The sequence below is a fragment of the Dermacentor silvarum genome, chromosome 5 (assembly GCF_013339745.2).
Source record: "Dermacentor silvarum isolate Dsil-2018 chromosome 5, BIME_Dsil_1.4, whole genome shotgun sequence".
Lineage (NCBI taxonomy): Eukaryota > Metazoa > Arthropoda > Arachnida > Ixodida > Ixodidae > Dermacentor > Dermacentor silvarum.
In genome coordinates, this window is record NC_051158.1 from 134,016,125 (window position 1) to 134,259,917 (window position 243,793).

The following is a 243,793-nucleotide window of genomic DNA, read 5'->3' on the forward strand; positions in this document are numbered from 1 at the left end:
GAAACCAGCCTGTATCAAATAAAAAGGATCAATCTGAATAAGATGCAAAAGATTATGAACTCTAGACTGCAAGGCGCACCACAAGGCTTGAACTCACTTTTACCTTTAAATAAGCGGTCGTTTTCCCATTCTTTTCTGTACGTCGGAGTACTTTGCCCACTTGCCCATCGGGAAGCTGGGAATCGGGATCCCTCGACCCGTGAAGCGCGTGCTGCTGTGCCTTCGACGATCCGCGCACTCGGAGCAATCCATGCAGCGATGAAGTTAACGTACTAGAAATAATTTGGCCGGGTCATGTGTAGCGCAGCCTCGCCTTCGAGGCTGCAGCCGCAGTGACATAATTTCCTATTGCACGCGCCTTTCAGCTCTCTACCCCAAGAGCCCTGTGGGGGCAGTGCTTGTATGCAACTGTCGAGTGTGTATGCAAATGTCGACTTGTCGTGGTGAGACTTTTATGATGCTCTGTTTTTGTCATGAGTTATTGTTGTTATATTTTACGCAGTTTATAGCGACCCGTTTTAGGCCTCTCTGCAGCCACATTAGATTCTTCAGCTCAACTTAATCATTTCATACATAATACATTAAAAATTCATTACCATATGTCATGGCGCTCTTTGGCCATAGCTGGCCCTTGCGCTATTAAACGCCACAGATCAATCAATCAATCCATGCGGCCTCGAAGGAAATATGGTGCGGTCTGTGCAATTCATCCAGACGGTCTTCCGCATTTCTGCCTTTCCACCCGGAAGCTTGCTGTAAGCGTGCGGATGGAAAAGCGCGATTTATATAATTAATTTTAGCTTGGGAAGCTTGACATCGGCGAGCGCCTGCAAAGAAAAGGTAAAGAGAGGGCTCGCGGAATCTGGCCGATGGTCCTTGCTTGACGAGCGAAACACAATAGGATAGAAGTGCTGATTGCTGGGGCAGTTGGCTAATACTGATATTTAGGAAAACCAACGAAAAAAAAATGCAAGCACGAAGGAAAGAAGATGTAACACAAACCTGCTGCTGACCACCAATTATCCTATGTCCTTCGGGTTTGCGTCTTTTTTGTTGGTTTTCTGAAGTAACAATAGGGTAATTGGTTGTCATTAGCGGATGCCTATCGCGGTGATGGTACCGATATGAGACAGGCGCGCGGCTTATGACACTGGGCGACTATACCCGACAATCGCAGGGGCGATCAGAGCCAGCTACTTGTGACGCGTGGCTGAGCCCATTCGTGCACAAAGCTGACCTCAAGAAGAGTGACAGTCGGTGCTTCGCCAGGTCCATCTTTCGTGCGGTCGCTTTTGACAGCGAAAGCTGAGAGATCAGTGTCCACCTCTGGCTAGTGACGTGCGCGGGCCAGGCGTATCATCGGTACAGAATGCGTGAACGCCGAAGCCATTGTTCACCGCGAGCACCGTGCCTACAGTTGGAACCCCTTTCTAAGACCGTGGCTAATTGACCGCCGTGGCAACCGCAGCCTGAGCAAATGTTTACTCGAATTGTCGACAAGTGTACGCGACCCTAAATTTGCGAAAATGTTCCAAAAGCCAGGCGAATTCATGATTAAAAAAGTTTTACTCCGACTTAACATGACAAATTAACAACAAAAGGGTATAGATGTTTTGCCACCTCTGCAAGTGGCATCTTCAGTATGCACTGCCACAAATGAGGGGAGGTCCAAATCTACTAGCAGGGGGCCACGGTTGGTTTTGCACGGCGGTGCGTCACGACGGATGAATCAGGATTCCAGAGGGTTTCATTTCCCCCCCCCCCTTTTGCTCTTGGGCCAGTGTCGTCGTATTGTCAAGGTCGAGCCTAAATTTGCCGCACTGACAGCTTACGTTGACCTATGGCCAGGAATTACTACGCTATTGATTTCCCCGAAGATAGTGCGCAAGTACGAACTCGGCACGGGGCGACAAATCGTATGTCAATGACCCTGCCGCTTTTGTTCGCAGGTGTTTTCTGCTTATTTGCATTTTACTGCGCCCTTTGTGCGAAGCTGTGTCGCTTTGCGTGGTGCACTCTCCCTTCTTGCGTTTTCTTTGTATGTTGTTTTTAGGCGACGAGCAAACACCATATCGGTGGTAAATGAAAGTGAGCGTAGACGAGGCTCGATGCTTGAATAGCCGGCGGACGACTCACACGACGATCCTCGAACAGGTTCGGTGATTGGTGTGCCGGTGGACCATCCCCCAAACCACTCGGTGGCGACTGCTCTTAAATGTTTGGGGTGGGGCACCGAGGGATAGAGAACGTGGCCGAATTCCACGACCAATCATTCTGGATTCAACTTGGGGTGCTATCCACTGTCGGCTCTGCCGATATTGGTCGTCCTAATTAGCCAATGACAAAAAATCCCACCTACTCAAAAAAAAGCGCTTAACCTTGCACACGGTTGCGCAACGCTTGAAACAGCGAAGCTGGGCGATCGTAGCCCAGTATTTTCCGGAAGTGCGCGCAAACTTTTCATCTTATTACTTATAATGATGATAATTTCTTTTCGCGCGTCTCGGACTCACGGCCGTCACTGCGCGTTGCATAGCCCAGCTTGCAATGCCGACACCGCGTTGCGACGAGGAAAGAGAAAACCAGAAGGCAGGAAGGTTAACCAGACAATCCCCAAGCGCGTTCCAGCAGACCCGCTCCATGAATGCGTCTCTCTCTCTATCTCTCTCGCTGTCATAGCGCGCAAAACCTATTCACCTCACAGAGCACGAGCGTGCGAACGCGCCAGCTGTGGACGACGACGCTCGAACGCAATCATGTGGTTCGCATGAATGCATGTTCTTCAAGCGTGGTAAAACTTCTAATAATTCCATGCAATAAAGAAATAAAGAAAAATGGCTGTATAGCCTAGTGCTTACGACGCTCGCCTTGGGACCGCGGGTACGCTGGTTCGAATTCCGTCTCGGTAAGAAAGTATTCTTTTATTTCTTGATGCGAACCACAAATTACCGCTGGCTTAAACAGCGTCGCTGTGAAAAAGTGGCCCATTTTGGCTATTTATAGTCCAAACTTGCAACTCTGATTTTCCCGATGAATTCTTGGAATGCCTTTGTGTTCGTACTACCACCTTCGGTGGGGGGAAGGGGGGCTGAAGGTTGAATAAAGTTTTTTAACCATATTTGTTGAAAACAGATTTGCAGGGCAGCTGATTTATACATATTTACGAATAGTCTTTGCTCAAAATGTAGCCATGTGAAAAGTCATTTAGCCTTATTTAAGATAGGGATGGGGATATTGACTTCATCAAACATCGACGACAGAAAGCGCGCCACATACAAACGCGCTCAAACAACGCTATAAAAGCACGAGTTGTTTCAGTGACGCTTAGCGCACGTGCTGCCTACAACACGTGCTTTCCGACCACATGTGGAGACGCCAGGATCTTGCTTCTGGGGCTACAGGTCGGTATTGTATTCGCGCATTACTGAACTGAATTGCTATAACAGCTATGTAATGCGCGTTTAAAACTTGTGGTTTAACAATTCATTGATTGGCTGAGCAGATAGAGTATACTAACCCCCGTATTCCGATCAAGCACGGGCTTGAAGTTAAGATGCATTTCTCAATACGGGGGTAAGTCACAGAGACCGCATATGCAAGGAAAAGCAGCTACGATAACATTTTAGGAGAGGTTTTTGCGGAAATATAAGCCTCAATTCCTCTGAATTTCAGCATTTTGTAAAAACGGTAACGAAAACTGTGTTGAAGTCCCTCATAAACGTACAACGCGTACCTGCGAGCACTTTACTTTTTTTTTTTTTTGAGCAGTTTGTTCCGCGACGGGCTATAACATCGAGCCCTGTATGTAAATACGTACGGCGATGCGCAAGGCCTTCCTTTCGGGCTTGCTGCAACAGTGGTGTAAGCAAATTTACGATGCCAGCATGAGGCGAGCTTTCGCGCGCATGGATACAAAAGCAGCCGACACGCCGTAAGCCCTCGCCTTTGGCTCTCAACGCGCATGTGCAACCGCGCCGTCTGCCACGGCACCACGCCATGTTCAATCTCCCTCCACAGTACTGTGCGCCTAGCGCAGTGACAAGAGGTGGTCTTTGCTCGCACAAGAAATAACTGCGCCAAAGCTTTCCCATAAGATATATTGCGTGACGTTAGTTAGTACCATCCAGTTAATACGAGGGTATAGTTGAAAACGACGTAGAGGAACGCGCGTGCTTTGGAAAGTTTGGCTTTAGTATTTCTTAAAGCATGACCTAAAAGATTGCTGAAAGAAAAAAAAAAACTCGCAGGCTGTCGATAACACAGGCCAAATATGCTTTTCAACGCTCATCACGTAGGCACGTTTAGATTAAATCGAAAGTTTCGTCATGGCAGTCGTGAACGTGATCTGCCAGCAGCAAATAACCGCATCGGCCATGGCGGGATCCCCCACCTCGGCCGAAATATTAGCAGTGGCGATCGCACTCGCTCATGCGGAGCGTTCGCAAAGGGACTCGGTCGTTGTTACGGACTCGCACGAGACGTGTCGCATGTTTCTAAAGGGGCACGTGACTGCGGCTAGCCTCGCGATAATCCCCAAATCCTTCAACCACCGTCATCGCCTACTCTGGTGCCCGGGCCACGCGGGGGTACAGGGGAACGAAAAGGCTAACGCGTTAGCTCGAGGGTGGTGCGGTGGCATACCTACCCTAATTCACGTAACTTGGGAGTGCGCTAAGCACCCTCATAGACCAAATACCAGTGACACAATGGAGCAGTGGGAGGCACAGCTCGCCTGCTCCGGCCTGGCAAGACAAAAATCTTTAATTAGCCAGGTCAGGCAGGCGGCAGAGGCCAGTGGGGCCCTGGACTGAGAGGCTCCGACCACCCCCCCCCCTTAATATTATTTCCATTACAATAAAGTTTCTATTAAAAGTTTCTATTTCATCATGAGTGATAAGTGAGATACACTTTCTGACTGCCATGAACACACCTCGTCCTCTTCAATTTTGCCAGTCGTTCTGGTAAAGTGCGGATTAGGGGGAAATATTCCGTGGTCTCATATATCTTCACCATGTTTCTGTAAAGAATGTATATCCTGACCGATATCGAAACTGTGAAGTTCGCGTTTAGAGAGCATGATCCATACGTTTTTGAAAGTAGCAATGATAATGCATGGTGATCACGAAAGCTTGCTGAACGAAAGGTTTGAACAGATTTCCGGAACGTGCCGTTCCTCTACCTCATAAAGAAGGCGGAACAAATTAAAAGGCGTGGGTTGTAGATGCCATAGAATAAAGGGAGCGAACCTCTATGCGAGAGCCTAAGATATCTGCTGTGTGCAGCGGAATAATAAAGAGATTTATTTCGTCCGTAAACTTGTCACCATTTGTGGATTACCGGGCTACCGGTTGTGTAAATGTGGGCGGTGGGGTTGGAGGCACAGAGCTATTATTGCAGTGACCAGGTGTATTTAGCCGCTTCGCTACTGCAGTATAAGTTCGGCAGCGGCGTAATTGTGAGTACGTTTGGCTTTTTAAATGCTTTTTTTAACGAGAACACTGATGTAACACGAAAATGTATCTAAGGTATTGTGGTTACACGAAGCGTGACAAGCTGCTAACTTTGTTGCTTCCGTGCCACCTCTGCGGTCCCCCAGTAAATCCGAAATGGTAAGAAGTTTATCTACACGCTAGAATTGTAATATTTTGGCTCGCATGCTTACGGCAGCATTGTCTGCAGATATCAGGCATTTTCTTACAATGTTCAAAGTGATTCAACGGCACTTACGAAATTCAAAAAGGGATGATCAGGGCTAAGGACTAGTCGGGTTTGTTCCGCTTTCCATGGGAACGACTGCTTGTGTGGTAACGGTGTTGTACGTCGCTTATTTTGTGATGCAGGATTTGAACGGGACAAGTGAAGGACATCCTCTGCGCACAAATTCATGTCGAAAGCTTCGCCAGTTTCACATGCATCCGGCACCAGTCGTGGACGTGATGGCGCCAAAGAAGAGTATTCCTGTGCCACAGACATCCCTTGCGCGAAATACGGTGATACGAGATGCCAGCTTCTGGATCGGCGTTATTACATCAACGAGATCATTTTAGACGCCGGTATGGAGTTGCGCGAAGATGTCTTGAGCAAACACAGCGGGGATGTCTGCATTGGAGTTGTTCGGGCAAGCACCTGCGGGCAGGTCTTCTTCAGCAAGTTCGAGGATTCGCGCAAAAGGAATGCACTGGACCTCGTTGAGTATCTTCTCTTCCAGCACCACTGCATTACAGCGCTAGAACTGAACGGCAGCTCGAGTTGTCGCCCTTCGCTGCTTGAAGCCTTGGAAGATCAGCGTTCTGTGAAAAGTCTTACAGTCTATGGTGTATTGAGGATACGGGAAGCAGCTTTTTTTATCCGGGTGATGAACTCTCTCTCGCAGCTCGACAAGCTGGTCTTCAAGGTCAACGATTCCCGAAGCGAGTGGAATTTCCCTACACCCAGGTTCGCGTACTCACTCGACCTGCGTATCCATCATCTGACAGCGCTTGACGTGGCAGACCTGCAAATGACCCGGCAAGAGGCTATGGAAATGGTGCAAACGCTGATGCTCAACCACAGCATCAGCGATCTCGCCGTCGGGCTGTTCGTGTTCAGCACTGGCGCCCAGAACTCAGGCACGTACTTCGCCCAGTACCTGACCAGGGAGAACTCGAAGCTCAGGAGACTCACGCTGAAGACAAACGCAATCTGCGACAACGGGTATCTCCTGATGACGCTCATCGACGCTCTCTGCGAGATGACTACGTTGGAGGAACTGAACGCCGATATCATCATGAACGTATCAGGCTTGTATGTTTTATTTCAGAATGTACACAATAGCTACGCCGCTTCAGTGGTAAATTGCAATATATGCAGCGTTTATATTTTATTGCGATTGACATTGTTAAGATACTGTTTTCCTTCTTTCTTGCCAACTTGCGTCACGGGGTAGACCGTGGTCAAATGAGGAGACCATCGGGCTGCTATGTCGAGGAACGGGGTTTGAAATCAGTCATCAGACCAACTTGGGTCTCTGCTATGTAACAGTGGCAATGTTCTGCTCTTCAATGTAAAGCCCCTGAAAAAACAACTAAAGTAGCGCCATTCGTGTCAATGTCCAGGAACCTCCGGTCACGTTCGTTCTGTAGATTGTAAACCAATGTTAGTTGAGGTGCGAGGCCCGTCGAGTTTGGCGCTTCGCCGGAAAGATGGGCTCGTGCAATTATCCCGCTAGGGCACAGCACGACGGTGCTGTTCGCAGCGGTGTATTGGGAGAGGTTCGAGAGAAGGAAAAATGCGAAAAGGTAACGTTGAGTACGGCAATGGAATGTATGTAGAAACAAAGAGCGTGATTTGTGTCGTGCCTGAACGTGTAAAAATATGCGCTATTCAATCAGTAAATAAACAGAAGTGCTCGCATTGTGTTTAGATGCATGAGAAGTTTATGCCGATAGTGCGGTTGCGACTTGTTCACTATTTTAGGGTACACCGTGTCATGGAAGTGCTTGATAGAATATTTAAGTCAAGTAAACGCTTGTACTGGGAAAAACCATCCCCGCAAGCAAGCAGGGCCGGTGCAGACGCGCTCAGCGTTGACAATAGTGAAGGCAGCGCCACTGCACTGGAAATGGACATCCGGGCAAGCTCAACGGCGCTGAGAAATCGCACGGCTTGAAACGTAACGCAGCATGTTTTTAGAAGGTCGAGAAAGCGCCACCTTGAATGTCCGCTTGTTTTTTGTTTTTGTTTTTTTCGTGTTTACTTGGTCGGGGAAAGGCGTCTTCCTTAGTTTTGTGGACCGCGTCTGAATCAGTTTGCACAGTGACTCTGCGCGATTCGGGATGCCGACCTGGTGTGCTAGAGGTACTAGAGGTCCATGGGTGCCGGAGACGCAGTTACCGCGCTACCGAGCGCGCGTCAGTAAAGCGCGGACGCGCCCGGTCGTACTCGCCGCTCTCGCGTTCGTAGTTTCCGTGTGGACACCCTAAAGGCGCTGCTGCAGCGGCCAGGAGAGGAGCCAGAGGCGAATGGGCGCAGTTGGCGCTACTTTAGTTTTTTTTCAGGGGCTTTACTTCAATGAACATCTTCACGCCACCTTGGTCACTGGGTATGCGCCACCAGTTATGGGCCGCATTTCGATTAATCTCTTTCAAGCCGACTTGGGCGACTGAGTATGTGCCAGTGGACATGTGTCTAGTTATGAGTATGTGCCAGTGGGAATGGGTTTCTTACCACTCTTGCTCGTTGATTGGCTCCCCTGCTTGGCCAACACGGTGGTCTGCAGTATTTGTAAATAACGCTTCCCGCTGCTCTCAACCAATTTAATCGATTTTATGTCGCAGTATTGTGCATGTATGAGTACACGGAAATAAATTAATTGATCGACATTTGCATTAATCGTACACTTTTACAAGTCTTCACGACTGCTTCTTTTTATACGACACTAACAGTGGGCATGCGTCAGAGAACAGCCTTTCTTTTTTTAGGAAGCGAGAGGAAACTTCCAGAAGCTGCCGACAGGTGGCAGGTTCGCGCATGCAGCATTGCGGAGTAAATATTAAATGGTCAGCAGTCGAGATACGCAACAGATGTTTAGAGTATTGGTAGAACAAAACGCCGCGACGGCATTGATTGAGCGAGAGTTGTTAAAGGAATAGGTAGCTAGCTGTCCAATATTTAGATATAGATCTTAAGAAGAAAGAAAAGATGGAGAGATATCACATGCATACCCGTGTTTTCATAAGTCGCGGCTGCGCCGGCACTTCGAGTGGCGATGCTTGCTCGGTAAAGATGCATCCCGTGCCCTCCCTAGAAACACGGTAATTTTATTTTGTAAAGCATCGTGTTCTTCATTCGTTGCACCACTGCCCGACTTTGCTACTGTACACAGCAAAGCGCCGCCGGCGTCAACTTACAAGTGCGTCGTTCTGACCTCGCTTATACATGCACTGAAACCATGTGATCACTTATAGTGTGTCTCTTCTCTGCATCTTTCCAGCACACGCAGACTCGCCCTCTTCGCCAAACTGTTCGCCCAGAGCAACACCTTGCGTCGGCTCAGATTGCCTTCCACATTCTGTAAACGCTGCTCGTTTCTCTGGTTCGACCCAACCGAGCGTCCAGGCCCCGATGCCGCACAGTGCATGGAACCTTGGCTGAAAGCTTTGCGGATGCCGAAGTCAATGCCTAGCGAGCTGCGCATCGACTTGCGCGGCTTTGGCGAAGCAGAGTGTCGCGCATTTTTCGACGCAGTCGCCGACAACGACGCGCTGAAGTCGATAATCGTGGATTCTCTGCCGGCGGTCGACGGCGTGGATCGCATCTGCAGAACGATTCGGGATCGTGGCCTCGGCGATCGAGTCACCATCAGGGACCTTTACATAGACCAAGCAAACCTAAAGGTACTTCCCCAGTGCGCGGAGATTGGTAGCGTAATCATCAGCGCGCGTCATTTACTGCGACAAGAATATGCCGACATAGGAGCAGTCAGCTCGGCACTGGAAGTCGTCAGTCGCTGCGGTCATGTGACGTCACTTAGGGTGAAGTGCAACAGCTTTGATAACGACACACTCTCCGCCTTGGTAGCCTGTATACGAGGCTCAACCGCGCTCACGGACGTCGACGTGAGACTAGGTTCTCATTGGACCAAAGTTGTGGAAGAGCAGCGGGAAGAGATGGAGACGGAATTGGTGTCGGCACTAGCCTCAAACCCAAAGCTCGCCAGAGTGAGCGTCCGGGGAGCGCTACTGTCCAGCCACAACTTGAATCTGCTGGCCGAAGGTGCTCGCAAGAGCCGCAACATCACTGAATTCAAGCTCACTCCGGCCTGCATTTCAGACGCGACAAATGCGGAGACCTGTTCCTGGCATGCGGCTGAACTGTTGTGCACAGCGCCCAGGTACTTGAACATCGCGCTGACGAATATCCAGGTATGCCTCTGTGGTCCTTCTTTCCCTGTGCAAAATTGCAACGTCAACATAGCGCACCAATGGCATTTTCTTCCTGGGTGATTTACCTTCATAATCCTAAAGGCCACTTGGGGTGCTCTTGTAGCGCATGCCGATCAAGTCCACGAGAAGGCACATGAAAGACAAATACAGGGGTCTTTCATGTGCCTTCTTGTGGACCTCATCTGTATGCGCCCCAATAGCATTGCAAGATGCCATGCCAACAAGCCTGTATTGCAACGCTAGTTGACTTACCTCCGTATTCAGAAATGCAACTTAACTTCAAGTCCATGCTTGACTTGATTTAAAATGACGCCTGGCGTGAACGTGTCCAAGACGCCCATTGAGTTTCCTTTGGCGCGTTCATGATAGGCGTCATTGAGGTCGTCAAGCACGCGCCTGAAGTTAAGATACATTTCTACATACAGGGGTTGAGGGCCTAGTCCAATGACATTCAATTCAAGCTAAATCGATATTTAATTAGAAGTATTAAATTAAACTTTCCATTCTGTAACCCTAATTGTCCACCGGTTATCCATCCTAGGCCATGTAATGCGAAGGATGGATAACCGGTGGACCATTAGGGCTACAGAATGGATACCAAGAGAAGGCAAGCGCAGTCGAGGTCGGCAGAAAACCAGATGGGATGATGAAGTTAGGAAATTTGCAGGCGCAAGTTGAAATAGGCTAGCGCAAGACATGGGTAATTGGAGATCGCAGGGAGAGGCCTTCGTCCTGCAGTGGACTTAAAATATAGGCTGATGATGATGATGATTAAATTAAACAAACCGGCAGGCATAAAAAATAAATTGAGGACGCTTAAGCTTCGCATTTCAGAGTGGAACATGATAGCTTGAATGATCCCCGACTGCTTCTGACGCTTCCCGGCAACTGCAGCTTATATAACCGTAATGTTTACCGGAAAACGCTGTAGCGAATGCAATGCACGAGGGCGAACTTCCTAGTAGAAACGCGGCCTCTGGCGTGGGCCGATCGCGGAGGTAGTGTGCAGCCGCGCCAAAAATACATCATTTTCTTGTTTGTGTGACTGTTTCGCACTTTTAGTATTTCAATCTGACAAGATTTAACATAAAAGGAATTCGCTGTTGGTGTTTTGTTTCACATTTGATTGTGGGCTGTCATTCTGAAAATTCCGAGGAATAACTTTTTCAGTAATGTAAGACAAGGTATGAGCAACTTTAGTGATATAATGCTGTGGCAATATAACCCGAATATAAAGGCTTGGCATATACATATAGTTAAATATATACGGCAATGTTCGCTTAATGAACGCCAACACCGACAACGGATTTTCTGCGACACGAGGCTCTTAATGCTCTCGCGTTAACAACGGAGGACACGCTTGGCGGCATTTTTAGTTTGAGTGACGATGTTTCTATGGATTTCCTCATTTCAGGGATGAAAATATGGTTGCTATCATTGCGAGAGATAATTTTTCCATCGGCACGATTACACAAACACTCACCTCGGATGATTGTCAGTAACTTGAACATGAACACTTCAGCTTATCGTTTAGTTCGTTAAGTAGGCCTCGGTCACTAGGACACTTCATCCATTTTAAAAACAGCGCACTAATTTACAAACACTTCTTCCCTGATTAAACGATAAGCACTTCGTATGAGTTGCGAATGCGGAAGCTTTAACGTCCAATTGAACGCCTCTGAGCGGTCCTTCGAGTGATGAACTCCTCGCGGGCAAGTGAGCGCATTGAGCCTAGGGTGCCTCGATGCCCAGCGCCGCCATCCAGGGTGGAGACAACCCCGCTGGCGCCGCCATATTGAGTCACACGAGCTGAGACTCAGCTACGCTTGCGTTCATAAATAGTGTTACTTGCGGCGCACTTCCAAGTGCTTTGCCTTGATGAGGATTTTTTTATCGGTATCGCATCTGCACATCTTTATAACCAATAGCCGTTAACTCGTCGAAGGTCCAAGACGTAAATGTATGGCGCCGGGAACATGCCCCAAGTTGCCTAATTCAATTTACATTTAACATGCCGTGTGTATGTTTGAAATACGCACTATTTTTTGCGCTTCGATGCTTGGTATATAAGGTTTGCGACCCCCTGTGTGTGGAAGTCTTTCTTTTTCGCTGTTGTATTTTGGTTTACACGTCACGCCTCCTTTACCGTAGCCAGCCACTCGCACACGGCGGTTAGTTTCCCTTGCGTTACGCGTGCTCTTCGCGTTCGTTGCAATTATTTGACGATATCTACGCGCAACTTTGCTTTTTTTGCCCACAAAACTGTGTGCTGACAGGATTAAGCTGGTGTAAAAATAACTGCGATGTGAAAATAAGGTTTAGTTAGTGCTGTAGAGAAACATGTAACGTAACTTGTCTGTGTCAACTTTGCGTAGTACACACAAGAAACCAAACGATGCACAAAATACATTTACTTATAATGTCTAGTACAATCAATCATGAAAGAGATATGTACATGAAAAATTATATGTACTGTGTGGCGCCTGAAGGTTATGTTGAAAGACGAGATAAAAAAACATCGCAAGGTAGGCTCGACACACAATTCGGGATAGTGAGAGTTTTTTTTTAATTTATTCATCACATGGGGGGGGGGGGCGTTCAAGTGAGTACATCAACCTTATTACACACAATATAAATCGAAAACAAGAATGCAAACAATAAAACGCAACCGCGGGTAATATTAATCAAGATATCCAGCCAGAATACATCAGCTACCATCGAATACGTCGCATCAGCCAAACACATCGATGGCGAGTACAGAACATTTTATAAATAACCATTAGAACACTGATAACTACATTGAAAAAATAAACAACACTGCATACATATCGCGTACAAAAACCGCAAATGAAACTAAGACAGTCAAATACAGATTAGCAATGTTTTTCACTTCGAAAATATAGTCCATGATGATGTAAGGCTGTTGACTTTAACTGACGGCGCCCATCCTATCGATTTCCCTCGTACTGGTCCTCTTCAAGGTGTTTCTATGTACAAGTAAAACAACAAAAGTGATTATTGATATGAAAAGTTGCCTTGTAAATACAGAGAACCCATTACAGTGACTAAAAATAAATTTTCGCATAAGTAATGCTGTATTACCTCGCTTCACACGTTTCGAAGAAATGCACAGGCTACAACAGACACCATGCCAGAGAGCGCCGAAACATTTTGGTCCCATGATGCCCCTTAACTCTACTACACCGGGGCATACCGTGCACAGGCATTTAAAGACCGTCACAGTACCCACTACGATCGGGAATCAGCACGAATGACCATCGGCTTACAAGAACCACGCTACAAATATATTCGTCTAAAAAATCAGCTATATAACATAACAACCTGAGATCCGCAAGATATATGCTGAGAAATCAGAAAAAATCACAATGCTTCGCTTGCCACGTGCACAACAGCCGCTCTCCCCAGAAGAAGCACTGCGTTCTTTAGTCCCAAATAACAAGTAGCGAAAAAAGAAACTGAGAAAAAAAAGAAGAAACAAGAGACACACACGATGTGTGCTTCCCGTGATAAAGTAAAATAAATGGTTTACATGACGATTTGTAGCTAATGTAAGACTATTTCGCGGCGAAGCATCTTCGTCAGTCCTTAAAATAAGAGTACTACTCGCATAGACTGCACGGATCAAAACGGCAAAAGCCTATGCGACGCGCGCTCGCAAACCATAGGCTACTCAGACAGCATCGGTGCAGTGCTTAGTTCGTGAGCGAACGTAGGTACGTGAGCGAGGATCAGAGAATACTTTCTTATTTAAATGAAAAACACGGTGCGATAGTCTAAACTTTCTTGACACTTACCTCGCAAATGTAGGAGCTATCCGTTGCCTTCCAGTGATACCGCTTTACTTGGGCTTCCCATCTCTTCCTTCGCTCTGGGTCCCGGGGGAAGCGTAAACAACGAAGCCCTTTACGCGTCGATCCAATGCACTTGGGAACACAACAGCCCGTCATGTCGACTCGATGCACTTGACAAGCTTGTCATTCATGCGGCTGAACACTGTCCAGCAAGTAGAAGCGTCAGCGAAGCATCCGCGCGCACTGTGTCTCGAACTAAGCACCGGCACCAAGCAATCGCAACCGCTCGCTGTGATTCAATATGGCGTCGCAGCGAGAAAGCGGCGGCGCGGGGGCGGTCAAAGGATGGCACCACCCTGAACGGCGGCGCTGGCATCGAGGCACCCTAAGCCGATCGCTGCGCCGCCTGACCATTGCCGGGAGCCTATAACATTCTAGTTGCGTTTTCAGCGCCTAACAAATTAAGCAGTCTATGTAGGAATACCACACCAGGAGGTACAAAGAAGACCACCTGTGAAAAGAAGAACCGGAAAAAGCCTGTAGAATGTGTAAGCGGTGTCGTCTACCAGATACCTACATCCTGCGGTGCCTGCTAAATCGGCGAGACAGGGCGATGCCTTAATGATAGGCTACGTGAGCATAGTCGCAATGTGAACAAAGAGCAAGCCGATGGCTTTCTTGCACAGCACTGCAAGAATTGCCCCTGCCAGCCCATCTTTGAAGATACGGCGATTCTAGGAAAAAGCCTAAACGAGATGACCAGGCTCATTATTGAGGGCTATCACATCGCCACCTTCGGTGGGTCTTGTATCAGCAAACCGTCCATTTCATTATCGGGAAAAGAGGTGGAATTTATACGTATGGCATGATTATTATTATTATTATTATTATTATTATTATTATTATTATTATTATTATTATTATTATTATTATTTCACTTATACCCCTGTCAAGCGGGCAAGTTGATTGACACTTCAGGCTACGCGGTTCTAAGCGGGAAAACAGAGTGCACTCGCAGTAAAAAGAAATGCCAAGAGGCTACGAGCGCGTTTTGTGAAGATGTAGATTAAAAAGAAAGTACTTCTAAAGAGTGTCTTACGTTGTATTATTAATTAAAACAAACCTAATCTATGTTTTTTCAACAAAAAACGAAAATATTTTTTTAATATAAGAAAAATGGCTAGGCCAAGAAAAATGCCTAGCCAATCCAGAACGACAAAGCGGCGTACGACGAGGCGGCATTTGATCCTGCTCGAACCGAATATTGTCACGTAGTAGTGGTGGTAAAGAAAACAGTCGTAAGACTGTGTATGACGAAACTGGTTGTTTATTGGGCGAACCTGTGCCCACAAAAGCAAGCTACACTCAATGAACAACGATAGCGGCGAACACAGTCGGCGATCGTCGAAAAACTGATCTGCGGTGAAACGCGCCGGCTTTTATAGATGAGTCATCGAATGTTCCAGATTAATCCCTGGTACCCGCAGTGTCTTCCAGAAAGTTCTAGACAATTCGCGTCGGTCATACAATCAGATAACATAAGCGTCGGTGAAAACAGGCAACGGAAAGAAGCATCGATAACGTTCGAGAAGCCTCCCATGCAGGCGCGTCTTGCGCCGAGCGATAACGTTTAACATTTGTTAGCCGGTGGAAAGCGGTCACCAGTGAAAGATAAAATATGTATACGTGTCAATACCCTCCCCTTAATAAGCATCGTCCCGATGCTACAAACACGAAAGCGAAAACAAAACCACGCGTACAGAAAGGAAAAAAAACACAATAACAAAGCAACAAAGCACCAAAGTTCGTCAGCGGGCGTAGAAAGGCTTAAGACGCACCACGTGGATGACTTCAGGTCGTGCGCGGCGCCGCTGTGATTGCGAAATACCGTCTGGCACGACCTCGTAGTCCAGTGCGCCAATACGTCGGATGATCTTATATGGTCCGAAATAGCGACGTAACAGTTTCTCGCTAAGTCCTCGTCGGCGTATCGGAGTCCAGACCCAAACACGGTCACCGGGCTGGTATTCGACGTAGCGTCGTCGAAGGTTGTAGTGTCGGCTGTCGGTCCTCTGCTGGTTCTTGATGCGCTGGCGGGCAAACTGTCGACCTTCTTCGGCACGCTGCAAATAGGTGGCAACGTCGATGTTTTCTTCGTCGGTGACGTCCGGTAGCATGGCATCAAGCGTCGTTGCTGGGTTCCTTCCGTAGACCAGGTTGAATGGCGCCATGTGCGTCGTTTCTTGCACGGCCGTGATGTATGCGAAGGTCACGTACGAAAGGATGGCATCCAACGTCTCGTGTTCGACGTCGACGTACATTGCCAGCATGTCGGCGATGGTCTTATTTAAGCGCTCGGTAAGGCCATTCGTCTGCGGGTGGCAGGCGGTGGTCCGGCGATGGTTTGTGTGGCTGTATCGCAGGATGGCTTGAGTTAGTTCTGCCGTAAAGGCCGTACCTCTGTCGGTGATGAGCACTTGTTGGGCACCGTGACGCAGGAGGATGTTCTCAACGAAGAATCGGGCTACCTCGGAAGCACTGCCTTTGGGAAAGGCTTTTGTTTCGGCGTAGCGGGTGAGGTAGTCCGTAGCTACGACGATCCATTTATTCCCGGACGTAGACGTCGGAAAAGGCCCCAGTAAGTCCATCCCGATCTGCTGGAACGGTCGGTTTAGTTAGTGCTGTAGAGAAACATGTAACGTAACTTGTCTGTGTCAATTTTGCGTAGTACACACAACAAACCAAACGATGCACAAAAGACATTTACTTAGTAATGTCTAGTACAGTCAATCATGAAAGAGATATGTACATGAAAAATTATATGTACTGTGTGGCGCCTGAAGGTTGTGTTGAAAGACGAGATAAACAAAATTGTCAAGGTAGGCTCGACACACACAATGCGGGATAGGGAGAGTTTTTTTTTTTAATTTATTCATTACATGGGGGGGGGGGGGGATTTCAAGTTTCTTACATCAACCTTATTACACACAATATAAATCGAAAACAAGAATACAAACAAGAAAACGCAACCGCGGGTAATATTACTCAAGATATCCAGCCAGAATACATCGGCTACCATCGAATACGTCGCATCAGCCAAACACATCGATGGCGAGTACAGAACATTTTATAAATAACCATTAGAATACTGATAACTACATTGAAAATATAAACAACACTGCATACATATCGCGTAAAAGAACCGTAAATGAAACTAAGAGAGTCAAATACAGATTATCAATATTTTTCATGTCGAAAATATAGTCCATGATGATGTAAGGCTGTTGACTTTAACAGACGGCGCCCATCCTGTCGATTTCCCTCGTACTGGTCCTCTTCAAAGGGTTTCTAAGTACAAGTAAAACAACAAAAGTGATTATTGATATGAAAAGTTGCCTTGTAAATACAGAGAACCCATTACAGTGCTTAAAAATAAATTTTCGCAGAAGTAATGCTGTATTACCTCGCTTCACACGTTTCGAAGAAATGCACAGGCTACAACAGACACCATGCCAGAAAGCGCCGAAACATTTTGGTCCCATGATGCCCCTTAACTCTACTACACCGGGGCATACCGTGCACAGGCATTTAAAGACCGTCACAGTACCCACTACGATCGGGAATGAGCACGAATGACCATTGGCTTACGAGCACCACGCTACAAATATATTCGTCTAAAAAATCAGCTATATAACGTAACCTGAGATCCGCAAGATATCTGCTGAGAATAGAGAAAATCACAATGCTTCGCTTGCCACGTACAGAACAGTCGCTCTCCCCAGAAGAACCGCTGCGTTCTTTAGTCCCAAATAACCAGTAGCGAAAAAAGAAACTGAGGGGAAAAAAACAAAAATAATAGAAACAAGAGAGACACGATGTGTGCTTCCCGTGAAAAAGTAAAATAGGTGGTTTACATTACGATTTGTAGCTAATGTAAGACTATTTCGCGGCGAAGCATTTTCGTCCGTTCTTAAAATAAGGGTACTACTCGCATAGACTGCGCTGATCAAAACGGCAAAAGCCTATGCGACGCGCGCTCGCAAACCATAGGCTACTCAGCATCGGTGCAGTGCTTAGTTCGTGAGCGAACGTAGGTACGTGAGCGAGGATCAGAGAATACACTCTTATTTATGAAAAACACGATGCGATAGTCTAAACTTTCTTGACACTTACCTCGCAAATGTAGGAGCTATCCGTTGCCTTCCAGTGATACCGCTTTACTTGGGCTTCCCATCTCTTCCTTCGCTCTGGGTCCCTGGGGAAGCGTAAACAACGAAGCCCTTTACGCGTCGATCCGGTGCACTTGGGAACACAACAGCCCGTCATGTCGACTCGATGCACTTGACAAGCTTGTCATTCATGCGGCTGAACACTGTCCAGCAAGTAGAAGCGTCAGCGAAGCATCCGCGTGCACTGTGTCTCGAACTAAGCACCGGCACCAATCACTCGCAACGGCTCGCTGTGACTCAAGATGGCGTCGCAGCGAGAAAGCAGCGGCGCGGGTGCGGTCAAAGGATGGCACCACCCTGAACGGCAGCGCTGGCATCGAGGCACCCTAATTGAGCCGCTTGGCCCACGCCTCCTAGATAGCACAAGGCTGGTGTATTTCGATCTTTGACGCCATGCTACTGTCGTGTGTTTTTGTCACTGATCTCGGGGGCGTGCTTGAGTTGAAAGAGATGAGGTTGGGAAACGCATGGCAACACAGCAAGCCGATTTTAATCCCACACAAACCCAAAACTCTCAAACTAAAAACTCACTTAAACTAGCACACACTGAACAACTAATGCTAAGAAATGTACAACCTAGTCCTTAATAAACACTGAACCTGTTCTTAAACTCGCCTATAATAAGTCTGGGCGTTTCCTCTATGAAAGTCAGGCAACTCTGGCCTCCGGTTATCTCACCGCTTACGTGGAATGTCCTCACGTTTCTTGACGGACTCATGGGACTCTCTTCGTCCAAGTCGCGTCGCGTCTCTTTCAGAGTCGTTACTCCCGACTATCTTGACGATGTCGCCGCCTTGGTGGACGGGTTTCTTGACGCTGACTCATGGGGCTCTCTTGGTCCAAGTCGCGTCGCGTCTCTTTCGGAGTCGTTGCTCCCGGCAATCTTGACGATGTCGTCACCTTGGTGGACGCCTGTAACCCAGTCGCTGTTGCTGACGTGGCAGAGAGGCCTGACGGACTAGGCCTAACGACGTTCTCGGCCGTTGCTTCCGTCTAGTTCCGTTCTCAAGTGCCGACGTGGCGTTCCGGGGATCATCGAACGCGCTGGTCTGCCGAAGAAGGGGGATCCTCTCTGGAGTGCCCGGCCCGCCGTGTGCTGCTGCAGCTGGTCCAAGTACCCTCGCTCGAACGTCCCCGAGGTCGGCGGCTGCACCTCGGACTGTCCGCGTCACGAACTCGGCCGAACCTCCAAGTCTCCCGTCGCCAGAGCGTAGCTGGCGATGCGACCTTCTCAGCCCAGAGTCACGTCGATAATGCTCGAACAGTGCCGTTTCTCCCTCGATCACAGCTCGGTTCGCGCGCCTCGCGCGCTCGTGCCGTTCGGAACGCTCGGTGTACATCGTCATCTTTTCTCGCGGTGAACATCGTCGTCTTTATCAGGTGGCCGCTTACATGTGACAGCTACCTTGCCCGACTGCCATAGAATCTAATGGGGACGCTTCCGAGTAAGCCGCGGTGATTTCGACGTCACATATTTCTTCACGCCGGGCTTGGCAATATAAAGTTCGGTTCGTGTAGCATGACGTCATAAAGCGGAGTGCACAGGCCTATTCTCCTGGTTTGGCTCGTTTTGATTTGGCTGTACCGAGGCGAGAGCTTGTGCGGACAAGGAACGCGCGGATTACAAGGGCGTCTGAGAGCGAGGGTGACGTGGCGTGCAGGCGATGCCCTCTCACCTCAAGCGTTGTCTGGCGCGCTATCACACAGCAGGCGTGCCGTTCCACCCGCTCAGCCCCGTCGTGGTGCGATGGCGCATCCAATGTAAATTTAACGCGATAGCGTTCACGGCGCCATGGCGCAGAAAATCCGGCGTTGGCAACCGGCGTGTGATCGCGGGTGGCGGAGAAATTATCCAACCACATCGACAGGGCAGGCCCTCGACGTGGTGCAAGATTTTAGTGAACAAAAATTGAATTTTTCACAGAGAAATACGTCAGAAAAAGGGTAAAGTACGACTTTACCATTCGGCATCGGATTTGTCGTCGGATTGTTTACCAATCGGCGTCGGATTGTAAAACCTAATTCTGCTGCGAGGAAACTCAAACACAAATCCCTTTTCCAGCAATTCTAGCAGATCTGCGCACGTCGGAGCAATGGAAAACAATAAAATAATAAAAAAAGGTGCTAGGGCCTTCACATTTTTATATAAGACCACTTATATTGCCCCTGGTAAAAAGCCTTTCCAGCAATGCATTTCAGTGTAAAAGTGAAGCCGACTTTAAGGGTATCGGTGTAAGCTTGGTCTTTGTAAGCTGGCTTTCCCACGTTCAGTGTTGCAGTGTTTTGCCTGTCGAGACGACAGACGCCGACTTTTTCGCTCAGTGGGTAATTTGATACTTTCGCATCAAAAACGGATATATGCGTTTACAAGGAAATGCAAAAAGGTATAGAAGAGAAAGCAAAGGGGGCGTACAAATAACGCGAGCAGAGCGGGGCGTTTTGAGTGCGCGAAGAACACAAAGGGCCTAGAATGGAGTGTGAGCTTTGGCGTACGCTATACGACTTGGGAACTCTATTTGTGAAATTCCATAATGAAAAGCGTCGATGATTCCATGAATACCTAACCAGTGTATGAAGAAGCACAGCAGTGGTCGTAGGGAACAAAGAGCAAGCGGACACAAACGCTTGCCTCCGTTTCTTTTTTTCTCTCCTGCGTCCGCTGCTGTGCAGTTTTTTGACAATAGATTACCAATTATCCTGGTCACGCACCAAAGCCTAAAGGACAGGGAAGTGGTGAGCATTACAGCAAATATCCTAACTTTATGGCAGCAAATAATTGCGACCAATTGGCAGGTGGTAATGGCCGCACCGCACGCCGCCGTGCCTTCCGCGCTTCGTCCACATGGGGAGCGGCCATTGTTGTAGCCTCACGCAGGCAGCTGAGCCGCTCTTCCCGGTGTCTTGCAGTCATCGTCTTTTACAGTACGTTTATCAACAGCCTTTATTAAAGCGGAGCTGTATATGGCTAGTGTACCGTAGAATTTTCGTGCCCGCACACAAAAAAATGTAGCCTTCAATAGGTCATACCCAATAAGCACTCATACCCCGTAAGCAAGGAAAAAATGCCATGGCTTATTGCATTTTGTAACTTCTGCCCCGTGAGGCAGAGGCTACAAGCACTCAGCAAAGTGAAGCTAACAGTGCTTACATTCTTTGGAATCATGCATACAACGTACAGAACAACATGTCGAAAACTTTCATTCTCAATGGCTCATACCCCGTAAGCAAGCGGAAAACGCAATGGCTCATGCCTCCGTAAGGCAGAGGCTACAAGCACTCACCAAAGTGCAGCGAACGATGCATACATTCTTTAGAATCACGCGTACAACATGCGTTGTCGGTGATTTCAATGTGGATGTGTCGGGACCGAAAAGGGAGTGGTTTACGCGTTTCGTGTTGGAGGCATTTCGCTTGCGATGCCACACCGATCCGGCCCAACCGACCACCCAACGGTGTACGTGCATCGATTTGACATCGAAAAATGTTTCTGCCGCTGCGAGTGTGGCGGTCAGCGTAAATCATAGCGACCACAAAGCCATTGTGACCGTCGTTACTAAGTGACAATGAGTGATGCAATAAAGTCTTTACCACAAGTTTTCTTACCACAATGTTTACAGCTCCGCTGGTCATCCACCTTCTCTCGGCGGGGTGGCCTTGAATTTTCTTGAAGTGACCACGGCCAATGTGCGTACACGCAGGAAATCACAGCGAGGAACACCTCCCTCCTTCCCTCCGCGGTCAAGTACGTGTTGGGAGAGCAGGACGACGTCAAGTGCATTCGAACCATGGAGCTCATGCACGACCATCCGCGTCTCCTAGAACTGGTGCGGGAAGGCGCCGCTTCCACGAAGAGCGAAGCGAAAAAAATGATCACCAGCGCCCTCTTGAGTGTCCGGCGCACCAACATTCACCAGTTCATGAGACTGGCTGGAGTGGTGAAGGAGAAGGTCGACTGCTTGGCTAATCCCGGTGCCACTACGCAGCTCGCCGACATCAGTGAGGATTGCTGGCTTCATATCCGCAGCTTCTTGAAGATAGCTGACGTCGTTCAAGCCTGAGCGCACGCGGGTGAGTCACACAGCTACTACGGCTTTTATCTTTTAACAGCGCCATGCAGAAACTACTCGTTTAGCATATTTCGTAGCAACGTCAAGCTGAATTTTTTTAGGGAAACAGCAAGCGCAACTTCAACGTTTTTGACCAGCTCGGTACTCGACAGTATAGCTCAACAACTGACATTAAGTCGCTCACTCTATTTATTCACCAACGGATCAATCGACAGTGTTATCCTCGAATATTTATGTCACATTTTATGAATCCTGCGTTTACGAGGTATTTATGCATTCGAGTTTTCCATGCAAATATTTTATATCTAATCGATAACTTCATATTAAGTAATTAAAGATGGTGGGTCGTAAATGGTCAACAATGCCCGGAAATACATTGCGGTACGTAAAGGGTAAATGACCTACTGTCTTCTGTTCTGCCGTTTTCTCGACATAGGTTATTGACGCTGTCAGCGTGGTACCACATAATTAGAGAAATATGTAAATCTGTGCGCGGTTGTTAAACTGATAAACTGTCCAAGTGACCAATGCCTACTTAAAGAACTACACGATAAGCTAATGTGTTCATGTTAAAGGGGCTGACAATCATCCGAAGTGAGTATTTGCGTAATCGTACCGATGGAAAATTTATGTCTTGCGATTATAGCAACAACCATATTTTCATCCCTGAAATGAGGAATTATATTTAAAAATCGGCTCTCAAACGAAAAATGCCGCAAAGCGAGTCTATGCGCTGATGCATAGTCACTGAGCGTAAATTTACAAAATAATAAAGCACTGTAGATGTACAGATGTAAACAAAACTATAACTAGGTGTGATCTTCCAATTTCAAATTTTGTAGATAGCTGATTCTGTCTTTGCATTTGAGTATGTTTTCTTTGTAACCGCATAGGTCCACCTCCACCACCATAAGATTACCTTTGTGGGTAATTATCCGACTGAGTTACACAAGCTTTTATTATTATTATTATTATTATTATTATTATTATTATTATTATTATTATTATTATTATTATTCCTAGTATGAATTCCGATGGGAAAAAATGTAATTTCATCCTTACACAGCTCATTCACTAATTCTTATGGCGCTGTGTCGTCCCGTAATTGTTTTTTCCGCGATTTACTCATAACGAGCACACTACGAAAAGTGCCGCGTGGTTGGGCGCGCCCGCGCGCTGTGACACCAGTTGTCCCAAAAGTGATTCAAACGAACTAAACTCCTCTGGTTGCCCGGCTAGGCAACCGTCTTGAACTGGCTACCTCGATCACGGCACCGGCTTCTCTTTATCGCGAGTTGCATGTTCCACGTGACGATCGCCTGTCACCATGGTAACGCGGTTGCCGATTTCGCCACTGTCGTTGCCCCTTAAAATCACGTTTGTTACCACTGCAGTGTCGAGGGATGCGTGACTTCCGAAGACAATGTCTTCTTTAGTGAGTTCACATGGGGTTTGGCTGACGTGAGATCTATCAGGCCTCTTGATACAAAAAAAGCTGCCCTTTCGCGCTTCCAGAGGCTCGTAGCGACTTGCAAAACGAATCAAAATGTAGGTCTCCACAAGGTAAGAAGCGAGAATTAATCGCAAAGTAGGTAAAATAAAGGCGCGGGCATAATTTTAGCTAGTATAGCCCAAAATTAACCGCATTGCACCATATACTGCATTCTCCGAACAGCCCACATTGCCTTTGGGTCAAAAAGAAAAGAAGAAAGCGTGTGAGTCAAAGCCGACGCCAAAGAAGCCAACGTCGACGTACATGCGGGGACATAAAAGCGAATGAAAAAACTCGAAGTGATTAAAAGAAATAGATTGTCCGGAAATAATGTAAGTTCTGCCGATACAAATATGAAAAAATGCAAATATTGCAAAATTATCATGCAATTCTGCAATATTGCATCATATTTAGTGCCCAAATTTCAGTAAGTAATTATAAACAGACCATGTACGTCGACATTGTTATGTTTCTCATTGACTTTGGTTAACACGCCTTTTTTTCTATATTTGGTGCGTTAAGATACAGCACGGAAAAAAATATACAGCGTCATAAGGAGGAACTAATGTGTTGTAAAATAGAATAACACTTTTTCCATGGGAAGCGACGTCCTCAATGCAAAAATTGCAGAATTATTTAAATTACATTTTCAAATAGCCGTATAATTATCCCACAAAAATTACCTTAGAGACCGAAGCGCACCTACTACTGGACAGCGTATGTAGGTCTCATAGTCGTAACAGTTATTTACCAGCATGGCTAAAATTTGCTGGGGCACCTTGCAAATGATTTTCGCTCCGGAATATTTGTTTTATTGCAACATGAATTATGTACACATTTCGGGCGGATTTTCAGTATCACCGTGAGGTCCTGTATAAAGTCCACGTGCGATAAGATCGCAGCCACGCGCCCTATGCTGTAGACGGGAGGGAAAGCATGCTAAGGTGAGCCGAAGAAGGATGGTTGCTTGGTGCGGTGACGACTTCTCGCCTGCACAAAGGCTGGGGGAGGGATGCGTGCGCGCTAGGAGAGGGACAGAAGCATGCGACGGTGAGCCGAGAAGCATGGTGGCTTAATCGTGCGGCAGCGTCTTCCCTTGGGCGCGTGTCGTATCTGGGAGGTAATCTGCGTTTGGTTCGAAGGCTAGCTAGCGTGCGCGCTGTGTTCTCGCGCGCCTGGTTCGCGTTGAAGCGAAAGCCAGCCACAACGGTAAATTTCTTCGCCACTGACGCTGCTCTTCGTCAGGCCAGTGTTCGAACAGCGAGTGTTCGCGGTCATTGAGTGAGCTGTGTTTAAGTTTGCTTGTGCGCGCATGACACCGTGCTCATTAATTTGGTTTGTAAGCGAAAGTTTACAGCAGTTTATGCAGCTAATAAAGCGACTAACCTTACTGCGTATAGGTGTGTAATATTTGCTATCGCAATGAATGCTTCGCCTTTCAGCGGAACTGCGACTTTGTTAACTATTCATTTATTTCCACCCTGCAGTCATCAGCCGTGGAGCGGAAAGGAAGCTGCACGGGATAACCTCTCTGGCCCTGTCGTGTGGCGCAAACCAGGGCACGCGTGGAGTGCCCGGTCCTGATTGTGAGCCTGTTGCATCGTCACATCGTTGCACCGTAACATCTTGAAGTTGTAACGTCACTTCCGGCCCCCCTCTGCACCCACCAATGTCGAAATATCCCTGCGCCTCTTTTTGACGTGGCACTTGAGAGAACAGCTGTTCATACTCGGCGCTGCCTGAGCAAATGACTTTGTCATGTGGTGCATAACCATTGGGACAAGCTGGCGGCCTCAATGTTTCAAGCAGTTATAAACTATAGGCGCCCTCTAAGTTAGATTCCTTACCTTATTTAGTGTAACATGACAACTTGTCATCCCATTATCTGTCTTCAAAGTGACAAGCAACAAAATGCGCACATTCCACATATCCGTATCTATGTTGGCCCTTTCTGACTACATCACTGAGATCATGCGTCTCTATGGCAACGAATGTGCGCACAGTTGAAGACTTCGGCATGTAAACTGTCCACAGCACGAAGGAGAGTTCAAGATGATTTTCTTCTCCAGTTATGTGCACAGTCCACAATGTTCCAATAGAGTTTGCTGTTTGCAACCTGGATATCAGTTCTAGGCATTTTCATGTTGCACGTTCATTGCCTCTCTTCAGCATCATACACTTTTCTTGTGAAAGCAATATTGTGCTTAGCGGCAGCTAGTCAAACGCACTATGGTAATACTGCATCTTGTAGTACCATTTTTTTTCAACGTCATCTCTCTTTCTGAGACCATTATCTTTTTTGTATTACATCATGTGTTCAACCTTCGATCGGTCTGCGTTCACACTTGTGCGTTGTCTTTATTGCAGTCGTCATGCCTGACAAAAGTTCTTCATTGCTGTCTATGCAGTCGCGTTCAATATGAGCTGCAACACGTTGCCTGCGGTTGAAGAGGCCCCGAAACTACGGAGCCTACGTGCAAGTCAGAGCTTGCATTTAGGCTTCCTTAGCAAAAGTAGTGGATTTACCTCAGAGTGCACGGCAGCGCCGACATGCGAAAAACTGGAGAACAAAACACCATCTTACTGGTGGTCGTTAACCAATTTTTTGTATGTCAACGCCGCCATACAGTCTTGCGCCTTCAACCATGGGCACTGCGTTGCAACTCATACTGAACCTAGCTGGAGGACACTCCAGAATTAAAGCTTTGTTTATGCGCAGCCTTCCCCTCTTTATATAATAGAAGAAATCAAGTAAATTACTTGGTTCCGCAGCAGTATTAAAAGATATCCCAAGGAACGCGAAGAAACCTGTGCAGTCTTATTGAGAGAAGAGACTGCTGTGTTAACATCTAATCTGAATAAAAAGAATGTTTCGCTACCGAACATCAACCTGGTCTATGTTGTCTGCCTGTACTGCCACTTCGTAACAGCGAAGTCAAGTCTACATTTCCTCCCTGCAGCCGAGAAAGTGCTGACGGCGAAAGCAGCGTCTAGGGTTGAGCTACTCGGTCACCCAATGCGAAACCATTTCCCTGCGATACAACAGTCGGATATGTAACAGACACAAAGCTGGTGCCATGGGGGAACCACCGCTGTCCAGGTGGCGCTGGTGTAGTTTCGTTGTGCAACTAAAATGTGATGACAGCGTCCGGTAGAAGCCACGAAAATATCAAAACACATTACGCGATAATATCAAACGATGACGCCCATTTCAATGAGCGCAGTGCGTTTAGTCAAGCTCTGTTCATGGCCACGTGCGTTATGAGGAAAGCTGCCGGTGCTGCGTTCTAGCACGCCGGTGCCCAGCGATTTCGTTAGCTGGGCACATGTGCTACTGTGTAAGCAGTGAATTTTGTGACTCGAAATTGTAGCATCTGCTACTCAAAACTGTTTCCTCCGCTCGCTAGGCTATGTGTTATGGAGGTGATCTTGGCATGCGAAGTTTTAGCGCTGGTGGTCCATATGCGGGCGGTATAATTACTTTGGAAAGGAGGCGCTTACGAAAACGTCTTTCTTTTTCAACGTTTCAACCCGGGTCGGAACTTCAAGTTAAATTAAAATGTGAAACGCTGGAGTTTTACCTGCCAAAGCCCTGATCTTGTTATGAGACATGCCCTAGTGGAGACTCCGAATTCATTTTAACCACATGGAGATCCTAATTGTGCACTCGAATTGCAGATCAGAAATGTATTGTAGCGATAGCTGTATTCGTCGTTTCGACATTCGCGGGAGACCGTCGCAGGTATCCCAAAGTGTTTTGCGAGTTCCTTAAAAAATACGAAAAAAGCCGGCGGATCGCACGCCCTGTGGGAATCGATGTTATGTGAAGCAGTGTGCGGGGAGCCTACGAAGTTAACGAAACGACCATGAGAGCTCCAAGACGTAGGCGGCTCTTTCGGGACCTACATGACACGCATGTCATGACATTCACGTCATGAGTCCTCAGGACTCATGACGTGAATCCCTTTAACTACGGCTAAGAGACCTTAAGGCGAAAGCCTTAAGGTCTTAAGGTGAAGTCATAGTCATCATGCTGATGACTATGACTTCGACCATCAACCTTTAGCCTTTTCCATCTCTTACTACGACATCCGAACCCATTCCATTGGTCTCTGAGTGTTAATCTGTTCTCACTGAGCCATTGGCATTTTTGCTGAGTCATGGTCATGACTATGAGTTCGGCCATTAACCTGTAGCCTTTTCCGTCTCTCAGTACGACATCCGAACCAATTCAATTGCTTTTTGAATATTAATATTTTTTCAGTGAGTCATTTTGATTTTTGCTGAGTCATGCTCATGAGTGTGACTTCTACCACTTTAGTGTTTCCTTCACTTAGTAGCCACGTCCGAACCCATTTCATTGTCATTTTAGGCCGCTGTTTCATGACCTACACCCCGCAGGGGCGTCTGCGCAAGCAGGCGTTTGGTGAGTTGCGACACCACGTACCCGAGCACACGAGGGTTGCACCCTCCCACGTTTAACCGTGCGTGGCTAGGAAAAGGGGATCCTGGGGGTTGAGCCGATGCTGAGTGCTTGGACCTTCATTGCCCCGCGGCGGAGGCAACACACCCCTTTGGCCTCGGATTCACGTAGACGGCCCTCCCGGACTGACCCTTCCGGGAGAAATCGGTAGTTGCCTTTTCCTATCCTCCTCTCCAACCTTCGTCTTTCTCTCTTACTTTTAATCTTTCCTGTCTTCTCCTCTCTTCTATATTCCTTCCGATCTTCTTGGCAGCGAGAGTTAACGCTGTGTGAGTAGCCTGTCTAGGTTATTTCATATTCGGTTATAGTGGTGACGTACAGCTGGCGTCTGCAGGGCCTATGTTTACAGGCACTGCAGCGTCCCCTAGTAGGACTCCATGGTGGGTGGCTGGCGTTTCTGCCGAAACATGAATATTTGCATGGCTAATTCTTTTCCCGCGCTTTCTGATCGCCCCCAAAAGAGGGGCGCACCGAAGAAGTTTTTAAATTTTTTGGCCGACAAGTTGAGAACTTTCCACGCTACCACGTGGTACACAGTGAGAAAAGTGAAAATACCGTGAGAGTGATCTCACCCTTTATCGTTGCAAAGACTCTGACAGAGACTATAGGACCAGGATACAAGGCGACGAGGATGGCCAGCGGTGACCTCCTCCTGGAACTGTGACTTTCATGTGACTGTGACCCCGCACCGCACAATGAACACCACCCGCGGTGTTATTTCTGATGACGACCTGTTGGAGCTCACCGAAGATGAACTTTTGGAAGGATTCAAAGAACAAAATGTTTTGACTGAAGGTATGCGTCTTCTTGAAATAAAGGTATGCGTCTTCTTGAAATTAGAAATACATTTCTTCAGAATATGGGCCGACCAGCATGCGAATAATTTTATACCCTCAGGTGGCATCGAATATGGGACGATCAACCTACATTTGTCTACAAGCTATACGCGAATACACATGGCATACGTACTATCACGATGAAAAGAAATGCGAACAGCGGACCGCGTGGCCGACGCATAACAAGCCTGAAATTATAGGGCGCGCCGTCCAGTTATCACCATTGACAGGCGCGCACGTCCGGTTTGATCGTGCTGTGCGATGATGCACCCCCTATACTGCGATATTTTTGTTTGCGCTGTCCAATTTGCGATGTCATCATTACTGCGCCGTCAACTTTTCTCTTTTCGAAATAAAAGAGAAGCAGAACACAAACTAAAATATCACAGTATAATCATCGGTCGCGAATAACCAGACACTTGTGATCTCTGCAGCTACTTTATTATTGCCATCAAACAAAAATATAAAGCAGATAAGACGTTTCATGTAAAAAGAAGATGCAGGCGCTACATCTGTGAACTACATCCACACGTCATGTTACTTTAATTCTTTGAGCGCACTGCCGCACGACGGTGGCATAAGATAACACGCTCTATCTCCTGTTCCTAGTCCCTCAAAGTGCCACCGGGCCATGATTGCCCCGTTAGATGTCTCACAGGCGTGCAGAGGGTGCAGTTATGCCACGTACTATCACGATGGAAAGAAACGCGAACAACGGAGCGCGTGGCCGAAGCATAACTGAAGGTATAGTGCGCGCCGTCCTGTCATCACCATTGACAGGCGGGCACATCCGGTTTGATCGCGCTGTGCGATGGTGCGCCCCCTATCCTGCGAAATTTTCGTTTCTCCTCTGCTTCTCTTTTATTTGAAAGCAATGAAAGGTGACTGCACAGTAATGATGACAGCGCAAACTGTACTATCGCGATGAAAAGAAACGCGAACCGCGGAATGCGTGGCTAGGAATATTGGCTAGGAAAGCTTATCATCTATCAGTCATATCTGACACTCGGAACGCACACATGGTGCCGGAACAAGATTCTAGCGCTACGGTGGCGCCGACTGAAAACAGCGACAGCCAAAGCACATGGGAGTTGGACCCATATTCTCGCACTAGCGCTGACTGTGCCAAAAGCCACGCTTTCCGTGGTTCGCGTTTCTTTTTATCGCGATAGTACACTTTGCGCTGTCATCATTACTGTGCAGTCACCTTTCATTGCTTTCAAATAAAAGAGAAGCAGAGGAGAAACAAAAATTTCGCAGGATAGGGGGCGCACCATCGCACAGCGCGATCAAACGGGATGTGCCCACCTGTCAATGGTGATGACAGGACGACGCGCCTTCAGTTATGCTACAGTGTACAGTTATGATACAGCATATCCATAACGCTGTCAGAGTGTAGCTCACTCTGAGAGAAGCATTCTGTGAAAAGATCCTCTGAAAGTTTCACAAAGCCGTACAGCTGACTGGAGGGATAAAGGAGGCGTCCTCGGCCCAGAAGTTTGTTAGCCGGGCAAATTGAAAACTTTCGCCTGGTGGCGTCATAGTGAGCAGCTTTATGCATTCTTGGCATTTTGTGTTGGAATTGACAATACACTTCCGCGCAACATAGCCCACAATGTGGTAAGTGAGCCTCGAGTCGCTTCTGGCCACGTGCTGGTTATGGTCGTTTGAAAACCGCAGGCCCGTGCAATGGTGGGGTACCACGTTTGTGTGGCCTATGTGGCAGTAGCGCTAGCAGCAGTTTGACGGCACTCATTTCTGTCACCTGATGCTTCGAGAGAGTCAACTTCCAGTAAGGAGGCCAGTGTACATTCCTCGCAGTTTCCTTCACTAACTGACCTAACTAGACCATAAAAAGAAAAACAATTCACAGTGATCAGGAACTGCGTTCGAGTTGAGCACAAAACGTGGCTCGAAATGGAGCTCACATACTGCGCTCGTGTCATCCAGGGGAGGTTCTATGGAGGTTCTTTTCCCACTCTTTCCGTCTATTTTTATCCTTCGGGACGCCAAACAAGGAGAATTTCGGCCCATCCTTCACATAAACATAGCCTGTTTGGCACCCAGGCGCCTAATACTGGTTTTGTCGATGCCGCGGCAGGGCTCAGTTATTGCAAGGCATACTAATCTCTTGCAGGCTATGTGCGAAAGAAAAAAACACTGAAGGAAAAAAAAGAACATGCGACGACGTCCACAGAAAAAACAACGCAGCTCAGCAACTCCAACTAATATGATCGGGCACTGGGCGGGCACTGACTGGGCAGCTGCGCCGTCGCACCCACGACGTTCCATGATGATGATGATGATGATGATTTATTGGCATCCCCTTTGAAACGGGGTGGCGACAAATAGTCACCTAGCCTGCTTGATTTAATCAGGTATACTACACATGTTCTTTATCTCGCATTTTTGTATACCTTTTTCAAAAATTTAGCTTGTACCGCTGCCTATGATTTTAAGAGATCAGGTCGTATCCATCTTTTCCCTGCTTTTTTTCCACCAGTACTCTAATCGTCTCTTGCTGATCTCTACGGCTGATCTGTTTATGTTTCCTTCCACTTTAAACCCAAGCGCTTCTGGGAGTTGCACGTTACCTACGGTTCTCGCTGGGTGGATCCCGTCGCATTCCATTAGGATGTGCTGAGTGGTCTCTGGATCTTTACTGCAGCATACACATGTCTCATCTAGTTCCGAATATTTGTTCCGATATGTTTTCGTCCTTAGGCAACCGGCTCGAGCCTCAAATAGCAAGGCACTGCCCTTTGTGTTATCGTACAGATTTTCCCTTCTAATTTCTTTCTTCTCATTCTTGTAAATCTCCATTGTCCTTTTCGTTTCCATTCTTTGCATCCAATTCACGGTCTCTATTTCTCTCACTTTCTTTCTGATGACCCCTGGTTGTCTATTTACAGTTTCGATTATCCTGTACTTGGTTGCCAACTTCCTTGACCTCTTCCTCCATTCTGTGTCCACGCTTTTCATGTAGAGATACTTGTGCACTTTAGCCGCCCATTTATTTTCATCCATGTTCCTGAGCCTTTCTTCAAAACTAATTTTGCTTTGTGCTTCTCTGACTTCAAAAGAGGCCCAACCCATGTCTCCATGCACTGCCTCATTTGTCGTATTACCGTGTGCTCCCAAAGCCAACCGGCCTACTGATCTTTGGTTAACTTCTAAGCCCGCCAATATATCCGATTTTAAGCATATAATGGCATTTGCGAATGTTAGCGCTGGCACCATTACTCCTTTCCAGATTCCACGCACCACCTCATACTTATTGTGGCCCCACAGTGCTCTGTGTTTCATTAATGCTGCATTCCGCTTCCCATTGAAACCGACGCCAGCGCCGCTGCTCGGCCTATCGGAGAAGCTCATATTTGCGACATTCGTGGAGCCGCCGCATCGCATAGCCTCCGCCGGAGAATAAGCCCACTGCCCGCTTCTAGTACACTGTAGTTATGCTTCGGCCACGCGCTCCGCTGTTCGTGTTTCTTTCCATCGCGACAGTACACACTAGCGGAAAAGGGAAAAACGCGCGCGGCGCGCCGCCGGCGGCAAGACGCGCGCCGCGAAAGCAGCCGCGAAACAGGTTTTCGTTGCCGCGGCAGGGATCGCTCCTGGACCGATTTTTTGCGGTTTGTGCGTGCCGCGGAAGGAGACCAATGAGAGCGGCCCGCTTCCGTGACGTGCGCGCGGGAAACGGGTGCCATGCGGACCCGCCCGACCTAAAGTCCCTATATAAGAAACGTACCGCCATCTACTCTTTCCTCCGCCGCCTCCTCTCCTAAAGCGCTTGCTTTTTCTTTACTTTTTGCTTGCGAAAGCCAAGTCGACGGTGGCCCACCTAGAAAGTCCACGTTGAAGCTTTCAGGCCGGGCGCCCGCCGCCGCCGCCGCCGGCGACTGCGGCTGCGCAGAGGACTTTCAACATGGCTCTGAGGCGGAAAAAAAGAAAATATAAAGAAGTGAAAAGCGCGCGCTATCATCGTCCAATCGGAGATACAGGATAACACAGGAGAGAGCGAAGCGGCATTTGTCAAAGGATGGCGGTACTTTTCTTATATAGGGACTTTCGCCCGACCGCTTGTTTCTCGTTTCCATTAGACAGTTTTAGTTTAGCGTTAGCGTAATAGCGGGGTTACGGGAAATAGCGTTACCGTTCCGCAAACGAACTTTGCAGAAAGAGAGTTTTAGTATAGCGTGATAGCGTAGTTTACGTGCGGGACGCTATTCCATTACGCTTTGAATTTCGCATACATAGGGCACCTAAGATATGTTTGTGTGCGTCCGGAAAGTGCGAGAGGCAGCGCAATGGAAGCCAGGAGCGCGTTGTATTTTTACTTGCCATGTCCGCCGATCTGCAGCGAAACAGACAAGCAGTACAAGCTGTCTAACATAGCCTCCGAAACCCTCCAATTTCAGAGGCCATATGCCGTCGTCGCGCCTATCTCCCGACTTTAGCGACAGATGGCGCTCGGATCTCAGAAAAAAAATTTCTCTCGTTAGGCTTAGGCGCGTTCGAAACGAGAAGCGATCTCGAAAATTCCTCAAGATTAGCCATAACACTCTCTCGGCGAAGCGACATGAGACTAAGCAAAAGCCGTTTACGCAGTCATTTGCTACGAACGAAGTGAATTCTACAAAAACAACGCCAAATTCAGTTCGAAGCGGGCGGCCGGGACCGCCGCCATGTTTTACGTACACTACGTAAACACGCTAATACGGTAACGTTAACTCTGAGAAATAGCGTGCGCACGGTAAACGGTATGGGTCGGTTAGCGTTCTGCGCATGCGCACTTCGATCCCGCTATTCCGGTACGCCCAGCTATTCCGGTAACCACGCTAAACTAAAACTGTCTACTATCATCTGCACCACGGTGGAAATCTGCACGCGTGAGCTCCCGATAGTTCGAGAAGGGGAGAGGAGTCTAGTCTGTCACGTGATTGCCGCAGCGGCGCGCCGCCGGTTGGTGTGGCCTAAAAAAAGTAGCGCCGTCCACTTCCCTCCTCCTCCGTTCCACTATCGCGCTCGGCGCGACCAGCGCGATCGAGGCGCGATATCGACAGTGGCGCTGCCTGTGTCGGGCCTGCCGTGGCAGACGACAGCCAACGCGCTACCAGAGGAAATCCGAGGAAAACTTCGATCGCGCCCTGCGGAGAAGTTTTTGAGGGGCGATTTTGCTTCGTCAGTCAGTAACTGGTCTTAATACTGCCGTTTTGGAAGTAGCAACGCGACGATGCGAGACGGCGCAAATATCATAGTGTGCAGCAAGCGTTTGCGCACGCCGGATGAAAAACAAAAAAAAAGCCTTTTGCCCTCGCCTTGTCGGTTGCGGCAACTTAAGGTGCAGCAGCATGCCATCACAACGAAGTTCTTGTCCCTGACACATGTTTGATCCGTTTGTGCGTACAGCACTTTCGTCGCACAGGCCCGAGAATGGAAGTCGGAGCGCGCTGGAAAGAAAAAAATATACAAAGCGCAACGCGTGCTTCCACGTGACACGGATTGGCCAATGGGGGAGCGGAGGAGGCTGGGGCGACAGGAAGCGGCAAGGAGGAAACGCCGGGGTGAGCGCGGTGGCGGCAAGATCTAAGAATGGCGCTACTTTTTATATATAGGGGCTTTAGTGTGGCCGCCCTGCCGCTGCTGCGTTTAGCCGCCGGCGGCGCGCCGCGCGCGTATATACTAAAGCCCCTATATATTGACCCTTTTCGCGGCGATCCCGTGGGCGCTGCCATGTTTGATCACGTGGTGACGCGTTCATTGCTTGCTTCAACTGCCTCCGTTGCCTCCTTGTTTACAATGGAAGTGTATGAAGCCGGCGCGGCTTAGAAAATCTCTGTTTTTCGGAGATATCGTAGACGGTGACTAGGTGGACGACACGAAGCTTTGATCACAGCTTCAGAGAACATGCAAAAGCGCTTTCGGAGCTGATTAAACTACGTCCAAACGGCGCAAGCAGCGTATATGGTGCTTGTTCTAAAAACGGGGCTAAATGTGTATTGCAAGCTATCCAAGCTTTCCGATTATGAATTCAGTCAGGATTAGTGTGTTTTGCTCTTTGTTCTTTATTCTGCAAATATTCTGACGCAGTGACTTGTCAGTTTCTGACTCAGTGGAGTTCCTCGGTGCGGCCACTATCTGTTTATTTTCTGCCTAATCGCTCGCGGGTGTGCTCAGTTCCGATAAATTTGTTCTTGCTGCACACAAGGCTTTCAACGTAGCTGTTTTGTACATTGTAATACCTAGTAGCAAATATATATATTACAGCTAGTAACTTGCTTACTCTTGTGGACCCTCACGACACATTCAGCTTCCACCATTCGTGCGCCATAGGTGTAGTCCGTCATTTATTGTGCGTATACAGTGCGCATATATTCAAGTGTGCGCCCATTCACTTATTCTTGATACGTCGGCGATAGAGTGGGCGTAAGTTTTCCTGCCATTTGGGACAGATGTGTATAGATAACGTGCGCGAAACTTACTATGACAGGAAGCGGCGCTACTCCCTTTGTCATTGTTTAACGAGTGGTACTCACTCTTTCCGACGTTCTCGGGATGAAGCCCTTTCTTTGAAGGTTAGCGATACAAGGCTGGCGGGTGAGCAAATTTTTGTATCCTCGAGAAAAGCCGTACATCACGAAGTGCCGGTAACACGTTCGGGCAGTTGTAGCAGCGGTCCGCGAACTTGGTCACACTGATTCATTCTATTCCTTAACATGCAACTACTGCACACGTCTTCAATCCACATGATTCAATCTAGCATGATTGGAGCACAGTTTGTTAGCGAAAACTCAGTTGCATTTGCCGACAGCTGATCACACAGAAGCAAGGTAAAAGCGGTAATGGTTTCGTAATCATGCGCGGTCGCTGAGGAGAGGTATGGCGCGCCGCCGCGAGCGCCATCTCGTTTCTCTAAAACAAACTGCTCCGCGAAAAGGGTCAATAAAAAGTAGCGCCATTCTTAGATCTTGCCGCCACCGCGCTCATCCCGGCGTTTCCTCCTTGCCGCCTCCTGTCGCCCCAGCCTCCTCCGCTCCACCATTGGCCAATCTGTGTCACGTGGAAGCACGCGTTGCGCTTTTGTATATTTTTTTTTTCTTTCCAGCGCGCTCCGACTGCCATTCTCGGGCCTGTGCGACGAAAGTGCTGTGCGCACAAACGGATCAAACGTGTTAGGGACAAGAACTTCGTTGTGATGGCATGCTGCTGCGCCTTAAGTTGCCGCAACCGACAAGGCGAGGGCAAAAGGCTTTTTTGTTTACCATCCGGTGTGCGCAAACGCTTGCTGCACACTTGATATTTGCGTCGTCTCGCATCGTCGCGTTGCTACTTCCAAAACGGCATTATTAAGACCAGTTACTGGCTGACGAAGCAAAATCGCGCCTCAAAAATGTTGCAGTGGCTTAGCTCGGCTATACCAGGATATACGTAGCGTTATCAAACGTTCAGCTGATTATTCTTAGCTTATTCTTAAGATTATTCTTAAGATAAGATTATTCTTATGAGTCAAGCTTCTCCGTTCTTCTGCGCTGTTTTGATCAAGCAGCATTTGCGCTCTCCTTCTCCATGGCTATACCACACTGGCAAACGCCAGTCAGAAGCGCAGCGGCTCCAGCGCAGTGTCAGACGGCGACTGCACAGCGAGCGCGCGCCGGCGCCAGTGCGTCTACCACGGCTACGACGTCACTCCTCTGGAATGCGCAGACCGGCGGCGGCGGCGGAGGGCGCGAGAGGTGCCGGCTCCGGTGGCTCCGGTGCGCAAGCCGTGTGACATCACTGATCGTTGCGCATGCGCAGCACGGCTCTTGATGTGCCGCGCGAAACGGGCTTGGCTAGGCCAGTGTAGCTAACGCTACAAAACTTCTCCGCAGGGCGCGATCGAAGTTTTCCTCGGATTTCCTCTGGTAGCGCGTTAGCTCTCGTCTGCCACGGCAGGCCCGACGCAGGCGGCGCCACTGTCGATATCGCGCCTCGATCGCGCTGGTCGCGCCGAGCGCGATAGTGGAACGGAGGAGGAGGGAAGTGGATGGCGCTACTTTATATATATAGGGGTTTTAGTATAGGCAAGAGCTGGTGACACGCGCGTGGCACCAGCGAAGTACAAGTGGAGAGCGCTGCTGCCACGCAATGACGTCACCAAAAAGAAATCAGTTTAACAGAAGACATGAAATGCTAGTATTATCGTTTTGTTGTTAAATATACTTCGTCTAAATATATAGAGCATTTCATTTAATGCCGCGTTTTAAAATCGAAAATGACTGTGGGCGCCTACACATGCGTGCACGCAGCGGGGGAGGGGATCGCACGAGACGGTCTTTTCGTCGCTGTGGCTACTTGTGGCCGTGTGCTGTGTGCTGTGTAGTATCTGTGAGTGCGAATAACGTTTCCCTTACGAAGATAATAGTGAAGCTTCGAAGGAACTGCATTGCATCCACAAAACGGCACCACATGTCGCCTGCTATGGATTGGCGGTTTCGAAGAGTCGTGTGGTGACACTGCGCCGCCGACTGCATGGTGCCGACAGAGATAATTCGTGTGTTGTAGCATGTGTCATAGACTGTTGCTAGTTTTAGTTGTGACTGCGTCTTCCAATATAGCCGGATGCCTGTTTAGCCTTCGACACCACGTTACGGTGGCTAGATGGGTAACCACGTCGAGACACTGCTCACGAGCTCGAAAACGCAGAATTGATGCGCGCCGCCGTTGGACGATCGATGTAGGGTGCATAGATATTTCCAATTATCACTTTGCAAGATAGGAGCGCCTTTTGTCGATAAACAAATTGCATTCACGCATTTCTCATCCTTTTGCGCACACAGAAGCCTAGTCAGTCTGGCTATAGTCATGTCTAATGACGCGAAAGTCTGAACGTGAAACGTGAATCTAACAGAAAGGCATACCCCCGCCTGAAGGCAGTCAGCAGGTGTCTGTGACGAGTTTTAAGTGACTTACACGAGGCTGGGCATTGAACAGTTTGTGTAATGCCTCTGCTTCAGTCTGGTGAGTGCCCATCCCGCTTTCATGAACCAATTGAAATGTCCAATGTATTGGTTGCTGTAGTGAGACAGCAATTTCATAGCAGCAGTGAAAATTACCTGTGGAAGTAATAGTAATGCGATGGGGTTTTGTGGTGATTGTCATTATGTAGCATATGCATGGGAATGCAATCATTTCCACCCTGTGCATGTGTGTAGATAAATGGTTTATCTTCCGAGATTATGGGACAGCAGCTAGCTGGTGTTGTAATTATCTTCAGTGGATCTCTTACTGTACAGGCTATAACAAAACCTCTCTACCTTTATGTGCCTTCTTTTTGCAATTGCCTTCGCTCTGCAAGGAAAGCCAAGCTTCTAGAAGGCTTGTGCGACTTCAGCTGAACTTGAAGCAATCAGCAGGAGTCAAGCACATGTGTCGAGTTTTACTGGTGCATGCACCCTTAGGGGCTCATTTCTTATTGAAAACACTACCACAGCATTTTTTCTTTCTGTTTTTAATATTGTATGCCTTAATAACATGGTTAGAATATAGAAGTACTTCTGCAAATTTAGGAAATGTTGTTCGATGAAGGCACATCTAAGAAATGTGGGGTCCCTGACGTAATTCCTAATGCATTTTCGTACATTATTCCCAGTGGGCTCCTCAGCATTGCTATTATTTTTCAGTGTTCTTTCACAACAGGTTTTGTTCCTTCATCTTGAAAACAAACGAAAGTCCTCCCCCTTTTTAAATCTGGTAAAAACGTGCTTTTGTAACTATATATAGCTTGATCTTCTTTACACCTTAGTCTAGTAAAATGTTAGAATACATAGTTTATAAGCATATTGTTGAATTCGTTGAATCACATAATGCCTATCTAAGTTTTAACAGATACGTTCGATTCGCCTGCACCATCTGAACCAGTTCACGAGGTGCTGCACCCTGCCATTCGTTTCAGCGGTGAAGCAATGGCGACCGCACACGGGCATGAGCGCCATTAAAACCCCGCTTATGCACATCTGATGTATCTATGCAAGTGTGGCGTGTGTATTTATGCCCAAGAATCCGATCATATCTGCAGTTCAGGACCTCTCAAACTTACGCTCTCTGTGCACATTATTCGGACATAACATAACGCCTGCACCGCCTCTGCACCTTGGCATTTGTTTCTAGTGTCGCGCTGTGCCTGCACCACAATTTCTGAACTTTACGTGAACCGCTGTGAACTGGTTTACAGTGGTGCAGGCGAATCGAACAGACCTAACATGATTTTGCATGGATTTAGTACCATCTTGCCGTTTATGGAATTCACTCACGGCCTCACTTGTGCTTTTGACATTAGAATCCAGTTAGATGCCATTTTTGGTATTTTTGTTCCGTTATTTGTTCTAACTGCTGAACAAGCTGAGCATTATCCTTAAAACTCTATATTTCTTGACTGCATTTCTAACTTTCTCTTAAATTGTTTGCAGTTTGTTAGTTTCAACTCGTTTGTTAGTTTCAACTCGTTTGATTCTGCCATACTAGGCGCCATCAGCTGTTCTTTAGGCGTCTGTGCTTGCCAATTTACTATTTTTACTTTACATAAGTGACCTTCCCAGTAACACAGAAAGTAGCGTTTGATTGTATGCTGGCGATTGTTTTCTATATCCCGAAATTAATACTACTTATGACTGTCAATGCCAGAATTATTCATTTTCCCAATTTTGTGCCTGTGTGAGGCTTGGCAGGCAGTGAACGATTTCACCAAAATTGTGATATAGTCCTTCGTAAAACATACATCACCAATTATTTCTATCTATTCAAATAACAGGCTAACTTAAGACAATGTTTTTCAATACAAGTGCTTAGGCTTCATCTTGCCTTATCATTTATCCTTGTCAAAGCATGTTGATATTATTTGTGTTAAAGCTTTTCATGAACTACTATAGCTGCAGCGAATGCTAAAATCATCTACCAACAATGGTAAACTCATATAAATTGGGCTAATATGACCTTTTCGAGAATGTGGTGGAGTTGTATATGGAATGTGCACAAGCTACCAACATTAACAAACTGGAAGCCGTCCAGAAGAATGCCATTTGCCTTGTTTACAGACAGCTCGACCGTTACTTTCCCCATCCAGTCACATTTTCCTTGAATTATCAATGTCTGTTAAACTTGCACTATCGGGGTTTGAAAGCCGGTCTTGTTTGTTATGGGCTTCACTAGCTTTGAAAGGTTAAATGAAAGCTACGTTTAGACTAATACAAGAAAAGAAATAAATGTTGAGGCTATGTTTGTCAGCTTTTATTTGTTTGCTTTGCATGAAATATTTATAATTGCATTGCAAGGCCAACTAGTTTGAAAGTGAGCGCTCATTAAAGTTGCCATGGGAGGCTGCGAAGAAAGATTTTAAAAAATTATAGTGCCATTCGACTGAGAATTTGTGCTGTCAATCGAGAAATACAAAGAGAGTTTTATGTGTAAAACTGTCTTTCTCAACATAATTAAAAAATTGAATTCAGATTGCAAATTAATTGCATCATAATTATTGTATACAAGCAAGTCTTCATTGCAGACCTTCCTGCACATATTTACTGTTGTGACATAAGCTATCACAATTGGTCCGCTCGATTCACCTGCACCACTATGAACCAGTTCACAGCGGGGCACAAGAAGTTATAAAAATTGTGCAGCTCAATTAATTTCATCGGTACAGGCACAACGCGACACTCTAAACAAATGCCGAGGTGTAGACACAATGCAGGCATTATGTTTTGCCCGTCTGAAGGGTGCCATTTATGTCATTTTGAGAGGCCTAGACTGCAGGTATGGTCGGCTACTGAGGCGTAAGCACACCTCGCGTTGCTTAGGTACAGCAGACATGTGTAAGCATGGTTTCAGTGGTGCTTACGTCCGTGTGCTTCATTGTCTGCTGCTTTCCACCAGCACGCCTGCACCATGTTTTGCCACAGTCTGTAGGGAACGTGCAGAAAAATTGTGAACCAGCCCTGCACCTTTTGTGATTCTTTTGAAATTAATGGCATGGTTCATAGGGCACCATTACTGCACCTCGTGAACTGGTTCAGATGGTGCGAATCGAACAGACCTAGTGTCATGGCTACTTGGGACAATGCATGCACATTGGATACAAAGTTTGGGCTATTGCACAGCAGCAAACATGGATTGTGACCTGTGACACCATTATGTAACACATTTTAATTATACTTCAACAATATGTAATCACTATTAAAGTACAAAAAGAAATGTATAAGATACACATGGCTCTTCTAGTCATCTTAAATGGCCACTCAATTTGTTCTATGTTCAGCATTGTTTACCAGCGACCACAAGTGTAAATGCATCACCAGATTAAGTCAGCATTAAGACGTTGCTTAGTGAAAACGTCGATTTACACTTCTTGCCTGCAATGTGGTCAGTGTGTGTGCAGGCATATATCTTTGAAAAAACAGAGTCTGCACTGGAGTAAGCGTGTAGGCATGCATGGCACTCCATTGAAGCGTACCTTATAAAAAATAATGCAGACATGAGGATCAGTAGAATGTCAATCATGATTAATAGCCTTCACTTCATTTGCTTGATTTTTTTTCACATTGCTTGATGTGTGCGTATTGTTCTTGTATATATAATTGAATAAAAAATTCAGTTGCAAGTCAATGCTCATTTCGTGTTTTCACTGGCCTTCATACTTTGTGCACTGTTTCTAGTCTTTTAAAAATGCAACAACTCGCCCCGCTCTCAATTCTCCTAGCCTCAGTATGGAAGTTTAAAGTCACGCAATAGAGAAAAAGCACAATGTAGCGTATCATTGGATACAGGGCCATTGCGCTATCTACGGAAATGACTGTGCAGATAAGGCCGCCCGATCTGCTCATGATGGTCTCCACTCTGCTATTATACCTCTATCCAGAACTGACGCAGCTGCAAGGCTTCGTTCACACGCACGTGAACTTGCACTTGCACAGTGGAATTCGACGGAATTTACCAAAGCTCGCCTCCACAGCTTGGATCAGAATCTACTGCTCCATCTTCTATCACGAATATATGGAGCTGAGGAGACGCTTCTGTGCCACTTGTGGCTTGGCAGGGCCTTCACGAATGCTTACTCATTTCGGATCGGAATGGCCAACAGCCCTGCATGCGAATAACTGTAGCTGCGAGGAAGCTATCGCCCACCTTCCCTGTGAGTGTCCTTGCTTCAGTGCGGCCAGGAAAGAACTTTCAAGAGCGTTAGACCTGACAAACGCCCTTTGTCGGAGGAAAGGATCCTGAGACACTGGCCGAGACCGTCCTCAGCACAGAAGGCTTTGAAAGCATTGTTGTGCTTCTTACGGCCCTAGAGACAGACTTTAAGCAGTGCCATATTCTTTCATTTTTTGTGCTTTTCTTTCCCCCCCCCCTTTATTTGTAACATCTCTTTTCTATTTTATTCTCCTTACCCCCTTTCCCCAGCACAGGGTTGCCAGCCGGTCAGAACTGACTAACCTACCTGTCTTTCCACCTATTCTTCCTTCCTTCCTTTTTTAAAGTCATTTGTTAAAATGAGAATCCAATAAACATGAAAACTGTTTGTATTACAATAACAACACTTTTACTGTTTGAAGCATGCAGTTTACACCTGTTGGCACAGGAAGATTTGAAAGAGATGCACAGAGTGTTACAGTGTACATTGCAACGTAGAACGGTCCTGTCTCAGCCATGAATACTGCAATATCATCATAGGCATGTAGGGGTCTTGCACTGCAAGTCAGAGACACCTTCTCCAGGGCTTTCTTATTCTATTAACTGTCAGCCTCTTGCATTCATAACATGGTTATAAATTTCTTACCTGATTTCCCATCTAAGTTCCCGCATTTCATTCTGCTGTTTATACCGAATTTTTACGCTCCTTTCTTTGAATGAGAAGTGTTACATTCATTTTGTCTCAAGGTGTTTTCTAATGTGCCAAGATTAAAGATTCTGCCTTATCAAAGCTGATCCAATGGCAAAAATATTCTCAGCCATAAAGGGTGCTCATTGAGACATGAGGCACCATGTCCCACGAAACATCAATCAGTTTTATTTTTAAATAAAAGCTCATCAGTTCTTGCTTGCCAAGCTACATCTTTACACCACTAAGTACCTCATGGTCTTCCAGAAAAGAAGGTTCCACAACTATTTCAATACACACATTAAACATTTTTTTCTCAAGACCTATGTTTCTTTTTTTTTCAGTTGCAAAATGCAAAGTAGGTAACGTGCAGCTTTAGTGCATCTGCTGTTAACAGAGCTGAGCTGACATGAAGGTGAAAAGACATACCTACACATATCAACACAATGTAAAGATATGGCTTTTTAAAGACATGTTGCACTGGAAAGGTGAATTAAAGGTCGGCAGGATTTTCTGGTAATGTGGCACACACAATACAGCTAGGCTACAATGCAGATTACTTTGCATTTAGTAGTATGCTTTTTTGGTGTTTCGTGGCTAAAAGAAAGCTGCAGCATAAGTCTGCATGCCCTTGTGTCATTTGTATAATATCATCAAAACTGATTTAATTACAATTCAGTGTTCCACCAAAGGCAACATCAGCCAGCTAAGCCATTCTTGTGAGATAAGGCTTCTCGGCTTGGTCTGTGCATATGTTAGCTTTGGAAATGTCCTTTCACACAAACTTGTTACAGGAACTGTGGTCAAGAAGGCAACAGAAATTTTTGGAAACAGATTTTTCCACCCCAGTATTTTTTATGGTGCTGGCTTTCTTGATGCTAGTTTGAGACTTAAGAAGTTACATCTCAGCATGCAAGCTGTCAAATTACATGTATTTCAGAGGAGCTAGACAGAAACAGCCATTTCATTATTCCCCACATAAAGGTCCAAAAGGCTCTACATGAAAACTATGAGATAAAATTGTGTAAATCACATGCAGTGTGGGAATTGATGTTATGCAAGGTACTTTGCAGGCTATGCAGGCTATGCAGGCTATTCTGCAGGCTACTTTGCAGGTTACTTTGCAGGCTATGCAAAGGTGGAGCATTGCTGTCAGGTGTTTCGAAATCAACACTCGTGTGAAACTTGCTTTTGAATCGCTGTTCATACGGAGGCGACCAACAACTGGTGGGTGTGCTGCTGTTGGGACACCCGGATCTTTTCATGTGAGCCACCTGGTTTTAGCGCAGATAGTATGAGATTTGGATGACAATGCAACGACCACGATGGCATCACGAACACAACCACATGTATAGTGGCATAAGCTAGGTAATATAAAACTTGGGCCGCTGGTTTGGCATAAAAACATGACAAGAGAGTAACAATCCGCATTATTCAAATCTTTTAATACTAACTATAACAAAAAATTTATTGCTTTGTTGCACCTATAAAACGACGTAAAAAATCACGTACTAGCATAAGCATGCAAATATACACAATAAAAAGCACATCGCAGCATAAGCAAAATTGTATTACTTATGCGATCATATTTTCTTGCGGAAGCCACGAAAGCAGAAATGCCTGATAACACTTTGTTAAAGCTGAAGCAGATGTCTCGTTTAGTCCATTTCCTTCTTGGTGGAGTTTAATTTGCTGGTCATTGACGCTTGTACATATTCACATATAATTCCTGCCAGTCACGGCAAAAGCTGATGTCATTATGATTATGGCATGCAGTTTTTCAGCTCCAAGTCTTGCTGCTCTTTTTTTGGCATAGCTTCCTTCAGTTGCAGCAATAATATAAAGTTAATACATGCTGGGGCAATGTGTAGACGTTTCTTAACTCTTGCACGTCATATATATGTTTAGTTCTCCCCTTTCTGCCCAGAATGATGCAGTTGATTTGATTTCCAAGGTTGATTTTACATTGCTTGGAATTAAGCTTGGAAGGCAGCATACTTTGCTCTTTTTCTGTCCTTCCCTGATTAGGCAACATGTGAGAATACTGCTTCAGGTGGCGCAATGTTTGCTTTATTTTGTTCTCCAAAGTAATAGCAGTTGCTGGTGCTACGAACTTAGCAAGAACCTGGTCCAGATGCCAGCAGTCCTTTCTTCGCCCTTTCTTCACCTTGGTCACAGATATTTGACAAAGCAAATAATTGGCAGAGAATTTGCAGCTCATGCACTTCCGCTTGCGAATGTACCAGCTTCAATGCATGCAGTTTTACAATGCTTGCAGCAGTTTGCCCAGGTAACGTATTCCAGTGCCAACAAAACTTGTGTGTCCATATCAGCATCACTCCTTTCCCTGGCGTTTGGTCGGATGAAGTTCTGCGAGAGAATAATCTGCCTAATCATTGCTCGGATAGAAGACAGAGGGTGTCTATAAGTGTCTTTTCAGATTGATTTATTTTAGAGCCGTTAGAGCATGTATAGCTTTCTTGGTTGATATGGCCAAGCACCCAGGATCTTAGCCTCTGTAAAAGGTCAACTTCTGGTACACTCCAGAAGGGCTGACACTGGACGTCAGAGTGCGTGCACTGCCAGAGGAGCTGCTGGATGGTCTTTTCGCGCTTACAGTGGTCACATTTAATAAAGAAGGACTGTGAATTTGTGAAGGCTACACCGAGTCGTAGGTGGCACAGCAATGTATTGTAACACCAGGAGAGGTTTGACATCGTAATCGCAGCTGCAGTGATAGCCTGCAGCCTGCACAAATGATGGTTGAATACTCTGGAGTCTTCCAAAGAGCCAGCATGATGTCATTAGAAATTCATTGAAGTTCTCTGACTGTGTCCATTCTAGAAAGTGGGATTGTGTGGGATGATATGGCAGCTTCATCAGTAAGATGCTTGCCAAAAACGCTGCAATGACCAGGCATCCACTGGATAATAACATCACATCCATTTCCAATTATTGTGATCCTAGATTTCTGGTTTGTTTGAGATAAACTGTTCATAATTGCCATGGTGCAGTGTCACCTTGCAGGCTTTCAACAGCCGTTTTGGAATTACTGAACTCTGTCCATTTACATGGAGGGTTTCCGTTCAATATATGCAATAGTGGCATGAAGGGCGGGATATTCCGACCTTGTAGACGTGGTCATATGCAACATTTGGAATTAAGCTTTGATCGAGCCACAACAATGACAGTGACCGTTAAATCAGTGGACGCGACCAAACCATCCGTGTAAATGTGAACGAGAGGTTTGCATACACTTTGTATAAAAGGGGTAGAGTAAGCTCCATTAAAACTGTTGATGGCGGCTGGGCCTGATGACATCTGAGGCTTTTGCATACACCACAGAAGGGAGATGGTGATCTTGCAGCAGGTGCAAACATCTTTTTGAAGGGACGGCTGGGGAGTAACAATGGTTCTTGAAAATGTAGCCTGAGAGCTCTTCACTTGCAAGCAAATGAGATGGTGGACTAGCGAGATGGTAGAATGTCAAATATGTCCTCTAAGCACTTTAGTATACATAGCAACGTAGGTCGCGATTAGGTCTCTCTGAAGATTGCAATTGTGATGATTTATCTGTCAACAATTTTAATTGCGTTCCACACACAGTAGATTCAAGAAAAGGCTATCTCGACCTGGCTATATCGCCAATTTAACCAGTTCAGAGTTAAAGCTTTGCTTGCAGCTGCCTCCGTGCACATACATATATATGGTGTTTCCCCTCCCCCGGTACAGGGTAGCCAACCGGAGATAATGTCTGGTTAACCTCCGTGTCTTTCCTTTACCTTTTTTTCTCTTTTTTCTCTATGGTGTTTCAATTCTTGTGATTTCACTGAAAGCAAAACCACATTGATATTGCAGTAAAACACACTTTTCAAAATGCTAAATGTATCGTTAATGGCCATGTGCTCAAGAGGGTTTTATTTAGAATTTTTTGTCCAGCATGTCATATATGTATCCCCCTGTTGTATTGACCAGGACAAAGACCATTTATTTGCATTTGCAGATGCTTTATAATAGGGAGGCCTGTCCTTGGAAATTTAGTAGCCACACCACACATGACTTGTGTTGCAATTAAAAAAGACGAGTTCTCGGACCAAATACCTGAGCTGTGCGCACCCCACGAAGGAATGAGAAAATAACTTTTGTGGTAGTGCATTTCGCACGCGTGTATGTGTATGTTTGTGTGCTGTTTCTTCGTTTTTTCACTTCCTTGCCATCTCACACTGAGCAGCAAATTTGCGAAGCCTGTGGCTGGGACTTCTCCAGATGCAATTAAACTTCCTCTCTCGAGAGAGAGGGAGTGGAGCTAAATGTCAAATATGTCTGTGATGAGTGAAACCAACGACAAACTTGCTGGTTTCCAGTTGGGCCCAGGATCCGTTTAATAATGACACGGCAGACGGGAGCTTGCTACACGAAACACAGACTTTAAACAGACACGCTAACAGGATACAGACGATTTACATACACATGTACGTGGCCTATAGTTCGGAAGTTGTCCTTCCATATAAAACACGTGCCTAGCACTCATGCTTCAACACTCGCCCGTGTGCATCGTCGTTGCGGTGCCCGTGACGGTGGTTGTGACGGTGGAGCGTCGTTGTGGCTACGTCGCTGCTGTCGCGCCGCACCTTGTCGCGACGCGGAAGCAAGAGGAAAACAGCAGGCCGGTAGAACACCAGGCCACTGCTGTAGCTGGCCAGTAACGCCTGGCCTGTAACGCCTCGGCCGCTATAACGTCGGGCTCGGTCGGCGGACAGGTAGCTCAGGCGCCCCGGTGGCCAGCAGGAAGCACTGCACCAGGCCGCTGGTACACAGGAGAGCAGAGCCACGAGCGGGATCCACGACCAGGTCCGCACGGTAGCAGGACGCCCGGTTGCCAGTCCTCGGGCTCGCTCAGCAGGCTGGTAGCTCAGGCGTCCCGGTCCAAGCAGGAAGCACTGCACCAGGCCGCTATCACAGCAGGCCGCTGGCGCGCAGGAAAGCCCAGTCACGAGGTGGATCTCCGACCAGGTCCGCACGGTAGCTGGACACCCGGTCGCCGGTACCCGAGCCAGGAGCCGCCGTTTTGCGAGCTTGCGTTCGAGGCTGCCGCTCGCTCTCACGCTCTTCGTGCTCTCGTGTCGCTTCTTCGTTCGTGGCACGTGTCGTCATCTTCCATTACCATCATCACCAATCCTCTTCTTGTAGCCACAACACAATCATCAATCGAAGCAGGTCTTCTCGCCACCACACGCCACTATCCACATCATCACAAGGGCCCACCACTTAAGACAGTTGCCCGCAACTATTCTAAACAACAAAGGAGATGTGCATGAGTGCAGGCACGTGCAGATTGTTCAAGAAAAGTTCTTGGTTTTCAAACAATGCATGTTTACACACTGATCACAAAACACATGGAGACTTCGGAACACAAGCCAAAGTTCTCACAAGAAAATCGAAAGTTCTAACACAATTCAAAGTTCTAATTAAAAAAACTGCAGTACTGTGCGCGGCAATCACGCTGGCACAAAATAATAGTGTCCAAGAAACGCGAAAAACCATTCACATCTTTGTCAGAGTCCAGAAACAGCATGTCGGTGCAGGTACAGTGAGTTATGTTACCCGCTCCCAAATTAACCGAACCGCGGATGTCTCAATCCTACTTATCGGTCTTTCATGTGGTAACCGCGCACGCGAAGCAACGCCAGATGTGCTGCGTCATGTGAGGTCAGCCGCTCCTGTGTGCGTGGTATAACCTTGCACAAAAAGATTATCAGGTATCGCAGATCGTCGTGGGATCTTAGGATGGAAACGACCTGTCGAATTGCCTGAATTAACTTTTTGATGATTCAGTGGAAAGTTCGGGACATCTGTCTGCTCGTCTCCGTTCACATTTGAAGGTGATTTAATAAGCGCTTCATTATGTCTCACAGGCGATTTATTGTTATGCCTTTGGTTTACCTGACACGTTGAAGTGCTCACGCTTACATCACGCTTACATCATGTACCGTTGGCACCCGCAGGGGCGTCTGCATAAGCAGGCGTTTGGTGTGTTGCGACACCACGGACCCGAGCACATGAGGGTTGGACCCTCCCGCGCCTAACCGTGCGTGGCTTAGCCGTGTCCGGGGAAAAGGGGATCCTGGGGGTTGAGCCGATGCTGGGAGTTCGGACCTTTAAGGCCGCCCGGCGGAGGCAACACACCCCTTTGGCCTCTGCTTCACGTAGACGGCACCCCCGGACTGACCCGCCCGGGGGAAACCGGTAGTCGTCTTTTCCTATCTCTCTCTACCCTCATCTTCGTCTTTCCCTTCCACTTTTAATCTGTCCTGTCCTCTCATTTTTTCCATTCACTTCGACTTTTCCTGGCGGCAAGGGTTAACCTGGTGTGGCTGTCCTACCTTGGGTATACCATATTGGGTTATAGTAACGGCATACTGCTGGCGCTGTGCAGACTTGTTTATATGTTCTGCCACGTCCCCTTGTTGGGCCCCGCAGGGGCGTCTGCGCAAGCAGGCGTTTGGTGAGTTGCGACACCACGGACCCGAGCACATGAGGGTTGGACCCTCCCACGTGTCGCCGTGCGTGGCTTAGCCGTGTCCGAGGAAAGGGGAATCCTGGGGGTTGAGCCAAAGCCGGGTGTTTGGACCTTTACGGCCCCTCGGCAGAGGCAACACACCTCTTTGGCCTCTGCTTCACGTAGACGGCCCCCCTGGGCTGACCCACCCAGGGGAAACCGGCTGGTCGCCTTTTCCTATCCCCCTCTCTGCCCTTTTTTCTTTCCTATCTCCTTTATTTACTGTCCTGTCTCCTCTTCTCTTCAGTTACTTCCTCACTTTCATAGGCGGCTCGGGTTAACCTTGTGTAGGTGCCCTCTCTTGGGTTTGTATATAAGGTTATAGCGGCAATGTACGGCTGGCGCCTGCAGCCTTACACGTTAAGTGCTGCAGCGTCCCCTTGTTGGACTCCGTGGTGGGTGGCTGCCATTGCTGCCGAAGTACACTATACTCCTATGGGAACACCTGCTTTTCCACGGCTTCTTGATCGTCTGCCTCAGAAGAGGGGACGCACCGATGAGTTCTTGAATTTGTTCACCCGGCCTAAAGACATTTTCCCACGATATCAGGTAGTACATAGTGAAAGAACTGAAAGACTAGCGAGAACCATATCACCATTTGTAGTTGCGAAAACCTTGACCAACACTCTAGGCCCTGGCTACAAAGTCACCAAAATGCCAAGTGGGGACCTTCTGCTTGAGCTACGTGATAAGGAGCAACACAACCGACTTAGCAAGCTTGTTACCTTTGGTGATGTCCCAGTTACTGTTTCACCGCATCGATCCATGAACACAGTACGGGGGGTAGTATCCGAAGCAGACCTCATCGACCTATCTGAAACCGAATTGCTAGAAGGATGGAAGGAGCATAACGTCACAAATGTGCAGCGCATTGTTATGAGGCGGGACAACAAAGACATTCCCACGAAACACCTCATACTCACCTTCGAATTGAGCACTTTACCACAAAGCATTGAAACAGGCTACACAAAAATAGCAGTAAGACCATATATACCCAATCCTAGGCGATGCTACCAATGTCAAAGATTCGGCCATGGTTCACAGAACTGCCGTGGTCGACTCACCTGTGCTAAGTGTGGAGTACAAGGTCATGCCTCAGACAACTGCGAGGCCACACCTCACTGCGTTAATTGCAATGGTGAGCATCCAGCGTACTCCCGGTCTTGTCCAAGTTGGAAAAAAGAAAAGGAAATTATAACACTGAAAGTCCGTGAAAACATATCGTTCAGGGAAGCACGCAAAAGGTGCTCACCATTCCACACGACCACTTACGCTGATGCGGCGCGTCAAGGGGCAGCGTCGCAGCGGCTACTGCCACCAGCCCAGCCCGCGCACAGCGAGCTGTCGCTTGTGGCTCCTGCCCCCAGGGTGGAAGTAGCTAAGTCTACTCCACCTAACCAGCAAACAGGCCCGGTTACCCTAGGGTTGCCGGCACCACAACAGCCCTCGGTGGCAGCCTGCGCTACGCGAAGCGAACACGCAGGCCCACCAGCAGCTCCCACGGTGGGTGCAGTCAAGGCTGCCTCACCCTCTCCGGCCATTGCTGGCTGTGGTAACACCCGGCGCAGCTCAGGCCCAAAGGCAGCCCCATCGACGTCCGGGCTGGTGGGCACAAATGTCTCGTCCTTCGCGGCGAGACTCTCTCGCGAAACTTCTCGCTCGCAAGAGCGCGTGTCCGTCGCCTCTCAAGAGGCTATGGACACTACACCCATCCCGACGGCGCACCAAGCGCCTAAGGAGCGGTGAGGCTCCCTCGACCGCTTCAAAAAGGACAAATCCCGCGTTACAGGGCCTGGAAAGGGCTCTGTAATCTAATGCAACACTTCCTTTTTGTTTTTAGTACACACAGCACCCATTTACTTTCAGTATGGCCACACAAATCATACAATGGAACATCAGAGGCCTTCTTAGGAACCTCGATGATGTGCAAGAACTTCTCCACAAACACAATCCAAAAGTGCTGTGTGTACAGGAAACTCATTTAAAATCGGCACATACAAACTTTCTTCGACAGTATGTTACGTTTCGTAAAGATCGCGATGATGGTCTCGCATCATCAGGCGGTGTTGCCATCATGACTCACAAAAGCATAGCATGTCAACGTTTGCAGCTGCAAACACCCCTTGAAGCAGTGGCAGTTCGACTGGTTCTCCTTAACAAACTCATCACCATTTGCTCGCTATACATACCCCCACATTACCGCTTACACAAACACGAATTTCAGTCCTTGATAGACGAATTGCCAGAGCCCTATCTTGTTCTTGGCGATCTCAATGCACACAACAGTCTGTGGGGCGACGCTCGCATCGATGCGCGAGGCCGTCTAATTCAAGATTTTCTTTTCTCATCCGGTGCTTGTCTGCTTAACAAAAAGAACCGACATATTATTGTCTTGCAAACAAAACCTTTTCCTCTATAGACCTCAGCATAGCTTCTCCATCCATATTACCTGAACTTGAATGGGAAGTTATAAAAAACCCTTACGGGAGCGACCATTTCCCAATACTGCTGAGAGCGCCAAGACAATACGAATCTCCACCACATCCTCCCCGGTGGAAGGTCAATGCAGCGGACTGGGAAAAATTCCAAACACTTACCAGTAAGCTCTCGTGGGCTGACATTTCATCGCTCGGAATTGACGGTGCCATCGAGTATTTTACAAATTTCATAATAGATGCAGCTTCTAAGTGTATTCCCCAAACAAGTGGTCTTTTTAGCAAACGCCGTGTTCCGTGGTGGAATGAACAATGCCGGAACGCACGTAGGCAGCAGAACAGAGCATGGAGGCAGCTTCGCAATTATCCTACTGCTGAAAACCTTGTCAGTTTCAAGAAAATCAAGTCCCAAGGTAGGAGAACACGCAGACAAGCCAGGAGAGACAGCTGGCAAACATTTTTATCAAGTATCAACTCGTACACGGATGAGGCCAAGGTTTGGAACAGGGTGAATAGAGTAAGAGGACGACAAACACATCCGCCTCCCCTGGTAGACAGACAGGGAGACAGCCTGGAGGACCAAGCGAACCATCTGGGTGCACATTTTGAACATGTTTCCAGTTCATCGCACTATTCTCCAGCGTTTAAAAGATACAAATCAGCAATAGAAAAACAAAAACTGGACCGAAAGAGCACCGGAAACGAGCCATATAACCTACCTTTCTCCCTAGCAGAGCTGCATGCATCACTCACCTGTTGCAACCAATCTGCCCCAGGACCTGACCGTATACTATATGACATGTTGAAAAACCTACCCTCTGAAACTAAAAAACCCTTCTCTGTCTCTATAACTCTATATGGACCTCCGGCGAGATCCCCTCTGCCTGGAAAGAGGCCATAGTGATCCCTATCCTGAAGCAGGGCAAGGATCCATCGTCCGTATCCAGTTACCGGCCCATAGCTCTAACAAGCTGCCTCTGCAAAGCTTTCGAGAAAATGATAAACCGTCGTCTGATACATTTCCTAGAATCAAACAAGCTGCTTGACCCATACCAGTGCGGTTTTCGCGAGGGTCGATCCACCATTGACCATTTGATACGTATTGAGGCACATATACGTGAAGCTTTTGTTCACAAACAATTCTTTTTATCTGTATTCCGAGACATGGAAAAGGCCTACGACACCACATGGCGGTTTGGAATACTGAGAGATCTCTCCCAATTTGGTGTACGTGGTAATATGTTAAGTGTCATTGAAAGTTATCTGGTGAATCGCACATTCCGTGTTCGAGTTGGCAATGCATTATCACGACCTTTTGTGCAGGAAACTGGAGTGCCACAGGGTGGGGTGCTCAGTTGCACTCTCTTCATTATAAAAATGAATTCCTTGCGTCTAGGCATCCCACGTAATATGTTTTATTCAACGTACGTCGATGATATACAGATTGGATTTAAATCATGCAACCTTGCAATCTGTGAGCGGCAGGTTCAACTTGGTCTGAACAAGGTGGCTAAATGGGCAGACGAGAATGGATTCTGCTTAAATCCACAAAAGAGCACCTGCGTCCTTTTTTCTAGAAAGAGAGGACTGTACCCCGACCCCGACATTGACCTGCAAGGACAGCGTCTACCTGTAAAAACGGAACATAAATTCTTAGGCATTATTCTTGACACAAAGCTAACATTCATACCACACCTAAAACATCTAAAAAACAAGTGCATGAAAACAATGAATATTTTAAAAGTGTTGTCACGCACTACATGGGGTAGTGACAGAAAGTGTCTGTTAAATTTGTATAAAAGCCTAATACGAACACGCCTAGACTACGGGGCCATAATTTATCAGTCAGCCACCCCAACCGCGTTGAAGATGCTGGACCCCATCCACCATCTAGGTATTCGCTTGTCTACAGGTGCCTTTAGGACAAGCCCTGTAGAAAGCCTTTACGTGGAATCCAATGAGTGGTCCCTCCACTTGCAGAGGACCTACACAGCTTTCATTTATTTCCTTAGAGTGAATGCAAACAGTGAACATCCCTCATATTCCACCGTAAATGATTTGTCCAGCTCCCACCTCTTTCATAACCGACCTGCAGTAAGAGAGCCCTTCTCGTTGCGTGTGAGAAGTCTGGCTGAGGAAATGGATGTCCCACTCTTTGAACATCGTCTAATGACACCAACTATACAGGTCTCACCGTGGCAGTGGCAGATTGTCGACTGTGATTTGTCCCTTTACATGTTACGAAGCACGCCCCGGTTGCACACATTCGAATGCATTTCCTCGAACTGCAGCATAAATACTCCTGTCCGGAATTTTACACCGATGCATCAAAGTCTCATGCCGGCGTCTCTTATGCAGCGGTTGGCCCATCATTTTCAGATGTCGACACCCTGCACCCCCAAACGAGCATTTTCACAGCAGAGGCTTATGCAATACTGTCGGCTCTTAAACATATCAAAGAATCAAAAATACCAAAAGCAATCATCTACACAGACTCGCTGAGCGTAGTAAAAGCTTTAAAATCTCTGAAAAGGCACACAAATCCTGTAATAGTATCGCTTTATTCATTACTATGTAATATTTATGCGTCTGGGCAGCATGTTGTGGTGTGCTGGGTGCCAGGACACCGAGACATCGAGGGAAATGTACTGGCAGACCAGATTGCCACATCCATCGACGCAAAAGCTGGAAACACATCCAGCCCGTCCCTGTTCCCGATATGAAGCCATATCTACGCAAGAGACTTCGAGCCCACTGGCAACGTTTGTGGGACGCCCAGAGTCTAAACAAACTTCATTTAATTAAGCCTCGCTTAGGGAACTGGCCATCCACCACGAAATCTAGAAGAAATGATGTCCTATTCTGTAGGCTCAGAATAGGACACACTTACGGCACGCACAATTACTTGTTGTCTGGAGGCGAACCCCCGACCTGTACTAGATGTGGGGAGGTACTTACTGTACTTCACATCCTAGTACAGTGTCCACTACTAGAACCTGAAAGAAAGAAACACTTTGTCCAAGCCTATAGAGAGAATATACCCCTACACCCAGCGATGTTTTTACATAATGACCCGGTATTTCAGCACGAATCAGTTATAGCCTTTTTAAGCGACATCGACATTTTGCAAGTTCTTCGCCCGAGAGATTCGTAGCAGGGTCCTCTTTCAGAGAACGCTGCTGCGACAGCATTTTGAAATGCACTCTCCTCCAGGCTCTTGCTTCTAAGGGTCTCTGTGAGGCAGTAGTGCCTAGTATCGCTCACAGCTTTTTTATACCATATTATATTCATTGCGCCCCTATCACATCATTGTCATGATCTTATTAATTTTGTCTTTTACGCACCTTTAGTGCGCAGGATTTTAGGCCCTTTTACAGCCACCCTACACCTACCCACTGTCATTGATCATACCATTGCTCACTCACTACACCACGTCCTGGCGCTCTTTGGCCATAGCTGGCCCTTGCGCCACGAAACACCAAATATCATCATCATCATCCCCTTGTTGGGCTCCGTGGTGGGTGGCAGACGCCGTTGCCGAATAAATCACTTATTTCCATGGGATCCTCAAACCCCTTTTCTACCGATCGTGCCTCGAAAAGGGTACGCACCGACGCAACCTCGCTATTCTGGCCCAAAAACAAAGAAACTTTCCCCAAATTCCACGTCCTTCACTGTGAGCAGTCATCTACGAAAGCTAGAGCAATTTCCCCATTTCTTGTGGCCAAGTGCCTAAAAGAGACCATTGGAGCTGGTTATAAGGTAACAAAGATGTCAAGTGGAGATTTGCTCCTCGAACTCAAAGACAAGGAACAACACAACAAACTCGCACACCTCGTAGCTTTTGGTAACATACCTGTTTCTGTGAGCGCACATCGAACTATGAACACAGTGAAAGGCGTGGTATCAGATGAAGACTTAATGACATTGAATGAAGAAGAACTCCTGGATGGATGGAAGGACCAAGGCGTAATCCACGTGCAGCGCATCAAAATCAGGCGGAATGACATCGAAATCCCAACGAAGCACTTAATACTCACTTTCAACTCAACTACTTTACCTGAGACTCTCGAAACCGGCTATGTAAAACTTCATGTTCGACCTTATATCCCCAACCCACGACGATGCTTCAAATGTCAGAGATTTGGTCACGCATCCTGTTGCGACACCACGGACCCGAGCACATGGGGGTTGGCCCCTCCCGCGTGTAGCCGTGCGCGGCTTAGCCGTGTCCGGGGAAAAGAGGATCCTGGGGGTTGAGCCGATGCCGGGTGTTCGGACCTTTATGGCCCCTCGGCGGAGGCAACACGCCTCTTTGGCCTCCGCTTCACGTAGACGGCACCCCCGGACTGACCCACCCGGGGGAAATCGGTGGTCGCCTTTTCCTGTCCCCCTCTCCGATCTTTCTCTACTCTATTTTTCTGTCTTCACTGTCCTGTCATCTCTTCTCTTCTGTTACTTCCTCAATTTCCATAGGCGGCTTGGGTTAACCTTGTGTACGTGCCCTCCCTTGGGTTTATATATAAGGTTATAGCGGCAATGTACGGCTGGCGCCTGCAGCCTTACACGTTAAGTGCTGCAGCGTCCCCTTGTTGGACTCCGTGGTGGGTGGCTGCCATTGCTGCCGAAATACACCAGACTGCTATGGGAACACCCGCTTTTCCCCGACTTCTTGATCGTCTCCCTCAGAAGAGGGGACGCACCGATGAGATTCTCAACTTGTTCACCAGACCAAAAGACATTTTCCCCAGATTCCAAGTAGTACATTGTGAAAGAACCGAAAAACTAGCAAGAACCATATCCCCATTTGTAGTTGCAAAAAGCTTGACCAACACGCTAGGCCCTGGCTACAAAGTCACCAAAATGCCAAGCGGGGATCTTCTGCTTGAGCTACGGGATAAGGAGCAATACAACAGACTCGGCAAGCTTGTTACTTTTGGTGATGTCCCAGTTTCCGTTTCACCGCATCGATCCATGAACACAGTACGGGGGGTAGTATCTGAAGCAGACCTCATCGACCTATCTGAAACCGAATTGTTGGAAGGATGGAAGGAACAAAATGTCACGAATGTGCAGCGCATTGTTATGAGACGGGACAATAAAGAAATTCGCACGAAACACCTGATACTTACCTTTGAATTGAGCATTTTGCCACAAAGCATTGAAACAGGCTACACAAAGACATCCGTAAGACCATACATCCCAAATCCTAGGCGGTGCTACCAATGCCAAAGATTCGGCCATGGCTCGCAGAGCTGCCGTGGTCGACTCACCTGTGCTAAGTGTGGAATACAAGGTCATGCCTCAGACAATTGTGAGGCCACACCTCACTGCGTTAATTGCGATGGTGACCATCCAGCATACTCCCGGTCCTGTCCAAGCTGGAAAAAGGAAAAAGAAATTCTAACACTGAAAGTCCGCGAAAACATATCGTTCAGGGAAGCACGCAAAAGGTGCTCACCATTCCACACTACCACTTATGCTGATGCGGCGCGTCGAGGGGCAGCTTCGCAGCAGCTACTGCCACCTGCCCAGCCCGCGCGCAGCGAGCCGTCGCTTGTGGCTCCTGCCCCCAGGGTGGAAGTAGCGAAGTCTACTCCACCCAACCAGCGAACAGGCCCGGTTACCCTAGGGTTGCCGGCACCACAACAGTCCTCGGCGGCAGCCTGCGCTTCGCGTAGCGAACCCGCAGGCCCGCCAGCAGCTCCCACGGTGGGTGCAGCCAAGGCTGCCTCACCCTCACCGGCCCCTGCTGGTGCTGGCAACAGCCGGCGCAGCTCAGGCCCAAAGGCAGCCCTATCGACATCCGGGCTGGTGGGCGCAAATGTCTCGTCCTTCGCGGCGAGACTTTCTCGTGAAACTTCGCGCTCGCAAGAGCGCGTGTCCGGCGCTTCACAAGAGGCAATGGACACCACACCCACCCCGACGGCGCACCAAGCGCCTAAGGAGCGGCGAGGTTCCCTCGACCGCTTCAGAAAAGACAAATCCCGCGTTACAGGGCCTGGAAAGGGCTCTGTAATCTAAGGCAATACTTCCGTTTTTAGTACACACAGCACCAATTTAATTTCATTATGGATACACAAATTATACAATGGAACGTCAGAGGCCTTCTTACGAACCTCGATGATATCCAAGAACTTCTTTATAAACACAATCCAAAAGTGCTGTGTGTACAGGAAACGCACTTAAAATCAACACATACAAACTTTCTCCGACACTATGTTACGTGTCGTAAAGACCGTGACGATGCTATCGCATCATCAGGCGGTGTTGCCATTATAATTCACAAAAGCATAGCATGTCAACATTTGCAGCTACTAACGCCCCTCGAAGCAGTGGCAGTTCGACTTGTTCTTCTGAACAAACTCATCACCATTTGCTCGCTTTACATTCCCCCACATTACCACTTACACAAACATGAATTTCAGTCCCTTATAGACGAATTGCCAGAACCTTATCTTGTTCTTGGCGATTTCAATGCGCACAGTAGTCTGTGGGGCGACTCTCGTATCGATGCGCGAGGTCGTCTTGTTGAAGAATTTCTTTTCTCGTCTGGTGCGTGCCTCCTGAATAAGAAGGAACCTACATTTTACTGTATTGCAAACGGAACCTTTTCTTCTATTGACCTTAGCATTGCTTCCCCGTGTATATTTCCTGAACTTGAATGGGAAGTTACCAAAAATCCTTACGGGAGCGATCACTTCCCCATATTACTGAGAACAACCACAGAAAATAAGCCTCCACCACAAGCCCCTCGATGGAAGGTTGATACAGCAGATTGGGAGAAATTTCGAACTCTTACTAGCAATATCTCCTGGGCTGACATGTCTTCGTTAGGAATTGACGCTGCTGTAGAGTATTTCACTGCTTTCATAATTGATGCCGCTTCTAAATGCATATCCGAAATAAGTGGTGTGGCATGCAAACGCCGTGTCCCATGGTGGAACGACGAATGTAGGGACGCTCGTAGGAAACAGAACAAAGCGTGGGGGTTGCTACGTGATTCACCTACTGCGGAGAATCTTATCAACTTTAAGAAGGTTAAGTCACAAGGCAGGAGAACGCGCCGACAGGCCAGAAGAGAGAGTTGGCAGAGGTTTTTATCAGGTATACACTCGTATACAGATGAGGCCAAAGTATGGAACAGGGTTAACAAGGTGAGAGGACGACAAACATATTCACTCCCTTTGGTAAACACACAGGGCGACAGCTTGGAAGACCAAGCGAACCACCTGGGTGCACATTTTGAACATGTGTCGAGTTCATCGCACTATTCTCCGGAATTCACAAAATACAAAGCAGCAATAGAAAAACAAAAACTAGACCGAAAGAGCACCGGGAACGAGCCATATAATTTACCTTTCTCTTTAGCAGAGCTTCATTCATCACTCGCCTGTTGCAACCAATCTGCCCCAGGCTCTGACCGCATATTATACGAAATGTTGAAGAACCTACCCTCTGAAACGAAGAAAACCCTTGTCTGTCTGTATAACTCTATATGGACCTCCGGCGAGATCCCCTCTGCCTGGAAAGAGGCCATAGTCATCCCTATCCTGAAGCAGGGGAAGAATCCATCCTCTGTATCGAGTTATCGGCCCATAGCGCTAACAAGCTGTCTCTGCAAAGTCTTCGAAAAAATGATAAACCGTCGCCTATTACATTTCCTAGAATCAAACAGACTGCTTGATCCATACCAGTGTGGTTTTCGCGAGCGTCGATCCACCACTGACCACTTGATACGCATTGAGGCGCAGATACGCGAAGCTTTTGTTCACAAACAGTCCTTCTTGTCTGTATTTTTAGACATAGAAAAGGCCTACGACACCACATGGCGGTTTGGCATACTGAGAGACCTCTCCCACTTCGGTATACGTGGTAATATGTTAAATGTGATTGAGAGTTATCTGCTGAATCGCACATTCCGTGTTCGAGTTGGCAATGTTTTATCACGACCTTATGTGCAGGAAACTGGTGTACCCCAAGGAGGCGTGCTCAGTTGCACACTCTTTATCGTTAAAATGAACACGCTTCGTGCTTCTTTACCACCAGCTATCTTTTATTCCATCTACGTGGACGACGTACAGATAGGCTTCAAGTCCTGTAACCTCGCAGTGTGCGAGAGACAGGTACAGCAGGGGCTCAACAAAGTGTCTAAGTGGGCAGAGGAAAACGGGTTCAAAGTAAACCCCCACAAAAGTTCTTGTGTTCTTTTCACCAGGAAGAAAGGTCTTGTTGCAGATCCAACTATCGAAATGTATGGGCAACAAATACCTGTGAACAAAGAACACAAATTTTTAGGCATCATACTTGACTCTAAGCTTACTTTCATTAACCACATAAAACATCTAAAGGCGAAATGCCTAAAAACAATGAACTTACTGAAAATTTTGGCTCACACATCCTGGGGCACCGACAGGAAGTGTTTAATGAACCTTCACAAGAGCCTCATTCGGTCACGATTGGACTATGGTGCCGTAGTATATCACTCTGCCACCCCGAGCGCGCTAAAAATGCTAGACCCCGTCCACCATCTAGGTATCCGCCTGGCCACTGGCGCATTCAGAACAAGCCCCATCGAAAGTTTATACGTAGAATCCAATGAGTGGTCACTCCATTTCCAGAGAACATACATCAGCTTCACCTATTTTCTCAAAGTACACTCCGATCGTGAACATCCTTGTTCTGCAACCCTTAATGATTTGAAGTGTGCAACGCTTTTCTATAATCGACCCTCTATGAGGCGGCCTTTCTCATTGCGTGTAAGAGAACTTAGCGAAGAGATGGATATCCCACTTCTAGAACATCGCCTAATGCCTCCAGCTAAGCTTTCACCGCCCTGGGAGTGGCAGGTGATAGAATGTGATCTATCCTTTGTAGAGGTCACAAAGCACGCTCCCGAGCTCGAAATTGCAATGCATTTCCGCGAACTTCAATCGAAGTACTCGTGCTCGGAATTCTATACCGACGCATCCAAGTCCCATGCTGGCGTATCTTATGCAGCTTTTGGCCCCTCCTTTTCTAAATCTGATGTATTGAACCCCGTAACAAGTATCTTCACAGCAGAAGCATACGCAGTACTGTCTGCGGTGAAACATATCAAGAAATTAAAACTAGAAAAAGCAATAATATTCACAGACTCGTTAAGTCTTGTAAAAGCACTAACATCTTTACAAAAGCATAAAAATCCTGTTTTTATTGAGCTTTACTCACTCTTGTGCAACATTTACCAATCTCATAGACATGTAATAATATGCTGGGTGCCTGGCCATAGAGGCATCGAGGGCAATGTGCTCGCAGACCAGTTGGCCAAATCAACTACATCACAAGCTATTAATCCTGCTGCTGCTATTCCCTCCACAGATCTGAAGCCTTTTTTGCGAAGGAAACTTCGAGGCCACTGGCAGCGTCTGTGGGACGCTGAAACAACTAATAAGCTCCACATGATTAAGCCACAGTTAGGTTTCTGGCCCTGTACAACTAAAACACGACGTACTGATGTCCTATTCTGTCGTCTCAGAATAGGACACACATATGGTACTCACAATTTTCTATTGAATGGAAATGATCCTCCAACATGTGGTAGATGTGGCGACAGGCTCACCGTCCTCCACGTCCTCTTGGAGTGTCGGGAAGCCGAAAGAGAAAGAAAGAAACATTTTCCTCTCGCATATCGCTATTGTGTTCCCCTGCATCCCGCTATGTTTCTCGGTAAAGAACCACTTTTCAGCACCAACGCAGTCCTTGCTTTCTTGAAAGATGTTGTGCTACATGTGATTAGCCCAATAAGTTCGTAGTGCATCCTCTCTCTAGAGGATGTTGCTGTGATAGTTCTTTTTCTCTTTATAGCACATACCTCCAGGCCCTTGTGTTTCAAGGGCTCTCTGTTTAGGCACTTGTGCTTCTGGCCAAGTCTAGCATCTTTATTATTTTGTAAGTCGCATCATTCCTTCGCAATGCATTGTTCATGTCCATAGTACACATTATCAGTCATTGCCATAATCTTATTACGTATATATTTTACGCACTTTACAGCGACTGATTTTAGGCCCCTTTACAGCCATGTCACATCTAGTGTTCATATAGTTCACTATTCATGTACCACTATCAAACCACTACCATCGTCTTGGCGCTCTTTGGCCACATCTGGCCCTTGCGCCAATAAACCACAATAATCATCATTGGTCACGCATCCCAGAGCTGCAGAGGGCAGCTTATTTGCGCAAAGTGCGGCACAACCGCTCACTCTGCTGACGACTGCAATAATGATGAGCTACATTGTGCGAACTGCGACGGCAGTCACCCTGCATACTCCAGAGCTTGTCCAGCCTGGAAGAAAGAAAAGGAAATAATTACAGTAAAAGTTAAGGAGAATATAACATTCCGTGAAGCTCGACAACGGATCTCATCATTATTGTCACTGAAAACATCCTTCGCCGAAGTGGTGCAACGGGGGGCGGCACCACAACGGCTTCTGGCGGTAGCCCGGACCACGCCTAGCGTGCCGAGGGTAACGCCACCCGCCCCTAAGGTGGGAGCAGCCAACGCTGCCCTGCCATCTCTCAAAGTGTCCACACCAGTGGCATCTACAATCTCCGGCAGCAGCCAGGCCACTGCAGAAGCCACACGGGTCCTGTCGACCTCCGGTACGGTGGGGACGAAGACTTCGTCGCTCGAGACGAAGTCTACGCGACGCACACATCGCTCTTTGGAGCGGGTGTCCAGTGCCTCGCAAGAGGCTATGGACACCAGTCCAAGCCAAACGGCGCAGGTAGCGTCGAAGGAGCGGCGAGGTTCTCTTGACCGCTCCAGAAAAGACAAAACACCAATTACAGGGCCTGACAAAGGCCTTGTAAAGTAAAGTCACTCTCCTCCCTTTTCAGACACACAGCGCCTTTTATTTTCATCCAACATGAACACAATAATGCAGTGGAATGTTAGAGGACTAACATTCGGCTTGAACAAAAGGCGCTCGAAGATAAGCTAACAAAACTTACCGACAAAGTCAAGCTCGTTGAAGATAATGTGTCATTGGTCCTCCCACTAACGCATGAGGTAGAACGATTATCGAAAACTACCGAAAAACTTGCTGCCGCGTGCACGTCACTACAGTCATCACACGATGACTTGGAGAACCAGTCACGTAGAAACAACCTAATTTTCTACGGCATCCTTGACAATGTAAACGAATCATGGGAACAGTCTGAGAGAAACATTATCTCTTTTTGTTCTGAGAAGTTAAGTATATCTGTTGACGCTGCGACCATTGAAAGAGCGCATAGACTAGGCCGATATGCGCCCGACAAGAAGAGGCCCCTGATTGTGAAATTCTTGTCTTTTAAGGATAAGAACCGAATCCTTTCAAATGCCGCAAAACTAAAGGATACAGACTGGGCAATTAGCGAGGACTATTCGCCCAATGTTCGGGAACAAAGAAAAAGGCTCATACAGTTTGCTAAAGAGCGCGGAGGAAAACCGAAACTGCGCTTTAATAAACTACACCTGGATAAAAAAACTTTCATGTACAACACTGAATCAGGCTGTATAACATGTGTAGACGAATAGCCATCACCATGCCCTTCAGCTAACCCACGAACTGTTACTAAAAGTGGCCTTGTTTGCATTGTCATTAATTGTCGCAGTTTAAAAAACAAAACTGATCAGTTCCTCTCCCTCTTAGAAATGACAAATGCACATGTGGTAATTGGAACAGAGTCATGGCTGGACAGCAACATGACCGATAGTGAAATATTTCCTTCATCCTATACCACATACCGGAAGGATCGCAATGCGCGTGGTGGTGGTGTATTCATCCTTGTTCATAGCAGTTTGAAAAGCGTTTCGGTTAACATAGACGGTGATTCCTGTGAAGCAGTCTGGTGCAGGGTACTGCTGGGCGATGGTACTTCATTGGCAGTTGGTTCTTTTTATAGGCCTCCCGGTTCCACCAGTCCAGTATCATTTTTTCAACTTAGCAACGCATTATTAACTTTACACGCAACATACATTATCCTTGCCGGAGACTTTAATATGCCTAGCGTGGAATGGTCGTCTTACCAACCAGTAATTTGCAATTCATCCCTTCTGTATACTGCGTTCCGTGAAATGATCAATGCGCATTCATTATTCCAGTTTGTTGAAACACCTACGAGATTGGGCGCTACCAGCGCTAATGTGCTAGACTTATTTTTTTGCAATGACCCCAACTTAGTGTCCTCTGTAATAACACTGCCAGGCATAAGCGACCATGATGTGGTTCTAGCACAATTATCGTATAAAGTTATGAAGCGGCAGCACACGCAACCCCGCAAAGTCTATCTTTACGAAAAAGGGGATTATGCGTCGTTATCATCGGAACTTGATGCGTTTTTTCCCGAGTTTCTTTCACACGGACCGTCTATGAATGTTGATTCCTTCTGGAACTTGTTTAAAACTAAAATCTTATCTCTGACACACACGTTCATCCCGTCCCGCTTCATTTCAGCTAAGCGTCGTGATGATAAGCGTTGGATGAATAGGCAGCTGCGAGTGATGGTCAACCGACGGAAAAGCCTCTTTCGTAGATACTGTGATTCGCCGGCACTAAATCTGTACTCGGAGATGAAAAAACAAACCAAAAACCTATCCAAGGAAATACGGAAAGCAAAAATGGCATACTTAAGCACACTAGGGCAGAGATTAAAGACAAACCCGAAGGAAGTCTGGAAATATGTTAAAAGCAACAAAAACACCGGTGTCACTTTACCTGAGATACTAGATGGAGTTGATTATGGCAAGGATCCAAGCGGAAAAGCGAACTGTTTCAATCTCTATTTCCAATCGGTGTTTTCCAGTCAAAAAACAAGACACGCTCCCTTCCAAACTTCAAGCAACCTGACAAGAATGGATGATATAGAAATTTCTCAACGGGGAATTATGCTGCTATTACAGAAAGTTAAACTTACATCTGCTCCGGGGCCAGACAACATCTCAAATTACATTCTGAAAAATTGTGCTGCTTCTGTTGCCCCGTATCTAGTTGTGTTGTTTCAAAAATCTTTAGAGAGTGGTGAACTTCCTCATGACTGGAAAAGTGCCAATGTTGTTCCCATACATAAGAGTGGTGATAGAAGTAAAACATGCAACTATAGGCCTATATCTTTGACGAGCGTGTCGTGCAAAATACTAGAACATGTCATTTATACTCAGTTAATCAGCCATCTACAAAACAATAATTTTTTCTGTCCAACACAACATGGATTTAGGTCAGGTTTCTCATGTGAAACACAGCTTGTAGAATTTACCCATGATATTTCCGCTTCCTTAAACTCTGCCGGTCAGGTTGATTGTATTTTTCTAGATTTTCGGAAAGCCTTCGATTTAGTTGCTCACGACCTATTACTGCAGAAGCTTTCACTTTTGAATATTCCTACTACACTCCTAACCTGGATTGAAGCGTACCTCATGGAAAGAAAACAGTGCGTAGTTTGTGACGGTATTAGTTCAGTAAGTGTGGGTGTGACCTCTGGTGTTCCGCAAGGGTCGGTTCTAGGCCCTCTTCTTTTTTTGATATTTATAAACGATCTTAGTGACTACATTTCAAGTACCGTTCGACTTTACGCTGACGACTGCTGTGTCTACCGCACCATATCCTCTGAAGCAGATGCAGTTACACTACAGCATGACCTCAACTCCGTGTACTCTTGGTGCCAAAAATGGAATATGGCGCTGAATCTCTCGAAATGTAATCTGGTCCGGTTTACGAAAAAGAAACAATTCCTTCAAGCAGACTACTTCCTTGGTAGCACAGAAATATCTGCTGTCTCAACTTATAAGTACTTAGGAGTCATTTTTTCCACTGATTTATCTTGGAATACACATGTCAACTATATCGCAGCGAAAGCCAGCCGCACATTAAACTTCCTCCGACGTAACTTTAAGGATGCTCCCGTTAAGCTAAAGGAAACTTTATATATTTCAAGTGTTCGTCCTATACTCGAGTACGCTTGCGCCGCCTGGGACCCGCATACAAAGCTCAACGTTGAAGAACTTGAGCGCGTCCAAAAACGGGCTGCCAGATTCGTATCTGGCGACTATAATTTTCAAAAGAGGTCTTCTGGTTTGCGCGACAAGTTGGGATGGCCGTTACTTGAAAACCGGCGAAAATACCTCAGACTCTCTTTCTTTTATAATGTTCTAAACAATAACACTGGCATCCAAAAAGAGAAATACATAAAGGAGCCCAGCTACATTTCCGCCCGCACTGACCACCCACTAAAGGCACGCGAATACAGTTGCCGAATAAACGCATTCAAATACAGCTTTTTTCCACGAACCGTGCACGACTGGAACGGTCTACCTGCGCAAATTGCTACTGCCCCTCCCACATACTTTCTAACGGCTTTACAGAACCACGTGTTAATATGAGTGCAATATTGCTTGTTCTTGCATGTTTTATCCCTTTTGTTGATTATTCCCAACGATGTTAGCCGAGATCGCTATATTTAGATGTTCTTCTTTTGTCTTTGCGTGACATGCTTGTTCATCTTTGTATATTAGTTTTGTTCTTGCTTTTTACTGAATATTAGTACTGTATAGTAATATTTACTGTATATTAGTTTTTGTTTTTGCTTTTTATTGAAATAGTGCATAGGTATTTAGATGATTTATATGCTGCATCATTTGCCTAACTTATAGTATATGTCTTGTGATTTATTTCTGATGTTCCCCCCTACAATAATGCCCTAGAGGGCGCTGTAGGTATTGTATATAAATAAATAAATAGACTAATCCACAACCTAGACGACATCCAAGAACTTATCAATAAATTTAATCCAAAGGTGCTGTGTGTTCAAGAAACGCACATAAACTCCAGAAACACCAACTTCCTACGTCAGAATATTGTTTTCCGAAGAGATCGCGAGGATTCTGCCACATCATCTGGTGGTGTGGCCATCATACTCGACAGAAGTGTAGCCTGTCAGCCACTTCCACTCAAAACGGCACTTGAGGCGGTAGCCGTTCGCGCTGTACTTCTGGGTAAACTCGTCACCATTTGCTCGCTCTACATACCCCGACATTATCCTTTCACAAGCATGAATTTCAGTCATTTATAGATGAATTACCAGAACCTTACCTCGTTCTTGGCGATTTGAATGCACACAGCAGCTTGTGGGGCGACACGCGTATCGATGCGCGAGGACGCCTAATCGAACAATTTCTTTTCTCCTCTGGTGCGTGTCTCCTGAATAAAAAGGAACCCACCTACTACAATCTCGCAAACAAAACTTTTTCTTCCATTGATCTCAGTGTAGCTTCCCCGTCTATATTTCCTGAACTCAAATGGGAAGTGATAAAAAATCCTTACGGGAGTGACCACTTCCCCATACTGCTGAGATCACCACTACAAAACGAACCTCCACCACAAGCTCCCCGGTGGAACTTGGATACGGCAGATTGGGAGAAATTCAAGAGTCTTACAAGTGGTATCTCGTGGCCTGATATATATTTGCTGGGAATTGATGCTGCCATTGAGTATCTTGCATCTTTCATAATCAATGCTGCTTCTGAATGTATACCAGAAATGAGTGGTGCGACCTGCAAACGCCGTGTCCCATGGTGGAACGAGGAATGTCGGAACGCTCGTAGGAAACAAAACAAAGCGTGGGGGTTGCTACGCGATTCCCCAACTCCGGAGAATCTTGTCAATTTTAAGAAAATAAAATCGGAGGGCAGGAGAACGCGCCGACAGGCCAGGAGAGAGAGTTGGGAGAAGTTTTTATCAGGTATCAACTCATATACAGAAGAGGGCAGAGTCTGGAAAAAAGTTAACAAGATAAAAGGGCTACAAACTTTTTCAATCCCGTTGGTAAACACACAAGGCCACAGTCTGGAAGACCAAGCTAACTGTCTGGGAGCACATTTTGAACATGTGGCCAGCTCATCCCATTATTCACAAACATTTAAAAGGCACAAGGCTACAATAGAAAAACAGAAACTAGAAAGAAAAGGTACCGGAAACGAGGCATACAACCAGCCATTCTGCATTGCTGAGCTGTATGCATCACTTAGTTGCTGCAACAAGTCTGCGCCAGGCTCTGACCGCATAGCTTATCAAATGCTGAAGCACCTTCCTCATGAAACAAAGAAAACTCTCCTCTTCCTATACAATGCTATATGGACCTCCGGCAAGATCCCCTCTGCCTGGAAAGAGGCCATTGTCATTCCTATACTGAAGGAGGGCAAGGACCCATCGTCTGCTTCGAGTTACCGCCCTATAGCACTAACAAGCTGCCTGTGCAAACTATTCGAAAAAATGATTAACCGCCGACTGATACATTTTCTTGAATCAAACAAATTGCTTGACCCGTACCAATGCGGGTTTCGAGAAGGTCGATCCACCGCCGACCATTTGATACGGATTGAGACGCAAATTCGTGAAGCTTTCGTCCATAAACAGTTCTTTCTCTCTGTATTCCTTGATATAGAAAAAGCCTACGATACCACGTGGCGGTTTGGAATACTTAGAGACCTCTCGCACGTTGGTATACGTGGTAACATGTTAAATGTCATAGGAAGTTTTTTATCTAATCGCACTTTCCGTGTTCGTGTGGGAAATGCTGTATCAAGACCTTTTGTGCAGGAAACTGGAGTGCCACAGGGTGGGGTGCTCAGTTGCACTCTCTTTATCGTAAAAATGAGTTCCTTGCGTTTGTATATCCCAAGAAACATGTTTTATTCTGCATACGTCGATGATGTGCAGATAGGTTTCGCCTCGTGCAACCTCGCAGTCTGTGAGCGGCAGATTCAGCTTGGTCTGAACAAGGTGTCTAAGTGGGCAGACGACAATGGATTTAGCCTTAACCCACAAAAGACTACCTGCGTCCTGTTCTCCAGAAAGAGGGGTCTGCACCCCGATCCTGATATTGAGTTGCAGGGAGAACGCGTGCACGTAAAAACAGAACATAAATTTTTAGGTATGATTCTAGATACGAAGCTTACATTTGTGGCACACATACGGTATCTAAGAAACAAGTGTATGAAAACAATGAATATTCTAAAAGTGTTGTCACGCACCGCTTGGGGTAGTGACACACAGTGTCTTTTAAATTTGTACAAGAGCCTCATACTTACAAGATTAGATTACGGCGCCATAGTGTACCATTCCGCTACGCCAAGCGCCCTAAGGATGCTGGATCCTGTACACCATCTAGGCATCCGCCTAGCCACTGGTGCCTTCAGGACAAGTCCTCTGGCAAGCCTGTATGTAGAGGCGGACATGTGGTCGCTTGATATGCAACGTTCATCCTTAAGCCTCACCTATTTCCTGAAAGTAAATTCAAACCCGGAACATCCGTCCTTCTCAACCGTAAATAATATGACCAGTTCCACACTCTTTAATAACCGACCGACAGCAAGAGAGCCCTTTTCACTACGTGTAAGAAAAATTAGTGAAGAAATGGACATCCCACTACTTGAAAATACTCTGATGGCCCCAGCAAAGCCAATGCCACCGTGGCAGTGGCAACTCATAGAGTGTGATACTTCGTTTGTAGAGGTCACAAAAGATGCTCCAGAGGCACATATCCGGATGCATTTTCTGGAAATCCAGTTCAAGTACTCGTCCTGCACTCAGTTTTACACCGACGCTTCCAAGTCACATGCAGGGGTATCTTATGCAGTAGTCGGCCCATCGTTCTCCGAGTCCGATGTACTGCACCCGGAAACAAGCATTCTTACGGCTGAGGCCTATGCACTTTTATCGGCTGTGAAGAGTATAGGCGAATCAAAACTCAAAAGATCAATAATATTTACAGACTCCCTAAGCGTCGTAAAAGCCGTCATGACTCTACATAGACACAAAAACCCTGTACTTATTGAACTGTATTCTGCTCTGTGCAAGCCATACCTGTCTAACCAGCATATTATTATATGCTGGGTGCCTGGCCATAGAGGCATCGAGGGCAATGTTCTGGCTGATCAAATGGCCACATCAACTACATCGCGAGCCCTTAACCCTACCGCTTCTATCGCTGCCACAGATCTCAAGCCCTACTTGAGAAAGAAACTTCGAAGCCACTGGCAGCGCTTGTGGGATGCTGAAACGAACAATAAGCTCCACTTAGTTAAGCCACAAATTGGCCCGTGGCATCCTGTTACAAAAATACGAAGAACTAATGTCCTATTCTCTCGTCTGAGAATAGGACATACATATGGCACCCACAATTTTCTCTTAACTGGAAATGACCCGCCAACCTGTGGTAGATGTGGAGAGAGGCTTACCGTGCTACACGTGCTCGTGGAGTGCAGGGAAGCCGAAAGAGAGAGAAAACGACACTTCCCTTTAGCGTACCAGTACCGTCTCCCTCTCCACCCTGCTATGTTTCTTAGCGACGAACCTCTGTTTAGCACTAAAGCTGTTCTGGATTTTCTGAGCGATGCTGTACTGCATGTTATTTGCCCAATAGTTTCGTAGCGCGTCCTCTGTTCAGAGGAAGTCGCCGCGACAGTAGTTTTGCATAGCACGCGCCTCCAGGCCCTTACGTTTTCAAAGGGTCTGTCAAGGCAGTAGTGCTTTTTAAAAAAATTTATCTGTGATATATTTTCGCCTATCGTCATTATCTTGCAATCTGTTCTTTCGTGATCATAGTGCACCTCATTAGCCATTGCCATAATTTTATTACATATATATTTTACGCATTTTACAGCGATTGTTTTTAGGCCCTTTTACAGCCACGACACATCTACCTTTCGCAATTTATTGCTCCATTGTCAACTCATGAACACACTGGCCTGGCGCTCTTTGGCCATACCTGGCCCTTGCGCCATTAAACACCATACATCATCATCATGTACCGTTGGAGTTATTGCCTGGTTACTAGGCATTTGCTTTGACATAATGGGTGAGTCCACTCTCATAGGATGAAAAAGATTGGCTGGGTGTGTTTGCTGGGAATATGTTCTGCTGGTTATACCAGAGAACAAGGCTGTGTCTTGTTTAGTGTCATGGAGGATGGGGCTCACATGAACTTAATTTCGTTTGCGTAGCAGCCTCCGAGATTGAAGTGCTTGAATCCAACAAACAACCAAAATCAGAAGACTGCTTTGGTGCTGAGTCACAATTCCACTCTTGTGATTTATCTTTGTGGCTTAGGGCAGTTATTTCATTAGCTTTTTGAACATTGCAAGCTTCGTGACCATGGAAAGCATATAATGCTTGCTCACGCGTCAAGCAACCTTGAGCCACCTCATCGCCCGTTTTCAAACCTAAAGACTTGGTTGCGGGATGCGGGGAAGACAAGGCAATAACCCCATTACCAGCTTCACCATCGGATGGAGTCATGCTGCCGAAAGTCATAGCGCTAGTGAGTGCTTCACGAGCTGCGATCTGCAATTTGAGGATGCATAGCTCTTCTTCATGACGCACTCGCTCAGCTTGAAGCTCCACTGCATGGCGAGCTTTTTCCATTTCTCTTTCAGCAGCACGCCTCTCACACTCTAATGACCGCTGATGTTCCACCCAGTCTCTCAACTCTTATTTCTCTAGTCCCATGCTCTCGCCTAGCTCGATTAGTTCTTTTATATGCATTGCCTTTCTGTCCTTGTTTGCAAGCTTACAACCTGCCTCGTCCTCTCCAGTGGCTACGCGTTCGAACCTCTGGAGATTCGCGTGGAGGTCATCACTTCGTTCGTCGAACAGTGGCAGTAACTTCTGGGGGTTGAAGCAGGGTAGCTTTGGTGACGATACGGGCGCTGCTGGGGCAGATATCTCGCTCTGCGCTCCTTCTTGAAGCTTGAGCTTCAGCTGCAAGATTTGTCGCTGCCTTTCGTCGGCTAGCCGCTGACTTTCTGCTGCTGCTTTGGCTGCCTCTAGCTCAGCTGCTCGTTCGTCCCTCTGCCTAGCCTGTTCTTTTTCAATCCACTCGCGAAGTTCAGCACAAGACAAGCCTAAGTGTGCTGCAGTGGCGGCTAACTTGTCTAAATTCATACCGGACGTCTAGTGCTGCGTGTATACACCCGAATGCCGGTCTCCGCGTTTGGGATGTTACTGGCGGATCCTGGCAGGCTCGCCAGATTGTGATGAGGAAACAACGCAACGACAAACTTGCGGGTTTCCAGTTGGGCCCAGGATCCGTTTATTAATGACACGGCAGACTGGAGCTTGCTACACGAAACACAGACTTTAAACAGACACGCTAACAGGATACAGACGATTTACATACACATGTACGTGGCCTATAGTTCGGAAGTTGTCCTTCCATATAAAACACGTGCCTAGCACTCATGCTTCAACACTCGCCCGTGTGCATCGTCGTTGCGGTGCCCGTGACGGTGGTTGTGACGGTGGAGCGTCGTTGTGGCTACGTCGCTGCTGTCGCGCCGCACCTTGTCGCGACGCGGAAGCAAGAGGAAAACAGCAGGCCGGTAGAACACCAGGCCACTGCTGTAGCTGGCCAGTAACGCCTGGCCTGTAACGCCTCGGCCGCTATAACGTCGGGCTCGGCCGGCGGACAGGTAGCTCAGGTGCCCCGGTGGCCAGCAGGAAGCACTGCACCAGGCCGCTATCACAGCAGGCCGCTGGTACACAGGAGAGCCGAGCCACGAGCGGGATCCACGACCAGGTCCGCACGGTAGCAGGACGCCCGGTCGCCGGTACCCGAGCCTGGAGCCGCCGTTTTGCGAGCTTGCGTTCGAGGCTGCCGCTCGCTCTCACGCTCTGCGTGCTCTCGTGTCGCTTCTTCGTTCGTGGCACGTGTCGTCATCTTCCATTACCATCATCACCAATCCTCTTCTTGTAGCCACAGCACAATCATCATTCGAAGCAGGTCTTCTCGCCACCGCACGCCACTATCCACATCATCACAATGTCACAGCCACGGACAATCCACTGTAGTCATAGCTCATATACATCCACACGTGGGCAAGGGTCTTGGACGCGTTTCATAATGGTCGACAAATTTTCTTTAATTAGCTTCACCACAATACAGACCTGTTATGCGGTGAAACACATTAGCCGTGCAGTGAAGCATACCGATTGAGATTGAAAGGGCGCACTGTTCAACTGTCACGGGGCCTATAGTAAGAGTTCCTTCATTACACACGCGTGTACACGTTGTCTCCGGTCATAGTACGCGCACTGAGCCATCTAATAAGTGTACCGGCAGCCATTGAGAGGTGTTTCTTGCGTGGTTGTGGTGCTTCAAGCCTTACATTGTTTCGGCGCCTCATGAATACTCTTGTGTTCGCGCCCTCGATCTTTACACACCCAGGCCTTCTTTTTAACACACCCACGCGCGGACAACAATAAAACTAACTAATAAACCCAGCTATTTGCTGCAATGCATAATTGTTGTCTGCAAATTGGCTTTACTGTGTTCAAAATGCACGATAAACATGCATTTTGAATGTGGCTTCGGTTATATGTGAAAAAGGCAGGAACTGCTTTCTGGTTATGTTCTTGGTCGGAGCGAAGGCTGCATAAATATAGCCGATTTTGTAATAGCTTCACGATATCTCTGTGCCGCAGTTCTTTGATAGGGCAGTACCAAACATACAAAATGCACTATACAGGCACGTCTTTTCCGAACTCAACATCTACCATTTTGACGGGGTGTTTACACCCGCGAAATTCAGCTGTTCAGTTGTGTTTTGTGGCTGCTTATTTTACATGTCGACACAATTAAGGCATGTTCGCTAGTATAGGAAATAAAGCTAGGTGGCAGTCAGGAACTATTCTGCTTTCTTTTTCCGCGATCATGTCAGTGTTCTGATGGTCTAGCTATGTTTTAGGTATACTCAGAGTTGTCAGTTTATAGTTCTTTGCCTAGCTGTCATCGAAAGCTTCATAGTTCACCTTTGTGGAATATGAAATCGACGATTTATTTAATTGCAGCATGAAACAATGACTCAATACAAACGAGTGATTCATGCATATGGAACGAAAAATGTTAGGCCTAACGTTGAGACAGGAAGAGAGCGGTGCGGATCAGAGAACAAACGGGAATAGCCGATATTCTAGTTGTCATTTAAGCGGGGGGAAAGGAGCTGGGCCGGCCATGTAATGCGTAGGATGGATAACCAGTGGACCATTAGAGTTACAGAATGGATACCAAGAGAAGGGAAGCGCAGTCGAGGACGGCAGAAAACTAGGTGGGGTGATGAAGTTAGGAAATTTGCAGGCGCAAGTTGGAGTCAACTAGCGCAAGATAGGGTTAATTGGAGTTCACATGGAGAGGCCTTCATCTTGCAGTGGACATAAATATAGGCTGATGATGATGATTCATACATCTCCGCTTTTCCAACCCAGCGAGCCCACAAAGGCAGCCCTGTCAGAATAACTTATTCTTAGTTGAGAATGAACCAATGTAATTGGTGAAATGTTTTCTTTCACACTCATTTTAACGACTCTGAGATGACCCTTCTACTTATGCCTTAACCAGTGATATAGCTATTCGGTCAGCACAATTGGTCAGCACAATTGGTCAGGCCATTTATAACGTATTACCACTTAGCCAGAAATCAATTGTGGTTTTAAATTACACCTTACTGTACAAGATTTTGTGTAGAGCAAGTTATTACAAACCTAGAAAGACTTGTAAATGCATCCCTTTAACAATTATTCTGTAATTTTTTTAATCAGTACAATACTTTAACGAAATACAACACCGCACAATTAAGTGATCAACAGTGACTGAACAAGAGAAGCCTTTGCCTGGAGTCAATACTTGGGCAAAGGGATTTGCATTCATTAGGCCAACAACTGATTTCCACATAGCTCATCACTCCCAAGGGTCGAGGAGGATAAGCTGGTACGTAAGAGTAAAATGAAGGATATAGGTAGAGGAATAAGAAGTGCTTGAAGGCAAGGATTAGCTTGGGATAGTAAAAGGGGTGTGCTAAAGGTTCTCCCAAGTAGAGCCAAAAAAAAACAGAACTGGAAATGAACCATTGCATGCAAGTAGGCATCAACCTATTGTGGCAGCCCTTTAGGAAAACCTTCTAAGGTAAGGCTTGCCCTGTCACCTCTGTGGATAGCTGAAAGTATGTCATAATTGTTGCCTGTAATGTCCTGGCCATAAACAAATATAATCTGGACGTTCTACTGTTCCACTTGCCTTTTGTATTTACTATGATATAATGTTACCTGAAAACACATCTGCCTTGATGGACAGCTTTTACACTCACAAAGCCTTTGCTCACCTTAACATACTCAGGCTTTTTAAGCACTATGTCAATTTTATGAGCTTTTTGTCGATGAGTAACTGTTCTAAGATTTGTTATGTGGAAAATTCACTTATCTTTTGATCGTGTTTACTTGTGCAACATCTCCCGATATTACACAGCATCTAATATTTAAGACAATAGCAGTTAGAGTGGACTAAGGATGACTGTAGCAACTGACGAAACTAGCCACATGAAGATATTTCCCTTTTTCCATTCATACTTTCATTTCAAATTTAAGTGCTCAACAAGAGAGTTCAACATTTGAATTGGTGAAACATTAAAATATGGTCAAATACACTGGGTTACACTTATTATTGGATTGTGCCTGCATTGGAAAGGAAAGAATGAAACTGCTGCAGTATAGTAGATGGAACACCTGGCTCATAAACGAAGTCATGAACTCAAACTCTTCCTTTTTTTCTACAACAAAGGTTCTTTTGTAAGACCATTTCTGATGACTTAACTCTGCCATGCTAGCACTTATGAGTGATATATATGACGGCTAAATTAGTTTGTTGTACGTTTTGATATTTTAAGCTTGTGGTTTTTTAAATATATGCATTTGAACAGGCTTAAAGCCTTATGGTTGTGCAGCTTTGCTAATGTTCACTTTAAAAAGTTATGCCATTTCAAGGGTTCATGGCAACTCTATTTTTAATAATCAGTATGTTGTGGCAAGATAAGTGTATCAACGACCATCATCTTGCACTCATTTCTCTCCTTCCAAATTGAAAAAGAAAAAAAAGAAAGAACCATGCTCACTAATAAAAATGTGTTGCTTTTAGTGTATATTTATAACTAAACACGTCTTCTAAACATACTAATATGACTAAAGACATTACATCATGGAGCCCTTCTGGTTGCCTGAAATTTTCGAGAACTATATCAATATGAGTGCCCTTTCCTTTGTATATGTTCGAAGTAGTACTTAATGAACAGAATTGTGGAAATTAATAGGCCAGTGCTGATGCTAGTAAGCTAATAAATTTATCAAGAAGACATTGTTACCTGATTTGTGTGAAGCCAGTCTGCAACTCCTTTTCATAAATTTATATGTATAAAAAAGGGTAACATTATGAACCTGATGATAAAGGAGTCATTCTAGAGAGAACCTGGTTCATATTTGTTTGATGGTCTGAACAGGAGCCAGAAATTTCAACGATGTCACTTGCCAATTCTTAATGATGTGTGGGCATGTCCTGATGTGTGGGCATGTCCTACATACATTATTCTTAATCTGTAGGTACGTGGCTGTGTTAAGACTTGTTCATTATTGCCTTTCATTGAAAGCTATGACCTAAACTCTTAACAGTATTTTGTCTAAGCATGTGACTTTGCATTGAGTTGAATTATTAAATGAACTAGTCTACCAAAGGCTTTTTTATTATATTCTACTAAATTATTCATTGTTTCTTTGCAAAAGCTACCCAAGATTTTTCACTGCATGCCTTGCATTCTTAGACTTTTGTCCTTGCTGTCTAGTTTTGGAATTGCTGGCATACATTATTTCAGGGGTGCTTTCTAGCAAGATTGGTAGACTTGGTTTTCCCTCAATTGTACAAACAATACTTACCAGACGTGCAGCTTGTGTTCTCCTACTTAATTCTGAAATGAAATCCTTGTACACTTTGTGTGGGGTGTTTAACCCTTTCCGTGCCTTCAACGAGCTGAGTTCTTCCATGGCTTTTTGGTAAAAATGGCCAAAGACGAGCTCAGCTTATAAGCAGTACTTTGAATTTTCTTGCAATGCCATGGATAAGCCAAGATTTGTCTCAGTGCTTAATCAGGCTTTTGATTGATGGCAACGCATAATCCATGGGACAGCGGAAGCAGAAGCAAATTCTTTCCGAGGAGGTAAAACATGTTGGCAACTAGGGTTCTAAAAATACTTCGGTCACCCTTTTGGTCAGAATAAAAAAAACATTCTGGGGTTTTATGTGCCAAAACCAGGTTACAATTATGAGGCCCACCAAAGTAGGGTACTCCGGGTTAATTTTGACCATCTGGGTTTCTTCAGTGTGCACCAAATGCACAGTACACTGGTGTTTTTGCATTTCACCCCCATCGAAGGTCAGAATTTGGGGTAATAGCGTGGCATGGAAGGGGTTAAAAAGGTGCTAGGTAGCACATACTGCACGAGTGTGCTGAACTGGGCAAGTTAGTGCATGTTTAAAAGGGAATCGAACAGCGCTGAAGATGGGTGGAGAGAAGACAGACAGCACTGTGTTTACTGCTTTGACTTCACCCCTTCTCTAGAGGGGCAAAGCCTCAGAATGCCATAAATAATATAATATAATAGCTTTTCTAGAGCCAGTTTCGTCTTCCAGGAGGATACTATCTCCTGATGTCACGACACAGTATATGGTCACGTGGGAGCAGCACATTGTGATGTTACGACACTCACTCCAGCTCATTCGGTCATCCGCTATACTCTTAAATTGGCCTTCACGAGTAGCAGCACACGAGTCGACCTAGCTAGCTGGAGGCCCCGAGAGCATGTCAAAACATTGAAATGTCCGGCTCCCATGTGACCACACATTGTGTTATGACATCACGACACAGTGTCCTTCTAGAAAACAAAACCGAAAGTGACTCCAGAAAAGCTATTATAGTAAATTACTTACGGCACTCCGAGGCTTGTCATTTCTTATAGAGCTTTCACAAAAAATAGTTCAAAAAATCATGCCAGTACCTCGTTAATAGGAACTTTGCAGAAGATGTCCTACCTGAAATGTATTGGGTGCTTTGAATATGCATGTATAGTCTGAGAAAGTGTTGTAAATGATAAAGAAAAGTGGAAGAGGGATAGCCCCGGGACACAGTTTTGTTTGAAAAGTACTTTATTTGAAAAATCTGAGGGAGCTAAGTAACATTTTCTCGGTGCAAATATTAGCTTACATAGCTGTAAATGGCAGAGGAGTTGTTGAAGCTTGAAGCAGCATCGACTCTATCATGGGCACTCAAGCAGTAGGCCTTCCTTCTCTGGACAAAGACCTAGAGGGGTAAATATTGTCGCTGTCCAGCATGAACGAAAGGACATACTATACATTATGCACAACATATGGCACCTGTAAACAATAAATTTGCACACCATCATGACCCACCACGTACCCGAGCACACGAGGGTTGGACCCTCCCGCGTCCAACCGTGCGCGGCTTAGCCGTGTCCGGGGAAAAGGGGATCCTGGGGGTTGAGCTGATGCCGAGTGTTTGGACCTTTAAGGCCCCTCGGCGGAGGCAACACACCCCTTTGGCCTCGGCTTCACGTAGACGGCACCCCCGGGCTGACCCACCCGGGGGAAATCGGTAGTTGCCTTTTCCTGTCTCTCTCTCCCTCCAACCTTCGTCTTTCTCTCTCACTTTCCACCTCTCCTGTCTTCTCTTCGCTTCGTTTTACTTCCAATTTTCCAGGCAGCAAGGGTTAACCTGGTGTAATTTATCCAACCTTGGGTCCGTTATATTAGGTTATAGTGGCTACGTACAGCTGGCGTCTACGTCTCCTTCGGGTCTTGTAGCGTCCCCTTGTTGGGCTCGGTGGTGGGCGGCTGGCATAGCCACCGAAATTTTCGTTACTTTTATGGCTTTTTCATCATTCCCCCAACTCCCTGATCGCCCTCATAAACGAGGGCGCACCGAAGTATTCAAGTTTTTTGGCCGCCAAGTTGATAATTTTCCAAGATTTCATGTCATACATTCTGAGAAAGCAGAAAAGTCAGCAAGAATCGTCTCACCTTTCCTGGTTGCAAAATCACTGATGGAAGCTTTTGGCCCAGGTTACAAAGTTTCCAAGTTGGCAAGCGGTGACCTACTGCTTGAACTCCGCGATAAAATTCAATATGAAAAGCTACCTAATCTTGTGTCTTTCGGGGCCATTCCAGTGAGTGTCACCCCACACCGTTCTATGAACACCATTCGTGGTGTCATCTCCGATGACGATCTAATGGAGCTAACTGAGACTGAACTTTTGGAGGGATGGAGTGACCAGAATGTCATCAATGTGAAAAGAATTAAGATGAGGCGTGATGGTAAAGAGATTCAAACCAAGCATCTAATCCTAACATTCGGCTCAAGTGTGCTTCCCGAGATTATCGAGACAGGCTATGTAAAGATCCGAGTCAGGCCTTATATCCCAAATCCCCTCCGCTGCTTCAAATGCCAGAGGTTTGGCCACAGTTCTCAGAACTGCCGAGGCCGAGTAACCTGTGCCAAATGTGCCGATGAACACCCATCTGAAAGTTGTGAGAACGCGCCACACTGTGTGAATTGTGATGGCGAGCACCCCGCATACTCGCGATCGTGCCCATCCTGGAAAAAAGAAAAAGAAATCGTGACAATCAAAGTGAAGGAAAACATATCGTTCAAAGAGGCACGCAGGCGGGTAGTGTACCTACCAAAGAATACCTTTGCTGAAGTGGCGCGTCAGGGGGCAGCGCCACAACGGCCTCCGGCGGCTGTCCGGCCCGCACACAGTGAGCCGGCGGTGACGCCATCCGCCCCCTCGGCGGCTGCAGCTAGCGCTGCGCCGCCCTCCCAGAAGAAGGGGCTGTCGACCTCCGGGCTGGTGGCCTCAAGGGTCTCGTCTCTTGAGACGAGGCCTCCTCGTCCAACACAGCGCTTGCAAGAGCGCGTGTCCAGCGCCTTCCAAGAGGCGATGGACACAACAACCAGCCAGACGGCGCCATCAGCGCCTAGGGAGCAGGTAGGTAAGTGGTTCTTGAGGGAAAGGGAAAGGTTGGCGCTATCTTCTGCAGCCCTTGAGGGAGCACGGCTCAGCGCCAAAAATCTAGGGAGCAGCGCGATTCTCGCGATCGCTCCAGAAAAGAAAAATCCCGCATCACAGGGCCCGACAAAGGCCCTGTGAACTGATTTTGCATTCCCTGAACACACAGCACAAACTCCTCTTTCATTATGAACACGCAAATATTACAATGGAACGTTAGGGGTCTCCTTTGTAACCTTGATGATGTCAAAGAGCTCCTTCTTAAATACAGCCCGAGGGTGCTGTGTGTCCAGGAGACGCATCTCAAAGCAGAAAACACAAACTTTTTAAGGCAATATGCCATTTTTCGAAAGGACCGCAACGACGCTATCGCCTCGTCGGGCGGTGTCGCTATAATAGTCGATAAAGGTGTTGCCTGTCGGCAAATAAACCTCCGAACTACCCTTGAGGCAGTTGCTGTCCGAACAGTACTGTTCGGTAAGCTAGTCACAATTAGTTCGATTTACGTCCCTCCTTGTTATCAACTTTCCAAGACACAGTTTCAAAGCTTCATTGATGAACTTCCTCCGCCATACATAGTTGTTGGTGATGTGAATGCTCATAGCCCCTTATGGGGCGACTCTCGTTTAGATGCGCGAGGACGCCTTATAGAAAATTTTCTGTTTTCTTCAGGCGCATCTATACTTAACAAGAAAGAGCCAACTTATTACAGCGTTACACATAACACATACTCAGCCATCGATTTAAGTATAGTATCGAGTACTCTAATTCCGTATCTGGAGTGGTCTGTTCTGAGGAACCCCTATGGGAGCGACCATTTCCCAATTATGCTAAACTTAACGAAACAAGATACATGCTCACCACACATTCCCCGATGGAAGGTTGACACGGGTAACTGGGAACTTTTCCGAGAACTTACATATTTAACCACGGATGATATTGCCTCCTTTAATATAGAAGACGCTGTGGCCTATATAACAGCCTTTATAATTGACGCTGCCACGAAATGCATCCGTCAAACAAACGGACTTGCGAATGAACGTCGCATTCCGTGGTGGAATGAAGACTGTAAACAAGCACGGAAAAATCAAAACAAAGCTTGGGTACAACTTCGGGACTCACCAACTGCCGAAAACTTGATTAACTTCTAACAAATAAAGTCCCAGGGTAGAAGAACGCGTCGACGTGCTAAAAGGGAGAGTTGGGAGAAGTACATCTCCGGTATAAATTCTTACACTGATGAGACAAAAGTGTGGAATCGAGTAAATAAATTAAAAGGCCGGGAGGTACACCCGTTACCCTTAGTCAGTACCCAAGGTGAGAGCCTGGAAGACCAGGCAGATTATCTGGGCGAACACTTCGAACATGTATCCAGTGCGTCCCACTACACACAAGCATTTCTGAGGTTCAAAGAACGCGAAGAGCGACAGCCCCTTAAACGTAAAGGATCATCGAATGAGGCCTACAACTATCCATTTACTTTAACTGAACTTAAGGCATCCCTCGCTTGCTGCAATGACTCGGCGCCAGGCGGTGATCGTGTCATATATGAAATGATTAAGTACGTACATCCTGAAACTCTGAAAACACTCCTGTATCTTTTCAATGCCATGTGGGCGGATGGGTATATCCCGTCCTCGTGGAAGGAAGCTATAGTCATCCCCGTGCTTAAACAAGGCAAAGACCCATCCCTAGCCAGCAGCTACAGGCCAATAGCGCTAACAAGCTGCCTGTGCAAACTATTTGAAAAAATGATAAACAGGCGCTTAATCTGTTTCCTTGAATATAACAAACTACTAGACCCCTTTCAATGTGGTTTCAGGGAAGGTATGTCCACAACAGACCACCTTGTTCGCATTGAGTCTTATATTAGGGATGCTTTTATACATAAGCAGTTCTGCCTCTCAGTGTTTCTCGACCTAGAAAAAGCTTACGACACGACATGGCGCTACGGCATTCTCAGAGATCTTTCCGCGATGGTTGTCCGTGGCAACATGTTAAATACAATCGAAAGTTACCTATCTAATCGCACTTTCCGCGTAAGAGTGGGTAACGCTCTGTCTAAGTCATTCACCCAAGAGACCGGTGTGCCACAGGGAGGCGTGCTTAGTTGCACACTATTTATAGTAAAAATGAATTCCCTGCACACAGTCATTCCACGCACAATGTTTTATTCCATTTATGTCGACGATGTGCAAATAGCCTTCAAGTCATGCAATATTGCCATCTGCGAACGACAAGTGCAGCTTGGAATAAACAAATTGTCCAAATGGACAGATGAAAATGGTTTTAAAGTAAATGCCCAGAAGAGCACTTGCGTACTCTTTACTAACAAGAGAGGCGTAACGCCAGTCCCAAGTATTGCAATCAAAGGAGATGCGCTCTCTGTGAGCAGCGAGCACAAGTTTTTAGGTATCATTTTAGACTGTAAACTCACATTTATTCCTCATCTTAAGCATCTGAAGGCAAAATGCCTGAAGACAATGAACCTTTTAAAGCTTCTGTCGCGTACGTCTTGGGGCAGTGATCGAAAGTGTCTGCTTAACCTCTATAAAAGTCTTGTCCTCTCACGCCTTGATTACGGGTCAATAATTTATAGTTCTGCAACGCCAAGTGCGTTAAAGATACTAGACCCCGTGCACCACTTAGGCATCCGTCTTGCGACTGGTGCTTTCAGGACAAGTCCTATCCAGAGCCTCTACGTAGAATCGAATCAGTGGTCGCTTCATCTGCAGCGGTCATACAGCAGTTTTACATATTTTATGAATGTACAAGCGAACATTGAACATCCTTCTTATTCAACAATAAACGATGTGACCGCTGCCACACTCTTGCGTAACCGACCTGCAGCGAGAAAGCCGTTCTCTTTGCGTGTGAGGAACCTCAGTGAGGAAATGGGTGTTCCGCTGCTTGAACAATGTCCTATGGCTCCAGCGAAACTATTGCCGCCGTGGCAGTGGAAGCTCATAGATTGTGACACATCATTTATAGAAGTCACGAAGCATGCGCCAGAGGCACACATTAAAATGCATTTCCTAGAACTCCAATCTAAATACTCATGTACAGAGTTTTACACAGACGCTTCCAAGTCACATGCCGCGGTATCTTATGCAGCCATCGGTCCATCGTTTTCGGAATCCGGTGTACTGCACCCGGAGACAAGTATCTTTACGGCTGAGGCCTATGCAATATTATCGGCTGTAAAGTTTATAATGAAATCAAAACTTAAAAAGACTATCATATTTACAGACTCGCAAAGTGTTGTGAAAGCATTGCAATCACTCTGTAAACACAAAAACCCTGTACTTAATGAGCTCTATTCCATTCTATGTAAAGCGTATATATCTAACCAGCATGTGATTATATGCTGGTTGCCGGGCCATAGAGGCATTGAGGGTAATGTTCGAGCAGACCAAATGGCCACATCAGTTACATCTCAGGCATTACATCTCCCTACAGCTGCTGTTCCTGCAACAGATTTGAAGCCTTTCCTGCGAAAGAAACTGCGAAGCCACTGGCAACGCATGTGGGATGCAGAAAGAAATAACAAGCTTCACTTGATAAAACCACAGTTAGGTTTCTGGCCCCCCGTAACGAAAACACGACGAACTGATGTCCTGTTCTGTCGTCTAAGAATAGGACATACATATGGCACCCACAATTTTTTGCTTACTGGTGATGAACCGCCAACCTGCGGTAGATGTGGTGAGAGGCTGACCGTCCTCCATGTCCTCGTGGAGTGTCGGGAAGCCGAAACAGAGAGAAAGAAATATTTTCCTCAAGCGTACCGGTATCATGTGCCTCTTCATCCCATCATGTTTCTTGGTGAAGAACCACTTTTTAACGCCAAAGCAGTCGTCGATTTCTTGAACGATGTGGTCCTGCATGTTATTAGCCCATTAAGGTCGTAGCGCATCCTCTCTCCAGAGGATGCCGCTGCGATAGTAGTTTTTATAGCACATGCCTCCAGGCCCTTGTGGTTCAAGGGCTCTGTTTAGGCAGTAGTGCTTCTTGCCAATTGCATCTTAAATATTTTAAATACCGTGTCATTCTTTCTCAGTGCATTCTTCATTTCATAGTACACCTCATGAGTCATTGCCATGATTTTAGTACATGTATATTTTACGCACTTTACAGCGATTATTTTTAGGCCCCTTTACAGCCACGCTTCATATACTTCTCAAAATTCATCGCTCCACTGCACACTCACAAACACTGGCATGGCGCTCTTTGGTCATAACTGGCCCTTGCGCCATAAAACACCACACATCATCATCATCATCATCACCATCATGACATATAGGAATGCCTGCTGGTGCATAGACATACATGGCTGCCTTATATATATGATACTTATCACATAAGCGTATGGAACCACCTGAAAATACACTCTACAGCCATCTGGCCTTGCTGAGGTATGCACTATTGCAACAGCAATGCACATGTTGGCAAACTGTACTACAAAATCTAAGCAAATAAAAGAGGAGGCTATTGCTTTCTGTCAAAATAACCTGACTCGGTGCAACGCCAGTGGAATTTATATCTTGGTGTTTCAACCCAAAATACACCCCGTTTACACACTGCACTTCTGCCCACATTAACTATCACACTACTGCACTAAACAATTTCCCCCCCCCCCATTCTTGGGTCACCGCTACAGAAGTTTAACTAATTAACAACCTTTTTGCAAAGCCAAAACTGCACACGTTCAGCTTATCCAAGCCACACATCCCGATTTGCTCACGAGGAACAAATTTTGTTCCACTTATTTCAGGCTTTAAGGTCGAGATTGCACAGTTATGCAATTTTGGAGCTGTTTATAATGGTTTGAGTAATGTGCGGTTAGGAAGTTTTATTTTAACCTTGTGTTAAAAAGAAATCCTTCTTTTTTGGCAGAAAATATAATTTTCACTCTTTTCTTGCATTCAGGGGTGGGTGGTGGGTAAACTTTACTAATTTATGAGAGCCCGCAGGGGCGTCTGCGTCAGCAGGCGTTTGGTGTGTTGCGACACCACGGACCCGAGCACACGAGGGTTGGCCCCTCCCGCGTCTAACCGTGCGCGGCTTAGCCGTGTCCGGGGAAAAGGGGATCCTGGGGGTTGAGCCAATTCCGGGTGTTTGGACCTTTACGGCCCCCCGGCGGAGGCAACACACCCCTTTGGCCTCGGCTTCACGTAGACGGCACCCCCGGACTGGCCCACCCGGGGGAAATCGGTAGTTGCCTTTTCCTATCCTTCTCTTCAATCTTCGTCTTTCTCTCTCACTTTCAATCTTTCCTGTCTTCTCCTCTCTTCTATTTACTTCCGACTTTCCAGGCAGCGAGGGTTAACCGTGTGTGGTGCAACCAACCTTGGCTGTACATATTTGGTTATAGTAGTGGCGTACAGCTGGCGTTTTGTAGGACCTGTCTTTTCCAGGTCCTGCAGCGTCCCCTCGTTGGGCTCCATGGTGGGTGGCTGGCGTCGCTGCCGAAAAATTCTATACCTATGGCTGAACAATTCCCGCCACTCCCTGATCGCCGTCTGAAAAGAGGGCGCACCGAAGATGTGTTCCAGTTTTTTGGACGCCAAACACCGAATTTCCCCCGATTTCATGTAATTCACTCTGAAAAGTCAGACACATCAGTACGTACAATTTCACCTTTCCTTGTCTCAAAGTCTTTGACTGATATTTTTGGAACAGGCTACAAAGCATCCAGGATGGCAAGCGGGGATCTCCTCTTGGAACTCCGTGATCTCAAACAATACGAGAAACTGCCCAATCTAGTGTCATTTGGAGATGCCCAATTAACAGTAACCCCACACCGTACTATGAATACCACCCGTGGCGTTGTCTCAGATGATGACCTGTTGCAGCTGAGTGAGGCTGAACTCCTTGAGGGTTTCAGTGATCAGAATGTCATCAATGTTAAACGGATTAAAATGAGGCGAGATGGCAAAGAACTCCTGACCAAACACCTAATACTTACTTTCAACTCAAGTGTCCTGCCCGAGTCCATCGAGGCCGGGTACATCAAGCTTCGTGTTAGGCCATACGTGCCAAATCCCCTTCGATGTTTCAAATGCCAGCGGTTCGGCCATAGTTCGCAGAACTGCCGAGGCCGCCAAACCTGTGCGAAATGCAGTGCTCACGAACACTCCTCCGAGTCTTGTGAAGGTTCTCTACATTGTGTTAACTGTGATGGGGAGCACGTCGCATACTCGCGGTCGTGCCCATCTTGGAAAAAAGAAAAGGAAATAGTGACAATTAAGGTAAAAGAAAACATAACTTTCAAAGAGGCACGAAGGCGGGTTACCTACCTGTCTAAAACCAGCTTTGCCGATGTGACGCGTCAGGGGGCAGCGTCGCAGCGGCTTCCGGCTGCTGTCCAGCCCATGCGTAGTGAGCCGGCGGTGAAGCCATCTGCCCCCTCGGCGACTGCAGCTAGCGCTGCTCCGCCACCCCAGCAGAAGGGGCCATCCACCTCTGGGCTGGTGGCCTCCAAGGTCTTGTCTCTCGAGACGAGGCCTTCACTGCGAACAAACCGCTCTCAAGAGCGGGTGTCCACCGCTCCGCAAGAGCCGATGGACACATTTTCCAGCCAGACGGCGCAGCCAGCGCCAAAGGAGTGGCGAGAATCTCTCGACCGCTCCAAAAAAGAAAAAGCCCGCATCACAGGGCCCGACAAGGGCTCTGTAAGTTAAGTTAGTGTTTTTACACGAGACACACAGCACAAACTTCGTTTGCAACATGGCCACACAGATACTACAGTGGAACGTCAGAGGACTACTTCGTAACCTCGAGGACATCACAGAACTCATACATAAATTTAATCCGAAGGTGCTGTGTGTCCAAGAAACACACTTAAAACCTACGCAGTCCAACTTTCTCAAGCAATATGCCATTTTCCGTAAAGATCGTGACAACGCTTCTGCCTTGTCCGGAGGTGTAGCCATAGTTGTAAATAAGTCTGTTGCTTGCCAACAGTTTGCCCTTCACACGCCTCTCGAGGCTGTATCTGTGCGAGCAATTTTATTCAACAAGCTTATAACGATCTGCTCCATTTACATACCACCCAACCATCACCTCACTAAAACGGAATTTTACAGCCTCATCGACCAGCTCCCAGAACCATACATTATCACTGGTGATTTTAATGCTCATCATACCCTTTGGGGAGATTCGCGATGCGACGCGAGAGGTCGACTCATTGAAAACTTCCTTGTTAACTCCGGTGCGTGCCTCTTCAATAAGAAGGAACCAACATATTACAATATCCATCATAGTTCATATTCATCAATAGACCTGTCAATTGGCTCTGCCTCACTTTTCCCTGACTTAGAATGGCATGTAATTAAAAACCCATTCGGAAGTGATCATTTCCCAGTAACCCTAAACTTAGTAACTGAACATGACTCTCTTCCCCATGTCCCTCGCTGGAAACTGGCCTCAGCTGACTGGGAATGCTTTAGGGAATCCACGTACTTATCACGAGATTTTATAAATAGTTTTACTATAGATCATGCCGTATCATATTTTACTGCTTTTATCATTGACGCCGCTGAGAAGTTCATCCCTCAAACATGTGGCACTTCATTTAAAAGACGGGTCCCCTGGTGGAATAACGATTGTAGACAGGCACGAAGGAGACAAAATCAAGCTTGGGGCAAACTACGTGAATGTCCTACAGCTGAAAACCTCATAGAATTTAAACATGTTAAATCCCAGGGAAGAAGGACGCGAAGACAGGCTAAGAGGGCAAGCTGGGAAAGGTTTCTCTCAGGTATCAACTCGTATACTCAAAAGGCAAAAGTATGGGACAGGCTAATGAGGCTAAAGGGAAAAGAAATCCATCCGTTGCCGCTAGTGAACGACGAAGCGAACAGCTTGGAAGACCAAGCTGACGCTCTTGGCGAACACTTCGAGCGCGTGTCTAGTTCAAATAATTATTCCGAGGCATTCCTTAAGCACAAACAAATCGCAGAACGCAAGGCTATTGACCGCAAATGCAGACAGAACGAACCCTATAACATGCCTTTTAACATCGCCGAATTGAGAGCCTCCTTGGCTGCATGTCGGAGCTCTGCACCTGGACCCGACAGGATCATGTACGACATGATCAAACACATTCACAGTGATACCCAAATAACGTTACTCGCACTTTTCAATGCTATATGGGCTGCCGGGTACCTACCTACTGCATGGAAAGAATCCCTTGTCGTTCCGATTCTGAAACAAGGTAAAGACCCCAAATTAGTAACAAGTTACCGCCCAATAGCCCTCACAAGTTGTATCTGCAAACTCTTTGAAAAAATGATCAATCGTCGCCTTTTACACTTCCTTGAGTCAAACAAAATACTTGATCCATATCAGTGCGGCTTCAGAGAAGGACGGTCTACAACGGACCATCTCGTGCGCATCGAAGCAAACATTCGTGATGCCTTCATACATAAACAATACTTCCTATCCGTGTTTCTCGATATGGAAAAGGCGTACGATACGACCTGGCGTTACGGAATCCTACGCGATCTGTCGGCAATGGGCATCCGCGGTAATATGTTAATTATTATTGAAAGCTACCTACACAACCGCACATTCGGGGTTAAAATAGGCAATGCACTGTCGCGTCCATTTATACAGGAAACTGGTGTACCCCAAGGAGGTGTGCTCAGCTGCACACTGTTTATCGTGAAGATGAACACGCTTCGCGCCTCACTACCGCCAGCTATTTTTTATTCTGTCTACGTAGACGACATACAAATAGGTTTCAAATCCTGCAACCTCACAGTCTGTGAGAGACAAGTACAACAGGGCTTGAACAAAGTGTCCAAGTGGGCAGACGAAAACGGATTCAAGGTGAACCCCGACAAAAGCTCTTGTGTTCTTTTCACCAGGAAGAAAGGGCTTGTTGCAGATCCCACTATCGAAATGTATGGACAACGAATACCTGTCAACAAAGAGCACAAGTTCCTAGGCATCATACTTGATTGTAAACTTACTTTCATTCCACATATAAAATATCTCAAGGTGAAATGTCTAAAAACAATGAACTTACTAAAAGTTTTATCTCACACATCCTGGGGTAGTGACAGGAAGTGTTTAATGAATCTTTACAAGAGTCTCATTTCATCACGACTGGACTACGGTAGCGCGGTATATCACTCTGCCGCCCCTAGTGCGCTGAAGATGCTGGATCCCGTCCACCATCAAGGTATCCGCCTGGCCACTGGCGCTTTCAGAACAAGTCCCATTGAAAGTTTATACATCGAATCAAATGAGTGGTCACTCCATCTGCAGAGAACATACACCAGCCTCACATATTTCCTTAAAGTCCGCTCTAATCATCAGCATCCATGTTTTAATACCGTTAACGATATGACGTGTGCTACACTTTTTGGTAATCGTCCGTCTATAAGACAGCCTTTCTCACTGCGTGTCAGGGAGCTTAGCGAAGAAATGGATATCCCACTCCAAGAACATCGCTTAATGCCTTCAGCCAAGCTGTTACCACCTTGGGAGTAGCAGGTGGTAGCATGTGATATGTCCTTTGTAGAGGTTACAAAGCACGCTTCAGAGGTTGAAATCCGAATGCATTTCCTAGAATTACAGTCCAAGTACCCGTGCACAGAATTTTACACAGACGCTTCTAAATCACATGCCGGAGTATCCTATGCAGCCGTCGGCCCGTCCTTCTCGGAATCCGGCGTGCTTCACCAAGAAACAAGTATCTTTACGGCTGAGGTCTACGCAATATTGTCAGCTGTAAAGCATATAAAGAAATCAAAACTTCAAAAAACTATTATATTTACAGACTCTCAAAGCGTCGTAAAAGCCTTGAAGTCACCCTGTAAACAGAAAAACCCCATTCTCATTGAGCTCTATTCTGTTCTTTGTAGAGCATACGCAACTAACCAACATGTCATTATATGCTGGATGCCTGGGCATCGAGGCATCGAGGGCAATGTTCTTGCCGACCAAATGGCCACATCAGTCGCAACACCCGCTATTAACCCTACAGCTGCTGTTCCTGCAACAGATTTGAAACCTTTCTTGCGAAAGAAACTGCGAAGCCACTGGCAACGCTTGTGGGACGCCGAAACAAGTAATAAGCTTCATTTGATTAAGCCACAGTTAGGTGACTGGCCCTCCGTAACAAAAACACGACGAACTGATGTCCTATTCTGTCGTCTCAGAATAGGACACACCTACGGCACCCACAATTTTCTATTGAATGGTGATGATCCTCCAACCTGTGGTAGATGTGGCGACAGGCTCACCGTTCTCCACGTCCTCCTGGAGTGTCGGGAAGCCGAAAGAGAAAGAAAGAAACACTTTCCTCTAGCATATCGCTCTTGTGTTCCTCTGCATCCCGCCATGTTTCTTGGTAAAGAACCGCTCTTTAACACCAAAGCAGTCCTCGCATACTTGAAAGATGTTGTGCTACATGTTATTAGCCCAGTAAGTTCGTAGCACATCCTCTCTCAAGAGGATGTTGCTGTGATTGTTTTTTTTATAGCACATGCCTACAAGCTCTTGTATCTCAAGGGCTCTGTTTAGGTACTTGTGCTTCTGGCCAATTCCTGCATCTGTAATATGTTTGTAAGTCATATCATTCTTTTGCAATGTATATTCATGTCTATAGTACACATCATTAGTCATTGCCATAATCTTATTACGTATAGATTTTACGCTCTTTACAGCGACTGTTTTTAGGCCCCTTTACAGCCATGCCACATCGAATGTTCATGTAATTGACTATTCATATACCAGAAACAAGTCATTACCATCGTCTTGGCGCTCTTTGGCCACATCTGGCCCTTGCGCCAATAAACCACAATAATCATCATCACTAATTTATGAGAGAATCATGTGAGGGGGGGGAGGGGAGAAAAGGAAGCAGGACGACGATGGGCCTTCGGGCCACTTTAGATGGCCGAGCACATTTGTGCTTTGGCGACCCCTCTGGCCCAGCCCAGTGTCCGAAGCTGTAACTCCGGTTGCGAGCTGCGCAGAGCAGGCTCCCATCGCTCCTGGTGTTCTGACCCTTGCCACAGGAGCTTGGGCTTGTTCGGGCAATTTAGAAAGATGTGGTCAAAGTGCTAGGACACAAGTGGCAGTGAGGAGAGGTTTCACCGTGGGTAATAATGGACAGAATAAAAGGAGTCGTAACTGTGGCCGTTTGAAGTCTGCGCCACAAAGCCTGGTCACTTCTGGGAAGATTTATGCGGTGGGGGGTAGATTAGGCGGGAATTTCTGTAAAACAGGGTGAGGTCATGGTAGCTGAGGAGTCGATCTCTGGCACTGCGAGACTGCGTCGCTCTCAGCCTGGTTGACGAGTGCTCGGGCCTGGATGTGAGCGGCCATGTTGCCTGGGTGTTCGCTGTGTGCAGGGACCCCAAGGAGGGTGATAAGGCGATTAGGAGGGGGAGTTGATTCGAGTTGCATTCAGGGGGTTTGAGTTATTTCCCGCAACATTTCTGCATTCGAGTGCATGATACTGCCTTTCCAAGCTGCCAGGTGACTTCGCTTCATCCTTGTGCCCTTCTTGACGCATTCGGTATGATGTCTGTCCGTTTGATCGCACACTAAAATGCAAACTCTCCTTTATCATTCTGCTTCTGGTGGCTGATCCTGAATGCTGCACCTTATCTCAAACAATCCTTGTCTCGTTTTTCCGCGAACTTCATTTTTTCCACCTTCGTTTCGCTTTTTTATCTTCGTGACACATGTGTAACACCTCTTTAGCAGTGGTGTCCGATAGATGGATTATCAGTCCCAGTTAAAGGACAGCTGTGGGTGTCTTCAGGGCAGAGACAAGTACCCACTGATCGACACAGCACAGCAGACCAACTGACAGAGAACTAAATTCCACGTTGTAAAAGGGCTCTTGTAGCACAATTATTCAGATTTGTCTCTGGATTTCAGGGCTTTTGGAGCTAGGACTGTTGCCTCTGCCATGCATCTGTTTGCTGTGACAATATCACTACTCAAGTAAGAATTTCTTGCAGCGTTTTTTTAGACTGAGTTTCTTAGCTTCGTCATTATCAATGGGCATCCACTCATCATGTGAATAAACCCAGCTCAGTGACCTACTTATAAAAGTCCCTGTTGGCATAGCACATATATACAGTGGTTTCTTGTCTAATTTGGCCAATCAAACCTCAAGCTTCGCTTAAGCGCAGCAGATGTACAATTCAAGGTATTCACAAGCCTCTACGTCACTCCAGTTGACTAAACAAATAGTGTTATGAATCTGGTGGTCTAGTTCGTTCAACTCCTGTCGCATTAATTCCATATGTAAGCCAACTCATTTAAACTTACCAACAATTAGTGACATAGATGAAAGTTCTTTATCACTTTTCTTCGTGACTTCTTTCATGTCAGCATGCAAGAACATTCACATAACTCTCAGCTGCTCAATGTCCTGCATTTCAGTCTTTTCTGTCCCTAGGGCACCCACGAGTCCACAGCCAAGGATGCTACATAGTTCATTTGCAAAAATCAGTAATCGTCATGGTTCCTCTCATCTGTAATACTGCTGTGACAGCACTGGCTGCTCAAAGGACAAAGCTTCCGAAATTCAGATGGGAACAGCTCAGCGGAGCCTTCCAGCCTCGCAAACCTTGGAGTGGCCATCAGGCTGAAGGACTAGAATATCGGCAGGCACACAGACGGCGATTTCAAGGGCTAGGTCTACACGATCAGGCTTCGGACGAGACTCACTATCCCTGCCTTGCAAGCTATGGAGCAGTCATCATTGTGATGGCAAGAAAAGTCTGCATTATATGTGCTGTTCACTTTAAGGGCTAGGCCAACAGGATGGATGTCAATGAAGGAATTCATCGTCCAAGCCTTGCAAGCTTCGAAGTGGTCATTGCAGTTGTCCTTCACATCGATAGGCAGGCCATCACGGCTGGGCCGACAGGTTGTGTCATTCATCTCCGGGGGCATCCCAGCCTTGCGAGCTCGTCATGCTGAAGGGCAAGGTCAGACAGTAGCTGAAGCAAGTAGAATGTGCTCCCGCCTCCTCGAACCTGAGGATGACGCCTGCCGCTGTAGTAGGAGTCCTGGGTATTACGGCACCAAACTTAAACAACCAAGACAGATGCTATGGCTATCCCAATCTTCCTCCTTTAATGTAACTCTAATGAGAACCATGATGATAGGCGAGAGATGTTACCTTCTTCTTTTGCAACAGGCACAAGGGCATGCAAGGCCAGAAAACAGGAAAATTAAGGAACCTAGCTATTATGTACCTTTTACGTAAGGGACCTATCACTGTGGACCATTGACCTCAGAAGAGACTGATCACTGGGGACCACGAAGTCCCGGAAAAGATTAAGGGGACAGTTGGAACATGGAGGAAAGCCACGTAGGAAGGAGGTCGCCCAGCGACATGTGCTGAAGACATTTCATCAGTTTTTGGAACCAAGCTGCCGAGACTTCACTGGACCATGGCAACCAGTCAAGGCCTGGCCAACACATAGCTACAAGAGTACGCTTTGCAACTTCACCAGGCCACAGAGTTCTAACACAATGCCTGTAAGCACCTGTTTCTGTGGCCAGAACACAAGCTAGCTTAGGGTCTGAACTTACAGACAGCTGCCGGGCCAGGACACCTCCTCCGGGTGTTCCTGTTTAAGGTTCCAGATATGACCCCCGTTTCTTTGGCCAAGTGTGGACATTACATTTGTGATGTCTTGGACCCTTCGGTCAAGCCTGTAGCTGCTGGGTTGAGCACATCGCTGCTTTCCTCATCTCACCTTGCCAGTCATGCAACGGTGAACTACTTTCTTTGGCTGAACTATGTTTTTCTAATTTGCTTTGTCTTGTACTACCACTTTATTTGTTGTAGTCCGCTATTAATTTACGCCAAGTCAAGATGCCATCTTACTCTCAGCTGCTTAAGTCTATACTATGTACTTTCCCTTCTATGTGAGCATTAAATGTTTTGTTGGACGTATGCAAATGGCTTTATGTTGTTTTGGGTGCTCTGAGGTTTTGCTTAAGTAACCCATTCCAAGTATAAAGAACCTGCATCACAGCTACTGATTATGGGTAGCCATGTGAAAAGCAGATAAAAGCAGTGAACATGTGCTTGGTTAAAAAATCCCTCCACATGGTTACATGGTCTGTTGAGATTTTTAGGCCTGCCAACCTTCAAATTAAGAAAACACGACAGTGGAAGCTAAAAAATACTTAAATTTAGTGAAAATACTATACACTATTCGATTACTCAATATGCTCACTGTTTATTAAGTAAGACTTGCAGATTTTTTTCTGTAATGGTGCTGTGAACAGCCATGCAGCCCAATATTGTCGCAGCAGCAATGGGTCTCTGCCATAGACAGGCAGAAATGTTGAAGTTTATTAATGAAATATCCGTTTAACATTCGTCAAGGACTCAGTTGCCATATACATTGGTTCTATCAGCTGATGTCGCAGCAGTGCGGGAAGGTCCGCATAATCAATGGGTTAAAAAAATTGGGTTATAAAAAATCACTTAGCGACTCTTTAAAAAATTATGGGGTTTTACGTGCCAAAACCAGTTCTGATTATGAGGCACGCCGTAGTGGGGGACTCCGGAAATTTAGACCACCTGGGGTTCTTTAATGTGCACCTAAATCTAAGTACACAGGTGTTTTCGACTCTTGCGCTCTTGTCTTCTTTAAAATTTATTTTGTCCGAACAACACACGAATGAAAAATCATAAAATATTTCTGTCAATATGACAAACATAAATGAAAGGCAAAGTGACAAGACGATGAGGAGATAACAAAGCAAGAAAGCGATTGCGCTTGGTTCAAAACCTGACAGCAGCTTCAAAGCATAACCAGAAGGTTGGCCCAGGAAGCTAGACACTAGATGTATGTTGGAAAGAGTTTGAGGGCATTGTGGTCAGCTCCATGCTTGATGTATAATACTATCTGTAATGTGTGTGCCAACAATTGGCCTCCTGAAAGCCGTTTCCTGTGTAAGCATGGTTGTATATGTTGCAGCTCAAGAACTGAAGTTTAAGTTAACCGCTTCTGTGCCTGACTTGACAGATGAGCACCCTTAAGTATTCGTACAAGTAAATCAGGATGTGTCGATAGTGTACTGAGTAGGTGTATGTTAACAGGCTAGGATTTTCTTTGTTTTCAGTTATTATTAAATTCTTTATTTTACTTGTTCCACAATGTAGACCAATAAAAGGACAAGCACAAAAGGTGAAAACGTAAATGCATACATGACTGTTTTTCATTACAAAATTAATGTTTTCTGCTTTGATGTCATAATACTGTTACGCGCTGTGCCAAGCATCGAAGAATGCGCCGAAAGACGGTGAAGACGACGATCTGGGCAGTGCTCGTGTTGTTCTGCCATCTTGCCTGCAGCCGTCTCTCTCAGTATATATCTTGTAAATATAATTTCGCTATCCCTTTTTGCTACTCTCATCCCCGTGGCAATACATACCTGCCAAATTTTGCAATTTTATTACAAAATGTCAGATTTATAGCGGTTGCTTACGATTGTTGTATTGACACCAATAATTTTAGGATTTTTTCATTGCATCCTATTAAGGGCAAAATTGATCTCAATAGAATGCAAATATAGTCATTGGGCAATTTTTAGAGCTGGACTATCCAGACCTGCTCAGTTATTTGGACTTACTGGCAGCAGTGCAACGGCTGGGGAAATTTTGGCTGACGTTACATGAATATTTTGCGAATAAATACCACAAACGTTTGTTTTTCTGTGACACAGCTTATGTTTGCTGCGAACATAGAGCAGCATGCCTTTTCATAGTGCCTCTAGACTGAATTCAGGTAAGCGTCCAAAAAGCATTGCATAATTCGGTTTCCTAAAGTCAGCTTCACTGCAATACAGTTGTGTTAAACTGTGAAGCATATTAAGAGTGGAAAGGGGCCACTGTCACAGGACATATAATAGGCGTTCCTTAATTATAAACGCGCACACCCACCGTCACCTGCCAGTAAAAGCACCAGGACACCTATTAAGTGTAGTAGCAGGCCTTCTGAGCTACTTCGGACGTGGCTGTGGCGATTTGAGCATTTGTTTCGACCACCTTGCAAGGATGTAGCTAATATTCTAGAAATAATTAGCACATCAAAAAACATGAACAGCATGAACTTCAGCTTGACAAACAAAATATTACTTTCTTATAGCTAGGGCCGCACTTTTCACCCCCAGAACATGGAACTTAAATCGTCACAAAGACAGCTTTGAATGGCTGCCAGTACAGTTATTACATGTCTCGGTATTCTTAATGCGACAGGAGACACGCGTGTAAGGAACACACACGTCCTGTGACAAAGGCCCCTTTTCACTTTTCATATGCTTCACCGCGTAACACGACTGTAGCGTGGGAAAACTGACTTTAGTGAACAGAACTATGCAATACTTCTTGGAGCCTTGCCCAAAGCCAACCAATTGTTTTTAAATAAACAATGCAAGTCTTGTGCAAGAAACAATTTTCAGTATTTCTTACAAAATTTTAGTGTTTTCTGTCTTCAACAGTAGTATTTTATTGCATTTTAAGGTTGAAAATCTGTAATACACATGGTTGTATGGATTTGTGTGTAAATGTCCACTGGAGTATCTTAATTAAGTGCCAAGCAGAACAAAAAAGCAAGAAGACATACAACATTAAACACTGAAATTTGGCCTAGTCAGCACTAACTAGCACGAACTTTACTTCTTGTGTAAATATATTTTGACCACGAGTTGAAAAACACGGTGTACCTAATGTTGAAGATAAAACCTACAAGAAAAAATATTGACGAAGCTTTATAGAATGAGAAATGGACAGGATAAGCTAATCAGAAAGTATGTGCTTTGTCTTCTTTATTTGAACATACTGCTAGCCTCACATTTGAGGCTGTTGCAGGAAAGGGGCAGAATACATATTTAAGAGAACACAGTTCAAGTAGGCGCGGACATAGATAAGTTTAGGTGAACAAGGCAGTACATATGCACTGTATATTCCTTATACAAATGCTATAAAAGGAGGGCGGAAAAGTAGTAAACGCCATGTTGGAAGGTTTAGCACACAAAAGAAGAACAAAGAAAGAAAATGTCAATATATTGGATGTTCATTGAGCAAGAGACAAGAATCAACAGGAACTGGGGAAGTCATAAGCAGCAATATATATATATATATATATATATATATATATATATATATATCAGGGCAGAAAACAAGACACTGCGAAGTGACTCAGAATGCCATTGTACGACACAGAGCAACTACATGCAGATCGTTGCTACAAAGCATTGTTTGATAACTTGGCGATAAAAATTTCGAGTGATGTGCAGGTGACATCATCAGGCAACATGTTCCATTCAAGGATTGCATGTGGAAAAAATTACTACCTGAATATGTCGTTGTGAAATCTGTATTCTGTTAAGTGCTTGGTGTGTTTTGTTCGAGAACTACGTGTATCTGTCTGTAGTAAGAAGTCACTCGCATTGATTTCCATACTGCCATTAAGAAGAAGGAAAAGAAACTTAAGACGAAGTAGTCGGGCTCGATTTTGTATAGGGGGTAGTTCAGCTTGCCTTATTAGTTCTGTAGGGGAGTCAAGACGGCATACTTATTAAAAATAAATCTAATCGCTTTTCTTTGTACGCTCTCCAATTTTGCTATGTACTGTTTACTGAAGGGTTCGGGTTCTGCGCAAGAGTTTAAATGTGGTTTGTAATGAGAGCCAATCCTCAATGCTGATAATCATAACAATGCTATCATACTACAGGCACTCAATGTGGATCTAGCTCTACTTCTTCCTCTGAGTTTAGCGTTGATGTCTCATCAAGTAGACGCAGCGGGGGTTCTCTCATGCAGCTGTACAACCGACAGGGAAAACATGAGCATTTACAGGACAAAGGACTCCTGCCAGATAGACTTAGCGGAAGGTCTCTGCACTTGCGTGATCGGGGTATTTAATAGCTCATGCAATTCAGAGATGTTCAAGCATTAAACACGTTTAATACTTCTTTGTACATACGCCTCTGCTCATAATGCTTCCGTCACAAAACATTGCATTAGCCTGCAAGTCATTATTGCAGTCACGTAATTTACCATGAAGCCTTGTGAATGTGCATTTAAGCAGAAAGGTTAAACAATTATACAAGTTGGAAATCAAAATGAAGCAGCTACCATGCATTGTTATGGTTAACGTGAAGCGTTACCAGGCGGACCAACATGTTTGTGTACAATGAACAACAATGTGTGTAACGACAGCGACAAGACGGCAGTGACCACTATCGTGTGACACTGATGGCATGATTCGACGTGAGCTTACGACATGCTGATGGTTTGGTTCTACACAGGTACTGGACGAGCATACGCAAGAGAAGCCTGGATTGTGAAGTCCTCAGTGACTGTGTGTTACACAATCGTATGTACCTATGGCTTCATGGGTTTCTCAACTAAGAGCAGTTCTTTAGAAACCCATACGGGTTTCTCGGAAAGAAAGCTTCGTAGTAGAAAAAAAATTTCTCCTGCTCTGGGGATCGAACCTGGGACATTGTGCTAAAGTCAGGTTGATGACAATATTCCTTTTGTGAACGCTCCTTCACCTTGCGGGCTTCCACAGAAATGATTTGCCAATACCTGAGCTTAGGAGCAGGCAAATGGTAGACAGCCCCGACTTTGACAGCCTCGATGCAGTGGGATAGCGTACAAGGGTTTATTAAGACGAAAGCCTTATATGTCTCATGATGAGGTCTCCGTTTCAAGGCAGTTTCAAAACCATGTCATCGACACGAAATGGTCCTCTTAAGATAAGAGGCGATAATGTGCACAAAACCGCGATTAAGGGTAGAATTATTAAGCAATTGAACTGAAGTGATAATGGGTATACAGAGGGGTGAATTAAAGGGGTTTAGTCAGGTGATAGGAGTCAAAGGAAAGGTGATGATGAGATAAAGGGGGCTAAGATAATGAAGAGTAAATGAGAGTGAATTCAGAGTGAATGAAGGTGACTCAAATGGTGATAGCGTGAATCAAGGGTGATGAAAATTGGAAATGTGGAGTAATAGAGCAAACCAAGTGTGATGGAAGTAAAACCGAGATGACAGAATGAATGAAAGTGAACCAAGCAGTGATAGGGTGAATCAAAAGAATGAATCAAGCGTGAGTTAAGAGTGAATCAAGGGGTTATGAAGTAGGGGAGTGACTTGCAAAAAAATATATGTGAGATTTTAGGGTGCAAGCGAGAGTGACTCAGCAAGAAAAGTGCCGAGTCACGGTTCGAGTTTGGTGAATCATAGGAAAGGTGACTTGCAAAAAAATATTACTTGCATGAATGATGGTAAATTGTGGTTTCAGAGTGATGATATCTCAGCGAAAAAAGTGCCGAGTCACGGTCCGAGTTTGCTGAACAAAGGACGACTTGCAAAAATGACTGCAAAATATAGGTTCAGAGTGACGATGACTCGGCAAAAAAAAAGAAGTGCCGAGTCACAGTTCCAGTTTGGTGAAATAAGGACTTCAGTTAGCGGCGCAAGGGCTTTTGCCTTCAAGCCGTCTTAGTTGTAGCAGAAGGGACCCCTAGTAATTTTGGGCAACTTGACTGCTTCTAAGGCCACATGCTATTAAAATGAAATAAAATCTGGGTTTTACATGCCAAAACCACAATCGGATTATGGGGCACGCAGTAGAGCATTTTTACATTTCACCCCCATCGAAATGCGGCTGGGATTATCCTTGCAGTTAAAAGGATGTTTACCATTTGCCAACATGGCTGTAAGCAGTCCTCGTTAACACTCCCAGGGCTAATCTTGTACACATATGCAAATATACAAGAAAGTTGACAGGACGGTTGCTAAGGTAGCTTAATGGTAAAGCACATGCATGCACAATGTGGAAGATGTGGGTCCGACTCCAAGCTGTGGCACTTCAACTTTACTTATTATTTATACATTAAAATTAAACACAATTACTTTCTCCTATGCTCTCTGGCTTCATTGTCCATTTTCTTTTCATGCGGTTGTAACTAATAAAGAATTGAGCTCGATGGATCCCCTTATTGTTCTCGCTTCTTTTGACTAGCATGGAAAGGGGCACAGTACCCTACTGCTCACAATATCAGAAATGTTACACATTGTATTGGGGCACAAACACAAACATACAAAGGAAGGACACATACAAAGTGTCAACTACCAACTGATTTGTTGATTCAAAGGATGGAACATAGGGAGGAAATTTTGTGCACATGCAAGACACTGATATTGTGACAGTGCTAGTTTGTCTCGTAATGCTACAAATTGGCCTTAAACAAGTGCGCCTCTATGAAATATAAGGTAATTAAAGTATTACTAACACGTGTAGTATCTTTCTGATAAAATATGCCTCCGTGAGCTCACGCACTGCCCAAGATCATAACACACAAGAAGCACGGTTCACATTAGCAGGCCTTGCAAAGTTGCAATCAAATTAATCTGATTTGTTTGAGGGCTCCCCTAATATGGCCTTTCAAACACTAGTCCCTATGACACACATAGGACTTGCCACAGCTGAAAGGTATCATGTAGGTAACCTCTACAGCACAACACACAAAGTGCTTGGCATGGTTCTTCGTGCATCCTTGTCTCTCAGTACTTGTGGTACAAAGACACAATGAGGCTAATCTGTTGGGTGTGGGAGAAATGACTGGAGCGCCATATCTAGCAGCCAAGTTCTTCAATTTGTGGCTAATTCTGTGCACACATGGCACAAACTCAGGTCTAGTGATGTATGTTCCTTTTACGTCTGAATGGCGAGTCCTAGTAAAGCTGCTTTTCACCTTTCAAAGAACGGATTTGGTCACAGCATGCATGAAACATTGAGTGAAGCTGACTTTTAAATGCCTAATCATTTGATGAAATCACATCATTACCCCAACAAGGAAAATGGCCAATAAACCATTGTATGCTATTTTAGGGCATCAAGGCAGCTGAATTCAGTTGGGGCCCTCGAGCAGTTGCCTGCTCATGTTTTACATGACACCTGCAGTTAAAAGAATCTTCTACGTCTACTGCCATGGCTGTGAGTGGTACTGGCTAACTCCCACGGCTGATATTCTACACACAAATATTTAAAGTGGATGGGAGGGCGACGGCCACAGTAGCTGAATTGGTAAAGCACCCCATGCCTAAAGATGTGGATTCAGCTCCCACCTACAGGAAGTTGTGTTTTCGTCCACTTTCATTTCCCTTTTTCGTATTATTTATAAATTCCAAATAATCACAATTAATTTACCCTATGCTTTCTCCGAGTTAATTGTCCGTTTTAATCATCTGGTCAAAAGAATGATGGCTCAGCTTGATACAGGCTACTTCAGCTTGGAAGATAAGAACGGCTGAGGAGGCCAAAGGAAGTGACCTGCTGGACAATTGTGCATACTGTTCAGAATCAGTTTAAAAAAAATAGAAAGTTTTCAGCTAAATGCATAGCACAGACACTTCATTTGTTGTAAAGGTACCTAGGGTAAATACTCACTAGTGCACTAAACATGAACGTTATAGCTAAGTGTGCCCCAATTGCTGAAAATGATTGCAAGTATACATTCCTGACATGTCGCAGCAGAAGCGCAACTATGGGACAGATGGCAAATAGGCACCCTGTCGGACAGCACAGTTCACGGCTTTGAAAACTGTCAGGGCACAGCATGGTATTGGTGTGTTCAATAAAAGAATGAATCTTTTTGAAAGATGGGCGCTGACGCTTATGCTTCCCATTCTGCGTTGTGGTTCTTGTTAAGTCATCGGTCCTCAAATCAACGGCGAGTATGTTTTCGGTGCCCGCATGTTCGCATTCCTAATGACATTGCTGGTCATTTGTGTTGTAGTCATTCGCGACATCCACGCGACGCTATAACTGGCACGCATTTAAATGGCTAGTTTATAGCGCCACTCTTGAACACCATGTTATGCACCTGAAAGGCAAGTCTGTTGTCTTGTGAGAGAATAAAAAAGTTTAGTCTTTGTTTGGAACTCATTGCTCTTCACCCGCACTAGCAATCAACAGTGGTGACCCAACATGAAAACGCACAGCGACACAGACGCGCCTACCATGTCTGCAGTTGAATTGAAGCTGCCCCCTTTTGGCCACTGACCCCGAGCTCTGGTTTATTCAAGTCGAAGCGCAATTCGCCGCCAGGCGCATCACAGCCGACCTCATGTGCTACTATCACATCGTGAGTAGCTTGCCACCAGCTACAGCCAGCGAGGTCCGCGATTTGCTTCTTGCCCCACCTGCGGAGAACACCTACCAAACTTTGAAGGCGACACTCATTCGACGCCTCACACTATCCGAACCTGAACGTTTACGGCAGCTCCTGAACGACACGATCCTTGGCGACCGCACACCATCTCAACTACTGCGCCACATGCAGCGTCTTGTGGGAAGCGTTATAGAATCTTAACAGCACGTCGCTGTGCGAGATATTTCTTCAGAGTCTCCCCGGCAAAGTGCGCGTGGTGCTTGCTACGGTGGCTGAAAAGAATCTCGGCAAGATGGCCACCATCGCTGACACCATCATGGCAGCGGCAAACCCCTCCGCCTCCGTCGCTAACGTGCAAGTGGCGAGTGCTTTCACCCCCTCTTCCAACAAATTCCTCGAGCTTCGCGAAGAGATCGTGCGCCTCACCGAAACAGTGGCAGCTTTGCAGGCACGCACCTCGCGCCCTTTGGAGCAGCGCAGTGCACTGCCACAGCAGCTGCGACTCCGTTGGTGCTGGTACCAGAGGAAACAGCGATGCTGCACGCAAATGTGTTGCGCCCTGTGACTATCCGGGAAATGTCAGAGGCCAGCATCGAGAGCGACCAATGCGACAATATCGACGGAAAGTCGCCCCTCAGTGTTCTTCATCATCGAACGTAGTTGTGGTGTCTGTTTCCTTGTGGACACAGGCGCAGAGGTGAGCGTTATCCCTACGTCTCCAGCTGACATTTACCTGGACGATCTGCTTATCGCTAGCGCCACTCCATCTGAACACGAGGAACACCTGCGAACCATTTTTTGACGTCTCTCTGCACATGGCATCGTTGTAATTGCAGCAAAATGCCAGCTTGGTGTGCCCGAGATCACCTTCCTGGGCGATACCTTATCGAGTGCCGGAATTCGCCCCCACCCGAAAAAGGTAAAAGCTGTGCGAGAATTCCCGAAACCTAACACTAAGTGGCAGCTCCGCGAGTTTCTAGGACTGGTGAACTTCTATCGCCGTTTTGTAGCTCAGTGTGCAGCTATCTTGCACCCTCTACAGACTACTAGCAACTGCGGCGAGCACAGCGGGGACCCTCACTTGGACTGACGAAGCATGCAACGCTTTTCATCGAGTCAAGGAGGCTTTGGCAAATGCTGATTTGCTCGTGTATCCGCAACCAGGCATACCGCAGTGCATCATGGTCGATGCCTCAGACACAGCCATCAGCGCACTACTACAGCAGCTGAGCAACGGAATCTGGCGCCCGACATCTTTCTTCTCGAGAAAGCTGACCCCTGCAGAAGAGCACTACAGCACTTTCCGCTGAGAGCTGCTTGCCATCTATGCCACAATCCGGCATTTTCGTCACTATCTGGAAGGCGTGGATTTCTTTGTGCTTACAGACCACAAGCCTATGACGTACGCCCTGAGTCTCCCGACATCGGACAGAGGAACGCACACAGCCTGTGAGCTACGTCAGATGTCTTACATATTCGAGTTCACTACAGCCAAGGCACGTAAGCAGCGTCAACAATGTGGTCGCAGATGCCCTGTCACGAAGTCATGTCAACGCCCTTAGCCTTTCCAAGGGAACTGATTTGACTCGGCTGGTGGCAGCTCAGCAAGCAGATCAAGAACTCGGTCAGTTGCTGACAACAACAACCGCGCTGAAGTTGAAATGGCTACATGTGTCCAGCTCAAAAGACCGAGTGTGCTGTGACTTATCAAGGGACAACCCTTGTCCTTTTGTTCCTTCTGGCCTTCGTCGTACCGTCTTCCAGTCGCTGCACAAGCTGGCACATCCGGGTGTTCGGGCGACACAAAAGCTAGTGACGACAAGGTACGTCTGGCCATATATAAATCGAGACGTCCGGCAGTGGACACGAGAGTGCATCGCCTGCCAGCGCTCCAATGTCCAGTGCCACACCATGACGCCATTGGCGAGGTTCCCAGTGCCAGATGAACGATTTGAGCATGTACACTGGGACATTGTCGGAACGCTACCACTTTTATTACTCACTTGCATGGACAGATTTACACGCTGGGTTGAAGCTGTGCCTATCGCAGACATCACCGCCATGCTTTTTTTGCACCACTGGGTGGCTCACCCCCGCAGGGGCGTCTGCGTCAGCAGGCGTTTGGTGTGTTGCGACACCACGGACCCGAGCACATGAGGGTCGGACCCTCCCGCGTTTAACCGTGCGTGGCTTAGCCGTGTCCGGGGAAAAGGGGATCCTGGGGGTTGAGCCGAAGCCGGGTGTTTGGACCTTTAAGGCCCCTCGGCAGAGGCAACACACCCCTTTGGCCTCGGCTTCACGTAGACGGCACCCCCGGACTGACCCACCCGGGGGAAATCGGTAGTTGCCTTTTCCTGTCCTCCTCTACAATCTTCGTCTTTTTCTCTCACTTTCAATCTTTCCTGTCTCCTTCACACTTCTGAACTTCTGATTTTCCAGGCAGCTAGGGTTAACCTTGTGTGAGATAGCCAACCTTGGTTATATCATATTTGGTTATAGTGGTTGTGTACAGCTGGCGTTGGCAGGTCTTGTTCATAACAACCCTGTCGCGTCCCCTTGTTGGGCTCCACGGTGGGCGGCTGGCATCGCTGCCGAAATCATTTTAATCTGTATGGCATCCTCATACCCCAAACTCCCTGATCGCCCTCTCATAAAAAGAGGGCGCACCGATGAATCCTTCAACTTCTTCGCAAAGACCACTGAAATTTTCCCACGTTTCCACGTGATTCATTGTGAAAACACTGACAAAAAAGCGACAAACATCTCACCCTTCTTAGTGTCAAAATGTCTCACGGAGGTCATTGGAAGTGGCTACAAAGCCACCAAGATGGCAAGTGGTAACCTTCTGATTGAAGTAAAAAACAAAATGCAGTATGAGAAACTCACAAACCTGGTGGCATTTGGCGATAAAACCATATCTGTCAGCGCACACCGAACAATGAACACCGTCAAGGGTGTGGTTTCAGACAACGACCTCATGGATTTGACTGACGAAGAACTCCTGAATGGATGGAAAGAAGAAAACGTTATAAATGTACAACGCATAAAAATGAGGCGCGACAACAAAGAATTACCAACCAAACAAATAGTACTTACATTTGGCTCTAGCACACTCCCGGATTCAATAGAAACAGGCTACCTCAAACTGCGTGTAAGACCTTACATTCCAAATCCACGACGCTGCTACAAATGTCAGAGGTTTGGCCATGCCTCTCAAAGCTGCCGAGGACAACTAACTTGTGCGAAATGCGCTACAAAAGATCACTCTGCTGATGAATGTACTGCTGAGGTCCATTGCGCGAACTGCGATGGCAACCACCCTGCATATTCCAGATCTTGCGCAGCCTGGAAGAAAGAAAAAGAGATAATCACTATCAAAGTAAAAGAGAACATCAGTTTCCGTGAAGCACGACAGCGTCTTTCACCTTCATTTTCAATGAAAACTTCTTTTGCCGAAGTGGTGCAACAGGGGGCAGCATCACGACGGACCCCGGCGGTCGCCCAAGGCACGCGCAGCGTACTGAGGGGACTGCCACCCGCCCCCATGGTGGGAGCAGCTAAGGCTGCCCTGCCCTTCTCGAAATTGGCCACACCCGAGGCCTCCACTAGCACTGGCAGCAGCCATCACAGCTCAGAGGCTAAGGAGGACCCATCGGCCTCCGGGCTGGTGAGGCCACAGCCTTCGTCCCTCGAGGCGAAGGCTACACGACGTACACATCGCTCGTTAGAGCGAGTGTCCAGCGCTTCGCAAGAGGCTATGGACACTACTCCAAGCAAGGTGGTGCAGCCAGCACCTAAAGAGCGGCCAAATTCTTTGGACCGCTCTAGAAAAGACAAAACCAAAATTACAGGGCCGCAAACGGCTCTGTAGGCTAAAACACGTTTCGTTTCGTACACACAGCACCAATTTAACTTCATTATGGACACGAAAATTATGCAGTGGAACGTAAGAGGCCTTCTTAGGAACCTCGACGATATCCAAGAACTTCTTTACCAACACAATCCGAAAGTGCTGTGTGTACAGGAAACGCACTTAAAATCAAAACATACGAACTTTCTCCGACAGTATGTTACGTTTCGTAAAGATCGCAATGATGCCCTCGCATCATCAGGAGGCGTTGCCATTGTAATTCACAAAAACATAGCATGTCAACGTTTGCAGCTACAAACGCCCCTTGAAGCAGTGGCAGTTCGACTTGTTCTTCTAAACAAACTCATAACCATTTGCTCGCTTTACATACCCCCACATTACCACTTACACTAACATGAATTTCAGTCCTTTATAGACGAATTGCCAGAACCTTATCTTGTTCTTGGCGATCTCAATGCGCACAGTAGTCTGTGGGGCGACTCTCGTATCGACGCGCGAGGTCGTCTTGTTGAACAATTTCTTTTCTCCTCTAGTGCGTGTCTCCTGAAAAAGAAGGAACCTACGTTTTACTGTATCGCAAACAGAACCTTTTCTTCTATTGACCTTAGCATAGCTTCCCCGTCTCTATTTTCTGAACTTAAATGGGAAGTTATCAAAAATCCTTACGGGAGCGATCATTTCCCAATACTACTTACAACAACCAAAGTAAATGAGTCTTCACTACAAGCCCCTCGATGGAAGGTTGGTACAGCCAATTGGGAGAAATTTCGAACACTTACTGGTAGCATCTCCTGGGCTGACATCTCTTCGTTAGGAATTGATGCTGCTGTTGAGTATTTCACTACTTTCATAATTGATGCCGCCTCTAAATGCATATCCGAAATAAGTGGTGTGGCATGCAAACGCCGTGTCCCATGGTGGAACGACGAATGTAGAAACCCTCGTAAGAAACAGAACAAAGCATGGGGTTTGTTACGTGATTCTCCTACTGCGGAGAATCTTATGAATTTTAAGAAGGTAAAGTCCGAAGGCAGGAGAACGCGCCGACAGGCCAGAAGAGAGAGCTGGCAGAAGTTTTTATCAGGTGTCCACTCGTATACAGATGAATCCAAAGTCTGGAACAGGGTAAATAAGGTAAAAGGACGACAAACATATTCACTCCCTTTGGTAAGCACACAGGGCGACAGCTTGGAAGACCAAGCGAACCTCCTGGGCGCACATTTTCAACTAGTGTCCAGCTCATCGCACTATTCCGAAACATTTAAACGTTACAAAGCCAGAATAGAAGGACAGAAGCTGGAACGAAAATGCAAAAAACACGAGGCATATAATGAGCCATTAAGATTAGCTGAGCTACAGGCATCACTAAACTGCTGCAATAATTCTGCTCCAGGAGCTGACCGTGTAATATATGAAATGCTGAAGCACCTTCCCCATGAGACACAGAAAACCCTCCTTTCCCTCTACAACACTGTATGGTCTTCCGGTGAGATCCCGTCTGCCTGGAAAGAGGCCATAGTGATCCCTATCCTGAAACAGGGCAAGGATCCATCGTCTGTTTCGAGTTACCGGCCTATAGCACTAACTAGCTGTCTCTGCAAAGTCTTCGAAAAAATGATAAACCGTCGCCTACTACATTTCCTAGAATCAAACAAACTACTTGACCCATACCAGTGCGGTTTTCGCGAGGGTCGATCCACCACTGACCATTTGATACGTATTGAGGCGCAGATACGCGAAGCTTTTGTTCACAAACAGTTCTTTCTGTCTGTATTCCTAGACATGGAAAAGGCCTACGACACCACATGGCGGTTTGGAATACTGAGAGACCTCTCCCACTTTGGTATACGTGGTAATATGCTAAATGTGATTGAAAATTATCTGCTGAATCGCACATTCCGTGTTCGAGTTGGCAATGCATTATCGCGACCTTTTGTGCAGGAAACCGGAGTGCCGCAGGGTGGGGTGCTCAGTTGCACTCTCTTTATTATAAAAATGAATTCCTTGCGTCTATGCATCCCACGCAACATGTTTTATTCAACGTACGTCGATGATGTACAGATTGGATTTAAATCGTGCAACCTTGCCATCTGTGAGCGGCAGGTTCAGCTTGGTCTGAACAAGGTGGCTAAATGGGCAGACGAGAATGGGTTCTGCCTAAATCCACAAAAGAGCACCTGCGTCCTTTTTTCTCGAAAGAGAGGACTGTACCCCGACCCCGACATTCACCTGCAAGGACAGAGCCTCCCTGTAAAAACGGAACAAAAATTCTTAGGCATAATTCTTGACACAAAGCTGACATTCATACCACACCTAAAATATCTAAAAAACAAGTGCATGAAAACAATGAATATTTTAAAAGTGTTGTCACACACTACATGGGGTAGCGACAAAATGTCTGTTAAACTTGTATAAAAGCCTCATACGAACACGCCTAGACTACGGGGCCATAATTTATCAGTCAGCCACCCCAACCGCGTTGAAGATGCTGGACCCCATCCACCATCTAGGTATTCGCTTGTCTACAGGTGCCTTTAGGACAAGCCCTGTAGAAAGCCTTTACGTGGAATCCAATGAGTGGTCCCTCCACTTGCAGAGGACCTACACAGCTTTCATGTATTTCCTTAGAGTGAACGCAAACAGTGAACATCCCTCATATTCCACCGTAAATGATTTGTCCAGCTCCCACCTCTTTCATAACCGCCCTGCAGTAAGAGAGCCCTTCTCGTTGCGTGTGAGAAGTCTGGCTGAGGAAATGGATGTCCCACTTTTTGAACATCGTCTAATGACACCCACTATACAGGTCGCACCGTGGCAGTGGCAGATTGTAGAGTGTGATTTGTCCTTTTTACATGTTACGAAGCACGCCCCCGTTGCACACATTCGAATGCACTTCCTTGAACTGCAGCATAAATACTCCTGTCCGGAATTTTACACCGATGCATCAAAGTCTCATGCTGGCGTCTCTTATGCAGCGGTTGGCCCATCATTTTCAGATGCCGACGCCTTGCACCCACAAACGAGCATTTTTACAGCAGAGGCTTATGCAATACTGTCGGCTCTTAACATATCAAGGACTCGAAAATACCCAAAGCAATCATCTACACAGACTCGCTGAGCGTAGTAAAAGCTTTAAAACCTCTTAAAAGGCACAAAAATCCAGTAATAGTATCGCTTTATTCATTCATATGTAGTATTTATGCGTCTGGGCAGCATGTTGTGGTGTGCTGGGTGCCAGGACACCGAGACATCGAGGGAAATGTACTGGCAGACCAGCTTGCCACATCCATCGAGGCAAAAGCTGGCAACACATCTATGCCCGTCCCTGTTCCTGATATGAAGCCATATCTACGCAAGAGACTTCGAGTCCACTGGCAACGTTTGTGGGACGGCCACACTCATAACAAGCTCCATTTAATTAAGCCCCATTTAGGAAACTGGCCGTCGACCACGAAATCTAGAAGAAATGATGTCCTATTCTGTAGGCTCAGAATAGGACACACTTACAGCACGCATAATTACCTGTTGTCTGGAGGCGAACCCCCAACCTGTACTAGATGCGGGGAAGCACTTACTGTACTTCACATCCTAGTACAGTGTCCACTAATAGAACCTGAAAGAAAAAAGCATTTTGTTCAAGCCTATAAAGAGAATATACCCCTTCACTCAGCGATGTTTTTACATAATGATCCGATATTTCCGCACGATTCAGTTTTAGCCTTTTTAAACGACCTCGACATTTTGCAAGTTTTTCGCCCGAGAGATTCGTAGTGGCATCCTCTTTCAGAGGATGCCGCTGCGACAGCATATTTGAAATGCACTCTCCTCCAGGCCCTTGCTTCTAAGGGTCCCTGTGAGGCAGTAGTGCCTTGTATCTCTTACAACTTTTTTTATACTATATTATAATCATTGTGCCCCTATCACGCCATTGTCATGATCTTAGTATTTTTGTCTTTTACGCACCTTTAGTGCGCAGGATTTTAGGCCCCTTTACAGCCACCCTACACCTATCCACTGTCATTGATCATACCATTGCTCACTCAGTACACCACGTCTTGGCGCTCTTTGGCCATAGCTGGCCCTTGCGCCACAAAACAACATATATCATCATCAACTCATAGCATATGCCACTTCAGTCACTATCATTATTTTATTACCTATATGTTTTACGCCATTTACAGCGACAGTTTTTAGGCCCCTTTACAGCCATGTTACATCTACCATGAGAAACTCATTGCCCGCGTCATAAAAGCTCATCGATTACATTACCACTTGTCATGGCGCTCTTTGGCCATACCTGGCCCTTGCACCATAAAACACCACACATCATCATCATGGGTGGCTCACTTCGGCGTGCCGTCCACAGTTACGACTGATCGTGGCAGGCAGTTCGAGTCGGCTCTTTTCGCCAGCATAACACGGCTGATCGGCACCTCTCGCATCAGAACTACTGCCTACCATCCTCAGAGCAACGGTATGGTAGAGCGCTTCCACCACCAGTTGAAAGCGGCTCTCATGGCGACGGAAGGGCACAGTTGGACCGAACCACTACCGCTCGTCCTTCTTAGTATCCGCACAACGCTGAAAGCCAACATTGGCTTTCATTGGCGCCGAGCTTGTGTATGGAACAGCACTGCGATTGCCTGGCGAATTTTTTACATGCTGTGGAGATGAAAGCGCTGTAGCTACTGGCGACTACGCCAGCCGGCTGCGCGACATCATGGGCAAGCTTCGCGCCACACCACCGCGTCAGCCAGCGCCGCGACCCGTCCACATGCACCCAGAGCTGTGATCCTGCTCCCATGTGTTTGTGCAGCATGACGCAGTGCAGCGACCTCTTCAACCACCGTACGACGGCCCTTTCAAAGTCCTCCATCGTACAAACAAGCAATTTACTGTGGACATTCGTGGTCGACGTGAGATAATCTCTACTGACCGTGTGAAACCGGCTCATATGAAGAACTCTGAAGGTCCCGCGGCTGTCGCGACTCTTGTCAGAGCAACGAAAGAACCAACTGCAACTTCCTCCCGAACAACAGTGCAGCACAAACGCAGTGCGACGCGAGCCACTGTTCCCGTTGTACTGGACCTGTAACGTTCGGCAGCTCACTGGGGAGGAAGTGATGTAGTGAACTCCATCTGCCGCGCCGCTATAATTGGCGCGCATTTAAATGGCTAGTTTATAGCACCACTCTTGAACACCATGTTGTGCACCTGAAAGGCAAGTCTGTTGGTGCACGCGCCTCCCAGTGTCTCGTGAGAGAATAAAAAAGTTTAGTCTTTGTTTGGAACTCATCGCTCACGGTCTCATTGCTCTTCGCCCGCGCTAGCAACCAACAGTGTCATTCTTCTGCCTGTCCATATAGAGGCTTGGTTAAGATGTCCCCTTTGTCATGCTAGGGCAAAAAAATTGTGTAATAAATTGAGATTAACATGAAATACATGTCTTCTCTAGATAGTTGCTCCGTCCGATCTGATGCCTCGCTCGATTCCCCTGCCGATACTTCATAGGTTTCATTGCCTCTCTGCTCTCACACTGGTGGCCAGGGCAGGCTCCTGTTATTTCAGCATCCGGTGAAGGTATGCGCCTCGGCGGTGTCTGGATAATTAAACTCGTTCACTCTGATTTGGAACTCGAGACGAGTTAATTCCATTCGTATTTTTCAATTACGTTTGGATAGCGCGATTCCTGTCATGAACTTGCAATAGTGCTGCAATGCATAATACTAATGCGCCAGAAGTCCACCGTGAGGTGGCCCTATCACAAAAATCTGGATTTATGTCTACCCTAATGCGCCCGTAAATCTTAGTTCTCCATTTCGCTTTTTTCAAACTGTGGCCGCAATAGCAGATCCAGCTTCATCATCACTGTGTGCATTAGCTCGAGAAGCGGCTAATCACTTTGAGCATGCTAATGTTAGCGAAAATTGAAGGCTCGCTAAAGCGTCAAAGCAGTGCCACGAATGAGCGAGCTACTCGAACACCAAGCTGAGTCATGCTAGCAGACTATTGAATTGCTATGTCAAAGCATAACTTCATGTGCAGTGTGGCAACATCCTGAAATAAAAAGCACTTTTTGAGTGTTTCCATTGCTTCGAATGTGGCATTGTTCAGCAAAAAAAAAAAAAGAAAAAAAAGAGACCTCTTCTTTCATGCCGAGAACGTGTGCAGCGGCATACAACATTTGTCATACGTGAAAGCGAATAATTTTGCTATTGGCTTTTCGCTCCATTTCTGTTCCTATAAGCAAGAGCGCGCATGCTGGTTCAATGCTAGCACAATGCTGGCAGAACAGTTTGTCCATGCCAGTGTTGACTCAACTTGCTGCGCGAAGCACTGATAGTTCTTGCTCCGACGCGCTGCCCCGGCAGTGTCAGGAACGTATATGCTATTATGAAGGCAAATTATTTTTGTGGGCTACTCTTAATGAATTGACTCATGCTTATTTTTGTACAATCTCAAAACTAAGAAAAGTGAAGACATTTGTTCCCTCAGCCTAAGAAAATCCAAATTTCTGCAGGTAAAGTGACCAAAAAGGGATCACCTTGAACTATCTGTAGTAAGTGGGTGCTACAGTAACAGCTGTCAATTTATCACTGATGAACAAAATGAGGCAGATCAGATGGACAGCCTTTTAAAAGCAGGTTTACCCTATAGATCATGCATGCCATGGCCGGATCCATTCTTTGAAAGCTGAAGAGCAGCTTGACAAGGACTTGCCAATCAGATGTAACAGGAACAGACGCCACAAGACCTGAGGTTGCCATATTGCCACCAGCAGTAGTGGGTACAGTGCTAAAAGGCAGGCACGGACAAGAAGAAGTATGCCTGCTTCTCTGCCCGCTCGATAGCCAGCTCCCAGCACCGTGTTTTTCAGGAGCCGCTACCCTCAATAAACGTCACGTCGCCCGTTCTCTCACAAGGCACGTGACAATATGTACACAAATTTAGCCACAGATTTCAGGTCGTGCCTGCTAGGTATGATGTCCCAGTTGTTTTTTTATGCCCGTCAAATTAGCCCGAATGTGTTCTCGTACCACGAGACAAGGGTGTATGAAAAATCATGCCAACCATTTCGTGCACTGTGCTGTGGTCTATGAGATGCCTCTCAGCTGTGGCAAGTTCTATGTGGGCTAAACGGGCCAATGCTTAAATGACTATCTGAGGGAGCATTCATTCAAACAATTTATTTGAAATAAACTGGGTGGTGCCATGTATGTTGCAAGGCCTGCTCACGTGAGCCGTGCTTTCGCACATTATGATCCTGGGCACAAGCAGCACCAAACCAGCACATGAGCTCATGAAGGCATACGTTATCAGAAAGATCCTGCACATGTTAGTAACACTTCAATTACCTTATATTCCCCAGAGATGCACTTGTTTAAGGCCGATTTGTAGCATTACGAGACAAACTAGCCCTGTCACAACATTCATGTCTTGTGTGTGCACAAAATTTGCACCGTATTTTCCATCCTTTTAATCATTAAATCAGTTGGTAGTTCGCACTTTCGTGGGCATGTGTTCTTCCTGTGTAAATATATTTCTGCACACAAGAACATTGTTTAGCAGACTTCACCAACTTGCCCAAGAGGAAGTCCTATCGAGTCTCAAAATTTTTCTTCACGGGCTTTCCTTTTCCGAGAGAAATTCTGTCACTGCACGGCACTCTGAACAAAGTCACGAGTGGTTGACAACTTTACTGATAAATATGGGAGAAAAGAAAGGTTATAGAGGCAAAAATTGTCACATTGTCACTCAGATAGATGTCCTAATGCAATGCCTAAAACATTTTTGTTAGACAAGAGGATCAGGGTAAGGCTCAAGAATTATCAGCATTCTATTGTACAGATCAAGGGAATAACCAAACAAGCCCTGTGAAGTGCAGCAAAGTGCAGAAAGATTCATAAAATGGAAAATTGCCATTTGCTTGAGAGTGACATGGGCCTGCAAACCTACACCGGTCATATTTGCATGCATATTACATCTACAACATAGTGCAGTTTCCTGCAATATACCTACGTCGTGTTTGCATACAAGATGCGAGGTATATTTCTACAAGTATAGTACCTCGCATAGCACCAAAAGAAGTAATGCTAGATAGCAGCTTAGCAAGCTAGCTGGAATAAATCTAAGAAAATTTCTTGGTCTTCAAGGCAGCTAAACTTTACAGCAAAATTGGGCCCGAGTAGAACTATCAGCGGCTGGGCCACGTTCCCCAACATTCTTTATCGCTTACATTCGGGTTACTGAACATGTGCTTTTTGAACTGTGGCGAGACTTGCTCAAGCAAGTCGTGATTCGCTAGCAACCAAAATCCGAGATAAACAGGGAAACAGAACATGCAAGGCAAGCAACAGTAGAGGTAAACGCTACATCGAGTGCCATAAAGAAGTATGCAACAGCTCACTTACTCGCAAGTCTCATGAAGGAGGAAACGAAATTGTTTCCTGATCGATGCCAACCTAAGCGGCAACGGCAGCAACAAGCGTTTAAAACGAGTTTAAACCTTTACACCATCAAACAAAAAAAGTGCTGCCTAGCTGGGAGCACACATGCGCCTAATTCACAACAGCAAATTCAACAAGAGCAACAGTACTGAAAAAAGGAATGCACAAGACCACGCGATACCAACCATAAACGCACTGCAAGGCGTAAAGAAACGAGCTGCTCCAGGGCTGCGCCCTTGTGTCGCTCGTGATCGCAAGCTCGGACACGATTCAGCTCTTCCAACGCAACTAGATAGTGTAATGTGTGCTAGAATACTGTTCTAAGAAACCATAAAATTGAAGCAGCTCCAGCAGCATGCACTGCATCGCGCGCAATATTATAAACCGGAACACGCCATACTTGTTTAAACAACGTCACGATCACGTGGCCACAAGTCTGACGTCACTTCCGTGCGTGGCAGCAGCGCTCTCCACTTGGACTTCACTGGTGCCACGCGCATGTCAGCAGCTATGGCCTTTAGTATATACGCGCCGGAAGCGCGGCGCGTATCTGCTAGTTTGTAGTGACTGCGGCTAGAGTGTACTAGCTACTGCGGCTGTCCGTGCGCCTGGGGAGTACTACATACGCGGGTCGCGCGCTTTATTTTAGCGGTAATCTGCGCGCGGTATCTTGAAAGCGATCCGCAGACGGCTAATACCTTTGTACACGCTGTGTTTTTGCCAGCTCAGTTTCCGTTGAAGCGATAGACAGTACGAAGATCACTGCTTGCTGCTGCTGGTGCCGCACTTTCATACGCCAGCGTTTTGACGGTTAGTGTCAGAGGTCATCGAGTGTGCTGTGTTCATGTTTGCATGCTTGGGCGCGCTGACAACATGCTTGATAATTCAGTTAGTAAGCAAATGTTTGCAAGTTTATACGGCCGATAAAACTACTATCCTTACTTCATATAGCTGTCTACTAATTTTCTATTGCAATCGATGCTTCGCCGTTCGGGCGACACATGCGCTTCTTTCTTTTTTTCTTCTTTTTACGTTTAGTGCGAGTATAAGCGCTGCTGCGCATGGCGGCTATTCTGATTGCGAGTGAATTCGGCTTAGCTTCACTTCGGTTACTGAGTAAATTATTTTTATTTATGACCGCTGCAGGCATGTGGGGATGTTTCCATCCCTAATAAATGTTGTAAATTATTAGAACAGTTTTTGGTTGGTTTTTTTTTTCGTGAGTCGTTAGCATTGCCTACTGGAAACAGTAGCAATACTCAGACACACAACATTCATGTGCATTTCACACGCCGCTGATAAAAGACTCTGCTGAAGGGGCCACTGAAGACTGCAGGTTTTTCTTTTTCAGGGTCAAAAAAAGCACGCAAAGCAATTTGAAGAGAGGTGAACATTCTTCTTTTGGGGGTTTTACGTGCCAAAACCAGTTCTGATTATGAGACACGCCGTAGTGGAGGGCTCCAGATTAATTTTGATCACCTGGGGTTGTTTAACGTGCAGTAAAACGCAAGCACACGGGCGTTTTTGCATTTTGCCTCCATCGAAATACGGCCGCCGCGGCCGGGATTCGATCCCGCGATCTCGTGTTCAGCAGCGCAACGCCTTAGCTGACTGAGCCACCGCGGCGGGTGAGATGTGAACATCATCATCAGCCTATATTTTATGTCCACTGCAGGACGAAGGCCTCTCCCTGCGATCTCCAATTATCCCTGTATTCCAAGCGTATTCCAACTTGCAGGCGCAAGTAGGAATACGCTAACGCAAGGCAGGGGTAATTGGAGGTGAACATAGAGCAACGTATTCATTCTCCAGGCATAACCCATCCTTACAATTAGAAATAATTGTTACTTGGCTAAATCCTTCTGTTCTCTTTAAAAAATGTAAGAAACTTATTCCTGTGTATATACTTAAATATATTGTATGTGTGTGTATAGTGTTCACAGTCAAAATTAAAAAAAAAAAACAACGTTGAAGTGAGAAAAAATGCTTATGAGGTAGCCGCCGCTGGCGCTTCTAATGCGCTTGTCGTCCTATGGTCAGGATTAGCAGAAATAAAGCGAAAGTGTGGATGTAGAGCCGTGCACGTCCGCGCTGATGCAGTAAGCTTTCAGCCACAATAAAATTTTTAGTGAAACGTTGAGGAAACTCTAAAGAAACCGCAAATGATTTGGGCAACAGAACTCTGGTGATGACACTTTGGCGAGAAATGGGGGGGCAGGCTTCGGATTTCCGGGGGGGGGGGGCGGGCTCGAGACCCAGAGCCCCCCCGTAGTCGACGCCTATGGACCTGGTTCTGGGTGACATTTGCAGGGCTACGTTCGGATGTACGGATGGAACAGACGGCCGATGATAATCCCATGTTCGCGAACTCCTGGCGGACGACTGCTTGTATGAGTGACACGGTGGGCAGGTTGGCTGACTGAACGTCTGGAAGAACGGTCGTAGGAGCTAGAGCTTCAAGTTCGCGACGGACAATACGCGTTACATCTTCTGACGCTGTAGCCTGTACAGCCGTCGGTGGGACTTCGCATGATGATGTGGCGGCGGTGTTAGGTAGCTGAAGGAACTGGCGGGTGATGCGGCGACTCTTCGCTTGTTCAAACCGCTGGCATTCCTTAACTATGGCGTCGACTGTTGTACAGTCCTTACACACCAGTAGATTAAACGCGTCGTCGGCTATTCCTTTCAAAATATGCGATATCTTGTCATCTTCGGCCATTCTTGCGTCAACTTTTCGACAAAGGCCCAGTACATCCTGTATGTACGAAATGTACGATTCAGTGGTCGTCTGGATACGAGATCCCAACTGCTTTTTAGCGGCCTGCTGTCGGCCAGATAATCTGCCGAACAACTCACGCAGCTTCGCCTTGCAAGCGTCCCAACTTGTAAGATCTTCATGCGTCCGGTACCACACGTGTGCCTTTCCTTTCAGATAGAATATTGCGTTGGCTAACATAACCGTGGGGTCCCACCTGTTGCGGTTGCTGACGCATTCGTACATGTCGATCCAGTCTTCGACATCCAAGCCATCTGTGCCAGAAAAGGTTCCCGGGTCTTGTGGGTGCAAAAGAATCACAGGAGCCGGTGGCTGCTGCACCGTCGGCACTTCACTGGACATCGCGGAGCAACCAAGTCGGCGACCGCTTCGAAGTTCCGTGCTTGGTTGACGGAGCCGGCACGTTGACAGGTTTACCCAGCACTTCATCCAAAAGATGTTACGGGGATAACGTTTATTTAGGGAGTATTGCTACATAAAAGGTTTGGACAAGCAGCGGCGACGGATGCAAGGCTGTCGCGCACCTCAGGCTACTTCGTTGCCGTCGCCTTCGTCCGACCGACAGGAGCAGCCCCTTCACTGTCTCGTGGCAATATGTTGGTTACATACGAGTGCCGGCAACATCGGAACACTACATGGTACATGGCATCGGAGGTTGATGCAATCTATTTTATAATGACAGTGCAAAAGCTGGTTGCAGGAGGGGAAGTGATGGTGTCAGAAGCACAGGAAGAGCATTTCACATAGAGCTCATCACTCATAATAGTATGGATCAGAGCGAGGAAGTCTGTAGCCTCTTGGACATGAACACCACATGTGTACGTGTGAATCCCAAGGGTGTACAGTTCCTCAAAGGGCTGGCACATGGCGATGACATCTTGAACGATGGTAGCATTCTGTGTAGCAAGTGTTGAAGCCGACAGTGTTGATTTCTTTGCCATGACAAACGTGATTGCTTTGCAACATGCTGGAGTTTACACGCCTTCACAGGGCAAGAACACCTACAATGTAACACATGTACAATTCTCCGGCCTATAGGACACACTGGTCGAGCTTTGCTTTCATGATTTCAGGGCGAATAGCAAGAACACCGAAAGTACCACAAAGCTTCTGCGTGAAAGTGTTCCAGTCTGGGAGGTCAGGCTCATAGTTCAAGAATCAAGTTTTAGCAGTGTCGGAGAGGTAGAAAGGGATGTTGTGGAGTTCTTGAGATTTGTCCCACCTATTTAAGTCGTCGACGCAATCGTAGTTCTCAAGCCAGTCCCCAACATCATCCTCACATAGGCCAGGGAACACTTGGGGGTCACGCTGATGGCTGCTGATGGTCCAGACGGAAGGCCATGCTGAGACGGTGGCGTCAGTTGTACCAGGTTGGTCTTGACTGGACATGGCAGCAAATGGTGGGGTGATGTGACGACCCAAGCGGAGCTGCAAGGGAGAACGCTGAAAGGACTTGGGGAACGAGGAGCAACCTCCACCACTTCTGAAGAACCATTTCAATCTCACCGAGCTCGAACTATCAGGACAAAAAAGTCACGACGCACGCTGATGGTGATCTGTACAGATGATAAAGATTTATGCGCAATTATCATATATAAGGATGAAGGAGATGGAAGACACATTATGTGCTCACAGTACATATAACCTCCTAAACTTCCCCTGCCCCTCCCCCTCCCCCCCCCCCACCCAGCATGTCTCTAAGTTAATAGCCTCCTCTCGTTGCCGATTTCCGAAACGCACCTGTGGCCCATACAGTACTTACCTCATGGCTGCGGCAATGTACCACCATTTGTTAATGGTGCAGTATTTAAAAATATCATTTTGAAATGTGTGACCAACTAGCTCAATGCAGGACACTGCTTTATCCACCAGCCTTTCCTGGAGGGCCCAGCAGAAGACTAGCTTGGACTATGTGGCCAGCAAGCACAGGGAGACAACACAAAGCAGGCTGATGTATGGTGGAGATGCCTTTTTTTTTATTGAAACGAAAACATACACAACCTTTTCTCCTCATTTTATTGTGCATTTTTAAATTTTTTGTTCCTTACAGAATGTTTGGGTACTTCGGCAAAAATTACCCTTTTAGTATGATGTCTTCTGCTATGCATGAGGAGATTTTGAGCAATAACAATGTTTTGAACGTAGAAAATATGGATTGTCTCCAAATATATGGAGACATGCAGAGATCAATTCTTCACTTTTACCAGGCCCGGCGATTATGACAAGACACATCACAAGACTGAACACCTATCGATTAAAATTATCTGACACCACAAACTTCAACAAAGTTGTCAACAATATAATCTCTGTAATGACTTTGAAACGTTGAGAGCATGCAAAATAAATATGTATTTGAATACATAAAAAAGTGAACACAGTTCCAGTTCATACTTAGGGATACCGTAAAAGCTGGAATATAGGTCAATTTTTTTGCATAACAATTTTGAGAAAAAGTGCCCCATTGTCTTATATGCTGTATTTGGCTCAATTGCAATTGTCATCTGGCCACTATGGTAATAAAAAGGACATGTATTCTAGAGCTTTGTAACACAATGAATGCATCAACAATTTTGCTTTTGTCACTGCAAGCATGCAAACTTCACAAAATCTGTGTGTGCAGATGTGCTTTGCTCTTGTCTCGGAGTGCAGAATAGGCAGGTTTCGGCACTGTAGTACAGCGTTCAGAAAAAATGTGATACGAGTGGGGTTGCCAACTCTCTAGTGAACAAAATGGAGACTGAAAAGAGGGAGTTTCAAACTTTCAAGTGGACAAAGTGGAGATGGACATCAGTCTCTACATGCAACAATGAATTTTTTTTTGCCCCTTAGTCTTTCTAGATTTATGATGAGAAAGGTACTGTAGTTGCCTGGCTACCATGGCTACCAATACAGGTGGAAGTACTGCAAATGGTGAGGGCCTCAAACATGACAATGCAACTAAAGACAAAAAAAAATTGTGTGTGGCTTAGCTCGGCTATGCCAGGATATACGTAGCGTCAGCAAAGGTTCAGCTGAAGGTCTGAGTCGCACTGGCGCTTTCGCTGAGTGTCACAGTATATTCAGTCGATCGGCGAGCCTTGACGTCATCGACGGCGTTTTGTTGTTGCTGCAGGGGTGGTCGGGCACGTCGCTCAGCCTCCTGGCGACGCCGCTTTGCTAGACGTTCGTCCCTTTGCTCCAGTGTCTCCGCAGCACGTTTAGCCTTCTTCTGTTCATTCCTCCTACACTCAACCGCTAATTGCCAGGCAACTACTTCGGGATCCGATGAGTCAAGCTTCTCCGTTCTTCTGCGCTGTTGAGCAGCATTTGCGCTCTCCTTCTCCATGGCTATACCACACTGGCAAACGCCAGTCAGAAGCGCAGCGGCTCCAGCACAGTGTCAGACGGCGACTGCACAGCGAGCGCGCCGGCGCCAGCGCGTCTACCACGGCTACGACGTCACTCCTCTGGAATGCGCAGACCGGCGGCGGTGAGTCGCGGCGGCGGCGGCGGAGTGCGCGAGAGGTGCCGGCTGCGGTGACTCCGGTGTGCAAGCCGTGTGACATCACTGATCCTTGCGCATGTGCAGCACGGCTCTTGATGTGCCGCGCGAAACGGGCTTGGCTAGGCCAGTGTAGCTAACGCTACAAAAAAGAATGTGCCACCAAGCTGTCAGGCATTATAAAAATGAAACCTGGTTTATTGATCGTTATTTAGAAGCAAAAAAGAAAAGTTGGGACAATTTTTTTATTTGAACGGGTCAAGTCACTACAAAAGACATTTACTCAAAAGTCAGGATTATTCCGCTAAATTCAGGATAGTTGGCAACCCTCCACAGTGTGCGAACATGGTGCGAAAAAGCCAAAGCTGCTATACACAGGAGACCCTCATTTAAAGGGCCCCTCACCAGGCCCCATTGCAAATGTTGGGCATGCAATAGAAGTTCCAGGGTGCTGTCTAGGCAGCGTTTAAAACAGGAAGAATTTTTCAAGTTGGTTCTATAATAAAAGATAGCATAAATTGAAATGTCGCATTGCCATGCTGGCAAGAAGCAACTGTCACTACCAACATAGATGCTCTCTTCTTCTGCCTCGACTAGCGTCCTAATCCAGCACTTTTGTTTTTCTTCTCTTCCTTTCACTGTGAGGCGTACTCCCAGTAGCAGTATGACACATACTGCATTGGATCATTTACTAAAGTCACGTGCCATAATCAGTGAAACTAAAGACAATGTATTTCATATTGAGGCATTTGTGCAATTGACATTGACTCTCTGGATGGGAATGGGACTCCCTTGAGAGGAAGGGCATGCAGGCTTTTGATTGAAATTGTGGCTGTTTTCGCACCGTGCAGCTATTTGATACTTTGTTGGCATAATTTTTATGTAATGGACATGCAGGGCTTCTCTGTTTGCTGACTTTCTGGTTCAGGGACCCTTTCTTAAGAACTGGGCTCGTGAGACGTAAACAAGTGAATGGCCGACGATATCACGAGGTTGATTACAGGCCTGCTGCAGTAATCACCGCACCTGCACTTCTGGTGCCCAGTGAATATCTCCCATTGCATGATTAGAGTGTTGCCCATTCTTTCAAGAAGTGCTGCGTAACAAATGCCTTGGAGATCATCAATGATAAATAAAGCACTGTAGGGTGCCAAAGTGACTAGCGACCGTCCCGCAACAAGAATCCTGACAGCTCGGACAAGTGGCACGTACAGTTCTCATCTCTGATAACGAATAAGCACACTGACTAACCAAAGTATTTATTGTAGTTAACTGCATTGTAGAACTTTCTTTTTAAATTTCTTTTCATTTCAAAACAAGGGGTCGACCTACATTCCAACTAATACGGCGTTCACACTTAGGAAAATGGGTTCAGGAACACATTGTTGGTAAATTACTTTTCACTTGATCACCGCTGTTGCACAGCCAGGGACATAAGCTTGCAGACCAAATGTACCCATAAATGTATGAACGTGAGCCACAGGTGCACAAGCAAAAATGACTAGAACCAATAATTAGTTTGCAGACACCAAAGTGTATCATTCAATCGCAGTCAAGCGCATACATGAAAACAATGTCTTACTCTTTTTCTTATTCTGCCCGTAGTTTACAAACCATTGTCCCCAACTGCATGCACAGTTAACACTCTCTGGTTTACATTTTTTTAAAGAAGTGATAATATTACAAGCATCTGAATGACAACAGTCAGAGAAATTTTTTTTTAGTTATCACTGGGGTTAATCAATCGGAAATTTTACTCATGGACTGCCAAATACTCAATTTGCTGTGAGCGGCATTTAGTTGTTCAGACATCTTAATTCCCAATCATAATCGTGTGAAATATGGCCACAGATTATTTGAAGACCATCTCTGTGCCCTCAAGGCAGGTTATATGCATTAGGCAGCAGACTCTAAAGATAAGAGCACTGAGGCCTATCCGCAACAAATGTGATGCATGGACATTTGTGGAATTTCAGGCAGAGCTATACTGTCGAACCCGCACATAACAATGCCAGTTCTAACAATATAGGATACAATAATGAGCAGCCGCGGTACCATGAACGTTTGTGTGAGTTCTACAGTAAAATAAACCATTTACTACAATGTTCCCATGCTGTGTTGTTGCTTATGCCAATTTGATCTGGCTACTGAGTGCATTCGCCGAAAGAAAAAAGAGTGCGAAATAATGTAAAAGAAAAAATTCGGTAGAACCCATCTCGCGATGACTGTCGAGGCATTTAGCATTGAATCACTATAGCCATTTCACGTACTGCCACCGTCGAAACGAGTTATATACGAGGCATGTACTACAGCAGCACTCCTCTTTCGCGATTCCCTAAAAACACTCGGCACCTTGTAGTGCTGCTGCCATGAAGCTTGCACCTGCCCTCCGAAACACAAGGCGCGCCTGTACGTGCGAACGCTGAGAAACGCATCGTGCGTCAGCTGGACCCTGTTTCGCATTATTTCTGAATGCAGTGCACCATCTAGTAGCGCTGCCGTTAAGTCTGCGCGTGGCCTCCGAGACTAGATGCGTGGCACGCTGGTGCCTGCGAACGCTAATCGTTTCTTCGCTTGCCGCACATTCAGTGGCACATACTCAGTGACCCGAGTTGGTGTGTGGTTCATTGAGGAGTAGCACATAGCCAGTGCATTCATGGCGCAGCTCTCTAAGGCGTTGGCGTGAAAGACGTTCATTGAAAAGCGGCACATACTCGGTGAACTTGTGGTGCAGCCTGCTAACACGTCGGGTTGCCGTCTTTGAGGAAACCGACATGGAAACATTATATAGTAAACGGTTTATTTTTGCATAGAACACCCAAAACGTTCACGGTGCCGCGGCTGGTCATTGTTACATCCGAGCATTGTTAAAACCAGTAACGTTATCAGCAAGTTCGACTGCATGCGCTTTTAATTTAAAATGTTATGATGTACATGCATTTTTTTTGTGACCCAGTTATAACAATTATGGGCTATAAAATGAAATTTCCTTTGCGCCTGAATATTGTTATAAGTGAGTTTGACTGTATTTATATGCAGCACAATCAACAAATTATTATCATTGACACTCACTATTCTGATAATACTTTCCTGAATGATATAACAATACAATACAATAACACTTTTTAAAAAATAAATACTCGCTCGAAAGCATTATGATTCCGACAGCAATCATTGGACCAAACAGGGTCAGGCGTGTAGACAGGGAAATCCGGCATAATCACCTTTGGCAGGATAGCACACTGTTTGTTCTTGGCACCATAAAATTCTGCAAGACAAGGTGCCAGTTCCACATGCTATGTTAAACACGGTACAGCAGGTGTCTCAGCTAACATTAGCAAAGCTGTTAAAAAAAACTGGTACTATATGATAATGACATATAAGTATGGTCCAGTCAACTTCTGTTGATTCGAGCTCAACGGGACTTATGAAAATGATTGAGTTATTCGGCTAGTCAAATTAAACAAGATGCATAAAAAATTTGGAGGACGCTTAAGCTTCGCCTTTAAGAGTGCAACGCGATAGCATTCAAAGATCCCCAACTGCTTCTCACATTTTCCAGCAACTGCAGCTTTGTTTTTTTTCTTTGCCTTCGCCCGCCACTGCCACGGAGGCGAGCACCATATGGATGGCGGTGTTGCAAGGAACCGAGCGGGGTGCACCACTCTATAAATGGTAGAAATGCTGGAAAAGGGGTTTGTGTTTGAGTTTGTGCGTATGAGAAATATATTTAAATTACAATCCAACGCCATCCCGTCTGTACGTTGTGGTTAAGTCGTACTTTAGGATTTTTCTGACGCATTTGACTTTGAGAAATTGAATTATTTCAGCATCCACGCAGAGGGCCTGCGTGGTTCGGTAGGTGTGCTTGGGAATGATTTTTCGCTCACAAGATGGTCGGTGCTGACACGGGACGCCGACACCAAATTTTTTGCGACACGGGGCCCTTAACCCTATCGCGTTAAAAAACGTAAAAGCACGCCGTTAATTCATTTGGCAGTGTTAGTACAAATCAAGCACATGCCCACTTTCTATGCGTCCAAAGTAGAAAACTAATGTAGAGCTAACAATAAAGCGCCTAATGAAAGTATAAATCTAATGCGCGCCCACTTTTCTTAAAAAGAAATATGGGCAAAGGTACAATATGTGTTGTTGCACAGTGGCGGCCAGTTTCTTAAGTCAGCTTTGCCACATCGTTTCTTTTTCAGTCAGCTTCCCCGCACTACAGCTGTGTTATCCAGTAGTGCAGCATAACTTTACGAACGCGGTTTCTGGCTCAATTTCCTTAGAAAAAAAAAAGGCACGAGTCAGAATTGAATAAGTACCGTAATCGGACATTGTGGGCTACTGTTACTGCTTGAAAATATTCCTAGGGCAGGCCAGAAATAAACGTTTTCAACCGGAGGTGACGTGTGTTCCACGTATTCACCGTCCCCTAAGCTCTGCCGAGACAAATAAAGGGGTCGGCATTGGAATCACCATAGGGGTCAGGCAAGTGCATGCTGACTGATCAAGTTCAAATTATCTGGCGAAGGCCAATTTTAGGATCGAAAAAACAGGTACACAAACCATGTGATTCAATGTGTAACATTAGGTCTCATAGTGCTATGTTGCAAAAAATTACTAATTATTGCATGAAATGCCGTTGCAAGTCTGACCTCGTCTATCACTGAATGAAGCAAAATGACAAGTTTCTTCGACCAGCGGCCACCTACAGCACATCATTTACGCTCAGAAGCGACACATGGTGCATCATGTACTAGAAGCGTGGAGGTGCACGAGTACATATTTCACCTAACCTGTCGTCCACGAGTTGTAGATGTGACATTTTAAGTAGTTATTCTGTAGAAAATGTTGGGGGGGGGGGGGCAGATAAAAAAAAAAACTGTACTGCAAAACACACGGAACGAGATTCTATGAATGTACCACTTGCGTAGCTTCTGCAGTGTTGCCTGCTAAGTATGAAACTGAGTGTTGCGCACGAAAAGTATCCTGGTGGTGGAAGCGGCCTGATAACCGAACACACCATAGGTCTCGTAATTGTATAATGCCATTCTTAACAGCTTGCCTAATGTTAGCTGTGACACCCTGTAACTTCCCGGACACATTGGTTTCAGCATAACTGCTGAAACCACTGGTGTTATGCGCTTCTCTAGACACTTAGGCACTAGCTGCAATAGCCAGGCCCTGAGACAGTGCCAACTGTGAACAGCTATGCCCTCAAGTGGAGCCTGAAACACCCTGACCTCCGCGTGTGCAGACAGTGTGCAGAAGTGCTGTCACGACTTCCAGCTTCAGCGATGCGATGACATCATGTGAGATGTGCACAATCAGGTCCAATTATTTGAAAATGTGGCTTGGTTCCATCCACGCAACAGCGCCAGGTCCACTCGCCTCAGCTTTTGCTCCGCTCTACCACTGACAACTGCAAGAGGGAAATAATTCTCAAAAAAGCTGTGGAGAGAACATTAGCCAAACAAAAATGGTAGCAAGTCTTACGAATACACATAATTTCCTAATATCTAAACTCAAAGACCCCACCAGCAGCATAATTACATCTCTCTATAATACTTTTCTACTTTATGCTTAACTATTTACACTGGTTTACAAGCTTTATATGGCTAGCAGGGCAGATAACAGGTCTAGCTAACGCCTAATCAATGAAAGTAATCAACTCCTTGCACTACTGTTGAACCTGGTGCATACATGATGCAGCGTCAGTTTGCATGAACCAGTAAAGCACAATTCCTTAGACCCAAATAATCAGCACCCACTAAAACATTTGAAAGAAAAAAAAGGTGGGGAGCTTACAGTACACTCGAACGAGTGTACTGTAAGGAGACACTCTTGGTGTCTTTATATGCCAGTGTGTTCTGCCCTATTGTTTGACCTGATGATAGTCTATGTTACGTCTACTCATTATAGCTGATTCCCAAGACTCAAATCAGTCTCACATGCACCTGTGCAGCACCCTCTCAGCAAGTAAATAAAGGTAAATAATGAATAAAGTAAATTGAGCAGCCATTGATTATAGTGCATGCCACTAGGTACAACCCATACTTGTGAGGTGCCAAGGGTGATCAAAAAGTTTTACAACTTGGTTATAACCAAAAGTCAGACGCTGGTCTCCCTACATTCCAGCCCAACACTCAAAGAAACACAGCATGGCTCTCCTGTTAGGAGTTGATCCATCTCGATGCAGCTGGCCTGGCGCCATGGTATATGCTCTACGAACGTATTGATCACATCGCAAGCCACTAACATTGAGCGTGCCACAGAGTTTAACGTGCATAGCGACATTGCTAGTGTTTTCTTTAACATAAACTGTCCACACGTACCACTGGCACCGCAATTGATATGCTCCAACCTCGGTACCTGCAACGTTATTGCATACCCCACTCCAAAGAATGATTTTGAACATGCTGGTAGTTACGGCTCTGAGCGACGTGTGCACAATGATGCGGCTGCTAGTCCTGCTGTTACGTACGCTTGCTCGATGGCACAAACTGTCTATGTATCCCCGGCACTGCAATGAAAGTGTGCCATCTTCAGCTGTCCTTACTTGAGGAGCAGCCCAGTTCTACAAACACCTAAACTGTGTTGCATGCAAGAGAACGAAAAACCTGCACGGTGTCATGCACGCGCGCATGAGTTTTAATTCAGCTGCGTTCAATGCAAAGCAGAATATGTTAGTGAACGTCTCACTACACACGCACAAAAACACACATCACACCACACCTTCCTCAACGTTTATGCGCAGGATCTGACAGAGACGGTGAAAGGGCCTTAAACAGGCTAGTAACAAGAAGGCTGTCCACAGGCTCCCTCCGCCTAATAACGATGGTAGCTTAGTGCAAGTGGGGGACAGAGACAAACAAACAAGAAATAGATCATGATGAGCACTTCGTCCTTGCCTTTTTATGTTTCTGAGTGTGTGTGTTTGCGTTCGCCATGTTGAGGTAACTTACCACGTAAGAATGGACAACTAACTAGCCCAAGTCAGTCACTTACTTTATCTCCCATGATCTTAGCGCCATTTCTTCCGCTTAATGTCAACTAGAATATTGGCTATCCCCGTTTGTTCTCTGATCCACACCGCTCTCTTCCTGTCTCTTGACGTTAGGCATAACATTTTTTGTTCCATCGCTCTTTGTGCGGTCCTTAACTTGTTCTCGAGCTTCTTTGTTAACCTCCAAGTTTCGGCCGCATACGTTAGCACTGGTAGAATGCAATAACTGTACACTTTTCCTTTCAACAACAGTGGTAAGCTCCCAGTCAGGATTTGGTAATGCCTGTCGTATGGACTCCAACCCAATTTTATTCTTCTGTAAATTTCTTTCTCATGATCAGGGTCCCCTGTGAGTAACTGACCTAGATAAACCTACTCCTTTACTGACTCTAGAGGCTGGCTGGCGATCCTGAATTCTTGTTTCCTTGCCAGGCTATTGCACATTATTTTTGTCTTCTGCATATTAATCTTCAACCACACTCTTACACTTTCTATGGTAAGGTCCTCCATCATTTGCTGTAATTCGTCTCCACTGTTGCTGAATAGGACAATGTCATCTGCAAACCGAAGGTTGCTGAGATATTCGCCGTTGATCCTAACTCCTAAGCCTTCCCCGTCTAAGATCTTGAATACTTCTTCTAAGCATGCAGTGAATAGCATTGGAGAGATTTTATCTCCTTGCCTGACCCTTTTCCTGATAGGTAACTTCCTACATTTCTTGTGGAGAGCCAAGGTAGCTGTGGAATCCTTGTAGATATTTGCCAAGATATTCAGGTATGCCTCTTGTACTCCTTGATTACACAATGCTTCTATGACTGCTGATATCTCTACTGAATCAAATGCAGTTTCATAATCTATGAAAGCCATATAGGTTGATTGTACTCCGTAGATGATATGATCCATCGTAGAATATCCCTTCCCCAAGCCAGCCTGTTCTCTTGGTTGGTTGAAGTGTTGCCCTGATTCTATTGGAAATTATCTTGGTGAATATTTTATACAATACTGAAAGAAAGCTAATGGGTCTATAATTCTTCAATTCTTTAACGTCACCCTTCTTATGGATTAGTATAATGTTAGCATTCTTCCAGCTCTCTGGTACACTTGAAGTTGTGAGACATTGCGTATAAAGGGCCGCAAGCTTTTCAAGCATGATATTGTACCGAGCGGCGAGGTTGGGGCAAGCGGGACTGACGGCGCTGGGGCGATGGTGAGCGGCTGATCCGGTTTTCCCTAAGAGGACGTTCAGCACTTGAGGCCTCAGTACAGAACGACGGTGCATATGATGCACGGTCCGGGTGATTGTAAGGGTTTGGTCGATAGGACGTGGGCCAGCGACTGCGGCAATGGTGGGCGATGTGTCCAATCCTGGAGCATGAGAAGCAGATGGGCCGGTCATCAGGTGTGCGCCAATCGGCTGGATTTCGATAACGTGGCCTGAAGGTCATGTTCGGTCTTGCAGTAGCGACGACAGGGGAGACCGGGTGGGTAGCAGCATTACTGTTACAGCAGCACAGCTCCACCGCATGGTCACCTATGCAAGCCGCCTTCTGTCGCCATCGGGGCAAAATTACTCCATCACAGAATGCGAGTGCTTAGCTCTCATCTGGGCCATTGCAAAATTCCGACCGTACCTGTATGGCAGGCACTTCTCAGTCATTACAGACCACCATGCACTTTGTTGGCTTTCCTCGCTCAAGGACCCCACTGGTCACCTTGGCCGTTGGGCACTCCACTTGCAAGAGTACCTCATTTTCTGTGTTCTACAAATCCGGACGGCTTCACCAAGATGCCGACTGCTTGTCGCAATACCCGGTCGATGCCCCTGATACACTGGAAGATGAACCTGACACCTTCGTTCTGGCCATTACAGACTTCATCCACATAGCTGACGAACAGCGCTGCGACTCATCTTTGCGGCCTATTATAGACGGTCTCAACTCACCATACCCTGACCCTTCCCTACGGATATTTGTGCTCCACAACGACACCTTACACCGCTACAACGCCCGCCCTGACGGCGCTGAGCTCTTGCTTGTTGTTCCCGCGCATCTTCACTCTGCTGTTTAGCGCCAGCTTCACAATGCACCGACGGCCGGACACCTAGGCGTGTCACGCACGTATGATCGCATCTGTAGGCGCTTCTTTTGGCCTGGTCTCTACCGTTCTGTGTGACAGTACGTTGCGGCTTGTGACCTCTGCCAGAGACGCAAGACTGCTGCCCTACTGCCTGCTGGCAGCCTTCAGCCCCTCGATATCCCTGATGAACCATTTTTCCGGGTGGGACTCGATCTTCTAGGGCCTTTCCCCATGTCAACCACTGGCAATAGATGGATTGCAGTCGCTACTGACTACGCAACGCGGCAAGCTGTTACACGACCACTTCCCACCAGCTTTGCTACTGATGTAGCCGATTTCATTCTTCACGACGTCATCCTGCGCCACGGTGATCCTCGTCAGTTAATCACGAACCGCGGCCACTGCTTCCTGTCTAAAGTAGTCGACGATATTCTTCGTTCTTGCTCAACCAATAACAAGTTCACCACTGCATACCATCCACAGACAAACGGCCTTACTGAACGCCTCAACCGTACTCGCACTGATATGCTTGCTATGTACGTATCTGAGGACCACTGAGACTGGGACATTCACTTGCCTTTTCTAACCTTCGCCTACAACTCTTCTCATCACAACACAGCTGGCTACTCACCTTTTTATCTACTGTTTGGCTACGACCCACCATTGCCTATGGACACCATGTTTCATCCTCACGCAGGCACATCCTCTGCCTATGCTCGTGATGCTCTTGCCCGTGCTGACATCGCCCGCCAGGTTTCCCGCGATCGCTTGTCGGCTTCACAGGTCAATCAAAAATGCCTCTATGACCACCAACACTGGGAGGTGAACTTCCCTCCAGGATCGCTCGTCTTGCTGTGGTTCCCGTCACGTCGTGTTGGCCTATGCGAAAACTCTTCTCCCGTTATGCTGGCCCTTACCGTGTCGTACGCAAAGTCACTAATGTGACCTATGAAATCGCTCCGCTAAATCCTAAGTCAGCCTCTGCAACAATCGCAAGTGACATAGTCCATGTCTCGCGCCTTAAATCGTACCACTCTCGGCCGGGGCCCTAATTGCACCAGGACAGTGCTTCTGCCGGTGGCGGGCAATGTCATGAGCGGCAGTCCTGTGGTCGGTGCTTGGATGATGATGACGACGGCGGCGTGGCTCTCTGGTGTGCACGCGCTCTCCTGAACCATTGCTGTAGCGTTCTGCGCCTTACCTTGTAAATATATCCATTGTACATATAATCTCCCCATAACAATATCTTCTTCATCTTTGATTAAATTGACTGTTATTCCATCTTCTCCAGCAGCTTTTCCCCTGGTCATGTCTTGCAAGGCCCTTCTAACTTCATCGCTAGTTATAGGAGTATCTGTATCCTGTTCATCACTACTTCGAATGAAAGTAGCTTGGCTACTCTGGGTGCTGTACAGGTCAGTATAGATTATAGAACAGTAAAGGTCAGTATAGAAAAATAGAATTCTTCCGCTGCTTTTACTATGTCATCGAAATTGCTGATATTACCCTGCTTATCTTTCAGTGCATACATTTTGCTTTGTCCTATGCCAAGTTTTCTTCTCACTGATTTCATGCTGCGTCCATATTTTTCAGCTTCCTCAATCTTTCCTCGTGATAATTTCGAATATCCTTTACTTTTTTCTTGTTGATCAGTTTTGACAGTTCAGCGAATTCTATCTGATCTCTCGAGTTCGCCACTTTCATGTTTTTCCGTTTCTTTATGAGGTCCTTTGTTACTTGGGAGAGCTTACCTATTGGTTGCCTTGGTGCCTTACCTCCCACTTCAATTGCTGCTTCAGAGATCAACCTAGTTAAGGTTTTAATTAATTACCTCTACGTTGCCTTGATCTTCCTGTTCTGTTCTAAAGCTGCATATTTGTTTGCGAGCATCAGCCTGAATTGGTCTGCTTTTACCCTTACTGCGCCTAGGCTGGCCTGTTTTTTCCTTGCCTAATTTTATTCTTTCTGTCTTCAAATTGAGAGAAATCCTAGAGCTCGCTAACCCATGGTCACTGCACTTTACCCTACCTAAGCTGCATAATTCCTTCCATATATTCATTTTCACATTTCTCCAGAACAACCTCAGCGAAACAAGCTTCAATGAAATATGCAAGCTGTAGGAGTGTCTTCACTCACCACAAGTTCCTAGGCTTGCACAACGTCCGCTATCTTCAGGAAGCTGCGAATGTGAAGCCAGCAATCCACACTGAGGTGACAAAGCTGTGTTCCGGCACCGAGACTGTCGAGACACTGCACTTTTTCCCTCACCACTCCGGCCAGCCTCATGAACTCGTGTAGGCTGATGCGGCGGACACGCTGGAGTGCTCTCCTGATCATCATCTTGGCTTTGGTTTTAGAACCACCAGTGGCTTCTAGTACCAGTTCGAGGAAACGTGGGTGGGAGCGCATCACTTCGACGACTCGCGCCCCCGTGTCAGTTTCTCCCTCGCTTAGCACATACTTGACTGCGGCCTCGACGAGGGCGATGTTGTGTCTCATGATGTCCTGCAAATACAGATTGACCATTGGAAACCAAATTTGGAGAGAAAATACGCTGACAAGCATATGAAAGGCAAACTTAAGAACGTTTGTAAATTTATCTAGCTGATGAAAGGGAAAAAGGTATGCAAAGGGAGATAGAAATCACCAGTAGCTCAACCTGACAGTTCCAGGAAGAGTTAGTACTAACTCGCTATATCTTGCTCGCTGTCTGTTCTGGGAGGGTCAACTTCAGTCACTCGGTATGTGCCACAGGATATGTGATCTCCTGTTAATGCCAAAACATTATTTTTTTTTTTTCATTTCTCTTTTGCAAGGCATATTCGAGCCTGCGTCATATGTATATTTAGGGTCCTTTGTTTTCGAGTTTATTTGATGAAATTTGGGGGGTCCAAATTGGATGGTATTTTTAGATAGTAAAACCGAGAAGAAATGTTTCGTGTCAGGCAGAAAAACTGGGGACAAATCAGGGGTTCTTTTGTTTGGCAGGCCAATGTTGTGGATTTTTCTCGTAACTTTTACAGATAATTAACACAGGCAATAGTCTTCCTTTCAACACAGACATTCTATTTAAACAAGTGAAATCACTCACAGGAACATGTAATGGCCAATAGAGCTGCTCGCAAATCATGCGACAAACTCGCCTCCACAAATCCTCATTGTCAGGCATTATTAATGGATTTCAAACAAACCACATTAACAAAAACAACAGAGATGATCCTGACGATACGTTCTTCATTTCGCTCTCCCATCTTTTTTTTTTTACAAAAGAAAGTACAAAGGTAGAGCTTGCAGGCATGCTTTGCAGGTGTGGTGCTTTTCATTATAGCACAAGGCCTTATAATTGCTTACATACATTATCACGCGTATCGGAAGCATTTATGTGTCTATCTTAGACCTGTCGGGCTTTTAGTCCTTGTCTGTTGACATCCTGTTGTATTGTTTCTCAACAGAATTAACAGTATCCTGGACAGTTCTTGCAACAAAATTAATGGAATGCTAACTAGACAAATCAGCCCCCTTTCCTTGAAGGCAAGGTATTTTCGTAAACAATCCTCTCAGTGTCATAGCTACCATTCGCAATGTAAAGCAACTACAGCACTGCGTTAATTCGCTTCATAGTGCATTACTGCCCTTTACATGCACGTGACATGTGGTAAATGCAATGCATTCCGCCCCTGTTGCATTCTCGTAAATTCAGGTACTAAAAAAGCAACAAGCTTTGTTCACTTAGAGCCAGCAGGTGCTGAACATACAATATTTTCACAAGATCTCATAACAGAGGACAAAAAGAGTGTGAGTGACTATGGGGACAGGTGGTAGAGAAGAAAAACAAAGTTCGGCTGGCTGCCTTTGTACCGGTCCCGAAAAATGCCAACCGTTCTGATTTATCTCCCTGGCATATTTAAATAAATTTTTCGCGATTACCAATATTTTTATATATGCCTGATGTCGCTGAAGTGTTGGCAAAAACAATGCGTATGCCATGCTCGTATATTAATGATATTGATAATGATATATCCATGACCACTTGCTCGCAAAAGGTGGGCAGCGTTCGTTAGTTTTGCAACACCTTCACTTGTTCTTTCCAAAGGACAAACTGACTAGAAATCGGGTTTCACCTGATTTTCATAAATTCCGCTTGGGGTGCAAAAATCTGGAAATATTAGGTTTTACCCAAAAACGAAGAACCCCATGCATATTCAGGCAATCTTGTCTGAATATACATTGAGACACAGGCCACGCATGACCTTTATGACAGCACCACTATGTGGCGCAACAAGTCCAGAGGGAAGCGCAAGAGAGGAGCCCAACTACAGTGCAGGCGTCATACATGATGTGCTTCAGCGGTGTCGATATAGCGTGTCACTACCTTGCTTCAATGCTAATTGCATTAACGTTGACATTCATAGCGAGATAGATTCTGCTGGAATTTTTTTCCCCCCTTGCATATAGCCCACAGATAAGCTTCAGGGCACGGCATTAGCCAATCATAGCATGTCAGCCAACATAAACAGCTGGTGGTGCAAACGTGCTGTCCAGGCCCAGTATTCTTCCCAGCTGCAGCATCGGCGGAGGCACTGAGATGTAATCTTTGGAAATCGGTGACTTCGAAGTTTGAATCCTCATGGGGCAGTGCAAATTTCTTATTTATTTATAAAATTTGCTCGGAGCCATTGCGGATTCCTTTGATTGACAGTGGAGATCAAAACAACTAGGGGAGCATGCCCATAGCATATATTGCTGTAAATATGTAAAAAAAAGTGGCGGGGGGTGCGGTGATGGTATCCAACTCATTGTTGCAGGACCAGCTCAGTGCCTTCCTTGGGAGTTAAAGTACAGACGGAGGCAGAATGCAGCTCTATTAAAGAACATAAAGGGGGGGGGGGGGGGGGGTCATACACTGGTAATCTTGTTTTCTTGGTATGGTTGATGGAAAGGAGAAACTTCCAAGTCATCGAAGTGAATATTTTCGTGGCATCTTCGATAAAGATCCCATCTGCATACTGTCTGGCAACATACGCTAAGGCAATGGTAACTATTAGTGAGTGTTAGCTCATCTGTATACATATTACACTTCATGGAAAGCTGGGTTACTGGAGATATTTATGTGAAATTCAGATGTTCAGTGAAATCTTGTTTTCACAATGCCTTGACCACAATGTGCCACTGTTGCCTGATCACAATCTCGCATGACATGAAAATGTACCAACATATTTAACTGATGTCACAGTCAGTGGTTTACGTTTAAGTTAATATGGTGCTGATGGGCATGAGCTTCACAGTTAAGCATAAGTAGTTCAGGTAGCTAAAATAAAACATGAGAAGGAGATCTTGATGATGCAGCCACAGATGGCTGAGTGTTCCACAGTGAAGCTTTCCATCCAGTCAGCATTGGACAGAGGTAATCAGAGCTGGAGAATGTTAGAGCCCTCCCGGTTCCTGTTTTACTGACGCAACCCATAGCTGTTGCTGCAATAGGTGTATGGTTTTTTTGGACGAGTTGGTATTCCTTGTCATCCTTCCTTTGTATTAGGTCTTCTTTTGCACTGCTCGCCACAGAACTGGATGTAGTTGGTGAGATGGGAGTATAGAAATTACTGCTTGCCCATGACAGTGTGAGGCCTCCATTCTCATGAGCTTTCCGTCGCATTCATTAATTGAGACAGAAATCATACCAACACACCAAAAGCGCTCGTGCCGTCGCTCTGCAGTCCCGGATGTGACACTGCATGCAAGACCTGCGTGCCGAGTTTTGGAGGTGACATGATCTGCCACAGCTACGTGGGCAAGCATCCAAGGATGAGCTGAGAAGGCTGGTGCCTTGATGCACGCTGTCTCCCGACGCACCCAGTGTAGAATACCCTATGATTTTATTATTATTAATAATATTATTATTGTTACAAAAGATGTTTTTTTACAGAGTGAAACGACGTACGGGAGGAAGGCACAGGGAAGGGCCAGCCGGCGCGGAGTACAGCCGAGCTCATGCGCCCCACTCTACTTCTTTCTCTGGCTCAGACGCGCAGTGCTGCGACATTTTCCCCGGGGTGCAGAAGAAGCTCCCTGAGTGCGCTAAAGTGACCTGTCGTGGTACTGCTTAAGTCTGGCCACGTGAACAACTTGCGTCATGCGTGAATGCCGATTTCTTGCCGTCACTTTGGCAATAATATAGTTCACATCACTCAAGCGAGTGAGTATAACGAATGGTCCCGAGTACAACCCCTTTTGCGAACAGGTGTCCGCAACCATAGTCATCAGGGGTAAAGTTGACGGGGATATGCCGAGCATCGTAGCAAGTCTTGCGGTGGCCTTGTGAGGACAGCGTCCTAAGATGCGCCAGTCGACGAGCTTCTTCAGCACGACACAGAGTTTGGGCAATTGAAGGATCTTCTTGACACGATAAAGGTAGAATAGTGTCCAGAAAGCTCTGGGGAGTGCGTGTGTACAGCAGAAAGAATGGCTCATATCCAGTAACTTCATGGTTGGCAATATTGTACGCGTACATTACAAAAGATAAGACGGCGTCCAAATTTTTGTGGTCAGCGGTGACATACATTGACAGCATGTTGGTAAGGGTTCCATTCGTTCGCTCCGTGAGACATGAGCATCGTCAACAACTTTAAGGTGTGTGAGCTCTTCTTTAACCACTGGCCGTATCACAGATATGTCGTCATGGGCTGGGATTGACACACTTGCAATAGTGGTGACATTGTCTAAGCATCCGAACTTTGGTACAATCCTCATTTTCAGTGCTTCAAATGCACGGCAATGTTTCCTCAAATCAGCTGGAGTACTAAGGTCTTCTTTCGTTATAAGAAAATTATAAACATCTTCAGCGATTCCCTTAAGGAGATGCCCTACTTTGTCTTCGTCAGACATGGTGGTGCTGACGAATCCACATAGTTTCAAGACAGCCTCAATGTAGGTTGCACAAGTTTCGCCAAGTAACTGAGCTCGACGGGAAAGCGTCTGCTCAGCCTTCTTTTTCTTGGAGATCTGGTCCCCAAAGCACTTTGTAAATTTTTCTACAAAATCGTCCCAGCTTGTTAGCACGTTCTCGTGGCTTTCAAACCAGAGGAGCGAAATTCCGGCAAGAAAGAAAACCACGTTATCGAGCTGCTTCGCAGTGCTCCAGTGGCTGTAGCGACTCCCTCTTTTGTAGTGCTTCAGCCAGTCATTGACGTCTTCGGTCGCCTTCCCCGAAAAGGTGGGCGGCTCTCGCAGCGGTGTTCAGTAGCCAGCCTGCCCTGTTTCGACTGCTGTCTGGGTCGATGCCAGCGGGGTCGTCAATTCCTTCTCCGGAATTGGCCATGTCCGCTGCCTGTGGTGGTAACCCAGCCAAGCGTCTACTCCGTCGCAGAGTCGGTAGAGCTGGATCGTCCAGGGTGTACCCAGCACCTCTACCAAAGATGTTACGAAAAATGTTTATTTACAGAGTGAAACAATGTACGGGAGAAAGCCACAGGGAAGGGCCAGCCGGTGCGGAGTACAGCTGAGCTCATGCGCCCCACTCTACTTCTTCTCGGGCTCAGACGCGCAGTGCTGCGACATTATTGTTGTTGGTGGTGTCGTTACTATTTGGATATTATTATTATTATTTTAGTGACGAATACGAACGCCAGCAAAAGACGTGAAAGAAGACTGTTGCTGGTGCTCTTACGCACTCTGCTTGGCCGTTGATCGGATTGCTTTCATGTCCCTTGATCCCAGTGATAAATCATGCCTAGACCTAAATGAGTGCTTGCACTATTAAGGCGAAAGCCTTATATGTCTCATCGTTCAGTCAACCTTCAAAGTCCTTAAGTGAAAACACGCCGACGACACGGAAGGTACAAAAACTATCATCATCAATGGCCCATACCCCTGTAAGCAAGCAAGATGGATGATAGAGATGGATGATAAAGCAAATTAAGATGGATGATAAAGCACACTAAGAGAATTAAGGGGAATGACTAAGCTAATTAAGTGAATACCTGAGATGGTTAAAGCCAATAGAATTAGGATTGATGACTAGGCAATTTCAGAGGATGAATAAGTAAATTAGACTAATCAAATTAAGAGGATGAGTAAGCCAATTAAGTGGATGAGTAAGTGAATTAAGAGGATGACTAAGCAAACTAGGAGGGATGACTAAGCGAAGTACACAAAGCAAATTAAGGACGATGACTAGGTGAAGAGGATGAGTAAGCGAATTAAGAGATATGACTAGGCGAATTAAGGACACAGACGGACACGGCATGTGTCCGTCTTTAATGCATCAAAACTTGGGCTTTTTTTATCCCTAAGTCATCTTAGGGATAACATAAGAGACCCTGTGAATTTTTATTTGCTCAGTTTCAGAGGCACCACACAGTGAGAAATGGTAAAGAAAGTAGCCGCATGGAATGTTCACTTTGGAATAAGCATGTGACTCCCTACTGCCAGCGTTCATCAAGACGGTGTTTTTAATGCGGGTGCTCATGGTCATTGAGTGAACCTGCACACATGTGCTTTGACTGCGTCACACCAAGTGTTCTTAGAAAGGGAATATGTTTAGTGCAATATATACCGCTTCATAAAATTGGGAGACTAGTTTTCACTGTCCATCACTGTTTATCACTCTCCTATCACTGTCCATCTTCATCTTTAGGTCAGAACAGTGGTTTTTGCTACTGGGCTTCAATCTCGTTATATGACACCCCTCAACTTTTTGTTCATCCACCGTTGATAGAGCGCCATATCTCTCTATGAAGGGAGTCCTACACGTGCACGACCTCCAATAGCATTGCATTTTAATTTTGCATGAGACAGCAGGAAAACAGAAACAGTCATACCTGCATAGTCGCCAGAACGATGTTCGTGTACACGGGCACTGTATTCAACCGCTCAGCTGCATGCCAGGTACAGCTGCCACCATTGACGTCACCAGAGATGCAGGCTGGATTTAGATAGAAGTCAGTGAGGTATCGACTCTTGCGGGCACCATCCGCGAGTAGGTTCAAGTCGTTGCTGGACAGTAGCGCTCCCCGAAGGCTTAGTCTGGCAAGATTTGTGTTAGAGGCAAGCGACGACACGAGCTTTGCCTCGACGTCTCGACGCTCCTCTTCCGCAACTTCAGTCCAACGAGAACCCAGGTCTATGTCAACATCTGTGAGAGCAGACGGGCCTCGCAGGCACGCTGCCAAGGCAGAGAAGGCAGTGCGATCAAAGCGGTCACAGTTCACCCGAAGTGACGTAATGTGAAGGCAATGACTTATGACTTTCAATGCCCAGCGGACTGGCAGTAGGTTGCCTTCTTTGCAGACTAGGTGGCTTACTCCGATGGTTGCAGTGGTGATTTCCGGGCAATACAAAATGACTTTTATATTTTCTTGATCTATGTAAAGATCCTTGATGGTGACTCGATCGACGAGGTTGCAATACCAAATCGTTCCACAGATATAGTTTATTCTCTGCCCGTGGTCAATGGTATTAACTGTTACTGAACTAAGGATACTGTTGTCTGCGACTGCGTAGAAAAATGCGTGACACTCCACTTCACTGAAGCCCCGCAGGTCGATGCAGAGCTCGCTCAGCACAAACTCTGAGCTCTGCAGGGCTGCAAGCCAGGGTTGCATGCATTGTGCAGAATTGGGATCTATGTACGCAGTGTGGTAGCTAGCGCATGATCTGCAGTAGTTGTAGACCGTCGAAGGCAGTCTGAGGCGACGCAAGGTCTTGCTAGTTGTGGCCATTCTGGCGAAGAGGGCGACTGTACGTACTCTGCAAAAAAAAAATTTTTTTAATTGCTAAAGATACATTTGTGTCTATTCTCTGTGTTCTGTGTTTCCAATGTACAATTCCGGAAATTGACACCATCGGTAGTGTTTACTACTTCTGCCTTACAGCTGGCCAGGTTAAATAATTAGGAATGTACATGCATGGAAGGAAAAAAGCGTGCTGCTTTGCAACATTTAATTCCAGTAGTGTACTGCTATAGAGACTGCAGTATGCATGTAACGCCAGCGAGTCCTGTCAATTAAAGTTCTAGCATCGTGGTGACATGCCAATTTAAAGCTAGATTATGTGCGAACGGTGCAAGTAACAAGTTAGCGTCACGTGACAACCTCAGGGCCTGGTCACGAAAACACAAAGGAAACATTCATGAGAAACAGGTCCTGGAAATAGGCAAACGGTAATTTCTAGCTGCGTGCAGAGAGCATAGGAAGGGATACAGCGGAGAGCAGGCAGCGAGGGCGTCACTAAGCGCTTCCATGAACCCAACAACCCCTCGAAAGACCCAGCTTTCCCTAGTGCGGCATCAGACAAGGTTGGCTTCTCGCCAAGACAAGCTGTTTGATGTCATGCTCCTTCTTTGTCTTTTTCCTTCCTGCGCAGGAACACATAACACAGCTCCTAAAGCCCCTTGATGTTGGAAAGTAGCGGCACTCTTTGATCTATGCTGCAACACCCTCGCCGGCACTGTCAACCTCTTCTTTTTCTCCCCCCCTTTCACAGAGCCAGTGCATCCGCCACACTGAATGGCTGCGGCGCACGATACTACCCTGTCAGGTGACCCTGACGTGAGAAAAAGGGCGCAAAACTTGCTTTTGCGCGTTTTTATTTCCTCCCACGCACCATGTGCTTGCCAAGCAGTGGTCGCCCTGCCGCTCCGAACGTGCCGTTTCCTAGTTTTTTCATTTTTCTGTAAGAATCTGAGCTTCGTTCTCCATGGAAATGCCTTGCTGCTGCGCGTTTCAATGCAGCAGCAGGTAAGAGAAAGGGCTAGCATTATTTTCTATTTCCCGAGGAGAACAGAATGTCGTTCGCCGAAAGCAGTGGCTCCACAACATCGGGAGAAAAGATTTCGCACCTTCTAAGCACGTTGTTCTTTGCGAGGTGAATCTTACAGCTTTCCTTATATTTGTAGGTGAAGTTGCATGGATATTTTAAAGCTCTTTGCATAGCCGGGCTCTTCGTTCAGTTCAATAGAGAGCACCTATAACTGTACATATAGGCTTTTTTTTTACAAGCGAGTCCCTTAACTTTTTTTGTTGACTCTTCCTGCAGTGACAAAGCTTTTTTGTGTTCTCACGCGTGCGTTAGTTTTCAAATGTATGTAATTTATAAGTTAATGCCTGTAACTCCTATTTTGTAATTGTGTGCGTGTGTGCATGTGTCTGTGTGTGCGTGTGTGAGTATGTGTGTGTGCGTGTCTGTGTGTGTGCGCGCCAAGGAGAAATACTTCGTAGTTAATGTGGTACTTTTTTTCTAACCACCCATCGGTCCAGTCCGCAACCTTCGGCGCCGCCTAGATCATTCTGTAGTTCAGTGCCGTCAGATATGAAATACTGGTAGCAATTTTCATCATGCCAAAATGCGTGAATAAGTTAAATTATAGGGTTTTACGTGCCAAAACCATGATTTCATTACGAGGCACACCGTAGTGGGGGATTCCGGAAATTTGGACCACCTGGGGTTCTTTAACGTGCACCTAAATGTAAGTACATGAGTGTTTTTACATTTTTCCCCCATCAAAATGCGACCGCCGTGGCCGGGATTCGATCCTGCGACCTCGTGCTCAGCAGCCCAACACCATAACCACTGCACAACCACAGCGGGTCACAGCGCAAATAAGTATTATTTTGTTGAATTAAATTAAACAATTATCTTTTTTCCTGCATATAGGCATATGAACTTGAGTTGGTTAAGTGAAAGTATAAAAAATAAGTCAATTAACAACCGCTCAATGATATCTTGGCAGCCGCCGCGAAGTAAAAAGCCATATGCACGGAGGCGAAGTTACGTATCTGGCATGTATTATTCGCGCATGCTCATAAAATACAAGCCACGCGCTTCTGATAATCTCCCTCAATTCTGATAAACTTGACATCTTGAAGTCTGCAACTTAATTATCAAGTGCCATTGTCTTAGAAGTTTCCGTGTGAGCAATCAGCTTTTTTTTTTTTTTGTTATTTTGAGACTTAGGGTACTCCCAGAGGTGATGGAATGCAATTTCTCGTCATTTCATAATGATGGAATACAGGCTCATGTGTAAAGTTCTATGTTGGCTGTTTCGCAAACACAGCACGTATTTTGCACAGTGGCATTGGTACAAAGGCTTTTGGCCCTTTGTTACCTTCTCTGAGCCTTTTAAGAGCCAGGATTATGAACCAAATTCTCATTTATTCTCTACACTGCTTTTATATGCGCCCAATACACCTCCACGTTACGGACAACCCAAGTGACGACGTAGAAGCAAACAGCTCAGCCACCTGCTTGGTACTCAATTTTTCGGAGCGCTTCCACTTGTATTTGTCAAAGCGTCCTAAAAAAAAAAAGTCATGAATGTTTCACAAGGGTTAAATAACCATACAACGCTTCAAAAGGCCGAATAAACAAGCGCGCGTATTGATGCTAATGCGGCTGCAGCGAGCCAAAGGATGATTCAGCGTGCCGTGCGCACCGCGCTGGCCCGGGGAGGGGAGAAATCTGAGGTGAATTGAGGAGGAAAGTGCGCGCGGTGGAGAGTGTCGCTACTTTCAAGATCAAGGGGCTTTAACGGCTCCGGCCAGCCAGCGCCACCTGGTGGCGTTGGCATCCCATGGTCCACAGTCTTTTATTTGCTTCTGAAGATTTACATATGTGTCCTTTACAGAAATGTTGTCCTTTGACATTTTCGGACGCTTTGTGCCAAATAAGACTTACGTTCTAAAAGTTTGCAAAATTATTCTTTTGCTGCAAAATAGGGTGACAACAGCTGTTCTCATACTCCTCCCACTGGGAGCTTAGAAAGAAGCCAAATGCATCAAATATACATTATTACAACAAAGTAAACTTTGGCATAGAGAAACACAGATGGGCAGCTGTGAGAACGTGAGATAAATGCTCACTGAGCACTCCTGGACACTTTGGCTGGGTGCACTTTTTTGGCATAAGCAACTTTAATAGCGCTACAATTACTACAGGCCATACTCATAACCAGCTGTTTTGCATCGCCAAAGAGTTGGTTACAATAAGTGGACTGCATATCAAATTTGCAAATTATGAATGCAAAAAATAGTATCGCTTCTTGATTCTTAAAACCAGATACGATAGTTGTCAGTTAGGTGCTTCAGTGTGCGGAGACCCAAAGTACCATACACTAGTACGTTCCTGTAAAGGCCCCCAGCACATTTTTTTTTTTTTTCGGTCTCGACAAGGCGTGGCTCTTACATGTGGGGCAAGCCTTGTTGGTCCAATTTTTTCAGCCACACCTAATCTTTGTGATACTTTCTAGCAAAAGAGCGAATATTAGTGTTTTATTAACACATTCGTTTGGTCATGCATGCACGCTATGCATCTGGCACCCATCTAGTCCTCACCACTTCGATTGTCGCAGCTGCTCAGGTTCGGTTTGATATTTCACTCGTGTATACGATCTTCCTCCATGCCATCCATGGCTATAGCTACACCTGAGAGTTCGAAACATTTCACAACAATGTGAAAAATGTTTTATTGAGGTGCAAGCTTTTTTTTTTTCATCTCTTTCTAATTTTGGCCTGCCAAGTCAGGGGTGTGACTATTACATTAGTGCAGCCCTTACTCGAGTTTATACAGTAGATGCCAAAATAATGTTTGAAAATCATCCTAACACATACTGAAATCAGCGCAGTTGCAGCATAACATTCATAATATAACTATACATAACCAAAATATACATACAAGTTTTCGCAGCACAGAAGAATGTCCACATTTAGTTCCTCCAGTGACGTCATCTTGCACATGGCTTCAACCAGTGTCGCCAGACTAACATAGGTGTAGAATTCAGCCATAGACTTCAGGGTAAGTTTCCGCAGTGTGGAGTCTTTCTTCCCAAGGTACTGGGCGAATAGTTCACTGTGGTCATCGAACACACAGCATCCTACAGTGAGATCAGTAATGGTGTTGTTCTGTATCAGCGTGCCGGTGAATCGGCTTGCCTCTTCGAAGGACATTTGAAGGTCTGTCACGTTGAGCGTTGTCAGACGATGCACATATAAGTTGAGCGAATTCTCACGAATGTGTGTAGTACGCCAATTCCACTCTCTATCGCAGTGGTAAGCTTTGAAGGCCAGTTCATCGAGCTGGAAGAACGAGTTGATCACCTTGGTCAGGAAAGCTGCATCCTTTGTTCTATCTACTGTACAGACAGTGAGGCTTTTAAGAGAGCGACAATTTTTCAACACCACAAGCAGAGAACGGCTTTGCCTCGCGTTGCTGTTCAGTTCCAATGCTGTGATGCAATGGTGTTTGGAGAGTAGATATTTGACGAGCTTCAGTGCACGCCTCTTGCGCAAGTCCTTGCATGAGCTAAAGACGTGCCCGCAACTGCTTGCTCGGACGACTCCAATGCAGACATCACCACTGTGTTTCCCTAGGCTATCCTCACGCAGCTCGAGGCCAGCATCTAAAAGGATCTCGTTGAAATCATGACAACGCTCCAGCAGCTGACATCTGGTACTACTGTCCTTTGTGCAAGGAATGCACATACGAGAGGTGCGCCATCCCTTGTAACCTCTGCGATTGATGGATGCCAGCAGCGCCTTCGACATGATTCACCAGCGTGGCGAGTGGCAAAAGCAGTGCTGGTGCATAGAGGATGTCCTTCCCGTGTCTCGCTCGAAAACTGCATCACAAAATAAATGTCGTACAACAGTTAACACAAAAGCCATTCCGAGTGAATTGGAACAAATGCAACTTCCCCAAGCCCTGTTAATCCAGCCTTGTATTATATTAATGCAAAGAGATGCATTAGAATGGAAAAAAACTGTCATCCACCCAGTTGACATCTGCAAGGACTGTCTGACACTGCAGGCTATCCTGCTCGTGACGACTATCTCATACCACTGTTATTTCCTGCATGTTCATGGTATTATGATGGCCACCATATTTACATGTGCGTACCAAACTTTATGGATGGTATATTTTCTATGGATTTTACCGTATAACCTCGAGTAAGGGCCGCACCCACGTCTGGGCCACACCCCCAACTTGGCAACACAAAATGTGGGAAAAGAATCCAACCAAGGAACAATTGCATTCAGTGAGATGGTGCCACGCGTGTGCATCGGCGAATTTCCGCGAATAGCGTACTTCAGCGCATTGCTACTAGATGGCGAGAGCTTTGCTTTGTACTCCGACATCTGTGGCGCGACCACGTCCTCCTCCTCCTCCTCCGTGATCCCCAGTGGAAGTGCGCTAGTCACCGGCCCCATCTTTTCTTTGTGCAGTTAGTTTTGTAGCCAGCTCAGCCAGCTACAACGAAGAGGAAGCGTTTCATTGCGTATGACGCTTCATTTAAGCTCAAGGTTGTGCCGTACATCGAGGAGAACGGCAAGCAAGCAGCCAGCTGAAACTTCAGCGTCGATGACAACTGCGAACGCTGGTCGCTGAAGCAGAAAGAGGAGCTCACCGCAGCGAACAAATTGAGGAAGGCGCTCCATGAGAAAGCGTGCAAGTTCCCTGAATTCGTACTCAAAAAAATAAGACCAAATGGCCCGGTGCCGTGTAAGGTCTGCACCTAATTGAAATTGCGAAAAAAAGTGCAGCCCTTATGCAATTCTACATGGTATCGAAGTATATATAACACATGCACAAAGTACGCTGTTGTGCCCAGTTGTGCCATGATCACCCATTGCAGCAACCATCATGAAGATCTAAGCACCGTTTCCACACAGGCAACTTGAGGCCGCAGGCTATCCTGTTCCTAGCAGCAAAGTAATACCACTCTTACTTATCGAAGACACCCCCCCTGTTAGCTTTTTCTCTTTTTCACTGATCGTACAGTCTCGTGATCCCCTATGTAGCATGCCTACAACTATTGCTTCAGTTACAAATGCTGCACAAGGACGTGAAGGCATAGGAAACATTTCTGAATCAATAAAGGAACTGCTCATAGCTATCACTAAATTGCAAGAGGAACTATCAATATAGGGCAATTTAAAGCACTCAAGCAAGAGCTTGAAGGCCTCAGAAACAGTGTGTCAGTCAGGATCGATCCTTTTGACGAACTACAAGCAAAATCACTTTGCGCCACCCCTGCCCTTGAATTCAAAGAAATAAACAAAAGCGGTCTATTACTTTACCATAAAGACGACTTAAGCTTTCCTGAATAGCCATGAGATAAGAGCCATTCCTCGAATATAAGGCAAATATCAGTTTTCCATCGTTATTAGCGATGTGGTTAAGGCTCGCACAAAAGGTGAAATTGCTGGTAAAGACTACCGTGCACCGTTTTTTCATGGGTATCTGCAAGTTTTTGATTTCTAGTTTCAATGCGAAAAATACATATGGAGGAAACATAGCTGCGATTTATGAACACTTGGCCTAAAAGATTTTGCATGGGAATTTCCTGAAGCAGTTAGATGCTGCAATAAGCAACCCAACATCACAGCAACTAGACCTGGCATGATACGTTCAGTACATATCCAATTACGCAAACATGTGGTGGGTGAGGCGATAACACTTTGGCTCAGGCTAGCTGGTGCAATTTGCAAGTAAATAAGCTGCGCAGGACACAAGAAAAAGGGACACACAAGGGACACATAAAATAGGACAGGCACTAACCTCCAACTACATGTGCCACAGAAAATAGTTATAACAAAATATGGTATAAATTTGGAACGAAATGTCACTGCACATCAATGCGAGTTATTTTAGAAATGATCATGACCATATAACAAGAATATACGTTAGCAAACTATACAATGTTAGGCAATGTAAATAAACACAATAGTACATGTTCCAAAAAAGGTTGCTCTATTGTAATACCAATGTTAGCAGTCTACTTTGCTTCAATTTACATTTATTGTGAACAGAAGCATAGCCATATTTTTCTCAAGATCAAGTGATATTTACTTCCTGTTGAGGACACGCAGTACACCAACACATAAGAACTAGGGGTGGGCAAATATTCAGTTTTGAATACGAATCGAATATTACACACTAATTATTCGTATCAAAAAGGAATTATGCAGTATTTTCAAATACCTCAAACTAATAAGATATTTCGCAGTACAACCAATGTTAATGTCTGGTTACTGCTTTTCATCTGCTAAACAAAGTATCCAAAATTATTTATTAGAAGTGAAACAGCTGCAAAAGTATTCAATGCAAAGCAGAAACAAAATGAATAATGGAAGTTTTGTTTTCGATTTCACAGCACAAGTCTGCATATGATGTGTTTTGCTTGTAGCCTGTCAAATGACAGGCTACAAGCAAAACACATCATATGCATCATATGCATCAAACACATCATCAGTGTGTTTGGAAGTCTCGACAAGTTTCACTTTCATCTTTTATGCTAAGGCCAGAGGTGTTTTCCTTGCACCTGGTCCTTCCATATGTGTTAAAAGCACAAAAATCCTTCAGCAGCTTGTCTTCTTTTCCTTCTACCACAACTTATATTTTCTTGGCTACCATTCATTTAGTGTTTTTGTCCATTTTATAAGAAGGGCCATGCATTCTTGGAAAGTTTGTTTGAAACAAGGCTCTAATGCTTTTGACAGCATATTTGTGCAGTTTTTTTAAAGACAATTAGTAATCTTGTGTTCAAAACCGATTATTTTTACCATATAGCTTTTCTTTTTTTTTTTTTTCAGCTAGTCAGTACTGGCGTGGTGCTTAGTTATGCTTAAATAAATATTCATGCTGAATAGACGTATATGCTCTCCAGTTGACTATTAGATATTAGATATTATGTACTTATTATTGTTATTCGGCTAGTATAAAAAATTGTATTCGCCCACCCCTAATAAAATTTGCACTTGCTAATTATTAGCCTCGACAGAATGAGTGAATAATCAAAGAAGCAAGAAAATGCATGAAATATTTTGCACATGACAACAGCATGACACACTAAAAGCTCCGTGAAACTCCCCAACCAAGCCCAGCGAGCCGCTCAAGCCAGTGGGGCCCTGGACTAGGGGCTCCACCCACATTTTCCTTCTATTTTTTTGCCTCTCCCCATTAAAGTTTACTCTCTCTCTCCCCAACTTTTGACATGCCTCTGACGGTCTAACGTCTTAATTACCATGACATATCAGGGTACGTTGGTTTAATCAGCAAATTATGGCAACTCTTACGGACATTTTTATCTTTTTTTTTTTTTTTTTCAGAAGGGAACAGCTGGCCCGATAAAAATTTGTTTGCACAGCGGTTGAACCATTACATATGCTTTCGCATGCTTTTTAAAGCCAAGATCTTGGTAACTTTCTCGCCACATTGCAGGCACTGGCTGCTGTTAAAACCGCTTGCGCTGATTGAGCAAAATCGATCAAATCATTCAACGCGCCGTGCACTACTCACGCGGAAGTGATCGTCGAAAGTGATCGCCCGAGAGTACCGCCCTTGCTCGTGAACGTGAAGCCGTAGTTGGCGCAGTGATGAGACAGCAGTGAAATGGGATCCTGTCGTTTACAAGGTTCGAGAAAGTACATTTTAAAAAGTACTTTCGGTAGTTCAGTTCGGCGTGTAATGTGCGCGATAGGCTGGTTTTTGTCGGATATATGCGGCATTGGAGCGCCTCAATTTACGTTGAGCGAGAACTTCTTAACGCGTCTTAATAACGAAACTAAACACCGCAGAACGCAGCAGTGTTCGGTTTACTCACATTTAGATGAAGACGACAGCTACGCACAACGCTCGCTGCGGCTTGTACGCTTCAGGCGTTTCACTGCTTGCAGAAAAGCATAAAGCAGATTTGATCTGCCATTAACCGCGTAACGCGAGCGCGAAATACCATGAGAAACTGCGTTTCATAATTGAATGAGTGTAAATAACCGCCATGTTATTTTCTTTTTAAAGAAAAAAAAAAAAAAAAAGCTGCCAGCGTTGCCAACTAAAATTTTGAAAAACACCATGCACGGTGGCCCAAAAAACTTCGTGGCCTTTGATTTGACTGTGCGCACAAAATTTAGCTCTGTGCGTGCAATTTGCATGGACTCTTAATTGCGAAAAACAAAAGTAAGCAAATGGCAAATAACACCAAATTAGACTGCAAGAACGGCTCTGACACGACTTTCTCAGGAGGAGGATATTTTAGGTTCTGCCAGATCGCCAGCAAATCTTATTTTAAACCTTCGATTCCAGTCCTTCAAACAAGTCACCATAACCACAGCGATATCTTAAAATGCAAGTTTTTAATTGCATGGAAATAAACACTTGCAAGTGCTTCAGAGAGAGAGAGAAAGGTAAAGGAAAGACAGGGAGGTTAACCAGAGGTTATCTCCGGTTGGCTACCCTGTACCGGGGAGGGGTAAAGGGACGCGAAAGGAGAGGGAGAGAAAAATAAGTAAAAATAAAGAATAAGTAAGTGCTTCAAATTATCAACACATTCTGCAATCAAAATTTAGGTGTAGTGGGTTCCATGGTAATTCTTTAGGCAATTATGAGATATTGATGCGAACTTGCATCATAGACAAAGCTTGAAAACGTCTTTTGATGCCACGCTTCCATTTCATGTGCACGCTCAGTTCAGTATTGGTCAATGCATGCTTGAACTTTCTTTGCATTCATATTGTACAATCTGGGGAGCAAACACTATTCACCATCCAGAAATGGTGCCTGTTCTCTTGAACGCAGTGACAGGAAATTGCAATGCTTCAAGTTTCAGTGTCAGGTTCTGTTGTTTCCTCTTTACGACAAGCCAGCATAACACATGTCCAGCTCTGTTTACTACACTATTCAAAACATTGCAGGCACAGACAAGCGTGAAAGAGAGAGGCTTTGCATGTGATGCTTAACATTTAATAGTCACCTACACTTCGCATGATTTCCCTTGACCTTGCCCAGTTGCCCACATATGCCATTGATCGATATATCATTTAAATATACAGTAGACTCCACTTAAATGGAGCTCGAAAGGACAGGAAAATTGTTTAGTTTATCCGAAGTTTCAGTTAAGCAAAGCTAGGACACAAAAACCACTAACAATCGTTTTATTCTAAGAGCGTCCGAGGTTGTGTTGGTTGTGTTCACGCTTGACAGAATTCCCAATAATTCTCCGCAGTTCTTGCGCTTGAAATAGCACTGCAGACCTTCAACTGCATCTCTTGCCGCCTGGTCCAGAAGAGTAACGCACACTGGATCAGTAATTTTTAGGCCTTCGGCACGAACTTCACCAATATCTTCAACTGTCTCCTCAAAGCAGGTAATGGGGGCATCATCTAGGGCCTCTTATTCTTGGCGCTCTGAACTAAGCAGTAGTGGCAACCAGACTGGCAAGGGCCTACCAACCGTTGCTTTGTTCCTCCTCTGGAATCATTACTTGCCAGGTAAAGTCTTCAAAAAACACTGCTCCCTGATGGACTGGATTTTCTTCACCATTTGTAGCACCCTCATTTGGCAAGTTTGTTGAACTTTTCCTGTTCCATTTGCTGATGAGGTAGATTGCTGATGAGGTAGAGTTTTGGTTAAAGTTCTGTTTAACCCAAGTTTGTTTCGTTTATCTGGCATTCACTGTATTATTTAAATATAAATATTTAAAACCCTCTCGAGTGCTGCTGCTGTTTGCAACATATGAACACAAAGTTCACATGCTCCGCCAAATGATAGCACCAGCAAACAGCTTATATAAACTTTGTGTGTTGACCGACAAAGTAGTGCAAATGCACCTCTGTTCTGTGTAACAATAAAAAAAAATTCCTACGCAAAACCTGAACAAATATCGGATCATAGGTATTCCTAAAGCACACTGACCTCTCAATGGAAAAGCACATTGTATTCCAACAGATTCTTTCACTTGATTTTCTTTGATTTAGCCATTTGATATGTGCCACTGGGTGTGTGCCCATTCCTGGCCAGACTTGCAGAATGGGTATGTATTTAGATATGTACCGCAATATCTCAAGAGATGCCCCACTCTAGAAAGAAAACCAACCCGTTTTTAGCATGCTTTGCTATTTTTTCCACAACACCGAAAGATAGCGCACTTCTCCTAATCCCACTCCCCCTGGGCAGTGGGATTACAACTTCCGAGGAAGTTGTGGCCCGATCGTTCAAACGCTCTATTTACCGCGCTCCTGATGGGTTTGAAGACGGCGAGCTCTATGAGCGACTGGCATAGGCGGTTGCCTCTTCCACTTCCCTGCTGACCACGTCTCTGACCCTAGCGTGACGAGGCGTGACCTGGCGTGACGCGATGTCTGACCCTGGTGCGATAAGGTCATTGACATTTTGTTGTGCAATGAGGGTGACTCCTCTCTTCAAGTTTTTGAGGAAGACTGAACAAAAGCATATAAACAAGCCTTCACAACCTCTGGCTATGTTTTTTTTTTTTTCTAGAGCTCCTCTTGATTGTACACGAAAAGTTAGCCCGCTCCCTCTTTTCACTCAATTGGCGCTAGATTTTAGGTGGGCTATATCTCGAGGATATTATGGTATGTGCAGTGGCGCACCGATGGGGGGGGATTCGGGGGTTGTAACCCCCCCCCCCCCTGAGGCCAACTTAACCCCCCTCTTTTCTTTAACCCTTTTTCTTTCCTTGCGCATTTGAGTACTGCAACTAAGATGTAAGACGCGCAATCGTCTGCACACTAAAACAAAACGAATTTTTTGACAATTTCCCGTGAAAAAAATTTAAATTAGTGCGCTTTAGATGGTATTGGCAAACTGTCAACCCCCCCCTGGCAGAGATCCTGGGTACGCTACTGGGTATGTGTCATAGTGTCATGGCATTCTTCCTTTGACAAGCGACATCCATTGCCTTTCTCCTCGTGACATCACTGCGTACATGTCTCGCACTGCACGTACTCCATCGAATTTTTCATTTTCATTTTGGCATAGTGTGAGAGTGGTGTAGTGCATGAACATAGAAACTGCACGAGATGACTCTTGTGGTGGACAAACATTGCATGAGGTTGCATGCTGCATAGGATGAAAGTGAACACACTTGTACTTGTGTGGGATCTCATACACACCGCTTGAGCTTTGTTGCACATGTGCGTTGAATCAGCACATTATTCTCTCTGATTGTGAACAATGGAAGTACTTGGCCATGCTTTGACAGCTCCATAACCGACAGGGCACATTCCACTCGGTATGTCACGGACTCCACGCTCTCTTCGAAACTGCGCCTAAAGTTGAGCACAGCAGCATCGTGATGCATGCACTTGTCACACAGCAAAGCAAACCTGCCCCATCATTCAGTGAGGTAGGACAGGAACGGAGCGATGCTTCAGAGCAGCTTTCTGGTGTTCTTCCGACACAGTGCACCTTTCCGTGTTTGCGCTACAGTATTTAGTGAACAGGAATGTTTTCGCACTTGCCTAGAAAAGTGGTGGTTGAATGTCTCTACTGAGATAGCAGAAATGGCACATAAGATGCACTCTTCATTTGAGACATCTAAATGCAAAGGAGATTAAAAGGAACAGTACGTGGCGAGACAACAGAGGGGCGATAACAAGGTATAGACCATGCAAATCAGGTGCACTAAAAAATTGTGTAATCGTGCATTCAACTAACAGTCGGAGGACTAATCTGCTTGCATCTAGGGCTTTGCGGAGTATATCAATTGTATGCGTTAGGATGAAGCCGTCGTGGCAAGTTGGAAACTATGAACCTTCCTGGTGAGCACAGCTTTCTTGTGGGCTCACGTTAAAATGCACGGCAACCTGGTGGAGAAACTTCAAAATGGCATCGCCACGCACCTCAATTTAGCACCGTTTCAAGCTAATCAAGCTTCCTCTCAATGTTTCCAAGAGTGGCTTTGTTTGGTGTTGTTGAAGTGTCATTGACTATAAGACTATACAGCTCAAGTTATCATGGCAGTTATGTGGCAAAATGGAAATTGTGGTTTAGAAGGCTCACACTGTCCCAGCTCGGGTACTGATGTTACACGCAGATAAGCCAGAAGTCCAAAAACCTTGCAACACAGACGTGCTAAGCACGTAAGAAAGCACAAAGTCACAGGCACATAGCTACGTCCTCTTTTATTTATGTACATGATGCACAAGGTGGGCTACAGAGTTGTCGAACCGCTACACAAACTTGAACATTTCGACACGCTCGCGGCACACATACCAGTAACAGGACAGAAACGCGGTGTCACTGAAATACTCTCGATAAAACTACTGCGGTGAATGGAAGAATGGGGAAGGGGAAGAAAAATACACCGTATTATTCTATGACTGGCACTCTTCATCTCGAGGCTCCTCTAGGACGAGCCTGTCTATATGCTGTACGCATGTTACGGGACGAATAAATATAAGCACAACCATAACTCCTTCCCGTGGCAGAACGGCACCTCTCCCGAGCCACGCACACTATGTACAACACGAATGTGCACGTTGCATGACTCACGCGCGGGCTAATTGTGACTATGGGCAGGCGGTAGATACACGAAAGCCCAAACAGAAGCAACTAAAAACAAGAAGATTTACAAGACGACTTCCACACCTTTCCATTGTACATAAAGTTAAGCACGAAAGGCTCTTCGTATGGGCAAACGCTTACACCCCCCTCCCACCTTCTACGAGCAACCTTAGATGCTGAATCACAAGGGAGATAGTGCTTTACCTTCCCAGTTACACTAACGTTTGAATCATAAACGGGCCTGAAACAGAAGCGCGATGCCAAAATCACCACGGTACGAGGCACTGCAATGTCATGTGTAGATGTGGAAAACGCATTCTAAGCATATTCTCAAAGCACTATTCCTTTCATTTTAAACCTGCTTTTTTGCTTATGCAGTTTTTCAAACAGCGACAATTGTGTACGCTTGTTTTCAAAGAAATACGGCACCACACTTTCCTATACAGAAGAAGCATCACAACATGAATCGAGCAGCTTTGCTACCAGTTTAACTTTTCTTGCACTTTGCGTAAAAGTGCATCACTTAAGCCTCAGAAGCACAGCCCCTTTTTTTATGTAAGCCAAACTACCAACAAAAACGTTCATAGCAATGGTATACGACTTACGAAGCAATAACGCCCATACCTTCAGCACATGAAATCGTCTGCCAAGAAATGCGATACATTTTGAAAAACCTAGGAGCACTTGCAATCGTGTAGGGCAGTGGTTCCGAAATGTGGTGACAAATAAAAAGATATAAATTTTGAGTGGTTTGCTCTTGCAACAAAGCTTACATAAGTCACCGCCATCAAACACTGGTGCAATCAGTTCAAAGCCAGACCCACTGCAGACCAAATGAGAGTTGCACACACCGTGCTCAATAAGATAATTACGTATGCTGATGCAGCACAGGCATCCACCAGACCCGCGCAAATAAAAATACATATACAATTCTGAGGCCAGCTGGTCAGAAAACAGACGATCAAAACTGATTTAGACACAAACTGCAGGTGTTGGCAAAACACCGTGCGCATCTAGAAGCCACAATGAGTACAGAGTCGGAATTCCAAGTCAGCGATACTGAGCATGGACCACATTGGCCACATAAGAAATCTCAACAAATTGCACCCGTAAATAAAACACGGGTACATACGACTGTCCCAGTTCTCGTAAAAGTAAAATAAAAAAGAAATACACATGCACTCAACTTGTTTCAACAAAACATGGAGAATCACAGAAGCCATTCTTGGCAAAAAATCAGAACAGGCCTATCACAAAAACATACGAAGATGATAGAAAGTTTTACAGATTGAGAGCAAAGTACTAATACTGATTTCAAATACAAGCATCTTTTTTTTTCTTGCTTTGCATATCAATAAAAAAAAGCACAAGAAAAATAATACCACTATCTGCTACATAGCTGCTAAAAGGCCCAAATTGGTTGACTTTGGCCTACAGTGTGGCCAGATAGTCCAGCAATATCCTCCAAGCATATCAGAAAGCAAAATTATTAATTTTTAAGCGCTTTACGAGATTTAAGGGTGTTTTAAAGCATTCAAAAGGGCATTTTGATGCTCCATTGTTTTCAAGGACCACTAAAAACTCATAGTTACAGCACTGCTTCAGATACTGAATAAATCGCACTAGCTCGACTTGCACATGCTGCATAACAGCAAAAACAAGAAACTGCACATAGCGAAGCAAAGTCCTTCCGCCACTGCGAGATTCCACGAAACAAACTGCACTGTCTGAATAAATCGAAACAATCAAGGCTGTGCAAGGCATGAGACAGGTCAACGTATCTTCCATCTGCCATTCCAGATTTACTACACTACGGGTTCCCAAACTCCTTTCTGTTTATGTTGCAAATGCCACACCTGTCCTGTGGATGGATTATTCGTAGCCTTCCAGCACACAGGTACAGAGTAAGCCAAGAGACCCCAAGCCATGTAATAAGAGCAGATCTGATGCCACATAGCATGGCTTGTACTGCATTCTTTGTCATCCAAAAAAAGCCGCACGTCTGAATAGCAACGAGGACACTTTTTCCTGTTCCGCACAGCATTGGAGTGGCCAAATCTCATCGGAGACTCTGCCGTACAGCTCCAACGCAACACACTAGCATACATGTGGCCTAGGATCTTTTGAGCAATACTGTACCCTTGCACAGCTTCTTGTCCTTACTACACTGAGGCAACACCGGTACGGCCACACGCCCACACCCATCTCACCCTCCAGAACAACAGAAAAGAAAGAGCCGTTTACACGTAACTCGGGCAACCACTTGAATGGCCGAGTGCATGCACTTGTGCTCTTTACTACACCTTTACAAGGGACATGGAATTTCTGCAGGAGCCCGTCTGGTGCCCCGAAACCAAACTGCACGTCTTGTCGACTGTGTGCAGCAGAGTGATGGCTAGGGCTTGCGTCAGCCAATCGGTTACGACAGCTCGCTATGTGTTCCGAGAAGGAAGGAAAGCTTGCCGACTGTGCACCACCTCTCCTTCCGTTTGGTGAGAATTGTAAACGGGGCGAATGGAGGCGGACTATGTACAAGCCCCTTCTGGTTGGCTGACGTGACCTGTAGCTGCCAGTGCACCAAGTTGTTGAGAACCCACATGTTGGCGGCTGCATATGACCTCAAGGTCTTTTTTTAATGCTCCACTTCAACACCCTCTAGGCTGTTCGAAGCCCACAGCCCATTGAACATTTCCTCAAACATTATTAAAGGTTTTCAACATAGATGAAGCGTGTTGTGTCCCATGTTTTGCTAACGAGTTCGAACATGCAAGCGCTGCCCGAAACATGGACAGTGGGAGCGACACAAACATACGTTGGAAAATAAAAATTTCACAATAAACCACAACATACTCTTCTGACATATACATATACATGTGAAGAAAAATAGATTGCAAAATATTATACAAAACGAAAAAGAGAAAACAACATACACAACAGTATGTACAATTTCAATAGTGGCGCACTATGCGCAAAGTAATATACCTACATTTCTTGTCCCGCGCAAGTCTACAACGGTGCAAGTGCTGCGTAGACTGAGGAATCAAGCACTGGCCCAAGCTTTATCTCGGGCCCTGGCGGTGACTGTGGGCGTGCAAACCCTCAACCTGCCTCAAGTGAAGAGTGGCAGGACTCGCAATCAACGTGGTGATCACTGATAAATGAACAAACAGCAGGCATTATTACCTGGAAGGGTGGGCATGGCCACGTAATGAGCAAACATGATCTGAAACACCCAAGCACTATGAAGTTGTTGAGGTCGGAAAAGTATGGGAAAAAATAAATGAAAATGAATAATTTAAAAGCACAGAAAGTCGAGCAAGTTGTAGGAGGAATCTGTTTGCCTCTCCTGGCTTGGTAGGGCCTATCCCGCCAAGCCATCAGACGTACCTACTCCACCGACTCAAATCGTGAAAATGAATAAATGGGAATAAGGCTGATATATGAAAATGAACGGAGTGGATTGCACTATAATGTTCACACAGACAATGCGTATTTTATAAAGAGGACATATTGCAGCTATGGGAGTACAACAGGGGTGTTTTTTTATTTTTTCACGTTATTCGAGCAGAGACTCACACTAATTAAATCCGCATTGCTTCTATTAGCCCCGAGATGACACGGCTCAACATGCCTTTCCAGAAATTCCTTCTCGCATGTCAGGGCAGCTCAGTTTCACAACAGACCGCAAACCTCAGACTTCTGACACGTCCTCTAAATGAAGGGAATGTTGCCAACTCCTTCTGGAGCAAAGAATCAAGAGTGCTCCTCGTCCCCATCTTGTACTCCCAGCTATTGCTGCAGTGATGGACTGTTGCACATTTTGGCCAGTAGCCCCATGCGATAGCCGGGATAGGCCAATGCGAATAAGCGGCCTCTTCGCTCGCCTTCAAACTGCATTGCTCACCCCTGCCCTTGAAGCCACTCTTCACCTTCAAGTTTGTGCAAACAGCTTGTGTTGCACAATCATGAAAGACACAACAGACCCAACTTTGTTTGACAATGGCTGCACAAATGGAGGAAGGTAGAGGCTTGAAACCAACACATTTAAGGCTCGTGCGAGCAGAAGGACAATGCAGCATTGTACTAGAACACTTGACTGCTCTGCTACGAAATGATCAAATGCTTTTCGAAGCACAAGGGGTGACCACATCTCTGCCGGAAAGCAATGTACAGCTGGTCACAACAGCACAAGGGCCCCTGATCACATCGCTGGAATGCACCAGTTATCATGTCCTGGAGCTCCTATTTCACGACGAATAATGGCTGATGACCTTAACATTAGACTTGGGTACTGACCCACTACTCCAGTGATGCAAACAGTGGCCTTTACACTTTTGCAATGGGCTGCGAAGGTAGCACATAAGTCTGCAATGCAAGGGGTCCATGAAATGCGAATTCACTGATGGCCTGGGAAACACTGCATGAAATTGAGATGTCCAACAAGGAAAACATAATTACTGGTTGCTTTTCAATCTCATAATGCATTCATGGTAACAATGAAGTGCATTAATGTTTCAGCAAAGTGGCTCTAACAGTTTGACATTTGCAAGGCTGACTTCTAAGGAAAGGACGTAGTGATCTGCGCAACAAGGACTACACAGGATCGACCTTTAATGCAGGAGGTTGCGCAATCACCTTTTGCCCTTACCCTCACATCAGTGGTAAAGACTTACCAAACTGCTGGTTTGTTTCTCTTAAAGAAGACTGAAGCCCAGAAACCCCTTGCAAGAGTATAGTGCGCACTCAAATCTAGTGAAGGGCTAAAGTGGCCAAGAGTCCACAAGAGACAAGGAAGGACAGAATCGACGCCATAACTTCATGAAAGATATTACGAGGCAAATGTACAGTTAAAAAGTCCCACCAAACTGACCGCAAGTTGCCAAAAAGACAAACATCGAACAGTATTATGCAAGTGTCACTCATCGCTCGGCAACTCGCTGCATGGCAACTTACCATCACATACACGAAGCTCTCTTCTCTGCGTGTAGATGGTTAACCCATGGTTAATAAAGGTTTGTGCAAGTGACCCCCAGATTACGCTGTGCGAGTCATCCGGTATCTCTGCAGATACCTGAGTGCAAGTAATTACACTGTGCAGCCATTGGTTTGTGGCCTTTAAACTTGTACTGAGATGGCACCAATCAACACGCTCCAGCAAATCGCCTCACTTTTTCTGTGTAATGTGAAGCCCGCACTTGCTTCGTAGCTCTGTCAATCCCATCACGTCCAGCTAGAGCGGCACAGTCACGAGACACTCGGAGAACAAAGAAAAATTCAGAGCAATGGTAGTCAATGTCATAAACGGTGCCAAGTTCTCCAAAGAGACAGTGTCATACACCACGACGCAACATGAAAGGAAGGACACGTAAACGGGATTATACAATAAATGTCTGTACATGACTGGTAGACCTGAGGGCGCAGGCATTGTTCGGGGACACGTCGGTTGAAAAGCGGCCACCTGCTGCACCTTGGACGGGAGCAGCCGGCGTATCTCGTCACAGAACCATTTTCGAGAGCCCGTACACGTGTCGCAGAGACGTTGGAACGAGAGATGACTGCAGGCATGGAAGGAGGCGACAGAGCGACACATTTTCAGCCCCTCAATTCCGCATCATTTGAATCACAGATGGAAACATTCGTCAACCGCAAAGCTTCGTAACGGCATCTTTTAGCAGATCGTGCAGAGCAACACCAGCAGAGTGTTGAGTGCCCGTAAACAAACTGTACAAGACTTTCTGTCAACACCACACCTCCAGCTTGCCTTGCACTTGCACAGTCTGCAAATACAGGGAGCAGAAGATGACTTCGGTGCATCTATAGACATTGGATTGTTGACTCGATGACTGGTCTTCAAGGTGACGAGATTACGGAGACCTACCGAAGATGGTCGCAACAGTCACTGCAAGCTTAGCAATTGCATCACCAGTTCAGCCCCAGACGGACTGAGGCAATGCACGTGCCTACTTTCAAACCTCTATTCATTGTCTCGAGATAGTGAAAAGACTTTCTTCAGCTTTGTTCTCAGCTACTCATCTCCGAGACACGCCTCAAAGTGGTAATTACTGGTTTTGCTGATAGAGGAGGGAGATTTTTGCGAGATGCTAGGCGGCCTTCTTGAAAACAACACTTTTCACACGCACTGTCTTTAAGCCTGGTGATGATTAGCTGCGGGTACCAAGTTCGTGTGACAGCTGCTGTTGGCATTCGAGTCTTCTGAGGTTGTGCGGACGGGGCGGAGGTTGCTGTTGGCATTGAGGTCGAAGTTGCGATTGGCAGTTGCTGCGGCGGCAGAAGAGGGCTTCCTGACAGGGCTTTCCGAACGGAGGGAGTCGGCGTCGTCCGATGCATCCAGGTTCGACAGGTCGCTCATGGAGGAGTCCCACGGAGGTCGCTGGTTGATCAGCAGGTCTTCGCTCGGCTCCTCGGCAAGGGAGGGTTCTGCATTCAAAATACGGTGGAACCTCGTTAGTTTGAACTCCAAGTGAAGCAGAAACTTATTCAATAAAACGGAGTTCAAACAAAACAGAGCCCCACTGAATATCTCGCTTAATAACATGTATGGTACAGAATGCAATACAGTCACTGACTGATAATTCGGATTCAGCGGGGAGTACCTAAGTGTCTGAATAAACGGATTCCAAGATATTGAATTCGTCAAAAAATAAGTCGTCATTCCGCAAGCGGCCAGAAAAGATGGCCTATGTGTTGCTGCACACACACACATGCGTGCATGCAACCTAGTTAGTCCATATTTTAACCACTGCCGTGGCTGCTGCAAAAGACAGATGAAAGTATTCTCTCCAAATGCACCAAATCTGTATCCCCTGTAACTTTAACAGAGGCCGACCGTGCTTTAATAGCCATATGATTGTGAGTTCCTTCGCAAAAGTGTTAAGCAGTTCCCTCGTTTAATGGCTGCCCTCTTCAACAGAGACATCGAAGGTGGAGCTTGCGCCATCTAAAGCTATTTGATAATTATGATTGACAACCATTTGTAATGGCAGTCAAAGAAGTTGCGCAAGACCATGTCGAACAAATCTGGAAGTGAAAAACTTGTGTGACACACGACAAACCGCAAATGCAGTCCTTTACATTAGCGGCTTGGGTTGGCTTGGCTCGTATCGTGGTTAGGGTGGAGTTGGCTATGACAGGATTGACTAGGTTTCATTACTTTCAGTTTTGAGGATGCACCAGCAACATACAGTCAGCGACTGTACATTTTGGGAAATTATGCATCACTGAGCCAGTGCACCAATTGAACTGGAAGTGCAAAGAGAAGGATAATCGATAGGGATGTGCAAATACCCAATAGTTGAGCCCCTAACTTTATGTGGTGGAAAATTTAAAATTCTGCAAATCAAGATAGAGGAATCTGCAAAATTCCGCGGCAACATTCAACAGACATAATGTACATGTAACAGTTTATTTATTAAGAACTTTCAGACTCCAAACATGCTTGCATATTTAAAACTGAAGGAAGCTGTTGTGGCTGAGCATCAGGTGATGCTTTGTACTCTCTTCACTGAGAGAATGGCGCTTGTGGGACACAATGTCACCATAGCGACTGAATGATCTTTCTGCGTCAACAGAGTTGATCGGCATTGACAGGTATTTAAGGGCAATGGAAGAAAGCGTTAGAGTGAGCTGTTCCATCCCTGCCCAGAAAGCCAGAACATCAAAATCTACACCTGGATTTTCTTTAGAAAGAAACGGCACTCCCTGTCACTGGACTTGAGCTCTTGGGCAGAGTTGAAGTACACTTGCCATTCAGCAGCTAGCGCTAGTGACTCTTTCCCCAAGTCCAGTCACACCAGCAAACTCTGGCCTCTTCTCTGAGAGACTCGACTTGCAGAGGATCCAAGCACCTCACACTCTTGAAGAACTTCCAAGTGTCAGATTTCTCCAAATATACTAGCGCTTTGCTAGCTGCTTTACTCATTGCAGCCTTCATTTTGTTTGCAATCCGATGGGCCTCATCATGTGCAATGTTTTCCTTCTTCAATTGTGTTTCAAAATCTTCCTGTGCAGCTCTTTCCAAATATCCCCAGAGTAAAAACAAAGAATTGTACGCAGGGCCTCTACCAATAGTAGATTTCAAAACTTTTATGCTTCCAAATTTTCTGCAGAGAACACCGTGCTCAGCAGGCAAATCACATTACTTAACAAGAATCTTGATAGCTATCAGTAACTTAGGTACCTATGAATCGAGATGCATAGCATGCTCTATTCTTCTTACAGGGAACACCAAATTAGTATGCCAGCACTGATAACAACTTAGTGCGTATACGAAGGTCTGGAAAATATTTTTTATTGATGAAATGTCTGTAGTGAAGTTGGCCTAAATAACAATGGGGTTTCCAGTTTGACAATGGGACATATTGTGCTGAATGGCAATCTTATAGGTACTGTTTTTTCCAGTGTATAAATCAAATTGTTTTCTGAATTTTCAGTCGGTGCGTTTTATACACTGGTGCCCACTTATGTACTTTTTTTTTTCCCCGGAAGAACTGCCGTCAAAATAAGATTGGATGTTATCGCCACGCAAAGCGCGCTGGGTTGACCTCCTCTGGCAGTTGCTACAGGTTGTGTGTGCGCTATGGAGTTACCGGGTTCTTCTCATGATCAAGTTGTCGAGCGCCGTGCGAGAAGGATGGAGCAGTAACGCAAGTGGCGGCAGGCTGACCGCGAATCAACCGACCCCGAAGTCGTCGCATCTGCAGATCGCTTTCAAGATACGGCGCGCGCCGCTGTGCAAACTAGGCAGTTGCTACCAGAGTACAAAAAACAGGCGACCCTCCTCCCATGCTGCCTTCCCGCTTTCCTCCCTTGTGCGCGAGTCGGCTCACCGTCGCACGCTTTCACTAGCACATACAGCATACGGCGCGGGGACTCTGTTATCGCTCTTGAACTTTATATGGAACATCACAGCGACCACAGCAGCAGAAATGCACCTGGAGTGTCCATATCATTCTTAGCGCAGTTTATGTAGGACCTATACCTATATACCTATATTTTGACCTATACACTTGTGCCTGACCAGAGTTCACGCAGTGAAATGATACTGTACTTTTAAATTGCTTACCCAAGAATAGGTGCGTGCGTCTTATACACCCAGTGCGGCTTATATAAGTTTTATTTTTGTTTCTTTTTTTCAAGTCGTGCTTTCAGTCAGTCGCTTTCAGCCGTGCTGTAACCATGCATTCAAAGCATGTTTCCAGCATGCTTCAGCCCAAGGCAGTAAAGCGTACAGCAGTCGTAGCCTCTGAGGCAGCACTGGCACACATGCAGGTGCTATCTTGAAGGCCATGGCAGCCGAACTCTACGCAGTTCTCTGTGCGCATCACGTGCACTATGTATGCCTATTTGGACGATGATCAACAGCCGCTAAGTGTTGCCATGTTACCGAAAAAAGAAAGAAAAAAGAAAAAGTGCCGTGCCATAGAGCAGTCATTTCCTTCCTCCATGTCAGCTAAGGACATGGAGGAAGGCAATCCAGGAGAGGCCCCGGCCAGCACGGACGTATTGGAGAAAGTGTGGCGGAAGTCACGTGCTGTTTTTCACAAAGGAGCACTGGGACGGGTACCCCAAATGTCAACGTTGCCATAGCAACCGCGCTCCAGAAGCTTTCGCTGCTGCTCTCGGTCTCTGAAAAGTAGGATGAGATTTTTCTGCCGGTGTCTTTCTCGCATCATATTTTGATCACGAGAAAAGCTGACTTTGAGTGTGGTGTCTGAGCTTGAAAGCTGGGTTTTGGGTCTGTGAGTGTGTGTTAGCCAGCAACACTTACACTTAAGCAATCATGGGGCGAGACTTCGTCGTCCTCTTCAACATGCCACGGAAAATCACAGGGGCATGTCTGCTTCACTAAAGCTGCTACAGAAGTTTCGTAGGCTTTGTTTTGACGCCTGTCAGTAGCACACACTTCCGGCGGCTCATTACAATGCAAGTTCAAAGTTCGCGCACATCTGCTCCGGCGAGCTGCAGAACTCATGATCGGAGGTGCAAAGGGAGATGGCACACCAACATGGCTGCACTTCTGGCTTCAAAAACGTGACGTCAGGGCCTCTCCTGTTTTGCTTCTTTCCTCCATGGCTAAGGAAGAGCAGACATGGCTTCCGAGACTAGAGGATGGCGCGCGCTTCTCTGTGTGCACTTCCGAATCTTGGAGGCTACAGAGCGGGCCACTGGAAGCCAAGCCCGAACAAGCCAGCGGAAAATCCAACATGGTGGCCTCCAAGAACGGGTAGCGTGGCTTGGAACGAGCGATTTAGTCCGGAAAATTCAACTTTAGGGTCTAAATTCAACCGAAAAATAGGGGTGAAAATGCATTAGCTCTATGGGAACCCTGACGGTCCATTTATGAAGTCCGCAATATCCAAAAAGTCCGAATTTTTGGAGTCCGAAAAATCAGTTGGCGACTGTTGTCGATTTCTACAGCGGCAGTGTAATCAGCCAATCATAGAGGCCATGGCAGCCCTGGGAGTCAATCAGAACTGACAAGATGGTAAATCCGACAATGCGGTGAAATTTGGCAATGTCCAGAATACCAGCCCTGGCTGTACCACCACACTTACTGCTTCCACAGACACTAGTGCAAAAGTTCCCTCTATTAATAGCTGTAAACTCCATGCCATGCCTGAATAATTAACATGGGTTGTCGTTCACTTGATACACTGCAGCTGTAAGCGTGTGCCAGACACCTACCTAGCCAGGCACAAAGCTGCCAACCTGTGAACTTCAAAATTTGCAAAAATCCCTTGCATACGATACCGGACGGGGAAAGGAGGAAAAATGGCATCCTACTTTATTTTTTTCGTTTTGCCTTAGCACAGCACCTTTTGTAGAATACAGACACACTTTATTAACAATGATTTACCTTTAGACGCAACACACTGCCTTTCAGATCGCACGGACTCTTTAAGTGAGCTTGCTGTTGCCCATTTTGTCTGCTGTAGGAACATGTCTGAATACATTTTCTCGATGCAGTCACTCCTTGGGCGTCCTTTCACAATCACAAGACTTCCAAGATTTGATTCATGTGTAGTTTTTATTGGCGCAAGGGCCAGATATGGCCAAAGAGCGCCATGTATGTAGTGATGAGTAATCAATGAATGGTTTGTTAATAAATTAAGAAATTAGTTAAGAATGGTGGATAAATGTGGCTGTAAAGGGGCCTAAAATCAATGACTAAGATGTTTAGAATATAAATATACTAAAATTATCGCAATGATTTGTGATGTGCGCTATGATCATAAAATATTTGCGATGAAGAATAGTTAGCAGGACCTGAAGGTAACAGCAGCACTAGTACCTCACAGAGCCCTTGGGGGCAAGGACTGGTAGGCACGTGCTTACAATTGTGCTTGTATTGCAGCTGCAACCTCCAAGAGGAGGTCGTGCTACAAGTATCCGGGCCAAATGACTTTTAAGATGTTGGTTTAAGCTAAAAATTTCAGTACTGTTTGAAATTCAAAAAGCGGTTCATTGCTCAGAAAAAAATGCAGGGTGTAAAGGTAAATGGTGACGATATGCGAAACGGAAGTACTTTTTCCTCTCTGCTTCTACTTCAGGGCACTCAAGAAGAACATGGAGGACTGTAAGACTATCACCACACTTTGTACATGTCGGAGGATCACTTCCATTCAGTAGCAAAGAGTGAGTGCCGTAAGTATGCCCTATTCTTAATCTACAGAGGAGCACTTCCTTGTGTCTTGCTGTTCTCTCAGATATCCAGTTTCCTAATTTGGGTTTTATGGTGTGCAGTTTATTTAATACTTCGCCATCCCACTAGCTTTGCCAATACTTCCTCAACTTATGGCGTAAGAAGGGCTTGAGGTCTGTAGCTGGTATGGGTTTATTTACGTCTGTCTCACTAAAAGTAACTAATGAAGCATTTTCATCGGCAGCTACATTGCCTTTTATTCCTCTGTGGCCAGGTATCCAACATAAGACAATGCTTTGGTTTTGCACATATGCTGAGCATAGTGAGGTGTATAGCTCATTAAATACAGGGTTTGTGTGTCTTCGGAAGCTCATTAGGGCTTTTACAACACATAATGAGTCTGTGAATATGATAGCCTTATTGAGATTAGTCTGCTTGATATGCTTTACCGCTGAAAGTATTGCATAAGCTTCAGCTGTGAAAATACTTATGTTTGGATTTAGAGCACCGGACGTCGAAAACGACGTCCCGAGGCCTGCATATGCGACACCAGAAGATGACTTCGAGGCATCTGTATAGAATTCTGAGCGGGAATACTTCGCCTGAAGTTCAAGGAAGTGCGAGCGTATGTGTGCCTCAGGCGCACATTTTGTTATTTCGACAAAAGAGATATCGCACTCTATGGTCTGCCATTCCCACGGCGGTGGCAGGCGAGTGGGAGCCATAAGGGTATTTTCTGCTAGTGGAATACCTATTTCTTCTGCCAATGCTTGCAAGCGTAGGGACCAAGGTGTTCTAATAGCTGGGCGGTTACGATGAAGTGTGGCAGTGGAGAGGTCCTGGATAGTTATATAGCATGGATGCTCAGTATCTGATTTTACCTTCATGTAGTAGGAGAAACTGAGATATGTTCTTTGAAGATGCAGAGACCATTCATTGGACTCAACATAGAGGCTTTCAACGGGGCTTGTCCTAAAGGCACCTGTTGCCAGACGAATACCAAGGTGGTGGACTGGGTCTAGGATTTTTAGGGCACTGCGTGTTGCAGAATGGTACACCACGGCACCATAGTCAAGGCGCGAACGTATGAGACTCCTATACAAGCTAAGGAGACATCTTCTGTCAGAACCCCAGGTTGTGTGTGACAGAAGCTTGTGGGGGAGCACACGCTGCCACCTTCTCCCGCGGGCGCTCGCCCGTCGCCGGCGCACGGAGCGCCCGCGACAGCAGCCGGGTGGACATCTCGTGCGCGCACACGGCGCGCTGCGGGAGCCGGGCGAACACGGGAGAAATGCACTTTGCCCTCTCCCGGTTCTCGCTCGCCTCTCGCGACGCGCGTGCCGCGCGGGAAGAGGGAAAGTATCCGGCGGGCGAGGAGGACACTCCCCTCGCGGAAAGGCAAAAAGGCATAAAAGAGCGCGACCGAGAGACCCCCGCTCTCTCTGACCTCGCTTGACCTTCTGCCTGGACGGATTTTTACCTGCTGAAAGCCGTGAGTGACCTCGTTCGCGTGACTACCACACGCGACGAGGCAAGCCTATTTTATTAGTTGTTATACAGAGCGGACTTCCCTCTACAAGTGTGTTTTATTGCTGACAGCAATAAACGTTGTTGAGTTGACTCGCTGGTTGCCTCATTCGCCCGAACCCTACGTAGCTGCGATTACACGCGCTACGGGTTGGGGAAGACCCCCACATTTGGCGCTACCAACGTGGTTCGAATTCGGCAACACGGCGAGTTTTCTGTTTTTTGGAGCTGGGACTACTGAAGTTGCAGTAAACAATGGCGACGGGCTTGTCTGACTTTCCAGATTTGTTCATGTTGTCGGAGGTCGCGGCAGATAATCAGAGGCCTAGTGCTAACGCGGCGGCAGCTTCCGAACAAACCGGTAGCTTTGATTTTGAGTGTTTCACGTGGAACAGTCGGGATCGCGGAAACGCCACGTTGGCAGGGTTTAGGCCTGAGAGTAGGCCTAACACGCCTAACACCTCGCCGCGTCGTCCCGCGGACTCAGAGCCACCTATGCCTCTAAATAGTTCGACGCAAGCTGCGGATGCGTCCGAACCTTCGGGCGGTAGTATTCCGTCAAGCGAAATAATGCTGCAGAATGCGCTGCAAGTCATGCAGGGCTTAGCCGGCGCCCTGCAGAACACCATGCGGGCCCCGTCGCAGAGCGAGCGACCACGAATTAAGGTAGACATGCCTACCTATAGTGGGTACCACGATCGCACTAGTGCAAACGAGTACCTCGACCGTCTGCAGTATTATCAGCAAGCAACAGGGCTTTCAGACGCCGAACTTCTCGCGCGCGTGGTCCCTGCTTCACTGACTGAACAGGCGGCTCGTTGGTTCCGACTGGCCGGACACAGAGCCCGCACAGTAGAAGAGTTCCGCGCGAACTTCCGCGAGGAATTTCTTCCGGCCAACTACGAGTGGCGTTTGAGGAGAGAGTTGGAGTTGCGTACCCAGCATCCGGACGAGTCCCTGCTGGAGTATGTTCGAGCGATGGACGAACTTTATCGTCTCGCAAGTCCTCTCGCCACCGACGCCGATAAAGTCGAGCGCGTCACACGGCAAGCGCACCCGACTTTCGCGGCCTACTTCAGGGGATGTAGGTACCGAGACTTAGACGAGCTCGCCACCGAAGCAAAGCGCATCCAAGGGGACATCCTCGCGGCGCGAGCATACCGTCCGCCTCCACCCGCCGCGCTGTCACTCGAGCCTCGCTGCGCGTGGAACGGCGGCGGGATCGCTTCACATTCCCCGAGGGTCGACGCGTCGGCATCGTTCGCCGACGAGCAGGTCCAGCGTGGTTGGGAATTATCAGACAGCGCCTTGGACACGTACGCCTATGCGCTGAAAACAGCACAGCATAACGCGGCACGCAGTGCGCCGCGGCAGGAACTTGCGACTAATGCGAGAACAGAGGAGCGGCACATGCCGACCGCCGAGCGTGGAAGCTACGGCCCGCCGGATTGGAGCGACGGGCGCCCACACCACCGAGGCTTCGGTGGCCGTTGCTACCAATGCGGCGGACTGGGGCACATCGCCCGTGACTGCGCAAGCACGCCGGGCCAAGGTCGAGCACGTGGTTCGGGAAACGGGCGAGGCCGCCGGTGATCCACCTTGGGTCCCGGGCGGCGATCTCGAACACAACTGGCGATTTCGATTTACTTGCGCCTTTGGCTTGTCGCGTAGGAGATGTCGCGGACTCGCAGGCGCCGTTCATCGAGCTAACGATAGCCCGAAAGAAGTTTGCCGCATTATTGGATACTGGGGCAAGCGCTTCTTTATTTGGTGACGAGGTGTTGCAGCATCTCCGCGAGAACAATATCCGCTTAAGAGATAGTGACATCACTTTCCGCCTTGCTTTCGGCACAGCACAATCGAGCGGTGCAGCTAGACTAGTTATTCGTTGGGAGAGACGCGTCAGGCGACAACGCCTCGTACATCTTCCCGGTCTGTCAGTGCCTGTTATTTTAGGTCGAGACTTTCTCGCCAAGTCGGGTATTTTGATAGACATCGCCAGCGGAGGTTACCGAGAGAACGGAACGGGTGTTTTGAAGCGTTTCGCAAAAGCGCCCGTGCCTGCGGCGACACGCCAGTCTCCGGGGGCGGCGCGAGCGGGCCACACCCAGCCGCAGCTGAGCGAGCAAACCGTAATCGGTAAAGACGATCAAAGCAACGGAGAGACGGTAGCACAACATTGTGCCGCGACGTTGCAAGGGGCAGCGCACCCACTTTTGTCAGAGGTCAACAGCCTGCCGGAGAGAGAACGGGCACGACTGTCATCGCTGTTGTACGAATACGACGCGATTTTCACGGACCGGCCGGGCCTCACTACGTTAGTCAGGCACAGGATAGACACGGGTGACGCTGCGCCGTGGAAATGTAATCCTCGGCCGATAAGCTTGACTAAACGGAAAGCACTTGACAGCGCCTTAGACGAACTCATCGACACAGGCGTTGTGGAAAGGTCGAACAGCCCATGGGGCTTCCCGGTAGTTCTAGTCCCGAAGAAGGACGATACTTATCGCCTTTGTGTAGACTACCGCAGGCTGAATGAGGTTACGAAGAAGGATGCGTACCCTCTACCCTCCATTTCCTCTTTAGTATCTAACCTAGGCGGGGCGAAGTACTTTACGACGCTCGATGCTAGTCGGGGATATTTTCAGGTCGAAATGGACGAGCGTGACAAAGAGAAAACGGCTTTCACTTGTCACCGCGGGCTCTTTCATTTCAAAAGAATGTCTTTTGGCTTAGTCGGAGCTCCCGCTACTTATCAGAGGTTGATGGACCGAGTTCTAGGAGATGCGAAGTGGCAACATGCTCTCGCATATCTCGACGATATAGTGGTTTATTCGAAAACATTCGACGAGCACTTGCGCCACTTGAGAGACGTCCTAGACAGGCTGAGGTCCGCCGTATCACGTTGAACCCGAGTAAAGCTCAGATAGCTGCGAACAGAATAACGCTGTTGGGATTCACGTTGGACAACGGCCGCATTCTGCCGAGTGAGGATAAGCTCGAGGCTATACTGAGCTACCCGTCGCCGAAAGATATCGGCGAACTGAGACGCTTTCTGGGATTGGTGAACTTTTATCGCCAATTCATTCCAGACTGCGCGGCAGTGCAAGCGCCTTTAACGAAGCTCTTAAGGAAAGACGAGCGTTGGACTTGGGGTCCAGAGCAGGAGGCGGCACTGCGCGGCCTCACAAAGGTGCTCGCTGACACGGCAGAGTTGCAGCTGCCCGACTTGAACAGGGAGTTTGTGATTCAAACAGACGCAAGCGACCTGGGTCTAGGTGCAATTTTGCTTCAGGAGCACGGAGGCATTCTCCGACCGGTTGCGTTCGCGAGCCGTTCGTTGACGCCGGCGGAAAGGAACTACTCGGTGACAGAGAAGGAGTGTCTCGCGATAGTTTTCGCTCTGCGAAAGTTTGACTATTATGTCGACGGAGTGGCTTTCACAATTGAGACTGACCACATGGCTCTCACTTGGTTGAGGCGCTTGAGTGAGCCGAGTGGTCGCCTGGCGCGTTGGGCACTGCTGCTGCAGCGTTACGACTTCACCGTGCGCTACCGCAAAGGAAAAAGCAATGCCGCAGCGGACGCACTTTCGCGAGCGCCTGTCCGAGGCGAGGGAGAAACCCTGGCCGTAGCCCGAGTAAGGGACGCGGAACAACCGTCGATCCTGGGCGAGAGCGTGAACCACGTAGATGTTGTCGGTTCCGCAGGAGTTGTCTTCAGCAGAAAGGAGCTGTTCGAGGCTCAGCAGAAGGATCCGTTTTGTCGAAAAGTGCTTGACAGGCTCCGAGAGCCGGGCGGCGCGGCCGCCGCGCACATGGAGGCAGCTGGTATTGCTGTCGGTGCGGAGCGCTCAGGAACAGCTGGTAATGCTGTGAGCGCACTGGATTCCTATCTGCTGAATTCCGACGGCGTCCTGCTGAGGTATATTCCCACCGAGAACGACACAAGTGAGGCGTTTAAGGTGGTGATACCGCGCGCGTTGAGAGGAGCACTGCTACGCTACTTTCATGACTCGTGCATTGCTGGGCACGCGAGCGGCCCCAAGACTTACGTTAAGTTGTGTCGCTTCGCTACCTGGCGAGGCATGAAACGGGACGTGATTCGCTACGCCCGATCGTGTCATGTGTGCCAAAGCGTGAAGCCCCGAGGCGGACGACCGCCCGGCTTCATGCAGCCTATCGACAGCCAGACTCCCTGGCAAATCGCGGCATGTGACATCATGGGACCGTATCCCACAACACCGAGCAGGAACAAATTCTTGCTGGTGGTCACGGATCACTTCAGTAAATGGGTAGAACTTTTCCCCCTACGAAAACTGACGGCACGGGTGATCATGGATAAGTTGATGGAGGTTTTCACCAGGTTTGGTTTTCCGGAGCAGTTAATAACGGACAATGCGTCCTACTTCACTGCAAAGGTGTTCGTTGACTCATGCGCCGCACTGGGCATTAAGCATAAGAAAACGACAACCTACCATGCTCAGTCGAACCCCACTGAACGAGTCAATCGCAACATCAAGCACATGCTTGTCGCGTTCTCTGAAAGGCATAAGGACTGGGATACCTACCTTCCAGAGATCGGGTTTGCATTGCGATCGACAGTAAACCGCTCGACTGGGTATGCGCCTTCTTCTCTCAACCTGGGGAGAGAGCTGCCGAATCCGATGGATAGGGTTCTCGCGGATCGCAGCGGAATGCCAGTCGCGCCGTCAGCACGAGCTGAATACGCGACGCATCTACGTGCCAAGATGACGGAAGCTTTACATAAAGCACGCTGTAATCTTCGCACTGCAAGGGCACAGCAGAAGGCGCAGTACGACCGCTCGCATCGGAACGTCCACTACGAAGTGGGCGATCTGGTGCTTCGACGCCAGCACGTTCTCAGCGATGCTACCAAACAGTTCGCTGCCTCGCTGGCGCCGAAGTGGACCGGGCCGTATCTAGTGAGAGAGAAGGTTTCCTCGCTTGTTTACCGGCTCGAGAACAAGAATGGAAAGCCGATCGGCGGACCGGTACACGTATGCGACCTGAAACGCTACGTGCCGCGTGATGAGCAGTGGGATGACGATCAGGCCCTCCCTCAACCGCGATCGGTGAGAGAGAGCAGTCAGAACAGAACGGCGAGCCCGCAGCCGCGCTACAATTTGCGTAGCAGGCGAAGGTAATCTGACTGCTAGTTGCGTAACCCGACGACTGCGAGGAACATTCGTAAGTCCGGGTGGCGTTGCGTACCGCGTGAGCATACAGCCGCGCCGGGCTGGCACCTTGGTAGTTCCTGCCGGGGAAGCGAACGTCTAGTGACCACGGAGCGCCGAGTATGGACGACGAGTCGTCGAGGCCACGACGGGAATGTGGCGTGAACGCTCGACGCGTGGGTGTGCGGTTTCACCAAAGACTGCTGTGAGGGCCAGTGCGGTGATTATCCTGTGCTGCGACTCGAATTGGTGATGATGCTTGCGAACATTCCCTTCGCAACAGACGTCGATGGTGTCCCCGGATACGGCCAACTATGCTGCTGATCACAGTGCCGTTCCGTGCAGTTTGCTATGCAGTTGCTGATAATAATTTCCAGGAGCAGAGCAAGACGAGATACGGCCGTGCGAATTGCCTGCAGTACGCGCTGGAACAACTGACGCCCTTGCAGTACTGACGGCGCTACGCCGGCCTTGGAGCCGCACGAACCGCTAGCCGGCGGACGACCACCCCCTCCAGCGCAGCCGACACCTAGGGCGCAGCACTGAGAGTCACCTTCGAGCCCCGACAACGATCCCGCCTCGCAAGCCCGAGCAGTGCAGCTGACCAGCCGCCTCCGAGTCGGCATCAAGTGTCCGCCAGCTGAGGGCTACATCACCACAACGCTTCCTCGGTCGCCAACCTCGGCGGGTACTCAGGCAAACGGACGTCCCTAGGTGCCAGCCTCAACGTACGGGGGCCTTCTTAAGGGGGGGAGGATGTGGGGGAGCACACGCTGCCACCTTCTCCCGCGGGCGCTCGCCCGTCGCCGGCGCACGGAGCGCCCGCGACAGCAGCCGGGTGGACATCTCGTGCGCGCACACCGCGCGCTGCGGGAGCCGGGCGAACACGGGAGAAATGCACTTTGCCCTCTCCCGGTTCTCGCTCGCCTCTCGCGACGCGCGTGCCGCGCGGGAAGAGGGAAAGTATCCGGCGGGCGAGGAGGACACTCCCCTCGCGGAAAGGCAAAAAGGCATAAAAGAGCGCGACCGAGAGACCCCCGCTCTCTCTGACCTCGCTTGACCTTCTGCCTGGACGGATTTTTACCTGCTGAAAGCCGTGAGTGACCTCGTTCGCGTGACTACCACACGCGACGAGGCAAGCCTATTTTATTAGTTGTTATACAGAGCGGACTTCCCTCTACAAGTGTGTTTTATTGCTGACAGCAATAAACGTTGTTGAGTTGACTCGCTGGTTGCCTTATTCGCCCGAACCCTACGTAGCTGCGATTACACGCGCTACGGGTTGGGGAAGACCCCCACAAGCTTCAGCAGGTTCATCGTCTTCAGGCACTTCGCTTTCAAATATTTCAAATGGGATATGAATGTTAGTTTAGAGTCTAGAATGACACCTAAAAATTTATGTTCGCGACTCACAGATAGGCGTTCTCCATTTAGATGAATAACGGGGTCTGGTAATATACCTTTCTTATTAGAGAAGAGAACGGCCGTACTTTTCTGAGGGTTTAGTTTAAATCCGTTCTGGTCCGCCCACTTAGACAGCTTATTTAAACCAAGTTGTACTTGTCGATCGCAGATAGCCAGATTACATGATTTGCAACCGATTTGTACATCATCCACATATACAGAGTAAAACAATGTACGTGGAATGATGGTATGCAGCGAGTTCATTTTTACGACAAAGAGGGTACAGCTTAGCAAACCGCCTTGTGGTACACCAGTCTCCTGCGTAAATGGACGGGACAGGGCGTTACCGCCTCTAACGCGGAACGTGCGATTGGAAAGATAACTTCGAATAACGTTCAGCATATTGCCTCGGACTCCCATACCAAACAGATCACGGAGAATTCCGAAGCGCCATGTGGCACAAGACTTCGAAGGGTATGGGTGTGGAGACCAACCAGTGAAACGGTTTCGCAGACAACTTATTTTTCGTAAAACTTGAAAAAACATTCATAGCATCTCAGAACGAGCCAGAATTCGTAAACTTTAAGGAAAATTTGGGTGAAGTACACAGATGGCTAACAGTGGCAGGCATCCTTACTACCGTATTTATTCGAATCTAGGCCAATAGTTTTTTTTCAAATAATCACATGCGAAACTCTAGCGTCGGCTTAGATTCCAGGATTTAAAAAAACGCGCCAGTTTTTAACTGAAACTGATAAATACGGTGCATAGTTAGCGCCATCTAGAAAAGTCAGTATCGCAGCCACTACTAGCCACGCCAGTAGCCAACTGAAGTACACGAGCGACGTCACCATTTTGACCTGCGTCGTATCGGTAGTATCGGTATGGTGCAGCATCGGCGTGCGGTGTGGCGTTATTGTAATGGCACCAAATCAGCGATGCCACTATAGTGCCGTTTTCTAAACAAATACTATATTTACTCGAATCTAACGCGCACTTTCAACACGACCCTAAATCTGCGTCGGCATTTCAAAATGGCCACCTCGCACGCGCATCGAGCCTAGCTACCATAGCGTGCGGAAGCTTCCTCCGTGTGCTGCAGTACACGTGCTTAGGCAATAGTCTACCGTCTGTCTTCACGTTTAGCGTCTGCTCTATCTATCAGCATGAAGTACCGAGTTCATCATGATGCTGCATTTAAAAGGAAAGTGATCATCTGTGCGGAGAGGGGACGGAAATCGGGCCGGGCCGCATCACGGGCGTTCGGAGAATCCGAAACTTGCGAGTGGGACTAGTGCAAACAGAAGGAGAGGTTTTTCGCCAGCAAAGCAATGCGGAACGGTTTCAGTGGACCGAAGCAGGACGTAATCTGCAACGATCCACTCCGGCGATACGATCAGGCTTGGCCCTATCTTGAAAGCAATCTGCGACGGGTAAAGTCCGCCGCGCGCCATGTTTTCGCCACGTTGAAGCGAGAGGCATGCTAGCACGAAGGCACACTTCATCTCCAGCGTTCTGACAGTTCGTTTCCACGGTCAACGAGCGAGATGTGTTCATGTTTGCTTGTGCACGCGTGACACCGTGCTTGTTAATAGCGGTCTACTAATTTGCTATCGCATTCGATGCATCGCCTTTCGGGCGAAACTGCGACTTTTTTTATCCATCGCAACTTCAGTGCATAGGAAGGAAATCTATTTTTCCAAATGACAGAAAGTTGTATTTCTGTTTGAAAGCATGAGGTGCGCGGTACTTTAAAGGACTTTTTTTTTTCCTCACGGAAAACGGTTGCGCGTTACAATCGAGGAAGCGTGAGAATCGAGTAAATACGGTAGTTGTGCTAGCCGTAGAGGCATCGTCAAACGTTCAAGCCGGGCGGAACTTCGGCATCGGTCTGTCGTTGGAGGGGGCCACGGGAGATGCTTTTTGCGTGCGCCGCAACGAGAATGACATTTACCCAGGGACATTGATTGTGCGCTCCTTCCAAAAATGCAGCATCTCTAATGCGCTTGATGGTACTGAATATAGCGCACCGTTTGAAGATGTCAGCAGTAAGGAAGATAGCGACGAGGCTAGCAGCGATGGTGACATAGAATGAGCTCGGCATGTTCAAACTTAATAAATGATGTTTCATTTTGAGAATGCTGTCCTCGCTTTTTCGTTCGGCCTACATTCGAGGTAAGTTGTTTTTTTTCTGACTTCGAACTTTTGGGGGGTTGGCTTAGAATCGGAGTCGGCCTAGATTCGAGTAAATACGGTAATTAAAAACATCCGTCATTCTAACACCCTGTCGAAAAATGGCACATGAGGCATGCAGCCTTCGTCGGCGAGTTCGACCGCTCACCCGTAGGCAGCTCCTCGTCGTCTGTCGTGGGGAGGTCATCGTGCGAGAGGGCCGCGATGCAGTAGAGGGGAGACGCTGAAGCAGACCCGAAGGTGCTTCCGAGCTTGGTGATGCGCGGACGCACGGGCAGGCTGCGCAGCCCACGGTGCCCCCTGGGGGGCAGCTCGTCCTCCTCCTCGCTGCTGCTGCTGCCCCCATTGGTGGCTTCGGGAAACTCCTCGTCCAGACAAAACGGGAACTCCCAGTCTGCACGCGGCACGTCTGCTCAGTCAATAACACAGAGTGACTGATGCCGTATGAAAGAGACGTTAAAGGCAAGCGCTACAGTTAAACCTCGACGTAACGAAGTCAGTAAAATCGGCAATTTACGTCATTATACCGAAATTTAGTTATATTCAAATTCTCCCTTTTATGCAAATAAGTACAGCTGACGAAGGATTTTTCTTGCATGGAAGGGACTGTAAAAATATCCCAATTACTGGGCAATCAGAAAAGCTAATTTTAAAATGACGACAAGAAAAAAAAATTCTTGTAGATAGCAAAGCATTAGACAACCACACAAAGGCTCGTAGCTTTATCAGCTGTATCATCACCATCAGCCTATTTTTATGCCCACTGCTGGACAAAGGCCTCTGTTATGTCGCCCGGACGGTGCGGCCGAACGGATGCACCACACCACACATCGTAGCCCAGACGAACGGGAGCCCTTTATTGAAGGATGTCTGTCCTATATATACATACTATATCGAGTGTGGCGCCACATCTTGGCGTCTACAGATAATCGCAGATGAGTGGCGGCACCTGGTGCTATTGCACGACACTACATCTTTCCCTCCCGGGAAGAAACGTATGAATCATTAGAAAGTCCAGTCCGCACAAAGCAATCACAATTGCAGTCACTGTCTGTACACAGAAATCACAAAACAGTCACTATCTGTGTGAACACTCACTGCTGTCAAATCACTGCACGTAATCTTGGAAGCGCACTGGAGGTCTGCGATTTCTCCTTGGCCGGTCAGGCGGTGGCTCGGCATCGAGTCCATTGCCTTCTACCGGTACACTGCACTCCACCGTGCGAGAGCCTGAAGCCAGGGTATGCGGTTGCGAACCTTGCGGCTGTGGTGGGCTCGGCGGCACGGGTAGTGGTACAGGGCGTGAGGGAGACGCAAGTTGATCAGCGGAACTCGCTTCCTGCGTTTGATGCGGACCAGCAGGCGTAGTGATCCAAGTCTTCGATGGTACATCTCTCCTGTGACAGTCTGTCAACGGGGGCATGTCGTGCGCGCCAGAGATGTCTATGTTAGTTCCTTGCTCTGGCGATGCCTCTTTTGGTACCGCTGACAGCTGCGAAGCGTTCCAGGTTCGACCGTCTTCCAGACAGAAAGACCAGCGGCCGATTCTTTTGAGGATTTTCAATGGTGGTCCATAACTTGGAGTGCCCTTTGGTCCGGGAATTGGTTTTTTCACTCGTACGTAGGTGCCCACTTGGAACTTGGGGACCCTAGCAGCTCGCCATTGATCAGCGTAGGCCTTGCTCTTCCGTTGATGCTCTGCGACTCTTTTCCTGAGCACGCTCATCTCCCGCGATGGATTTGTGCTGAAGTCGGCCGTAGGCTGACCAATTACATCCAGCGATGTTCTCATGTGTCGGCCATGTAGAAGAACGGCCGGTGAGAGACCGGTGGTGCTGTGAGGGGTGGCTCTGTATACTCCCAAGTATTCAGTCACAGTTGCCTTCACTGGGCGCTGCTCCAGCAGGGCCAGTTGAATGTACGACTTCAGTACCCGATTAAATCTTTCCACTAGACCATTTGCCTGTGGGTGGTATACGGCAGAAAAGATGTGCCTGATTCCACGGTCTTCAAGGAAGGATTCAAATTCCCTCGATGTGAACTGTCTGCCGTGGTCAGACACTATCTCTGTCGGGTAACCCTCACGTGCGAAGAGTGAGAGTAGAAACTTCGTCACCGTGCGGGAGGTAACATCAGCACAAAAAGCCACTTCTGGCCATTTTGAGAAATAGTCAACTACTGAAATGACGAATCTGCAGTCTGTAGGTGCACGCTCGAAGGGACCAACAATGTCAATAGCTATCTTGTCCCAAGGTTTGTCAGGAAGAGGGATTGGCTGCAGTGGTGTGGGCGAGTTCTTGGCACTTTTGTCCGCGCTCTGACAAATGGCACAACTGCGGATAGTTGTTTCAACGTGTTTGTCTAACCCTGGCCACCAATACTTCTCTCGTAGGCGTTGTTTGGTTTTCACGATACCAGGGTGTGATTCGTGAGCCAGCTGGACAAAAGTGGCTGTGAGCTTGGCGGGGACTACGATGCGCTCAGTACGCAAGAGTATGCCATCAACCACTGTCAACTCCTTTCGGACTTCATAGTAGGGAGTCAGGTTAAGTGCCAGGTTTTTGCGTGGCGGCCACGATGTCTGTACGTAACGGGCAACGTCTTGGAGAGTGCTATCCTCCGCGGTTGCATGCTTCAGTTCATCGTGATGTACACACATTACCAGAGACACTATTTCTTCTTCTGACTCGGTGCCACCTTCAGTGTCTGGAAGAGGTAGCCGGGACAAGGCATCAGCTACCTTGTTGTGCTCACCACGCCTGTACTGCATCGTGAAGTTGTACCGCAGTAACCGTGCAGTCCATCTTGCTATGCGGAGTGGTCGCTGTCCTGTGCCTTGAGAAGAAAGCAGGGCTACTAGAGCTTGGTGATCCGTTTGCAGAGTAACTGGACGACCCCATAGGTACACATGCCATTTCTCTAGAGCCCACAAGCAAGCTAGAGCCTCACGTTCACCAGTCGAGTACTTCCGTTCTGCTTCCGTCAATGTTCGTGACGCGAATGCCACAGTTCGAATGTGCCGACCATCAACTTGTTGCAGTACCGCACCTAAACCATATGCGGATGCATCGGTGGCCACAATGACGGGAAGTGCTGGATCGAACATTTGTAGTACCCTGTGGGAGGCTAGGAGGTTCTTTACTCTTGTAAGACTGTTCTCAGCAGCAGTGTCCCAGATAAAAGGAGTGTCCTTACGAAGAAGTCTGCGCATGGGCTCCACTTCCTCTGCTAGGCGTGGAACAAATCTAGCATAGTATTCTACTAGTCCCAGGAACGACCGGAGCTTGCCAGCATCTGTAGGGGTGGCAGCGTGAACAATGGCGTCAACTTTGGTCTGAAGGGGTGCTACTCCTTCGGCGCTAACGCGGTGACCAAGAAACGAGAGTTCGGATGTGTTGAAAACACATTTGTCATTTAGCTTGAGCCCAGCGTGTGAAATTCGTTGCAGGACTTCCTCTAAGTTCCGCATGTGCTCTTTCTCCGACTTGCCGAAGATGATGACGTCGTCCAGGTAGCAGAGAACGCCTTTGCATCCATGTAGAATTGACGTCATGAGTTGCTGGAATGCTGCTGGTGCTGAGGCTAGGCCGAAACATACTCTCTTAAATCGAAAAAGGCCATCGTGCGTTATGAACGCTGTAATATCTCTACTGTCTGGATGAAGCAGAACCTGGTAGTATGCGGAGGCCAAATCCAACTTAGAAAAGTAACGGGCACCGTTCAGGGCATGCAGCAACTCTTCTGTGTGTGGCAGGGGAAAGCTGTCGACCACCACAGCTTTGTTAGCTTCGCGGAGGTCCACGCAGATGCGAATGCTGCCATCTTTCTTGCGAGCTGCAACAATAGGGGAAACCCACTCTGACGCATTTACGCATTCAATGACATCAGCAGAAAGTAGGTTCCTCAGTTCGTCGCTGACTGCTTCTCGCACTGAAAGTGGTAGGCGTCTGAGCTTCTGCGTGACAGGAGCTACCGACTGTTTGAGCTTGACCCGATGCTGGACACCTTTGGCAAGTCCTAGCTCTGGTGAAAACAAGTGTTCGAACTTGGCCCATAATGAAGTAGGCATACCAAACTTGGGTGGACCCAGTGGTGGCTTCGTGGTGGGTGGAGACAACTTGTTTGTGTTCTGCGAATGCATTTCGGGGCGTAGGATTTTGGGGCCTTTTGTGTCGACGTTCGGTTCAACGGCCATATTAAGGCAGCGCAATTCTGTGCCTACAATCTGGAGACCAAGAGCTTTTACAGCATCAACACCCAGGAGTGATGTTCCACCTGGTGTAACGTGAAACGTTACTACAGCCGTTTCTGATTTGTACGTTACGAGGGCGGTGAACTGGCCATGCACAGGAATTTTCCGACGTGAAAAATCCAGCAACGTTATTTGCGACTTTTTCAGCTCAACTTGGTCTCTGAACCGGCTCCTAAAGTTATGTTCTCCCATTATCGACACAGCTGAGCCAGTGTCCACTAAGAATGTTATGACGCACGGGCGTGATGCCAGAGCAACAGGTTGAACCCCGACATCAACGTAGACGCCCGTACGCTTCTCAGCGTGAACAGTAAAAATATTCACGACACTCTCAGCGTCTTCCTCTGAAACGATTTCGGCAACTCGAGCCGGGCGTCTTCCACGTCCGCGACGCGAATTTCGGCAGTACTGTTGAAAGTGACCTCGGCGGCCGCACGCGAAGCAGGCTCGACCGCGGGCTGCACAGGCTGACGGCTGGCAGTTTTGTGCGCCGCAGTTGCCGCACACGTTTGTGTTTACGGAGTACGGGACGACGGCGCTAGCAATCTCCGGCGCAGGCGGACGAACGAAGCCGGAGCGCGAAGAGCTAGGCGTACTACGTCGGTCGGTACTGCTGGACTGGCGTACATGTCTGCGACGGCCTGTCGGGTTGCGTCCGCGGTTATGTTGTGGTACTACTCGATCCACAGGGGCTGTTCCGAGAGCTTCGGATTCGCGCTGCACTTGCTCGCGAAGAAGCGCTATCTCCACGGCGCGGTCAAACGTGAGCGCGTCACCCTCGAGCAATAGCCGCTCCCGTAGGCGCGGGCATGTGACCCCGGCGACGAACTGGTCGCACAGATTTGTATCCGCTTGTGCGGCAAAGTTGCATGACGAAGCCAGTTCGCGAAGCGCAAGAGCAAACTCCGATATCGGCTCACCGTGCAGTTGACGACGGTCACGGAAGCGATGTCGCTCGACGCGTACGTTGCAAGTAGCGGAAAAGTGTCGAGCCAGGGCTTGAACAGCTGCGTCGTACTCGTCCGGTGGCTGTGCGAGCTCGGCATCGGCTTGTTTGATCTCTGTCGTTCCAACTGCAGCGGTGGTTGCAGAAGGCGTAACCGTCTGAAGGGGGGCGGTTCCCGCACTCGGATGCGCGGGCGGGTGGTCTGGGGCGTTCGATGGTGGTGGCGGTGGCAGGGCGTCGAAAATTCGTTGTCCTTCAGGTCCGAGGCAGTGCAGAAGGAGGGCTCGGCGGCGGGCCGCCGATAGCTCAGACGCTCCAGAGGCGAGCGTGAAGTTTTCAAACAGGCGCAGCCATCGCGGCCAGGGGATGGCGGGCGTGCCTGGTGAAACGAGGAACGGCGGCGGCGGCGAAATTCCGGGTAGCATCCTCGTCGCCAGTTTGTTATGTCGCCCGGACGGTGCGGCCGAACGGATGCACCACACCACACATCGTAGCCCAGACGAACGGGAGCCCTTTATTGAAGGATGTCTGTCCTATATACATACTATATCGAGTGTGGCGCCACATCTTGGCGTCTACAGATAATCGCAGATGAGTGGCGGCACCTGGTGCTATTGCACGACACTACAGCCTCTCCCAGTGATTTTTATTCCCCCTATCTTGCGCTAGCTGATTGCAACTTGTGCCTCCTAATTTCATTACCCGACCTAGTTTTCTGCTGTCCTTGACTGCACTCCCCTTCCCCTTGGCACCCATTCTGTAATTCCAATGGTGTACCAGTTATCTACCCTACGCATTACATAGCAGCTCCACTTTTTCTCTCTTAATGTCAACTACTTAATGCCCTTGGTCTAATTCATCTAGAATGATCTATGTTTTTTGTGAAGCTCGGTGCATCATAGCTGGGACATCCTGTATATTAATGACGTAGTAACTCTTTATATTCAGTGGTTAATATGCCGTAAGGAGCGCAGGTACAAGTACAGACACAAAAACATTTAATTTGACATTTCAGCCAGGGGCCAGCCTTTATCGGGAGTGAGCTTACAGGCACAGAGTTCCCAATATAGTATACAACGTCTCCCGAGGGCAGTGCCAACGGGTACTGTTTTCGAGCGTGTCAAGCAAATATTTTGAAGTATGATTTTTCCAAACCATATGACAAAAAAAAACATTTTTTTGCACTGTACAATAATTTAAGTACATCAGCAAGTAACTCAGTACACGAACGTCTTTGCATTCAGCCTGCATCAAAATGCAGCCGCCCTGGCCAGGCTCATACCCTTGACATTGAGCTCAGCAAAGCCACTAGGCTATCTGTCTGAGCCTTTGTTTTGCACGGTTCAGAATTTCAGCGGAGTTGGCCTTTATATGTCCCCTAAACGCCTCTCTCTAGGAGACGTGAACATTGCCAGTAACAAGCGTTATACGTTAGCACTCAGTTTTTTTTCTTGATAACACCACTGAATTCTGCTTATACCAATTCACACTTTTTGAATACATAATGTTGGTGCCACACACGCAGTGGAAGAGACGCTACAAGAAATGAAATCGGTTCACTTGTGCGTAACAGGAAAGTAACACAAGGAGGAAGAGCAGGCGTGCAACTGCGTGAAAAAGGTGAGCTAGCACATGGACTGGTATTGATGTCCTTTGCATATGGACCAATCGACAGTGTTTACCCTGTTGAAGCCACTTGCACGACCCTGTTGACCCTGAGCCCAGAGAGGAGCATGCAAGTGTTTCTTTACTTATAATCCCTATCGTGATTGGCAGTATGTTATAAATAAATAAATAAACAAACAAACAAACAAACAAATAAGCAAATAAATAAGAGGTTGTTTAGAGGCACCTATAAGAGATGCACCCCATTCACCAAGAACCACTGCAGTGAGAAAACAGTATCTTTTCACCTCTGAGGCCAGCGTAGTCAAAGGCTGACGGGGGAGCAGATGGCGGTGGTGACGGAGGCACCTCCTCGTCGGCCGAGTAGTGATGCACCGAGGAGATGACGTCGTGGAATGACACCGTCTTGCGCAGCGACGTTGAGCCCTGCGCCAAGAGACAGACACCCACTTTTCAGCAAAGTTGTGACACTCTCTTCCAAGACTCAACACTATAACCGACGGAAAAGTTGACATAAGCAGAGGCCGGATTTTGAGGCACTAGCAATGCGAGTTTCAGGAGCCTCAAACAGACGTTGAAAGCCACATTTCAGGCACCACAGAGGCCAAAAGCGGCAGCATAAACTGTTTCCAAACCCACTAGCTGTTTTATGTATTGAATGTGTGTAGCCCTATTTTTAAGGCAAGAAGCTGACACATAGCATTCACTCATGAGATGTGACAGGCAGAAGCCATGTTCTGCAAGCCATCGTATTACAATGCTTTGCTGGGCAGACAGGAAGCCGCTTTTTTGCCAATCCACATACTGCAGTCAACATGCTTAAAACATCTGCTCCGACACTATGAGCACGTATAGTGTATATTTAATAGCCAAATTTCCCTGCTTACACTGCTGCATCAAGAGGAGCAAGCACGAGAAATCCAAAATACGGTACGAATGTGGCTGAACGATTCATGAGAAGAGATAAAATCCGTGCCTAATGGATTGAAGTCAACACATGTTCCAGTAAGAAACCAAGCATGGAGTAGTGAACGTTTACAATTATTTGTAAAAGTTGTAGGAACAGTAACACACGATTCCCATTTCTAGGATTTGGGGTTCAAGGTTGTGCTTATTTTCACTTGGAATAACCTGGCCGGCTGAAAACGAGCGCACAACATCGAGACGTGAACGTAAGACTTTCGTATTTTCGTATATTTCACAGCTTCATGCACTCTGGGATTCTTCAGTGTCTGCAGCGCCTGTTGTAAATCGCACCCATTCGTCACCCATGCGCCACTTCTCGCGATTTCCTGATTAGTGAAGCATTCGTGCCACACTTTGCTCCGTTTGCAATGTTCCACACAAGACAGATTGTCTGCGCCACCCAATATACAGCGAAATGAAAACACGTATACAGCTGAGCTCAAACTTTGCATTAGGAAGTACAGTGTAGACTGCTTATAATGTAAATCGCCGGAGTCATGATTATCTGCACTATAAGCGGTACCGCACTATAACCAAAACAATCATTTTCAAGCCCTGCACGTATGCAAACCATGTAGACCAAGCATGTAGACACGCTTTGTACTATCGCGCACATCGCGATTACGTTTTCGCCAGTGAACTGGCGAAAACATAATCGCGATGTAGCAGGTGCTCTTCAAGCTCGACAGCTTTAGTCATAACGAAACTGTTAGCCGCAACCGCTGCGGAAAAAACCGTGACCGCTATCGACGCGATTATGAACGGCGACTTCGCGGTGCTGAAGGCACACGCCCGACGCCCACAAAGAATCTGGACGAATTAACTACCATTCACTGCAACACCTGCAGTCGAAACCACGGTCGCTATCTATGCGATCATCGATGGCGACTGCAGTTTTTTAGGCACGCAGCCGACGCGCGTGCCGAGTAAAAACGAAACTACTGTTCGCCGCAACCGCTGCGGAGAAAACCGCGGCCACTATCGATGCGATCGTGGATGACAACTACACAGTTACGAAAGCCTGCGGCCAATGCGGTGTTATGCACGGTGGTAAACGCAATAATACAGGCTTTAAAGACACAAATAGGCTAGTAGCATTCCGGCGTTACTGTCATTCGCGTACGATTTCAACTGATGGCTGTGGCGATGCGGACTCCGCCGCTTCGTTTGGGTTGGACGCTAGCGTCGTTCTTGTTCTTTTGCCTTGCACATTTGCGGCGCTCCTCGCTCACCAAGCTCCGAAGGTAGTCAGAATTAACCGATTAGCGGTCAAATAAGTCCGAATTAACGAGAGTTTGATTGCATTGAATAATGCATATGCCAGCCGGGACCACGCACCTTGTTGAGAAGTGTGCTCGCTGCCGCCCTCGTCGGCAAGATTTTCCCGCGGAAGCCGCATTATAATCGGTATTTCGTCTCACGCGGCTGCACTGTAAGCGGTATGCGTATACATGGAGTTCTATGTGAGGGTAAACGGGAGTCGGAAAAGGCTGCGTTGTAGCCAGCTCTGCACTATAAAGGGTTACGTTATAAGTGGTCTATACTGTATCGTAATTTTCGGCGACTTCCTTGATTGCCAAGTTAGAGAGTTGTAAACCTAATACATTAGTTTTCTTTTTGCAAATTTCAAGAATTTTTCTAAGCAATTTACTGAATAATTTGAAAGTTCACTTGCTACAGTTAGTATATTTAAATTTGTTTCGTTTAAATACAACAAAACTTAAACTTGGTGCAGTGGCTTCCGAAAAAGCTATCTCCATTCCTGCATACAGTTAAACCTGCTTATAACGAACCTCCATATAACGAATTCCTGGATATAACGAAGTTTTTTCGATTCCCCGCCGTTACTCCATAGAAGCACATGTATTTGAGACCTCTACGTAACGAAGTGGCAGCGGGAGACCCCCTCGATATAACGAATTTACCCCTCCGACCACCTAGAGATTTCGCCCCAAATTTTGTCATTTTTGCGCGAGCAGCAACCGGAAGCACCTTCTCCGCCGCGATGGAATGCGAAGTGAGCGCACGTGTGCGAGGCGGACCTGCATCCCTCGACCCGGCGATCTTGCCGCCGTGGGCGTGACCCTTCCCCCTCCCTTCATTCAAATCTGAACCTGCTGCTTGCTGCAGCTGGCCTAGCCCGCCAAGCCGGCACTCTCTCCTTTTCCAGCTGATGTTGCCGACGCGCTGGTACACGCTGGTACACGCTGTGGCACATTACACTCGATGAGCGCGGACAAGCGCTGTCAAACGCTGGCGGCATGTGGAAGCGCCGCTGGAGAAGCGAGCGAAGTGACCTTCGTGCTGTTGTCTATCGCTTCAACGCAAACTGAGCACCGAGAACCCACAGCACGCAGAAAGCTACGAGCCGCCGACGCACCTAGACTCTGCCCCAATGCAGATCACTTTCAAGATACGGCCGCGCGAGATTTAGACACGGTCGTCGGCTCCCCTCGCATGTTTTCACTCGCACATACAGCATACGGCGCGCGGCGACTGCGTTATCGCCCTTGCACTTTAGGGTACGGCCACGCTAGCGGCAAAAACACGCAGCAAAAACGTGCGCGTCAAAAAAGCGCAGCAACGCGTCATGCCACGCGCGGCAGAAGCGGCAGGAATCGGGGGTCTTGCGGCGTGCCGTGCGAAATGGGTTCTGCGGCAAATGCCTGCGTGCCGCGAGATGAAGAACCAATCAAGAGCAACGAGGGTGACGTCACGGAGCCATCACAACCGGAACGCCGCCGGTCCGCGCCGGGTTTTCTATCGACGATCGTCGTCTCTCGCATGAAAGAAACAACTGAGCGCTCGCGGTGTTGCTCGCCCGTTCGGAGAGCGCGGGAGATCTTATCGCGCTGCCGCGCGGCGAGACGACGCGCGTGCCATGGTGGCCTCACGGCAAGGCGCTGACACGCGGCAACTTGCCGCTAGCGTGGCCATACCCTTATATACGGAATATCTATGAGCCAAAACCAATTTTAGGGCCACAACGCGTCATGGACACCAACTTTATATAGCAAATACGGAGCTCAAGGGCCACGTGGTTGCAAAAGTCACGTGACCAAGTAGGCTAGGCACTTAGGTATTTCTCTGCCTAAAATATAGGGAACTCCTAGGTACAACTGGTGCCCTTGAATATTCGAAAATGGTATAACTGTGGCTGCTGTGAAGGGATCGGTACTATTCCTAAATGAACGCATCACTGTTTTGATGATCCAAATATAATCTCACTATCAGGGAGGGAGCAGTCTACCTGACTGGATCAGCATTTGTTTATTTGGGGTGTTGCTACGCTGCGCTCCGCACCACCCCGACCGCCACTTCGCGTCGGCGCCCGGGCTTCCGCCGTGGCACCGGGGTCCAAACGCGAGCAGTATCCGCTTGCGCAAGAGCGGACGCTCGCATCGTCGGCGGCTGGACGACTAATAAGCCTTGATATAAAATGCAAAAAAAAAACAAGTTTCTATGTTGAAAAAAAAAAAGTAGTCAAAAGTGGGACCCGAACACTCGCCCAGAAGACCGCACTAGAACCTGAACGCGCCTTCAACTGCTCGGCCATCCCGACAACTGTAATTTTGCAGAACACACAGCACTATTTATCCCATAGGAGCTCAGTTTATGACATTTGTGGCATTACGGTATCTTTAGAAGCAATCATTTTCAGTTATGTGCTACAGGAGTGTTGCGGAACAATAACAGCTATTCTTATTGCTCCGTCGCGTACACTGCAGCATGCAAAGAGTGATAGAGTGTGTCGGCACGTCGTGCCACCATCGCCGTGCCACGTCGTGCATATAACTTGTCTTGTCGCAAAATTTGCAGCAATGCATCACAACGCGCGAAGTAGACAAAGCGGTCCTAGGCGTAGCGCTTTCACAGCTGTCCAACTCAGTGCGCAAGGCGGCGGCGAACGGCGACGGTGGCGAACGTGGGCGACAGCATGCATGCGAAGCTCTAGGTACAGCGTACCCTAGGGCGGCATTGCCTATGGCGGCTTTGTTTTCCCTGTTCCTTGAAGCGGAGAATTCCCTGGAAAATGGCGTTTCGAGGATACTTTCAACCGACCAATGAAAACGAGGATCAGTCTCCTGTGGACACGGCCTCCGTCGACAAGTCACCAAGCCAAGCGACATGAAAAGTCAAAATGGCCGCTCGGGCCGGCAGTTCGCAACGTATGATGCGGGAACGGTTCCACAGTTGCGACGCAACAGCGGGGTTACCAATGCATTGAGTTCTAAGGGAGCTGTGCCGGGACCGGTCGAAAACAACGTAACAGTCGCGAAAAGCCCCCGGGAACGTAACAGCGAGGTTCTACTGTAACACTATACGACGCTACGACGCCATCGTGACGCTCGCTCTTCATTTCCAATGCCTCGTGCTTGTGCGAAACGACACGCGTCCACGCATCCGGTACCTGGTGTGACATTCCAGGATGAGTGCTTCGACGAAAACGGAAAATGGGTGCGCGTTACAATTGAGGGCGCATTAGAATTGAGTAAATACGGTAAACGTCTATTTTTCGAATTTTCGTGCCGAACCTGCATATAACGAAATCCTATTTATAACGAAGTTTTCGGGAATTTGTCAATTTCGTTATATCCAGGTTTAACTGTATTTATATAATAGCTTTCGAGCTAAAGCTTCCTCCAAGTTTATCTCAAAGTGCCAGAGCAGCACGATCAACATTATTGTGACGTCACGATGTAGAGCAAAGTATTGTCAAATTATCATGACAGTGAAGGATTAGACTGTGGCGCAAAAGCGAGTCACGAAACTGACCCTTTACTCTGCAAATCTGTGCCCACAAGAACAAGTTACACTCGGGCTGAACAACAGTGACGAGCACATGCGTTGATCATCGAAAATCTGATCTGCGGGGCAAGCTGACAGTGTGTAGCAAAAAGGCTAGATATGATGTTGCTAATAGAAAAGCAAATAAGAGTGCTGGTCACATATTTCTAGCTACACTCACATAGGTGGCCGCTGAAACGATTGCAGAAATGGAGCAAGGCAATTTTATCCTGACACATCCACCGCCTGAGTACCTAAACTAAAACTGGCTCACAAAAAGAAGTGTTACATTAAATCGTTTCAACCGCACTGGCCAAGTACCTACTTTTTGTATGGTCCAGAGAGCTTACTTCCGTGAATTGCAATAATAATAATAATAATAATAATAATAATAATAATAGCATCATAAATCAAATATATACGGTACTATGCAGAGACGATTGCCACTGCGTGATCTTGGCGCCGCGCTTGTCAAGTTACAATGCCCAAACCAAGGCCGTATATGTACGGTATTGACCCTTTCCGGAGGCCGCATATGTACGGTATTGACCCTGAAAGGGTCAATACCGTACATATACGGCCTCCGGAAAGGGTCAATACCGTACATATACGGCCTCCGCGAACACCTTCAAAATGGTCAATGGCGTACATGTACGGTATTGCTTGTACATTTAAAAAGCTCGCCTCTTTCGATCATTTCTTTCGCTGGCCATGTGCTGCCACTCGAAGGAAACACGTGGAATTTTTTACTTGCGCCAATGCCTCTCCGGGCTTTTTTTTTTGTTTTGTTTTATGGTAACAGCGCGGTGGCTATTGCTCGCGCATCCGGGCGTGCGCGGCGGCGACAAGTGCACGATTCTTTTGATTATTTCTTTCGCTTGGTATGTGCTGCCACTCGACGGGAACACGCGGAATTTTTTACTTGCGCCAATGCCTCTTTTTTTTTATGGCAACGGCGCGTCAGCTATCGCTCGCGCGGTGATGACAAGTGCGCGATTCTTTCGATTATTTGTTTCACTTGGTATGTGCTGCCACTTGACGGGAACATGTGGAATTTTTCACTTGCACCTATGCCTCTTTTTTTTTTTTATGGCAACGGCGTGTCAGCTATCGCTCGCGCATCCGGCCGTGTGCGCGCACGCGGCGGTGGCGGCAAGTGCGCGCATCTTTCGAGCATTTCTTTCGCTTGGCATGTAGTGCCACTCGACAGGAACACGTGAAATTTTTTACTTGCGCCATGCCTCTCCATTTTTGTTTTTGTTTTTATGGCCCCGGCGCGTAGGCTATCACTTGCGCATCCGGGCGCGTGCGCGCGGCCCCGGCGGCAAGTTGCGGTTTTCTCCTGCGGCGGATCCCGCTTGTTGGATGCCCTAAACTGATGGCTATCTGGTTTCAAATCTCTCAAAGGGTGACCGCTTGTTACTTGATCGTTTATCGTCCACCGCGGCGCGATTACACCTGTTCCCAGGCAGCCCGCGTATATACACAAACGATGCTGCCGTTTTTGTGTGTCCTTTTTTGGAGACCACAAAAGCTCTATCGCACTTTGTTGGCGATAAGACGAAGGCTTCTCACTTGTTTCTGTTTCCGGATGTGCACCACAACCATTTTTCAGTGCGTTTATCTTCTTATTCATGAATAAACATTGTGCATTTTACAACACAATTTTTTTCTCACTTTACTGTCACTTGAAAAAATTACCACCTTATTTTTTCGAAATAGGTTCTTTCGAAGAATTTAAATCAGCAATAAAAAAAATCGACCCTGGGGGATCCCCCGCATTTGGCAAAAAAATTCGACCCTCAAAGGCCGACCGAGTTGGCCTAGCCAGGTGACGTGGAGTTTACTCGCGTCTATCGTGGACCAAATAAAGTTCACTCGCTCACTCACTCACACTCAAAGGGTTAAGGCTGCCACCTGCCTTGACATCTGCTTGGTCATGAAATCTAACACTCAAAATACACCACGGGAATCTCGCGAGGTGCGCACCTTTCCGGAAACCGGCTTGCGCCTGTTACCGCTGGCAGTCTTGAGAGCAGACTTGGTGGGCGTGGCCCTACGGTCCCAAGTGCTGGCACGCCTCGGGGAGGTGGGGCTGCCTTCCAAGCTGCGCGGTCGCTGCGCAGGAGACGCTGTCGTTGCAGTGCTTCCTGCTTTCGCTACGCCATCTGCCATGCCATCTGCCTCGTCCTGTGCCAGGCACTCGAACGATCCAGACGTAGAGGTGCACGACGTCCCCGTGCTACTCGTGTCGTCCGTGTCTTCAGCGTCGTCGTCCAAGCCATCTTGCTTCCTGCGAATGCCACAGCATTCTTGACACTTTATATCAAGTTTATTATATTGCAAGCAAACAGTTCAAACCTGAGCATATAACAGTTGCGAGGTCCCAACGTTAATCACCAGGGGTAAGGGTCTCCCATGCTATCAAAATATATAAAGAAAATAAGAAAATAAAGTTGGCCACATAAAAAAATGCACAAACTGAGGAATAAAAAATTTGACAGGTTAAGACAGGAAAATTCTGACAAGCATACACGATTAATCGTGGAATAAAAAGACTGCTCCAACTTTATTTTAATGTTTCCAAGAAGCAGCAGATTTCATGCAAGGACTTCCTGTCAAAAGATAAAACATCAACACGTCACACACTAGACAATGTCAACATTTTAGCATCTATATATAGATTTCTCAACCATAGTGAACTGGTCATTACAAGAGTACACTTACTGCACAGCCTCCCGTAAAAACTTGACCTTTCTTGTTTCATGCCTTGGAATTACAAGTTAGCTGCGTCTGTTATGTGGAGAAGGAGTTATTCATTTCGGGTCATTTTAAAGATAAACAGCACACATATTTTTCAAATATGGATGCAATGTGTGACAATTTGCTGCAATGAAAAATAGGAGTCAGTTTTGTAGACTCTTTCTAAAGAACTTGGTAGTTAGAGTTAACAGGAAGATGATAACCTCTTTTAGTTATGGGTGCGGCTTATGCGTGTGGGAACATGTTAAATAGCAATAAGCTTCCTCAAAACGGGCTTGCACTTACTGCACACAACTTCAACTGTTACAGCAGTACAAGCGGCAAGTTTGCCCAAGCACTTCTCCGAGTTTTTTTTTTTTTGAAAGGTAAGCTCATTTTATGCTGCCTCATGTTTAGCTTAGCGTACTGTCGCTATGGTTTTCTTGAAAAGATGCCAACAAAACTGCATCTGAAATACTCTAGAACCAGCAAAATATTCTTTAAAAAAAATTACAGGGTGCGAAAACCACAATATCATTATGAGGCACGACGTAGTGGGGGACTCAAGGTTAATTCTGACCACCTGAGGTTCTTCAACGTGCACCCAATGCACGGTACAGTAAAGCCTCGTTAATTCTACCCCCGTTAATTCGGAAAATTGGATAATTCGGACTCGTCCTCTGAACCCGGCAAGCGCACGCATTATTTAGTGCAATCAAACTCTCTATCGTTAATTCGAACAAGTCTCGGAGCTCTGCGATCAGCGGAGCGCTGCAAATGCGTGACGCAAAAAACCAAAAACGGCGATAGCGTCCACCGAAACGAAGCGGTGGAGTCCGCATGGCCATAGTCATCAGCAGAAATCGTACGTGAATGACAGCAATGCCAGAATGATTCGTGCTGATTTGTGCCTTTAAAGCCTTTATTCTTGCGTTTACTGCCGCGCATAACACCGCGTTGACCGCGCGCCTCCATAACTGCGTAGGTGCCATCCACGATCGCGTTGATAGCCACCATGGTTTCATCCACAGCGGTTGCGACATACAGTAGTTTCGTTTTGAATCAGTGCGAGCGTCGGCCACGTGTCTTCAGAACTGCAAGATAGCCGTCCATGATCGCATCGACAGAGGTCACAGTTTCGTCCACAGCGGTTGCGACATACAGTAGTTTCGTTTTGAATCAGTGCGAGCGTCGGCCGCGTGTCTTCAGAACTGCAAGATAGCCAGCCGTCCATGATCGCATCGACAGCGGTCACAGTTTCGTCCGCAGCGGTTGCGACATACAGTAGTTTCGTTTTGAATCAGTGCGAGCGTCGGCCGCGTGTCTTCAGAACTGCAAGATAGCCGTCCATGATCGCATCGACAGCGGTCACAGTTTCGTCTGCAGCGGTTGCGGCAAACAGTAGTTTCGTTTTGAATCAGTGAGAGCGTCGGCCGTGTGTCTTCAGAACTGCAAGATAGCCATCCATGATCGCATCGACAACGGTCAGTTTCGTCCGCAGCGGTTGTGGCAAACAGTAGTTTTGTTTTGAATCAGTGCGAGCGTCGGTCGCGTGTCTTCAGAACTGCAAGATAGCCGTCCATGATCAAAGGGAAACTGAGACATCCACCCAAATGTAGCAATTTGCTACAATGGAAACCCAACCGAGTTCCTCGAAAGAAAGCCTCGTAGTTGAAGAAAAATTCGTCCTGGTCCGGGACTCGAACCCGGGGCCACCGCCTTTCCGGGGCAGCCGCTCTACCCTCTGAGCTAACCAGGCGGCTAGCAGATGTCAGGGCGAAGTCGAATTTGTCGACAACTCGACGCAAAGGCAAGTGTATGACGTAATAGTTCAGCTGGAAATCCGCTAGGTGGAGATAAGTAATTAAAGGAAAACTGAGACATCCACCCAAATGTAGCAATTTGCTACAATGGAAACCCAACCGGCTTCCTCGAAAGAAAGCCTCGCAGTTGAAGAAAAATTCGTCCTGGTCCGGGACTCGAACCCGGGGCCACCGCCTTTCCGGGGCAGCCGCTCTACCATCTGAGCTAACCAGGCAGCTAGCAGATGGCAGGGCAAAGTCGAATTTGTCGACAACTCGACGCAAAGGCAAGTGTATGACGTAATAGTTCAGTGGAAATTCGCTAGGTGGAGATATGTAATTAAAGAGAAACTGAGACATCCACCCAAATGTAGCAATTTGCTACAATGGAAACCCAACCACGTTCTCGAAAGAAAGCCTCGCAGTTGAAGAAAAATTCGTCCTGGTCCGGGACTCGAACCGGGACCACCGCCTTTCCGGGGCAGCTGCTCTACCTTCTGAGCTAACCAGGCGGCTAGCAGATGGCAGGGCGAAGTCGAATTTGTCGACAACTCGACGCAAAGGCAAGTGTATGACGTAATAGTTCAGCGGAAATCTGCTAGGTGGAGATAATTAAAGGGAAACTGAGACATCCACCCAAATGTAGCAATTTGCTACAATGGAAACCCAACCGGGTTCCTCGAAAGAAAGCCTCGCAGTTGAAGAAAAATTCGTCCTGGTCCGGGACTTGAACCCGGGACTCGAACCTGGGACCACCGCCTTTCTGGGGCAGCCGCTCTACCATCTGAGCTAACCAGGCGGCTAGCAGATGGCAGGGCGAAGTCGAATTTGTCGACAACTCGACGCAAAGGCAAGTGTATGACGTAATAGTTCAGCGGAAATTTTTTCTTCAACTGCGAGGCTTTCTTTCGAGGAACCCGGTTGGGTTTCCATTGTAGCAAATTGCTACATTAGGGTGGATGTCTCAGTTCTCCTTTAATTACTTATCTCCACCTAGCGGATTTCCGCTGAACTATTACATCATACACTTGTCTTTGCGTCGAGTTGTCGTCAAATTCGACTTCGCCCTGCGATCTGCTAGCCGCCTGGTTAGCTCAGATGGTAGAGCGGCTGCCCCGGAAAGGCGGTGGTCCCAGGTTCGAGTCCCGGGTTCAAGTCCCGGACCAGGACGAATTTTTCTTCAACTGCGAGGCTTTCTTTCGAGGAACCCGGTTGGGTTTCCATTGTAGCAAATTGCTACATTTGGGTGGATGTCTCAGTTTCCCTTTAATTACTTATCTCCACCTAGCGGATTTCCGCTGAACTATTACGTCATACACTTGCCTTTGCGTCGAGTTGTCGACAAATTCGACTTCGCCCTGCCATCTGCTAGCCACCTGGTTAGCTCAGAAGGTAGAGCGGCTGCCCCGGAAAGGCGGTGGTCCCGGGTTCGAGTCCCGGACCAGGACGAATTTTTCTTCAACGGCGAGGCTTTCTTTCGAGGAACCCGGTTGGTTTTCCATTGTAGCAAATTGCTACATTTGGGTGGATGTCTCAGTTTCTCTTTAATTACTTATCTCCACCTAGCGGATTTCCGCTGAACTATTACGTCATACGCCGTCCATGATCGATGCATCGACAGCAGTAACAGTTTCGTCCGCAGCGGTTGCGGCAAACAGTTTCGTTTTGAATCAGTGCGAGCGTAGGCCGCGTGTCTTCAGAACTGTGTAGTCGCCTTTCATGATCGCGTCGATTGTGGCCGCAGTTGTTACAGCAAACGGTAGTTTCATTTTGACTCGGTGCAATGCTGCCGAGGATGATGAGCACCGGCTACATCGTGGTGGACGGGCGGTCTGTTGGCGACCAGCTCACTGGCGAAAAAATAATCGGGATCTGTGCGCCGTAGTGCAAAGCGTGTCTCAAATGAAGGTGTGTGCCACGGCCGGGCTGCAAAGGTCACGAGGCCATCACCGCTACGAAAGCCATTAAGTCACAAGAACTGCAGCTTCCGCACTGCTTTTGTGCAAAACAGAAACAGGATTTCTTATTCATTCAGTAAATAAAAGTGTGTTGACTTAGCATCTGTTTATTGTTTTCTTGATACCCTCGATAATTCGACATTCGGTTAATTTGGACATTTCTTTCGGTCCCGTGAAATCCGAATTAACGAGGTTTTACTGTATACGGGCGTTCTTTCCCGTATACCGTGCACTGTATACAGCCACTGGCCTCTATTACAACCCTTTCTCTTCTTGATGCTGGATTCGTTTGGCTTTTCTCAAATTTCCGCTTGAGCTTCCCCACTAATAGGCCTCACACTATCTTTGAAGAACGCAAGATGACGTCAGCACCATCTAGCAAATGTGAGAAGTCATGCTCTAGAAGAAGATCGATAAAGACAAAGCAGACGCACTCAATCAATGTGGTTACAAGTAGAAGAATGCTCTGCAACTGGGAAGGCGACATGCTAGAACATGCCCGCTTTATCAAGACCACAAGAGTTTGGGTGGACATTAGCCAATCAAGGCAGCTGCTGATGTTATCTCACTCTCCAGGATCAGTATCCTCCACTGCAACAGTGTCGGCAGAGTGGCAAAGAGAGCGAGAATCCCCAACTGCCAATCTGTTGGTCACAAGTTTGAATGCTTGCTGCACAGATTTCCCCCCCCTTCATTCCCTTCTTCTCTCACAAAGGATTATGGGATTCCAGCAACGAATGGTGGCAGATGCAAAAATGGCCAGGCGAGTGAACCCATAACAGTTGTCGCAGTAAAGAGAAAAAAAAATAGCGCACCTGTCGACCTGGTGTTTCCGTTCAGGTGTTCCCAGAGGGCTGCTGGTGTCCTCCTCCTCTTCCACACCGGCAAGCACTTCGTGGCCGTCGAAGACTATGCCTGCGGCTGGCCTGACGGTGATCTCGTGGGTCAGCATGTTCACCGTCAGGATCTCCTCTTCCTCCCCGCACATGGGCGAGTCCTCGAGCGGAGGCCATGCCGACCGTGGGGACGGCAGTACGCCTCCGCCGCCTTCAACATTGCTGTCCAGGACCGAGGAGATGTCGTTGAGGTCATACTCCACCAGCCCTTCGTCGTCACTATCGTCTCCTGCTGGACAAAAAACATCCTTCATGTTACGTACCACCGAGTTGCTTGCAACTCTTAGCAATGCAATGAACATATAAATGCCAATGAGATCTGCTTAAGACAAGTTTTTAAAGCTCGCTGATATGCTTTCCTGTTGGCTGAAAAACCCCATTTACCCATCTCATGCACTGCCCCCCCCCCATTCCTGTTTTCTCTCACTTTCAACACCGGTGAGCATTAATTTTAACTTCCACTCAACCAGCAGCCCACATGACATGATGAAAATTATTAGAAACCTTTCTGCCGTGATTTTGCTTCGAAGACACATCTTGCTTAGCCCTTTGAGGATCCAATGTACAGCGGCGAACAAATTAAAAAAAAACATACCATTTTTAAACGAAGCACTGCCTAGCGTTGCTCTGGAGGTGCTGCAACCTTCCATGTGCTTAAAAAAAAATTCTTGCTGTGCTGCTGCCCCTAAGTTTCCGTCAGAACTGTCTGCAATTTTTCGCTTTGCTTTATGCTGGCTGTCATCGCAGGAGTTTGGGAGTATTCCCACTTTGTCTAGTTTACAGCCGCGTGCTAACGCCCGCGTTTGCGCACTTTATAATCATCCTTCTCGCGCGTCGTTTCGAGTTGCAGGCGGTGGGAAAGCTGATTTCTGTCTTGTTTGTTATCACTCAAAGCAGTGCAAGATGACACGCGTTGTTCTCCCATAGGCGTGCAATTACTTTATTTTATTTATTTTATTTATAGATACTGCGATCTTTTACAAGATCTTAGCAGGGTGGGAACATACAAGTACACTCATACAAACATATATTACAAGCAATCTTGCCGACGCTTGAATACTTGTTTACAGGCGGGCCCTCGCAAACAGGCAATACTGCTTTGCGTGCATGTCTGATTATGAGACGCACTAGAACTGACAGAATCTCGTCTAGCAATTTAACAACCGATTGCTGCAAGGTTCTCATTTGCTTTGTCTTTCTGATGCGTGCAGAGCAATGTGCTTGCTTGCAGGCGCTCACATGGCAAGCCTCACTTTCACTATGGGTCCTTGGGGCCATATTCTCAAACGAACCACTTCATTTTCCATTCTTCTGGCCCTTTGTCAATGGTTTGAACATGGCTCGGAGGCCACCCGCATTGCCCTCGTCCTTACTGGTATTGCAACCTCAACTCGACACATGGTAAAAGCAGAAAAGTAAATGCAACATTTGAAAATATGAGACCTGTTCTGTCCAACTCACTTAAAACATAAAAATAAGTTCTCAATTTTCTTTTTTTTTACATTTTATCCACAGTTGCTTTATTGTCACCTAAAAAATTCTTGTTTTTTTTTTTTCTTTCCTCTAATTGAGTCACTCTGGAGAAGTTCAATCTACCTTAAAATACGTGACCCTGGGTGGATGCATTTATTGAAAAAATGTGGCCCTCAAAAGGGTTAGGACCAAAAAATTGGTTTCCCTGACGGTCCATGAAATCATCAAGACTCTACGCCAGCTATCGAAGGAATTCGGTTTCATATTTCCACAAGGTTAATGAGCTTTCATAATGAAAGTAGCGTGTCATCGACACTACTTGCACTTCATTGGCCACAGATACTGAGCACACAGGGGTGGCATTCTCAAGCGATCTCTATTAGAGACACTGTCACTTTCATGAGATTTAACGGGACTCTACATTGGACTACATCACTGTGCGCATATAGCCAGAAATGCTGGCAGCTGTACACACCAACACATTTGGTGCTCAGTCGCATGAAATCTCGTGAAAGTGATCCACCAGGAATGACGCTCCATATTGTTGTCACACACAAAATGAATCCACAGATAACTTCACAGTAACATGCTCTGGTGCCATGACGCTACGTCTGGCGGCTCTGACGATAGGCTGCTCTCAACGCCACAAAGACTGTTTTGGTTTCGTATTTAAATTTGAAGCACAGGCAATTTTCAAACCCATTTTCTCCGAAAAAAGGTGCGTGTTGGATTCGTGCAAATACAGTACTTTCCATGGAAGCAGCCATTGAAATTAATTTCATCCAAGTAAAATCTAACTTTGAGCTAGTTGGTATTCATTCATAACTAAAGCAAATTTTCGGAGCAAATTAAACAAGGACAAAGAACACAAACAGCAGGATGGGCGCCCGTCCTGTTGTTTGTGTTCTTTGTTCTCGTTTAATTTGCGCCAAGAAGTTTGTTTTAATCATAATTTCATGCAATCGCATTTCTAGGCCGAACACGAGCCACCACACAGCTACGACTATGTAGCAAACATTGAAGCCGCACATCCCACTAAATGTTGATTTTCTGTTTACTATATTGCACATTTAGCATATACCAACACGACGGTGATTCATGAGTTAGTGTTTCTTCTACATCACTACATTCCAGTGAAATGAACTACTTATCGAATGCATGATAGCCTGACAAACAGCAGTCGGCAGTGGTGAATAGGTTGTTTTTACGTTTCCTATGCAGATTGTCTTCCTACATAATGCTGTTAATAGCACGCAATAGACTTGTTGTTAGCAGTGCTGCGTCAGTCGTGTACACTTTGCGTACTCTTTTGCGCTGTTCGATCGTCTTCAAACTTTTAAAATTTGCGCTCCAAAGCAGGCTGGCACATTCTCAGTGATTTGATGCAGGATCGCACAACTGACACAGCACTTTCACCCCTGCCTGTTGGGCTTAAAAAAGACCAGCTGTATTTGTCCATAAGACATGCAACGATATAATTTCATACATTCAAATAAAAAAAAAAATGAATAGCAGAAGACCAACGTATATCAATCAATCATTCCAAACTTTATTTTCACCAAAACAGAAAATTTACAGTGAAAAAAAAAAGGTGACTGGGAAAAAAGCTGCCTAATGACAGCTTGACAGAGAGCCCCAGCCACCCATCGGCAGCAAAGACAGGGTACAGCACTCATAATCTTTAGCATAACAAATTATAAAATATAATATATGAACAAGATAAACACGAGACACCTGTTAAAGTTGCCTTCCGGTCCAACTTTACTTCTGAACTTGCTAACAAAAGCTACCATAGGTAACTTGTACATATTAAATGTCTATCATGAAAGACACATGCCAGCCAAAGAACTCACCGTCCTCCGGTGCTTCCAGTCCATTGCACAAATGCCCATTGGCCAGCACCGGCCCATTCTGCATTGCGTGTCGGTGCTGCGCTGCTGCTTCGTTGGCAATCCTGCGCATCTCGTCTACTGTCGAGTTCTCGGTGATTGCAAGCGAGTCCTCGTACGAGGAACCCCCCTTCCCCACATCATCGTCCACCGTCAGGTCCGAAAGTGCCGATTCCTCGATGTCATCCACCAGATTCCACGATGCGCACTTTGGGATGGGAGACATGCTGGGGCTGGGACAGTCACCCGTCGGTGTCGAAGAACGCACACAATGCGCCCGCGGGCTTGCAAAGTTGTCGTCGTCTGCCAGGGTCGCTTCGGAGCACTCCGACGTGTTGTCGCCGTCCGGCATGGCAGTCAGAAACATAGTCTCTGACTCGGACGTGGCACGTTCCAAGAGTTCCGGCACCAGCCCGAAGCTCGATTCCTCAGACTCCGGCGCCGTCACGTACGAAGCACTGTCACGGCTGTCGTTGCTGCCGCCTTGCGTTGTGGGCTCGAGGGCCGCGGCAGCGGGCGTCGACGTCTCAGAGTCGTCGCCGCTCTGGCTGCAAGTCAAGACAGGGGGGCACAGATCAGTGTTGGCTTCCCGCCGGACATCACCGGAGGAAGCATCTGGGGTGTTAGTGCTCAGCGTGCCACTGTCGACGGAGTTAGCGGCCGAAGGGGTCGGGAAACAGCCGTGTGCTGAAGTGCAACCACCACCAAACCGTCCCGCGACTCCGATGCGGCTACTTACGTCCTCGCGCGTTGCCGGGTTCCGCACACCGCTGTCGCTTTCAACCGAACGTGGAACCATCTCCGTAACTTGCACCGTGTCCCCACCACCAACACTACCCCAGATACCCACATTTGGCGACACCACACTGCCGCCGACGACACCACCATTCAGCGCACCGTTCCCAGGAGTGGGCACGGAAGGTCCATCGTCGAGTCGCCTCCAGATGTCCGAGTCCGCACCGAGGCTGCGTGGCTCGCTACCGCTGGCATCCACATCGTCAATGACGGTGATGCGAAACATTTCTGCCACCTTCTCAGGCCCTTCGCGAAGCAGGTCCTCCACCGAAGCGCTCTTCTTGAAGCCGAGAGAGTTGAGTTCCCGCGAGTCGACAGACTCATTGCCAAGGCTGTCCTGCCTTTGCGTCGACTCGCTGGGGAGGTCGACAGATGCTGTCGACCCAGACTCGGCAGCAAGGATTGCGTCCAAGTCGCGGATCGCTTCCGAGATGTGGAACGAGGTCAGTTCCTCCTCCTCTTCCACGGTCGGTTCAGTGCGGAGGTCCTCCGCGCTCCCGTGCAGATTCTGGAGGCTGGCAGCCACGAAGTCGCTCTCGAAGCCAAGTCGAGACAGGGACATCGCGGCAGGGTGGTTCGGTGCAAGGTTGTGCTCTTTGACACGATCAGGTCGCAGCGCAGCCCAGCGTGACTCGAAGTCGTGGGCATCGCTGTTCTCGCGTTGAAGGTGGCCTAGCAGCTCACGGAGCTCGTGCACGGATGGCCGTTCGCCAGGGACTTCACTCCAGCACCAGGTGGCAACTTGGTACCTGCCACAACCAGGAATGATTAAAAGTCATATGGTCCATTTGATTCAAAATTTGAACCCTGGGGTTTTACGTGCCAAAATGATGATCTGATTATGAGACATGCCACAGTGGGGGACTCCAGATTAATTCTGACTGGAGTTCTTATGTGCACCTAAGCCTAAGTACACAAGTGTTTTGAATTCTGCCCCCACTGAAATGCGGCTGCGGTGGCCAGGACCGAACCCCCTACCTTGAGTTCGGCAACACAACGCCACCAGCCACTAAGCTACCTTGGATGGTCCATCCAATTGATTCAACAGCACTTCCCTAACTAGTTCAGAGTGTGCTGTGCCTTGCTATTAATTTCATGATGTCTGCACATTGCTGTTTGTTTCACTACTGATTCATGCAGAATGCACAGCATCCCCTGCACTTGAGAGACGCATAGTACACAGCTCATGCAGAAGCTTGCTCCGTTGTCTTGCGATGACAATGGCGCTAACAAAAGGTTGCCGCTGCCTCCAACACAGTATCATATCTGACTGACGTTTGGCCAATATTCGGACCGACCTTCTCTCATGCTATAGTTGAATAGCTACGTTATCTTGACTGTTTGCTTTGTTTGTTTGCGGTGGGGTTAGGAAAGTTTTTCGGGAGGCTTGTGGCCATGTTCGTACAACTTGGAAGATTGCTTGGTTTTCGGGAATGAATTACAGCGCAAACTGACAACGAACTAGCCCACCAACAAGCCCCAATGGATTTTGGGAGTCCCCCAGACAAATAGAGAGCATTGGCAGCTATGCATTTTGTCATATGAATGAATGATTGGAATGAATGGCTACATTATTATGAAGCTGATGAACCTGGGGTTACATACAGCCAGTTATGAAGGGAGAGGCCTTTCCTCCATCTTTAGAAATGCAACCCCTTATCCAACTTCTCAGGGTTTGCGGCCCAGAGCTGCAAACCCCTGCATCCCCATAACTAGTGATGAATGAATGAATAAAATCTTTTATGTTTCCCATCAGCAGTAAATGTGCACAAGTGCAGAAAGAGGGGGCTCACAGGCGGTCGGTGTGCCGGCCGGCTGGCGTGGTGGGCCTGGCGGGCACCAGGTTGCGCTGCACTACCACCCTCCTCAGCACCTCGTCGTCTGTCAGGCCCTCGTATGGCAGGGCTCCCAGGGACAGCAGTTCCCACAGCAGCACGCCAAAGCTCCTGCAAAAGACAGTGCATCAGAATTGGAGAGTCAGAAAAATCAATCAGAGTGGTGCACAATAACACCATTCAGTGGGCACACAACACAGTGGGCAGCAGCCTGAGAAATACCACAGATTATTAGGTCACAAGTAAGTACAGGCCAAATTACTCTAAAATGAGTCTGGCGATAGAAAGCAGTAATACAGCTAGCAAAACACAGCTTTTTTTCTTCTCATCTCCAAAACTAGTCAAAGCTATAATAAACTTATCTATGATAAAGTTATGCCTCTAACTGAAAACTCGCGGTATCATTTTGCCTGTTTCCAATCTAAGCATTCTCAGCCTGAAACAGATGAATAATGGGAAGAACACAGGTAATCAAATTTTAAAGCTAAATGTTTGGCTTTTATGCGCCAAAACAACAAGCTCATTATAAGGCACATCGTGGTGGGGGGCTTAGAAATAATGTTGACAACCTGAGCTTTTATAACATGCCCCTAAAATCCAAGTACACAATCGTTTTTGCATTTTGCCCCATTAGATTTCAATCGCTGCAGCTGTGATTGAACCTCCGACCTCAAGCTTGGCAGCTCACTGCCATAGCCGGCTACCGCAGACAATAGACCACATGTCAGCGCTGTACTGTGTTCTTGCCGTTCTTGTCAGTTTCACAGAATGTGCAAAGACTAAGCAATGCCCCCACTTTCATCACCATCATAATTAGCATAATTTATCTCCCCTGCAGGACAAAAAGGCCTCAGTCTGTGATCTTCAGTTTATCTCACCACACCACCAAATTTCCCTGCTGCCTTTGATCGCACTCCTACCACTATTTATCAGCTCTACGTTCATATGACCTGCCCGACTCCCCTTTATGATTCCTCCACCAGACTACCAGCTGCACCTGTTTACTATCTAATCCATACTGCTGTCCTTCATGCCACCCCGCAAGCGCAGAAAGATCCTCAGCATACTTGCGCCACATTGCAGAATCACAATCGCCTGAATAACCACTTCAGCTCATTTTAACCACCACCTCAAGTTTCAGTTTCCAGCTTCAACAGTTCTCTCGCAATGAACTTCAGTCAACGGTTTGGGCCAAAATTTCACGCAGAGATTTCCCACTCATCTAGTCGCAGGAAGAGGCGCTCATATTCGGGCAGGCGTCGCATGCAGCCGAGTGCCCAATTTGATACAGAATCATGAACAAATGTCCTTTAGGACTGCACTTCCAACATCCACGTGTGTGCAAGGGGAGGTTAAAACGACGAGCAGAGGCGGCGGCCACTGACCAGACATTGGCCTCCTTGGTGAGTTCCCGGGCCTCCAGGGCTAAGTCAGTGCAGTGCAGGGATTCAGGGGCAGTCCACCGCAGTGGCACAGCTACCTCGCCCACCAGGTGGTAGTCCTCCTGTGAGAGGCACATGGTTAACGCATGCAACTGGCTGCAGTCATTGGTGAGAGAGCCATATTAAATGGGATAGTTTCCGCACTGTATTCAATTAAAGAAGTTTCATACTAAGAATACTTATATTAAGTTCAACTATTAAGTTACTAACTAAAATTATTGACCGTGTTCACAAAGTGCCACAGGGCCCTTTTATTCAAACTACAACAATACTGACAAGACAAGCATGTTCAACAGATCAGAGGAATACTAGATAGTTATAGTAAAGTGAAGCCATTACATAGGGTATCAGATAGCAGGTCCAAAATGCACATGCGCAGAACACTAAGAAGAGCTGGCGGGTTAAGTATGCCTGCTTTTAGATTTAGCACTGCTGGCTTTGCATGGTTAGCGCGGCTGGTGTAGCAACACAACAATGCTGAGGCTGTCTGTTCTCCATTGAGACAGCAAAAGAAATGGTAAAATCAGCTTTCGTTTAGTTGCCAGCTCAGATGTGACAGCTTTCGCTTAGTCACATCTCTTGTTGAGGACAAAGAATTGGTGACATATTGTTGTCATTACCAAGGTCATCCGTCTGTTTTGACACTGCCAGGCCCAAGAAAGCATGCCACCGTTGCTGCGAAAGTGCTTTCTTTGATTTCTATACACCAGAGGCCACCACAGCATTGGGCATTGTGTTTGCCACGCGGAATTTGCTCAGAAGTAAACATTCAGAAGTGCTTTGGAAGTGCTACACATGCAACAAGCGTCTTGTGTGTGGTTTTATGCCTATAACTGTTGCATCTCATTATTAGCTGCATCTTTGTACACGTGATCTTGTACTATCTGAGAAATGTATATACAGTATAGACCACTTATAACGTAACCGCTTATAGTGCAGGACCGGATATAGTGCAGTCTTTTCAGACTCCCGTTAATTTTCCCATAGCACTCCATGTATACACGTATCGCTTATAGTGCAGTTGCGGGAAACGGAATACCGGTTACAGTGCAGCTGCCTGGGAGTACGGAAGTCAGCGGAGACGGCGAATGCTCCCCTCAAACGGGTGCCCCAAGGAGTGCTCGAGGAGCAAAGAGAGACGAAGTGGAGGAGAAGGGCACGTGGTGCGAACAAACAGCCAGTGAGGCTGAAACCAGAATCTTGAGTGCGAGTCGTGAAATATCACGGCGCGCATAGCGAGCGAGGGCCACGAAACTGCCAACGCCAGCCAACGCGCGCTTCACAATAACGGCAGTAAACGAAACTTCAGGGAGCGGGCGGCGCCGGTACAGCACGGCGAAGGGCGCACGCGGAGACCGTGGAATGTGAGGGAGGAGGGCGACAGGGAAGTGGATTTCGCCTCGGCAACTCCGCCGCTTCGGTGGCTCCCCTTGCCCTCCCTTGTAGCTCCCTCACTTTCGACTGTTACCGTGCGCGCCTGCCGGCTGGCCCGGCGCCAGTTCCCCGAAGTTTCGTTTTCTGCCGTTATCGGGAAGCGGGCGTTAGCCGGCGTGGGCAGTTTCGTTGGGCGGCCTGGGACAGCGCCGCTGCTTCCCGCTTCGCCGTAGCTGCAGCGTGCAAGGTCAACACGTGACTAGAAAGTAGAGGAAGCATAAAGGAGAAAGAAGGGTTCACTGCCATTTTCCAAGCGTGGCTACGGTAGCGTGGCTGAGACGTCGGCACGTACACGCATGTTCCGGCGCAAAGCAGAATCGGCGACCTTGCCATTTGAGAGCGGGTGAAATTTCCGCCATGTTTTTTCTTTTTTAGTTTTGTTCGCGCGCGACATTGAGGGGTCTCTCCTAGGCTTTTACTGTATGGCGGTGCCGGAACAATGCCGGTCGGAGGCGCCGCCGCGTGATTTGGTTCGAATTAACGATATTCGACTGTACATTGAATGCAAAAGTTCTAGCCACATTTCTCAACTGTCGCATACGCGTGGCGGCTCGGTGCACATGTTTTGCATATGTGCGGGCCTTGAAAATTGTTGCTTTGGTTATAGTGCGGTACCGCTTATAGTGCAGATATTCGCGACTTCGGCGACTTACTTTATAAGCGGTCTACACTGTATGTATGACGAGCGTAAGCGACTGTATAAACGGTTGTTAGTATGCAAGGTCCTTTTTGTTTTTTGTGTGAATGTCTGTGTGTGTGCCACCTTTGCAGTGCGACATTACACTATACAGTTACCACAGATGAATCTTGTTAATTCGAACACACTTAATTCGAACTTCCGCTTAATTCGAACTGACGCTGCGGTCCCATCAAAGTTATGTGTATTCCAATGGGCGAAAACGCTCGGTAATTCGAACGCGAAAGCATTTGCGACGGTTAATTTGAACATAACTGCGCGCCAACAAGGCTTTCAGCTCCGCACGCCAAATCACGTGGCGGCGCCTCCGACCAGCATTGCCCCAACACCACCATAAAGCAAAAGCTTAGGAGACCCCCCCAACGTCCGCGCGGAGAAATAAAAAAGAAAAAAATACCGCGGCGAAAATTTCCTCTCTCAAATGGCAAGGTCGCCGTTTCTGCGTCGCGCTGGAACACGCATGTACGTCTCGGCCAACGCAGCGCTGCGGCTGTGGTGCAGAGGGGAGCAACGCTGAGCCCCAGTCTGGCTAACGAAACTGCCCACGCTGGCCAACGCTCACTTCAATGGCAGAAAACGAAACTTCGGGGAGCGGGCTAAGCTGGCGCCGCACCGGCAGGTGAGGCTGCGCCGTGCCGGCGGCAGGCGCGCACGGAGACAGTCTGAGGTGAGGGAGCTACGAGGGAGTTGAGAGGGAGGGCGAGGGGAGTCACCGAAGCGACGGGGTTGCCAAGGCCAAATGCGCTTTCCTGCCGCCCTCCTCCATCACCTTCAGACGGTCACCGCGCGTGCGTCGCCGTGCCGGCGCCACCCGCTCCCTGAAGTTTCGTTCACTGCCGTTATCGGGATGCGAGAGAGAGAGATTGTGGTTGTGAAGAGCTTCGAAGAGGCTCTATCGGGATGCGAGCATTGGCTGGCGTGGGCAGTTTCGTGGCCCTCGCTCGCTATATGCTTGCGCATCGCGATATTTCACAGCTCGCACTATTCGTACGTAGCGCTATAGTGCACAAATACATCAAAAATAAGTTGTTGTAATTCGAACAAATGTTTGGGCCCCTTTCGAGTTCGAATTATCGAGATTCGACTGTAATAGGAAAGACTTATAAAGGGCATGCATATAGTGTGGCAATGGCCATATTTTGTGCATCTAGGTAAACAGCCGAAGCACTATACAAAAACTGTGAAGTAAATGAAGCAAGATAAATTTAGTGCACTCCCCCCCCCCCCCCCCCCCTATGTAAGTGCTTCGTCGTTCTGTGTCAGTGTGCCCGACGCTCACCTTGTAAGCTTGCAGGGAGGTGCCGTAGTCACCGACCTTGACGACCTGGTTCCGATCAAGAACACAGCTGCGGGCGGCCAGGTCACTGCACCACAAATCACCACAAGTGGACACGTGTTGGTTTAACCCCTCAAAATGGAGGACTCCAGACCTACCATATGTTGCAATATATAAAGTCAAAATTTTATCTGTTTTTTCGAATGAATTTACCAAATTGAAGTATGGTGGGGGACAATCTATGCGCAGATTCAACCTATCTGTGAAGTCTGCTCGTTTATGGCAGGCTTGTGAAATTAGCTTCACATTCAGCCACAATTTAAGGGGGGAGGCTACCCTCGGATACCAACTTTTTTGTTTATTGAGATATCTTAATGAAATTTTCAGGGTAGACTCATAGCACAAGCATTAGTAGAACTACAAAATTTCATGCAGTTATGTTCACTAGTTCTCAAGTTATAGCATTATGTCAGAATGGTGCATATGGTTTTCTTGTTACAGGCCTGGAGAATTTTCAAAAGGTGCTGCAACTGTGAAATTCACTATGATGATTCCCAGATGGATACCTCAGGGCAAGACAGAGCCCTTTTCTTTAATTTCCTTGCTGAAAAATTTCAGCAGATCACCGATATTAGTGTTGGTGGTTAAGATTTTATCAATCAAATTTTGATTAACTATCACAGACACAATATATAAAAAAAGGGCTTGTCTTGCCCTCAAAAATTTATTCAGATACACAATAAAAAAAAACCTTCAGGAAATCTGATGAGCGGTTACAGAGATATATATGGCTGGAAGAAGCAGCCTCACCAGCCAAAAAAGTCATTTTGAGAAAATGAGCTTTGAAAGTTTTGAGCACATATATTGGTCTAAAATGACCCAGCAGCGTAACTGGAGATGTCCTTAGGCACTCTCTTCCTTTGCCGCCTTTCCACCTTCTCTTGAGATCGCTTCTTGGCCTTGTTCAAAAATTTTCGCCTTCACTTGTAGCGGTGGCAGCTTCAGGATCGCGCTCCATTGCTTCAAATTTCCGCTCCGTCGCCGGCATAGCGCCAAGTCCTCGTTGCACAGCAGCGCACTTTTTATCTGCCACCTCTTTCTCCTCACACGTCAGGAAACGTGTTTGCAATTGCACAGTGGACGACGCGATCGCACTGTCCGAGGCAGATGAAAGAGGGTATGTGAAAGCCGCTGTTACCTAGGGCCGGTATTTTGTAGCAATGCGTTATGCTTTATTCAATGCTAGTCTTATCATCCACCGCTCACGGCCGGCTGATCCCGCTGATAACGTTAGCGGACCGTCGCTCTTATTACTGGTCGCTCTGATTACTGACCAAGAGCGAAAAGGCATTAGCATCGGAACGGCATCGCTACAAAATACCGGCCTAGGGCAATGTACCGCTGTCAATGAGCACGAGACACCAGGCACACTCGTGACGACAAATTCTCGCGCCGGTGGAACAGGAATCACGTTGCTAGAAACGTCGACGCAACCACTCTCTCGCGTAGATGAAGCCGAAGCTGCCCCATAGGAACTGTCGGTGCGATCATCATCGGCGCGCGGGCGGGCGGCGAGCTTCGCCATGCGGGCGAGCTTCATAGAACGCTTCCTTGCACCGAACGCATGTAGCGTTTCGAGTTTAATCGGGCGCATCATGAACGACTGCACAATCGGCAGGCTAAACGCAACAACGGTCTCGTAAAGACGGTAGAAACGTGTAAAATATGCCAATGGCTGCAAAGATAGACAATAGGGAGCGCAACACACAAAGGTCGCCGGCGATGGAGGAGCCGAAGCAGACGACGTCCGGAGCATTATGCAGGAGACCACTACGTCATTGTGCGCAGCAGCCAATGGGAGTTGCGGGCTCCCCCGCGTCCTTGAGGAGCGTGCGCTTCGCCCAATATCAGCTTCGCGTCTCAGCCACGGGAAACTTGAAAGCTCTCGTGAGCCCTCCAATCACGAGCGATTTACGCCTCTCCCGCGCTGTCGCCGCCGCTGCGGGTGGCGGGGAAAAAAAGCGCAAGAATGCACGAACAAAACAACATCAAAATGGCGGCACTCGGTGAAGCGGTAGAGAAATGGCGTTCGTGCCAAGTAGGGGTATTTTGAACGCTTGCGCGCCGCTCGAGGGCTGCCGCGGCTCGTTGTAAACTTTATTTGAAATAGTTTCGCGATGAATTAGACGATATTTACAGAAATGGTAGTTTATAAGACATACTGCCCGAATATGGGATTTTCCAAATATCGCCTTTTTTCGCGATTTTTCGGTTTTCAAAGGCCGCGTCCCCCCTAAAGCTTCGGCATGGGCTTTGGCTCAAACGTTGGTCTGGCAGGTTTCAAGGCAATTTCCTAGCCAAAAAATAGGAGTCCACAAGGGTATGTGCCATTGCGATTGGACCCTTCTTGCAATATCCCCAGGATCGGCCCACAAGACAGGAGTTTTTGCTCGCCCACACAAAAATTTCACGGGACCCTAGTCATAAACTGCTTCGCTGTAAAAAAACGACCCAATGTTAACGATTATGTCACTGTCAACTCTTTACACCAGCAGCTAACTATAATATGGTTGGTCAGTACAATACAGTCGCCGACAGATTTTTCAGACTCGAGAAATTCGAACTTGTTGGATATTCTGGACTTCATAAATGCACCGTCAGGGTTTCCATAGAGCTAATGCATTTTTGCAACTGATTTTTCGCACGGATTTAGGCCCCAAAGTTAGATTTTCCAGACTAAATTGCTCGTTCCGAGCCACGCTACCCAATCTTGGAGGCCGCCATGTTGGATTTTCCGCAGGCTTGCTTCCGCCTCCAAAAGTGGGAGGCGCACGCTAATAGAGAGCGTGAGCCATCCTCCAGTCTCAGAGGCATTGCCCGCTCTTCCTTAGCTGACAAAACACTCCAGGGGATGGCAGCTTTTTCTTCTTTCGGTCAACGCTATCGCCATAATCACTAATCACTTTGCGTTTTTTTTTTTTTTTTCGGTTTCGGTTGCTATTTTTGAAAATGGTGTGTGTGCCTGGGAGACGTTCCATCTCTGTGTGTGTTTGTGCAGCTTTGCATTTGTGTGAATGGCGCCACCTCCTGTGCCTTCACGAGAGCCAAGTGGTGTTAAGCAACGGGGCTTATTTCTTCGATCTCCATGGCGATCTCCTCTGACGGAGATCGCCAAAGCGGTGACGCTCTTGTCAGACACGACATCAGTCTTGCACAAATCCAAGCAAATCTGATCGCCTCCAAGCGTATTATGAGGCCGGGCATCATTAGACATTTTTTATGCCACTATAAGCCTAATAAATTTTATTTTTTGAGGTGAACGAGTTCTTAGGACTGTTCGATTTTTTTTTAAACTATTTTTCGGTCCCCGCGAAATCCAGCACATCGGTCGGCGACTGTACCATTAACCCACAGACACAATCTAAGCATGAAATCTGGGAATGCCGCATCTCGCACTCACAGGTAGCAGAGCACGAGCAGGACCGGAACAGCACATGTAAACACCCGCCTGCAGCTACAATACACCCCCACGACAACCGCAGTTCGTAAAGTAGTACTGCAACTGTAAATCCGCACGAATCACAAGGGGTCACACTCACACATGGACGAAGCTGTGCCTGTGCATGTGGTCCAGTGCAGAGGCGATGGCACACGCTGCCTGCAAGGGAATCGGACCTTGCAGGAAGGGCTCTGCTTCGTTGCGCTTGCTCAGGAGGAACGCCTTCAAGTCCTGTGCACGTGGAGGAGGGACGGTCCATTTAGATGGGAAAGTTATTCTTAAAGGCAGCACAAAAAGATACATTGAATCACGCTTGCATTCTTTAATTTCATGCCCAAGTGAAGACAGACAAAGTCCGCAACACATTGTGTATTCCTCATTATTCTTGCATGTCTGCGCTACTTTCTCGCGCAGAAAATGCCAGACAAGGTCCGAAACACATTGTGTATTCCTCATTATTCTCGTGTGTCCGCGCTACTTTCTTGCGCAGAAAATGCCAGACAAGGTCCGCAACACATTGTGTATTCTTCATTATTCTCACGTGTCCGCGCTACTTTCTTGCGCAGAAAATGCCAGACAGGGTCCGCAACACATTGTGTATTCCTCATTATTCTCGCGTGTCCGCGCTACTTTCTTGCGCAGAAAATGCCAGACAAGGTCCGCAACACATTGTGTATTCCTCATTATTCTCGCGTGTCCGCGCTACTTTCTTGCACAGAAAATGCCAGACAAGGTCCGCAACACATTGTGTATTCCTCATTATTCTCGCGTGTCCGCGCTACTTTCTTGCGCAGAAAATGCCAGACAAGGTCCGAAACACATTGTGTATTCCTCATTATTCTCGCGTGTCCGCGCTACTTTCTTGCGCAGAAAATGCCAGACAAGGTCCGCAACACATTGTGTATTCCTCATTATTCTCGCGTGTCCGCGCTACTTTCTTGCGCAGAAAATGCCAGACAAGGTCCGCAACACATTGTGTATTCCTCATTATTCTCGCGTGTCCGCGCTACTTTCTTGCGCAGAAAATGCCAGACAAGGTCCGCAACACATTGTGTATTCCTCATTATTCTCGCGTGTCCGCGCTACTTTCTTGCGCAGAAAATGCCAGACAAGGTCCGAAACACATTGTGTATTCCTCATTATTCTCGCGTGTCCGCGCTACTTTCTTGCGCAGAAAATGCCAGACAAGGTCCGCAACACATTGTGTATTCTTCATTATTCTCACGTGTCCGCGCTACTTTCTTGCGCAGAAAATGCCAGACAGGGTCCGCAACACATTGTGTATTCCTCATTATTCTCGCGTTTCCGCGCTACTTTCTTGCGCAGAAAATGCCAGACAAGGTCCGCAACACATTGTGTATTCCTCATTATTCTCGCGTGTCCGCGCTACTTTCTTGCGCAGAAAATGCCAGACAAGGTCCGCAACACATTGTGTATTCCTCATTATTCTTGCATGTCCGCGCTACTTTCTCGCGCAGAAAATGCCAGACAAGGTCCGAAACACATTGTGTATTCCTCATTATTCTCGTGTGTCCGCGCTACTTTCTTGCGCAGAAAATGCCAGACAAGGTCCGAAACACATTGTGTATTCCTCATTATTCTCGTGTGTCCGCGCTACTTTCTCGCACAGAAAATGCCAGACAAGGTCCGAAACACATTGTGTATTCCTCATTATTCTCGCGTGTCCGCGCTACTTTCTCGCGCAGAAAATGCCAGACAAGGTCCGCAACACATTGTGTATTCCTCATTATTCTCGCGTGTCCGCGCTACTTTCTTGCGCAGAAAATGCCAGACAAGGTCCGAAACACATTGTGTATTCTTCATTATTCTCACGTGTCCGCGCTACTTTCTTGCGCAGAAAATGCCAGACAGGGTCCGCAACACATTGTGTATTCCTCATTATTCTCGTGTGTCCGCGCTACTTTCTTGCGCAGAAAATGCCAGACAAGGTCCGAAACACATTGTGTATTCTTCATTATTCTCACGTGTCCGCGCTACTTTCTCGCGCAGAAAATGCCAGACAAGGTCCGCAACACATTGTGTATTCCTCATTATTCTCGTGTGTCCGCGCTACTTTCTTGCGCAGAAAATGCCAGACAAGGTCCGCAACACATTGTGTATTCTTCATTATTCTCACGTGTCCGCGCTACTTTCTCGCGCAGAAAATGCCAGACAAGGTCCGCAACACATTGTGTATTCCTCATTATTCTCGCGTGTCCGCGTACTTTCTCGCGCAGAAAATGCCAGACAAGGTCCGCAACACATTGTGTATTCCTCATTATTCTCGTGTGTCCGCGCTACTTTCTTGCGCAGAAAATGCCAGACAAGGTCCGCAACACATTGTGTATTCTTCATTATTCTCACGTGTCCGCGCTACTTTCTTGCGCAGAAAATGCCAGACAGGGTCCGCAACACATTGTGTATTCCTCATTATTCTCGCGTGTCCGCGCTACTTTCTTGCGCAGAAAATGCCAGACAAGGTCCGCAACACATTGTGTATTCCTCATTATTCTCGCGTGTCCGCGCTACTTTCTTGCGCAGAAAATGCCAGACAAGGTCCGAAACACATTGTGTATTCCTCATTATTCTCGCGTGTCCGCGCTACTTTCTTGCGCAGAAAATGCCAGACAAGGTCCGCAACACATTGTGTATTCTTCATTATTCTCACGTGTCCGCGCTACTTTCTTGCGCAGAAAATGCCAGACAAGGTCCGCAACACATTGTGTATTCCTCATTATTCTCGCGTGTCCGCGCTACTTTCTTGCGCAGAAAATGCCAGACAAGGTCCGAAACACATTGTGTATTCTTCATTATTCTCACGTGTCCGCGCTACTTTCTTGCGCAGAAAATGCCAGACAGGGTCCGCAACACATTGTGTATTCCTCATTATTCTCGTGTGTCCGCGCTACTTTCTTGCGCAGAAAATGCCAGACAAGGTCCGAAACACATTGTGTATTCTTCATTATTCTCACGTGTCCGCGCTACTTTCTCGCGCAGAAAATGCCAGACAAGGTCCGCAACACATTGTGTATTCCTCATTATTCTCGTGTGTCCGCGCTACTTTCTTGCGCAGAAAATGCCAGACAAGGTCCGCAACACATTGTGTATTCTTCATTATTCTCACGTGTCCGCGCTACTTTCTCGCGCAGAAAATGCCAGACAAGGTCCGCAACACATTGTGTATTCCTCATTATTCTCGCGTGTCCGCGTACTTTCTCGCGCAGAAAATGCCAGACAAGGTCCGCAACACATTGTGTATTCCTCATTATTCTCGTGTGTCCGCGCTACTTTCTTGCGCAGAAAATGCCAGACAAGGTCCGCAACACATTGTGTATTCTTCATTATTCTCACGTGTCCGCGCTACTTTCTTGCGCAGAAAATGCCAGACAGGGTCCGCAACACATTGTGTATTCCTCATTATTCTCGCGTGTCCGCGCTACTTTCTTGCGCAGAAAATGCCAGACAAGGTCCACAAAACATTGTGTATTCCTCATTATTCTCGTGTGTCCGCGCTACTTTTTCACGCAGAAAATGCCAGACAAGGTCCACAAAACATTGTGTATTCCTCATTATTCTCGCGTGTCCAAGCTACTTTCTCACGCAGAAAATGCCAGACAAGGGCCGAAACACATTGTGTATTCCTCATTATTCTCGCGTGTCCACGCTACTTTCTCACGCAGAAAATGCCAGACAAGGGCCGAAACACATTGTGTATTCCTCATTATTCTCGCGTGTCCACGCTACTTTCTCACGCAGAAAATGCCAGACAAGGTCCACAAAACATTGTGTATTCCTCATTATTCTCGTGTGTCCGCGCTACTTTTTCACGCAGAAAATGCCAGACAAGGTCCACAAAACATTGTGTATTCCTCATTATTCTCGCGTGTCCACGCTACTTTCTCACGCAGAAAATGCCAGACAAGGGCCGAAACACATTGTGTATTCCTCATTATTCTCGCGTGTCCACGCTACTTTCTCACGCAGAAAATGCCAGACAAGGTCCGAAACACATTGTGTATTCCTCATTATTCTCGCGTGTCCACGCTACTTTTTCGTGCAGAAAATGTCAGACAAGGTCCGCAACACATTGTGTATTCCTCATTATTCTCGCGTGTCCACGCTACTTTCTCGCGCAGAAAATGTCTGCAATAGCAATCAGACTGAATCATGCTTGCTTTCTAATGCAATTTAAACCTTTTTATGAGGGGTGTGCAACTATTCTAAATTTCCGATACGAATCAAATAAACTTTGTTGATTCGAGACTTTTTACATTCAAAGTTGTCGAATACAGTAGACCTCCGTTAATTCGATCTTTACCTAAGGTCCTCGCCGGTGTCATATGTAAGAGGCCGCCTGCGGCGCGAAAAAGAAGAAGAGCACGTGAAGCACGGTGTTCGGAACGGCACAAGCTCTCAAGACGCGTGAGCCGAGGCGTGATCGGGGGATGAACGGCGCTGTCGGTGGATTATCGACGTGGCTCCGGGCCAGGAAGGTCGCATCGCCAGCTCCGCTCTGGCGACGGGAGACTTGGGGGTCTGGTTGAGTCCGTGACGTTGGCCGTCCAAGGTGTGGCCGTCGACCTCGGCAAGTTCGAGCGAGGCTCCTGGACTGGCTGCAGCCTCTCACGGCAGGACTGGGCACCCCAGAGAGGATCCCCCTTCTGTGGCAGACCGGCACGTTCGATTTTCCACGGGACGCCACGTCGGCACTCACGAAGAGGTAGCGACGCATCCAGACGCTAGGCCTATCCAGGTGGGCCTAAGCAACGCCGAACGCCATTGCTGACGAGCTCACCGCCGACAAAAGAGACAACGCGAGGCGTCGGCACCTACGGCACTCTCAACGCTTCCGACGAGCCCGACACGTGTGCGACAAGAACTTCAAGACGACGATCCGTAAGAGACGATCACGTTTTGTTTACGACGCAGTTAGGCCGGGACCAAGGTGGTCAGACTTTGACGAGTCAGCGCTCAGACTGACGTAGAAACTCTAAGACGGAGTTAGGCTCCGAGACAGAGATAGATTATTTTCGGGTAGTTTTGGCATTTAGTCAGAGTTTTGTATTTTGTATTGAGCAAGTATTTTTTGTTGAGTTATGTCTAGTTTCGCGTGCCTTTAGTTTTGACTTTCGGTTTTAGTGTTGTGTGCCGCGTGAGTTCACCATCCCTGTACATATTAAATCCTCGTTTGCTGTGCCGCCGGTCGTGTCTCTCCTCCATCGAGAGTAGCGCATGCACGCAACTCTCCGCACTCCCAAGCGAGTAAAGGTGACAAAACACATCACAGCTGGCGCCCATGCATCTCTATGGGCCCAAACTTTCATTATTTCGATCCTTAAAAAAAAAAAAGAAGGGATTGGCCTTTGCCCGATAATTCCAAGTGACCCCTTTAGTTGCAAGCTTAGAATGCGTTGTGTACACATCATCTCCCATCGAAATGCATATATTCAACCTGCCCTACAAAGATTTTTAAGCAATAACCATAGCTCACAATGTCTGATTACGGTATTTATCTGATTCTAGCTTGTGCCTTTAAAAAAATGATTTTTTTTTCAGGAAAATTGGGCCGAAAATTGTCTGCGCAATCAGATACGAAACCAAAACATCCTGTGCTGCATTTGTATGCTTTACCGAATAACACTTATGTACTGCTGCAAAACTGACTTCAAAAAACCGTGCAGCGAAGCTGACTTTAGGAAACCGGCTGCCATTGTGCAACACATTTTTCTTGCTAAAAACCAGGTGTCTTAATTTGTTTAGGAGCCTTGAATGTATTTTCTACGTTAATTTCCTACTTTGAAAACACAAAAAGAAAGTGGGTGCACATTTGATTCGGGAGAGCGTTAGACTGGCAAATACTGCCAGATTAACTGGCAGCGCCTTTTGACATTTTTTATGCATCTGATTTAATTCGACCCGCCGGATAATTTCATCAATTTTGTCAGTCCCGTCATGGTCGAATTAACGAAAGTTCACTGTTTTTGTTTTGTTCACATTGTTAACGGCATTAGTGGTATCAAATAACGTAAATGAGCCTTTTTCTGCAGAGTCCATGCATTCTTTACATTACCATTTGTTTAGAAATTCTAAATGCTCAATTTCCGAAGCCCATTTTTTTTCTTCTTTCAAAAATTCAAATTCGATTAGAACATTTGTACACCCTTAGTCTTTATCAGAAAAAACATAATGCTAAGCAGACGCTGTCAAAATCATCCCACACAGCTAGTGCCAGAATTTCAAGATGTTATCATGGCCTATCCCACTTTTTGCTTATTGCTGGTGCACGAAGACCTAAGTCATTCTAATAGCACTAACATATTCACCATTCCAGAAACTCAATCTATCGGTCTAGTTGAACTTAGCAGTTAAATCAGTGCCTCTTCTGCAATAATGTGCAAGTGTCTTATTACTGACAGTTCTGATTTGCGCATATTCACACGAAGCACTCCAGCGCTTGTGGGTGGTGTCTGAACACAATGAACATGATGCGCAGAAGGTGTGAAATACCATGACCGGGGACTCACCGTGACCGAGTCCTCCAGGATCAACAAGAACGGATCTGACTCGAGGCAGCGACCAAGCAGCTGAAGAAGATGCGGGTGCCGCAGAAGCCTGCACGTTCGAACCAGGAAAAAAAGTAATAAAATTAATTAAAGGGCTCGTCAATCATAATTTACTTAAAGCCACTCGCAACTAAATTTTCTACATGAAATTCTTAGTTTGAGATAGTGTAAGCATACAGCAGCCTCTGTGGAAAATTTTAACTTTGAAATATGAGTGGATGCATCACGAAAAGCTAGCAGAAACAGCTTTTATACCGAAACTGTGAAAAAAGAAAACACACACAGTCACTATTGCTCATTAGCAATGACCCATAGCTCAAAAGGCTGAGAACCAGCCCGACTCCTCACAATGACCTTTGAGATTAGGCATTGCCCGTAGCAAACTGAAAAACTCGACAGCGATGTGCTCGCATTTCTATCATATCCACTAACCACTGGGTGCAAGTGTTGTCTGCTCAAGTGCTATTTAAACGCAGCTGATAAGAAAATTAGACAACTACCAACCCAGCAGCTTTGCCAGGATTGCTTCCATAGTATACACTACTCATTTATAACCAATCTAAGCAAAGTGGAAATTCGTTGCAGTTGACATTTAACTTTAAGAGTTCCTCATAATCCCAACAAAAATCTACGTATAGTCTCTATGTGCACAAGTCCAACCGCATCCACCCAGAACTTTACACATACGCTTGCGATGAATTGAGAGAGGAGAATAAGGAGATTCGAGGGGCTCCGTTTTTTTTTTAGCCACACCCACAGGACGAGCCGAAGTCGAGACCCTCAAACCGATAGCTTGCCACAATGCCTGCGTTAGCTAATGCTCGCAGGGCTAACCTTGTACACTTACAGAAATACACATCTACCAATTGGTAAACCACAATGTGCGTAGTGCAGAAGGTGTGGGTTCAGCTCCGACCTGCAGCAAGTTGTCTTTTCATGCACTTTCACTTCCCTTTACTTTGTTATTTCTACATTTCAATTAAAGGGGCCCTGGACCCCATTTCCTTGAAGCCTCAAGAACGCCCTGGAATGAGTATAGTATCCCCCAGGAATATATTACAGCAAAAATTTTTCAACAAGACCTAGTACGAGCGTAGATACTTCGAGCGTGATATCTGCCTTTCCCAGCGACTCTCCATATCCTCCGTTCTGAAGGAGCAGAGGAGTACCGGTGGCAGTAGAGCGGCGATGCCTCGCGTGCGACATTACGGTGAGAGGGTTCGTGGTGGCACACCACAACGAGCGCGCCATTTACCCCACGCAGCAGACGCAGCTATGGGCAACTGTAAGGGCACGGCAGGGATGGAGTGCGCGCTCGCGTGTTCCAGCCTGGCCATGCTACGTGGTGCGGACCGGCTTTGTCCTGCACAGATAGTAGGCAAATCCACATTGCGCACTTTGTAGTAGGGGTGTGAGAATCCTCGAGTATCACCGAATAGAATCCAATAATGAACATTCAAATAATTGGATTCGCGAATCGAATATCTACTATTACATTTTTTAAATATTCAGTGTACGTGGTGTAGACCTGCGTAGTGTCGCATGTCCTGTGCGCTACAGAGCCGCTCATGCTCGATGCCGTGCAAGCCAGCGCCTCATTTCATTGTTTTCAGCGCAGAAGGTATTCAAACTAGGTATTTGAAAATGTTTTAATGTTTGGTTGCATATAAATATATATATATTTTTTTTAATTATGGGGTTTTACGTGCCAAAACCACGATGTGATTATGAAGCACGCCGAAGTGGGGGACTCCGGAAATTTGGACCACCTGGGGTTCTTTAACGTGCACCTAAATCTAAGTACACGGGTGTTTTCGCATTTCGCCCCCATCGAAATGCGGCCGCCGTGGCCGGGATTCGATCCCGTGACCTCGTGCTCAGCAGCCCGGCACCATAGCCACTGAGCAACCACGGTGGGCGCATATAAATATTCTGAACAAATTGAATATGATGATGTGTGGTGTTTTATGGCGCAAGGGCCAGTTGTGGCCAAAGAGCACCATGCCAGTGTTTGTGAATGCGCAGTGGGGCGATGAATTCTGAGAAGTAGATGAAGCGTGGCTGTAAAAGGGCCTAAAGATAATCGCTGTAAAATGCGTAAAATATACATGTACTAAAATCATGGCAATGACATGAGGTGTACTATGAAATGAAGAATGCATTGAGAGGTAATGACACGATATTTAAAATATTTAAGATGCAGTAATTGGCAAGAAGCACTACTGCCTAAACAGAGCCCTTGAACCACAAGGGCCTGGAGGCATGTGCTATAAAAGCTATCACAGCGGCATCCTCTGGAGAGAGGATGTGCTACGAACTAGTTGGGCAAATAACATGCAGGACCACATCGTTCAAAAAATCGACGACTGCTTTGGCATTAAAAATCGGTTCTTCGCCAAGAAACATAATGGGGTGAAGCGGGACATGATATCGGTACGCTTGTGGAAAATATTTCTTTCTTTCTGCTTCGGCTTCCCGGCACTCCACGAGGACATGGAGGACGGTCAGCCTCTCACTACATCTACCACAGGTTGGAGGATCATTTCCGTTCAACAGAAAATTGTGAGTACCATATGTGTGTCCTATTCTTAGACGACAGAACAGGACATCAGTTCGTCGTGTTTTCGTTGTGGGTGACCAGAAACCTAACTATGGCTTAATTAAGTGAAGCTTATTATTTGTTTCAGCGTCCCACAAGCGCTGCCAGTGGTCTCGCAGTTTTCTTCGCAGAAAAGGCAGAATAGTAGCCGCAGGATTAGTAGCTTGCGATTTAGTCGATGTGGCCAACTGGTCTGCAAGCACATTACCCTCAATGCCTCTATGGCCAGGCACCCAGCATATAGTCACATGTTGGTTAGATATATACGCTCTGCATAAACTGGAATAGAGCTCAGTAAGTACAGGATTTTTGTTTTTGCAGAGTGACATCAGAGCTTTCACCACGCTTAGGGAGTCTGTAAATATAATTGCTTTTTGAAGTTTTGATGCCCTTATATGATTCACAGCCGACAATAGTGCATAGGCCTCAGCCGTAAAGATACTCGTTTCCGGGTGGAGTACACCGGATTCCGAAAAGGATGGGCCGACGGCTGCATAAGATACCCCGGCATGTGACTTGGAAGCATCTGTGTAAAGCTGTGTACATGAGTATTTAGACTGGAGTTCTAAGAAATGCATTTTAATGTGTGCCTCTGGCGCGTGTTTAGTGACCTCCAGGAACGATGTGTCACACTCTATGAGTTGCCAGTGCCACGGCGGCAACAGTTTCGCTGGAGGCATAGGACATTGTTCAAGCAGTGGAACACCCATTTCCTCACTAAGATTCCTCACACGCAAAGAGAATGGCTTTCTTGCTGCAGGTCGATTATGGAAGAGTGTGGCAGCGGTCATGTCATTTATAGTTGAGTAAGAAGGATGTTTAATGTTTGCTTGTACTTTCAGAAAATACGTGAAACTGTTGTATGACCGCTGGAGATGAAGCGACCACTGATTCGACTCTACGTACAAGCTCTGGATTGGACTTGTCCTGAAAGCACCGGTCGCGAGACGGATACCCAGGTGGTGGACGGGGTCTAGTATTTTTAATGCACTGGGCGTTGCTGAATTGTAAATTATAGATCCGTAATCAAGGCGTGAGAGGATAAGACTTTTATAAAAGTTAAGCAAACACTTTCGATCACTACCCCAAGTCGTACGCGACAGAAGCTTTAAAAGGTTCATTGTCTTTAGGCATTTTGCCCTCAGATACTTAATATGAGGAATAAATGTAAGCTTCGAATCTAAAACAATGCCTAGAAACTTATGCTCGCTGCTCACAGAGAGCGCATCTCCTTTGATTGCAATACTTGGGACTGGCGTTACGCCTCTCTTGTTAGTAAAGAGTACGCAAGTGCTCTTCTGGGGATTTAATTTAAAACCATTTTCATCTGCCCATTTGGACAATTTGTTTATTACAAACTGCACTTGTCGTTCGCAGATGGCAATATTGCATGACTTGAAGGCTATCTGCACATCATCGACATAAACAGAATAAAACATAGTGCGTTGGATGACTGTGTGCAGGGAACTCATTTTTACGATAAATAGTGTGCAACTAAGCACGCCCCCTTGTGGCACACCGGTCTCTTGGTTGAATGACTTAGAAACAGCGTTACCCACTCTTACGCGGAATGTGCGATTCGATAAGTAACTTTCGATTGTGTTTAACATGTTGCCACGGACACCCATCGCAGAGAGATCTCGGAGAATGCCGTAGCGCCATGTTGTATCGTAAGCTTTCTCTAGGTCAAGAAACACTGAAAGACAGAACTGTTTATGTATAAATGCATCCCTGATATAAGACTCAATGCGAACAAGGTGGTCTGTTGTGGACATACCTTCCCTGAAACCACATTGGAAGGGGTCTAGGATTTTGCCACTTTCAAGCACAGAGATCAAGCGCCGGTTTATCATTTTTTCAAATAACTTGCAAATACAGCTTGTCAATGCTATTGGTCTATAACTACTGGGTAAGGATGGGTCCTTGCCTTGTTTATGTATAGGGATGATCACACTTTCCTTCCACGAAGATGGAATGTAACTCGCTGCGTACATGGCATTGAAAAGACTTAATAGTGTTTTAAGGGTTTCAGGGTGCAGGTGCTTAAGCATTTCGTACATGATACGATCGCCACCTGGTGCGGAGTTATTGCAACAGTTTAGAGATGCCTTAAGTTCAGCGAGAGAAAATGGTCAATTGTATGTATCATTTTGCGTACATTTACGTTCGAGGGGCTGTCGCTCTGCGCGTTCTTTGAACTTCAAGAAGTGTTCTGTGTAGTGTGATGCACTGGAGATGCGTTCAAAATGTTCACCCAGGAAGTCAGCCTGATCTTTCAGGCTATCACCTTCTGTGTTTACCAAGGGGAGTGATTTTGTGTGACGTCCTTTTAATGTGTTTACTCTGTTCCACACTTTTTTCTCGTCTGTATAGGAATTTATACTGCAAAGATAGTGCTCCCAACTATCTCTCTTAGCACGTCGACGTGTTCTTCTGCCTTGGGATTTGGTCTGTTTGAAATTTATGAGGTTTTCGGCAGTTGGAGAGTCGCGAAGCAATCTCCAAGCCTTGTTTTGTTGTTTCCGCGCCTTTCTACAATCGTCGTTCCACCATGGGATGCGACGCTTTTTGGCTAGCCCGTTAGTTTGTTGGATGGATTTTGTGGCAGCCTCTATTATGAAGCCTGTAAAGTAGGCCACAGCATCGTCTATGTTAAAACCTGCAATGTCACCCTTAGCTAAATATGTTATTTCTCTGAAGAGAACCCAGTCTGCTGATTCAATTTTCCATCGGGGAACATGTGGAGAGCATTCAGTCTGTTTTGTTACATTTATGACTATTGGGAAGTGGTCACTTCCGTAAGGGTTCTTTATAATGTTCCAATCAAGGTAAGGTATTAGTGTACTGGATACTATGCTCAAGTCTATTGAGGAGTAGGTTTTGTGCGCAACGCTATAATACGTCGGCTCCTTCTTATTGAGTAAACATGCATCCGAGGAAAAAAGAAAATTTTCTATTAAACGCCCTCTTCCGTCACAACGGCTGTCTCCCCACAAAGTGTTATGCGCGTTTAAATCCCCGACAACTATGTATGGCTCCGGAAGTTCATCAATGTAGTTTTGAAATTCGGTTTTCTGGAGTTTATAATTCGGCGGGATGTACAGTCGACGTCCGATTTCCCGGACGCCCGAAATTCCGGACATGCCCGATTTCCCGGACTCATCTGTGGCACCGCCAAGTTCCCCATAGAGTCAATGTATTAAAAAGTCCGAAATTCCGGACGCTTATAGCCTTCGCCATCCGATTTCCCGGACTTTTTACTGTTAACCGCCGACCCAAAGTCACCACCGACGCCGCCATTTTGGTTGTTTTCATATCCTCGAACCCACCATACTCGCATCCACGACCTACTGGAACTACAGACCTGCACAGATGTCCGGCTTCTATGGGAGCAGCTTGCGCCCACTTTCGTTCAACCGGTGGCCATAGGTGGCGCTTTTATAACCTGTTCGTCTGCTACTCGGCGGGTGGCTGGGCGGCGTTCGAATGTGTGCGCCTGCTCTTCTGTAGCGGGCTGCTAGCATATGTGACAATTTCTTACGAAAACAACAGCTAGTATGTCAAAATTGTTTAATTGTACTCATTGTAGTGGTATGTAATAACACGTAAAATAGTACACGAATTCTTTCTCGGTTTGCCATTATGCGGAAATTTCGCGCTGCTCCACACAAGAAAAAAAAAAAAAAAAAACTAACTGATCGAGTGATTGTTTACGTGTTTGTTCGGCCCGTCAAATATGCATCGTAAAGCTTTTATGAAACTGAAAACTGATGCTAGAGTCCTTGCTTTGTTCTGCTTTACATGATGGCACACAGCATGTATACCATAATGTGATCGTTTACGTTATCCCACCTGTAATTAACTCAAGCAAGCTGCATGTAGCGAAGGCTGAAGTTACATGCCTTCTGCAGCGTCTGCAGATTCACGCAGTTTGTGTGTGGTCTGCGTAAACATATCGTCTGCGTGATTCTTTTAAATTTCCTTGTTCATATCAATATATCAAGTTCTTTATTATTGTATTTCATTATTACCCCATTGTACTATATTTTATCCTATGAATCTTCTGGTAATCAGATTTTTCCCCCTTCTGTGAAGGCAACGGGAAGAAATGTTATCGTCTGCCGGCTGTACTCGTTTTTCTGTCTTGCACCGCTCTTCCTACTGTATCTCGTGATTGAAACGAGAAGCAATAATTTGCAAATTTTGTTTTCTTTTTTATTTTCGTGAATTTATGCATTTACAAACAATGTAAACGATCTGTGGCTGCCGAAATAGCGGCACGAGCGCTGGAACAGAACGCCGAAGCAGACGACAGCGAACAGGTTATAACTAGCGCCACTCTGCTCGCACGTTCTATCCCTAGCGGCAAAAGGGGTGAACTAGACCAGGCGTGCTGGAGCAGGGAGATCTGTGCAGGTCTGTAGTTCAGTAGGTCGTGCTCGCATCGCAGGTGTGGCCAGCAGCACCGCCGCACCGCGCCGCGGCTGCCGTAACCTCGAAACCGCACGTGTCAATCCGTTGCCAGCCGTAGCTTAGCCAAGCCAAACCTCACTGTGTTCGTTCACGTGTTTTGTCAGCTCTGCCAGCTCTGCGGTCGTGTCTGCGGTTGATCGTTTGCTGCTGCGCGCTATCTTCAGTGATCACGTTTCCCGACCTTCAGCATCCACCGAGTTCCTAGCTGTTTCGTGCTGCGCTTTTCGTCGAGCGGATTCGCCGTTTACAGCGATGGCACTGACTGCTCCTTCGTCTTCGTCCGCGCCTTTGAACGAACTGCCATCCGCGAACTGCCCTCTGTGGACGAACTGACGAAGTGACGAACTGCCATCCGCGGACGTTGCCTTCGACGATCTGCGCGCTGCCGGCGTGTCGATTCCAGCCGGGATAACCTTTGAGGGCTTCGCCGACGCTGACAAAGACCTCGAGCTATGTGCGGAGTTGACCGATGACGAAATCATTCGTCAAGTTACGGAGGATTCCGACGACTCCGACACCGAGAACGAAGAGCCAGCTCCTACACAGCCAACGAGCTCGGAGTTGACGCGAGCACTGATGACACTGTCATCGGTGTACGGCGGCAACATGACGTTGACTGAAATTGAGGCAGACATGATCGCGGGCAAGCGGACCGTGCAAAAGAAAATAAGCGACTTCTTTGCGCCCAAGTGCTGACCTATGAGGTAGCGCCGGCCACGTCGTATTTTTTTTATTTTTTTAATATAAACGGCTCTTTTCAGAGCCACCTAAACGATGCATTGGCTGAATAGCAATGAGAATCTTGTACTTCGGCCGTGACCCTCTCCGTCAGCGAAAAATACCTACCAAAAATGTGCGTTTTCACGTGCATTCGTTTTTCCGGACTGCCCGATTTTCCGGACGTTTTCGCGGTCCCTTGAGGGTCCGGGAAATCGGACGTCGACTGTATATAGAGCTAATAGTAATTAGTTTATTAAACAACACCGCGCGAACAGCAACTGCCTCTAGGGGCGTACGGAGTTTTAGTTCTCGGCAGGCAATACCTCTATCGACTATAATAGCCACACCACCGGAAGACACGACTGTGTAATCGCGGTCTTTACGAAAAATGGCGTATTGCCGGAGAAAGTTTGATTGTGTAGGTTTAAGGTGTGTCTCTTGAACACACAGCACCTTAGGATTAAACCTGTGTAGGATTTCTTTGACGTCATCGAGGTTGTGTAGGAGTCCTCTGACGTTCCATTGTATTATTTGTGTATTCATGTTGGAAGTGTTTTTTTGTGCTGTGTGTTTAAAAAAGAGACTAATTTAACTTACAGAGCCCTTGTCGGGCCCTGTGATGCGGGCTTTTTCTTTTTTGGAGCGGTCGAGAGATTCTCGCCGCTCCTTTGGCGCTGGCTGCGCCGTCTGGCTGGAAGATGTGTCCATGGGCTCTTGCGGAGCGCTGGACACCCGCTCTTGAGAGCGGTTTGTTCGCGGTGAAGGCCTCGTCTCGAGGGACAAGGCCTTGGAGGCCACTAGCCCGGAGGTTGATGGCCCCTTCTGCTGGGGTGGCGGAGCAGCGCTAGCTGCAGCCGCCGAGGGGGCGGATGGCGTCGCTGGCAGCTCACTGTGTGTGAGCCGGACAGCCGCCGGAAGCCGCTGTGGCGCTGCCCCCTGACGCGCCACTTCGGCAAAGCTGGTTTTCGGCAGGTGCAATACCCGCCTGCGTGCCTCCTTGAAAGTTATGTTTTCTTTTACCTTAATTGTCACTATTTCCTTTTCTTTTTTCCAGGATGGGCACGACCGCGAGTATGCGGCGTGCTCCCCATCACAGTTCACACAATGTAGAGAGCTTTCACATGACTCAGAGGAGTGTTCATGACTACTGCATTTCGCACAAGTTTGGTGGCCTCTGCAGTTCTGGGAACTATGGCCGAACCGCTGGCATTTGAAACATCGAAGAGGATTTGGCACGTATGGCCTAACACGAAGCTTGATGTACCCGGCCTCGATAGACTCGGGCAGAACACTTGAGTTGAAAGTAAGTATCAGATGCCTGGTCTGGAGTTCTTTGCCATCTCGCCTCATTTTAATCCGTTTTACATTGATGACATTCTGCTCACTGAAACCCTCCAGGAGTTCAGCCTCACTCAGCTGCAACAGATCGTCATCTGAGACAACGCCACGGGTGGTATTCATTGTACGGTGCGGGGTTACTGTTAATTGCGCATCTCCAAATGATACTAGATTGGGCAGTTTTTCGTACTGTTTCTGGTCTCGGAGCTCCAAGAGGAGATCACCGCTCGCCATCCTAGATGCTTTATAGCCTGGTCCAAAAATATCAGTCAAAGTCTTTGACACAAGGAAAGGTGAGATTGCTCGTACAGATTTGTCTGTTTTTTCTGAGTGAATCACATGGAATCGGGGAAAAGTTTCTCTTTGGCGACCAAAAAACTGGAAGACTTCATCGGTGCGCCCTCGTTTCAGACGGCGATCGGATAGTGGGGGGAATGAACTTGCCATAAGTATATATAGATTTTTCGGCAGCAACGCCAGCCACCCACCATGGAGTCCAACAAGGGGACGCTGGAGGGCCTGTAAACACAAGACCTGCAGACGCCAGCTGTACGTCACCACTATAACCAAATATGGAGTATCCGAGGCTGGGTACCCACACAAGGTTAACCCTAGCTGCCTGGGAAATTAGAAGTAATGGAAGTGAACAGAAGACAGGATAGATTGAAAGTGAGAGAGAAAGACGAAGATTAAAGAGGAGGACAGGAAAAGGCAACTGCCGATTTCCCCTGGGTGGGTCAGCCCAGGGGTGCCGTCTATGTGAAGCAGAGGCCGAAGAGGTGTGTTGCCTCTGCCGGGGGGCCTTAAAGGTCCGAACACCCGGCATCGGCTCAACCCCCAGGATCCCCCTTTCCCCAGACACGGCTCAGCCGCGCACGGCTACACGCGGGAGGGTCCAGCCCTCATGTGCTCGGGTCCGTGGTGTCGCAAACCACCAACAAATTGAATATACTGCTGGCCGTGTGGAAGCAGTGCTCTTAGCGTTTGTTTCTATCTGATCGACGAATATGTGTCCGATTTTGAGCTGAATCTGGTGACAATTTCGTGCTGCTGTTGAAATTTAGCCTGTAAAGTGCGCTCAGCCATTGAATGTCTAAGCTGTGCATGAAAGCCAGCCTAATGAAAGGGGAAGGGGGCAACTGTGCCAAGGGATCCAGCTGCATTAAGAACGATCTTTGCCAGAGTGTAGGTCCAATGGGCTGATCCTCAACAGCAATGTCCCTCCACGCGGCCTCACTATGCAAATACAGTAAATCCTCGTTAATTCAGATTTCAAGGGACCGAAAAGAATGACCGAATTAACCGAATGTCGAATTATCGAGGGTATGAAGAAAACAATAAACAAATGCTTACAGCGTCAACACGCTTTTATTTACTGAATGAATCAGCAAATTCAGTTATTATTTTGCACAAGCGCAATGCAGAAGCTGCAATTCTCGTCATCTCGTGACTGATTAGTGCTCGCAGCGGCGAAGGTCTCGCGACTTCCTTCAAAGCACGGCCGCGGCGCGCATCTTTACCTGAGACACGCTTTTCACTACTGCACGCACATACAGATTATTTTTTCGCCCGTGTCGCCAGGTCGCCGCCCATCGCGATGTCGACGGTGCTCTTCCTCCTTGACAGTTTTGCACCGAGTAAAAACGAAACTATCGTTTGCCGCAACCGCAGCTGCTGTCAATGCAATTATGCATGGCGACCTTGCGATTCTGAAGGCGCGCGGCCGACGCGCGTCCTGAGTCAAAACGAAACTACTAATATTAAATACACCAGAGATATATCGGCCTGTGTCATGCGAGCGTTGAATTGAACTATCCTGTGCTCATATAAGCTTGCAAGCGAAGTTGTAAAGCGTGTTATAAACATTTGCATTCTCCTTAAGTCCGAACCCCTACAAACACATACGATGAATCGATTCAATCTGGTTCGAACCATGATTTCTTGCTCCGGAGCTGAACCTCGACTGAACCGAAAAATATACAGAAGCCTGAACCTGAACTCGAACTTGAAAACATTTCGGTTAGACACCCTGTGCACTACTCACATTTCATTCCTATACCATTCAGGTTGTGAGCTCCTCAATCAACACAGGACACTTTTGTTTCGCCATTATTAGCGCGATAATGCTAATATCAACAGCTTCATTGCTGTCCATAAATTGTAGTTGTTTTTTTTTCTTCTTTAGGGATATTCTGCTTAGTCATGCGTCGATTTCAGCTGGAGCCTGACCTGAGGTGCTGCACCTCGTGCAGGAAGCAGATGTGCTCCGTGGGCGTCGCATCCGAGCGGAGGATCTTCACCACCACCGGCGTGGTGGTTGCTGGGACCGCCTGGTCGTCGTCATTGGGCCGACCAGTGTTCAGGTTCTGCGCCTCTCCACGCACAGCTTGTCCAAACCAGCCAACGCCCAGCTCCTGCAGGTACTGCAGCCGCTCCCGGGGAAAGTTGGCCTGGGGGTCGTCTGCGCAACAGAAGGACAAGAAAGTCCTCAACACTTGTGTCTGTGCAAGTTGGTATTCTGCGACCGTCAAAGTTTGCAGCAAGCAAGGGGCACAGACACATAAAAAATCTTTGCAGCTTCTCTACTGTGTGCTCTCCCTGCAGTTAGCTAACTCAGTCATGCACTCACGTTATAATGTGGACTCTCCATGGTGTGTACTGTGCCACAACACAGAGAAGAAACACTTAAGCCATACTTGAGACCTATTAGCTGGCATTTCTTTGCACAGATGAACGGCTGTTAGCCATCCCAGGTTTTCTACGCAGGTATGATCGATGACACTGCAGTGATTTGCTAACTGCACTGCAGAGTGCCTATGCTAACCAGTGTGCAAACTTGTGGCTGCCTCGCTGATGCAGATAGAAGCATCTTTTTGAAGATATCGAGGTACCGCTACTTTTCCGTATTGAATATCTGGGTTTCTAGCCTTTTTCGTGGGCTGATCCCTAAAATACTGCAGTCTAAAAATGTGGACAGTTTCCACGGGTACGTGCACTCTAAACATGTTGGCTGATGCCGAATATAGTGCAGCCAAAAAATTTAAGCAGCCCGACGCTCCTGCTACTCCCCTCACACGAGGGGTGACGCAGTATACTTCCGTGCACAGTGAAGCCTCCCCATTCTTACCTCCAACTCACTCACTGTCTTTGTTCTACTTCAACTAGATGTTGAATCACCTTCCAACCTTTTTCGTCCCAAGCCAACCAAACCGTGCTGTAGCTTTCGTTGAGAATCTGTCTCCCAGAGTATATTCTTCTTGGTCAATCAAATTAAGGCACATCACTTTAGGTGGACATGGATTGGCTAAAGCAGCCAGCACAACATGCATCACTGCCAGATGCCGCATCACGCAAAAGTGAAAGCTTCCCGAAAGCGTCCAACTTGGACTGTGGCTTCTGAAGTCACTCCTCACATCCACATGCACTAACATGGATGACCACAGGACTCACCAAACCAGTCGTGGACTGAGCTCGGAGTGCCACCCAGCTCCCCGGAGTAGTGGGCAGGTCGCAAGGGGTGCTTGGATGGAGACGCCGGCAGCCGAGGGAAGATCTTGGGCAGAGGCTCAAAGCTCACCTGAAAGACAAGCCACCGCGTTCCATCAAAGCAATAACTGTCAGCAAGTATTACTGGAACAGTTCAGACAACAGCAGAGAGGTGTAGAAGTCTTTTGACGACCAAAATGATGCTTAAGTGAGTAGCACGTTGAGTTTTCATTTTATTGCGATAACAATTATACGGACACTCCAGGCAAATTTCTGCCGTGCAGAAATTCACTGCAACGTTCCATATAAAACAAAATCCAAGTGTGATAACATCGCGGCCACGCGCCGTTTGCTGTAGGTGCGAGTGAAAGTTTGCGAGGGTGAGCCAAGAAGGATGGTTTCTTGATGCAGTGGGGTCTTCTCACGCTCACAAGGTAGAAAGGCGGGGAGGGGAGGGGAAGGGGGCAGGTTAGTGTGGATATCCTACTCCAACTGTGGCAGTAGGGCGTGGCCGCGCCCATCCTGTCTTGGAGGCAATCTGCGCTGGGTTCAAAGATTAGCCAACCGGAGATGGCTGATGGCTTCGTGTGCGCAGTGTTCTTGCGCGCCTAGTTTGCGCTTAAGTGAGAGGCAGCATGAAGGGGAATTTGCTCGCCACTGCTGCCTCTCTTTATCACGCCAGAATTCTGACAGCGAGTGTCTGCGGTGTTTGCCTGTACACGTGACGTGCTTGTTAATTTAGTTAGTAAGCGAATGTTTACGGCAGTTTATGCAGCTGATAAAATGTCTAACCTTATGTCGTATGGCAGTATAATAATTTGCTATCGCAATAATGCTTCTCCTTTCGGATGAAAGTAACTTTTCGTGCCTGTCACTATAGCACACATTTTTCAGAAGCACAAAAATGGCTCTGAGCGGCCATATTGCCGTTCGCTTTCGCAATGTCTACAACTATGATCTCGAACATCGCTGAAAAATGTCTCCGCGTACCGCCACTCATCGCTCACCAGACAAAAGAGTGGACATGAGAAGACCCAGTTACACACACACACAAGAAACAATGCCTGCAATTACATTTGGATATGCATACGGTTTTGGCTATGTGTCTGCCAGCATGCATGCATGCTGTAGGTTGCCAAACGACCAGTCCCATTCTGCTAAAGACCGCTATATAAGACGAAAGATGACTTCTGGCTGCATTTTTCAATAAAATAGCTCTACTGATATTCCAGTTTGTATGTTACCTGATGCTGGAACAAATATTGTCCTGAGCAAAATAATAGATTAATAAAACTTGTTCCTGAGCTAGTTGGTTCATAATGCTGAGGGAAATAATAGTTATTACACATGTTGCTGTTAACAAATAGAACATGAATATACACACTCAACCGTGATATACACACTTCAGAAAACAAACAAGTAAATGAAATCATAAAACAACAGCCTAGAAGGAATTGTCATGCCTGTGTGAGTGACCGCGTTTCATATTTTTTTTTCCATCATGAAATTGTACTGCCACGTGACGTGCGACCTTACTGGTACACTTTAAAGTGCAAGTTCTGGCATTACCTGCACACATCGATGCGACCTATGCGTTCTCGAAGGTGCGTCTTAACTCGAAGTTTCCAGCTCCTTGACAAACATTCACCTGGCTATACACAAGCCATCAAGGAATTTCATTGTCATGTGTAAATTGGGGCCGGCCAAGGGCTGCTTTAGTGTTGATTTGCTGATAGTTATTGTTTTTGTAATGATCGTCGTCCCCAACTTAGTCATTTTCTTTGCATGTGCAAGTTTGCCCGACAAAGTGTTTCCTTTATTCAGTTAAACGCTTTGTTGTCACTATGCATTACAGACTGCGTGTCCTCGCAAATGAATGCAGTCACTGGTGCACACCAACCTTGTCATCAAAGGGTGTAGGGGGAGGAGCGAAGGCGAGGCGGGGTGCGGCAGCGGCCGGAGGGAAGATGGTCACCTCGGGTGACAGGCTGCTCCGCTGCTGGGCCATGCTGCCCAGCGGAAGGTGCGGCACGCTGACCCCATTTCGTGTGCCCAGGAGCTGCACACACAGCAAAGAAATGAATGTTTGACTACGTATAAAAAGCGTTGTAGATGTGAAACACATAAATAACCTTTTATTATACAACCATTTACCATTCTGAATTGACATTTGACAATTTTGCAAATAAAAGAAACGGGAGCCAGCGACAAAGCAGCTGAGGGGGTGAGGGGGGAAGCAAGTAAGCTTGTTTTCCTTGTTTTTATACCACCATTTCACCATTTTGAATAGTACATTCGGCAATTTTGCATTTTTTAGCATTAACAAAAGAAATGTGAGACAGCGATACAGAATACCGCGATCGCCAAACGTCGATGGGAGATCTCCACCTGACCACTGTCAAATGTGTGCAAAACTTGCGCCAGAGATTCAAATCTGTGGCAGCCATTAGGAATGTTTCCTGTGTAGATGTGGCAGCAGTAACGAATCTTGATGCTATTTTTCATCTTCTCGCATCTTTTCCTTTAATTTCTGCACTGCAAAATATGGAACTGTGGCTGTGTGAAGCTATAATCTCTCCTCCTTACAATGGTATCAAAGTGGCAGTATTGCATTAACGGAAAGACACACAATTCTCTAATACAGCTTAAAATTTTTAGAATATTTCCCATCATCGTAATGGAAGACCTGGGATCGTGGGGGACAAAGGAATTCTAAACTTTGACCAAATCAGGGCCGGTATTTTGTACCGATGCCTTTCCAATGCTAATGACTTTTCGCGCTTGGTCAGTGGTCAGAGCGACGGTCCGCTGATGTTATCAACGGGGATCAGCCAGCCATGAGCAGTGGATGATAAGACTAGTATAGAATAAAGCATAACGCATCGCTACAAAATACCGGCCCAGCCCTATAATCACCGAGTCGCCGTCCAAAACAGTGGATGGTCAACGAGAATGCTGGGCGGCATTTCCCCCTCTGCCTAACCTTGGGGAGAACCGTGGTCCAAAAAACAAATACAGCTTCAACACTCTCCTTACCAAACTGTCAATATGAATGCATAGGTTAGAGCCTCACCAAGTTAACAAAACACGCCTTCCTTTTTTTTCTTTCTTTTTTATTTTAGCCTTGAAGGTAAATCTTGACTCTTGCCACTGTCAATAACAAGCAGAGACAGGTGACCAACCTTGATGCCCTCATTGCGACAGCAGAGGCAGCCCAGGGAGGCCACAATGGCCGCCGTCAGGGCAAAGCAGACGGACGCCCCAATCACCCACACCGACTCCGAGAGGCTGCTCCAACCTGGAATCCCCTGCTGCTTCTCTTCAGACACTGATCCGTCTAGTGTGAAAAAAAGGGGAAGGAGAGGGCGAAGGCAGCAACAATGAGTTCATTTGCGCTCAATTCACTTGTATATTCTCTTGCTCTTATATTGTATTCATTTCACTCTTCCCCCCATATTCTAGAATGTTCCTTCACTCAGCACTCGACCTCGACTCAAGAAATTAGACAGCAGCACCACCCCCCGATAGAAGTGGTCACTGCACTTCATGATCATCCTCGGCTATCCTTGAGAACTGATATCTCGTTTCTAATCTCTCAATGAGTCATCGCTAGGTACTTGCTCGTTTATTACTCACAGGGATGTGATTACATCTGTTCACAGGCAGGCGGTGGTATATACAAACGATGCCGCCATACGAACGATGCTGCCATGCCTGCATTTCTTTTCTCGAGACTCGCAAACACTGACTGCCCCTCGTTGGCCACGAAATGAAGGATTACTGCAAGTTTCTGACTCGTCAGGTTTTTCTGATGGGCCCACAACCATCGAGTATTCTTGCATGCGCTCACATACACGGTTAGATTACGCTATGGGTGTGCACGCTGGTTGCTCTGCTGCAAATGAGTCAAGCGCCGATTCCTCCGATGTGTACTACTACCCAAGTGCCGAATCGGAGTACAGTGGAAACTTGGTAAACGAAAATCGCTTAAACAGAACTGCCACTTAAACGGAATGCCACCTCGTGGTTGGTTGGTTTTGTATTCGTGCAATAAACGAACAAATTTCCCTGGTCCCTTGAGCTTCCGTTTAAAGAGAGTCCACTCTATACCTATTTCAGTGTATCTGCTGTTTTATTCTTAATATATTTATGGTAAAGCCTATCTCTATTCATGAACAAACGATGCAAGTTCACGTATGGAAAAGATTTTTCTTTCTCCCTCTTCGGTCACTTTAAATAAATTGCTGTAAGCTTTTTTTGAAGTAGGTCAGTCTGAAGATTTTAGACCCACAATAAAAGAATTCGAAAAAAATTTACCCTAAAAGGGTTAATGTTAGTTTGAAAATACTGCTTAAGTTATCAAATAGTAGATAGTGCACTCGTTGATTTACCGATTAACACTGTCTCAATTTCAAATGAGATGATCCTTTCCTGTCTAGAAGCAAGCTGCCAAAGCGACACCTGTTGTGGCAAAGTGCTCGCACTCAGTGTCACTAAATATGCACGTCTCACTGGGGCATTATACAAACATTGCGGCTGCCCTAGTTCCCCCTCATTTTCACTATTCCTTCTTCAGACAATGAAACACAAAGAATGGTTTTGTAGCACTAGCAAATGATTTCACCTTCAACGTATGCCTGTTAGCTTGATTTTGCTAATATTCTATATATTTTTCTAACTGCCTATCTCATTTGCATGACATCTTTTTAACCAGAAGCTCACCTACATTCTCCTGCTTCAGCAGCAAAAAATTATTTTTCAAGCTTCTGTATACTCTCATTAAACACTGATACTACTGGTTCTTGATTTTTTATTTTTCCATTTAAGTAAACGTGCCCTGTTATGTGGCTAGGTGCTTCAGAGTCAAGAATAGTCACACACAAGTCATGAAACTTATGCAGACAAGAATTCAAAAGAAGGAGAAAAAAAAGGAAGTCGGAACACAGGATTTACAGCACACTGAAAACTTAGCTCAAAGGCCCCTATAACACTTATCACCGTCAAAGAAAAAACTCTAGCAAGCCTGTATAAAACCATCACTTGCAGGTAATGGTGGTACATTTAGAGACATTACCTCCTCCCTCGATAGGATGTCCAGATGTCTGGCAGACCAGGGCCAGGAAGACGGCCAGGCCTGCTGCAATCCGAAGACTGCCCATGGTTGACATGATGGCTGCACAGAACACAGTGCGGGCATTTGAAGCAGACTTGTGCATAACAAATTGCACGCAATTAATCACTTGCAGTCAATTACATTTGCTGGTAACTTTGTAAATGACAGATTACTTTTTCCAGTAGCCAATTACATGCAGCCAGTTACTTTATTGGCAACACAAGGTGTAACAAGCAACACCACTTTGAGCACTTGAACACCTGTGGTCGTGTCATGCAGTAGCCTCAAAGATGCACATATTCAGAGAGGAAGACTAGGGTGTCCAGTATTTATTTCCTCATCAAGCGCTTCACCAGATGTAGACTGACAAATTGAACTGGTGCAGCTCCGACTCGACAGTACTGGCTACTTCGGATGTTGATGCCATGACTATTTGAAATGCGAGTAGCATTCTGGGGCAACTTCATGCACTTCTCTGTATGTCCACCTCTAACCTCTTTTATGCCAACTTGGGCCACTGGGTGCCCGGATGGACAAGCAGAAGCAACAAGTTGGCAACAGAAAATTGAAAAAGTCAGCTACTAAGATGTTCAAAAGTCAGCATCGAAACCAGCCAAAATGAACAGAGTGTGCATTAAGTAAGGAGTGTTGGAACTACAGGGAAGTGAAGAACATGTTGGTACCAGAAAAGGGAAGTCAGCTGCACAGAAGTGAAGAATGTGGTCGCAATACAATGTGTAGCTACTATGCCTGAACGCTAAGCACTTTAACGTTGACATATTTTGTGAGATGGGTTCTGCTGGAATTGGTTTCAGCTTTTCATTGGCCCTACCGGGAGGCCCTGCCACAATAAACTACTGGATTTCATGAAGGACCCAGATGCGAGCATCGCTACATTGATTACTCACAATCTCGCGTGGAAAGTTACCAACACCATCCTTCCCTCCAGCATGCGCATAAAGCAAGTTTTCAGCATCGCTGCTGACGTTTTCGCAAGAAAACGAAGAAAAATGACCAATGAAAAATTTGAAAACAGGTGAACGTAAACAATGTGTGAAGGGCTGCAGAGGATGCACTGAGTGAGCCAAGCCAGCTAATTCTCTTTACTGTATTTGTGCAATATTAGTAAAGGATGGGAGGAAAATGACATAGAAGTAATAAATTACTATTTAGTAATTAGTGAACTGGTTTCGTGGGGCAGTAATTGTCACCAATCAACAAAACGTTTCAATGAAGTAATTCTAATCTGTTGATTTTCTCTGCAATGTGTACAAGACTGGTTTAAAGGCACCACAAGTCGATTGTTGCCATCCAACAAACACACTGCAAGGTTTGAGCACTTCTCATTTCATAATTGGGTGTTGCCAATGAGTTAGCAACACCCAGTTATTAGAAGAGGGACACAAATTGAGACATACACAATCCTGTCTACTTCATCTGTGTATGTTTTAATTTGCACCTCATTTCTAACAGACACTGTAAAGTGGACAATGTTTTAGTAGCAGTACTGAGTCTTCATTAGAAATTGCAGGTACTATACCACCCACTTCTAGCACATAGAAGAATGACAGCAAGTATGATGGTTGGGAAACACTTCTTAGGATATTTTAATTTGGTAGTCAACAGGGTTGGAAAATGCTGGATCTGGTGTCAACATTATTTAGATGTCATTACACAAGATAAAAATTTGCTTAGCATAAGGCCAGGTGGTAAAGAACCCCAGGTGGTACTTAGCATAAGGCCAAGTTGACGACATTGCTCATAACAAAAAGAGTAAACCAGAGTGATGTTTCTTCGTGGGCGGAAGTCACAGTGATCACAGGAACGCAACAAGTTAGTGTATCATGACTTCATGATGCATCCATCACTCAGGTACAAAAACTGAAACTGGTTTGTAGGCAACTATTATAGTACGTTATTTAAGACGCTGCATACTTGCCACTATTTTTCTAGCATTTAGAGGGTGTCAATCTTCAGTAAAAATAATGTGATAATGTCCGGTTAGTACATTTTTGTCAAGTGGAGTGGACCATGTCATATAACCAGGTGGTTCATTTCAACAGAATGGGTGCCCAGGGAAGGGAAGCGCAGCAGAAGTTGGCAGAAATTTGTTCACGATGATGATAAAGAGACTGCAAAATGTGCAGGGTGGCCTGTTGACATGCAACAGCTGTAAATGGAAACCAGTAAGATTTGTCTAGCAGTTGACTCATATTGCGCTACGGGTGATGCTTAAGAATACTCATATTAGGACAGTGGAGAAATAACTACGGCCAGACAGATCAAACGTACACACAAAATCGAAACAGGCCATAGAAGCCACAGAGGGTAATCTGCCTGCCTCAGCCAAGAACAGAAAAGACATAAAGATTGCAGATTTTAAAAAGTGCAAAACGTTTCACATGCTACTAAGTGTGAAGCCATCACTGCTTTATTTCAAGCACCCAAGCTTTCAACAGCCAGAGGCTCAAAGCAAACGCTACAAACAACGAGCAAGTCAAGTGATGTCAACTACCACTCACAGAAGTCTGTCCCTAGCATCATTCACAGTTTGTGGAAAGTACAACAGCATGTAAGTTTTGCACAGCTTGCCCAGCTGTGCAAAACAAGAAAATCATGGGGTTTTTAAGTGCCGAAACCACAATATGATTACGAGGCACATCGTAGTGGGGGAGTCGAGATTGATTTTGAACACCTTTAACATGCACCTAAACTACGTCCACAAGAATTTTTGCATCAAACCCACCACCCTGTCTACAACCTCAAGCACAATAGTGCAATGCCATAGCTACTAAGCTACCAGAGAAGGTCAAACAGTGGCAAAAAACATGGACAAGACAAAAGGTCTTTCTTTGTGCTGTCTCATGTTATCTTGTGCTGTTTGCCCTTTCCATGGGATGAACTGGGCAACCTAATTTCTTGCTGCACTTTCGCTTATATGCAAGATAAAAACACATCCCCAGAAACTTGTACCACTAGCTTTCACCAACGTATCAAGGCAAGCAGGAAAAGGCAGAAATGCTGTAGTACTGCTTTTAAATGTAAATGGTTACAACGGAAACAGAATGAAGCACACACGAACATAACATGTTCAAGTTTGTTTCCGTTGTAAACACATTTCTCTCAGTAGAAAAAAAAAAAAACAAGTTTAGTGCACTTCTTGTCCACACAAATGATCCAGTTCAAAGCTGACTCAAAAGAAGACTATCAAGCGAAACATTATGCCAGTTTACAATAATAGGCAATTCTTTCAAAACTTTATTGGCATTTCTATGACAGAAAGATGTAAATTTATAGCACGGCGAACTGAAGGTAGAACATCTATTTTTGATTTTCGTGGCTGAACACAGTTACATGTGTGGTGTTAGTGACATCGCGGAAATTGTGGTAGTTCCATGCATTTGGGCCATCATATTGTGCAACTTCCCAAAGTTCCCAAGTGGAGTCACTGGTTACATCCAAATGCAAAGACACAGTTGTCTTGACAAACAATTGGGCAGCCCCAATTGAATGCTTTCACAATCCATCATGTCGCGGAGGGATGGTGTGAGAAATGTCAAGATAGCATTGCCCCCATAGCTTCGCTTATCGAGTCTCGTCTGGCTTATCAAGCTTCCAACGATGGCAAGAATAATGTATGCAGTATGCGTGATGATAAAGTATTGTACCAAGGTGACACAATGAGCTGTGAGAACAGTTGTAGTTCACGAAGGGAGACTGCGGATTCATCTTAACCATTTTAGTTCTCTGACAAGCACTCAAAGCTCTGCACACAAGCTTTCCTGCATTGTACCCACAATGACATGTGACAATCGTGGCTGGGAAATGAAACAGCCACCTCAGCAGCAGTACATTACAGCGACTGCACCATCAAAACAGTGAATATATAATTTGGTATTCAATCTAGGTCAGCATGTGTTTCTTTACTGTTCCACTGACTCAAATTTTGTTGATGCCTCAAAATCCTAACCTTCGCCATTCTCTAGGCCAAGATAAGGAACCAGTATCACACATGCCATTGCTGCACGCTGGATTGCGTAAGTAAAAGCTAATTAAAGTGCCGAACCAACCATTGTTCTAGGAAATTCCCAATACCCTCGACTGACGGTGTCAATGGGCACAAGGCTCTAAAACAATGAGGTGCACTGCTCGGACTGTAAACGATAAGATTTCTCGCACTGGTCAGCATATCAGACACACACAGTGGGGTGCAAAGATCAGCACCGCTATCAGGTAAGAAAATCAACATGGCAATTTGGGCAATTCAGCGAAATTTTCAAAATGGCACCAAAAAGCAATCAGCAGTGAGCATTCAAGTTTGTCTTCTGACAATCATTTCACTGCAATCAGCAGGAAGAGTGACATTTCACCAGCACTTGTTGCCGTTCTGGTAATGCACACTGTTCTAATGTACATGTCGTATTTCAGTGAAATTTTACAAAAAACAAATTAAGTATGTGTTAGAATCAAGTAAATACAACACCTCTCTGGTTCTCAGGAGTACTGGGGTTTCTTCTCGAGATCATAAGGAATTCTCTAGTCATAGTAAGGACCTGAAGCCTCATAAGTGCTCTTCACAGTAATTTGACTTGAGTTTGAGAAACCAAAGGTATGGGATTGTTTATGTTTTTTTGCTGCTTTGAAGTTTATAAATCGGCAAATAAAAGCTACTTCTTGCAAGAGAGTGGAGAATGCAACGAAACATACACAGTTTCCAACTGGCCTGCCCATGATTAGAAACACATTATTGTTGAACAACTTTTCCTGGTTGTGGAGACGAAGCTATGAGGGCAGTTTTTTTTTTGCGCATGTACAAAACTGTCCAAGATGTCACGGTGAGTTTGGTAGCCACTTTGTTTCCCTGACCGCGTGCGATTAGTTTACCTTCCTGAAGGAATTGAATTCTGAATTCTGGGGTTTTGCGTGGCAAAACGATCTGATTATGAGACACGCCATAGTGGGGACTACGGATTAATTTTGGCTACCAGGGAAAGGCAGTCCTAATTGAATGCCCGTAAACAACCATCTGCTTTGTTCATCTCCACAAAGCCATTCATTGCTTAAGTTTATCAGAAATCTTTGAGGCTGGCTGTGTGGCTGGCCAGTACACGACCACTGAATACAACTTCCCAATAGTAAAATTGTTGGTGTCATTCCAAAAATCGCAAGCAAGATCTACAAAGTCGGAATTTTACTACGAATAATTAGAGTTTGCAAATGTGCACAAGCAAAATTCTACCCATTAGCTTCAGAACAATTTCCTTCATAGCATGGGACAGCAATCGAATAGCCATTGTTCTACCAAAACCTTTTTTTTTTTTTTACTTGTCTAATCTGGATTTTGAATACCACAAGCACATATTGTGCAGACCCTCCTTTAGTAACTCTCAGCAGACTCAGTAAAACCACAAATTCTTTTTGTGGTTTTGCTGCTTTCTTGAATGCTTCTTTAAAACTGTGCATAAAAATTTGCAGATTTTGGGCAATTTATTGTTTTTCTTCTATACAAAGCACCATCAATTAGGCTAGTTTTATTTACCACAGTTCATGCTGCAGTATTTCAAGAAATAAAACAAACACAAATGCCCTAAAAAGAATTAGAACCTTTCCTGCAGTAAGAAAGGGGTCAAGAGAAACCTTTAACTTGGGTTTTCCCTGTTCAGTGACCCTATTTGTGAAACATTCAGTGATGCTTTGACTAGGCAACCGTTCAACTAACTTGACAAGGTTGAGTTTCATTAAAAAAAAAAAAAAAACAAGAGTTTTCATTCAGACTGCATGACAATTGCAACCAGACCAGGCGGTTGCCAAGTCGGGCAATGATCAGAGTTAGTTCCTTCAAGTCCCTTTCGGTATCACTGCTGTTGTGGTGACCAAATATGTGATCAGTAGCACTTTTCGTACTTGACATGCTACAAAGCACAGAAAAAAATGGGACACGCTATGCTGAAAGCAACTGTTTTAGAATGCAATAAGGTGTCACATCAAAAAAATTCAACCAATAATCCAACTAAAACTTGTTTGGTCTCTAATCAGTCAGTTAAATAGTACACAAAAATTATCCAGGCAGTGGAAGAGGACTGAAGGCCAAACATTATGTTCCAATGGTAAATCTGTTTTTTCTTTTTTTCCAGCTTGGTTAATGTTAACTAAGACACCCTGTATAGTTTTCAATGATATCCGTAAGCAGCGATGCATGGGTTGAATGTCTGCCACATGCACTCCAATACAGGATTCTCATTCACCTCCAGATTTTCTTGCTATGGTCAAGGCCCAAATGCATGTAACGCACTCAAGGGGCTAATCCATAGCACAATAAAATTCATGGAGTGTTACCATATACAGGAGAGGGCATTATCCTCTTCTGTGACGACATCTACTGCTGTTGCTACTCATCGCCAGCTGTAATGGGGCAGCCAGAGTTGAACAGCAGAATTACATTTCTTAAAATTTTCATTTCACTCAGTTAAAAACTAGAACACGTATTAGATTGAGCTTTCACTTCAGCATGCGAGCATGTCACCAAGCGCACCTTTGTCACATTGTCATTGTTGACCTCAATGAGCTTACAACCGCGCACACCGATTTTCTTGCATAACAACCGAACAATTCTTGCACATAAATATAACGAAGAAAAGAAATATGCAATGAGGTCTAGCTTTGAAGATCTTTTTAAGTTTAAGCCAAACTTAAATTTTTACCTCGGGCACTGTTCTACAGAAGGAAGCCATAGCGTTGGCTTGCTGGGAAATAGGACGCTAACTAGACATATTACCTCAACCTGGATTACTACATTTCCAGAACTGTAAATAGGCGAGCCTCGCAGTGAGCAGAGACTAAGTAAGCCCGAAAAGGCATGAGAACAAAACGGGCAGAGATAACATCCTACAGCTTTCTGACGCATCATAGATTCCAGCAACATCCATTTGTCGACTGTTCGAAAGTCAAAAATAATTATACTTTGTTCAAAAGTAAGTCAGAACTCCAGATAAATACTTTCGGTGATAAAAACAGCATAAATATGCAGAAATGCCACAAAATCCAAGATCTCAGCCTTACACCTTTGCAGCCGTGGTTTGTGTGCAAAGTTCACCTCCGTTTTCTTCGCTAATATGCAACCTCTCTCAGTCAAAGTAATGCGCATACAATTTTGAACAAAGAGTCTTGTTTTATAGTAAACATTTCTATCTAGAGTCTCTTTAAGGCTTCTGATGGGGCTAGCTGGAATCACTTTGTTGTGAAGCAGTGCTCTAAATTTATACAAAATAGCATAAGAAGCAGTAAGAACCTACATGAGTAAGAACTTGGACTAAGTCTGAACCTCCCAGCTTGAAGCATTTCCACTCTGACTCATCCTCTCGTCTGATAAACTGATAAAAAATCTGTACACTGAACAAAAAAATACAGCACAATTATCTTTGATATTACAATAAAAAAAATTGCAGTTGCCTGAAGTCTCTGCGCACAAGAATCTTGGGCATGTGTGTGTGCTAATTCTGAAGGGTATGTGGGTAAACCATTAAACCCATTAGGCAATCACTAAAACGAAGCAAGGTTAAACAACAAACTTGTATAACAGGCCGGACGGCTACATTGAACGACTGCAACTGCCCCAGAAGTGTGCAGCGTGTCTTCCTCAATGTCATCAAACACACTGGCAGTTTGGAATCTCCCATCCGGTCAACGTCACGCAAAGGTCTGTCACATACCCGAGCTGTCAGTGTACAGGAAAACAGCATAAACAACTGCACAATGCACCAACTGTTCAGTTTTTACATCCTTTTGCCGTTATACAGTGTGCCATCTAAAAAAAGGGGTTGTGATCCTATCAGGGACCAACCCACTTTAATTATTTTCTCTGCCAGTTCTGCGGCATGTGTTTCAAAGCAGGAAAGTATGTCGTGCTCCAGGAAACGCTCTCTCTACCTAGCAGTTCATTGAAACCATGAAGCATAACATTGTTTTTCTGTTCAATAACCACATTCCTTGATAGTTGATCACCTTTCCTGATTCGCTATTAGCAACAAATGAAAAGACAATGTGTTCAGGCAAGCAGTCATGTCCTTCGGCGCGAAAGCTTCTCCCAATCCGTACGCGTTCGCAATACAACCGTTTTGCTTGCTTGAAACACCTGTGGGTGCGCTCGAGCGAAAGCGGCGCAAGCATTACCTCACAAAACGCGCCAGGCGCCACCGAGGAGCCAAGAGTCGACATCAAGTGACTCATACAGGATCTTTATTCACCGCCGCGCGCCGTTGAGATTAATCGCTCGGTTGCGCAATCAATCGGCGATTGAAAAACGATGCGAGCACCACTGTTTTCAAGAGGACATGTCGCACGAGAACACAATGTATGGCATACGGAAAGTACGATATGGAACGATTAAACGCACCGTCCCCCGCCACCAACGCGGAAAGCTCTCACGGAAAAGTAGGAGTATCAGCCTCTCTGTCCCATTCAAAAGTTGCGACAAGAGATCCAAGGACGCTCGCATTATGCGACAACAAAACGGCCAAAACTGGGGCGTCAGTTGCATACCACTGGCAAGCGTTTCGCCTTGGCCCGACTGCGGAGCTTCCGAAACACCACGGAAGAAGACACGGAATGTCGAAAGCGACAACGAGGAAACCGTTTTCTTCCCACCACGACGAGCGCAGCAGCGCTGGCTCTTTCGACGGCTGTTGAAACGAGACAAGCCGGCAAGAAAGAAGCGTGAACATATCGCAAAAAGTGAGCGGCGTAATGCCAACGACTAGGTTGGCGAACGTGAAAGGTCACCGACGATTGACGCGTTACGATGACATGCGCTTCGAGCGAGGAAAAACAGCGATCTGCGGAGACGAGCTCGAAGACCCTCGGCGTGACATTTACCGAAGACAACCCCCTTTCGAGCGCATCGCGAGATATCGGCGAATCGGAGCGTGAGCACAGACACGCTGACCCTGAGAAACCCTGTCAACATGTGTGACGGTTGGTCAGCGGCGACCGAGCTTCACGGAGAAAGCGACCGTGTGACGGCTAAAATTAGCCGCGTTGGTCGGCCGTGGTTCGTTACGAAAGAGCGCGTGCTGCTGCGGCTGCAGCGTCGTCGTCGTCGACGATATGGCTTACCACGGTTGGCGCGCGACGGTCCCGCGCAACAAGCAGCTGTCGCGGCAACTCAGCGAGCGTCCCACGGTCGTCCGGGAATCCGCAGGCAACTCCGTCCGTGTCCGGTATCCATCGCGCGTGCGAAAGGCGGCAAAGAGCGCGGTCACCGCGTAGCGCGTCGCGCTGCTGCCACCAATGGGCCGGCCATCTTGGTGTGACCAGCGGGGCGTTGAATGCAAAAAGCGAAAGCGCGCACGATGGGACGGACGCCTGCAGAGACCGGGGGCGGCGCGACGCGCGCATGTGTGTTTCGACGCGGGGCTATCGTCATCACCAACAACGCTCGTAAAATCTGTGGCGCGAAGTTCGAACTCTGTACTGTCAGAACGCCACTAACTGCGCTTGCAAACCAACGTACGCTTGTTTATAAAACGAAGGCTGCTTGCAAAGGGTGTTTCCCCTTGCAGTAAGAAATGTTTGGGTGGTTCTGGAATGGATGATGGAGGTAAGGGGTGCGGTATAAATCTCCAACATTCCCTCCTGCCGCTACTTCCATGTAAAATACTTTTTTTTTTGTATTTTACATGTACAATAATTTGCTTACGGTATCGTCATTGAAGGCGTTTGGTATTGGCCTGTTATAATAAACTACTCTGTTAATTATTGCTTTTACAGCGAAGCTGTTAAGTGCCGGCTCAGTCTTCCATGGTCGTCTCCGCGTGTAGAAAAAAAGAAAAAAAAAAAAAACTCGCATTGGCTCGAGCATTTTTTGTTTCGCATTTTTAATATTTCAGTCTGAGAAGATTTAACACAAAAGGCATGCGCTGCCAGTGTTCTGTTTCATGACATTTGTTTATCGGCTGTCATTCTCAAACTCCTGAGGAGCTGTATAAACTTGGACATGTAGCAGCACCAGCAACGCGCAGAACTGTTGTGGACGGCGGCGGCGTTTTGCCCGCGTTCGCACGGAACGCGCGCGGCGTTGGTGATGTGTTTATGAAGAACGTGCGAACCTTTGCCATACACCCTATGGCGGTGTACCGTAGCGACCATAAGGCCATGGTCCCTGTGGTCACTAAATAAATGAAAACCACCGGATCATATATATTTCTCATTATTTAATAGTTCAAATAGCCAATTACACCATCACATCTTAATAGTCATAATTGGAAATACATAATTCCCACTATAGTACAGCTTCGCTGGTCTCCCATCTCCACCCTAGTGGAAGGGCTGACAGTTTTTTATTATAATTTTTTCCCCCATATATAACAATAAGTTGTTGGTCACATTATTCTGATTGTATAAACAGAATGTACCCACACCCTCTGTAATGGAACTTGGGCCCTGAGGGTATAGCAATAAA

General features: G+C 46.8%; 3 protein-coding genes across 6 annotated transcripts in view; 1 reads left to right on the forward strand and 2 right to left on the reverse strand.

The window, feature by feature from the left end:
* The window catches only part of LOC125946015 (uncharacterized), a 130,455-nt gene extending 104,111 nt beyond the window's left edge, over positions 1-26,344 (forward strand). Inside the window, exons 1-4 of one of the 2 annotated variants that reach the window (XM_049668491.1) lie at positions 5,871-6,783; positions 8,972-9,902; positions 21,663-22,032; positions 25,011-26,344. In XM_049668491.1, coding sequence (XP_049524448.1) covers positions 5,885-6,783; positions 8,972-9,902; positions 21,663-22,022 — 2,190 coding nt within the window. In that variant the 5' untranslated portion in view covers positions 5,871-5,884 and the 3' untranslated portion in view covers positions 22,023-22,032; positions 25,011-26,344. Of the gene's footprint in view, positions 1-5,870; positions 6,784-8,971; positions 9,903-21,662; positions 22,033-25,010 lie in introns of those variants that run through there. The other variant, XM_049668492.1, reaches the window with a different exon arrangement.
* Positions 26,345-125,230: 98,886 nt separating this feature from the next.
* Positions 125,231-148,247, reverse strand: LOC119453766 (uncharacterized). Its single transcript, XM_037715818.2, has 5 exons — positions 148,047-148,247; positions 143,120-144,062; positions 138,271-139,198; positions 131,591-131,959; positions 125,231-125,794 (listed from the first exon to the last, which is right to left on the reverse strand). Exons 2-4 carry the CDS (start codon positions 143,986-143,988, stop codon positions 131,600-131,602), a joined length of 2,157 nt encoding a protein of 718 aa, XP_037571746.2. The 5' UTR covers positions 143,989-144,062; positions 148,047-148,247; the 3' UTR covers positions 125,231-125,794; positions 131,591-131,599.
* Positions 148,248-152,347: 4,100 nt separating this feature from the next.
* LOC119453767 (serine/threonine-protein kinase LMTK1) lies at positions 152,348-242,670 on the reverse strand. Of its 3 annotated transcripts, none has more exons than XM_037715820.2 (17): positions 242,449-242,669; positions 233,299-233,397; positions 231,407-231,561; positions 230,125-230,283; positions 228,189-228,315; positions 226,968-227,199; positions 215,570-215,657; positions 209,146-209,276; positions 205,550-205,634; positions 202,083-202,201; positions 200,656-200,808; positions 198,032-199,611; positions 194,625-194,934; positions 189,297-189,600; positions 181,841-181,979; positions 174,878-175,123; positions 152,348-159,184 (listed from the first exon to the last, which is right to left on the reverse strand). In XM_037715820.2, exons 2-17 carry the CDS (start codon positions 233,390-233,392, stop codon positions 158,892-158,894), a joined length of 4,215 nt encoding a protein of 1,404 aa, XP_037571748.1. In that variant the 5' UTR covers positions 233,393-233,397; positions 242,449-242,669; the 3' UTR covers positions 152,348-158,891. The 3 variants fall into 3 exon arrangements, with proteins under 3 accessions (XP_037571748.1, XP_037571747.1, XP_049524451.1); XM_037715819.2 differs by having other exon boundaries at positions 194,625-194,937; XM_049668494.1 differs by lacking the exon at positions 174,878-175,123 and having other exon boundaries at positions 194,625-194,937; positions 242,449-242,670.
* Positions 242,671-243,793: the final 1,123 nt, after the last annotated feature.

Bases quoted from the DNA above. Each gene is read 5' to 3' on its own strand.
- LOC119453766 (XM_037715818.2), bottom strand. From the start codon at position 143,988: ATGTCGAAGGCGCTGCTGGCATCCATCAATCGCAGAGGTTACAAGGGA. The intron at 139,199-143,119 runs GTATGTATATTT...TTTTTTTTGCAG, and splicing joins CTTCTGTGCTGCGAAAACTT to AGTACGTACAGTCGCCCTCT. The intron at 131,960-138,270 runs GTATGACTGTTT...CTGTATTTGCAG, and splicing joins TCGTTCTGGCGACTATGCAG to GACATCATGAGACACAACAT.
- LOC119453767 (XM_037715819.2), bottom strand. From the start codon at position 233,392: ATGTCAACCATGGGCAGTCTTCGGATTGCAGCAGGCCTGGCCGTCTTC. The intron at 215,658-226,967 runs GTCAGGCTCCAG...TCGAACGTGCAG, and splicing joins CACGAGGTGCAGCACCTCAG to GCTTCTGCGGCACCCGCATC. The intron at 194,938-198,031 runs GTGAGTTCTTTG...TTTTTTGTCCAG, and splicing joins ACTGGAAGCACCGGAGGACG to CAGGAGACGATAGTGACGAC.